This window comes from Rhea pennata, chromosome Z (genome assembly GCF_028389875.1).
Source record: "Rhea pennata isolate bPtePen1 chromosome Z, bPtePen1.pri, whole genome shotgun sequence".
NCBI classification, from domain to species: Eukaryota; Metazoa; Chordata; class Aves; order Rheiformes; family Rheidae; genus Rhea; species Rhea pennata.
This window is the reverse complement of record NC_084702.1, coordinates 52,942,420-53,230,777: the sequence shown is the minus strand read 5'-3', so window position 1 is coordinate 53,230,777 and position 288,358 is coordinate 52,942,420. Positions and strand designations below refer to the sequence as shown.

The 288,358-nt window shown below is 37.5% G+C and overlaps 2 protein-coding genes across 4 annotated transcripts; one reads left to right on the top strand and one right to left on the bottom strand.

Annotated features, from left to right (window-relative positions):
- Positions 1 to 61,031: 61,031 nt before the first annotated feature.
- Positions 61,032 to 81,943, bottom strand: TMEM167A (transmembrane protein 167A). The gene is made up of 4 exons (XM_062599620.1): positions 81,856 to 81,943; positions 71,256 to 71,365; positions 65,333 to 65,367; positions 61,032 to 62,255 (listed from the first exon to the last, which is right to left on the bottom strand). The coding sequence occupies exons 1-4, from the start codon at positions 81,856 to 81,858 to the stop codon at positions 62,185 to 62,187; spliced, it is 219 nt and encodes a 72-aa protein (XP_062455604.1). The 5' UTR covers positions 81,859 to 81,943; the 3' UTR covers positions 61,032 to 62,184.
- A 166-nt stretch (positions 81,944 to 82,109) lies between these two features.
- XRCC4 (X-ray repair cross complementing 4) lies at positions 82,110 to 269,420 on the top strand. 3 transcript variants are annotated; one of them, XM_062599841.1, is made up of 8 exons: positions 82,110 to 82,134; positions 101,291 to 101,440; positions 110,095 to 110,282; positions 165,239 to 165,405; positions 171,097 to 171,249; positions 171,919 to 172,022; positions 206,318 to 206,462; positions 268,663 to 269,420. In XM_062599841.1, exons 2-8 carry the CDS (start codon positions 101,302 to 101,304, stop codon positions 268,769 to 268,771), a joined length of 1,005 nt encoding a protein of 334 aa, XP_062455825.1. In that variant the 5' UTR covers positions 82,110 to 82,134; positions 101,291 to 101,301; the 3' UTR covers positions 268,772 to 269,420. The 3 variants fall into 3 exon arrangements, with proteins under 3 accessions (XP_062455825.1, XP_062455826.1, XP_062455827.1); XM_062599842.1 differs by lacking the exon at positions 82,110 to 82,134 and adding an exon at positions 100,687 to 100,761; XM_062599843.1 differs by lacking the exon at positions 82,110 to 82,134 and adding an exon at positions 108,170 to 108,257 and having other exon boundaries at positions 101,335 to 101,440.
- The last annotated feature ends 18,938 nt before the right edge of the window (positions 269,421 to 288,358 follow it).

Below are 288,358 nucleotides of genomic sequence, written 5' to 3'. Positions count from 1 at the left end.
TAGTTATTTAATGCAGGTGCTTTTATGGGTTCTTCAATGTTACATACAAGCATGAGGTAGGCTACAAAGACTAAATTCCATAACTTTATTCATAAGTCTGTAAACATAACTCAATTCTGTGGTGAATTCAAACACTGAATGTATTTGCAGTTTCATTACAAGGTTTTCTGTTCCCAGAATTGACATGTTCTGGAGGGAACAGACATTTGGACTCTTCCGGATATTCATTTTTTAAATTAATAAAGATTTTGACATATTATTGAGAAATGAAACTTGTGGCTGTTGAAATTGGAAGCCCTTTCAGATCTAAGTTAAAACTGACATAAGTGTCATTGTCTCAAATTAATCCTTAGAAGCCACAACAAAGTCCACAAAGATCATCAAACAGTGCAAAAGGACTGGAAGAGCCAGTGCTGTGTCAGTGTTGGGAGAGGGGGAGGAAGGGATGGGCTAATTCACAGTGCCTATCTGCGCTGATTCTAGTTTTTACCAAGAACATTTATGTTATGAAATCAGAAATCAAGCATTCTCTATTTAGTATTCTAATATTCTCTATTTATGATAAATTGCATGGCGCAGAATGCTGTGACATACTTGACTGTAAGTTATTGCTCTTCTTTTACAGTAATGTTCACTTCATGCACAGTTTGAATTTTAGACAAAGTGTACCATTAAAAAAAGAGAAAAAAAATGACTTCAGCCTCTTCATTTTAAAACTAGGCACCCCTCAGGCACTCAATTCACTGGATTTCGCTGGAAGTAAGAAGATGGAGGAGGGAAGGCAAACAGTGGGACAAAAGCGGTTTATGGAATGTGTTTTTCTCATGTCTTCTTCATAAAACAACACCATTTATAACCAAAAATCTTTATTATAGTCTTGGCCCCATGTCTCCATCCGTTGGAAAATTTCTCCCATGAAAAACAACAGTGGCAGTAACAAGACAAAAAAAAAAACATAGGACGGGGGTTTAGCAAAAACAAGGCAATAAAGCTACAATATAGTGCTGCAGATGTGTAGATAAAAGCCTCATAAAGTAGACCTTGTATAGTCTGGCAGACCCACCACAGGACCTGAATTTTTACTCACTAAACCGAGAAATGTATAACACTGGCAGTAGTTCTTTTGCACTAGAAGAAAAGCTGTTTGAAATATTAGTTCCACCCACTTGCAGGGAATGCAGTTTATTTGTTTTTGATCTTATACATTAAAACAAAACACAACTCTACAGACTTTTGGACAAGCAGAACTGGTGTTAAGGTTAAGCTAATGCTGTAGCTCTTTGGTCCAGGAATAAATTTCTTATTTGTGCTCAAGCCAAGTTCATTCACTTATATTTTCACTGAAGCCACAGTCTTTTGAAGATGTTGCACTTGAACTTCCTCCCTGCCAAGTTTCTAAATTACAATATGCTGTGTCCATGAGAAATCTGAAGAAGCTTTATTAGAACAGGGTGCCGGAATGTTTCAGCCTCCCCCGCATCAGGCTCATGGTAACAGACACTGTCAATCCAATTTTTCCCTCAGTTATGGAGGATTTAACTTTCCCACTGTTGGCTGAATAACATTGAAAATAACTTGAAAGAAAATGCATCTGATCTCTCAGCTCTCCTTGTGCACTTCAACTCAGAGAGGACAGCTGTCTGCATCTCCTGCCACTTTTGTCACCACGCTTTTGAAAGTGAACTATTGATGGCAGAAAGACCCATGACATCAGTGAAATTTAATATATTACTTATAGCTTTTCTGATGAGAAATTTATTAGCTTTGATTTGGCTAGGTGGGCTAAACAAAATAGCAAATCAAAGGCAAGATTCATTTCAGTTTAATTGAAAAGAAAGATAATTCAGGATGTGAAGCATCTAAAAAAGGTCTGCTGTGGTTTCTTCAGTTTTGAGGTGCTTTGAGGAATGGAGTCATCAGAGGGGGGATGTCCTCATTTAGATGTCTACTGCTTTCTTGTTTAAATTGCTGTGCCTGACCTCCAGACATCTTCCCCTGTACATGCAGCTGCAGTCCTCCCACTACATTATTTGATTTTATTAACCTATTTTGTCCATTGGACTAACTGCTGTCCTGGGTAGCGATTCTGCATTTCAAACCATCATGGTGTTATATTGATGTAAGAAATCTTCAGTGCTTGGGGTAATGTTCTTCATTTCCCTCTGCGTCTTTTTTTTTTTTTTTTTTTTTTTTTTTTTTTTTTATAATTAAGCTTTTATAAAGATTTTAAAATATTTTGTACAATATTGATATGGCACAATTATTAGATACATACCATGACTTATATTAAAGAATTAATAGCTAGTAATAATTGCTATTTCACAGCACCACTTGAGACAGCATATTTTTCCTTGTATGTGATGTAGGGAATAGTGTGCTGGGCATTACTGTGTGGTAATGTTGGATTTATTATGGAGACCTTGATGCATTACAGAGTCTGATTGCTTTTTTTAATAGAAACACTTTGCCTTTGTATTGAGCTGATTTAAACTTTATAAGTGAGAAGTATGAAAAGAAAAAAAAAAAAAACTTGAGTGCAAAACACTGAGTATGAGAAAGCTCTCAGGTTTTCAAGTGGGACACCAGTCAGGAATAGTATAGTATGGTATGTGATTCATACAGTTTTTCCTTAAGGCATAGTGGCAGCACAAACTGAAACGCTCCTAGAGAGAACACAGAAGAGTCTTTGAGAAGCTTGAATTGTTAAACATTTGTTACTAATATACCAAATGACTTTACCAATTTTCATAAACACAAATTGCGATTATCCTCTTCAAGTTAGACTATGGGTTCATGATTTAATGCAAATTGGTCATGTCCCACAGGCACAGTTGGATTTTAAAGTATGAAGACTGAGTTGCTTTTCAAAATGTCAAAGTAGCTTCTCAAAATGTCAGCAGGTAAAATAAATCTGGCCAGAAAATTTATTAACAATTACCACTTTTTTTCTCCCTCTTTTTGTGAAAGGCAGTTTTGACACTGAGTATGGTGAACACAATGTGAGTATGTATGGTAGATGTGAATAGTTCCTTATTATCCTATCAACATAATGTCAATAAAGAAGCTAGGAAAATCAATTTTCCTTTGAAACATTAGAACAGAAATGGGGGTGGGAGGAAGTGTAACAGAGGGAATTTTACCAGAGATTTCCGTGAGGCCAGTATTTCACCCTAATTTTTCCAAAATTGAGTCCTGTTCTTGAGTTTGAATTAGATATTCCTCTCCTTTTAATTTTTTCTCCTTCGATACATTTTTATATTCTTTTTTTTTTTGACTGTTTAGACAGAACCCACAAGCTGATGTCTAAACTGCCAGGAAAGCATTGGCCAGATTCTTCTTTCACGGGGGAATTTATTTCATTAGTATTAACATATTAAACAATGCAAATGATAAAATTGCTGTTGCTGGACTGTAAACTGTTGCGCATCTGCCCTCTGTTTCTTACACAGAGTATGCGTGTGTGTGCGTGTGTGTGTGTGTGTGGTGGAAGGGACAACCCAGCTTTCAGAATATCACTATTACTGCCCCTAAGTTGTACAAAATAACAGCTGGTGCTTAACAGTGGTGATTGTTTCATGAAACGCTGTCAAAGTAAATTCTCCTTTAGGCTAGGTAGGGGCTGCTTGCCAAACTAGATCAGGGTGTGTGCTAGAGCACAGGGAGGTCAAGTAACGCAGGGCCACACTGAAACAGCAGCAGAACCCAGGAGTAAATCCTGGATTGACTGTCCTTCACCTGCTGATCTAAGACCTGCTTCATCTGAACTGGTCATTCTATTTTAGAATCTCAACTCTACTTGAAAGGTGTCTCTTGCTCTTTATGATTGTATTTTTGGAGTTCAGCTCCTGACGTCCACCAGTTCAAAAGGAATCACCCACCCTGATGGGCCCATATCTCTCCCCTTGTAGGATCCTCAGCGCTAGTATGCCTAGAGACAACTGGTTTTTCAGTGTGACCCTGTTAAGAGTGCACAAAAAAATATACCTTCAAGTATTTGTGCAGATTATTCAGTTGTGTGCAAACACAATCCTAGCAAAGAAAAATATCTGAAGTATATGTATGAAAGTGTATCTCCCTGATCCATCTGGGCCAATTTCAGTTGTTAGTACTGAGTCTATCAGGATCAGTGATGTATTGTTCTGGAGCTCACATCAGAAATTTGTCTCCAAAAGGGTCTTGAACAAGATTAAGAAGATACCTCACACACAGACTAGTAAACTGATGTCCTTGAATGATGGACGATATTTTTTCCCCAAAATCTTTGTTGGAGTTGAGAAAGAACTAAGAAAACTTAGTACAGATAGTCAAAAGCCAGTACAAATATCTTGAGAAGCCATGATATGGACAACCTGGAATATATTTTGAGCAAAATTACTTATTTAAAAATATAATAAATTGCATCTAATTTTATCTCCTGAAGTGGTTATATTTCAAGCCAGATTGTTCTGATGTCAGAGTAAATATCCAGAAGTTATTTATGTTGACTCTTACTATTTATGTATTTATTTTTCAGAAGAGGACTATATTAAAAAGTAAAACATATTCTGAAATCAACAATCTCTTAGTTGTCCATGATTTCCTAATATTTCCAGGACTGGTTTAGATTACCAGTAGAAGAAGCTTTCTCGCCTCTGAGTCACTTTGCATGAGTATCTGGTATTCATTCATGCGAATCCTACAGCAGGCTTTGCATTGCAAAATTTATCTGTGGTTTTAAACTCCATCAAATTGTAGAAATGGCTTTGTTTAGAACTGAACAGGAACAAAGAAATTGAATTTGCAACTCTGCAAAATGGCAAGAGACACTACCGTCCTAACGAACATGTCACCTTCAAGATTTTTCATTAAATGGATACCAACATCATGTCATCATGCTTAGGAGTTTGTAATACGCAATCATAGCTAGAGGCACTACCTCTGCCCCGCCTCAGGTTAAGGTGTTACCACAGTTTTCCTTTCTTTTTGTGGGTTTGGACGCATTTTCTCTCTCCTATTCTGTAAAGAACAGGCCATATCTGCACTGGAGGCACTACACAGGCTCTAGATGTGGTGTAAGCACTACAGGTAAGCTTGCCCCAACACTGGGCTCCCCTGCCACGCCTGCAAGGAGCCAGCAAGGGCCCAGATAAAACAGACCCACCAATACCCACATATTGAGTGTCTTTGACCAAAACGTCTGACGCAGCACAGATGCGGTTTCCTCTTATCTGTGCCAGCTGTTGTTATCTTCAGTTTTGTTGTGGTGGTAGGTCTGGACAGGCCAGCTACCTCTGGAAATGATGGCCATGCTCAAATTAGTAGTTTCCCAATAATTGTTTTGTGTCAATTGTCACTCAGAATCTGAAAAATAACTCACTTTTTATAGAAAGGCAAGATTTTAACTGACAGGCTACTGATGTGAGGGGTGAAGATAAGTAGCCCTGCCAGGTGCTTTCTTGCCCCAGGCAGGCAGCTGAAAGGTTAATGAGTAACCCCCCTTGCCACAGCTGCAGTACAGGTCAGGCTTGATGGAAGGCTTTAAAAGGGGAAGAGTGAGGTAGGAGGAAGGGAAATTTCTTGGTTTTCAGTTCTTTTGCTCTTGACAAAGGCTGCACTGCTCCCGGAAACTGTCTGAGACTCCTGACAAAAAGGTGAGCCTTGCTGTATGTGGACCCTTGAAAAGGTCCTTTGGTTTCTGGCTGATGGAGTTTTAGCCAGATATTGTACTGCCTTTAGCTGTAGAGAAGAGTGGAGAGCAGCTTCTCAGAGGGCTATTTCTCATTTGTGTCTTTTTGGCTTAAATATGATGTTTTGGGAATTGGGAAGTGCAGCTTCCCAGTGTGTCTGGGTGAGAAGCCCTTCTGTTGCCTGGACGGTGAGGCTGAAGCCAGCATGCTGGCCTGCAGCTGGCCAAAGCTGTATGTCACAAAACTTAAACCTCTGATGGGGTGGTAGGTGGGCATATTGTTGTCTGCTTATTTTACTTAGTAGAAAGGGGTACAGTCACTCTGAACAGGGTCTTGGGAGCTTGCACTGATGTGTGCCTTGTTTAGCCTCCCCATGCAGCAGTGACCTGGCTGGGTTTGGGGCACATGAACATGTCAGAAGAGAAACATGTGCTATTGCCATTTCAACCACAAGGGAAGGGCCTGAGTGAAGGGGGAGAAAGGTTTATTTCAGCATGTGGTGAAAAGCTGTGCTTCCAGGGAGAGCTTCTGGTGCTCTTACAGCAGGAGATGTACGTCTCCAGGGTGAATTTTTGCTACAGCCTTTTCAGGGTGTCATCATGATTGCTCTGGGTATTAGTTTGCTGCTGTTTTAAACTGAAACAGTAATTATTACCTGCTTTTGGCTTGTACTGAATAATATTCTTATGGGGAAATGTAGATCGCTACTGCGCAGCCTAGGAGTTTCAAGCACCGACATGCTGGGGATATGTGCATGCTTGAGTAGTTTGGTTTATTTTAGGGCAGTACTAGTTCCCCTGTAATGTATGGGAAGGCCAAGGATCCAGTGCCCTCGGAAACACCTGCTGTTGGAGCTTCACTGTGCTGTGGGAAGTGTTAGCAGAGCAGCCAGCCTCGGGGGGATTTCTCTTTAACATTTGTGTGCAGAGCCTATATATATGTGTGTGTGTGTGTGTGTGTATCCTGCCTTAAAACGATTGCTTAGGCCATCCCCTCTAAATCCTAGTTGTTTCTGTTGTGCCTAGCATGGAAAACAGCTGATGGAAAGAGTGAGTGCAGTGCCACAGCTGGTAGGTGAGATAGCCAGGCTAAGATGGTCACCTTCTGGGGTCAGGGCCAGGCAGAAAGGGTTTCTGGCTGGACCCACGTTGTTCAAAGAGTTACCTGTGCCTACCAGCTCAATCTTGTTGCCCACTGGAGGGGGGGGGGGGTGAGTGTTGCCTAACCGTCATCGTACAACTTATGAAGCCTTGTTATTTATATTTAATTGATGTATGGGGATACAGAAAGGGTAGGGCCGGTGTCCACAAGAACACATAGAGGTTTGGGCTTCAGTATATCTGAACTCCTCTGCACTGCTGAAGTTTTCTGCAGAATCCTGTGGAGTATGCCTGCTGCCAGTGCTCAGCACTGGGCTCATCACCCCCAAACCCGTGCTGCTTGAAGTGCTTCCTGGTGGGGGGAGAAGTGTAGGGTACAAGGAGCTGGAAGGAGAACAGTATGGGATCTGATGCCAGCCTGGTGGTGCTGACATGAACAAAGGAGGAAGGGAGAGACCTTAGATGCTAGTCCACACTCTTGCTCCTATTAATCTATTGATTTAAAAATAAACAAACAAAAGAAAACCCTAGCCATGCATGGAAAGGAGCACAGAACTGGATTTGGTTCTGCCTCACTGTAGCTTCATTTGCTTTTATTTATATGCTTTTTTCTCTGGCCCCATTCGTGTGACGCTCTTTCAGCAGGTTTCACAGGGAGTGGAGGGATCCTTAGGCCCTATTCTATTTGATGGCTGAGGCTCTCTTTAGGTGGGAAATTTGCCTTTGAGCCCCAGGAGACTGAGGAGTGCATTAAAACCAAGTGTTCAACTTTCTGGGCATGTGTGTTAACCTGTGAGCTAGTGCATAAAATTTGGTGCCATCATCTGAAAAAGCAAGTTATTTACCCATACTGAAAGTGGGAAAGTATCAAAATCTAGAAACAATACGTAGGCAGTGACACAATGCATCAGAGAAAGAAGGATTCTGTGTTTACTGCTTCCTATTTGAATAAAGTTTGGGGTCGTCTTTCCTTTCCCTTGTTTCTTCTTCCGATCCTCCTGACAAAGTATGATGTTATAAATACTGTTCGTTGATGCTAACTCTTTCTCTCTTCATGCAAAGAACTTGAGGGTTGTAAATTGTACTGTGCGAAACTGAACTTGGATGTGGTAAGGCTTGGTGTATATTGATCTGAGCCAAAGGATTTGCTAAGCATCATGCAGGATATCTGTGATGGAGCAGAAATTGAGCCTTGGTTTTCAAAATCCTAGAAGAAAGTTGAAATTTTCAAAGGGTCTCAGTCCTGTTCTAATTTTAAAGACGTGCTTTCCTCTGGTGGGGTTAAGATGGTTACCTTGCCCACTGGGCCACCAAGATATCTCTTGCTGAAGGTCAAAAGATAAGTAAAAATATTTCGACTTTGCTTTATGACCATAGGTAACTCAGTCGCATAAGAATTGCTAGTGGGATTCCACTTGGCTCCAGAAACACACTGAGACTGCAGTTGCATTCAAGCCATAGGATTCAAAAAAAAAAAAAAAAAAAAAAATATTCCTTTAAATTGCACATGTACATTTCCAGTTTTCTCTTGTTTGTGAAATGGTAGCTCACTTAATGCTTGTCTGTGAAATTGGTAGTCAAGTCTTACATGACTGGACTACCAACTGCATGCTGTCATGTAACTACTTATCTTAACTCAGTGTATTGGAGAGTGGCCAGAATAAACTCTTCAAACCGGAAAGCAGGTACCATATACATGAGAACAAAGGAGCAGAATTACCTCTCTCACCTTGAGATGCAGGTGGAACCATGAATAGGCCTAAATGGTGAATAGGAACATCTGGTTTTAATAGTATAAAATGTTTTCTCCAAGTCTGTATATTTTCATTGTTTTTTTGACAGATGGGAGCTCTCATGCATGGTCTCTAATCCCTGTTCTGCTGCAGGGTTTCTTTAAGATGATGCAACATTGTGAGAGACCTGAAAACTGGCCAGTTTCAGGCTCTCAGCCTTTGTCTGTTTTTTGGAAGCACAGCTCACCCATTCAGCATCACTGGAGTTTGCCGGCAGTTGTGGCTGTCTGGACCGTATGTAAGACAAGCGGATTCACCTTCCAGTGGACTGGACTCTAGAGAAGGAGAACAGACAAACTTCTGGCAGGTTGCCCTATGTGGTTGCAAATGAATGTAGTATTTCCTGTTCATGTTACAGTTCCAGGAGCTGGAACAGGAAAAAAAAAATGCTCTGCCATGGAGAGCACGTTTGAGCAAGGCAACCCAATAAAACATGGGCCCAAACCCATATTTTTTTTAATCATAAAGCTGTGGTTAAAGTACAGTTAATGCAGTAAAACTCTAGCAGCTATACAGATGTTATCATACAAATCTAGTTTATTAAGTGAAAACTATAGTAAATCTGTCATGATTGCAAGAATACTAGATTCAAATTCTAGGTCCCATAGTAATAATGCAGTAAAACATGCTGAAGTGTAGTTTTATTCTGGCATCTACCTAAATTTATTAGACCAAGTGTAGCTTGGGAACACTGCAATCATTAGAAGTATGTTATGATGACTAGGCACAATTTTTAATTAGCCTAATTTTCAGCAAGTTTTCCAGTGCTGCTGGAGATAATGCTTACTGAATTGAAGGCAAAAAGGTGTAAAAGAGTTGGAGCATGAATTTGCTCTGACATGTCATGGTGTATGTATTAAATTTCTGTCCATTATGTCTATTGGTTGGCAGATGATTGCTGAGTCTACAAGACATGAAATAATATCCAGAAACAGGTAAAGAATTCTTTGTTCAGGGATATTGCCCCCAACCTTACCTATCAGTAAGAGTAAACCCTTTCTCTTTTGTAATTTGGACACGCTATAATAGCAGATAGGAAAAATATACATTTCAAATGGAAAAAAAATTAAGACAAATGAACTGAAGCATGTATTCATTCATTACTACTATAATGCTTCAGATTTGTTTGTTTTTTTTTGTTTTAATCCCCCATTGCCTCTTATATAGAGTGTTAATCCCAGAAGTCTTGAATTGCTCTCCTTAAAATCTTGGCCATGATCCACTTTCTCCTGTGGGCCAAATGACAATTTCTCTGTGACAAGTCCAAGAAATTAGCTAAGAAGTCACTATGATGGAGAGAATAATTAACGAGCAGTGATAACGAAGAATGATACATATGTGTACATCTCATTCTTTTCACTTTTCCTTCTTAGATTACTGATAATATTTAATAAAAATATCTAGTGTCTAAAACTGAATATGAGGATGATTTTAAATTTAAACTTATTTGGGTAATACATACGTTTACACTCACTGTCATCATCTGGAGCCTGTTCAAGTTTGTGTGCACTTCTGTAGGTGCTGCTGAACTGTTTCCATTTGAAACTGATAGTAAAGTTAAATGTGTGTCTATAACAGAGGCTAAATAACATAACTAAAAACATACTTTAAGTTAAAGCGTTAGGAGGATAACGATAGCCTGCAGTCATGGGACAGTAACTGAGGTTAGCAGAGGGCTGCTTGCTGAACTCTGCGTCGTAATACTCGCTTTATAGTTTGCAGTTATTTTTCTGGTGATTATAAAGCAGAAAGGGGCTGTGGGGATTATCTGCTCAGGATTTCTAAGTCTGTGAGAAAATCAGATTTTGGGGAGTATCACAAGGTGCCTTTTCCAAGAATGCCTAGCAATGAGCTCATTAGTGGCAAGGAGGGGGAGGGAGAGTCTGGTTCAGTGCAGCTCAGCCTTCTCCTTCCCCTCCTGTCTATCCCAGGTTACTGCTCACATCTTCATTTCTCTAGGGGGACAGCAGATCTCTTTTCTGGTGCCTACAGTTCCTTGTAGGTTGCGGTTTGACATCAGCTTGGCTGTGCCAGTGTTTCCCAATTGCAGCTTGTTTTCAGTGCTGGGTGCGTGTATGTGTGTATTAATGTTTATACATATCTATGTCTGCGTATATATCTATGTCTGTATGTATAACATAATTAGGGTGCATGGAGATGTTAGAGTAGCATTCTGCTTTTGTCCCTTTCTGTATCAGTATATATTGTGAACTGACGATGTGTCAGGGCTGCTTTCTGCTTCACAGAAAAAAAAAAGTACCTTGGGAAAGCCTCCTTATGTGCTCCTGCTTCCTGTTCCCCTCCCTGTCACCTCTTGACCAGCTGCCCAAGGCTGAGAAAGGAAGAGGTGTGCATTAATGGCTGCACCCTTCACTGCAGGGTATGGACTGCGAAGCCCAGGCAGGACCCTCGTTCCTTAGCTGCAAGTAATTTGATGTATTCTGGTGGAAATACATATGAGCAAGCTGTTCCTCTTTGCCTGCTAAATCAAGATTGATGTGAGATGAAAATCTGAGATGTTGTCTCTAGATGTTTTGATTGCAGCTTGCAAAAACAAGGATATTCTCTATAAAAAGGATTAGAAGGTATTCTTTCAAATGTATGTTCTAGTATTTGTAACAACAGCGCTTTCCATTAAGTTGAGTTTTATTTTTCTCTAGTGAAGTTTAGGGTCAAAGTGAACTTAGCAAAGGAGCTGCAAGGAATTTCTTTACTGTGAGGGTGACCGAGCACTGGGCCAGGTTGCCCAGAGAGGTTGTGGAATCTCCTCTGGAGATTCCTGGATGTAACCTTGTCTAACGTGCTCTAGGTGACCCTGCTTGAGCAGGGGGTTGGACTAGGTGATCTCCAGAGGTCCCTTCCAACCTCAACTATTCTGTGATTCCGTGAGAAGAGTGGGGCAAAATCTTTTATTCTGAAACCTTGGATCAGGGACTTGAGGAAAACAGTGTATTAAGTTAAGGTTCTCTGGGTCTGTCTCTTCAGCTGGTTTGGTGTTGTGCATGTGTGCTGGTCTTTGTTAGTGACTCAGATTTGTTCTACTGTCTCTTGTAATGTGTTTGCTTATAGTAAAAATAAGATGGTCTCTCATGTAAGTAGTAGTAAATTTACAGTCTAAAATGGATGTATTTTCCTTTACAAAGGCATCTCTTTCTGGGTTAATCTGTGTCCAAAATTATTTTTCCTTGTGTGCATTTTGATAGACTTGTGTAAATGTACATTGCGTTTGTATAAAAAAGAATCTCTTCTTGGCTTAAAAAAAAAATAAGTGTGTGTGATTGGTCTGGGGAGAACTGGAGGAGCATAACTGTCGTGACTCCAAAAAAGCAGTAGTATTCTGAACCTGATCGAGTCTGGACAACTTGAAAGAAGCAACAAATCCAATAAACATTCCTTGTTCAAATACATCAGAATCATTAATACCAAAGCTATTAGGGAGTTTATAGGAAAATTAAAATTTGATGTGTGCTCAAATGTAGAAGAGCAAGGGAATTTCCACACCAGAATGCTTCTTTATGGAGGATTACTTAGAGGGTCTATCTCAAATATGAAGTATTGGTAGAAGGTTGTAGTGTGACTAGGTAAATAGTGTTCACTCAAGTAGGCTGTGTTCTAGTGTAGCTCAAGGATGAAATTGCTTCACCTCTTAACTGCTGTGTGTAATCCCTTGCTTTAGACTGTGTTGGTGCCAGAGGACTAAAAGGTTGATAATGTAACTCTGTTTTTTTTTAAAAGGATTTCAAGGGAGTTCCATACCATTAAATCTGATGTCTTTATTTGCCCAGTAAAGAACAGAATTAATGAACACAGGATAAATCTGCCATTGAGGAAGATTGGACATGGTTTTTGTAACGAGAGAGAATGGAGCACAAAGCCATTGGAGTCTTTTGAAGGAGTCAGCTAGCCTTTGGACAAAGGAGATTGAGTTGATATAACCTATGTGGATTACCAGGCTCTTAAGGGAAGAATAGTGGAAAATACAGCCTACTATTCTTCCACAATCTGTGGTTCAGAACGTTTCTGATGCAGGTGTGATGCCTGTTTGCTGTAGCTTTTCGTGATTTTTTTTTTTCTTCCAGTAATCTGTCCAGTTACATTTCTGTGTCTGTGAAAAACTTTAGCCTGCGCATGCCTGTGGTAATGAGTTCCACAGCTTTCTGCATGGTGTATCTCCTCTTAGTTTGTTGAACTTGAAATCTGACTAGTTGCATTAGATGTTCTTTCATTCTCGTACTGGAAGAGTCGATGACTTTTCATGATATCATGAGTCAGTTATGATACCATGCATGTCAGTCGCCTTCTTGTCTCTTTAAATTGTTGTCTTCCAATCTCAAGAAGTGTAGTCTTTTTAGTTATTTCTCATGACAGTCATCTCAACTTAGGTCATAATTGTCTTTTCCTGTAATTTTTCCAATTCTGCTATTCCTGTTGAAGACAGAGGGCAAGTTTTAGTTTTAGACTTGGGATTACCATGGATTCATACAGAGGCAGAATGAGGTTTTATTTTTTGTCCATTATTCCTTCCTGATAATTTTGAATGTTCAGTGTGTTTTTTTGATTGATCTTAAGTGTTGAAATGATGTTTCCACAGAGCTCTCAATCCCAAAGAGCCTGTTCCAGGGTAGTAGTAATTAACTCGGAGCTTATCACTGCATATGTGAAGCCAAGGTTGCTTTTTCCCCATGTGGATCACATGTATCTGCACTGATGTTCACCTGCCTTTTAGTATTTCACTACTGAGGTCTTTCTGGAACTCTTCAGTACTGCATGTGATCTTTACTGCCCTCAATAATACTATTGGCAGAGCTGCAAATGGGGCTCTAAAACAGTGGGTAGTTGGCTGTGATCGTCAGAAGCCAGGTGGTTTTATTTTGGTTCTTAACTGTTGATGCATCTGAGAATTCCTGACCTGGTGACTGTAAATTTCATGTTGTTAAAGGTTTACAAAGGCGATTTTGAAATAGAAACAAATGTATACTGTCCACATTCAGCTTCATCACTGCCCCCAAATTAAATATGGAAATGACTGGAGTATAGCTCAAGTAGCTTTAAGAAACATGCAAGTACGTTTGTTGCAGGACTTTCTTTATAGAAGACTGGGTATAGCTAGTTTTAAGATTTGCTTTTCTGATGTTTGTAATCAGCTTGTTTGGTCTTGGAAGACCTGTATTGGAATCAGTAAGTAAAAAACACTAAATTATTAGAAGTTATAGCTTACCTAACAAGTAATGCAAACATTGGGTCAGTGCAGAGGTTCACCGTATCTTGTTCCCACTTCTTTCTGTTGTCTGACACTGGGGTGTTGTATTACATTATCAAGATTAAAATGTGCTTTTGTAGAGGCAAAGCTTGAGCATACTGCAGCATATCTAATTTCCTTAAGCTTTTGCTGACAGTTGTCTAGAGGAAAAAATTAAATCAGCTGTAGCATTTGATTATCGCTGGGCTGATTTGATGCTGCTATGATTAAGGTTGCGACAATATTTTCGTCACAATACTTGTCATTAATTTAGTCATGGTTTTAAAGCTGAGCCATGACACTTTATCTTCAGTTGAAATTTAGCATCTAGGAACTTACTATGATATAAAACAGATTATTTTTTTTGTTTTCTTAAAAAAAAATCTAAACAGAAATGAGATGGGTTACTTCTGAACTGGTCTAGCTCCACACTTTCCCAGTTGAGGATAACTTCTATATCTTGGATTTCAGATTGATCAAAATAGCAATGTGAAAATTTAAACATTCAAGGAGTTAAAACCATCTAGCTAGAATCTCCCTTTGGTTACAGAAATGAAACCTTATTGTTTCTATTACTAAAATCATTTGTGTAAATACTTTTCAAAAGGATGCCCCCTAGTAGTCTTTATGTAAATATGACAGCTGAGGAATACCCACAGAAAGTGAAATTAATTACCTATTAAGTGGTTTGTCTGAGGAAAGTGTGGGGGAAAGCTGAATACTGTGATCTAAAAACTTAAAGATTTTTAACACAGATATTTCAGTCCTTTACATGCACATAAATTTCTGTTAGTGAGAACTGTGTATATGGATTCAAGATAATATTTAAATAGCTAGGTGAAACTAACAATTAACTCCACCAGCTGTGGAAGTTCTGAGGGCAGAGCTTTTTTGTTTTGTTTCCAAGGAGCTGGGCACTAAGCTTAAAAGCAGACTCTTATGTAAGTTGTTCTAGTTTGATTTCCTGTGTTAGAGTCCACTGTTAAAAGCTGCTCAGAATAGGTTTATATGTATAAATATTTTTTGTAATGCACCTTAAATTTTTCCCCCCTCACAGCTGTTTGTACCGCATGGTGAGAAATGGACAGCATGGATATGCTACATTTAAGGTGAGCTGTGAATTTTATTACTATGCTAACAGTTTAGAGGAGATCTGAGGAAGAAAATGCCTATGACGAGATGCCAAGCCACCAGTGGAAGCAAGTTCAGTGCTTGCTTCACTAGTCCGTCCTATTTACATGTATGAGAGAGAATCCTTTCAGCACTTTTCCTTGGCGGGTTGTCATCATATAGCATACACGGAGGACAGTGCTTATACCACCTCACTTTGGATAGTGCAGCTTGGTGTCTAGCCTTCTTGAATTCCCCTCACTCCTCTAGGGGAGATCTTAAGGAAGCAAGAACTTAGGCAGCTCTCTGATCTTTGAACTAAGGCGAATTTTGCCGTAATCACTCTTATGCAAAAGATAAGGCCCAACACTCCAAGACACATCTAATTTCCAATGTGGCAATTAAAACACTTCAAACTAGTTTGAAGACTCTTATGCTTCACATTATGCTTCAAATATCTGTACAACACATTGAAGTACATGGCCAATGTCTATTTGAAGCTAACGTACGCAACTCCTTTCAAATACAAAGAGCTTTCTTTAGTCCAAGGTAAACTGAACTTCTCAGGTTGTTTTAATTCAGTGGCTACTTGAATGTAGATGTGGCATCTAGTTCAAATTCTGCTGTTCTCCCAGTTCCTTAGTCTCTTTCAGCAGTTTTTTAAAAAAAGAAGAGAATGTTCCAATGTACCTGCCCTATATGTTCATGAAAGTTGCACCACCAAATACTTTTAATAGTGGCTTGTATTGTCACTTCAAGCTTCATTTTAAAGTCAAGCCACATTAAAGTAGGTAGGTTGTTCCTTGAAAACTGAATGCTGATGTCAGTTTTCTGTTTTAAGGTTAGCTTTGATATGCTGCTGTCAAAGACCTTTGGGATGTAATCTGAAATACTTTTGTTCACTAGAAAATTCTAGCTTGTATTATTGTTATATATTATATATGCATATATTATATGTGCATATATTATATATGCAATGTGTTGTCTTGCAAAGAACGTCAGTGTGAGATTATTGGTAAATACAGAATTATCTATCAGATTTCTCCCTCTTTCTTTAAAATTTTTCCACCTTTGAATAGAAAAATCTCAATCTTAGCACTGCAAATTTGTTCATAATTAACACGGATTCTATAGAAGACAGAAGAGATGTATATGTCATAGTGCGAAATGGTAGCTATAGGAACAATAAGAACACGACCAGCCAAATAGATTGGTCTAGTTCTGTACTCAGTTGTGTCATGCAGCAGGGCTTACTTTGTCCATTAATATCCTGGTGTGACAACAATGTCCTTAGACATAGTTCTGTTAAGTCATGATTTATTTGATGGTGATCTTGTTTAGTCAGGAATATGAAGCAAGGATTCTTTTCCTTAACTGAGGATTCTTTTATCCTTAATTGAGCTGTACAGTATGGCCGCTGCTAGACTCCACTCGTGCAACTTTACTGAATTCATTTGGGCAGTACAGGTGTAAATAAGGACTATATGAGGTTTTCACTCTTCCCCCCCCCCCCCCTTTAATCCAAGTATGGCATTCAGATTTGTTTTATTTTTCCTGGCAATAGATTTTTTTATGATGTAGCTGAAAGCAGATGAGATTTGTGAGGATTGGCTTATATAACAAACTTTCCAGCACAAGAAGATTGTATGGGAACTACGTTGTTTATGGCTACTCTGCTTTGCAGTCCTTCTATCTGTGAAGTAGAGGCTCTCACTGCATCTCCACATGTATAGATGCTTCCTCTCAGATTTGTAAGGCTAACTGTGAGCAGGATACAGGAATTAAAATGCACTAACCACAGCTGGCTATAAGGAAGTTCAGCATTCCCATCTGTGTTCTTCCACCATGAATCATCAGATATAGAAATTAACTTTTGGCCTTCTCCCTAACACAGAGGGCATAGCTCATCCAGCCATCTCCTCTTCTACGTGGAGGTCACTGCTTTCCCATACTACTCCGCAGGATGTGAGCTAGGTCTTACTGAGAGAGTGAGGATCCACTGACGTGCTGCAATGCCCTGATGCCATGCTAATGACCTAGCGAATGGACAAGTACTTTAGTGACCCAGTCCGTATTTCATAGGAAAGGATGAAGCCTGATAGCTCTCTTTGCACCACTTTGCACTTCCTTTGTTGTCTCAAATCACCTTCGTCCACTGACGACTTGTCAGACCAAGTATGCAAACGTGAGATTAAAGCATATATGATACCACTCAATTATATCATGAAATTAGTGTGCTTACAAGACCTTTAATTTTATGTTTCAGATCTTCCCTGAACAACTTAAGAGACAAAATAATAGATTGTGAAGGAGGAGGAGGAGATGACTTTTTTTCTGAACAAAAATATGTTCAAAATTGGTCAAGTCTTCCCCAAGCAAAGTAATCCACTACTGAATCTGACATAAGGTTTTTTTCCTGCTGGTGTCCTGCCTTTGCCTTTTAAAAAAGGTCACAATCATATGCATTGGGGTGTTTATATCCAAAAATTTGTAATGGAAGTTGAGTTCTTCCCTCGGCCAAAGGGGTTCACCTCCCCTACCTATGAGCTATTCTGGCCAGATGCACTTCCTCATTTCTAGTGCTTTGCCGGGCTGCAGCAGAAAACGCAAGATCAGTGTTTCTCATTATGCTCTCTGGGCACATAGCTTTGCAGCCCAATGGCCAGCACACTCCTGGAAAATGTTCTTGGTTCTGATCCCTACTCCTGCCTGCCATCTGTTTTCTGTAACCTAATGATTAGAGTTCTCCAAAAAGCTGAGAAATGGAGGACTAAATGATGCTATCAGGCTAAAAGGAAAAGCATTGAACCCTAACCTATTTGCTAGCTTATACCTTTCATGCAAAGTTTGGATGCTATTTTCCCTTTCATTTTATAAAACAAATGAATAAATGTGAGCATGTGTTATGAAGGTCCTAATGCTTCTGGTAAGTCTCAGGTACCTTCAAAAACCTTGAGACACTTGGGTCTTTCTACATGGTCTCTACAGGTATGAGCCAGACACAGTACTGTTCAGACAGCTGCATGCGAAGAAGCAGAAGTCTGTATTATCTAGGGAAGGAAGCTCTCCAGCACTAAGAGGTCAGGTGGCTTGGCCACCGCTATGGTTAGGCAACAGTCAGGAAGGAACAGATTGCCAGTTTGTACTTGAGTGCTTTACATTTGGCTAAGACTTGCCAAATTAGGATTTAAATTAATAGGCATGTTAAAATATGCAAGATGACAAACTGTATTTTATACCTATGAGCACGGGCTGTTTTTTGTCGTTTCCCCCTCCCCCCTCATGTGCATTTGGTATTGTCAGTATAAATGATTTAGCAGAAATGGCACTGATCCTAAAGACTATCCTGGGCTTTGGTAAAGGACGAATTGCTGCAGTATTGCAAATCCTACAAACAGTTTCTTTCACCAACATTTTGGTTAGCATTCTCTTGGGTACAGATGCTCATTACCTCAATGGGAGTCACAGATTACATACTGAAGAGTGGAATTTAGTCCATTATGAGTCACTAAAAAGTTTAAAAGATAATATATTTTTACAGTTAAGCTTTTAAAACATTTATGAGTTTGTTCATACTGTGGTTCACTCCATCTCAGATACACTTCATTTAAGTGTTTAGTTTAATAGTAGAAGACGGGGACATAATTTCATATCCTGGGAAAATATTTCAAATTGAATCAGGATGAAAAATTGACTTAATTTACCAAAATTCCTCCCCCTCACATTTTCACATGGCGATTGTTTTTAAGTGAGGATTTTTTTGAAAGGTGGGAGGAAGAAAGGTTGTTATTTTTCTTTGAATAATGACAAAATGCACTCTTTAAAACAACGCTGAAATTTTTTCCAAGTTACTGTTCAAAGTCTTTCAGAAATATTTTTGTTTGAGCAAAGCTTTAGGCATGTTCAATTTTGATCTCCTGATATTTCGCAGAAAATATTTTTCCCAATGTGTAAGATAGCAACATCAGATGTTTCTCAAACCCATGTATCCTCCATATTCATATTCACTATCATCAGGTTTAGCCTTACTTGAGTAAGTAAATTCTAAAGTAATCTGAATATACTCAGCAGGCTATCACCAGCCCCTGCTCTGTCTGACCAGTTGCAGTCAGCGTTTCTCCTGAGATGTAGCACATTTTGTTTCTCACAACTGTTTATGCTAAATCAAGAAATTTAATGTAGGTGTTGAAATCAAGATAGACAGACCAAATGTGATTATCTGTTAAAATGTGATTTGCAGTTTACTTTTTAGAGTCAGTTTACAAACAGTTTTTAATCTTGGCATTCTTATGGAATAAAAAACAATGGAGAACTTCTTCTGCCAGAAGGATGTATCTCCTTGAAATACAATTCCGAAACAATTGTTTTTATTGAGCTACAGAGCCTTAATAAAAGGTGAGGAAATGCTTTTCCTATGTTCCTGAATATGTTATGATCCTTTTCCATGAGCTAAAGTCAACTAGAAAAATTTGTGTTTATAAAGATAAATTCTGGAGCATCTGTTATTATACACCACAGTCTCCCTCGTGAAGAGTATCAGCCTAAAATGAGCCTTCAAAGAGCAAAGGGAGAAACTCTGTTCTAGCAGCTTTATTTCAGAATCTAGAATAAATGAAGTGAAATCTGAGCAGAAGACTGCCAGCTTAACCGGTCCTTGTAGCTCTACTCTCTAAAGCTGCAAGTGAAGATGAAGTTGTGGTTTCTGTCTTTATCATCTTTCAGTGCTGTTCGTGAATGGTGCACTCAAAGTAACCAAAGAGGACTGTCTCCCTTTTTTTATAAGCAAATCAGGTCCTTAGTTAACTGAAATTTTGAAGGTATGCTTTTCATTTCAGTGGGTTTGTGTACTAATAATCACTAGAGACTAGGGCATGAATGACACCAGGGTCAAAACATCAAGTTCAGCAGCTGATGCGTAATACAAAAGAAACCTTACTACTTGTCTTTTGCCCTTGAGGATTTGAAAATGAGAGGAAAATATAAATCTTGGCGCTTTTCTAAATGAGATACCTAATTTTATAGTATATAGATAGTTTGCAATGTTAACTATATTGAGATTGCTGATTAATATCTCATGATAGACGTATAAGCCTGACACATAAGACACATGAGCCATGTAACACTCAGAGCTGTTCTGTAGGACATTCATTCACCTGTCTATACTCCCCAAGAATTCACTCCTCTCTACCCGCAAGAATCACTTTTTTATAAAAGCTGAAGTTGTATCTGAATTTTTCTCTATAATTGTCTATTTCAAAAAAAAAATTTTTTACCTCAGATGAAAAAAATGGTAATGCTCATTTTGGTTTGTCCCATATTTTAATGCTTTGACAAATGGAATAGATTAAAAAAAACAACTAATTCTGTCTAAACTTGTGCAGCCTTTGCAGATGCTTTTTAGCTATTACAGCTTATCATAGTTGTAAAGGATGAAAATCCTTGGGACTGAGAAACAAACTTACTCAAGCGCAATACTGTAGAAGGGCTTTGGCCATGTTTAGTTCATAGCCTTACAGGTATATGCTGCAGGTTCTGAGCTTAACCTTTGGCTACTTCTGTCTGTATGTAGCTGGGCTGAGGTAGGCATAGTGACAGACAAGACATAAAGCGCTTGATGCTTAGGTTGATAGAGCAGAGCTGATACAGTAACATTTTTCCCAAGAGGCAGCTTGAACCTCTCTTTTGGAAAAAAATCTACTGTATTTTTCTGATATTCCTCCAATTTTATAGTAGATTTAAAGACTCTTGGATAAGTGATTCAAAAATTCATAGGATGTTATGTTTTCCATAAACCTATGGAAGATCAGAATAACAGTATACACCCTTGTTTCCTCACTTCTAGATTATGCTACATTTCCTTAGAAGTGAGAAATCTTGCAATAACTATGTAGTTAATATGATCTGCTTAATTTGAGGAATGCAATATGAATTAAGTGTTCAATTGTTTCCATAAGTGTATGGAGTTCTGTTCTATTTCCTTGGGATCATAACCCAAAATATTTCTAGCAGCAGCATGTCATTAAGGTTTCTAGCTGATATGATACTATTCATTATTTGATTTGGGAGGAAAGGTGACAGAATATGGCTTCTAAATTTTCTGTAATTGCCACATCATCTGAAGGGAAACAGTATTTTCTTGAAATCAGAAATCCAAGCCCATTTAAGTCCATGGGAGTTTTGTATTTAAACTGATCTTGGATAACTATTGATTGCAATGAAAATATATCCAGATACAACAAAGTAGTAACTTGTATTTTCCATAGCTGAAAAATTCTTTCACTTCAGAAAATTATTCAGATCATTTCTCAAAGAGAAATGGAGAAATAATACATCTGAAGCGGTAATTCTGGAATAATTATTTCATGTGATTCCAGGAAACTCCTTTAAATGGTTACAAATAAACATAAGACTATGTAATACTAAAGACATTAATAAAATTTCATTGATCTAGAAGTTGCTATTCTGAAAAGCAAGGACTTGTCTCTTATTCATAATGTACAGCTTTTGCATTGTCTTATTCTCTAATCTTAATTGTTTTTGTTCTTTATTTCCATATTACCAGAGGAGCTTAGAACTATAGCTCTCATTTGTATTAATGTGAACTACTGTTTGATTCATTCTGAAAATCAGGCTGTTATTCACAGGCATTTCTGACAATCTCAGGGAAAAACTGTCACTTGGAGGCTGATTTTTGCCAAAAACTGAGAGCTCTGATTTTATGCATAGTTTAGACATGTGTTTACATTTATAGTTAATGGGAAAGTGATTTCCTTGATCAGGAGCAAAGCATGTAGTACCTTGTCAGGATCAAATCCTTGCAAAGGTAGGAAATCAGGTGCTCACAGGGCATATTGCAAAATACAAGAGTTCTCACTTTGTGTGGTTCTGTTTGTGAGAACTCTATCTTCAAGAATCCTTTTGCAAGACGATGCTTATCATAGATCATAGGAATGTAGCGGTGAAGGCCTTTTGCTTGACAAGCCATTCTCAAAGCAAATAGCCATGATGTATTGAACTTGCCAAGAGGCAGACTGATGGCAGGGATTTTAAATTGAGCTTACAGCCCTTAGTAATACAAAAGACGCATGATAACATCTCTTCCATTAGCAACTATTATGATAGCTTTTCCTGCTCTCCATGTTATAAATAGTCAATACAATAATCCTGTTCTGTTTCTCTGCTACTGTGGTGCACCCTTTTGCACACGTCGTCAGAGATAAGAAAGAATGAGACTGTGGAGGTAGGGCTATCTTTTTCCTTTTGTATGTTTTTTTTTTTTAATACTATGCTATTTCCTTTGTTATATTTTGCAAGAGAATGCCAGAGCCTCAATTATTCTAAATAGGGCACCATTTGGCTTTGAGAGTTCAGCGATTTTGAATGACAGGATGTAGCATAAAAGATGCAAAGGACACCACCCTTACGTACTGCACAAGAAAAACAGTATTTGCAGACAAGCAAAATGTTTTCTGGAAAATTGAGCTGCACCACATTCAGGAGAGCAGATGGCATCTCTGCATGGCTTTTACAACGGATTCAGATGCTATGCTTGGATCTTGATAATTCTGTGAATGATGATTTATTTCCAACTTACAAAGTCTCGCTCTAAAAGTTAAAAAGCAAAATATATACTTAACATTGGAGGTGAGACTAGTTGCACCAACTTACTAAGTGTGTGTGTGTGTGTCTGATCTTTTTGCTGTAAGAGCATGTTTTCAGTTCCTTGTTGCTTTAAACTTTGAGCATTAATCATTTGAACTTAAGCTTTCCAGGTGAGATATGTGCCTCAGGCTAACTGTAATTATGAAGATCTGGGGTGTTTTGTTTTGTTTTCTTTCCAGAAAACAAGAAAGGACAAAAATGCATTATTTTGTTCTTGTTAGAGAAACGTTGCCAGAATTCCTTTTAAGAAGTTGCAGGAACTTGAAAGTTGGCAGTACAAGCCCCATTTATGAAGTATATGATCTTGAAAATCTTTATTAAGCATGTTAAAGAGATTATTGCTAGAACTCTGGAAATGGTGAATATTCTTGTCCCTACTGAACACATTGAAGTGTAGAACTTGGCAGGACTTCCCTTGCAATTTCATTTGTAGGCTGCAGCCTAGGGGCCTCTGGTTGGACACTGGCTTTACTAAAGGAGATTATCTTCCATGCTTCCCTGATGGACTCCAATAGTATGGAGAAGATTGCTTGATTTGGATGTTTAAGTGAAAGTGCAACAACAGGAACAGTGCAGCAAAGGAACCTAGGGAGGAGGGGAAAGCTGGAAACTGGGCAGGGGGAAACGGTGAATGGAAATAGGAGAAAATGGAAGTAGCTGAGAAAGGATTAGGTGATAAGGAGTAGAAAGGGGAAATGATACTTGAACTGAAAAATGAGAATGGGAGCCAATATGATACGGAAGAAAAACAGTTGATGAGAATTTGAAATATTGGGGAAGAGCTGGGGTTAGCTGAAGGAGTCAAACCGTGGAGTGCATAAACGTGGAAGAAGAGACAGTAAATGAGGGCTATTTGCAATGAATGCTGGTCAGAGGAAGAAAAAAGTAATGGGGTGGGATAAATTGAGAGCAGCCAGGCAAAGCTGAAATAAGGTGTAGTTGCAGAGATTTGGAAGTTGGACAGGGATGCTAAGTGAAATAAGATGTCATGACAAAGAAGATAGGAAGTCAGAGAATAAGTTATAGGGGAAAGAACAGAAGGGAATGAGAATGGGTAGAAAGTTCTGTACTACATGGAATACGCTCTTCTATCAGTTTTGTTCTTAATTCAAGTAATTAGGAAGGATATTAAGTAATCCAAAACATCTTAATTCTTGTGATGACCCAAGTCATCTGGAAATATGATGTCATACTTTAAGCTAGCTTTTTTTCCAGATTTGAACTAAAGCAGAAGAGCTTCTTTAAGACTGGAGATATACTGCAAAGCTAAGGAGTTCTGCTGTTATTAATTACAATACTGCTTTTAATCATAGGCATGGACTATTTAAATCCTGTTTTTCGTGATTTTTTTAAGCACATGACCTTGTAGCCTTATTGATGTTCTTTTACTGCAGGTTTGTATGTACTTATGGCATAGGGAGGTGATCTGATGCTATCCAGGCTCTGCTTATAAAGTACCTTGTGACAAATTTTGCATAATACTACAGGAATGCCTTTCTAATCACTTCAAGAAGCAAATCATTGGGAAGTCTCTAACATGACAAATAGAAAGGTGGGGAGCTCCTGATTTCAGTGAGCTCTTAGCAAGAGCTGGCAGGGTGGCAATATACAATCACATACTGGTTATGGATGAAGTCTAATCCACTTAAAGTTGAATTTAAAATAAATAATAGCAGAGAAGAGAGGAAAGGAATAATGGTGGACAGAGGCTTGTATAAACAGCTTCCTTTATAACCAATTTGTATTATTGTATTTCATCTGAACAATAGATAAAGTCCAGGTTTTTCTGTGTACAGAAACCAGATGGTTTTAAGACAAAACATTAATCGTGCTTATTTACTTCTGCAATGACAGTGCATATTTAAACAACACGTCTTTGTTTTCATTTTCAAGATTTATTGTAGTAGACAACTGTTAGTGACTCTAAGGAACCATTCAGAGAGTCAGATTCAGAGTCCAAACTTGGTGAGGAAAGTAAAGGTTTGTTCTGATAGATTCCCTGTGGATAGTGAATGATCCTACAGGGGCATCACCAGTGAGGTAAGGAAAGGTCAGGGCAATTCAAAAAATAAGTAAATAAGCAGGTGTCGTTCTGGAAGTTTTTTTCTGAAATTAAACATGCTTAACTGATCCATGTCCCATCATAATATAAAGCTATTTCATGGTATTTTTTTACATAATTCTGGAATGTTTTATATTTGATTTGTAATCTATTAGGTAGCATAGAAGCACAAATGCTGTGCTAAGACAATCTTGGTTTTAGAAGTAAAAGATTACTATGCTCCTATTCTTACTATCAAGAACACTTAAGAGTTGGATTTAATTCTTTGTATCTAGTGCAGAAAGCCTGTCAAGTGACAATGTATCTCAAATCCTTGACAGGGCTGTAAGGATCCAGCACCAACAACGGCTATGAAGGAGTGAGAGGGCTGGGACTGAGGTAGGGGGAAACATGAAGAGTTTCGTATTACAGAATTAAAAGAAAAATTTAATCCCCTTACTCAGGCAAATGGGACTATTCATCCAACTATTCAGCTCTGTTAGTGAGAATTATTCAAACTTTTCTGACTGGTGTTTGTCTTCAGGGACACTCATCTTTTCCCTTCCCCTTTTGCCTTCCTTCCCCGTGTTGCCTTGGATTCGGAAGCAATGGGTGTTCTGCTTCTACTAGTGTGCACTAGTCTGCTAAGCGCCTCATGAAGGTTTTAGGAATGGGGACTTATGAGCCTGGATAGATAGGTGTAACTTTAGTGACATGGGTGCTCTCGGGTTCCCAGAGGTGGTGCTGCAGTTCTGTCATCAGCCTAAGAAATACGGAGGGTGAGAATGTAAATTGGCAGAACTAGATTAACCTCTATGGTAATATACTGAATATTTACCACTTAAAATAAGCATGGTGGGTGGCAAAAGTTTGATGTTAAAACCTGAGTGGGAAACTGCAAGCGTTTGTTGTGCAAATAGATTTGGCTTCAACCAAGCAAGCATAAGTTTGGCTCTACCAAAGTAATTTCCAGAATGAGATGTCTTTAGGGAATAGTAAATTCCACTTCTTTTTGCCCTGCCTTTCTAGGAAATATGCCTTTATTCTATAGCAAGAGCTCTGCAGAGCACCTCCCATGAAGCTAAGGATTGACTTCTGTAAAAAGCTTAATGACTATGTGTCAGATAAGACAGTGATGAATTGTGCTCCTTCAAAGAGTGAGAAGGAAACTTGCTTTCCTTCTGTTGACATCAGAAGCAAATCCATAGCCCACAGGACATCTGAAAGTAGATTTTCTATTTTCAAAGGAGGATATTACTGCTAATACAATAATTGCCTCTGGCTAGCTTCCTTTGAATTCCTTTCCTTTTTTTTTTTTTTTTTTTTGGTTAGACAAGTTAATTATCATTCAAATCATAAAGTGGTAGTGATCTGCTCCATAACACATGAAATATTTATTGTAACCCCCTAAAGTATGAATGTCACAACTTCTTTCTTCTATGACAACCACTCCATTCTGTTGGCTCAGGTTCTGCATTATACACATGGCTTGTTTGGAAATCTTGCAAATTTGATTCTGATGCAAGATTTTTTTATATATATATATATATATATATAAAATATATATTTTATATATATACATACATACGTGTATATATATGTGTGTATATATATATATATATATATATAAAAACCCCTGCATTTTGGATGCTTATTTACATTTTACAAAGTACACATGAAATACTACCAAAGAATACTGATGTCTCTAAGCTAACTTTGTTAGCTGAATAATTTGAAGTGCTGCAATAATCATAACCATGTGTATAAAAAGACCTTAGGGTAGCTTTGGCACTCAGCACTGGTCCTCATACATATTACCTGAAAATCATCAAAAGCAAGTTTACCCTTCAGATGATCTTCTGCAGAAAAACATTAAAAGCAAAGGGGAAGAAGGAAATATCTGAAATATTTAAACATGTATCTTCCCTTCACTTTAAAGCATATGGAAATAAAAGGAGGAAAATGTTTAATACTATAGTCAGTATTATTGGTATTGCCTAAAGAGAGGACTTCAAATAGTCATTTTTTCATACATAAGAACATTTGAGGTCCAGAATTTACAGTTAATTTTATAACTTTGAAATTCTTGTGAGCCATGGTGAAATATGTAATAGAGCTTATCGGTAGACCTGTAATACTAGAAATATTTGGCTTCATTTTCCCTTTAATCACATGCAGGGATGAGTTACTTTCACTCCCTTCCATGTTAGTCCTAGTAAACTTTTACGGCTTCCTGTTATGATACAATGAACTGTTGGACTTAGGCCTGGGTGATATTAATTTGTTTTAAAGAGGTTTTTTTTGCTGATTATTAAATGTTATGGCTTGAGTTTTATTCTATATATTTAATTTGAAGAGATTTCCTTTGTCTAAAGAAGCCTGCTGGCAGAATGTGTAGTCAGTCTGACAGTAATGAGGAACTGGGTCATGAAATCATGTTACTAATGTATCTTTCTCATCCTGCTTTTCTCTTCGTAACAGTGCCAGTTTAACCACATTTGAGTGGTACCAGGTAGCTCCCCAGTATGCTGGGGGGGAGGTTGGCTTGTTAGTTTGAAATACAGGGATTTTGCAATACCCTTGCAGTCAGGAGATCATAATACTTTTCATATTTCTCAGTAGATTCTCAATATTTTAGCGTTAGCACAATATTTGAATATTTTACCTGGAAGACGCCTGTATTCTGGACCTGTTCTAAGGACTGTTTGTGTATTGCGGTTATTGGATTAAACATGCACAGTTCAAGGCCTATGTAATACAGTCTGGATCCCATTCTTACATGTGTTGCTCACTTAAGTCCCACTTGCTCTCATCTGGTTCTGAAAATAGATTTAGCTGTAGCAGAAGATCAATCCATAATAGCCCTAGCTTCAGTATATTGAGCTGGTTGGAATACCTTCTTCAGAGATGAAAACCTGAACTCCTATCCTTGATGCTCTGGAAAAATGCCCTTCTGGAGGCAGCACACTAGCTAGCTTTGTGGAGGACTGATCTTATTAATTCTAAGTGAGTTCAGGTGAGACTAACAAACATCTAGTCTGAGGGTGCTCATTAGGGTAAGACATGAAATAAACCCTGAGCTACCCCGCTCTGGAAAGCCTGTGGCACTCTTGTTCCAGCACAGGTCCAGAACTTTAGGCAGCCGGGAAAGTTTACTAACAAAAATGTAAGATTAGTTGAGGATTTTTGAGGGTTCAGTTTGGGTACCAATATCCTCCTAACCAAACCTTTTTGTAGGTCTGGCCTTAAATATTTGCACAAGGGTGTAGAAGTCTGGCCATGGACATGATGAAAATCTGCTGGGTTTGCCAGGCCTTTGACAAAAAAGTGCAAAGCAGCCCTTTAGGTAAAGCGGGTGGCACAAACAATGGACAGAGGAGGAATAGGAAGATACTGGGATTTGTTTTCTTAGCTGATTGAATTAGGTTAGAAAAGCTGAAATAAAGTGCTTGTGTCAGGACTACAAGTTACACGGAAATGTGACTCAGAGGCTGTCTGAAATCCCTGGTCTCCAGGGGCTATAGCTAGTATGGTGACACTAGCCACTTTCCCTTTGGGGGAGCTGTGCTTACTGTCATGGTTTAGCCTGTATGAAATATTCCTCATCTTTTGTATTCTGTTTTCCTGAATATATGAATTCATGCCAAATGTTGTGCAACTTGCTGCAGAAGTTCATACAAGTGAAACGGGAAAAAAAGTGTGCCATCTGTCGGTACATGATCTGGATTCAGGTGCACTAATGAGATCCACAGTGCAGACTGATTAATTTACTTAATCAAATTTATTCTGCTGGATATTTTTACAGTTACTTGTGAGATTTTATCTTTATTGTTTCATAATCTCTGAAGATCAGTAAATTTTACAACTAATTGTTCTGTGGTTATTCATATAACCAACGTATGCAGAGAATTAGCTCTCTGAAATCCCTATCCAGTTCTTTCCCCTGATATGTGCATGGATGCTGTTCTTAGGCAAGGCTCACTCCTACTGATTTAATTCAATTTTGGAACTCATTGTCAAAGAATACCACAGGGCCAAAAGTATAAATGGCTTAAAGAGAACTTAGACAAATTTGTAGAAGATATGTGTTTTGGTGACTGTTATTAAAAAGGATAGTCCGAACGTACTTCCAGCTCAGTGGGCCTCTTAAGTGCCAGTGGGTGGGAGCTGGGAAGGAGGACTGTGTAATCATCATCCTCATCTTCTGCCCTGAAGCCTCTGTCCCTGGCCATGGCCATGTGTCGAACTTGGGGCTCCTTGGATCCATGGCCAGGCTCAGTATGGCTGCTTGTACATTCTGATCGCATCTGTGTTATTTTGCACTTTTTTGTCTTATCTAAGAATAGAATGAAGTAATATATCTAGTGTGGAAGTAATATCTAGTGTGTGTGTTGGGGGGTGGGGGGTGATCCTACCAGTTCTATACATGAAGACCATTAGTTTCCAGAAGGTTCTATGTATTGCTTATTGCTTTCCATCCTACTTCTCTCAGTCCCAGTTCTGTTAGCCTTAACTGCATTTATTATTTTATAGACGTGTGAGTTTAAGAGGAAGAATCCATCTTTTATGTTATTTTTTTTTCATTTTAAAGTAATGGTATATTCTCTACTTCAATAATGAACATTCACAGTAAACCAGAAAATTCTTAGGAAGATTTTTATACTCCCTCAGATTAGTTCAGCACAATCTTGTAACTGAAGATTATGCCACCACTGGATGAAATAGCATAAATGATAAATTTCATAGTGAAATGATTTTTGTGGTAGTCTTAAAGGTAGCGTATTTATCTAAGTGTCTGCAGCCAAAATGGTTTCTTTGTGTATGAGACTTCAGTGTAACTGTTTGCAGAGGGATGCAAGCCAATGATGAGTGAGGCAACGTCCTATTCCACAAATATCAATAGAATTACCCAATGTCTCGTAGGACTGAAGTGCATTGTGCTGGTCTGTCTGACTTGCATGACTGCAGTTTGTGGGATCAAATTTGTTTTCAGTTTGCCAAGGGAATATACAATACACATGTACAAGGAGTACATATGAATCAGCATCTCAGCTTATTAAGGCCATAATATTAATTGACCTAAAAGTGTACTTTGATCAAAACATTTTCATTTAAATATGTGTGAAGGGGACAAAGAACTTATTCACATATTAAAGAGATGGGGAGTTGGTTCTTTTTTGCAAAAATTATGCATGACAGTGCAATTAGTTTAGGAAGTGGTGCTAATAAGGATTCAAAAATGCCTCTGCTCAGACTTAGTGAAGACAGATCATGCAAGAAATCTGTAGGCTGAAGAGCCTTACTCCATATATGTCTTTACGGTTTGCTTTATATATGGAAATGACACAATATAATGCTGTTTTTTCCTAAAGTATGCACAAAGAAAAATGGAACAAATGTTATTGCTGATCTGATTAGTGTAGCGTTGCAAAATAATTCTACCAAGCTTAGAATGTCCTCTGGCAAGTCTCAACTCTCATGCTGTCATCAATAGGAGGGCTGCTGAAAATTAAAGGGATTAGGCAAAGCTAGCTGGTCCTCGCCAGTGGGGCGTTTGATGCCTTTTCCTGTTCCACTGTTCAGTGTGAGGAGGCAGAGCTGGGGGTGAGGAAGGAAAGATGTGCAGCAGGAGACTGGTGAAAGTTGAGGAGACTACTGGTGGTCTCTAGGACTTGCTTTGAACGTGCTTAGCCCAGAGGTCAGTGGGTCAATTATTACGCTCTGCTGCTGAATGGCAGGTCAGCAGAGTGGGGTGGGGGAGGCCCCACGTTTGGGAGGGTTTCTCGCAGGGATGTTTACAGTGTGAGGCAACACGCAGTGAAGATGTGAGCTGCTTTACCAGAAGCAATGTAGTCGGAACAGCCCAGCAGGACCTCTTCTCAAGAGGGTTAATTAGCCTGCTTGGAGATCCATGTCATACAGCTGGACTGCTCCCAGTTCTAGTTGGGTTAGAGCTAGATGTACTGCCTTATGTGATGTGTGCATAGAGACCTTCAAAGGAATTGGGAAACCGGAGAAAGTTATTTGGTCTGTGCCGAACAATGTTGAGAGTTTACTCTTTACAAAGTTTACTAAGTACCAGGATACATGTGGTTTCCCCCTATATTGGAGTCTTTGGTTTCTCAGGCTTCCCTTCTGATATGCAGCTTTAACTCTTTGGGAACCTGACCAGCTCCAGTCTGTGTGCAAAGACTGACAGCTGTGTCTGTACCCCTTTCTTGGAGCTCTGGTGTCAGGTATCTCAGCTGAGTGCAGACTCGTGGGAGCGCAAAGGTTACTAACTTATATGGCCTTTTCACTGAAAGTGGTGGAGTGCTTTGGTGTCATGTAGTGACAGCCTTGCTGCTTGAGAGCAGCTAGAGCACAACCACCACACTCAGGTTCTTCCTCAGTCACTTGTGCTCCTGGAGTTCTCAAGGTCTACATTCCTATCTGCACGTAAGGGTCTGTCTGTGTGTAAGAGGCTACCACAAGGCAGACTGGATATGGATTTAGAATATATTAGCTATTCCAAGCAGATATTCACATGAATACTCTTGCCACTTCAAAAGCAATAAAGCTGCATGCCCCCACTCTTCTTCACTTTTACAGTATGGATATTCACAGCAGTGTTGCAGGCCTGGAATTCGGTATATTCACAGCTGACTTTGGTTTGATTTGTGCTAATTTGTTTGTGGAGCCATATTTATATTCTAGGAGACAAATATATATATATATATATATATATATATTTGTCTCCTAGACAAATATAAAAAATACATAGGCTGGTTAAGGACAGTATTCTCAAAGCAAAAACAAACAACCCTCTCCCCCTCAAACACCTGTATACTGAAGATCTGCCGAGTTACCAACAGTGGACTAGTTAAAGAACTTAGGCAGACATGTATCAAGTGATCCTTCCCCTGGTATGCCTTCCCATCTTTCAGCTATTTGCGGTTGTGGATTTCCTGAGCTGGAAGTTAAATGCAAACCATGATTTTAATAGCTACTGATGGGCTGATCTATATGAATTTGTCTAAACCCTTTTGAAACTACACATGCTTTTCACAGAATGGTTGATGTTGGAAGGGACCTCTGGAGATCATCTAGTCCAACTCCCCTGCTCAAGCAGGGTCACCTAGAGCTCATTGCACAGGATCATATCCAGATGGTTTTTGAATATAGTCTCCAAGGATGGAGACTCTACAACCTCTCTGGGGAAGCTGTTCCAGTGCTCTGTCACTCTCACAGGAAAAGTTTTTCCTTATGCCCAGATGGAACTCCCTATGTTTCAATTTGTGCCTCTTGCCTCTTGTCTTATTGCTGGCCACCACTGAAAAGAGGCTGGCCACATCCTCTTGACATCCTTCCTTAAGATACTTGCACACATCAATGAGATCTCCTCCTTTGCCTTCTCTTCTCTAGGCTGAAAAGTCCCAGCTATCTCAGCCTTTCCTCTTAGCAGAGATGCTTCAGTCCCCTAATCATTTTTGTAGGCCTGCACTGGACTCTCTCCTGTAGCTCCCTGTCTCTCTTGTACCAGGGAGCCCAGAACTGGACACAATACTCCAGATATGGCCTCACTAGGGCTGAGTAGAAGGGGAGGATCACCTCCCTCGACCTGCTGGCAACACTCTTCCTAATGCACTCCAGGACACCACTGGCCTTCTTGGCTACAGGAGCACATTAACCAACAAGTTGACCATGAGCCACCAATCAGAGGTCTCAGAACCTCTGTTTTCCAACAGGTCAACCTCCAACCTGTACTGGTGCGTGGGGTTATTCCTCCCTAGTGGAGGACCCTGCACTTGCCTTTGTTGAACCTCACGAGGTTCCTTTCTACCCAATCCTCCAGCCTGTCCAGGTCAGTCTGAATGGCAGCACAGCCCTCAGGTGTCAACCACTCCTCCCAGCTTGGTATCATCAGCAAACTTGCTGAGGAGGTACTCTGCCCCCTCATCCAGGTCACCGAAGAATAAGTAAACAAGACTGGCCCCACCACTGAACCTTGTGGGACACCGCTAGCTACAAGCCTCCAGCTAGACCCTGCATCACTGAGCACGACTCTGAGCTCTGCCTTTCAGCCACTTCTCAATCCACCTCACTGTCCACTCATCTAGCCTGCACCTCCTGAGCCTGCCTATGAGGATGTTATGGGAGACAGTGTCAAAAGCCTTGCTGAAGTCAAGGTAGACAACATCCACTGCTCTGCCCTCATCTACCCAGCCAGTCCTTCCATCATAGAAGGCTATCAGATTGGTTAAGCAGGATTTCCCATTGATGAATCCATGCTGACTTCTGTTCACCTTCTTGTCCTCCACATGCTTAGAGATGACATCCAGGATAAGCTGTTCCATTCCCTTTCCAGGGATGGAGGTGAGGCTGAGTAGCCTGTAGTTTTGGCCTCCAAAATCTTCCTGGCTATGATCTCCACAAAGAAATTGCATTATGTAACAAAACCAGAACAAACAAAAGCCTTGTCACGTGATTGATTCACTAGATGCCCCCTCCCTCTTCGGAGGAATAATAGACAGCTGTTGTCTATTCATCTTCTCATCTATTTCATGACTTCATAGACTTGGACATATCCCTCATCAGTCTCCACTTTCCCAAGAATTTTTGTGAACTTGAAGTTCAGTACCTGCCTTTAAAGCGTTGCATTCTGAAAATGTTAACCTAACTGCTTACGGTCGTAACACCAGCTTAAGATTCAGGATTGTTTGATCCTGAACAACAGCCAACTCTGTCTTGGTTGTTTTTTTGTTCTTGGTTTCTAATGAGTTCATTTAAAAATATTTGATCTTATGAACATTCCTCCATGAAACCTCATTCATTATTGTATCATGTTAGCTTAGTGCAAGTACTTAATGCTTGTGTCTACTGATGTTCAATTTGCCATATAATTTGAGTTTGTGGAAATATCACACTAATTAAAAAAAATCAGATTTAACATAGCCATTATTAAATCAGCATCAATGACGGGGTTAGCAATGCAAATATATAATTTTAAGTTTTATAATTGAAGGCTTTTAGCATGGTAATTTTTTCCACAAGGAGCTATCCATCTAGTTGTCAGGTTAAGTAATCTGATGAGTTTTGAGCTTTCTAGAGCTCATTCTGTGACTTTCAAATATTTTTTTTTCTCGCCTTCCAGCTGGTGTTTCCATTGGACTTTTAATGAAGAATTAGACAAATGAAACTTTCCCACCTCAGTTAGTATTAACAACACTGCCTCCATAGTCATTCTTGCTCCTAATTAACTCATAGATGATAAAAGAAAAGCATCTTTTTTGTGCTTTTCACTGAAATCTTTATGCTACTTTGAAGATACTGTTTTTCTGATATGAGATGAGACTTGATTTGTGAGTGTAATCGTAGGTGATGGAACAGAATATTGAGCTTGTGATTGCATGTTCTTTCAAAAGTGGAGAAGAATCAATACAGAGAAGCTTATCTAAGGAGATGTAGAGGCAGATAAGCTGTTCTAGCCAGGTATTTTCTTTCATGTTTGTTCTTAGCTGCTTTGCCGTTTCTTGTAGGAGAACCTGTGTATACAGTTAAACTAAAAGCATAGCATGGTGGCAGGTCAGAGAAACTAGGAGTTTTATATAATGGCACCTTGTATTCAAACTAACTGGGACACGTGCCACAGGAGATATTTCTAAAAAGTAAATGTAATTCATGTTTAACTAAAAAATGAAATATGGAAACACCTAACACTTTTTCCTTATCTTCTATCCTTCCCACCCCCAATGGGTGAGGAGTAAAGATTCACTTCACCCTGTGCACTGAAGGAAGATGGTGAGGGAGAGTGAAAATTTTTCCAGGATTTTCCCCTAATCCTAAACAAATAAACAATCATATGTGAACTTTTAAATTCAGTTTTTACTGTCTTTTTATTAAACTGTCCAATTAAAACTGTTTTGACAAATGTTCAAGGAGAAAAGTTCCACAACTCCATGTACAAGGAGAATCTGAGGTAAATACACCAAAGAGCAGAACATAAGTCATAAGGGCTTCATCACTGCCTGTCAGTCCAGACCACTGATTCAGGTGATCCATGCATTTAGGTACAGAAAAAAAAAATGTATAGTGTAAAGGGATATATGCTTTCTTTAATGAAGAAAACAGAAGAACTGCCATTATTTGGCATTAAAACTTGCTGCATTTTCCCTGGATCCCAAGACTGTTTCTTTCTGACATTCCCTTTGGCAATTTTTCCTTGGGCTATGTTTCATAATTACATCACTAAGGAAAAAAGCAGAAAGCAGCCTGGTAAGGGTGTGTGCTTCTTTTTTTTTTTTTCCCCTTTTTCCCCCCTTTCCCCCCCTTTTTTTAATGTAGGAGGATCTTTTAAGGGATTGTCTGTTGAAAATATTTCTTTTTCTAGAAAATGTTTTATGAAGTGTTTAAGTAGTACAGTTAAGAATATGAGAAACCATAGATTTTTATCTTCCTAATATTTGCATTTTTAACACTCATTGCTGTGCTATTATGCAGAAGAAAAATTTAAGATTTCTACAATTAGTAAGGCAGAGGGCAAACTGAAGAATCACTAAAAGCTGTCTTCATTTGCCTGATTCTGTTTTCAGTTTAGTCAGTACTGCCATTCCTCTTTCCTCCTGTTCATGAAAACTACCAATTTAAGTAGCCTGGGAGTTCTCCCATGCAGTTCCCTGAGCTGTTTGAGATGGTTTGACAGCTGACCCAGTGTAGTTTTGTGTACCCTCTTTGGGTCTTATATATTAGTGGGGGTTTTGGACCTCTTAACTTCATAGTGACTGCTTTCTTTTGCAGTGTGAAGACTACATGACAAATGATGTAGTAAAAAAGTGCTTTTTTTTGCTTTTCTTTCTTCCTGGCTTCCTCTGTTCCTGTCTTTCATCATGAAACAATGTGGCTGCTAATGCTTTCTTTCTCTGTGCTCAAGTGTAGGGTCACTTGGAATTTTCTTTTTTGCACCGTCTGATGGAACTTCATTTGGAAGGCTGAGAAAGATCTGAATATGTATATCTAAACTGAATTACCTGTCAACAGAGCCTCCAAACAGCTTGCAGTTTCCTTCTCACGAGAAAATGTCTACTTTCACTGAATTGGATAGTGTTTAAACCCAGAATGCGCCAGAGCATTGCATATAAATTATCTCCTGTGACCTGAGTTCATCTTTTCTTGGAATGGTTGATGATTGAAAATGCATTTGGCTGTGTCTTTTTAGTCCCTGTTTATTTTCCTGAAAAGCTACACTGCAGACTGGCACAGTTGGCAATCTCTACTTGGCAGAGGCAGAAAAGAAAGGGTGGAGGGTGAATTAACATTAAGGACATTAGCAAAAGCATGGCAGAAAACATGCATGAGGCTTCCTTCAGTTATGGCTGGATCTCACAGATTATTCCTTCTAAATAGATGAGCTCAAGCTGTGAAATTGGTATGGATCCATATTTCAACCCTTTAGAAGTCCAGAGGTCTTAACAGCTCCAGGGGGTTGATTTGGACCCAAAGATGGAATACATCTGAAAAACTGTATATCTGGACTAGAGTTTAAATCTAGATAGGCCCCAGTGTTGAAGAGCATTTGAATTTGGAGTTTTGGTTGGAGCCAGTGTTCAGCAATAAATATGAACTTCACTCACAATACTACACTAAAATGTAAGATATAGATGAGAAAGAAGCTACAGTTAAATGAGAACCAGATTTGTTAGCTCAAATGAAATTAAAAGTATATGCGTGTAAGCCAGCAAATGTATTCTATTGTGAGAAAAATGTTTGATTTCCTATTTGTAAGAGAAACTAAACAGGGCCCCGATATGAATGTTCCTTCATTGCAGCATTGTTGCTGAGAGCTGGCAATGTATAAAACCTTCCTATTCTAGGCTGCTTGCCTAAAACCTCCTACCCTTTATGTCCCTCTGACTTAATACTTCAACAACCCTCTTGAAGATTCGAAGATAAACCTTAAAAATGTCTGTATGAAAATTGCTAGGATTTTTGTCATATATTTAAGATGCCAGCCACAACACAAAGCTACCTTACAATGAAGATGAGTATCTATTTGGGCAATGGGTGCCCTACAGTAACAGCTCTTGAAAGCCAGATGTAGAAATTATTGTTCTAAGTATACATGTTGTTGGATTTAAGTCAGTAATCTGGGAGTAGTGCAGATTTACCTAGTGTAATTTACATGCAGAAGATGATTCATTTTTCATAAGAATTCATAATTCATGAGAGTGAATCCCCATTTTCTTCCTCTGATACTCCCCTCCAACCTTTATTCCTTTTTTCCCTAGTGATTACATACTGCTGGATTCAGTGCTTAAACTCTATAGGATTAAAAGTATAGCTTTCCTCATCTTTCTGAACTTTCTTCCATAAAAAGCTTAGAAAGCTGATCTCTAATTTCACTTCCTCAGCATGAGAAGGAAAACATCTGCTTGTCTTAGTTTCCCACCCTAACAGCTGACTTATAAGAGAGCAAGTAAGTAATGATATGCTTGGGATTAAAAAACAAAAATATGCTATGTATATGCTGGCATGATGGAGAAAAGCATGCAAGATTCTGTAACACTTGTAATTACTGAGCACAGATAACAACCTGCAGTTAACACTTTAATATATCCTGGCCCTTGGTTTATTTTTTTTCCTGGTCATTGTCAATGGCAAGTTGATGGAAACAGCTGGTAGGGAATTTCCCTTATATGAATATAAGGGAAACATAACCAGCTGCTCATACTAGTTCTTGTTTCCCCCTTCCTTACATGCACATACTTTGAGCATGTGTTAGGGACAAGAGAAGATACTGTGACTGGGATGCTCATAATCAGTAGGATAATCAGTTGAGACCTCTGGCAAGAATTATGCTAGAGCACTCTGGAAACATCTGTTATGTATCAGCTGGCTTCACTGCTGTCCGTAGCTGTGTTAAGAACATGGAAGTTGAAGGTGAGAACCAGATAATGTTTGGGCCCAGAAGAGGATATGACTCTAATTTTTTCTGCCGGTCTTCTCAAAGCACAGTGCCATGACATTCCAACACTGGAATTCAGCAGACCTTAACTTGCTAATTATGTTGCTCCCTCTTCATCTGTTTCACTTGGGTGCTCAAATGAGTGATTTTTCTTCTTGTATTTATTTTCCAATTTCCTTTCAATGGCTTCAATTATTATGCTGACAGCTATAAGGGATATTCTGCTTCCTTCAGTTTATTCCTTCCCAGCAGTTCTCAGCTAGCCCACAAGCACAACTCATTCTTCACCTGGATGCAATACCTCTAAAGATAGAAATTAAGGGTAGTGGTGGAGGAGAGGGAAAAATGCATCTACGTGCTTAATGCTTCCAGGCTTTTGCAATGCCTGTAACTTTAAAAGTATTAAATCAGAATCTTCTCAATCTCTTGTGATCTATTCCTCACTGACCAATATTTTGAAATATGCTAAAGAGAGATTCTACTACGTCTGGGTCTCCACAGATAGCTGGCTGCTCCAAGTCCTTCTGTTGTCTATTTGTATTGAAGTCCCTCTTCTTGTGATGGCTGGATAATTCATAGTATAATTATTCAGGTTGAAAAGGACCTCAGGAGGTCTTTCGCATGAATCTGAAGTCAGCCCAGGTTGCTTAATGCTTTTTATAGTCTGATTTTGAACACCTCTGGGGCTGGAGACTGCATAGCTACTCTAGGCAGCCTGTTCCAATGCTTAACTGTCCTCACAGGGAAGATGTTTCTTCTTATTTCAGGCTGAACCTCTCGTTTCAATTTGTCTGTTGTTTCTCAACCTCCTGATATGCTCTGAAGAGCCTAGCTCCATCTTCTCAGTAACCTCCTTGTAGGTAATGGGGGGGGGGGTTTGTTAGGTCTCCTGAAGCTGTCTCTTCTGGCTGAAGACCAGGTCCCTCAGCCTCAGCAAGTGCTCCAGCCACTGACCATCTTGCTGGCCCTCTGCTGGATTTGCTGCAGTTGGTCAGCATCTTTCTTGTGGTGTGGCTCCAAAACTACATACACTATTCTATTTACAGACAAACTAATGCTAAGTGGAGAAGGATAGTCCCCTGCCCTGATCTGCTGGCTGTGCTTCTGCTGATGCAGCTGAGAGTGCTGTTGGCTTTTCTTGGTGCCAGGGCACCGTGCAGGCTCATGGTCAGCTTGCTGCCTGCCTGGAACTCTAGGGCCTTTTCCACAGAGCTGCTCCTCAGGTGCTAGTCCTAGCCTGTCTGTTGCTTGTCCTTGCTGCTTTCATGTGGCTCCTGTCAGTGCATTCTTCCACACTGTCTAGGTCCTCTGGATGCCAGTCCTGCTGTAAACTGTACTGACTGGTTACCCTAGTTTGTCATCTGCAGATTTAAGGAGAGAGCCCTCAGTAATCTCTGCCAGGTAATTGATGAAGATGTTAGGACAGTCCCAGGATCTCCTGAATACCCTGCTTGTTACCACTCTCCAGGATGATGCAACCCAATAGCCTCTACCTTCTGAGTCCCATCATCCACCTGGTTTCTTGCACAAGTAATTGTCCATGCATATAGACCACCACAGCCCAGCTTGGACAAGAATACTAGCAGCATCAAAAGCCTTTCTCCACCCCAAGTAATGGCTTCTGTTGCTGTCTCCTTGTCTATAAATCTAGTTATTTTGTCACAGAAGGCAATTGGATTGATCAAGCATAGTTTCCCCTGGTAAAGCCATGATAGATATTCCCAACTGCTTCCTTTCCTGTGCCCAGAAATGTACTCTAAGAAGACTTGCTTCAGGATTTTCCCAGGAATCAAAGTGAGAGTGACTGTCTTATATTTTCCTAGATCATTCTTCTGACCTTTTTTATAGATTTATGCAATATTTGCCTTTGTGCACTCATTAGGGAAGTTCCCCAATCTCTGTGATCTCTCAAATATGAGAGTGTGGCCTTGCAAGGGCATCATCCCATTCTCGCAGCACCCTTGGATACAATCTGTCTGGCCCAACAGAACTGGGATGTGGTACCTGGATTTCTAACACACTCTCCTCAACCACAATCCAAAGGGTTGATGTGTGTTTTTTTTTTTTTTTCAATAAGTTTACATGAATGAGTCCACTATTTCCTCTAGTTTTTCTCTTTCATTACTAATGTGGTAGTGCAAGATTTAAAGAGCAGTGTGATGTGTGGTTTTTTTTTTTAAGTCTTTCTACTCTACGATATGGTCAGAACAGCATGCATTTATCCTTCGTGAAACTCTTTAAAGAGTGTTGAGTGACACTAGGAATAAACTCATCCGCACCTTTCTGGCTTATTTCCTTATCTCGCTTATGTGTGTGTGATAGTTCAGTCACTGATATTTTACTAGCTCTAAAAAATATCAAGCAAATAATTTATTCATTGTTTTGATCTTCTTCCTTTTGTATGTGAATTCCTTCTTAATTATAAAAATATAACATGTTGTTTGCTTTGTAAGAATTTCTCCAGGTTCTTACTATTAGGGCTGACAGTGTTCACTGACAATAAGATTTTCAGTAGTGATTTGGTAGCTTTCTCATTATGCATCTTCCTCAATTTGTTAATACAGCCAATGACTACCTCTGCTCTGAAGAAATAACCTGGAGCGTAGCCCAGTTGTATTTCAGGTTTAACATAAGTTTTAAGAAACTTTTCTGTTTATTTGCCTATTTCCTTGGTTTTATCCGGAAGCACAAGTTACCATCTATCTGAAGGGGGACCAGCAATTAGCCATGCTTACTGCTAGTTAAAGTAAAAAGCTTCTCTTATCTTTCTACCATTTTCAATGTACAGTGAGCATGATAACATAAATATTTTTCCCTTTCAATCAAATATAAATGCCTGATTTACGTGGTCATGTAATAAATTCAATTAAATTTGTTATTTTAATAAATTCTCAGAATAATTTGTGTTTAGCAAGAAAAATGAGTGTCAGAACAACTTTTAGGGGGTAATGTGAAGTGGGGATTTACAGCTTGGTCACTACACTGTGGTAACTGCTTTAGGCATGCTGTTGCTTTGAAGCAGTTTATATTGCATATGAAATACCTTACTCTGAAGTAAAAGAAGGGTAAGCTTTTCTTCCCATACTATAGGATAGGAAGATGTATCCAGGCTTTTGGCTAGCACGCTGAAAAAGGATTGACTATCTTTGTATGTATTCCTAGGTGCCATTCAGGGGATGTATCAGTCCAGGTATAGTAGAGGAATGTCTGCTGCACTATCTCTTGTTTCAATGTGCTACATCTCTCACTACATGAGAAATACCTACGTACTTCCTCCATGACCTATATCTTATATTAGAAGAACAAGAACTTACAGCTTAGATCTCGTGAGAGCCCTGAGAGAACACACACTGCAGCTGACAGCTGTGACAGTCTGTACTGTAATGAAAATAAAATGGATTCACATTTCTGAAGACAGTAAATTCCTAAAGTAGATAGAGTAGTTGTAGACAGAACACAAATGAAATGCTAGTTACAGTTAAGTACATCAGATGAAGTGTGACTCATCCCAAGTCTCTGGCTGAAAAAAAAACCTTTCCCAAAGCAACAAATGCTTGATTCACATCTTATTTTATTCTCTTTTTTTACTTTATTTTTTTTCTCTCCACTGTTGCGTACCTCTAGCTTTCCGATTCATGATGAAATCTCAGGCTGAGCACCAAAGACCTCATAAGAAAGACTGCTCTCTGAATATATATATATATATATATATATATATATATATATATATATAAATTTTTGCAAATTCAGAAACTAGAAGTCTAGTTTTATTATATTATTGCCTAGTAATACAGGCTAAAAGGCTTTGGTCACATGAATGTTTTGGCTGAGTTTTCCTAGGCAACAAAACTTTCAGGACTGATCTAAGCCAGCCTTTCACTCCTAGGATAATTTGCCCGTCTCTAATGATAATGTGAGTAGACAGACAAGGATAAAACAGGTTTAAATCCTTTTAAGCTTAAAAAGAAAGGGAACCCAAGGATGTCTGGACTGGCCTTTTGGTCAGAGATGGAAAGTACACACCCATGATACACTAAAACATCTGGATTGCATCAAACTGTCCGGGTGGAGAGGGCAAATATTTTTCATTGAATTTTTTACCAAAGATTATATGTCTGTCTACTTTTTCAAATATAGTTGTACTAAAGTGCCTTAATCTTATATTTGCAATTAGTTTGGAAGCTTAAGTTACTCATTTTTAGGATTGGCTATAAAACAAAGATTTCATTTTGTAACAAAAAAAAGTTTCAATGTTTCCTTTTCATTTTGAAGCAGAACAAATCTTAAATCCCTTGAATATCCTGTTGCAGAAAATCAAGTCTGTGCACCACCCACAAACATGTGCAAACATTATGACCATTGTGCAGGTGGGGAAAAAAAAAAAGGCAGGTAGAAAGAAGCTGAGTGATTTAATTTACATGAAGTGTTTTTTGAGTATTCCTCTCCTGCCCTGAAAATTACACATTCTCACACTTCTTCTCAGCTCTGGTCATTTTTGTGACATGATAACACTTTCACCTGCTGCTATCTTGGTCTGAACGATTTAGGTTAGAAGGCAGCTGCACAGGAGAAGGCACAGAGCAAGCCCTGAGAGCGTGCGGCATGCAAGGCAGGAGGACAGTCATGAGATGCCTTCTTGGCTTCACACTTCCCTTCTGTATCAAGAACATTTTGAGGGCACCATCTGGGCCATCCCAAAGAATGAAACTGCTAATGCAGTCCTGCTTTCTACTGATGACGAACATCACTGCCAAAATGAGGTGAGGCAAAATAAATGATCTGCCCAAGATTAGTTTGCTGGCATCTCATGATCTTTCTTCCGATCCGAAGGTGTCTGTGCCAGTGGGCTGTACAGCGGAGGACACTGTCTTCTTCTTTTTTTTTTTTTTTTTTTTTTTTTTTTTTTTTTTTTTTATTTCGGATGTATTTAATGCTTATGTTAAGATCTCTACAAAACTGCCTGCTGCAGTGGGCATGTAAGCACAGAGTGTCAAACAGAATGAGCGTTTCTCGGCTGCGCGCAAGGAAGCAGCTGGGAGGAAGTGTTGTCAGCTGCTTCAGGAGAGCTGCCCAGCCACGCTTCCTGCATGACCTTGCGTCGAGATGCTTAATCTCAAAGAGCTCCCATTCAGCTCCCACCCCCCACAGTGAAGTGGGGGTGATAACAGCTCCCTGTGTTGGGGGGGGGGTGTTAGTGGCTGTGAGCCTCCCTGGCACCCTGATGACAGGGGCTGCCCAAGGGCTGGGACGGGAGGCAGCTGTGAGCGTGGAGCTCACTGGACAGGCAGCAGTGTTTGCTGCCTGCTGCTGGTTGGGATACAACACGAGAAGAGCAGGGGGAAGACCAGCAGCCACAAAAGCTGGAGTGACCGTAGCGAGGGTGAGGTGCAGTGCCTAGGAAGGCCAGGGTACATCTTGTTTCTCTCTGCTCTTATTCTTACTGGTTGTGCGTGTCCAAGTGCGTGTTAGAAAACCAATCTCACATCTGCGAGCAAACCTGGGAGTCTGGTGTGCTGATGTGGCACCTTGCATGAGACTGGAGTAGTTTCAGGCGGCTCATCCATCGTAGCGCAAAACGGAGGAAGAGGGATGCAGTAACGGGAGATAGGGAGTCCAGAACCAAGCGTGAAAGAAGGGTTGTAGCGGGAAGTATGTAGTGCCCCAGGGCTTGGGCCCGCGTCCGCCCAGCTATGAAGGCGTAGATGATCACGTATGTGGGTTTTGTGGATGCTGGTGAGGTGTTAGCATAAGCTGATCTGAATTAGAAGTCAGGTTTCCTAAAGGGATGTTCATGCACCTTCTGTGGATCTGTGCTGGTTGTCCTTTTCTATTTCTTTTGGTGATTAAATTGTTCTAGTTTATTTTCCATTTTGAATAAGTTGTTGGGGAGAAAAGAAGGAAAAAATACAATCTCTTCACCAAGTAACTTAATGGTAGCTACCAGTGAGAAAGCATAACACTTCGTGTTTTATTAAAAGGTATTTATATGAAGAATCTTAAGTGTCAGAGTATTTGGGACTTTCTGCTTTTGCAGAAGATTTGCGCACTTCTATTCATAAAGTTGCTAAAATGTTATTGCATCTGTGTGAGCACAATCAGGACCTGGCGTAAGATTTCTCTTGATCTGAATCAAGACCCATCAAATGTCAAAGTCTAATTTGGATCCATATGCACATAATTTTGGATTTTTTTTCGCTAGATTTCACCATGACCCTAGGATATGACATTTCTTTCGCTCCTCTGACTGTTACTACCTGGAGAAGCAGCTGCAGAGTGTGACTGCAGAGGTCAGCTGCCAAGGCAGAGTGCCTGGCTGGCCTGGCAGAGATGCCGCACTGCTTGCAGCTGAGCAGAAAACCTATATAGATGTGATAAAGAGCAGAGCAGTGTGCTGGTGCACCTTACTTCATGCTGTACCTCAGCAAAGCTGAGAACCTTTTTCAAGGATCTGATCAGTGGATGAAGCAGCTTTTGAATGTGGAAGGAGACATCTACTATCATATATGAAAACTAATAGCGCGTTACCTTGCGGAGACATTATGTAGGTGATGTTTTTCTTGAGAGAAATAAACACCTCTCACTACACTAAAGTTCTGATTAAAGTAGAAATGATGGTGAAATATTAGTAGCACTTCAGCAGATGGATTTAGAGGTAGGCTTAAAGGTTTTGCAAATCCTCATGCCGTTAGGCTCTCATTAATGTCTCTTTAAAATGTCATTTTTCTGGTTCCACTGGTGTCCCACTGCTTTTACTGGAATTAGTATAATACAATCAGATTCAGCTGAGACTGCATTTTTTTATGCACTGCAATAAAAAAACAAAAAAAAAAAAATAGAGAAGCCTAAGCACTCAGCTTTCACGACACATCACAATTAGTACAATTCTGATCTTTCTAGCACGTGTAAAGCCTCTGCTCAGAGGATGACCAGACTTTAGTGAAGGTCTCAGTGGTTGTTACTCAGTGTACTTTTGAACAGCAATACCATTATAGATAGATCTGTATTGAGACAAGGTGTGAGTAGGCTCTGTCCTTGCTGTTTCAGGGGTAGGGGAGGGACTGTGACTGCGTATGGTATAAGGTATGAGGATCTATAATTCAGCTAGAAATCCTGCTTAGCAACTAAGCTTATTTTGTTTTGTAAAATAAGCAGAATGAGCCTGTGCCTAGTATCACGTAGACCTGGTGGATCTTAGGGAGGTCCCCACTTTTCACACGTTATCTCAGAACTGAGATCTTTCAAAATGTCAGGTATTTGTGCACATACTTGACCAACAGGATGTGTGTCTTCACTATTTCATATAGCAACATCCAAGTGTATTTGTCCATTTATACAACTTTCTGCATCTATTTTACAACTGCTATGATTCAGGGTTTGGGGAGTACTAATAAATAGTTTCATTCACTAAGAAAGCCATATGCGTTTCAGGACTGTTAATTTCAAGAGGTCTGAATTTTGAAAATCCACTCATTTTTCTGATAACTTCACAGTTCAAATAACCGACCAGCTTCCTGTGTGAGGTCTGGTGATTCATTTTTATTCCTGCTTCTTGATTTAATTACATTCAATTTTCTTGAATGATACAAATCTTTTTCTGAAAGCCATTGTTTTGCTTACATAGCATAGGAATATAAATATATTATACAGCCTAAAGAGCAGTATTTTTGAGTTGTGGGAGAAGGTCTCTGTCAATAAGCTGTAATTTATTCAGTGGGATTCACTACATCATCCTTACAGTGGCTGGTCTGATAGGAAGGTCCTAATTTACGATATATGCTACAACTGTATGTGAAAGAAAAGCAGCAAGAGAATTCTGCTTATTTGTTCACCTGTTTAGCAACTTGAAATCACCACCACCACAATGTGCGAAAGAGGCTGATTTTGTTGTAGTGAGAATCTGCACGCTTATTCATTTCTACAGGAGGTGAGGAAACTCACTGCCTGATAGGATACAGTTGTAAGTGCATAAAAAGTGCTGGCAGTTAGGGCTGTCGGTAATGCTGATTTCTACAAGAGTATGAAAGAAAGGAGGAGAGTCATTACTGGACAAGGAGAGTTGGGACATCTGGCCCACGCTCTGTATATATACTCCTTGATGCTTAGGCAGCGCTCATGAGATAGTGGACTCCAGGCCTGGCGCCTGGAGGTCTTCTGAGAGCTGGAACTTCTGGCTGCTTAGGGGCACCCACTCTCCATCCTAGGGGAAAGGAATCATAAAGCAGATGTGCTGTGGTCCCAGACTGTCAACTGCTTCCTGAGATGAGGGTCTGATCCACAGAACAGTAATTGCTTATAATTTTTCAGTCTTCTGGCCCATCTATAAGTTCGGCTCCTCCAAATTACTTGGACTTGGCTGGAGGCCTGAGTCTCCTACAACCTGATCTGTGTGAGAGCGGCTGCATGTTACAGACCACTGGCTGGATGGGTGCCAGATCCTGCTATGCCTTTATGGGATACCCTGGGAGAGAGACCCAGTGGCCCTGGGTCAGACACGGCGGCCCTAACAGCTGCCCTAGCGCCACAGAGGGCTAAGTTTGCTATGGCTTGCAACTGCAACCTTAACCCTTCTGTAAATCCCCTTTTGGCCACTGTAGCTGTCTTTGGCAGCATTACAGCTCTCAAATCCCTCTCAACATTCTGTAACAACCATGATGAGGTGCCGAAACATGGAAGCTGAAATCCCTGCATTATTGTTCTCTAGCTAAGTAGACTTGCAAGGGAACATGCCTTGAAAACATCTGGTGTTGTGTTGGGAATTAGGACCAGATATGGCCTTACAATGACCAGATTATTGCACATGCCACCATTGCCAAAAACAGGGAACTCCTTGTTTTAATTTCTCCAAAAACAAAACAAAACCCACTTTTTTTTGCTAATAAATGTATGCCTTTGTTTGAAGAGTATATCCTATACTGGATAAATAGAGGAAAGAATCAATTTTCTATGATAAGCATGGAGTAAAAATAAGTATTTCCTATATCCTGCAGAAATTATATGGCTATGAATGTCACTGTAACAATTAACACTTACAGTTAGCTCTTATCCAAGCACTATGTCTCTTTGCAAGCCAACAGCTGAGAATGAGAAAGATGACATATACTGGCTTTCTATAGTCTGCTTAGTAAAACAGCCTCTAATGAGAGCAAATAATCTAATGAGTAGAAATGTTGCCTATTAACACTTCCTTTAAGAAGGAAAAGCACTACTCCATCTTTGCCGTGTTCTAACTTTTAAAGTAGATAAATAGTAATCCATATGATACTAATGAGTTTTCCCTAAAGAAAGGCAGAGATTAAGGTTTTTTTAAATAAAGCCAACAAAGCACTGCTAAGCACTGGTGATCTTTTTTTCTTTCTTTCTTTTTGAATTCTTTTTGCAGACATTCTTCCATCTTGTTCTGTTAGAATACTGAATTTCTGAGGTATTAACTGTTAAGAATCCATGTTCTTTTGGTGCTTGGAGCTTCCTAATGCCAATATCTCATGCGACATTAGTAAAGAGTTGCTTTCTTCTGACTCTGAACAAGAAAATTTCCTTAGAATAAAGAAGCTAACAGTTATCCCTGAAACTGTTCTGTCTCCGCCCTGTGATTAGCTCATTTACTTCACACTTGCCCAGTTCCCCTGCTGCCTCATTTCTTGACAGCCTTGCTTACCCAGCAAGCCTTTCTCATTAAGAGCTCTTCCCAGAAAAGGAGTGCTAAGACAAGTATGGTATTGGAAACAGGCAAGTTGCCAAGGTAGCAACTTGTCATGCAAACATGTGCTTGGTGATCCCAAAACTGGAAAGCACCCTGGTACTGAAGAGTCCAAGAGTGACAGGGAAGATCTGGAAAGAATTGTTTCTGATTCTATTGGCCATTTGGACCTGCAAGAAATTAAGGATCACATTCTCCATTGAGGCTGATGCTATTATGCTTGGCTAGAAGTCTGTAGAAGATGCTAGTGTCCAGGTAACGATTAGTAGAGGTAGTATATACTGTGCCATGAGGATGAACTGCAGCAGTGGAGAGTTATGTAGCCATTGTGAGCCTAGCTATATGCAGCAATATGAAAAGTTTAGCCTTTAGAGTAGCAGAGCCAACATTATATTGAAAACACGTTTTTGCTCATTTTTAATGACTGTGCTTTGATCATGCTACTATCTCATTTATTCTTGGGTTAACTAGCTCAAAATTCACCAGTAGTGAATTCATGGAAAACAAATTTCTACTTCTTACTCGCAGCAATATTTGTGCCAGGAAGTGTTTGCATGCTGATTTAATCAGAACAAAATACCTTTTGTACTATCTCACTGATCACAAGTAACTCACAGTAGGCATATCTAATACCAAAAAAAACCGAACCATTTGAAAACCACCTGAGCAGCTGAAAGGAGGAAGAAATGTCACAGGAAATTCCAAATAGCAAACATTTTCAGAAAACTGAAATGTTAACAGAACTGCCACATTTTGGGTAAAATTCCAATTCTTTCCATGAAACGTGTATCTTTCTGTCAGTCCAGGGTTTTACGCTTCATTTCTAAAGTGATATTGCATGCTTCCTACAAACTTAAAAGGGCTTATTAAAGTCTGAATGTTCAGAACAGTTTCTACTCAGGCTCAGAGAAAGTGGTAGACCTACAGGGATATTGTGGCAGATGAACTGTGGATCAGAAAGGGGAAGCTTATTTCGTCTGTCTTGACTGTCTACATATATGGGCATCTCCCAGTGGGCATGTCACAGATCAGAATTTGATTTTTGGATGGTGGTGCTGGAATGGTCCTTCACAATCTGTGAAAGTAACTTTAAAATCTTGGACGTTTTACTGAAGACCAGAAAGCTTGTCTTCTGGGACAGTCAGGATTAGAGCTGTTCTCTTAGAAATCAGTAAGAGCAGCCCTGTTAATTCACCTATTTTTATTTCTACTGTATTCTATTAACAGTAAGTAGTCTAATAAGTTTTAATATGGAAAGCAAGGTTTTTCCAGATAAACATAATTTATATGGCTATGACTACTTTCTGTCAAATTCCAGTGGGATTCAGGCCTCTAATTCTTTTACAATCCTTTGAAAATCCCTTCTGAAGACAAAAAAAAAATATTTTTAACTTTTAAAAATCTACTTTTGAAAGTAGATTTAGTAGATTAAGTAGATCAGTAGATTTTAAGCTATTTTTTTAGTTTAACTCTGTATTTCAGTGTAATGAACAATAAAGATAGAGAAGGAATAATGTAATTATCACCCTATTTCTGTATTTGTAGTCTAGCGTTATTTTGTTAGGGAAGAAGAAACAGCCCAAGGGAAGGATGCCCACCACAAAGTTATTGTTAAATTTTATCTAGAATAGCAAGAGAGGATGCAATAAAGTTTCTGTTCAGGGAATAATTCTTACAAATTACAATCTATGTATTATGTACTGTACAATCTATCAAGAACCTCTCACTTGAAATGTTTTAAGAGTTTTTACCCACATGGCAGACCTATTTGGGCAAAACTACAACTGAGTGCAATGGGAAAAACTGTCTTTTTTGTTCTGGTTCTTTTATGCCAATAAAATGTTTGAAGATCCAGAGGAGGACTTGAGGGATTTACTTGGGTGAAGGAAATTTCCTAGGTACAAGAAGCTTTGACTTTTGAGGTGTGGTACGAAATACAGTTCAACCTGAAGAAAAGATGATAAAAGCTTATAGTTCTCAACTTTGTTTCTTTTTGAGGAAAAATGTTACTCAAAGACCAACTTACATCTAGATTGTTCAGGTGCTGACTTTTGAATACTGCTAATCTTGGGCTTATACTGCCTTAGGCCATTTAGAGATAAAATAGATTTAGATCTGTCGTTAACATTCTGCAATGTCTTTTGTCAGAATCGCCTATAAACGAAATTCTGACCTTATAGAAGCTTTTGTCATCCAGATATACATGCACATATTGTTTAGATGAAAAACCGGCAGAGTGCAAGTTTGCCATTTAATTTATGTAAAATCTTTATTCGACCAGCTGGCTTACTTTTGCTGAATGTTATAATACTTGCTAAGGAGAGAGTTAGAGCCAAGAATAAGAAAAATAGCTGGCCCAAATGAGCAAACTATCTAGACTGACAAAAGGAAAATGTAAATAGCTTCCATTGCTGGGTGAGATTCAAGCTAGAGCTGCTTAGTGTGGCTCAAACACACCATGAAAATAACTGCCAAAATGCAACTTCCTTTTCTGCTTGGGCATGACTTGTATGCAAATGTTTGTTCACCTGCCTTTTGGGTTTAGCACTTATTAAGAGCTTGTGAGTAAGGCAAGGACTGGTGCTGTGGATGTTCTTCCTGGGCGGAGCAAACGAGGTCTGGAGAGAATTGATCTCTGATCATATCAGGAAACCTATCAGATAGTCCAGATAACACCTCCCAGCACTCCTTTTACCACAGACGCATTAGGGCCTCTGAAATCTTTTGTGGATGTTACTAGATTTAACTAATGTAAATCTTTTTGTTTTCTCTTCTGCCTGGCCCTTCTAGCACAAAGCTTGTAAGAACCCTGCTTTTTAAGATTATCACCTGTGGCTACAGATGCTCTTGGTTTTCCATCTCTCAGGCAGGCCCTGACCTACAAATGTACTACACCTTTCACCTTATGCCTACTTCTTTTTTTATCAATAGTTTTGCACAACAGATCATGTGAAAATTTTTGGAAATCCAGATAAAATGTCAGCTGAACTGTCTTTAGGATTTTTTCTGAAACTAGAAAAGCATTTTCCCCTTTCCAGGAAGAATTCAGGTTTTGCTATTATGTCACGTTTGGAATATTTAATTGTTATATTTTACATCCTGTTTAAATTTATCTGTAGTAGTAAGATGAATCATTGTACACTGTGATTTAATCTTAGTTATTCAAAGAGATCTATGTTTGTTTAAGTGAAAAAAGTCTTGCAATTATTTATGCTAGCAGGGATTAGTGGATCTGTGACCTGTTTCAGTAAGATGTCCTGTGATACCAACTTTTACTTTTGACAGTTTGACTTAAAGATATGTATTAAATCTTGCCTTTATAACTTAGCGAAAGCTTTCCTCAACCCCATCTCACATTAGCAGTGCAGTTGACAAGATGGCCACAATAATAATTGACATTGCCGAGACCCTCCTCCCGTGTTAAAAAGTGTTAATACGTTGCTTGGAATACATTCAGTAAGGACTTTGGTGCTGTTTCCACTAATACCTTATCATAAATTACTAACAATGCTTAATGCATGACTAAGAAAGCTGTGTCATTGCTGAGAAAAACAAGAACTTTCCTCTAAGTCCATTAGCATTTGACATTTTACTGTATATATTCAGCCAGCCAATTTAAATATTCTATACATAAACTGTTTTTTTTTTTTTTTTTTTTTTTTTTTTTTTTTTTTTTTTTTTTGCTATTCACAGCCAACTGAGGAATTTTTTTCATCTAACATCTTCTACAAATACATTAAAATGGAATTTATTCAGTGACTCACTGTTATTAATAGCCGTCTCTATGGAAATGGTGATTGAAGTCTGGTACCTGGTTCTGCTTCCAATTTGTCTTTTAGAAGGAGGGGTCAGATATTCTCTTCATCAGGGAAAGAATATACTTCATAATAAATAGCTTTAAAGTATCAGAAGGCAGCTTCAGGCTGTACGTACCTTTGCTTACATTTTTTACCATTTTGTGTTTGGTGTTGTTTGGGGAATACATTAATAAGACATACAGAGGCAGCAAGCATGCAAAAATCCCAACAGGTTCTTCCTTACAGCTTTGGAAAGCGTACAGAAGTAGTAAATACACAAGTCATTTTTTGTGATTTTAAAGCTGAAGTGGCTGAAGAACTAGACATGATGAATAAAAAAAGAGTGGGTTACCTGTAACTCCCCCATTATGTTCAGATTTGACTGTTTTTCTTAACTAAAGAGTAAGGGTTCATCCGCAATGCAAATGGATTTGTGCTGCTGGTAAGGGAGGGTTTTATCTTTGTCACCTGATGTTGTTGTTGTAAACTTCTGTTCTTTTGGAAGAAATCCTCCCCAAAATAAATATGAAAAAATTTTGGATACAGGTATTTCTGGTCATATGAGATTACGGTGGCATCATACAATTTCCACTTTAATGTGCATGGGCCTAAAAGCAACTCTTCAGACTTCACCATCCAACAGTCCATTTATGGACCCATCCTGAAGCTTCTTGTCATGTAATAACTAATATACTCTGCAGAAGAATATTTTTTACTTGCATATCGTTTGCAATGGGATTGCTATAAGAAAAGAATTGTCTTAAATAGCTTATAATAATAAAAAATGGTCAGGATAGCCTGGTTATAGAACTATCTTTAAAAAGTGGAGTTTTAGTATCTTTCATAATTTTCTGCAGGTTTGTTTTCAGATTTTTCTCTCCATTCTTTGCTATGTTGCTGTTTATAAATCAGTACAACAACCAGCTTATCTTGTGCAAGTCAGGCTTTAGAAAATGTATTAAAAGTATTTTGGATTTTTCTCCAAATACAGTGCGATTCCAATATTACTTGCATATGCCTGTCAGAAAAGCCTTTGCTAGAGTTATGGTACTAGAGAATCATATACGAAATCAGAATTAAACCTGTGGTTCAACATCAAAATATTGATGCATTTGTATTTAATACAATATGTTGGAATTCTACTTATGAACTTCCATTCTCCTATGCCAAAATCCCAACGAGATAAATGTGAAAGATTTTAGGATGCAGATATTCTAAAGTATCCTTAGATACAGTACTTAAACTTCACTGCTGTTTCTTCACAGAACTTCTGAATGGCAGCTTTCATTTTAGGAGTTTGACTTTTTGAGTAGCTGGAATTTCCGGCCAGTTTTGTGTTGCAGTTAGGAAGGGGGAGTTTGGCATTCTTACATGAAGTCTTTTATGTCAGCAGTGTTTGTGAAAGAGAGTCAGTAGTACAAATCAGTGCAGCTTTGTTTGTGGTTGAATATTGATTTGCCTTTCAAGAAAACCTGGCATTTTAGCCGTCATTTTCATTCTTGTTCTCTTCCTTCTAAAATGTAGGCCTGTGGATGTTAACTGGAGTGAAATGTCTGACCTCAGTTTTCCTGCAGTCCCTAGATTTCAGATATTAGTGTTTATGAAAAATGAGTTTCAAGTATGTAACAGGTTTCTGGAGATTCCTCGTATAACACACATTTTCAAAACCATTCCACACTGTGTTGTGTGCTGAGGTGTAGCACCAGAGGCCATGCTTGCTATCTGCTGCTCTCCTGGTGCTTAGGACTTGGAACTTGTTTCTTGCCACGTGCTGATCATCAAGGAACTTTGCCTTGGCTGATCAAAATGAAACTAAGGTTTAATTGTAGTGGCTTGCTTTTATTATTTGCTCATTAAGACATAAGTGACCTTTCCACTGAAGTTATCGTCCCTGCTTTTAACACTGACTCTCTGAAACTTCTCCGTTCTTATTCACTCTCTGTGCGTGTTTGCCAATGCTCTGGCGTTGTTTTGACCTTAACTGCTTAAATGTTTCAAACTGTTCTGTTATTAAAAGTGTGGGGGGGAGAGGTATATTTTTTTTTAATTTGTTGTGCTATTTCATTTTATATACACGAAAACAAAGTGAACATTTATCAGTTTCTTTTTACCAGTATTTTCTATACTGCTGAGAGTATTCAGAAATATCAGCACCCAGATGAGTCAAACTGGGCATTAAAACTAGCGAATAAGACTAATATTAAATCTTTTGAGTAATCTGGAGTTTACTGGTCTGACTATAGCAGGAAATGCATATCCTTAAATCTAAGAAAGCAGTCAAGAAGGGTCATGTTCCAATCTTTGCAAAATCTATTTAGTACCTGTGGTTTGGTGCCTAACATCCTCAGAGCGCTGAAATCAGTCTAATATGACACTTCTATGGTTTGGAAAACTAGATACTGAGCTTCAGTTGAATGTCTGCGGTAAGCCAGATTTAGAGCAGAGTGGCTCTGAAGTTTTGCCCAGGTCACCAGAAACATGTTCATGTCAGGCCTCTTACACCAGTAAGGCTAAAGCCAATACATAGTATATCTGTGCTGATCACTTTTACTCAAAAATGCTGTTGGCATGCTAATTTATTGGTTCAAATGTTTACCCAAAAAGTAGAAGTCACGGGTTCTTCACTCTCAGTCCTGGCCCTCTCATCTCCTCTCAGGAGACTACTTTCTAACCCTTGCCTGTGCAGTCTATAGGAGACACTTTCTACTGCTCACCCTGGTGGACAGTTCCAAGGCAGTGAATGAAATTAATTTTAGGGACTCATCATGCGACTGAAGCAGCAGAAATGAGGGATCTGGCCCACACTGATTGTTTTTTTTCCTGCTTGATCTCAGGTCTGCTCCTTTTGTTGATTTTTTTATTGGGCATTTTCTGTTTTTTTCCATCTCTGCCACTTCTCTCTCCTTAGCGAACACTACTTGTGTGTTGTACTATTCATCTTGAATCAATGGCATGGTGCTGAAAGGAGTTTGTTAGTCCCTAATTGAGCACAGACTTTCTACTTGGGGAAGAGATGCCGGGGAAAATGCTGAAGTTAGGGAGGTCTGGAGCCTAATCAAACAAATAGCTAGGTCAATGTTTGCAGGACAAAGACTGTAGTAGACATATGCACTGCATGGTCACACATTGCTTATGATAGTGCCAAAACTAGTCTTAAAAGGTTCTTTGTTTTCCTACTTTTCCATCTGGAGTCTGAACCCGGAGACTGATAAAGGGCAGGTGGTGGTGCTGGGCTTGTTAGAACACAAACTGCTGGCTCAGCAAGGAGTTGATAAATGACTCCCCAAGAATAGTGAATTATTCGTAATGGAATTGAAGAGTACCAAGCTTCCATTCCTTATGCACAGGTCATAGCCCTGGAGCACTTGTCTGTATATTATATTGTACATTATTATGACAAGGCACGATGAGGTCTGTTTGTATATGTGCAATTCAGAGCCCCTCACCAAGGCACACTAAATAAATATAATAAACTTGTCATAGAGAGCACTTTTATGGTTTGTGACCTGTTTTTCTGTTAAAATATATTTTCCAAATGTGAGATGAGCGGTCTGAACGAGTCTAGGTAATAGCCTATACTGTTAAGATTCTTGTGAACACATATTGAATCATTCTATCAGGTTGAAAAGTCTGTAAGTCAGCAAGATCATCATCTCACCATATGAAAGGGAAAAACAGGGAAAAGGAAGAAATGCTTTGCGCTCCATTGTTGCTCTGTGTTTTGCTAGGAAGAAACTGCACAAGTGTGGTAGTCTTGAAATCAAAAAAAAAAAAAAAATAGGAGCAAGAATAGAAAATACAAAGGAGTTGGGAAGAAACAACGAAGGGATCATAACCAGTTAGGCCTTTTGCACTCTTTAATTGGGTTCTGTCTTTCTCTTCTCAGACAATAGCTACTCCTCCTTGACAGAGCTGGGTTGAACAGATCAAGTATGGGTGGATAAATAGCTCTATTTTATATTCAGTTCCACCAAGTTTTGGGGGCTTACTAGCTGAATCATCACATGATGTCCTTTCTGTTTTGTTTCTTGAAGAAACTTAGGTATAAAACTCAAGCTTCCAATATCAAAGGACATGCACAGAGAAAGACTTCAGCATATGCTGTTAGTTTTGTGTAGATTCTTGTGCTTTAACCTACCCCATGCTACGTACTGTGATAAACAAAGCTCTTTATTGCTTATATATGTGTAATTTGATGCAGCTACATAATACCTTGTATTAAATGAATGTGATTTGTTGTGCAACTTGGTTGCTCCCAGTCATTCCAAAATTTTCTGTTTTCTGTAAACAAATTGCAGTGGGGCCCAAGTGCTGCCAAGTCATTATGAGCTGGTTATCTAGTGTTCTGTAGATGCAATTTCAAGAATATTTATGGAGGGATTTGAAATGAAGAACAGAATGATAGATTATAGATCAGTATAGTAAGCAGCTGTTGGTGCATAAAGTGCAGCAGACAAGAAAAGAGCTGTTCAGAAGTGAGCATTTAAACACAGTATTCCTGGTGCAGCAAGAGAGAGAAAAGAAATTTCTGTATGTAAGTAAGTGGGGAAGTAGAGAATTTAAAGGGCCGTAAAAGCAAGAATGAGGACATAAGCAGGAGGAATATGAAGAAGGTGGTGACATAGTCAAACCAACAGATCAGGACATAGCCTGAAGCAGCTGATTTGTGGTCAAGTGGGAGTAGAGTAGCTGATGGGAAGCCAGACAGCACGTGATTATTTTGATCAAGAAGCAAAGGGAGAGAGCCTGAAAATGGACAGAGAGCTTTTCTTGTCTCTAACTTGGAAATATTCTGCAAGATAAGGAGGAAGTATTTGGAAGGCAATTTCTTGCAGCTGTGTGCTGCAGAGATGAATGTGCTAAGGATCCTGTGTTTCTTTCGTTTGTTCTGTATGAGGAAAAAGGTCCTTTTCTGTTACTTCCATAAGTCACCATGAATCCAGAGGCCAGATTCTTTTCTATGTCTCCAGTCTCTTAAGGAATGGTAGCATTAAACTAGCAGATTGATGTTAAAACTTGTTCTTCAACAGGCAGATTCACATTCTGTGCAGAGAAGTCGTTTGGGGAAGAATAAGCTGGCTGTTGCATATTTATAAACTTTTTTTTTGTTGTTATTCTAGAGACTAAGATCAATGCATTCCCTGGCCTTCCTTTATTAGTTAAAAAAGGGTGGAGGGAAGGAAAATAAGCATACAGCTTAATAGGAAATCAAAACTGATTTGTGAATGTGTGTAGGTCTAGCTTATTCATGACCGTGATACACATGTAAAATATGCTGGTGGTGCTACACAGTCAAAAGAGCAGCTTGCCAGTGCTGTTAAATTGCTATTTATTTCCTTGCAATTCCACTGGGTGCGACATTTACATCCAAATACATCTATCATTTTGTTGGACTTTTCTTTAGCCCTACTACAGCCCTGAGAAGTTATTTAAGTTTCTGCATGTGGGAATGACTAGCTGCGAAGACTTTAGAACTGAAAAGAGTATTTTTATGTTTTGACCTGTCTTGACTTTGCTTTAAAACAGCAAAGCTTTTGTGTTTCAAAAATAAGTCTTTTTACAGAATAAGTAAAAGTATAATTTTATGCTTAAAATTTTAAATATGTGCTTGTTTTCCTTTAGGGGAAAGCATAGTATGTTTTAACTGCTGAAAATGTTGAAAGTAAATGCTGTTATCTGAGTGACATGATAGACTCTTCTGATTAGTTTAGATGTGATAAAAATATATGACACTGAGAATGTCAAGGAGTCTGGTAAGGTGCATTTGGATTGTATGTATTTACATCATGTTAAAATAGAGATCAGTGGTGCTCCATGGAATTTGCATTTGGCCCCCATATAATCTGATTAGGTTCACACAATTACAACAATTTACTGAAATGAGTATGTAGCTGGATATGCTCATAGTTGCACTGGAGATATCCTCTGAGTGCTTCCCATTCAGAGGTTGAGGGAAAAGCCTCTTTATGTAGTGCAGTTTCCAAGCAGAAATTGTCATATGTGAGATGCTCTCTTAAATTTTGCATTTGAAAGAAAAATCCATTAAGTAATTATCTTCCCTATAGACTGCCATTAAATAAAATGGCAGGAATAGTTTTGTCATTTGAAATGTTTATAGCCAGGTTCTTGAGAAAATGTTGCCATTTCACTCATACGTCAATGGGAATTATGAGAGTTAATATTGTACTCTTTTCGGAAAGTCTTTCAGATTTAGGCTAATGACGCATTTGATAACCTTCTTAAAGGCCACTGGCTTTTTCTTTTTTTTATTTTTTTTCAGTAGAAAGTAATGGGTGAGCTGTAGTGTCCAAGGCTATTTTGTTTCCGAAGTATCAGAAGCTTGAGTGAAAACACAACGTGACTCATGTTTCATCACAGGAGCTGAGACCTCATTTGTCAAATAACACAACACCATGGTACACTGTGAACTGAGAGGTTACTTACTAGAGATTATCTGTGATACATTAGCCAAGGAACAGGTTATCAGGCAAAAGTTGTCAGGAGAGATATTATGTCTTGTCAGATATTGATCATTTGAAAAAATAGGCTTTTCGGAACATGAGCCCTTCAGGTTTGAAACAGAAGTAGTGAACTTAAAGCTGAGCATAGGTTAGTTCTTTGTGTGAGATTTGTCACTTCAGACTTCAAGAAGGCTCTCCCTGTCCAAAAGTATATTTTTTTTCCAGATGTCAGCTACTCTCACAAAATGACTACATTTCTCCACACACTTTACTTGCTTATAATGTGAGGACATGAAAAAAATATTATTTCTAAAACTTAGGAACTGCAGTCAAGCATGCAACATTTTAGGCTACATTTAAATTTTTTTTTCAATGTCTATGTATATCTTCCATGCCCATCATGCCCATTAAATTGCATCACACAAGTTGAAGAAAAAGTTTCTTGCTAGCGAAATATTAACAAATAGATGTGGAAACATATATGAACCTCATAAAATATGCTGGCCTGTGGCTGGAATGACTAATAATTATATTCGAGTAAAACAAGACAAAAGGCAGGAAAAAAATAGGCTGTAAAACCTTCCTTAACTGGGTATGTTCTAACTAGATAATGTAAAGAATTTGCGTGAGTATGAGATGAGGCAGGCTTAGATCAGACTTTCCTGGCTTCTGCTGGTTGTTATCATCTCTAGCATTTTAAACTATTAGGAAGATGTTACTTTACTTTTCTCCACAAATAGTCACAGCACGGAAAGGAGAAAGGGGGAAAGAATGACTAGATTATAATGAGCCTTCTAGGCAGGCTCTCCCCTTAGCATCCAAATGCAAATTTCCCCACTCATGTCAGTGGAACTGGAATCACAGTATCTTCGTTGTAGTTCCTGACCTGCTGCTAAGCCACTGGAAAGAATGGAAAGGGTGGCTTTAACTGCACACAGCAATCAGAAATCCAGGCATGGCTGGGTTTTAGTACTGGTAAAACACCAGCCGTGCTCCTGGAAGTGACAATACCACCAGCTATATTTCTACAAACTGTCAGCTGCAAAACAGTACGTTTAATGATTTTATAGCTGTGTTTTCTAAAGTAGTACTTACAGAAGCATAACTAGAGAGTTTTCAGGAGCTTTGCTTCTCATGGCTTTAGAGTGACTGGAAGCTGTTTTATTTGTGAATAACACGTTGTCTTCACAGGCAACATGAATTGTTTCAGATTGTCAACACATTCAAAGAACAAATGCCTGAGAGCACTAACAGAGTAATCATTTCCTCTACCACACTGCAACTTCACCTCCTGGCTACAGCATAATTCTATTGCTCACTGCTTGTGGTTAATGAGGTAGAAAGGGCATTCATAAAACAATAACATTGTTCCAAGACCATGAAATCTTCCAGTCATCCTTAGAGTCAACTTTGTGTTCCGCCCCCTTCCCCAACTACCTACGTGTGCTCTTTCACTTATCTGTCTCCACAGAACATCAGACCCTTACAGTGATCCTATCACTTACTCATCCTTTACTTATTTCCCAGCGTGTCTATTGCTGTTTTTCGATTTGGTCCTCCTAAAACCCTAAATCCCTGCTTTGAATTTGAGGTCATTTAGAGTGCAGATGTAGATGAGAGTTAATATACCACAAATCCATAATGGGCACAAAATTCTCTCTATCCAAAGAACAACAAATCATGTTTCAGGTTTTATCATATGAGTTTGTAATTAACTGAACCATTAAGCAGTAAATGTGGATTTGTGCACAATTGCAAATTTGCACTCTTTGAACAAAATGTGACAGTGTAATTGTGGCAAAATTTATCTTTATAAAATTTAACTGAAGCAATGGCCACAGCTGTGGCAGTGCACACCTCCATTCCAGCTAGGTGCCTGGGAGCAGAGTAGTTTGTAGATGAACCCCTGCTCTTGTCCCAAACTCTATTCATCTGTATGTCTATTTGAGTGGCAATCACAAAGGCAAAATGCTGCATAGTGAGATACTCGGTCTCGTGCCAAGCACAAGATCTAGGGTCCATGCTTTCTCCTTCTGCTTATGTAACATGCAGTATCTAGAAGGTAGAATACTCCACGTTTTTTTCAGGTTACACAATCTTGATCCAATTTGTGCTCTCTTAATGAGAAATGACCTTTTCTGTTCCTGCATTCTGCTTGTTAGTATTAATTGCAGGGCTTGAAAAGGTTACAGAGCTGCCAGCAAAATCTTACCTTTGGCTTCACGTCCTTAGCCACTCATAGAAAAATACATAATTTTATTGCAGCACCTTGCACTTTCTATCCAACTGAATATAGTTTAGCATAAATAGTTTCTGAAACAGACCCGAGTCGAGCAAAATGACTGGTTGGGGACCTACTTGTTTTTTCAGGCTTCTGTTCATAGCCTCATTCCTCTCTTTTTCACTACCTTTGCCTCCTTTTTACCCCTTTATTGAACAGAATGCTCCATCTTGGCCAAATATACGTGGAATCTCTCATTTGCTCACTAGTAGAGAAAAAAGGATGGGACTTAATGTTCTTGATCTAATTCCTTTTTCAACCCCACACCCTGAGCTGCACTCACAACCACTCTCACCCTTTGTGCAACATGTGGAATAAGTATCGATAAGGAAGCTAGCTCACACTGACAGAGCCACCACCAATTACGTTTTGTCAGCTGTCTAAATCAGAGGAAAGTTCCCAATGTGGAAGTATTTTTCTAAAGTAATAGGTGATGCTACAGTATAGTCATATGCAGACACTGCTTCATGTACAGGTTCAAGAAACACCCACCTTTCAGCATCTCTGTACAGGACACGATGTTCGCAGACTTGCTGTGGTCATATGTTCCTGCACCTCAGCCAAAATTTCCTCCTACCATCTTCTCATCCACCTGTAACAGCCATTATTTGCTGTGTCAACTTATGTCAAATCCTACAATTTGTGTATCTGACCGTCTAGTCTACTTTAGCACCTACACCATTTGATCATAAGCATTCACTTCCTTCTCTAGGGCTCAGGGCAGAGAAGGTGAGTGCAAGAAAAGACAGTTTTCCATCACATCGCTTCTGATATAAGTTGGAGCCTATGCTACATTGCTGTTTGAAAATGACACAGTTTAGTTTCAGAGTTTAAGGATGACTTGCTGAAAAAGCTTTACTGGGTGTCTGCGCATGTGTGACATTATGCTTTCCTTCTCACAACATTTATACCTTGGTCAAATGTTGATGGGTTTGCACAAGAAGAGAGAAAGGCTCTCTAGGGCTTCTCTGCAAAATGACTTTAAGCTTTAAATGTGGGAAAACAGTATTTTCTTCACAGTTAGTATGAGAGATGAACTATTTGGCCTAAACTGGTGAAAACCATTTTTCCTCGCTCCAGATTAGCGAACAATTTTGGACAACAGGAAGCTCCTAGTGGTGATTTAGATATGCAGGTATATGCAGTGTAATACAAAGGCAAAACTAATAATCACTTCCTTTCCAAGTATAGTGTAATTTAGGTCTATGAAATAAATTTTTCAAACAAGTATGACAACTTCTACATACCTTTTAGTATGTTTTATTACCAGCTTCGCTCACTCCGATCGTACACCTTTTCAGAATAACAGAAAATACTGTTGACAGACAACTCTCTCAAATGCAGTCAATGTGAAGTTATACAATTGTCTGGTGTAAACAATCCTGTTAGGCACTATTAAAATAAGTTACTAAATTATGAAAAGTTTGCAAAATTATAATCTAAGCACTAAATGCAAGTCTTAGAGGTAATCTAATCTTTATTAACAGTAAATGTAATCTAATTTAGTCATTTTCTTTAACCTTTAGAACACTAGGACTTGAGAGGTTGCTAAATCAGCTATGTGGAAAAGATAGCTTCTTATAAGACTGCAGATCAAGAAATAGTATTACATGTAACAACAACAGCAGCAGAGCCGTTACAAACTTTGTGTTACAATATTGAAGAGAATTGGGGAATGCTTTATCTGAAATGTAGATCTCTAAAAATGAATACATGTGATTTATACATTTCCAAATCAAAGTTCTCAAATCCTAAATTTGCGCATTCTTAGCAGGGAGTCAGACATCACTACAATTATGGTCCCTAACTTTATTTATATTTTATCTTAATAATAAAAATATTATAGATTATTTGAGCAGTTACAAGCTTAAAATACAGAAGTTGAGTGCAACTTAAGCCAGAAGTTATATTTTTAATATGCAAATTTACCTGTCACAAAATGACAGGAATTGTTTAGACAGTAATGAACTGAAAATACTTTTGTAAACACATCCTACAATCACAACGTTCTTTATAAGAGTGGTCTTATTGCCATACGGAGTTGCCATTTTTAAGTTTCAGAAAATAGGTCTGTCAAAAAATTAAATGCTTTTTCAACCGCATGTTGTAAAAAATACTCCACTGGAACTCAAATATGCAACAGACAACTTTTAAAGAGCTACATCAGCTGTGTCAGTACTGCCTCGATGTTAATAAGTACACATCATACTGGAGTTAGTTACATTATGATCACTAATACTGTACTCTATGGTCCGTTTGCAGGAGCTGGGGGTGTCCACTAAGAGATAGGCCATCCGACCTGTAAGAGAATAGTTGACAACGCTCTGTCTTTTCTGCCAAAAGTTCTTTCCATTCTTTGATGTTTGATAGTAAGTTATAGGAGACGTTCCCCAAATGCTACTGTACAAACAGAATGCTGAAGGCCATCACTACACAGCATACAGCTACGTACGGACTCTTCCGTTCACCTGGCAGACAAGGGAAAGAAAAGAATCAAACAAAACAATTCAGGTATTACTAAATAATTCTAGGCTGATCCTAGCGTAGCACGGTAATTATCACCCTTCAGAATAATATTCAACAGTTACAGCTGATTACAACTTCAGTTCTATACTGGGGAAGATGATGTATGGGAGTGGGAAAATTAAGATACAGGATAGGATATATTGCTTCATTAAAATTCTCTTTGGCACTAAGAGAGTTGGGAGGTAGGCATCAGAAAGCTGATTGAGACACCAAATCTTTTCCTGGCTCTGTTCCCAGTTTTGGTTACAGGCAGAGCTGGTTCAAAAGCTGCTCCATGTCAGCTGAGAAGTGTAACACCATGCTGCCTGGCCACAATCACTGCTGTACGTAGCATGCGTCTTCTACACCTGATATCATGTCGGAGCCAGCTAACTGTTTGGGGACCTCACAGGTGCCCAGACTCCTGCTTTTTTTTTTCATTGCTAGAGAGATATAACATTTTTAGCATGTGGAGAGAATCTGGTCCCCAGATTTTTAGGATGGTGATAAAAATGATCTAGAGAATTACAGAAGTTACACAGACACATCATTTCTGACTCTTTCAAATTGCTTAGTGGTATAGTTATCCACAGTAGATGATGGATAAAGCTAGATTTACTCAGTTAACAGACTTATGTTCTGTGGCAGAGGAGTTCAAGGAAAATCTGTTCCCACCTATTCGGTCCAAACCAAAATATTATGTAGGTTGCTTGCTCACCAAGTAAGCTATAAGAAGAATGAACCTTAGGGAACTGGAAAAATCACAGGTTCTGTTAACCTGCCTACTCCCTATTTACACAGGCAATTGCTCCATTCAACTAGCAGTTGTTTTTACCCCTCTAGTTAAACATTACTCTTTCTGAATCCATCACCTCTGTCTCTAGAGAGCAGAAAGGATAGCTTCCTACACTGGACGGTCCTTCCAGCCTACAAAATTGTCCGGAAGTGTTAACACAGCAATGATTCTTTGAAGTAAGCAAATTCCTGTTCTGAAGCATTCAGAAGTATAAAGACAGCATCGGAGCTGTTTGCTTTAAACAAAGTTCAATTTCCTTCTGCTATGCATCACTTTCCATCTTACCATAAACTACCTTTTCTGAGATGCAGTTTCCAGACAAGCATTACAGAAAAAAAAACCTGCCAAGGCTCCCAACTCCAGCATTAAGGTGTAATCCTCAGAAAGAGAGGCTCTTTCACTAGCAGGACTTTCAAATACAGGAGTAACAAACTTTCCACAGCAAAAGAAAAATAAAATACTTGTAGTGACACCTCCCATAAGCAGGGGTGCTTGCCACAGTGACATTACAAGATGTTGTCATCATCTGGCATATATTTAATTAAACTTCAAATAACTGAGTGAATTAATGTCTGTAGTTTCACATCTGTTTAAAATAAATTTTTGAGGAAGTCCACCTCCTACAGTTTAGAGTATTACAACTTTCATATGGGTTTTAGTTTCCTGCTCTTAATTTTCTGAAAAGAAAAATCACCACATGGCAGGATTAAGCATCATTTTGCACAATTTTGTAAATATGTAACCACTCGCTGGTTACTAGTCTTATGCGCATGTGTAAAGGTTGTTTAAACCTACTGGGTAAGATAAATGCAAAAGAAACCTGTAGGCATTCTGATTGTAAAAAGCCAGCACTTTTCTGCATGTCTTTGTGACTCTAACCCAGATAAAAGTCATAGGAATCATCTTCAAAGCCCGCTTCCAATACTGTACTGTTTTATAAGGAAATGCACAGTAGAAATGTTAAGATGATATTTCATTTGTCAGACAATCTAGAAGAAAATCAAATTAGATCTCACTGAACAAGCTGAAACAAAATTAATAAAATGTTTTATATGAAAAAGGGACAAGGAAGAAGCTTAGTATGGGGCACAAGAGTACATGCATTACTTCAGATCCAACAAATGCACAACTTCTCAAACTTATTAGATTAAAAGATATTAGATTAGTTATTAGAGGCAGACTGTATTATAGATGAACGGCAGTTTTTAACTGTTGTTGACAAGGGACTTCATAAAACCCTGTATACTCTTTAAAATAGCTTTTAAAAAGGCTTGTTGTACACAGTAAAAAGAAGAGATATGCCTGCGTTTTGCTAAGCAAAAAGATGGTAACATAAGGTTTACAAAAACAACAAAGGTTTACAAACCCAAATGCAGCTCAGAATTATTTCTGACAGTTGTCACCTTGCCAGGATATTTCAAATTACAATATTAAGACTGAATTTGTGGTTCTGCTATGCATATTATCTAGATTGGGAAAAATGTCTGCAGTCATTTTAACAACAGGTCTTCAAAACTATTTTCTGCATTAGTACTTTTTAACATGAGGGAAAAATAATGAAAAAACTCCCCTTCTCTTTCAAAGCCTGGGAATGCAGAAAAGGGAGCCATACATTTTCCTGCAGGTTCAATAACAAACAGTAATACCAAAAATTACAAGTACTATATTTCTGCTGTTCATTAACAATGCAATTTGAAGAATAGTGCTTTGATGATAGTTTTTTGATTATTTTAAATCTTTTTTGGATATTCTTTATTGATAAAGGTCAGCTTCATTGTATATTCTCTCTTCCATTTAAAAATATAATCTGAATAATGATTGTAATAAATATGACTGTTATAATATTATGGGAAAATAACTAAAATCAGATACAGCTGGTTAAGACTCCATATAGATGCTGCTTGGTAGTAGCAGCTCTAAATAATTTAAAAGTATGTAGAAGATAACTAAAAGGAGAGAAAAAAGATCTGTGATTAAATAGAACTTATTCATGCAGTAAAGAGTGCAAAAGATCTTTGCAAATGTAGCTACACAGATGTGAATTAACATAAAAAAAATGCAGGCTTCTGCAATACTGATAAAACCTCCTTTCCATCTTCTCCAGATTTCATGGAGGTGAAACCTGCATTTTTTTAAATTGATGTATGAGTATGATTTTAATTGCTACATAGAAACATTATTCTAATAATTAAGTATGCTATAGAAAAAGTATTAAAGTTTTCAAAAAAAAAAAAAAAAAATTACCAATCCTGGCGCATTTCCAGAATATGCCCAATAGTCTGTAAAGATAAAGAAATTTGTTAGGCTGTTAAGATTTAAGAAGAACCTAAGTTAATTTTGATTGATTGATTGATTTTCTTCTTTCCACTTTTAAGCAGTGCAAGTAAATAGGATTTTTTTCAATGCTGACACTATTCTCAACATCAGGAAACACCAGATGCCTGTATGGGGTACATATGGGCTATGAACCAAAAAAAAACAGTGAAGTATTCTTTGTCTACCTTTTCTTTTGCATGCAAGAAGAACTAAGGTACATTGACACAGTTAGTGTTCCAAATTAAAAATGTCATCTAGAATATTATTTTAAAAATAGGAAATGGAAAATAATTAATTTTTGAATAGGTAATGGACAGATGACCCAGAATTGCATGTTCTACATTAAAGTAGCCTAGAAAAAAAATATACAAAGGAAAAAAAATAAACTGGTAAAATAAAATAATGGGAAATAACCATTGACAATTTATATGTAAGATTTTAAAGCAAGTTTTCCTGCATGTACAAGAGATGGTAAATCTGAGTATTTGAAATTTAATGCTTTTTAATATCTCTTTTGCATTCCCCTTAGTAGATAAAAAGTGCATTTTCTAGCAAAGCACATTTGTAGGTACATTCAGTTTTATAAAATACTTGTGTTGAAGTAAGTTACAAAACAATTCTCCAGATTTGGTTTTACTTTTTACTAAAATTTACCTTGCTAAAGTCTCCCTAATCCTGCCCCCCATCCAAGAGGTTAATTCTCACAAGTAAAATAACTATGGAGAAAAGCAGGATTCAAGTATTCGGGTACATCCAAAGGAAGGACAAGAATGCCACAAAATTTCTCTTCGTAACTCAGATAATCTCATATTGACAGCTCAGTACGAACAACAAAAGTGGTAGAGAACACTTTAGAAAAGTGTGTGTATCTGACAGAGAGATTTTGTCTACAGAACAGTTTTCTTTGTAGCAAAACCCACCCGGATTCATATAATTCATTGACTAAATATAGATTTATGTACTAAAATGTAACTAAGTTTTCTCCTTCTCCTGATATGTTATGATCAGCAGTAACTTCACGTTTTTTGTGGGACAGTATCTGTGACCTGTTGTGATGGCAGTTTTCAAGGTGCTTTCCCAAAATGCGTTGAACCCATCTGCATACTGGTCTGATTATGTGTCTTACCTCTGTGGTTCTAGGGCTTTGGCAATAGCATATCTCTTTCTGATTTAAGAGCAGACATGCAGGTTTGGGCTGCCTGCTCCTGCATACTTTAACAGTCTGCATATATTGCATTTTGTTTTGGAAATTCTGTGCTACTTAAATATGCTTCTAGCTGGAGCTCTTTTATAGTTTCAGTTCACTTCAGTGTCCACCTCTTCCCATCTAGTTGTCTCCCTTTAGTCATGACAGTATCATTTTCCGCTTACTGGGAAGGGCTCAGGGCTCTGACGTTGAATAGACCAAGTTCCTGCTGCAGAAGAGCAAGAACAGTAGCTTTTGTAAGCTATTTTTTCCATTTCTAAATTTTTGTTTCTGAAATAAGGAACTGGTGTTAGGCAAGTCAGAACCAAGAGTTCCAAGAGGCAGCAAGTGACTGAGGTTTTCTGTGAAAGTAAAATGTTTTTTGACGAAAATATCTCGTTGACCAATTCATACTTTTAAGTATTCTAGCACTTTCATTTTCAGAAAAAATGCTTCCATTTGTGTTTTAGATCTTTTTACCTCAAGCCCAGACTATTTCCATATAGTCAAAATTCATTTTTCTGCCTTTATATAGCTCCACAATATTTATATAGCTTCACAGTTATTCCTGTATGTAGACGATCACACTTTTCCAGGCTGAGAGGTTATATGGTGAAATAACTTAAGGACATCTATACACTTTTAGAAGCTGCATGTAAGTAAAAAAGCATTCATGTATAAATCTTATAGAGCTATATATACAGTCTGATAGTTCTGTGGCATTGGTATTCAAGTATTGAAACAGTTATTCTCTGTAAAATTAACATTTACAGATCACATTCAGCAAAACCATCACAAAACTTTTATACCCCAGCAGCTCATGTTGTCATCTGTCAGAAGCTTGCCTAGGAATTCAAAGGAAACAGAACATTATTGTCCTTTTCTTATGCACACTTAAAGAATTTTATTTGTTTGACAAAAAACCTATCATCTCCTTAAAGCAGTCTACAAATGGATACAGTTTGCCTCATAGTCTCAGCAAGGATTTATCTTTGCCTTTTTTTTTTTTTTTTTTTTTTTGCACTGTTATAATTGAAGTATTGTACGTTGTTCCTAGTCCTCCAAAATCTTCCAAAAATGTATTCTCTTGCTATCTTGCAGCTGCTTAGGTGGCATTTAAAAAACAACCCCCAGGCCTTTATCACTTCATAAAAGCCAATTAGTTTCATCAGCCACGGTAGGAGAGTCTCCAAATCTTGTAAGTTCAGGAATCAGAAGACAAGAGCTCTTTGCTGATGTCATTAAACCAGCTAACTGAAGAGTCTTGGTGGAAATAGTGACTTTTCCCCCTTCGATGTGGAAGGTACAAAACAGTGAGAATATGGGTTTCTTCAGCTGCACTTACTGCAATCAGCAGCTTAGGATTTTAAAGTCACTATCGACACCATGAGGTCTGACAAGAGCAGGCTTCGCTTGCCATTGACACAGACCAGTAGATCTGTTTGTCCAGATTGTTAGCTGCTGAGCAGTAGTGAACTGAGATCTGGAGCTTCTGAACAGCTATAAACACAACTTCTGGGTGCATCTGAAAGCTCACAAGGGTAGAATAGCCTGTGCAGGGTTTTTGCTCTCCTGACTTTTTCCATTACTGTTCACCTCAGGTCCACAGTATGTACCTATTCTCAAGTCTGTAATGCCCAAACCTGGTTGGTCATTATAAAAAGGCTGCTGCCTTGAATGAATCTGCTCCAAAATGACTCCTCCTGAAGCAACTACTCAATTGTACTGTTCCTTAGTCTCCCCTTTATATTCATTCTCATCCTTGTTCTTTTGATGCAGGTGGCACACGCCAGTCTGGCTAGCAAACCCGCAAGTTTCTGGCAAATACAACTCAAATGCATGTGACTTGCCATGTATTTCCAGTTTTCAGAACTAATTTAAAAGTGTTGATTGTGAAAGTTGTATCGGTTATCTGGAGGGAAAAAGATAGCCCCCAAAAGACTGGGGGGACCCGGTAAAGAACAAAAGGATTAATAGGATTTTAATCTTTACATGCAAGGCTCAGAATGCTGCAAGATATAGCTGCCATGTGTTTATCAGGACAATCCCACTGCAATTGCCACAGGGAGTGTGAGATATACCCTGTTGCAATGCTTAAGGGAATTCAAAGGAAATTTCTGCTGCGTATAAGCTAACATATCTTTCTGGTTAGCTGTGAGAAGAAAGTTACATTGTGGTATGCATTCTCCTCAGTGTTAGCGTTCAACAGCAAATCTCTAGCTTTGCTTAAATGCTATTGCTCAAGACAAAGCACATGGAAACACTCAAGACACTTCAGGATTTTAGGGAAAATGAAAGTTTAAAATGGTTTGTCTTAGTAGAAAAATACATAATATTTTGACAGAAGTCACTGGGATGAAATACAACGCTATGAGGATGTGTGACATCACTTTGCAACACACCTCAGCCAACAGAAACGTGTTTACTTTCTATCTCAATAGATTTAAGTTTATCAAGTGTACTATTTACTTAGTCAGAAATAGAGCTAATAATCACAGACAATAACAACTCTTAATGTTTCTCCTTTCTGTTACTTTAATATTTTATAGCTACTTTTTATGCTATTAATTTGGAGCACGAATAATAAAATAAGATCTGCTCTGTGGTAAGATGAAATATCACTAGAATTTATTTTATCCAGTATGTCTAGACATTTCCATTTAAGCATGGAATATGGTAGTGAAGAGGGGACAAGGTTTCAACAGCATATGAGTTCCATAAAAATATCTACCATTCAGCAAACAAAGCTCATTGCGTCCATGCCAACATTTTATTCTTTCGGACAAAGTAATCTGTATCTATCTAAAAAACAAAAATAAAATAATACGTCCGACATCTATAGAAATACAAATGTACAGATCAAATGCCGAACTCCTGCACTGTATCAGCACCCTTTGAAAACATTTTATGAAGAGAGTTCTATTGTACTTGAGACAGATTTGCCTCAAAAATAAACAGAGTAGCTCCAGATTAAAGGAAATTTTTCTTGCCAAAAACAGCACCAATTTTTTAATCAGTAAAATAAATATTCCTACTCCTTACTGTGTATACCTCATTGACTACTGTGTTATCTTCCATTAGTAAAAAAAAGCCAACCGTCAAACCCAAAAAACAGAAACAAAACCCCACAAACCCACAGTCCTTAATGAAATCATCCCTTCTTTCCATCTTTATTGTGATCAAAAGAAATCTCTCATGTCAATGGTAACCCTAGGGCCTTATGAGAAAAGGCACAAACATTTTCACCTTAGTACTCCAAATGAAAAAAGTAGAACGCTCTAGATATCTATATTGTAAGCCCCATGCTCAAAGAAAACTTGTGTGATAAAAGGCAATTCCAAAAATGAATTATGTGAAGATTTTTAGAAGACAAACCCTCAGAAGTCTTTGCTATGGCTAGGATCAATTTAAAACTTGGTATTTTTTCTGAAATGCAAATGCAGAAGTGACAGGAGATGCTCAGGGAGGTAACATTTTATTTAACAGCAAATGAACTTACAGAAAAAGAGGACAAGTCAAAGACTTAGAGGCCAAAAGCTTGTCTATCATTTCCAGCTTTAATAAATTAGTCCCTATTTTTATAAATATTATTTCCTTTACATTAATTTCAGGTGACTGAAATGCTATGGATGGCCTCAGTGACTTCTACATCAAAATTGCCCCATCATTACTTTAAAAACAAAGCATTTAAATCAGTCTATCCTGCCTCCTGCTCATTCAATTTGACGCCAAGTCATACTCTTTTTTGCACAGAGAAAACTGGTAAATCAGAAGGTGAATGGGTTTTAAAAACATAAGTGAGGAACAGGTTTGGCCCTGTAGACCTCCCTGTTCCCCATCACTCCCAAAATTCTGCTGCTGAGAACGCTAGGGAAGAATCAGTTTGCTGTTTTTACAGCAGTACTGGTGCAACAACATTAACCATATTTCAAGGGAATTGGGAATGCAGAGGAGAAAAAAGTCAGTCACCTAGGCAAACAGCTAGGAAGGAAAGTGCAAGATGTAGTTGCTATGAAAAGAAACTTTCCAAAGCTTTTTACAAACTCCTGAATCTTGGAGAATGCAAAACAATGATTTTAAAAGAAACTATAGAGATAAGGATAGTGTTGCATGTTTTTCAAAATAGTTATAATTTTTCTAGTTAGATTATTGCTGAAATCCTGTTTCAAACTTGGGCATCCAAAACATGTAGTTAGTAGAATTAAATGGCCTCTACTGTTAATTTTTTATACTCCAGCCTTAAGAATCAAAAATAACTGTAGTCAGAGCTGTAGGTAGGGAAAAACTGGTTCCTTTCTTTTACTCATTCTATATCTTAAAATAAGCATCTAAGGAGAAAGTAAGTTGCAGGCCTGGAGAAATAACTCTAATAAGGCAACATTAGCTGGCATTTGTTATTTAATAAATCATTACTAAAAATTGCACTAGTTGCTTATAAATACCTTAATGACTTCTACAAGAAGACACAAAAGAAAGATTTTATCTCTGAAGATGAGAGAAATGCATCATCATTGACTTAATTTTTCAAGTCTTAGGATAGTTAGTCCTACATACAGGATTACAAAGCTTCTTAAGACATCAAAGATTCTTAAAAGACATCAAGAGTAAAACACTGCAGTTAAAACTGAACAGTTAATGTATTTTTAAAAGTATCAGACAACATACCCAGTTTTATTTTTGTCCAGTAAGCTGGGAGCCAGAGATCTGATATAGGCACAGGTACATATTAGCAGCAAAATTACAGTCAGTAGGCTCTGAAAGTTGAAGATGGCAGACTAAGGAAGAAAATCAGAAAAAAAAATTACATCTTTGTAGTACAAAGTCTCCCTCACTGCATTAACTGCAGAAAATAAATGATTCCTTAGACAATACCCATTAAGAGCAAAAGAAAGCCTACGCTGCCAATAAGCCACCACTCTTTAAACGGCTGTTATTTTGCCCACAACAGTGCAAGAACGAGTATGAGCTTTTCCCTCTGAATCTATCCCAAGAAGGGTAAGGAAATAGCAGGCAGAATGGTCACCTTACAACTTTGCTCCCAGGCACCTGTTGCAAGGACATTTTGTGGAAACCTATTAACAGCAGGCTGACTTACAGAAAACAGATGTTCCTGCTCTGCCAAGAGTAAGTATAACTGCAAGCTGCATCGATAGAATATGGTAATGGTGACGGTGGAGGGAAAAAACATTTGACAACTAAAGCAGTGGCAGCCAAGAAGAGTGACAAAAAATATGTAGAAGGATTGTTAGCATATTGCTTTATGAAGACTACAGCCAAAAGTCAACAGATCTGTAGGAATACTTGCAATTAATCCCCTCTTAACTACAGAAAGACAACCAATTAATTTTATTTCTAAATCATCTTGTGTTTTGAAATTTTAAATCATCTTTGATATAAATACATTTTCTTAAAGCTGATAACTATGTGGAAAATGCTGGACAAATAGATAAAAATGCTTAGTATAGAGAAGTAAAGAACTGTTGTCTGAAAGCTAACTAATCTGCGTACCGGGTATAAACAGGAATGGTTCTTGAGAATCTACTACTGTATCTGGCTACTTGCAAAACTAAAATATCAGTAAAATCAGTAAAATTCTGTGAATTCATCTCATGGGATCATTTTACTTCACTGAAGTGTGAGAACTGTGTGGCAAAAGTGTTCTTTAGTCATCAAACTATAAACAACTACTACTGCTTACATGAAGCATATCTTTCCTAGAAATGTAAATATTGTAAGAGAGCAGGTGCTCACTTAACTGCTTTTATTTTCAAAACCCCATGAAACATTTGGAAGAGTCAAATGATGCTCATTTTCTGCAAGTGTCACATCATTTCTCCAATTAACAGTACAGGAGCAACCTCTATGGTCTTCCCCCTTTCCCCAATAGATTCACTGAATTTTTAGAAGAAATATTTGTAAACTTGTCTCTATGATTCCTAGTTTCTAATAACTAGCCCCAGTCTGAAACTTAAGTTCCTTTTATAATGTGAAAATGATCCAGCTACACACACTGTAGTTTTATTGTTTTTTACTTAGTGTTCCTCAACCGACATTCTGGTCAACTTAACAGCATCAGGTATTATGCTGAACATCACAGTACGTGAGATAGTTGCTTATTGGAAATGCCTTATTTTCTCTTTGCTCAGTTACCCTGATTTTCAGCTATTTATTTTAACTCCAAAAAATGCAAAGCAAATGTAATATATTCACTCTTCATTCTGGGATTCTGTATTGCTGATGAATTCCTGTCTAAATACCTCATTTTTCCTACTGCTCAATCCAGATGGCTTTGTTATGTAGTACTATTTAATTAAGTGTAAATACTTCACACTTGTGAAGGGATGTTACACTGCAGTTCCCTTCTTCAAGCAGAGAACTAGGGGGGAATCTGTTAAGAGCTACAGTTTCCATAGCCAGAGGCATATCTCTGTTGAACTGCTACATGCACTTTCTTCCTATGTCACAGGATTTTGAAGATCTAAGAATCAATTTTTTTCTAAAAAATTAAGCAAAACAAACAAAAAAAAAAGATTCACAACACTGCACTAATATCAAATTAGAGAGAAAACCAAACCCACTTTAGCTGACATAAAAGTCTCTATGAGGCAATATTGGAAACGTGCATACAACTGCCAGCATGAACACACACATTACAGAGGGCTAAGTACGCAGAAAATTTTAAATGTCTAAGTCAGGGTAGTCCAACAGGTCACTCTTGAGGGGGGAACCTAACCATTAAGAAGGAAGAGCTTGCAGAGGTTCATGAAGCAACTGAACTGTCTCTGCAGCCTGAATAAGATACTGATAGTGCATGCAATCAAGCACAGAGGGGAAAAGCCTCTCTCCTGCAGGGTTAGCTGCCTCAGCACGGAGGCAGAGTTCTCCCCTTACATTTGTCTCCAGTGTGAGCAGGCTCACATCAGTCTCCTTTCTGCAGAAGCCCAATTTCCAAACTGCCTTATGTTCCCTCACTCCTTAAGCTCTGTGATAGTAGCCTGGGAAGTAGACAAAAAAGGGGCAGGGGAGGGAAGGGAATGGGATGAAAGGCTGATCACTAGGAATTAAAGAGATGAAGTAGGCAGTGGAGAAAGGACAAGAATAGATGGCAACTTCACACAGCAGCTGATATGCAAGAAGGCTTCTGCTCTGAGGAGGAACATGGAAGAGGGACGCTACACAAGTGGAGTGGTGATCCACTATTCAAAACGGGCCCTCAGGTCACCAAGGTGAGAATACCTGCTTTTCTCTCTAAGACATTAGCTAAATCATTAGCTTACTATTTTAGTTTAGATAGCTAAGTTACTGTGTCTGCTATAGTGCCATAATTAATGGACAAATTAATTGCAATGGACAAAACACTTGTTCATCACTGCCAGCGGCCTCTTCCCTTTGCAATAGGCACATTATTTTGTGTCTTCGGAAACCAGGGAACTCTCAAATCCCTAATAAAGCCAAATCTTGCCACCTTTGAGGGGCAGCATCTCCTGGCTCCCGCAGGTCTTAACAGGGCTGGATCCAAGAGTGGCTGCCTCTCAACGAAGCAAGCTACTCCCAACTGATTAATTTGATCTGTCCTTCGGGAGAGACAGCTGCTCTCAACATCACACAGCACAGTGCCTGCCAGAGCTCTGTTCCCATGAATTCCTGCAAGCCGTCTACTGCAGCTGCTTCCCAAAAAGGCTTGCTGTATAGGGTACTTAAATACACAAAAATGGCAGAATGGCACATTGCCCCATTTATCTCATCTTAAGCAGTGATTGTAAATGTATACTCATGAAATGTGTTATTAATCAATCAATAGGGACAGTATATAATACAAAGTTCTTTGTTAGAATTTTTATGCGTTTCCCAGATACATAGCTTAAGGCATTACTATAATTATATATGCCTAAGTATTCCACTGAAAAGTGCTCTGAATTACTCATATAGTCACTCTAAAAGCAGTCATGCATATTTAAGATTTGTTTAGAATTATTAACCTGGAAATTAAAAATTACTTCTAGAGTGGATTATTTCAAATTTTGAATCTGAAATAATTCTTATAGTTCAGCTAAACTTATAGAAAAAGGCACTTTATATCCAACTGCTTGAACAGATGTAATCAAAGGCTGCTACAATAGCGTCATACCTTCTTGGGATCCTTTTCATAAATAGCTTAATATGTTAACACAGTATCTCTAAAATGTAGTTAGTAATGTAGGTGGCTTTTTGGTTAAACTAGGCTCCTCTGATCTAGAAGTAGCATACTGGAATTTTTCAGAATGAATTAACTGGCTGGCTTAATGTAGATTCTGTGAGCTTAATTCCTTTTATAAAAAACATTTGGAACATAAAAAAAACTGATGCTGTCTTTTAGACTTTGTCTACATGGTGGTGAAAAGCCAATTAACTTCCAATATTCCCACTGCAAATGCAGAAAACAATAAGCACTAGGATGTAATTGATTTTAGACTGAGTGTAAAAAGTGGCTTTCATTATATCCACTTGGATTTTCCACATCTGTACTTGGCATGTTTTTGACATGGTGGAAACACCTTATTAGCTATGTTCTACGTTACTTAAATAACTACACCTTTTTTTGGTCACGTACTATCTCTAGTTATTTGTGGTGCACTACCATGTCACCTTAAGCACTAAGGAGGCATTGTATTCAGCAGAGCTTGAAAGAGCAGGGTTATTTTTGTATATCTTTAGAAACTGAAGACCATGCATTCTAACAGTAAGAGCAACATGGCTGAAAGCTCTTTTAAATCCTTCCCAAAATTACAACCTAAAAACTGCCTCACTACTACTTCCCTTATCATATCCTCTAGAACAGTCTTAGTAAAAATAATTCCATACAATACACAGAAACAAACACAGAATACATATCCTTTAAAGTTCTTGAGTTCAGATTAGCAGTGACAGCAGGTATTAGAAATACTCATGTTACTAGATGGTAGTTAGAAGAGCAACATTATAGCTTGAGACATTCGAATGTTTCCTACTTGATGCCTCACCTAAACCTTGTAGCAGTCAGCAAAGAGGACAATGAAGCATAATCAAAACCTCAAGACAAAAGGAATTTCAAGGAAAAAAATGCCCTCCAGATCACCAGTTGCTTCTGGAAGACTAGATCAGTGGGTCTGCTACAAGACAGTAATAGGAAATAGTTTGACAGCCCCTTTTTTTTGGAATGGGGAGAAGGGGAAGGAAGAGCTTGGAGATGGAGTATGGAAGAGTCTTATTATATGTCAATCAGTTTTGGCTCAGAGTGAGAAATTTGCCACTTCGTGAAAAACAGAACCCTACTGGGCCATAATGTTTGCACAGCCCCTGGAACCTGATCATAAGCAATGTTATTAGTCCTGCAATTTAGGCAGCACTGGATTTATTACACTTAAAAGGCAGCTCAGAGTCCTGGTTATCAAGGACTCACGTACTTCAGGAGAGCATCTTAACTCAATGAACGTGTGCTGAAAGACACTCAAGTAAGTGTCTAAATTTTTAGTGACTGCTGGGAGATGGGTGTTCAGCCTCAGCAGACAAAGCAATAGCATACACTGATCCTAAATTTTTTTTCTACAATGGTGATACAGTATTAGATTTTGGATATGACTGTATCTATCTGTACTTCTTATTTACATCTGGAAAGGCGTTTGCTCAATCTCTCTCATACATTCGCTGACTCAGATACTGTTTTTCTGCATGTGTTTGGAGAAAGCACAAAAAAAATGTGAACCACTTAGTGAATATAATGATGCAACTCTTTGATAGTACTATAATAACTTGTAAGCTTTGATGCAACTCCACATGCAGGAAAGACGTGGAATTTCCTCTTCCCTCATGCACTTTTGTTTAAAATAAACCACTTGTTACCATGGTTCTAGGAAAAATGTATAGAAAATCTCCAGGAAAAAAAAACACCAAAAAACATAGAAGAGCACGTAAAGCCCCTATACTTTACCATTCTCCTGGGCTGGTAAAAAGCCTAAAACAACAGCTTCGCAGTTTATCTCAACAGAATTAATTCTTGAATCCAAATCTTAATCTTCCCTAGATTGTCTACATTTACAAAACAATTATTCTATCACTGACAGCAGTGTGAGCATGACTTTGTCTGTTCTCTATAAACAGAGAGGCCATTGCAGTGCCCAAGTTTTTAAAATTTGCCACACAGTTACTGTTGTAATCACTGATTTATTATGTGGGCAATATAAATAATATATTGGGATATTCTAGAAGAACAATAACCAAACATATGTAACATGCTGCAGAATGTAAAGTCTTTCTAAAATAACATTAATCATTTTTTAATCTCCTCAGTATTATAAACTGATGGGTGATTATCTTCTCTGGAAGCAAAGAAACAGATGCTACTATCTGATGTGTAAATATTGGTCTACCTAGCAAATTTGGTTGCTCCAGTATGAATATGCTTTAAGTTTCCTGCACATTCATCTACAATATTTAACACACAATCACATCTCCTCCAGTATATAACATACTTGTCTAAAAATGAGAAAAAAAAAAAAAAAGTATGTTAGACATGTATAACAATTAGGCCAAGGCTCTATTACAGAAACAGTGCATCTTTCCTCTAGACACTTAGACACTTATTAAATAAACATGTTGTCTAATTATAGTGGCAAGTACAGTGCATAGGAACTAATGGGTATGCTTTTCAGTCAACTGAAGACTAATATATCTGCTTAAATTATAACCAGTCTTTTTAAACAATAAGACAACTCATTAACAAAATTAAACAGTTGTCTTCCACAATAATTTTCAACTGTAAAACACAATTCTTTTACTGTACAGCATAGTATTGAAATGACATCAAGGTGACAATGTTGAAATTCCATGTTTACTTGAAGTCTTTATTTTTTGCCCTGATACCTAGACAAAAGCTTCAAAATTGCACTTACAATGTAAACAGCTAGCAATACAGCATTTCCCCTACATATTTAGAAGAAAAAACAACAAAGAAAGCTTAATACTCTAAATCTGACTTTTCTGGGTTAATGTAACTCTTGGGTTTGTATGTTGATGTCTTTATTCACTAAATACAGATTTATGTTAGATGAAGTAGTAAAAAACTTTCTCTTCCTCCAAGTTTTCTTCTCTGATTATATATGGTTTGCAATTTTACAGAAATTATTTTCCTGTTACTTTTCCCCCATTACATAATAGGAGCTATTTCTGTAATTCTCTTGTTAAGAGGCTGAAACTAAGTACATTATCTGGAGTAACAGGAAACTAATAGTACTTTCTGGAACTATAAATAGAGTGGGTACTATGCATCCATTGCCACAGAGCTCTCTAAATGGACATAAACCTTGACTTGTAGCATTTTTGCCACTCTGTTAAAAATCTGTATGTTAGAGATTTCTAAGTGTACTGAAACAGAAGGGAAAAAAGTTGTCCCTGTAACAGAAAAAGGTATCTTCTCCTATGATAAATTCTGGCTTTTTTTTTTTGTTGTTCAATGAGAAAATATGGCTAATTATACATATCAACTATCTTTGTGCTTCCTATAATTGAGCTGCACTGTTCCTGCCAAGTTAGTTAACTCTTCTTTTTGAAGTTGCACACTATATTGCTTAGTTTCTTTTTACCAAGTTCTCTGGTAAATTTGAGATAAAGTAGTAGTAAAAATTCACTTTGTGAATCAAAGATTTAACATGCCAGCAGATTTAGAATCAGATCATACCCTTATTCTAATTAAATTAGTGCCTGAAAAGTTTAAGAAGAGCTCACTTGTAACAGAGGTGCTAAAAGAATTTGAAGATGGACATAGGATAATGTCAAAATTCTGAAACAGGAAGATAACAAAATATTTTTGCTTTGTCAGATTGGACATTTTGACAGAGGATGAAGCTAATATTCTGTCAGCAGGTGTTTGATGCCTTTAAGAAAATGTTACAGTAAAAGTTTTATTATCGTACCAAATTTGCAAGCAAGAACCAAAACCTATCTAAAGATTGGCTCCCTAACATAAAGTACCTAACTTCTATTTTTTTGCATGCCTTGCATCCCCCCCAAAAAAAACCTTCCACAAATCAGCTTTGAAGTCCCAAACATCCTTACAAAATGCCTAAGAAGTTGCAGCATGCAGTAATGAGATATTATCCATAAAGGCAGAGTAAAAGCTATCTGTTATAACTTACCTAAGAATTAGAAGAATAAAGACATATGCTCTAACATTTATTTTTGTTGATATTAGAACCATCTCTTTAAAACACGAGGAAAAAAAAATCTTTCTTTTGTCAGGAAGAAACATTTAGTCAGTCGAGAAATAAGGAAAAAACTCTGCTAAGCCTCTTATGTCCCCGAGTGTGGGCAGGCACCTTCAGTGCTTCTGTAGGTCTCTTGTTCGGCAGAGTTCAGGTGCATAGTTTGAATTTTTAGCATCTGTAAAACAGGTAACATTTTTTGCAAGATGCTAGATGGTTCTACTTCTATGTATACTTACAGAACTGAAATTGAAAATTTTTGGTGAGTTTGAATGCTACGCTCTGTGCACCAGCTGGAAAATATATCCCTCACTTGCAATGGGTGCACGTTAATGAATGTTGCAGCCAATCATCAAAAATAATACAACAATGAAATAATTTCAAAAATGAAATCATAATACAAAGATACATATATGCCTATACATTAATCACACCATAAGACTGTAAAATACACTAGGAGATATTTTTTATCCTATTACCTCTTTAGCCTGTTATAAAAATAATGCTATTAGGAAATCTGAATCAGGTTGATTCCTCCTTTTAACTCAAAAGCAAGCAAGAAACAAAACTTCATACTTGAAAACAACTGAAGGCTCTTTTGCAGAATAATGCCTTCAGAATCTGGGTGTGTTAATATACGAAAGCTTGGTTTGGATCAATATTTACTAATGAGTGTTTTCAGAATTACTTATATGAGCAATTCTCCCTCCTCTTATAAACACCATTTTAAGACATCAACAAAGGTTGTGATGGGAATGTTTCTCCTCATGGGAAGTTCCCAAATCAATTTTCCTGCAGCAGTGTGGGTTTTGAGGTCAGGCCTAGCCAAAAGGGGAAGAGGAAGAAAGCATCCTTGCAAAGTTTTCTGCAATTCTTTATTCTCCTTATCACCATATTGCAATTACAGATATGAAACACACGTATAAAGAAGTTTTTCCTATATCATTTCATGTTGTTCAGCTGCAATTGCATGTTTTTGTTACAAAGGAAAGTGTAGACTTCCCTTCTTCAGGTGAAAGGCTTGTCATGTTTAATTTTAATGTAAAGTTACTTTAGACTTCTTTCCACCTACCATACCACATGCGGTACATTTTTCAACATCAGCAGGAAAAGTTCTATAGCATTTTCAGATATAAAATTTCAAAAGTTAACAGATTAAACTGACACAGTAATTTATAGAAGCTAGTAAACAAGACATTTTCTGCTTCTAACTAAACTGCTGGGTTTTTTTGCTGTTTTCCTAAGTAAAAGCAGCTATGTTATTATATTGCTTCTATTCCATTTCCATGAAGTTATTGATCCATTGAGTAGCTTCCACCCCCTTTCAAGATAAAATAGTTTTTTTCTTTCTCTGTCCACTAAGAGTGGACATAAAGAAAACATAAAAAGATGTGCCTTCTGCCTGTCTTTCCTTTTGTGGAGGCAAAGCTTCTGTATATTCTGTTTGGCAGCGCCAGACCATCCAACTAGCAGAAGTTTTAACTTTGGTAAGGATGTGGTGAGAAAGACTGGGTGACAATGGGAAGGAAAGCACCAAGTCCTTTGAAAATTATCCTGCAAAAAATATGCTACTCATAGAGCTATTACTTGGTCATGATTGCAGTTCATTTTCTTTAGAAAAGAACACAGTAAAGGTGCACTTCTACTCTTTTTCTATTCAGTGATACAGACAGCAGAGAAAGTTTCCTATCTCTATAAAGTATAGGCTCAAAAGAAAGGGAGAAATGACTTCAGGATACTTTTACTTTCCATACTGAATTCCTCTAGAAAGCAGCAAGCAAAACCACATACCTGTATTTTGGTCCCTATTTTAGGGGATGAATGAGTGCTTCTCATAGCTTTCATTAACTATACTTCATGACTGCTAACCTCATAAGATAACTTATTTTTTGCAGAACCATGGCACCAGAGGTAGCACCATGGACAGTCCAAGGTCCAGTATATACCATGAGGGTCATGGCTTCCCTGAAGAAAACTGAACTCCACAAGACTGCCGGGTCTCATTTGCATCTATCCTTCTTCTGGAAGTCTAGAAACTTTTTGGAACTGAACCATCAGACCATTCAAGACATAGTAATCTTTTAATACATATGTGGTAAGTACAAAAGCATTCAGTGGAAGTACATCATTGGTGATGAATAACCTGTCAAAAATAGTAAAAATGCTAATCTTAAAATGAATTTGTGTTGAAGGGCAAAATAAATTAAAAAAAAAATCTTTATTTGTACAGGGACAAATAACTTGTCTTAGCTATTTACTTGTTTTCCCTTTTAATCTTAACATCATGAACCTGCACTGTTCATAAAAGGATTTTAGCCTTCGTTGACATATTATTTCATAACACAGCTTTGACTGTAACCCAAATACATATCCTTTATTTCTACTCTTAGGATGTAGGAGGAAGAAAATGGGAGAAATCGGAGAGAAACAACAACATTAGCAGGCCAAGTCCATGTACATCATTCATATGTTTTCATTGGCAAATCTACCTAGGTGTCTGATGCTACTTGCCAAATAAAACTATAAGAGGTGCTAGAATCAGGATTTAGCTTAGTGGTTATGAAGCAAGATGCTAGCTGACTATGTAAAATAACATATCCGTTAAATGAGAAGCCTCCCCTCTCCCCCCCCCCCCCCCCCCAAAAAAAAAAGAAGACAGAAATACTATTCTGACAGGACACACTGCAGGTCAGAGTGAAAGCTACTGTCCCGCGGAAAACCTAGATTACATCGGTCAAGATAAAACCCGGGTTAACTCAGGAATGGAAAAGGTGAAAGGCAGCAGGTATGCTCGGTTAACCTCTACCGCTGAGCTGCCAAGCAAGCTGGCAGAGGCTTTTCGGCGAGGCCGGGGCCGCTTCCTTCCCCCGCGCGCCCGGCGGCTCCCGCGCCTCGCGGACGGGCGGCCGGCGGATAGCAAAGCGGCGGCTCCCGGGCCCTGCGGCCGGCAGGGCCCGCGGGGCAGGGGCCGGAGCGCGCCCCGCCGCCACCCCACCGGGACCAGAGGGAACGGCCGGGCCCCCCGCCCGGGCGGCCGCCCAGAGCCTTACCATGGCGACCCGCTCCCGGCCACATCACACTTCCGGCGCGCGGCGGCTGGCGGAAGCGCGCGCGGCGGCTGGCGGAAGCGCGCCCGCCGCGCGCCCTCCTGACTACCAGGGGCGGGGCCAGCGCGCGGCCGGCAGCGCCGCCGTCGTCGAGAGGCGCGGCCAGAGGGAGGCGGGGCGGTGGCGCTCTGACGTCGGCGGGCCGCGCCCGCCTCTCATTGGCTGCCGTGGGGCCCGCCGGGGAGCGCGCCCTTTTCGGGGAGGCGGAAGCGGCGCGTGGCGGTGAGGGAGCCGGGGGCGGCCGGGCCGGGCCGGGCCGCGGTGCCGGCCCGCCGCGGGGAGCTGCGGTGGGGGCAGCGGGGCGCTGCCGCGTCGCGGGGCGGTGCCGCGTCCTTCCTGGGCCGGCGGGGAGCGCTCCCCGCCCCCCCCACCCCCGCGGCGAGGCCTAGCGCTGCGCCAGGTGCCGCGGGGCCGAGGCACACGGTTAAGGCCGCACCTGCTTGAAGAGGGGAGCGGAGGGTTTGGGGCTCTTCAGTGAGTTAGTGGTTTGGAGTGGTAAATGGCCGAGGCCTGGTCGTGGCGGCGGTTGGCCCGGCGGTGCTGGCTGACAGAGCCGTTAAAGAGTTGAGGTGCTGCAGCGGACCCTGCCCGGCCTGGCGGCCCCCAAGGGCGCTCAGCCTTGGTGCTAGCTTGGCTTTCCTTTTTGATTTCAGTCTTGACTCTGCAGCTTAAATAATTTTCTAAAATGGAATCACTATCTTAGCATTTGCAGAGAAGACTGGAACTGTTGCTTTCTGGTTACACTCTACCCAAATCTGCTTCTGAGTGGCCAGCTGCTCGCTTTCTCTAGCTCAGTAGTTTGATTGCAAATGTGTTGGTTGTCATTTGAGAGACTGGTTTTATGAAGCTATGGCATTACGGACACCTTGTAAGTTATTTTGATGCTGGCTGTGAAATGAGCAGAAGAACAGCAGCACCTTGTATTAGAATCATCTACATGATGATTCTAATGGGCACATTACTGTGGGACTTAAGAATGAAACCTAAGAAATCAGATCTTAAATACTATTATGCTCTACAAAGTCACAGAAAGGACTTGCAGAATTGCTTTCACACTTGCATTCTATTCAAGCACCTAAGTACCTTAAAACATTTAAACTGAAAAAAGTACATTGACTTCATTACTTACAGCTTGTAAAGCAAAGCTTTCCCTTTAAGTACTACTTAAAAAAAAATAAAGATTAATATACAACTGATAGATTGATGCCAGGGTTAGTGGTAGTACAATTTAGCAAGGTGCCATACCTTGTGGTACTACTGGTGTCATGGCCTTGCTTTAGAACTACTCCCCTATGCATCTGATATAGGTGTCCTGCCCCCTCACCTGACATGCATGTTCTCCAAGTGGCTTCTGCACCTGTGTCTTGTCTTGCCAGCAGGCTTGTAAGAACCTGGTAACTTAACGGAACTGATTTCACCAATGAGCTTCTTTTTTTTAATAACGGTGAGATCACTTGCAGTTGTGTACACCTTCACTATGCTACGTTATGTGTATGTGAGGTGAGCCTTGCTGGGTTGCTTACTGTTTTGTCTTGCTGTTTCTGGTGTACATTTATCTTTTGGTGCTACTTGAAGAGGAGAAATTTTAATCCTTACCTTCTGTCTACTAGGGGGTAACAGTAGCTGGAGAATGTTGTTAAGGTGTTATATCAGCACTCAGGAGCCAAAAATAAAAACATGACTCACATCCTTGAAGAGTAGGTGGAATCTGCAGAAGTTTAGACTGAGATTTTCAAGGTCTCATACCGCTGTTTTATGTCTTCAAGGTTAACGGGATGTAGCTTGTGACTTTTTCAATGTTATATTTGACAAAATATGTACAGTGCTTGTAATTATATAAAAGGGGGGAAAAAGTGAAATCACAGTATACCCATTCAATTTATGATCTAGACTAATTTTCTTCATTAAATAACAAAGTTAAAATACATTTTAGAAAACTACTATAAAATAATATTTCTAATCATTAAATGTTGCTGAAGTAGTACCTTGTTTAAATTTCTTCAGCCTGCCCTTATTGAACCCCAGTTTAGATGGGATTTGAGAACACCAGAGAAAAAAAAAGAATGACGTCTTGATCTAAACGTCAGCCAAATGGCTTACTATCTTGGGATGGAAAATTAATGTGATTAGAGAAAGAGTAAGGCCTTCTGAAATTGTTGTAAATGTGAGGTTTGGTCAAGTTCCATTCATGGCTCTTCTGCTGACTAGAGCTGTGTACCTTACCTAGGTTCAGAAACAGTGTTTTTCAGCTTCTGTGATTGCAGGCAGGGTATCTTTGTGAATCTTTATCTTTCCTAGGGTCTGTGCCTCTATACATGTGAGATCATAAAAAGGAAGGTAGTAAAAGGCTGTGAATATAAAGATTTTACTGGAATTTAATAATGGATAATGGAATGAAAAACAAACAAACAAAAAGACCGCTGTCAAGCTATAAAAGGCTTACCAGATTATGTACGGTACCACGTTGACACAAACTAAGGCAAAGTTTAAGGAGAGAATTACTGAACAAGTTACTGTTGCTTACTAATCTAACAGTCAAATCAAATCAAAGTAAGCAGTATATCTTAAAGGAAAAATTACAAGTTGAAAAAATGCTTTTGTTATGTGTATGCCTAACCAAAGGGCTCTGGTGTTACTCCCTTCCAAGAAATACTAGTAATTTTACACAAGATTATTTGACTTAAAAAGTACTGAGAAACCTACCATTTGGAAAATTATTGGAATAATTGGAAAAATATTGTAATAAAGCATCTGCTTTACAGACTTTGAGATGAGTTTTCGGGCTAGCCTTGTGGGAAGGAACGTCTTCCAACAGAGTACATGGATCCGAGATCGTAAAATAAAAAGGGTGTCTAATCTTACATGATTGTAAGAGTGCAGAGACTGAGAACTTTTGTGCTCTTGATCTAGACGTCAGCCAAATTGCTTGCTATCTTGGGATGGAAAATTAATGCGATTAGAGGAAGAGTAAGGCTATATATCCAATCACAGGCTGCGTTTGTTTTTACAAATAAGGCTAATGGTTATGAAAGAGATTTTGTTTATTGGTGTACAAAAGGATCTTAGAGGCCACCCTTTTCAGCACAGTAGCTGGACAGGAAAGAAGGAGCGTAGGGCTTTCCAAATACAGTCAGCTGTGTCAAGCTTATGGTGGAAGACTCACAAAAACCTTAGGAGAGATTTGTGTTGACTGAGCAAATGAGGGAAGCTTAGACAGGAGTTGGAAGCAGCAAACTGTATTGTGTAGGCTTAGATTAAATTTCACCAGCTGCAAATCTTAGCATAAAAATTAAATTAAACTACAGCATACAGTGGCAGTAGGCATAATGAGGATTAAGCTGAAGTGTTAATTTCAATTAAAGCTAAGCATCTTCCTCATACAGGATAATTATTTTTGGAGATAAGGGGCAAAGCACTGGCTGAAATATTCGTGTGTATATTGGTAATAAACCTTACTTGACTTGCCGCTCAGAACCTCCTGAAGGTCCCACCACCACCTTGGTCATGGAATTACATAGATGAAAAAGATGCCTTTAATTTTTATGATCCTTCTTGGATCTTGTTTATATGAGAGTTTTGCAATATTATTGTTGTTTTTTTTTTACCTTTACTAAAATAGATGCTTTTTTTTCTCTAAATCATGAGACAGAGTTGGTGCTTTTCCATTTTAATTTTTTTTAAGCATATACTTGTTCATTCAAGCTTTGTGGGTGTTTTTATGTTAGGTTTTTTACTTGTTTTGCATCATCAAATATCAAATAAATGCAGATATAACTGTGAAAGGAAAGAAAATGCAACGGGTGAAGCGATACTTAAAACTATACTGAAACAGTGTATATGAGCTGTGAAAAACTAACTCTTCTGCTCTGTAGGCTCAGTTTTTTTTATGTTGCTGTACCTGTGTTAGTTTAGATTCATTGTGTTTGTTCACTTTCATTTCACGCAGTAATTGGCAGTAGTGGTTCTGTCCAGCTTTTCCAGTTGGGAACCAGAAAGCCCAGAAACGCTAAGGTGAAAGGCAACCCAATGTACAGCGAAGCCTGAGCTTAACTGAGACTTATTTTTATAACACTTATGTGCTGTTTTACTTTTTTTTTTTCTTTTTCTCAGATAATTTTTCCTGTGCCATCATTACATTAGAATTGATTTAATTTATATGAGGAAGCAATGACTTACAGTCTTAACACTTCTGAGACCTGGATACCGATGCTCTACATGTTTGCCTTGTTACAATTTACACTTTAAAATCTCAAAACTGTTCCTAACTGATGGACTATTAAAACACTTTTATGCTATATTTTTCTAATGACTACCTAATTACCCTCTTCAAGTCCCAGTGGCACCTTTCCACTGGTATACCCCTGCTGTGGCTTCACATTAAACTGCAGATTTCTTTTTTTACTCCAGTGCAAGCTAGTGTTCTTTAGTACTTGTGAAGGAAAACTGATACTGAATATCTGGCTTCCTTAAGTAGATCCCCTGCTTGGTATCAAGTGCCTGGGGACAGTTTAATTTTTGTGTGTGTGTGTTTTGGATTTTGTTCATTTGGGTTTTTTTTTTGTTTTTTTTTACCTAGTCCATAATAAGAAAAATATACCATTCAGAAGTACCAGGAAACTACTCAGAAAAACAATGAGCTGATAGGTCCTGAAAAGCATTATGGTTTTATATAGAGAACTTAAGATGCAAAAGGTACAAGTAACTCTTGTGAAGCCTTTATTTTGCCTTTTGAAATGAAGTTTGTACACTTAACACTGAACACAAGGTAATTGCTGTATAACTGATTGTTTAGGGGATAGAGGAGGTGGTCAGTGAACTTACTTCCAGTATGTATACTGGCAACTGTATTCTTACTTAAAAAAAAAAAAAAAAAAAAAAAAAAAAAAAAAAAGGCAGTGAGCTTTGTAAAGGTATAGGACATGTGGACTGGATTCTCTCCTAGGTAAACTATCATCATGTCAGTCATTTGTAGATCTGAACTCTCCCATTCTGGATTATTCCACATGTATTATCACAAAGCCTAAGCTAAACTGGTGCCAAACTCTTTCTGTGGGTTTCTTTGCCTATTTTGAAGGAGTGTAGCGTGCTTTATGATTAGCAATACCTTTGGCACCCTATGCATATGTATCTGTCCTGTTATCTGATATGTTGAATCTCATGGATTGGCACTGAAGGTAGGTTAAGAAACCAAAGGTAGACCTGTGCCCATCTGTAGAATCAGATGAAGTCAGTGCTCATTATTGGTTGATGTCTCTTTGCTTCATCTTCAAACCCTGATTGCTCAGTCTGATCACTCACAAAAGAGGTTCTGCCAGAGGATGACTTAAATTTCAGTTTTGCAGCTCTTTATTCAGGCATGGTTATCACTTTGCATTGAAAATGAATATACCAGTCCCTTGAAAATGTCTTTTGAATTGTTTTTCTGTATGGGCAAGATTAAATTAATAAATTAAACATTGTAATTCATTTGTTTTTAAGTAGTGTATGCTCTTTGTTTTACAGAGAAATCAGTGTAGCCTACTACAATTTATAACTAGAAAATGGAAAGAAGAACATATTAAAACTTTTAAATGAAGACAGAGTAATACAGGAAACTTCTTCAAAGAAAATGCCTTAGGAAACTGTTTAGTAAGATAAGGCAATTTGGAGTCTAGGACTATTTTTTTTTTCTGTTAATTTGACAGAGATGGGAAATTAGACTAATCTCTCTCTGAAAAGCTCTGGATATAGAGAAGGGAGGAGAGGAGTATACGTAAGTCTTGATATTTATACCTTTGCTTGTCTCACTGAACTGGTTACTGGTTGTTTTTCCATTTTTTTTGGCTCATTTTTCAAAGCACTTCAGAACAGACACACGGATATAGAATTATGTCTATCAGTATCTATCTTTTTTTTTTTTTTGGTTTCATTTATCCTTGATGCCATCTTGTTACTTTTACCTATAGAAACAATCATGAATTTGACAACACTAAATTTATTTGACTTTTTTGAAAAAAAAAAAAAGTCTTTTTAGTGGATTCTGTTGCTTACTGAAGCTAAGTCAAACTTTTACAGAAACATGTCAAATCCAGTGGGATTACAGTAGAAGGTGTACAGGGGGACTAAAAATAAGACAAAGTGAATCTGTAGGACAAGTTGGTTTTCTGTCTTGAATATTGTGATAACATATAATCTTAGAGAAGGCAATGTTTTGAAAAACATGATACCTCAACCAATATGTGTTATCCAAACATACATCAAAAGGACATATGTATGTATTTTTGCATCTGCAAAGGATGATTAAAATATACCGATTATTTCTCCCTCTTCTCCCCTGACCTCCCTCCAGCACTCAAATGGATAATACTAACTTGGTGAACACTGGAGAGAGACCTTTGGAAATGTGGCAAAGATACCAGGAGTTCCTGACTCTCAGTTCTTAGCTGTCTTATACTGCATTATTTGCAGGCTCAGAAGTTGTGTGCAGCAGAGAGAGGACAGGTTTGGGCTGCTTTGTTTTGAGAAAGTGAATTTTGCTCCTTTAATAAACTGCAGCATTTTTCAAGGGAAGGCAAAATAGTTATGGCTCCTTGCCGCCGTTGGCTGTTAGGGTCTTGGAAAGCTTGGCTGACCTACTGCCAAGCTAGGGTTATAGGAAGGTGTTTGGGCTTGCCTCTTGCAGAGGTAATGAAGGCAGGGAAGCTGTCTCTCCTGGGCATGCCTGCTGACTTTGCATCCCACATTTGCCTGTTTGGGGGCTGGCGTGGCCTCCTTTGATCATCGCCTGCTTCTGTATGCACTCTTTAACTTCAGTGCTAGAATTAACTTTTTCATTAGGAAAGTTTCAGTTACATGATTAATTTTACTTCTTACAGCTTGGTAACATTTGCATAGTGTATTGTAATTGCTCCAAGAAAACCTTAAGGTTTGACAGTGTGCACACAGTGAACTGTTAGTGTTGGAATGATTTCTCTGAGAAGAGTGAAAAATAAAGTTTTTACCTTTTTAGAAATATATCTGGTTATTCTAATGTTTTCATGTATGTACTGGTATAATTCCCTGCTTAGGTGTTTGTTTTAAAATATGAAGGCCTTTTAAGCCTGTTGTAGCTTAAACTGTCTCCCAGTGTATGTGCTTGTAAGTAAGCTTGGCAAGTCTGGATGCCTGGAGTTGGTAGTAGGTTAGGCCTGAGATTTCAAGGGGATGAAAGACACCAGGGTGGGCTTTGCCTCCAGGCTACAATTAAGATCAAAGCCTGTTGGTAAGATTCCTACTATAAAGGTTGTTGACTGTCTGCTTCCTTCTGTTTCTCCTCATTTTTCAGCTGCTAACTGTAGTAACTAAGTCTGACATGGCTTGTTCCTTATCGTAGAGTCCAGATCTTTTGTGGCAACTGTAGCATACCCTATTGGCCCCTGGAGTGTGACAAGCCAGGGAGCTTTTCTAGGACAGTTGCACAGAAAGTATGTGCCTGTTTCCAATCCTCGCATGGCTGCTGCAGAGCTGTGGGAAATGAGTGCAGCTGTGAGGCCCTCATTTCCGCAGTTGGGTCCATAAGAACCAAATACTGACCGGAGCTTCCCTAACGTCAATCTCTTGATCAAATGTTGTTGTGCATGACTGAATTTTTCTAATGGGCCATCCTAAGGTCTACATGAAGTTGTGAAGTCATTCAGTCACTTCTGTATACGCAGCACCAAATATTGATTAATTTCCTTCATCTTCAAGACAAAATTGTATTATTGACAAAACTGTGGTATTTGTGCTTTTAATATAGAACAAAGTTTGTTTTGTTTGTTAAAGGAACAAGTAGAATTTTGGTTGCATGTAATATAAAATGCATTAGGTGCCTAAATTTCATTAGAAAATCAGAACACTTTATTTTTATCTTTGGTGTTCAAAAGTATATTTAAATTGCAGCTGAAGGATTGTTACTGATTTTTTTTTTCTTTCTTTTTTTTTAAACAGATATTGCGGTTAAGGGCATGGGAGGCTTATTATGAGATATGATGGAAAGGATGCTGTAATGTTTTCTTGATGCTACTTGGCCCTTTTCTTTCTTTCTTTCTTTCTTTTTTTTTTTAAGGAAGTCCTTAGTCCTTATTGAGTAGATAATAGAGCTTAGATAAACTGATTCATGGTTAAAGGGTTTAGAAGATATTTTAATGTTCCTCCTCTTGAAATAGTAGAGGTAATGGAATTTTAAATTAGCATGAGGGAAAAATCAATTTATATGTTGAATATATCTCTAGAAATATACCTAAATGTAGACATATTCTTGCCTTCCTTTAGAAAATGAAGTAATAACCAGTTTTAATCTTTAAAAGCAATCTAATTTCTTCTTCACTGCTCTAAACTTCAAATAATCCATTTGTAAATATGTATAATAGCTCATGAATCGTACTAGTTCTCTGTCTAAGTTAACCATTCACTTTCTCCTGATTCTTAGATCCAGATTTGTATTGTATGCTATGGTCAAATCTATGACACCAGGGGTCAAGTTATAGACTTAAATAACAGGGTGCTCTATATACTGGTCTTCTATTCTGAAATCACTGGAGATAGCACCCTATTTTTCTCAACAAGAAAGCACTTAACTTAATTGCTCCATTAGAGAGATACAGTAGCTCTTTCTGATCTGTAAGTAGCCTTCCATGCATAGCTGCTGAAGTTGGAAGCACCTGCAGCCAAAGCAGTTTGGAAAAAAAAAAAAAGCCATTACTCTGCATGAAAAAAAATAAAATGCTCAATTTCAAAATATCAATGATGCTGTGTTGGTGCAGCCCTAAAAGATTTGGCTTTTGGTCTATGCCTAGTGCTATCCAAAACAACATACAAAATTCTTTGTAAACTAATTTTAGAAGTGTCTTGTTTATTCAGAAGCAACTGTGTACAGTATTTGTTCAGAGAGCACGCTCCAGTCAATTTGCAAACCAGCCAACAGCTGATTTCTCCTTAAAAAGAAACATTGCCTAATATAGATCATAGATGCCAAACACCAAAGGGACAAAGTGCTAAAGATAAAGAGCTGAATCCTCGATTGTTCAAAGTCCTCAATAAAGCCTCAGATTTACAAATTTGGGGTGGGACTCAACTGTTCCCACCTGCAAGCTTGTCTCAGATCCTTAGCTCAAACATGGTAAGGTGCTGATATGTAGTGTGACCTTCTGTGCCCTCAAGGAGAAAAATACTGACTTTCTTATGGCTCTAATCAGTCAGTTCCTCTGAAGTTTTTTTTTTTTTTTTTTTTTTTTTTTTTTTTTTTTTACAGTAATTGAGAAGGGAAAAAATACTGGCTGCTCTGACTTTATTGAGATAGGGAATGCAAAGAGCCTACAGAGACAGTGTTACTGAATTTTGAAAGGTACTCCAGGGTACTCCTCTGTTTTAATTGACTCACAGATGATTATTATAGTGCTATAACGAGGGTCTGATTTCAGTAATTTAACTGGATGGCCGTAAAAATAGGCTGTTTTTTTATTCAGTAAGTCTTGATAACTTCAGTAGCTATGGGACTGCAAAACAGTGAGAGTGCCAAAGTTCAGGTGACTGTTTTAATCATTCAGAGCACTACTGCAGTTCTTATCTGTGTCCCTTCCTTCCCACTCAAAGAACTGAAACGAGATTTTTAGAGTTTCAGCTCTCCTTCATCCTTTTCTTTTTGACTCTTTCATTGCGAAACTACTACGTGGTGGTGGTGGTAAGGAGGATGTTAATTAAAACTTTAAAAAGCAATAACAGCTTCTACAAGCTCGTCTGACCAGTTCCGTGAAAATTCAGGTCCCAAGTTGGCAGTATTATTCAGGTCCTGTTGTCTGAGCACTTAAACTGTTCTGTCATGTGTTTATGCTTCTGTTTTAGATATGGTAATGATAGATTATAGAATCTATCATGAGACACTAGCCAGAGCAGAAGAATACTTTGGCATTCCCGGTCGTAGTTCTAGTGGGACTACTTTTTGAATGTGTAATTCTAAATTCTTAGAGAAGCACATCCTGTCATTCTGCGTGTTTGGTGATCACAACAAGGAAAATTCTGTTGAATAATTTGACTTCTAAAGCGTAACCAGATGCTGAATTGAAAGGTAGACAAACTTTTTCACTTCTGTAATCTTGTCATTAGTGTTTGGGAGGCAATATAGCCACAGTAGCAATAGGAAACATAACTTGTAGGACCAGGTCTCCAAAAATAGTCTCCTCTTTGTGCATATGTAGTATCTTCTCTTGTGGAGTTGACAAAAAAAAAAAAACAAACAAAAAAAAATAGATTCAGTCAGGTGGAAGTTCTTGGAGGTGTGTTACCTGACTTCTACCTTCTTGGAGGGAAAAAAAAAAAAACACTTTAGCAGCTACACTATAATATTTATAGCTTTCTTTGAGTGTTGGTTTGGGGCCAGAGGTTGGCAAATCCCTTGGCAAACATCTTTGTGTGCCCCTCGGACTTTGGCAGTACACTGCTTTTTATTGTTTTTTGCTTTTCCTCTCACCAGTGAAAGCCCTAGGGCAGAAACTCCAGCGGGAACATGATCACCTTTTGGTGCCTGAAGTTTTTCAATATGCTTGACATATTGAAAGCTGATAGATGAGGACAAAATGTAGTAAGAAGGCAGGTGAACTGAGATATGTTAATTAGAAAGGGGGTGTCTTAATTTACTGAAGTATAGGGCTATATATGTCTTTTACAGGTGTTGGGCAAAATGACTTGTAAATCCTGTAAATACATAGCTAATTTCTGTGATTCAAGCAGGATGTACAACTTCCTCTCTCTGAAATTCTTTTCCAGTAATGTGCTGCTGTACATATATTATTAAGTTTTGCCTTCTAGAATGGACAAGATGCATACATTCGTCTGATAGTAGAGGAGTAAGGAAGATCTTTTGATTCCCTTCCTGCATTTTTTTTTTCTTCTGTTAATGGTAACTGTTAGTTGCTAAATAGTTAGGGATAACTTCTTTGCTGTATTTTGCATTATTCATGCTTTACCTGTTTGTGGTGCATCAATAAACTTGATTCATTCTCACTTCACTAATGTGCAAATTTAACTTAAAAAAAAAAAAAAAAAAGGCTGTGTACTTCTAATGCCACACATCATCTTATTAAGACTTGAAAAACTTTACATAACATGTAGTACATCAGCTAATGTGCTAGGAAGTACTGCATTATACATTATTGAGAACAGACTCTCAAATTAAGCAAGGAAATAGTACCTTGTAATTTATCTTTGATACCTTTAAATCAGTGAAGTTCTATTCTGGGAGGAAGGCTCTAGGAATAAAATTTTCGTTTCAGGCAGTTTGCAGTAATACTTGTGCCTTAAACCAGGAATCGGCATCCTCTTTGCTGGATGGCATCTTGCTAAAGATGGCAGGACCTGAGAACAGTGGGTGTTTTGAGAGGGGCAACTTGCTCAGCTGGAGCAGGGAACTTTTGTTTTCCACAACAGTTCTGGCTCTTGATATATTTTGAGGTATATTTGGCCTGTGAATTAGGAAGTAGAAGTGTGCCTCTCAAGAGGTACAAAGGTAGTGCTCTTCTGCATAATACGGTTTGAGGTTTGGGTGATGCTCCCCACTGCAACACTGCAGTAAATCCTCTCTGTGGTAGAGCTGTACTACTGCAAGTTTTGTGGAGCAGTGTCTTCTTTTATAAATATATGTATATTTAAAAAAAAAAAAAAAAAAAAAAAAAACAGTAGGGGACAATATTATTTTTTCCTTGCAGGAATGTTTGTATATGTGGTGTAGGACAGATTAATGTTTATAAATCCATTATGCTCCTCTTGGAGAGGAGTAACAGCCATTATGTACAGTTGAGAAATCTTTGAGCTTTTGCTGATGAATTGAAAGCATCGAGTGCTTAGAGATCTCAACTAAGACTGAGGTCTGCTTCGTGAGGTTGTTTCGAAACAGTTAGTAATAGATAATACTAGTCTTGGAAGGTCAGTGAGCAAAACGGAGAAGATAAAGGCTGGTGAAAAAGATGCTTTCATTTTATGCCAGCTTGTAGAATTAAATTGTTTGTTCAAAGATGCACACTAAAATGTGGCAAAACTTAGGGACTACATTTTGTGTTCTGTCAGTGAAAAATAACATTCTGCTGCACTGGGTACTCCTTAGTTCTTGTTTTTAATTAAATAATATTTAGTCACAGGTCAAAATCCTATGGAAGCTTTCTCAGTTCAGCTGCTGTGCTCCTTTCTTCCTCTTAACAGTAAGCAGCTTCTGTCTCCATCGTTTTAGCCATTAATGTGGAGAATCTCCATTTTTAGCTGTTACATGGTGTGAAATACTGCTATGTGAAGGCAGATGCATGAGAAGCATGTGAGTATGACATCGTAGGAATGCAACTTCAGGTTTTTACATTCAGACCTTGTTAGTGCATCTGTGAAGAGACGTATTTTTTTTTCCTGTATAGAGAGGCCTAGAAATATACTCTTTATATCACTTTTTTTCTGACTGAGGGCTGATGCTTCATCCTCATTATCTTCATATAAATACAAAATTTGAATCTATAACCTTGCTTTCTGTTATGAGTGCTCTGCATTAAAAAGAAAGCCTCCGAGGCAGGTGGCTTTTACTGACTGCTGGTTTTCTTTGTGACAAAGATTGAGTGCAATGAAAAAAAGCTCTTATGTGTGTGTGTGTGTACACACACACACACACACACACACACACATATATATGTATATACACCCACACATATATAAAAAAAATAAGAAAATATTTAAATATATATATTATTTATGAGATACAAAAATAATATATTTTTTATATATATATATACACACACACACACACACACATATATATATAAAATAGAGAGCCTTGTATACTGTCTGTGTGGGTCTATTTACTACCTTTAAGTAAAAAAAGAATAATTAAAGTCATCTTGAAAACAGTGTGTTTTAAGGAAGGGACCTCTACTAAAATACTTCGTAAGAGGTTCTGTATTGTTCCAGAACTTTTTTTTTTTTTTTTTTTTAGTCTGACAGGCAAAAGAAAATACATGGCGGTATACTTAAATACGTTCTTAAATACGTTACAGGCATTGACTTGTGTTTCCTGTCATGTGTTCTTTATTGACCCCTATCCATGCAGTTTTTGCACTACAAATCTTTCAAATGGCTTTCATTCCATAAACAGTAACTTCAGTGACCTTGCTCCAGGCTTCCATGCCCCAAATGGTTCAATTTCTGTTCTTCCTTGCAGTTCTGTTCTTGCTATGCAATTGTATTGTAAATGTTCAGAAATGGCTAGTGCATTGGCTATGGAAACAGAAAACTTTTTGAACTTGAATTATTTATTTACTTATTATTCTTAACATCTTGATTTCTTGTATTGCTTCAGTAAATTGATCTGCAGATTATGACATTTCCAATAGTATGATAGGTAATGATTTATGGATAAAAATGGTAGTGTAATTAGTGTTAATTTGGTTGGTTAGAATTTATGATGCCTAGTTTTGTATATGTGACTTATCTCTTCTATTCATACCATAGTTTCCATGTCCTAAACTTTTCATGAAAAATTTTTAAACAGAGAAATGTTGTAGTGCTTATGTGCGCATATTTGAGCCTTAAGCTGCAAGTGTTTTTTTTTGTTTTGTTTTTGGATTTTTTTTATATTTGATGAAAATATAATGTGTATTCAGGCATGCTGGAAGTAGCTAGTTATGTTTTAACGAAATTGTGGAAGTCAACAGGCATATTACACGATGTTCCTCTTGCTGTTTAGAGATGCTGTTTGTTAACAAAACCACAATACATACGTATTTGGACTAACTATTAGATGCAATTAACTTTTCATTGCATTAACATAATTAGAGTTTAAATTTGATTAAAAGTTTGCATTATTGAAATGCAGTTCTATTGCTGTTAATGCAGCTCTATGCTTGCATAACTAGTCTTAATTTAATGTGTTTTGCACCTTTTGAATACTGTATGCTTGTTCAGACAAGGGAAAGGCATTTTCAAATGTTTTAGATAATAGCTGAGCACTGTGAGACACAGTGTGGGCAACTGGGGTTCCTGACCTGAAGAGGTCAACTTCTTGGGAGACCGAAGGTAGTTAAATTTGTACGTAGATTTGGCTCTTGATATCCAATGAGCAAAGAGCTTCTTGCTGTTACCAGAGTCCCCTTAGGGTCTGAACTGAAGCTGACCAGGATGTCTTGTTGCTATGCTTTAAATGGAAATCTTGATAGAGCTTTTAGTACCTACACCTGCCCAAACATCTATGTACTCTGTGCATGCTGTTTCTTCCTCAGGCAGAGCAATCACTTGAACCTTCTTGGACCACTAGCATCTGTGATATGGATCTATGCAAATCTTGGGTTTCATTGTGCTAATGCACGTGTCATGGCAAGACCAGTACGGCCTGACCCTACTCCCTTGTGTAGGGGGCCTCTCATGACCTTTGTGAAAGGCTACCTAGGGGAAATTACTGAAGAACTTAAAATATCAGACAACTGAGGAATAATGCAAAAGTTAACAAAATTATAACAAAACTTTCTTATAACAAATCCTACTTTATAACAATTGTATCATAGAATCAGTAAGGTTGGAAGGGACCTCTGGAGATCATCTAGTCCAACCCCCCTGCTCAGCAGGGTCACCTAGAGCATGTTAGACGGGGTTGCAGAAGGAGACTCCACAACCTCTCTGGGCAACCTGTGCCAGTGCTCCGTCACTCTCACAGGGAAGAAATTCCCCCTCATGGTCAGGCAGAACTTCCTGTGCTTCAATTTCTGCCCATTGCCTCTTGTCCTGTCACACGAGACAGCTGAAAAGAGTTTGTCCCCATCCCCTTGACACCCTCCCTTCAGGTACTTGTACACATTGATAAGATCCCCCCTCAGTCTCCTCTTCCGCAGGCTGAAGAGGCCCAGCTCTCGCAGCTGTTCCTCATAGGGCAGATGCTGCAGCCCTCTGATCATCTTCATAGCCCTATGCTGGACTCTCTCCAGTAGCTCAATGTCTGTCTTGTACTGGGGAGCCCAGAACTGGATGCAGTACTCGAGATGAGGCCTCCCCAGGGCTGAGTAGAGGGGCAGGATCACCTCCCTTGACCTGCTGGCAACACTCTTCCTAATGCACCCCAGGATACCATTGGCCTTCTTGGCCACAAGGGCACATTGCTGTCTCATGGTCAGCTTGTCATCCACCAGCACTCCCAGGTTCTTCTCTGCAGAGCTGCTCTCTGGAATGTCATCCCCCAGCTTGTACTGGTGCCTAGGGTTACTCCTCCCTAGGTGCAGGACCCTGCACTTGCCCTTGTTGAACCTCATGAGGTTCCTCTCTGCTCAACTCTCCAGCCTGGCCAGGTCTCTCTGAATGGCAACACAGCCCTCAGGTGTATCAGCCACTCCTCCCAGCTTGGTATTGTCAGCAAACTTGCTGAGGAGGCACTCTGTCCCCTCATCCAGGTCATTGATGAAGATGTTGAACAGGATGGGACCCAGGACTGAGCCCTGCGGGATGCCACTAGCCACAGGCCTCCAGCTAGACTCCATGCCACTGATGACGACCCTCTGAGCCTTTCAGCCAGTTCTCAACCCACCTCACTGTCCACTCGTCTAACCCACACTTCCTGAGCTTATCTAGGAGGATGTTATGGGAGACAGTGTCCAAAGCCTTGCTGAAGTCAAGGTACACAATGTCCACTGCTCTCCCCTCACCTACCCAGCCAGTCATTCCATCAGAGAAGGCTATCAGATTGGCTAAGCAGGATCTCCCCTTGGTGAATCCATGCTGGCTACTCCTGATCACCTTCTTTTCCTCGATGTGTCTGGAGATGACATCCAGAATGAGCTGTTCCATCCCCTTTCCAGGGATGGAGGTGAGGCTGACTGGCTTATAGTTGCCTGTGTCTTCTTTCTTGCCCCTTTTGAAGACTGGAGTGATACTGGCTTTCTTCCAGTCCTCAGGCACCTCTCCAGTTCTCCATGACTTTTTGAAGATGATGTTGCCAACACCAGTGGTGTAGCCAGTTGTTGATTTAGAAAATCTTCCTACTCCTCCCATGCCTCCCCCTAATCAGCAGGACCGATGAGAAGACCACCTCGGCTCCCATACCCTTGACCACTGTGCCCAAGGCCTTGAAGTCTTCTTTGATTGTTTCTAGTTTGTTCTCTGTATCGTTAACACCCATGTGAAAGAGCAGCAGAGGGTAGTAGTCTGATGAGCGGACAAGCCTTGGTAGCCTTTCTGACATATCTTGTATCCTCACCCCTGGCAGGCAGCAAACCTCTCTAGAGGAGGGGTCAAGTCAGCAGATAGGCACCTCTGTCCCCCTCAGCATGGAATCACCCACTACAACCACTCGTCGCCTTTTCCGAGTGGTCACGCAAGGCACAGGGTCAGACAGCCCGGTTGCTTCCCTTGAGGCCAGGTCTGGGTTCTCCTCATCCTGGAGTGCACTAAACCTGTTCTTCAACTGTAACTCCATGTCTACAGGAGGATTATGGGCCATTCTTCTTTTTGTTTGAGAAGCAGCTAGCTTCCAGCCTTCTTTGACAGTGCTGTGCTGTAGTATTTCACTCTTCAGAGTCCTCCAGCAACTCCCCTGCTGCAGGGAATAGGGACTCTGGGAGCAGTATGGTCTCTGAGAGCACCATGTCTATCTCCTGCTCACTTTCTTGCATGTTTCGCAGTCTACTGACTTCATCCTGCAACTCTCTGACTTGACAACACAAATTGTCAACAAGAACACACCTCTTGCAGGAGGGTGGACCAGCAGCCCAGGCCTTCTGGAGAGGCTCCAAGTGCTCCCTGCAGCCTGGGAGGTGTACGGCAGCATCTGCTGCAAGAGGCTCTGTCTGGGTTGAAGCTTCCGACACAGCTGATGTAGTAATTCCCACAGCTACTGGCAAATATGCTTTATGGCGAGTTACAACCATGTTAGCAAGAGTGGGCACTACTAGCACTGGAAAAAGAAAGATGTCCTCTTGCACCTAACTGTGCAAACTGCTGCATAAACTGCTGCCTCTGTTTGCTGCGCTCTGGGAGCTGCGCTCCAGGCCTGGCTCTTAAATAGACCTCTCCCTACTACCGACTCACAGGATACTTAAGAAGGGTGGACAGCTTTTCATTGGCAATAGATAGATGTTTGGAAGGTGCTTAAATCCTTAAGTTGTATTTTTCTTGCTGTTAATATACATATTGGATTTACTGGGTGAATGAACATATACCTCATCTTCATTCCCCTTTCCTTAAAAAAAAGAGGGGGGGAGAGGGAAGAGGGGATGCAAAACAACTGGGTACCCCAAGCCACAAATAAGTACAGGACAGGATACAGTGTGCTCTATGAAAATACTATGTCAATGTTAACTTCAAAATTGGCTGTTTTTTCATTATTCTATGGAACAGACTGCTGAATGCAGATATAATGATCCTGGGAACCATGAGATTCATTGTGATGCTAGACTGTACATAAACATGTGATTCTTTAAAAGGTCTTATGTCAAGTGCAGATTGCCAGGTTGCTTTGATATTGAGCTATAAAATCCAGTATGATATATATCAAGTTTTCTGCAACTGCAACATCCAGTTTTCTAATAAGTTCTTTTGCTGTTGCTGGCTTTCACTGCTCTGTTTTGCAGAGGGTCTTAGTAGCAGGCTTTCAAGTGGCAGTCATCCAGCTGAATACTGCCTCTTTCCATTTATATTCCATATGCTGAGTGTTGGGTGATAGAAGACTATGAGCTGCAAGACTATGGCACTGCTTGTGTATACTAACTTTGCATTCCCTGGTTTCCTGACATTTAATTTCTTATTCTAGGAATATTCAAATATATCTGGCTGATGGCATTGCTCTTTATTAAACCTTAATTGTTTTTTTCAGTTTTCTGTTTGGAAATGTTGTCATTTCTCTGAAAAAAAATTAATTTGTAGAGGGGGAAAAAACAATATAATTCTAAGCTGTATAAGCAAGTGTGCTTGTACTTGTACCAATGTTATTTATTTAAAACTAGCTATATAAACCAGTGGTTTCTTTTCAAAGGTGCTTAGCAATCTTAAGTGTTAAGGACCAGGGTGTGGCAAATCTTTATTTCAGTGTGTGTGTGTGTGTGTGAATTGAGAAGTTTGAGGTACCTGCTGTAGGCTTTTGGGTATCTAGAAGGTGATGGGGTTGAAGTTAATTGAACTGGAAGCTAGTGATTTTGCTGGTGGGATATAAACAAGCTTGAAACAAGAAGTATTTAGCTGGTGAGCTGACAATCTGAGCCTTGGTTTCTTGCAGGCTTTTGTAGTCGTGTTCTGTGAAGGCTACATAGGCTTTTCTATTCCTGCTCAGAGTATAGTCAGAAGATCAAGTCAAATATCCGTTTAGGCTACTGCCAGAAACAGACTACTGAACTCTGCAGCTCAGAATTGTAAAGAACATACAGTGAGTTCAGAAAGCTTGATCTTTTCTAATTGTGTATTCCACATTTTCATCAATCAGTGGGAAACTGTATTTAATTTTTTTTTGCCCTTTTTTCTGTTCCAGTCTTCTGCTTGTTGCGCTCCAAATCTATTTTTTTTCCGATAATACAGAATCTAACCCAAAGCAAATACAGAGTGAGAACTAGCTATACTTCTGAATTACTGAAGTAGTAGAATTTTGGAATTCAGTTGGTTTGGGAAAATCTCTCTGGATGTAAAACAGGAATATCTACTTCTGTATCATCACTACCAAGATCCTGCCATAGGAGGATGCTGCTGCTGGAGCTCGATGAGCAATAGTCTGTAGGGGAAGGCCAAGCAGGAGGCAAGCCTCCACCCTGAGAAAAAGGGAGAAAGATTGGGGTTAGAAGACCCTTAGAAAATTTGTCTGAGTGGACAAGACAGAGAGGAGAACATTGGTCCTTTGTGCTTCGTGAAGTTATTCAGGTGACCCACCAGTTTTACAACAAATATTTTCTTTCTGAAGATTGCTCCTCCCCTAGCCTTTTACAGATTGCATCTCGATGTTATACTTGTTATGCAAGTGGATTAAGTGAGTGATTAAGAGTGATTAAGTGGATTCACTTGGCTGTTTTAACTGCAGTCATTTGCTTTAGCTCCATAGTTGGGCTTACTCTTTCATATTGTTGATGCATGATTTCCTGTGTATGTTAGACTATTAAGATGGAGATTTGCCTCTCCCACCTAAGGAGTAAGTTTTATCAAATGTTGCCTCAGTAAGAAGTTTCTCTTGTTGTTCCCTGCCCCTTCTCCCCCCAGTTTTCTTCTGGAAAGAAGGTGCATTATGCTGATTTAAACTTGAGTGTTACTGGTAGTGTAAATGATAAATACTGAATGAAATGCTGATGTGGTGTTATTCTTGTGAGGATAGCAAGCTGGGCATATCTAATATTGTGAATGTATTCCTTTAATCTAGAAATTAAATAAATAAAAGATTATTTTATTTCCAAAACAGGTACCTGGAAAATGGAGAAGACTTTGAGTAGAATTCATCCAATTTCTGATCCAGAAGCAACATATTTTCTACAAATATCATGGGAAAAGGATTTAGGCACTGGCTTTGTTGTAATACTCAGTGATGCTCAGTGTGCATGGACTGGGACAGGTAATATTGGAAAGGAAAAAAGTTTTTTTTTGAATTACTACTCTTTTATTAATACAATTTTGAGCAGTATCTTTAAGCACTTTCTAAGCTGTGACCCTCATCTTGCATCCAAAAGTGTTTTTTGGAAATCACCTCCACTCAGTGATGGAGGGGAGGTTTGGTTGGAGTTCACCTGGGATGGTTCAGATCTCTCTGGAATCTGTGGAAAGCTGCATATCAAAACTAATACATTTAACACAGGGGTGTGCAATGTCTTGTTCTTTCTCACTAATGTAACTTCCTGCAATGTACTGCATCTGTGTAATCTTCAGATCCTTGAACAAATATGTCATGCAAGTATCATTTATGAGTTACATAGTTCATGAGGCATTTATTGCAGATGTATTTTAAATGGCTTAATAAGATATTGCTATTTAAGTGTAGATGTATTCAATGTAATGCTCAAATGTGTGAGTGTTCTCTTTTTTTTTTCCTAAGGAAGGTGTGTACATTTTATTTATTTATTTTTTTTTCCCTGGGGATAAATCACTAGAAAAAAGAAGAATACCCTGTGGGTTAGTTTGTTTGTTTTTCCCCACTCAGAAACCTGAATAAGAGGTTGGATCTTTTAATGTGTGCATGTTTCACTTCCTGCCTAGGGAAAGAAGAGATTTGTGTCCTTTAGAAATGTGTGTCAGATACTTGATTAAAAGCACTTCTCTCAAGGGCAATAGTATTTCAAAGGGAGGAAAAACCTATATATTAAACAGCCTATCACAGGCAAAAATGTTTTCCTGACCCCTTTTCTGAATTACAAGAACAGATATCCCTGTGGTTTCTTCCTTTCTTCTCCCCCTGCCCAGTGGAAGTTAAGATGTTTCTTCCTAGTCCCTTAATAAGCCTCTATATTTCAAATAGGACTACTGTTTTTCTAATGCTTTGTACGTTTTTTCTATTACAAGAAGCTTAATTCATTAGCTTTCTTCTGAATACATTTTTTAATCTTTCGAACACAGGAAATGCGACTAATTTAAAAGGAACCTATGTATGTATTAAGTCTACTCTTTTGTATTCCTCTTAACATTTCAAGCATTCTATTGAATAGGAGCTCGTGCACAAAGGATGTGTATGCACCCACGCTCTCTGCAATCAGATATGAATATCCTACTGTCAAATCAAGAAAAAGCTTCCTAAGTGTTTATTTTCAACATAACAAAAGAAGATGTTGATGTTGTTAAATGCTTAACTAATGAGTGTTCCATTATTTTTGTCTAAAAACTTTTGATATTGTCCTTATAGCTAGGGAAGGTGTTACTTTTAAAACCACCAGCTTAAAATTGGGGAAAAAAATGTTATTTTTTCATCTATTAGTTTTCTAAAACCTAATGTAACTGACAGAGTATAGGGAAAAAATGTGTACTCACAGTTTTCATTTTGTTAACTTCCTGCATCGGACAGAATTGCTGGATGGTCATTTCCTAAAAACAGAGGACCAGTGAGAGCAAGATGACCTCACTCTAAAAGGAGGAAAACCTCCCTGCAGTTTAGCATGAACACTGACTGCTCATCCAAAGGATAGAACTTTTATTATTTTGTAAGAAGCTGATCCATTTTCAAGGAATTCCTATCAAATTTGTAATCCTTTTAATAACTTCATAAGGAGTCAAAGTCCTTGTGCCTGAGACTTTTCTACTGTATAGGTTTGTGTTTTCATACATTCATAATTGCTTTTGATTTTTTTTTTTTCCTTCTAACTCAGCATATATTTAAGACTGCTTAAATCCCAGCTGTGAAACTTGGGAGGACAGAAAGCAGTGGTCAGAGTATTTTTTTGCTGTAGGAAATCCCGTTCAGGTTTCTTATGCTGTGGATAATTTTGCTTGGCAAGACATACTGGGACGTAAATGAGAGTTGTTGATGGAGTTGTCCTTTTATGGATTTTGTATATTTAATGTGATGATGAAAAGTGTTGGGAATCTTACTATTTATACAATATTAAACAATAAGGCATAATCTTGGGGCAGGGAGGGAAAGCATACAGGAATATTGAGTATAATCTAATATATTAATTTAATGTAGGGTTAAAGAGGGGGAATTTCTTCACTGTGAGAGTGGCAGAGCACTGGAACAGGTTGCCCAGAGAGGTTGTGGAGTCTCCTCCTCTAAACCCTGTTTAGACATGCTTGAGGTGACCCTGCTGAGCGGGGGTGGGGGGGGGGAGTTGGACTAGATGATCTCCAGAGGTCCCTTCTAACCTTACTGATTCTATGAAAGAACTGCAGATACATGCATTTAGGAATGTCACTTCTTCAAAGATTGGTTCTCTGTTAGTCCTTTAAGATACAGGAGTACAGAGCATACAGAGCATATACAAACACAACAGAAGAAAAGGAATCCCAATACTCTGTTATAGCATATTAACTTTACATTTTTTGACATTAAGTTTATCTAATTTCCTCAATGTTCATTTTTGTTTCGTTAGTGCTCATTGCTTTTTTAGTTAAACCACTCGCATACTCTAGCATTTCTGACTTACTTTTTCAGCCCTTTGCCTTTGCCTCACAGTGCAAGGGATACCATCCTTCTGTCTGCATGGTTTTGTTTGTTTTAAAATGAATGCTAACATGCTGGCAGCCTTCCTTCCCTCAACTCTGTCTAGCGCCCTGTACAGTAGATAAGCTAGCTAGTGAGGAGTAGGAAATGATTGTTGGCTGTAGCTTAGAGAAGTGTTCTGAGGGTAAATTTCATGCCTTTCTTCCCCTGCTGTATTCTTGCCACTTGTAATGGATTGTTAGACTCTCAAAATGAGCACTGGTCAACACTGTAACCACAATCCTTCACTAGCTTGTATGCTTAACTTTATTTCTGTGTGTATGTCCACTTTTTTTCACTAGAATTTTTCACCTGTGCCAAGTTAAGTTTCAAGAATGCACTTCAGTTTGCACATTGTGTTAGGAATTATGGGTTTGACTAGTATAGATAACAAAGAAGTTGGGGAAAAAAAAACTCTAAGCATCTATGAAAATAGAAAATGAAAATAGAATTCCACGTGTTAAGTAAATGCAGCATTGTTGCATTGTTTGTATGAATATTAAATGCTTTCAATTATATTTGAGAGTTGGATCTGAGGCTGAATGTGGTTGCCTTGGTTTAGAAGGAGATAAGGAAGACCTGATAGCGTAGATCTATAGCCTCCTGCTTTAACTGCTGCATGAGACTCACTTGTCTAAGTCTGTAGTGGTACCAGTTGCATTATGAAATTGATGCCTGTCAGCCTTAATGTGTGAGTGCTGATACAGAACTGCTCCTGATCTCACAACTGTCTGACAGATCTTTTTGTGTTTGCAGGGCTGTATCGTGGAGGCTCTGGCTCAAGTTCCTATTTGCCAGCTGCAGATACATTTGGCACATAAGGAAGGAAGCTATGGTGCAGCATTGCAGTTGAACTCTTATACTGGGGCTTTGCACTTAAGGTCCTGTTTGTAGGACAAGTGCCAGATGGCAATAAATGTAGCCTTCTGTCTTAGCCCTCTCTCCTCACATATCAGAAAAGGGTTTCACATATTAGAAAAAAAGAAATTTGAGAGGTCCATGTAGTGAAAGAAGGATGCTGTTGCTCTTACCTTTTTCTTTTCTTCCTCTAAAATGTAGACCTTACATAGAGGTCTTTTAAACTCTAACTTAGTGAAGGGGGCTGCTGCTTCCTTTTTGCTCTGTTTTCATTTATCTTGTTGGATTGAAGAAGTAACTTAAAGTGTAATGGTAAAACAAGTGAAAAAACATTCTCAAAAAGGATAATACTAAAATCTAAATGATTCAAATCATTTAGTTTGTTAGCCGTTTAATAGAGTATTTAAATGTACTATAGCTCACCAGTACTGTGGCATACAAAAACATTTATATGATTATCCATCTATAACATCTCCTCTAATAGATGACATGATACAGTTTCCATTTCAGGATTTCTTTTAAGGAAGAACATATTTAGGGTTTACAAATCTGTAGGTATATGCAGTTATAATATGCTTTACTTTTCCCTTGACCTCTTTTTCCCAGCCTACTCCTTTTCCCCCCCACCCCCATGTAAATAACACAACTTAATCTAAGGATGAAAACTTCTTTGTCAATTCAGAAATATTAATTATAAAATTATTTTATTTCTAGTTATTATAATGTACAGGAGTGATGTGAAACATACTTTCTTTAAATGTATAGGCATTTCTGTAATGTTTTTAATATTTACTGAACGTTTACAATGTTCAGACCTTGACCTTTACTACGGTGTTAAACTAGTCTGTGATAGTTTTTCTCCTGTGGTGTGTTGTTTTCTTGGGGAGGGAATTCTCAATTTTGAGCCCTGTCCAGTTAAGAAGTGGAGCTTTATGAAAGACTTCAGACTGTCATGGGTCTGTTATTTTACATATTTTACCTGACAAAGTGACTGACTTATATTAATTGAACCTTACTTTATCCATGTTTATATTCTTTTAACATGAACAACTCCGAAGAAGTCTAATTCCCTTGTGCATCCACTTGGTTTCTATCTGATTTTTAGCCTTAAATATCTGAAAGTGTCTAGGAAAAATGCCTTGTGCTAAAGGATAGCTAATATGATTGTGACACTAAAATCTATCCTTTTAACCAAGTGTATCTGCATGTTCAGATTTTCCACAGGAGGTGGTGGTTTGTCCTTGTGTCAGCTGTTTGTCTGTTTGCCTGCAGTGGTAACATCTGTGCACTCTGTCTTGTCACCTGCCTCTCCTTTTTTCTCCCAGCTGTTAGCCTGTGTTTTACAAACAAAATAAGAGTGGAGCATTAGTGACTGACCTTCCTTATCAGATTTTACAAATATATGGTAATCACTTAAGGTAATTAGTAAGGTAGTAATTATGTTTTTGTGTGCAGAAACAGTGGACGTATTTGTGAATGGATGACCTCTAACTGATAAATCAGGTTACAATTTATCAGGATTTAAAGATCTGTAAAGCTGAAGGCCAATCATATCCTACATGTTTTTCAAGTCTTACTTAAGTGTATGGAAAACAAAACTGAAGCTGATACTGACAAACAAGGAAGAATTGATTGAGGATGTGAAAGCTGGGGGTAGCCTTGGCCGCAGTGACCATGAGATAATAGAGCTTAGGATCCTGAGTGGAGGGAACAAGGTAATAAACAGGATCACAACCTTAAATTTCAAGACTTCAGGAGAGCACTTTGTCCATTAGGGATCTGCTTGAAAGAATTGCATGGGATATGGGCCTGGATGAAAGAGGGCCCCAGGAGAGCTGGTAGACTTTCTCCCCTCCCACCCTGAGATCACCTCCTCCATGCCCTCAAAAATAGTCCATTTCAATGAGCAGGGAATCAAGCAAAGGTGGCAGGAGGACCTGCATGGATGAACAATGAATGCCTAAGCATAAAAAAAAGATGTGTAGAAGAGGTGTAAGCTTGGACAAGTGACCTGGGAGGAGTATAGAGATGCTGTTTAAGCATACAAAGGTGGGGTTAGGAAAGCCACTGTCCATCAGCAAATGGACCTGGCAAGGGATATGAAGGCAACAGGAAGGGTTCCTACAGGTATATTAGCAGCAAAGAGAAGATGGAGGAAAACACAGACCCACTGCTGACTAGGGTAGGGGACCTGCTGACAAAGGACATTAAAAAAAAAAAAAAAAAAAAAAAAAAAAAAAAAAGTTGAGGTACTCAGTGCCTTTTTCACTTCAGTCTTTACTAGTAAAGAATTGCCTTCAGAAATCCCAACCCCTCAGACCAGTGGGAAGGTCTGGAGCAATGAAAACTGCCCCCCCTGGAGAACACTCAAGTTAGAGAGCACTTAACACTTACAAGCAAGTCATTGGACCTGATGGATAAGCTCCACAAGTACGCAGGAGCTGGCTGATCTCATTGTGAGGCCACTCTCGATTATATTTGAAAGGCTGTGGTGATTAGGGGAGGTTACTGAGCCCTTGAAGAAAGTAAATCTCCTCTGTCTTCAGGAAGGACAAGGAGGAGGATCTGGATAACTGGAGGTCTTACCTTGATCCTTGAGTATGCGATGGAGCAATAATCCTGGAAACCATTTCTAGACATACTAAGGACAAGAAGATAATTGGAGGTAGACAGCATGGGTTTATGAAGTAAAAATTGTGCCTGATCAACCTGATAGCTGACTACAATGAAGTGACAAGCTAGGTGAATGAGGAGATAGTAGCAGATGTTGTTTCTTTGACTTCATTAAGGCTCTCAATACCGTCTCCTGTAATGTGCTTATAGGCAGTCTGATGAAGTACAGACTAGATAAGTTGAGAGTACAGTGGGTTGAAAACTCGCCGAACTTCTGGACTGAAAGAATTATGATCAGCAGCATGAGGCTAGTGACTAATGGGTCCCCTGAAGTTGGTACTGGGGCTTATACTGTTTAATCTCTTCATTAATGACTTGGATGATGGGACAGAATGCACTCTCAGCAAGCTTGTGGATGATACAGAGTTGGAAGAAGTGGCTGATGCACCAGATTGTTGTCCGGTTGTTAAGAGGAACCTTGACAGGAGTGGAGAGATGGGCTAGCAGGTGTCCCATGGAGTTCAGTAAAGGGAAGTGTGAAATTGTACACTTGAGAAGGATTAACTGCAGTCACCAGTACAGGCTGGTGGCTGATGTACTGGGAAGCAGCTTAGCAGGGAAGGACCTGTGGGTCTTGGTGGAAGCCAGTTTACCATGAGACATAAATGTCTCTGTGTGCCCTTGCAGCAAAGATTGCCAACAACATCCTGTGCCGCATTAGGCAGAGCGTCACCAGCAGGTCGAGAGAAGTGGTCCTCCCCTTCTACAAGCCCTGGTAAGGCCTCATCTAGAGTGTTGTGTCCAGTTCTAGGTTCCTCAGAACAAGAGAGAGATGGACATACTTGGGTGAATCCAGCGAAGGGCTGCTAAAATGATTAGGGGACTGGAGCATCTCTCCTATGAAAATAGGCTGAGAGAGCTGGAACCCTTCAGCCTGGAGAAGAGAAGGCTCAGGGAGGGATCTCATCAATGTGTGTAAATACCTGATGGGAGGGAGTGTGATGGAGCCGAACTCTTCTAAGTGGTATCCAGTGAAGGGTCAAGAGGCAATGGACACAAATTGAAATACAGAAAACCATTTAAGCATAAAAAGAAACCTTTCTACAGTAAGGATGGTTGAACACTGGAGCAGGTTATTAGGGAGCTTACAGAGTCTCCATCCTTGGAGAATCTCAAAACTACTGGACACAGCCCTGAGCAATCTGCTGTAGTTGACTGTGTTTTAAGTAGGGAGTTGGACTAGATAATCTCCAGAGGTCCCTTCCAACCTCAAGTATTCTGTCAACCTGTGAAAATAAGTTGAACTTACTGAAGATGCAGAATTATGTCAGAAGTCTTGAAGTGTGTGAGGAGATAACTATCCCTAGCAAGTAATTATCCATTTACCCCACTGCTGTATTTTTGTGTGATGGGTTCATTTGCTAAATGGCAGCTCCTTTGCAAATATCAGGTTAGCTATTGTGTCAAGGGAAAGGATAGGAAAAGGGGCAATTTAAACAGACTTGCATTTGCTTAAAATGCTATTTCCATCAGTACAAATGCAATACATTTGCAGGTTTATGTCTCGGTATGAAACAATCTTCAAAGTAAGACACTTGTATAAAGATGAAAGATAGTTTTTTGAGGTGTCTATGCTTTTTTTTTTTTTTTTTTTGGGGGGGGGGGAGGGGGTCACTTGTGTGAAGGATTTGAAGGATTCTCCCCTGCCTCTCCCTTCCAGACTGTCACAAAAGAATTTCCTTTTTTATGTCTTGTTTTCTCAGATGCTGGATGAATCTTCAGAAAAATGCTAGAAATGTCTATCATCAAACAATGATAAGTGACAATCTAGAACAATCTTCCTCAGAAGATTGGTCACATAACTAGAAAAGGAAATACTTTTGTGATCCAAGTGGAGAATCTAAAATACTGTGCTAGTAGACTAGACATTAAAACCTGGATTGGGTTACACATGTACTACATGACCTCCTTCAGAGTTTTTATTTCTTGCACTTTGCCTGTGCAAGAAACTTGCTGCTCCCAGTCGTGTTGTTTGTGTTCACTTCCAAAGCAAAGGAATAAGTTTCTTAATAGATCTGATCTAATGCAAATTGGACACATCCTGCAAATGCAGAGCCTTGAATTTTAAACAGTAGAACATGGATTCGGGTATCTCTGGATGTATTCTTTGTTTTTGATTTGATGATTTTGTTTTGTTTTAAGATTGCAAGTTAAGAAATTAGCAAAGCGGATCAGGATTATGTGAGGGAGTGTTGCATATTTGCTATCTCTGGAGTGAGATTGCCCATTTTCAATGAAAATGGGGTGGGGGGACAACAGGCCATTAGTTAAAACAGACCTTTTTTTCTGTTGGAGGTTAGTGTTATAGAATAACTTAAGGCAAGTAAATTTGTGGGGTGGTAGTAATAAACCATTTTCAGACAGAACGGGGCATAGAACTTAGTTCTTATGAAAAATCTGTATTTAGCAGCTTGAATGGAATTAGTGTCTGGCACATAGATATGTCAAAGGAAGAAGAGACATCTTTAGTCTATCCTTTGAAGTGTGTGTATGTATGTATTTGTACATGTATGTACATGAGTGTTTCTCTTCCCCTTTTTTTTTTCTTACAGTATCTGAAGCTGAAATTTCTAGGGAAGCTGCTGACGTGGAAATGGATAGAGAAAAGTACGTTGAGGAACTGAAGAAAGCACTGATACTTGGAGAGCAATCAGCTGGCAAATATAACTTCGCTATTTCTAGAGGTGAAGAAAATACAGTGTGTCATTTCTCCTATGAAAAAAATCTGAAAGATGTTTCTGTAAGTATAGTTAAATGTTTAAATTTGAGTGCTAAACTGTAAGAATGACGTTCTGAGTATCCTTCTATATTTTATGATGTTCTCTAAGATCAAACAGACATGAGATACACATTTCAGGTTGAATGAATATTGTAAACTCCATTATGGGCTAAAGTAAAAACAAGTTTTGGGGTTTTCTAATACAACCTGAAATCAGCAGAACCGTTTTTATTACTTTTTTAAATGATGTTGAATAGGAGTATTATTTGCATAACTTAAAATTTAAGTTTTCGTTTCTGTTTTCTGTAAGTAAGGTATGCCTAGATGTTGGAGTTGCAGTTTAGTATTAACCTGAAATGTTCCATAAGCTGTAACTTCAATGTTTTTAACTCCTAACCTAGTATTTTTCCCTTTTCTGATGCTCACTATCAATGTATACATTTTTGATTTACTGGTTTCTTCTTTTTCCTTTTTCCTTATTCATCTAAAAAAGAAGAAATTTAGAAATAAGATTACTTTCAAATACCAAAACCAATTTTTTAAATCTGTTTTTCTATTACTTTAATTTGAAAGCTAACATTAATGCCATTTCAAGCACAAAACCTTTTTAATTTGTGACTAGAAATGCAGCTGTGCTGGTTTATTAACTGCAAAGGAAAGGAGCTTCTTTTAGGGGAAGGTAGTATAGTTTGTATATGTAGACACCTTTGGCTGTCACCAGTTGTGGTTTAGTGTTATGGCTTCTGGCGAGAAGCTAGTTTAAGGAAAACCTGTTTGTTCCTACTCTTTCTTCCACTGGAGTTGAAGATACACCTGTGCCAAAGTTTGTCACTGCTTTGGTTGTGCTAGAGCAGCTGTTAGTGACTGACCTCTCAACCACATCAATGAAATAATTTGGGTTTAAAAATGAATAGCTTTTCTGGCTGGATCTTTGCACAGATCTAGTTCATGGCACAGTTCTACAATCAGTTGCATTGGCAGTATGGAGGGAAAGTAAATTGGGGTGGTGAGATGATGAAAATGAGATTGAAGACAAAGGAGAATGGGAATGTCTCTTTTCCTTGGAAGAAAAAAATCTAGCATGGAGCTGTACCCCAGAGGCAATCAATGGTGTGCAAGGATTGCATTACCTATTAAAATTTGCTACTTCAGGCCATTGTTGAAGCGATCTTTACTCTTCCTGTGGCAGGTTACTTTGGGGAAAACAAGGATTGTATCACCTCTCAAGCACCTAACAGCGGTGTCTGACTTGAAACAAAAATCAAACCAAACTCCTCCCCCCCCTCCACCTTCTCTGAGATACTTCTGTTGAAGTGAAAGGTGAAATTTATTTTTTTTTTCTCTAAGCTGGAAATAGGCAAAGAATGCAATATATGTATGGATAGAAATTTAAGTGACAGTATGTGTGGGCTTTTCTATGCATGTGAAGGGATGAGGAAAGATTACTTTAAAATTACTTTAAAACAGCCTTCATACTACATAATTTTGAAGTGGCTCACTTAGATGCTTAGGTTAAGAGTTTGCTTCCCCTTAGCCAGTGGAGAAAGAGATTCATTGAACCTGAGTTAGGCTTCTTAAAAGGGTCCTTCAGTACCGGCATGCCTTTCCTTCTGCCATACAGAAAACTGCAGGACAACTTGGCTCTTAATTAAGTTGCCAAGTGTTAGGTAATATGACCTTCCAGTCTGCATTATTAATTTTTCTGTGCATTTACCCAAGGCCTTTTGGGCTCTGTGCTTGCTGCTCCACGCTTTTTCAGAACACGCAGGATCGAGTCCTGTTCACAATGGGTCACAGTCAAAGTGCTGTACTACAGAGTATTACAAGGTTAGGACCAAATTTTACTTAGAAAATGTGAACAGTAATTCTAACAGTCTTGGTTACCTTGTCTGTGTAACACATAATATATTCTAAATACCAGACAGATGAAATACATACTATATTTTATTAAGGGAAAATATCTTCATATATGTGGCCCCACCTAATATATGTTTCCATCAATTAAGACTTATTAGAAACTTAATTCTTATGAAAACGTCTTTATGTCAATTTGGGAAAATAATAACCTGGCCAAAGTGGTTTAAAAAACAAAATGTCCTAATTATTAGGCGTGCTTTCTGTATTGAGTGTAAAAAGAATGCTTTGGGGAAAGATAACCTTTTCTAAAGTGAAGGCACACCTCTAAGGTGAAAGCATACCTTCCTCCCCTCTGTTGGTACTGAATTAATGCCTATAAATAAATGGCCAAAGCCTTTATCAGAATTACCAATAGCTTTCACGTAGATGATGGAATGTGTTTCAAACTTCTGCAAAGTCTCTGTAAAGGTACTCATGCTATATATCTTCTGGCATCAGATTAGGAAACTAATCTTGAGCTTTGAACGTAGAAGGTTGAAATTCAGCCAAAATGCACATTCTCTGCATTTACTGCTGGGGAAACTTAGAGAGACTATTCTACAACGTAAGTACTCAGTTTAATTCATATATATTCCTTACCAGTGCTTACTATTCTGAAGGGAAACTTATCTTTATATCTTTTTGTTTAGCCACTATGAATGTTCTCTTTTTCTCTTTTTGTATCTCAGTAAGCGTGTATATGCACAAATTAAAACCTAATATTTCCAGACTTGGGAAGAACACTTTTGTGACTGTTGTTTAAAATGTACTGTATTTCTTTAGTTAGATGTACTACTTGCAGTCAGATAGAGCTAGATGTGTGAGTCTTCATGTTCTTTATTTAAAAAATGAGCATAAAGGAAAAGGAAGCAATCGGTTCCAGTTTTGGCAATAGTACCCATCATACCTGTAAATTCCCTGCTTCTCCTCTACTACCCCCATTATGTCGTCAGTCATCGTTGTGCGAAAAGACCGTTAAATTACCAGGAACAATTAGAAGATTGCTATCCTTAAACCTAAGTAGTGTGTTTTATCATTTGATGTATAACAAAAAGAGGTTATGGAAAGAAATGCATGAAGATGTCATTGACTGGGAGTTTGAATACTGAATGTTAACAGTTATAAAATCTTCTGAAATGGATTGGTATATTTGTGAGCTACAAAATGGGTATCTAGTCATGCAGCTACCTATTATTGCAAATGCACATTTTGTTCATGAGTGAGTACATAGGATTTTATGCATTCTTGGGGATGTATCTTTTGTTAAAAGTGTATACATAGTTGTATGCACAAACTTGTTTGTTTTAATTAGCATTAATAAAACCTACTTAGAGCATGGGTGTTGATTTAACTGTGGGTAACAGTCATCTATGCCCATCCTGTTGGCCAATAATTTCCAGGGCAGTGCTCTGATATAGTTCTCCATCCAGTCGGGATAAACCTCTAATTTCTATCAAAAGTGAATTACAGAGTTCCAACAAGACATTTGCCTTTGTTCTTCTGAATATTTCACTGTTTCTTGTGAGTTATGTCCTGGTTCTCTTGATGACAAATGGTATGTCCTGGTCTCCTATTTACGAAAGGTATGTACACACTATGTAAATAACTGCTGGCCAAAAAGGTATATCTGTGAAGTATAGCTTATCACAAAAGATCTCTGAACTTTAGATGTATAATCCAGCTAGAATGAGCATATTAAAAGCACCTCGAAACATTTACAGTTATTACTATAGGACAAGTTATTTCTTACTCTGTCTTGCTGTTAAGAAAATCCGTTTTTTAAAGATACTATAGTTTATTTAAATAGTTTCTTTATATATTTTTAATTACCAGTAGTTAGTGACAGTAGAGTGTTTGTTAATTTTTGTTACTTCAAATCACAAAGTGAAAGTCTGTGAGGAACTTAGTGTAATAGTAGTAATAAAATTCCAACTTTTATCTACTTCTTGCTTCTGTGAGAATACATACTCTATCCCTGTGCTATAGTGCTATACCATCTTGGTAGATCAGTTGATCTTTGTTCTCTAAATATCTACACATGTGAGATGTGCTCTGTTGGTGCTTAGTGTGCTTCATATATAAATTAGTTTGCTTTAAGTTCCTGTTCTAGCATAAATAACAAAAGCTTTCATATGTTAGATGGTAAGTTTGTCATGATTTCCTACTGCATAAGAACTTAATGTTAAAATTTTAGGCATAAAAATGCTACACTTAAAATGTTATGGATTAGTAATTTAATAATTATCAACTGATATGAAGTAAAGTTAGCTATGTCACCACTGTCGTTTGACTTCAGGCTGATGGTGATATTTTTCAGTTGCTTTCAAGGTCTTCTGAGTATTGTTTTGTGTGCTTGCATATTTGTTTTTTAGTTTTCTAGTAGGGAACTTCTGTTGGTGACTTTGGACTAGTGACAGATAATAGTCATTTAATAATGATAAAATATGTAAGATATTGAAATTTTCTTTAGTACAGTTATGGAAAACAAATGATATTCTGAAATGATTTTTATCTTCTTTGATAGCAACCTGCTAAAGAAAGTTTACTTAATCTACTTTCTAAAATATAAAGCTGTACCCCAAACTGTACTGTGTGGTCTGTAGAAGTGCCAATAAGAATAATGGAATGATGTTAAGTAAAGGAAAATATAGGCATATTAGGAAATATTTTCTAATGTTGAGATCTTTTTTTTTATTATTGTTGAAGTGCTTGCCAGAGGATATGGTAGCAGCCCCATTGCTTCAGTTACTTAGTACCAGATTGGACAAAAGAGTGGAAAATATATTATACTTATAACTATAAGTAACTATTCTGTTTGGTACATTAGATGACTTAATAGGTGTTTTCCATCCCCAAAATCTGATTGCCTGCCAGATTACCATTGACATGAGCTCCCTCAGACTGTGGTGCAATGAATGTCCTCACCAAGAAAGTAGTATGCACATTATAAACCCTGCCCACCCCACAAACTGAGGGTTGAAGAGGAATAGGATGGAGAATGTAGTTTCTGCGAGTTTCCTCATGAGAGCAGGTTCATCCTCACTCTTTAAGTGCCACAGCTTGTATGTTCAAGTCTTGCTCTGTCCATCATTGTCTGGGTGAGATGTTTGGCAGTGGTAAATCAGACAGGTGATTCCACACTATAACAATAAAAGCTGGCATTGTAAACATCTTGGGGAGGTAAACTTAAAAACAGGTCTTTTAAGTTCAGTTTGGTTTTTCTTACCTAGCTGCTAGGGAAGAATAATTGTCCTTTATTTGCTTATGGAAGTAAATAAATGTAGAGATTAAAAACTTGTCTGTGGTTCTCAAAATCAGTTCCCCTTATTTTGTACTGCATCACTAAAGCTAGAATTAGCCTTGTTAATCAGAGCCCCTGCTTTTAAGGCCTTGAACACCTGAAGCAATTTAGGAGGTCTGAGAAAGCAAGCTATGTTCAAATGTGAAATCCCTGTGACAGTTTGTGTATAGCTTTTACCACTGGCATAAATAGGGATCAGGAGAGTAATTTACAGCATCTGTGTGCATGTCATTCAGAAGACCAGAGCTGACAATCTAATTCACCTGCTTAATTGATGGAGAGGAAGGTTCCTCACAATAACTGATGTCTACTACCCAAGCTAAATGCTTAAAATAAATGTCCTGACCTCCCCAGCACCGTTCAGACTGGATGATGCTAAAGCTGTATTTACAAATTGTTGTAAAGATGTTAGCTTAATTTAGTGGATGGGGCTACTTATTTCCTGAAGTTTCTTTGAATGGATGGCAGACATCCCCAGGTCACAAATAGCTCACACCTAATTTAGAGGAATTATCTATCTACTATAGCTGTTTGTTTTTCAGTGTCATAATATTTTTTCTTTTCTTTTTTTTAAAAAAGAAATCAGAGTAAGAATCATAATTTAACATAAGGGAAAGCCATACGAATTTTAATATTTTTGTGCTTAATCTGTTGAAACAGTGATCAAAGAAGATGTGTTGCTACATCTCAGCCTGAGGAAGGTGAGCCTAAAAAAATCACACCTTAAAATTTTTTTAATTGCTTTTGTGATTTATCTTCCTTAGGACAGGTGGCTTTGCCATAGGGCATTCAACACTCTGCCCTTAGGAACTGTTTTTAGGGTGGTGAGGGCAAAGTAGACTGTTGAGAGTCACATTAAAATAACAATGGGTTTGGTATACAGTGGGACTTGTGTGTCAAGCCAGCTGCAAGGCAAAATGGGCCACACACACAGAGATCTCAGTAAGGGGCCATTGAGGCTGGGCCAGCTAAACTGCTGCCACCTAAACAAACACCATCACAGAGTCAGTGATTTAGCGCTTGATCTAAGTAGGTGACCACTTGGAAGTAAATCTTTCCAAGTACTTTAGTGAGTAACTCCACATATAATAAATAATGGAAATCCGGCAAGATTTTTTTTGTGCTGGCAATTAAATTGATTAAATAGCCTTTGATAAACAATTATGTGAGTGCTAGCAGTAGTCTCTTTTACAGTAATGTGACACGCATTGTGGGGTTTTTTTGCTTTCCTTTTATAAGAAAATTTGTAAAACGAGGAGATACGAGCTTAAATTCCCCTGTAGATGCACTACTCCTACTAATTAAGTTGATGGAAGAGATGGTGCTTTTTTCTTCAGTTTCCTGTGGCTGCTTTTCCATAGTGAGTTGAGTGCGATCATTGTAAATTTACTACAATTTAAAATTACATTGACAAATTCATGGTAACCAAACTTTATCACAGCATACTGCGTGAGTAAAGTAGAATTGGTGGAACTTTCTGCTGTCCAAAACATTTTAGTTCACTGTTTGAATAGTTGCTTTGCTCCAAAGTACTCAAGATACGTTGTTTGGATAACAAAGGTCAGAGAGAGTTCAGATTGTTTCCCAGGCTATTTAACTAACTGCTCAATTAAAAAGGAAAGAAGAAATTCTTGCAGAAAGATGGGATGATTAATTTGTAGGTCAGTGTAAAGGCAGTGACTCTTATGTATCATTTACATTTGCATACTTCAGAATGTAAGACAATACAATTGAATGAGTTTTCAGATGCTCAGTTTAAGAATAGCTTGCTAATGTGCTGAACATAACAAACAAAAGTATATTTTTTACATATTCTTAGACTTTTGCCTATCTCACTTTACGCTCATCTTTACCAACTCCTCAGATCTTGTAGGTGCATTTTAAATGTAATAGGTCACTTTGTAGCCTTGATATAAGAAAACCTAAAAAAAAAAAAAAAAAGTTGCGCTATTAGTATGTATACAATATTTTATAAAAGTCCTGTAAAATTAACTATTTTAATTTTTGGTATTCAACTGTAAATTTTTTTTCCTGTTTTGGGGTGGTGTTGGGGGAAAGTACATTTAAAAGTACTAGTAGTATATACCTTTTAAAATGAGGATTTGTTGAAAAAGGAAGAATCAGGTGATGCATAATCTTTGAGTTTCTCCCTACCTGTTTTGACTACTGGAATTCACTGGGAGTATAATTGTCTGACAGTTGTCCTTTTTCTCACTAGTGATGTATTTTCTCCTCTCCCCACTCTCAAACCTTTCAGATTTTCCCATTTTGGAATACCTGCTATGTATTTCAGATCTCTCTGTAGACATCAAGGCTTGCTTTTACTTGCACAGCTGAATGAAAATGCTTTCATTTTAGAAAGAAAATCTTTAAATCATTGCCTATTGACAAGTCTTGTTTTCCCAAGAAAAATACAGAGGACAGTAGATTCTCTGGAAAAGAAATTACTCAGTGTGTTGAATTTTAAAACTCACTACAAGACTCTAGCCCTGTACTTGCTATAAGGAAGAACAACAGTCAAAGCCTGGAAAACAGCAAGCATCTTATCTACATTTCTCTTCCAACATGCTTTTGCAGCTCCAGGGGAGGCATTTATCTTTCTACCTGAAAAGGCACAGGAAAGCCCTCAAGCTCAGGATAATAATGTTTTGTTAAATTTTGCATTCGCTAAAATAGAGCCTTTACCGGTATAAAATGTTGAATGGATATACTCAAAGCTTTTAAGTAAATGTTTCCATTTAATTTCAGCACACATGTATTAGCTCTGCTGCAGGTACATATCTGAAATTGTCTTGAATTATAACAAAAGAACAAATTACCTTTCGCTGACCTATAGAGTATTAAAAAAAACCTTGGAAAATAGAGAAATATGTTCATACAGTTTGATGCAGAAGTAAGGTAGCTATAATATTTGTAGTGAGGAAGGTGTTATGTTTCTTACCTTAACTTGCAATGTTATCAAAAACCTTGTCTTTGCTTGTTCACTTGCTTTGTGAGGTCTCTATATATTAGTGATTGACATAAAAATAAAGCTTGTTTAGAGCAGTGATGATAAGGTCCTAACTTCAGTGCCCAGTAAGCGGAGCAAGGTCAACTGTATTCTGGGGGCATAATACTGTTTTTATTTTACTACCTTGTTTTAAACACTCAGCTGTCTTTGACCTTATTTCAGGTGTTAACTGTTGCCCAGTAGATATCAGGGAGCATGTGGAGTGTGTATGTTTTTCATCAGTGAAGGCAAAGTCTATGGCTTTTTGACAGAGATGTAAAATTTTAAGCTAAATTTTATAGGTATCTTAAAATGGTGGCTCAAATGTTCATTTAGAATTGTTCTGAAAGACAGTATCATGAGAAAATGCTTCAGAACATCTCTGTGTATTTCACATCAGACATCGTTCTCTTACAGAAATGCATTTCCCAGAGAGGTAAATATGATAGGCAAGTTCAAGATTAAATTTCTGTTTCTTTGGATTCACGGGTAGTATCATTTTATGGAAAAGCTCGTCCGCAGATCACTTATCCTGTGACACGTTTTGTCAGTGTCAGATGTTCCTGCCAGTAGTTTCACATTTCTGCCAAGCTTTAGTTTGGTTTGCTTTGCTAGATGTAGAATATAACTGGTACAAGTGTGTGTGTGTGTGTTGTTTTTTTTTTTTTTGTTGTTGTTGTTGTTGTTGTGGCTTCAGGAACAAAACCCCTTGTCTTTCTACTTGTATTTTTCTTTGGCAAATGTGAGATCTGAGACCATGAAGAGTTCTTGTGGTGCAGATTTTTTGTTCATTCATACCAGGCCGTAACACAATGTCTTCTCAGTACATAATTAGTGTTAATAGGTTATTGATATAACATACTTACTTAAATATCATCAATCATAAGGTATTTGGTGCTCTAATCTGAAGGGAATGATGAAAGTAATATATAAATCTAAGGAGGAATAAATATGAGGGTTGGTGAACAGCTTTAGCTGAAAACAACCTAAATATCTTAAATTGAGGGGTGAGACTTGATCTGAAACTGAGCTTAAGGGGAGAAATTAGTTCCATTCATTCAAAAAACAAATCAGATACCAATCAAGATTCTACTACTTGCATTGCAGAAAAGCCAAGTAGCTAACTAAAGTACAGAAAAATGCAGAAATCGCATTCTGACAAATTAAGGTTTTGCAAGAAGGAATACATTTGAATACAGTCTAACTGAACTTAGATCTTATACCAGCTAATGAAACTTTGAACAAAGCTATGGAATACACAACCTGTTCTAGTTCTCGCTCTGTCTTCCTCAAATAGAACTCCTAACTACAAAAGTACTGTTTTTATTTTGCTTTATTTGCATCAAAGTAGCCCTTAGGAACTTGGTGCCAGGTTGCACTGAACAGAGTGGCTGTGGGGAGCAGCAAGGGCAGGCTGCGCTGAAAGGGAAGGCGAGCTGGGAGCTGCCGGAGCCAACAAGGCTGCTGGGGGCAGTCCCACAGTACCCCTGCAAGGAGAGCAGAGCAGGACCAGAAATTGCAGCCCAGTGCAAGCAGGAGCGCAGGCCGCCAGAGCCGAAGCCTGGAAGTCAAGTCGATGGGTCGAGGTCTGGATCAGCATGTGCACAGGTATGGCAGCGACGCAGCTCAGGCAGCGGCCAAAGGCGAGAGCCTGAGCTCAGAGGCGGCTCCTGAGCAGAAGTGAGGAAGCCTCTGCTGTGGCTGCTCCAGCTTGCTCTTGAGCAATGCTTCCTTCACGACCATTTGAACCAAGAGACGAGATAGCTGTGTAACATCAGAGCTGGCCTTGGGCACAGGCAGCTGCCTCCTAGGAAGGAAGGGGGCCTTGACAGCGCCTGACAACCACAGAAAACACAGTCTGACTAATTGTCTAAAGGGTTTTCTGTATGTGCAAAATTTAGCATGTGAACAAGTCTAGAGTCAGGGAATGGGTTTACTGTTTTGGAAGAAGATACAGAACGAAAAATATTTGTAGGCTTAATTCTAAAAGCAGCAGGCTTTTAGAGACTTCCAGAAGTTTAAGTTCGGTACCATATTTTAGAAACACTTCCAAGTGTTTCAGAAACATTACTTAAACCTACGATTGCCTAACAATTTCTTTGTAACACCTTATTTCTTATAACTTTGAACTTCTGCTTTCCAAGAGGAATTTTTTGAAATGTTCCTGCCAAAATAGTCCCCCATTTTGTGAAGGAGAACTCCTCTTTCCTATGCTAAAACTGGTGGGTTTTTTAGAAGCTGTAGTAAGACTGTGCTTTGAAGCAGAGGCATGAAACTTGTATCAATGATGTACTCCCTTCTTTCATTAATCATGAAAAGCCATGTACATTTGGGCACATTTCTAAGCCTTTCACCTGTTCTCTGTAATGTTCTGGTTCGACTACTTCATTAACATATGATTCTATGTATCTACTGGTTCAATACATACTATGTATTTACAATGCATTTCAGACTCGAAGTCCTCTAAATGAGGACACTGAATGTATGCTGAGAGCGTTATTTTAACTCTCTTTAACCGGACTTAAGAAACGTTTGACGTTTGAGAGGTGGTGGGAGAGGAGGAGATGGAAGAGGAAAGAAAAAATATTGAGCTATCAGAAAGGGAAGAAAATCCTCTGCTTCCCCAATAACTAACTGCATTCTTCCATCCAAGAATGCAGTATGCATTACATTGAAATTTAGAAATATAAATGTCATCAAACTTAGTCTGTGCAAAGTGCTGCTTTTCAGTAATGCTTTCAATCAATATGAGCTTTTTATTTTAGTTTTTTTGCTTATGTATTTTCTTAACAGAAGTTGTTAATGGTTTATGTTTTGGCATAATTAAGTACAAGCTATACTGCATTTTTTTATTGTGTTTACTCATACATATACACACATACACATGTGATAATTACAGGTTAACGTACCATTACTCTGAACTTATTTTAAGTCTTTTTGCACAAGAAAATAGTGAATTAAACATACTATTTATATACTGAGTGATGCTTAATATTGTATTTCCAGTTTAGCTACTTTTAGATGAAATTCTAATTTAGCTGAAGTGACATAATACAGAATTTTACTGTTCTTCTGAAATTTCTAAGTTGTCATAACATTTTATTCCAGTTCTCTGTGTGCTTACTTGATTGCTATGCATCTCAGTAAGGCAATAGGAAATTGGGGGTCATGCATTAATGTTGCTTTTCGGTTTTATTTTGAAGCTTTTTTATTGTAACTAGAATGGGATTTTTTGCTGTCTGATGTGTGGATAGCCTTTCATGCAAACAGTACATGGATAGATTTTGCTGTTTATCTGGAATAAATCTAACCATACTTTTTCACCCTAGCCTCGTATTATACTTTCCTTCAGAAAGAAAAATGTTTATGAATGATCTGCAGCATTTGCAGACATAGTTCACTTGAGCTATTGATTACCTGCTTCAGCCAGAGTAAAAGTTCTGGCCTAAATGAGGTCTTAAGAGACTAACCCTGAAGTAATGTGGAGGACGTGGGAGTCCCTTGGTCTATAGTTGGAGGAAAAACTGTGAGCTAATCTAGCCTTTATAAGTACTATTAAATTACTTAGAATTTAAAGTGTAAAATAAGTATAAAATCCAATTGATCAGGTATGCCATGACAGCATGTTTTCTTTTAAATAGCCCAGAGACAGCTTTTCTTGGCTAACAATTAAAAATAGATGTTACTGTCCTTGTGCTTTCCTAGGTTCACAAAGGAGTTCAAGCAGTGTAGTCGTTACCTGCTTTGAGAAACTGATTGTGAAAATGTGAGTAGCCATTCACCATTTCAATTTTTTCTTTTGTCAGTGTTGCTCAGATTTTACACTGAAATACATAAAGCAATAAAATTTTGAGTCACACATGAATAACAATGTTGTTTAGAACATATTTAACACTCAGTTTTTAACTAGGAGTGTGAATTATAGCAAATCACAAGTTGAAAGATTTTTTTTTTGAAGCGAAATTTCAAGAATATGCACACGTATAATTAAATATGAACATTTTTGTCATGTGTAATTTGTGGCTATAGAGTCAATGGAAATCATTGAACTAACTGAAAGGCTGGCTTCCTTGGTGTTATCTGTTTGACTTCAGAAAATCTTCATTGTTTATCAGCTCTGTCAATGAGGAGAAAAAGAGAAAGCCCCAAACAAACAAAAAAAGCCCCCCCAAAACAGTTGAACGAATCAAATTTGCAGAACTGTGTATTAATAATGACAGCTGTCTACAAATTGCCTAGAACACTTTACTAGGAAGAGTATTGAGGAAATGAGCCTGCAAAGACATATCATTCACTAGTATTTATTCTGAAGCAGCCTTCTGAACTGACTCAGTCTTCAGGGTAAGTTAGTTAGTTATTTCCTGGTAAGTTAGCTTGATTCTGTTCTGTCTCATTCATGTGCAGTGGGACTTCACTTACTCTCTTCCAGTGAGTGCACTGGAAAGAAATCCATGGCTAAAGGTAAAGAAAGAGGAAGCATCTATCTGCTCCCATCCCTGTTTGATGGGAGATTTCCATGCAACTGTCGTCTTTTCAAACATTACTGTCATGGGATGTCAACAGCAAAAGACCAAAAGACCCCAACTATGTCCAAAATCACTTTTAGTGATGAAAAATTAAATTTCTCAGCTTTTTTATACAAGCATATGATATTTCTTGTAATAACTTTAAGAATTTTCATGTGACTGAGACTCATTTAAACAGTTTGTCTTAATTTTGGTAATCTTTTATATTTTGGTGTTAGAAAATCAATTTTCTTTGCATTCATCCTTAACACCCTCTATTATTTTTGTTCAGTAGCACTTTTGTTCAATATACTTCAATTTTTTAGTTTGCAACACCTTCCTGGCAATTCAGGATAGACCTCTACTACCAAAAGTGACTGGATTTTTTTTGTTTTGTTTTGTTTTTGTTTAAAAATTTAATTGTTCTTTTATCCCTCCTCCCTCTTCTCTTCTCCACTCCACCCCCACTCCCCCTGCCCTGGCCCAAGTTTCAATTCACCACTTCAAACTGAACTCCACACCATACTGCTGCTGCTTTCTTTTCTTCTGATATTTATTTCTCAGTAATTTATTCTGAATCTTCTCCAGGGAGAGTCGCTCGTTTCTATAACTTTCTTGAGTGGTACCTCTTCCGCATATAGGATTGTGATTTAGCTGACAGATATGAAAAAAAGTATGTTTAACCAGACTGTTTTCTAATGACTTAACAGTTGTGGACACTTAAAAGTTCAAATTATTCAAGCTAGTGTCAGCCTTAATTTGTGCTAAAAATAGCTCTAACAGATTGTGTGTGTGTGGGGGGGGGGGTTTGTTGGTTAGTGCTGTGTTGGTGAGACTACACCTTGGTTTTGAATCTCAAAAACAGATCCAAGGGGCATAAGAAACTGGTAAATACGCTGTTTTTGAAGGTAAGAATATTAAACAAGGTGAACGCTTGGGTTCAACAGCTTGTGCAAGACCCTTAAACATGTTACCACAACTGAAATCCTGATTGTCTGAGTATGTTGCATATGTGTTTGATTTACCCTGTTACTTTTCCTTTTTGACTGTGGTCTGCAAGAATTCTTGAATCCATTTTTCTAAAGTATCTGTTCTGCTAGTGGGTAGCTAGAATGTAAAGAACATATTATATTAAATAATATTTACCATAGGGTAAGATGGAGACCACTCATGTGGCCAAGTATCTCCTTTTACATAAGAATCTGAGTAGTTACTAGTGTATTTTCCTACCATTATCATCTCTGGTCCCAGTAGTGGGTCTCCATAGCTACTATGAACATAAAAAGTGGGTGCTACCCCACCCGAAGACATGAACACAATGAGAAAAACGGTACACACTGACATGTGTTTTCTGGCTTTCTCATGGGGTGGAGAGAAAACCCAGTTATTTGGAGGAGGAAAAAAATAGCAGGCTGTTGCCTCCATTAATAGTGAAACTAGAATGTGAAGGTCTAGAAAGATTTGAGTTGAAGCTGTTGCCTGGTTTACAGGCCTTAATGGCAGATATGATAATGGTTATCTGTGTTAATCCAGAGATTAAATAGTTGGCAGCATGTGGAGGAGAAAGGATAAGGAACTGTGTTTTTAGCTTTGTTGAGCTTGAGCAGACCACTAGGTTCTCAGGAGATGGACTGAGAGAGATTAATTTTCACAATAGAAGTGGGACTATGAGTCAACTCATAGGAGCTGAATTTGTTTGTAAATAAAACTATAAAAATTTAAGGTTTAGGAAAGTAGAGATAAACTAAACAGGAAGCAAATAATAGAATAGTGAGCTAACAGTTTAAAATGCTCGATCAGAAAGAGAAAAGTGCTTGTATTGTTTTAACTTCTGTAGGACGAACTGGTATCTTAAATTGACCCTATTTCTATACCTCATTTTATTGTTATGTGTTTTTATGATCTGGAGACAGCAGTTAGTACCCCTAGGTTTAACCCATCCTGATCTAGCTGTGCAGTTTAAATCAAGTTTTTCAGAAAATACTTATGTATCATAAATGCAGTGGTTTCTTTCTGGTGCACTGCCAGTACTGCATATGTTCATCAAATGTTGTTCAGCGACTGCAGTATATTTATGCCATCTGGGAATGCATGTGCTTCCCGTCCTGAACAATGGTCTTTAATCAAGACCACTATTATGGAAACGCTAGAAAGAGCAGTATACATAATCAGTAGAATGCCAAAATTAGAATTACACATACATTTTTCCTAACCGTATCATGTTCCACTCAGAGCAACAAGTTTCCAGAGGGTACCACATTTCTGGAACAAGTACCTTTATCTGTACTATCTTACCTCTGTGTGTATTAGTTCAAGTCTAAATCATTTAAAGAGATTCAAGGTAATAAAAAGGAATCAAGACTCATCATGGAGAATTATAAAGCTATAGGAGTTGTGTCCTCTTTGTTAGAAAATTCCTTTTTTTTTCAGGCCTGTTTTAAAAAGCATCTGTGAAACTATTTCACCACTGTTGCACCCCTTCATATTACAAATGCATAACCTTTTTCTTCCTTGCTTCTAACAATTTCTTGATTCTTTTAAAGAATCACAAGCTTTTTTTTAATATGCAGTTGATTTTAAAAAATATTGTGTAGAGAATGCAAATACATTTGAGATGATGTTAATTCAGTTAGTAAGAGCCAGAAACTGAAGTGTTTCTGGTAGCATTCTGAAAGCATGTGTGTTCGCAGATGAAATTCAAGAAACAGGAATACATACTCAGTCACAGGCGTGAAAATGCTCTTGTACATGTTAAATAACATAATTTCATATGTTTCAGATGCAAAAAGGGGGTAGAAATCTCCTGCAGTTAGGATGCTTATTGTATTTTTCTATTGATAAACAGCAGATGCATGTGAGGAAAATAGAGTTGCAATAAATTTTTATGCAAAATAAAGATGTTCTATTTTAACAGTACTGCTTATGCTGACAGGTTAACTTTTTCTTTTTTCCTTTGAAACTCATCTGTTATCAATAGTGAGTGAGGGGAGAAAAAGGCTATTTTCAAGATTTCTGGTGGTGCTGGATACAGCTGTGCCAGTTAATCTGAATATCCTGGAGATGACTGAGAGAACTATAGTGGGTCTTTTTTCCTTCTTGGATATTTTTTTCTTGCTCCTGATTGCAATTTTAAGGCTTTAGACTCTAGTTGAAATCTAGCACTCTCATCATAGATCACTCCAGATACATATTAATGCTCCCTTTATTGCTCTTTGAGGAGTCTTAAAGTTTCCTTGTTGAAAGAGATGCTTGGAACTGACTTGGCAACAGACCTGTCTATTTGGGGAACTTCTGGACATAGCCATGTGCATTTGAGTTCCTCTCAGCGCTTGGAGCTAGTTTAACTGATGGCTAGGCTTACCATTTCCCAATTCCACCACACTTGAGTGAGTGGAAGTTCTCTGTTTGATTACACTGCTAATTCAGAGGTTGACAGAAAGTACTTCTGTGGTATATGCTTCCTCTTGCGTTTACAAAAGCTGTCTTAGTTTCTGATGCATCTTAGAACTTGTTGAAAATGTGAATATGATGAAATACTTCTCAGTCATCTATCAGTCTAGAATTTTCAGATGTTAAGTAGTTCTGTTAGTTTTACATAAAGAAGCACTTGTATTTTGTGGAGTATGAGTGATGTGACTTGGTAGGTTCTCTATTTAAGGCTCAATATCAACTTGACATTATACTCGGCAGCCAGTCTTGGTCTTGACCTCAGTTCATTCTTTTTCAAAATAAGATAGTGGACTTCCCCCCTGGTGTAGCAGCCTGTGCAGAGAAGCAAGGATGAGTTTCATCCTCTGGCAGAGCTTTCCTGGTACTGTATGTGTCAGTCCTTGGAGCTTACACTTCAAAGTTATTTTCATTCCTTCAGCAGAGGCTGAGATTTGAATCCACAACTAAGTGCTTAATTTTTTTTCTAGATACATTAAACGTCTCTCCAGTTGTGTGTTTTTCCTCCCTACAGTGGTTTCTGAACTATTACAAGAGCTGGCTTACCCCACAAGTTAAAGTTTAGGACTTGAAGAGTAGCTGCCATAGACCTTTCACAGTGGAATATTAATTCCCAAAAAGTAGATCTGTAACTTAAAAAAGTGTAACAAAATGATGAAGTGTGTAAGTTGTGCACTTGAGTAGGAGAAATGTTTAATTCAATAAAGGGCAGCTACCTTAAATAAAAATAAAACAAACAAAAAACCCCAGTAGATTTCAGGTTGTGTGCCTTAGGGAAATATCATGTAGATTCCATGATGTGTATGCATTGCCTTTCAGTTACAACTTTTAACTTAATCCAGTTCACAAGTTTGGAAATAAATCTTTTTCATATGAAAAAGAATTTATTCATATTTGTAAAATGTTTAAATTTGTGTTATTCAATAACTAAAGTGTAAAACTATTAACACTTCAGTAGTCTTATGAGCTACAGGTAGTCTCTATGTATTATTATTTTCAGTATCTTTGAAGAGGAAATTAGAGAAAGTTGTCTTTATCATATACACTTTTTCCTTATGATAGCCAGAATGATACAGCATTACTTGTACATGATGGAAAGCCCAGATGTACCCGGCTGTACTGAGCTTTCTCTAAATTTATTTCACGAAGATAATGATGTGCATTGATTTTTTTTTTTTTTGAGGAGTAAATATATTTTACATTGTTTCAATTAACAGTTGACAAAATGTACAAGATCCTGAAGATTTTTTGTTTTTTGTTTTTTGTGGGTTTTTTTTAAGTGTAGAGATAGATAGTGGGAAATAGTTTTAATGAATAGACAAGTAGTACTGATGTAACTAAGGCACCGAATATAGGTTTTCCATTTCACTGGTATATATGAGCCCTTATTCATTATTCATTATTTATAAAATTTCAGTAGCATTATTCTGGATAGGGAATAAAACTTCTTGCTGCTTGTTTAAGAGAAACTGCCTCCTAATGGGTCAAATTGTTTCGTCTTAGTTTCAGGTTAGTAGTCCTTTTGAGTTCAGTGGAATTACTTGCATAAGTAAAGCTTTAACCTATTGTGGAAATATGATAGTCTATGGAAAAATAAGTGCTTTCTCTACTTATTAGCATTCAGAAAAATAAATTTGTAGCGGAAAGCTAACATTTGTATGGGAACAGGTCCAACATTAAGGATATGCAAAGTAGCCAGTTATATAGAGTGGAAGGCTAGTAGTCAGTGAAGCAGTCCCACTACAAAGTGGACTACATAGATGGTGAATTCTTTACATTTGTTTCATATACTTGCGCTTCCTTGCTGTTAGGACAGATGGTCAAATTACAGTAATGTACCTGCTTTTCACCAATCAGAGCAAGATGGTCTTCTGTGCTTGTTCTTACTGAATGGCTAGAATTTCCTAGCTTTGGCATGCTGTTTCAGAGAAAAAGGAAAAAAGGCTCTGGTTAGGGTGGAGTAAAATGCATCTGATTATCATCTTCCTTTAGGGTGACTGTTCTTTTCCCTTCATTGATTCTGGAGAAACACTTACTTGACTGTGGACGCTTGAATCTTTAATGGATGCTGTGGATTTATGATTTTCAAAATACTGTGCAGCACAAGGAGACCCACTTCATTTTTGTACTAATTCTTAGAGCTTTTGGGTAGTGCCCAAAAGCAGCTTGTTGTTGACAACTACCACAAAGTGACCAATGTTAGCACCCAAGCGAGGCAGTTGCTAGTTTAGAAACGAATCCTGTAGAATCTAATGCAGCTTGGGTTATACGATGGTATTCTTAGTTAAATGTTTTGGTATTTCTGCAGAAGCTCCACTGGAAGCTTGCACAAGTTGTATTTAGTTTTAGAAAGCTCTTTTTTTAATGTTTCCTGATAAATAATCTCAATTTAAATAATTTGTGTGGTATTCTCTTGAAAGACTGTACCTTTGAAAAATTGAACATATATTTTTAGTTCAACAAAACAAGAAAGAGAAAGGTGTTACTTTAAGACCACCAAAAAAAAATCGAGAAAGAGGTATTCAATTTGGCCATGGTATAAATGCCATCTTTAAAAATGCTAGGCATCTTCCTTTTTTTTTTTTTTTTTTTTTTTTTTCCTCTGTATGTATCTGCTGAGGCACTTTCGGATGATATAGTGTATTTATTCTAGTAATGTTTCTTGAGGGACAGTAGCAATCTCACATAGGGGAGAAAAAATTAAAATAATGATGAAAAATAATATGGGCAAGATTTCTTTGTTGAAACATGGAAAGTGGTTAAACCATATGAATATCAAGCAATTTCATAAATATTTATTACAAAAGATTGTTTTTAAAATATATTGTCATCTATTTCTTTCTCAGCTTTTCTTTCCTACATCATTATTGAACTGAAGGTAACTGGAATCCTGAGGGGCATAACACACCACTTTTTTGGAAATGAGGATATAATGCTTCTAGCTATTGCAGGGAATATAACTTTGTCATTGCTCGTTGGCCAGGGTGTAGATGTTACACCAGTGTGCTCAACAGAGCACTGGAACAGATTGCCCAGAGAGGCTGTGAAGTTTGCATCCTTGAGATATTTTCCTGGACAGGATCCTGCCATAGGTGACCTTGCTTAAGCAGGGGGTGTTTGACTAGATGATATCCAGAGGTCTCTTCCAACCTCGACCATTCTGTGATTTTTGTGACACCTGAGGTAGTTGTCTGTATTTGAAAGACACAAGTATTTGATGACCTTTGTAGACAAATGTGTGAGGGCATAGACTAAGTCAGTATGTCTTTTGATTTTAGGTTAGTAAATAAAAAAATAGTATTGATGTATTTGTGGGGTTTTTATCCACATGAGTGAGTGGTATCTTTAACCACTATTGTTGGAAGCTTCCTGCTTTGGTCAAATTTATGAAGCAAACTATATTATTCTGCTTTTTCTTTGACTTGGCCATGTACAAAACCTTGTGGAGCTATTCCAAATGCACATATAGCTAAGGGAATGTGTTTTTAAAAGTTACCTTAGATAATCGAATCTTTCCTCTAATTTATAATTCCTCTGCGTAATCAGACAGTTTAAAATACCAATGGAAGGTATACTTAGATACTTTAATGCTTAGTACTTTAATGTCTGCATATATTAAGGATTCAGTGTCCATTTTGTACTGCAGGTTAAAGTGAAGTCTAAGCAACAGGGATGCTTGCCTTGCATACTTCCTTTAAGCAGAGACAATAGGGAAGGCTAAATTTTTGTTGATTAAATCAAGACCCTCTAATGAGTTCAGGCCCTGTAATAAGAGAGAAGAGATTCTCCATATGATCTGTCGAGTGCAATCCACTAACTTTTTTTCTTGTGTGTGGTGGCCTTTCTTTTCTTCCTTCCCTCTCCCTTTTTAGCCTCATATTTTAAAATGCGGAGATATTTCTGCTTTATCAAGAGACTTATAAAACCTGTTATAACTAAGACATGGTCAGGCTCATAGTGCTTTTTTGCAGCTCTGACCGATTTCCCAAGTACTGTCCATAAGGAAAGGGCTCTGTGTCCACTCGAGTTGATTATTGAAGTTAGGAGATCATTTTGTTATGTATCCCACTTGTTGTCTTCAGTGAAGAAAAGTAAGCTTTGATGGCTATGGCCTAAGGAAAGTTTTTTTAAGAAATAGAATCTTTTTTGTGTGTGTGTTTATTTTCAAGGATTATCTTTTGGTTGCAGTAGATGCACAGCCGCTTCACAGGTCCTAAATTTTCCATTTGTTATCAATTTGACACCTCTGGAAGATAGGTTAGATCTTGACTTCCCATCAGTTCTTTCCCATGGGAATGGAAGCTAATTTTAGAACACTGAGTAGAAAAACAGTTGCCTCTCAAAGTTTGAACTGATTTCTTATTTCAGACTATTTTAAGTTACTTGTCAGAATTCTCTTATTTCATTCTATTTCATGCAGTACTAGAAGTACTAGAGATGGCAGCATTTACAGGCAATGAAATACTAAGACACAATACTTTTTTTAAAGTAGCACTGTTACTTATAGGAATATCAATCCAGACTTTTTCATCTAAGAATAAAATTTTTCACTCAGATCAGTTTTTGCTGAGATCGGGTTGTTAATCCCTGACATGATTTAAAAAATCTTACTAGTTGCACATTGTCCTTTCAATCTTCATGGAGGCTTTGTGAACATATATTAAAAAAAAAAAAAAGAGAGAGAGAGATTGAGGTGTCTTTTTGCTTGCTTATATTAGACTTTCCATGATAACTTTTACTTAAATGATAAAAGTTACTGTACAACAGGTAAGTGAACAGTAGAACAAAGAGCAAAGAAAACCAACGTAACGCTTGTAGCTTATTTGCAAGATACAATTACGTTTGAGCTTAAGTTTGAGTTAGGTTTAGGTGGAAATATTTCTTACGGCAATTAGTTGTATCCTGGTGAAACATGCAAACTCAGCTAAAGAGGCAGCTTTTCAGCTGAAGCTTCTAAATTTTTATCCCTTCTGTCAAATGAAAATTATATTTCAGTGGGAATCTAATTCAACTGAAGAGTTTGGTTTGTTGAAAGATGAAAATGCAAGATATCAAGGGAGAACTTGGTTGTTGTTTGTGTTGTGCTAAGTGTTAAAAAAAATGACCACTAGGTCAGCCAATTTATATCCCAATGGCTTTGGACTTGTACAGTAATCATTCTTTACTACGTCTTTACAGTGACTTGCCAAGCAGATTTCCATTGCCTTTTCCACTGCGCGCTCTCAGATTAGTCACACAAAACTGAGCAGTACTAGAGAAGCTGTTTTTTGGCTCTGTCTACTAATAGTTTCTTAAGGTTCTCCAACCAAATGGCAAAAGGGCTTCACTCACATATAGTTTAACTCAGTGAATTTATTCTCAGTTTGTACTGGAGTGACAGAATAGAAAGCCAGTCTCTATTCCTTTCCTTTTTAAAATTGCACTGCGATAGAGTTAGTCTGTGGATTTAGTAAAGAAATATCTAATTACTTTTACACTAATTTTTATTCAGCTCAAAACTGAGTCTGTCTTTCCCATAATCTATTTATATTTGTCTCTTCTGTTTTGTTGTCACTTGTTAATTTTTTGTCATTTTGCTTTTGAGCTCCTCCTATAGCATGAACTTTTTTGAATAGAAGTTTCTTTGTTAAAATATCTACAAGTTACTAAGCTGAAAAACAAAATAACTGAAATATAGAGCAGATGTATGTTAACACCTTAGAATCACATGGATGTATTATAAACAAAGGATTTTCCTTGCTTCCCATCAGGATCACTGTTTAAGCTGCTCATGTGGTATACATCTGTGGCCTTTTGGCAGTATGCTTGGCTGCTGCGTGGGAGTTTGAGTTTAGAGCTAACCTCATATCTGTCTTCCCATCACACTAGAAGTTAGGAAACTGTTGTGCTGCTTTTCGTGGCAGCATGAACACTTCACGAGAACTTCACGTGAAGTGAAGGGTTGCAGAAGCAGGGATATTCAGCTAATGATGCTGTGCAGTTGGAACGCAGCGGTGTTTTTGCTAGTACCATGGAGTTCTCTGCGCTTCCCTCTTCTGCTTCCTTCTGTCTGCCTGTCCCAGGCTGTGATTGGAACAGTAATATTCATAATACTGTATGTTTTGTATGTGCAGATTGCAAAGGGATTATTTTTAAACACTGATAAACTGATTGACTTGATTTTGTAATACAGTGTTGCTTCCAGAAAAGCTAGTAATAACTGTACAGGTAGTTGAGTGAAATGTGTGGATCTATATAGACAAATTTTAGAGAACTTAGATGATCAAAGGTCTCATTGTTTCTTTTTTAAGACAATACTTTTAAATATGAGGCTCTTCCAGATAAGTGGAAGTTTGAAAATACAAAAGAGTAGATGGACAAAAGTGAAGTTACAAAAAATCATGAGAAAAGTAATATATGAGAAGAATCTAGAAATAAGAACAGAAAGGATTTCTTTCATTTTTGTGAATTGAATTTGGCTTATGCTCTTCTTAGGCTTACTGTTTTTCTAATACTGAATAGTGATGAAAAGCCAGTACCATTGCTTCAGAAAAGGCTAAAATGTTCCATTAGAATTTCTCTTCTGAATTGGAAAAACAAAATATTTGTATATCAGAAAGACAATCCATTAGTTACTAAGGAAGATATTACATGGATGAGCACATTTAAATGATCTTCAAATAATTTGTGTCCAAAAGAGCTAGAAGAATTGGCTGGACTGATTTCTGGCTTGCTGAAGTAAGCTTTTAATCTCATGCTTACGAAGTTACGGAAGACTTGAAAGTGTGCTTACAGTTCTGTCAGCATACAATGGATATCCCACTTGTCCATTTGGAAATCAGAGGCCATTGAGTCAGCAGTCAGTTTTGAATAAAAGTAATAGACAAGTTTGCTAAAATATTTAGGGATTACAGAATGAAAATGCAATTGTTGCCAGTAAACGTAGATCCTGTTTTACTTCCTTAAAAAAAAAAAAAAAAACGCATCTCAGAATGCCTTGGGAAAAGATCAAATTTTACTTTCCCATAGTTTGTCGTTTAAAAGGATAGGAAAGTCCAGATCACTTAGGCCGGTGTAAAAGTGAGGAAGCGAGAGTTAATGAAATACCTGGATGAGGAATGGCAGTAGCTTTGTTCTTGAGAAACTGATCGGATATTCCCATATTTTATATGAAAGCTGATTCTTTCTATTACCTCCAAAGAAATATTGAGGTATATAAGACTTGGTGAAATAAGTAGTAGCTGTGATTCTTTCTTTTGTACCATGCAGCATATGTAAAATAAATATCTTTGTGTATTTGTAGATAGGAAGTCTACAACTATGAGCATTGTATAAGGCTTTTGATTTAGTGCTGTACAGTGGCAATAAATCATGTTCAGCAGACTGAAATTCTTTTGCTAACCAGTTGTTAATTACTGGTACAGAATCACCATTGAATGGGCAAACTCAGGAATATCTTTGGGGATACTTAACACTGTGTTCTGAAATAAATTCGATTCCCCTTTCTTCCAGTTTATGTAACTTCTGCAGATGATACAAAAATTGATGGAGTGGTAATTAATTAGGGGGACAAGCAGTCACGTAGATTAATTGGTAAAGTAAGACCTTTCACACACACTGCATTTTTACATAGCTAAGTACAACAAAGAATGTAGGAATGAAGAATGGAAGACTTTGTTAAAAGTAGCAACTTTGAAAAGGATTGGAGGATCTTGGGGGCAAAACATCTTAAAATGACCTCCTAGTCTGATCCCATGGTAGAAAGATCCATCTTTTCCTTAGTTTTATAAGGGTAGTGAGTAGGATATTATTTTGTTATATATAGTGCTGAAGACTTATGCTGGCATATCATACCCTATTTTGCTGCCTCATTTTTTTATTATTATTTTTTTACATAATTCTAAATATGCATCTATGGCATGGAGCCACAGAAGTCCCTGAACAGTTGAACAAATGCCTTAATCTATTTGTTCTAAAGCAAACTGAGAGTTCAGTCACTGCCTTTAACCCTTAGAGGCCTTTTCTATAAACTTTAGAAAACCATAGTGAGGAATAATGGCTGAAAGCCGTAAATAGGTAAACTTAAGCACAGCAAGCGAAGTGAGAATGAATAGTTGATCCTCTTGACATAGACCTTTCCTGACGGTATGCTTCTGAAAAATACCTTAGTTAAGAACAAATTCTTGGACTATGTACAAGAGTAAATGGATAATTTTTATTTGCCTGTCAGCTGAAGGAGGTTAGAGACGATTATTTGAGCATTTCTTCCTTCTCTGGAAATTTTGGTTCTGTCTCTTGAAATCCTCCTACGGCATTTCTGTTGTTTCCTATTTTTGGTGCATCACTTTAATGTTTTAAAATTCAGAGAATGAAATTTTGAATTCCCACAGTATTTTCTCACAACTTGTATTATTCTTTGTCTTCATTTTGTCTTGCTTTGGAATTTAGCAGGATCCAAGTAACAGGATAGTTCTGCATTTCAATCCCCGTATTTATTGCCTATTTCATTTCAGCTTAAGCCACTTACAGTAGTTTAGGCTAGAGATCTGTAGAGCTGCAGTGTAACAATACTGCTTTCACCAACAACATATCTTAAAGTGATATCCTTGTGGATTTTCTTTTCCTTTTTGAACAGCCTAAAGCCTGCAATCTTTAGGTGAATTAAATAAGGCACACTAAATTCAAGAATTTAAAATTAGATCAGAAACCAAACATTTTAAACTGTGCTTGGAAGTGATCTGACTCTTCATATCTCTGCTTTAAGGCTTATCTGCATAGTGTAGAAATGTGGTGTCACTTAAACTGACATGGAGGACAGGAGTGTGTAAGTGCAGTTCGTGAAAGGCAGAAATGGCAGTAGGTTATCATGAGGAAACTAGGCAGCCTTTTACGTTACGATGAAAGCAAATTGAATTGCCCGACCTCCCTGAGAGCAGAAGAAACTGAAACACCTGAGCACTTTCAAAACTTTACACAATATGCAATGTAAAATATTTTAAATTTTCTTCTAGAATGGTCTTGTTGAAGGTATGTGTGACTGCAGGGGAGGAGAAGGTGCTTCTTGCCAAGGAATTTTCCTGTGGTTGAGAATGTGTCGTAGTGATTTGAGCTAGAGACAAAACTTAGACCTTGGAAGTGGAATTCAGATGCCCTGTAGTTTGATACTCATTTTGTGGACACTTTTTGATACTTAATTGCTTTCTTCCAGTAAACTTTTGGTGATGGCAGTATTACTACTACTAATGAATATGCACATTTAAAGTAGTCTTGTGGTGGTGACCGTGATGCGTTAGAATACAAGTGATCTAAGGTTTATAGGGAAAAATAATCTTTTGGTAGCTAAGTTCTGTGTAGTTGAGAACTCTGCAGCATAGCCTTTCAGGTACACACCTCTTCATCTCCAAAATGTATTCATGGTGCTTCCTCCTCTCCCCTCCCCCCCCAAGTAAGCAGTAGTATTTCTCCCCATAAACTTTGCATTTTCTTTACAATCACCTTTAACAAAAATAAGAAAACTCAAAGGCTGTGCTCTGTGTGTGCAATAACATGGCAGAGAGGACTACTTTACCAAAGCTGAGTGGTGTTTTAACTTTAGGGCTGTTAGTGGAATTGTTGTCTAAAACTTATGTACCATTATGGTTTGCATTGGTTTGTTACTGTCCTTCGTCATGCTATTCGTGGCCTTGCTAAAATGACAACGAATTTTATGGAATTGCTACTTTGAAGATTTTTGGTGAATGTATATGTGTAACTTCTGCTATGTGGAAGTCCAACTCTTGTAGAACTGAAAGAAATGCATCTAAAAATAAGTTTGTGGTTTAATCTATTAAAGAATTAGAAAGCACTGTAGTATAGGCAGTATTTTAGTATATTTTTGTATTGAAAATTCTGAGCTTAAAATACTGTATTTTGTTAAGAAAATAAAGGTCAATAATTTATCTAAGCATGCTGGACAATTTTGTGATGAAGAGGGATTGCAGTGGGAATGCAGTTGTGCATGGACCTTAAAATATGGCTCAAAGGCTGTTCTTAATTCTCCAAAATTGGGCGAGAACATTAGTTATGTATTCCCATTAAATATGGGAAAGCAAATATTTGAAGAGTTAGAATTTTTGTCCAGTAAAACTTATATTAATATCAAAAGACCAAACATGAAATAGTATAGCCCATAGATAGCACTGCTTGAATGAATCTAAGATTTATGGAAAAGGGCAATACTAAAGTCAGCTGCAGCTTGTTTGTTTGTCTTTAATTTTTTTTTTTTTTTGCATGGGAAATTACATGCTGCATTTTCTTCAGAAGAAGAACATGTTTTGATCTATTTCATTTTAACATCCTCTTTTACATTTATGAATACTTTTATTGCTCAGTGGCTTTTTTTTAATTGACACTTAATACTACTTATGCTCAAGAAACTATCTTTCATTTCCTGTAGTAAGTGTTCTGACACTTTAAAAAATATATTACTTTTCTAGACTGTCGGGTTTCCATGTACATTCTGAAATAGTAAGGATCTTTTTCAAAGTCTTAAGAATTATGTAAAATGTTTTTGTTTACGAAGTGCATTGTCACATATATTTGAGTGTAAGCCAGAAATGCAAGTAAAAAAAGGAGGACATAAAGCAGGATGCTTTTTGTTGAGATGTATAAATTAGTGAGGTAAACCAACATTAGGTCATCAATTTCTTTTCTCTCTAGGGAAGATAGAGAGACACTGGGATAAACTGGGCAGTACGTCCTTTCATTAAGCCAGAACAGCTGTGCTTTAACATTTTGGTGCTCTAAAACTGGAATCGGCTAAAACTCGTTTTGGATTCTACTGGGTTTTCTGCATTCGGACACTGGTGTCCTCTTTGGCCTGGAATCATCAGTGCATGTACAGTAAAAAGCGCAGAAATTTGCCTTTAACAAATGTACTCTGCATGTAATGTTTAAAACAAACAGATTGTAAATTGCTGTGGAAACCAGACAGTAAACAATTGAAAAAATACAATCTCCTAAACTCGTATGCGTGCAGTTCATTTAATAAGATTATCTTCTGCAGAGTACGATCACTGTTTTGTAGCAGCACTAAATATTTATATAAGGTCTCTGATGGTTCTGAACTTTAGTGTTCTATTCACACAAGTGAATCTTTGTTAGACTTACTGGAATATAATGAGAAGATTTAAGATGATTGCACAGCTTAAAAAAAAAAGAGAGCTTTTATGATTTTTAGAACCGTAATAAACTTTTTTTTTTTCTTAAACTCCAGACTTCAAGTTAAAGAAAACATAAATAAACAAACTAGGATTTTACTCTGTGCATGGGTACTTTTTTTCTTTTTTCTTTCTCCTCCTCGCAGTTGCTTGTTATGGCTGAAAAGCAGCCGGAGGTGGCTGGCAGGGAGGCGAGCGCGTGGTCCAAGACAGGGTGGTTCCCATTGGTTACTCACAGACTGGACCATAGCAGTGGAAAAGCTTGCAACACTGCTCCCTCCACCAAGGTTTTGAATTATGATGGACTTCTGTTTAGCTCTGGTTATAGGCCATCAAACACTAAGGATTACTCTTGTTGTATTTTTATCATATATTAAGAAATTTGTTGTTGAAAAGCTTTTTAAAAACTTTTATTACTAAAATATTTGCATTGTTTTTAATATAGGCTTCTTTGGAAATACTGTGTTAAGTTTTAAACAGGACTTCAGTTTTTGTAGTTTTTTTTAGCAAATACTTATGCAGTTCAGATACTGCATTCATTTCTTTTTTCATGGAGTGTTTTAGTAGCTGGATACAGACCATAGTTAACTTAAATACAGCCAGATATTCCTGATCTGGGTAATAAAGAGGATAACCTTGTGCACTTTTTGGATCATCCATACATCAGCTCTATTATTTATTATTCTGTTGTTTATAACAACACCTATTGTAATCATCCATTGATGGTTACATTGATGTAGCCAACCATAGATGATTAGATGCTGTTTTTTTCTCCAAACAATAGTAGCTACAAATGGAGCTTGCCTTGTTGTTTCTTGTACCCTTCACTGTAAACGTGAAGTTATTTTAGGAGAAACTGGCTGCTGAATAATTTGCAGGTAATCTTGTCTCCCGTTTCTAGGCTGTTTTCTGCCTCCTGACTTCTGTGACAGTAGAAGGTACGCGATCTGTTGATCTTAAAAAAAAAAAAAAAAAAAAAAGCTATCTTAATTCTAAGATTTCTTAATCTTATATCTAGGGTATTTGTAACAATCTTAAGTGTTGAACCAATTTTTGTTACTTTAAGGGCTTTGTCTTTAACTACATCTGCAGAGTGGCAATCTTACCGAAGAAAAGTTTGAATTATTACATCTTTGAAAGAGATTTCTTTTGACTTGGTTGCTAGAGCTCCTATAAACTTTCATTTTATTTCTTTGTTGAATTGACGGAAGCTCCATAGAGAGATTCCTGTCCTCTAAGCTTCAGTGAGACTGAAATATAATGTAAACTACTTCTCCAATTGGACTACTGCAAATAAAAGCTCTGATTTAAATCAGATTCCATTTCTGAATGGAGAATAGAAGTGTCATGTATTTACATCAGTAAAAGAAACCCCCCTGTATTAAGTGCAAGGCTTTTGTAAGGAGAAACAGAAATGTGACTGTTGCGTATAGCTTGATATAAGAAATGGACATCTTCTGAGCACACTTCAGTTGTGTAGGAGAGTAATACTAATTCAGGGCTTGTCTGCATTCAAATTCTCTCTCGGATGTTATCCTATCTCCATGAAGGTGGCTGTACAATACAAAGCACTCCAGCTGCTCTCCTGCTTGCTTCTGTGAAGCACTGCAACTCTGAGGGGCAGTCTTGTGGTTCTTGCGTTGCATCAGCTGCATTAATGAAAACAAATATTTTTCTGTGGATCTTAAAGAAATCTCTCTCCTTCAGATGTGTGATGGGACTGTGAGAAGACTTTGGTTTAGTGGCCCTTGAGTGGAATGATTTGATATCATCTTTGTGGCAAATGCTTTTATTAGCACATGAGCTGTTATCATTCACGCTTTGTCATACACCTTTTGACAGGAGGGACAATCCAGATTTTAAAGAAATTCAACACATTTCAGTTGAGATTTTTTTTTACGTGTGTGCAGAACTTTAGATCATCATTTATTTTATAACTCGTTAACCTTGCAGCACGAACAATCTTAGCAGCTATAAGCAAATGAAAAGATGAGCAGATGCCTGCAGACTAATTAGGAAGCTGGATCTATGTAGGGCAAGACTTTTGCAACTGTCCTATTGGCAGAAAATAGTTTCTGAGAACAACATTCTTGCCTTGTCAGGGAGGAGTGACCTACTGGGAGTGGCAGGAAAACCTGCGGAAAAAGTCTCAGTCACATTATGAAAGTTCCACTGAAAATGCAGTGATTCACTGGAACTACCCAGTGCTTTGAGTCACTGCACTGGGTGGTGTAACCTGTAGTGATATATGCCAGCCCTATAAAAGAGCATAATTTAGTTAATCGTCACTAAAGAGAATGTCGTTAATAGCTCTAATTGTTTTTCCGCACTATAATCCTGAAGAACATGGCAAACTGAGAAGTAATACTACAGAGAATTTTTTTTTTAAACAGGTATTAATTACAGATTAGATTAAATTCTCTGTCTGCTACCATTTTGTGATGCTTCCCAGAAAACTGAAGTGTGGAGTCTAATATGCTTTCTAATATTGATATTTGGATTATGATACATGAAAAATAAATTCAAACTATATTAGGGAGTACAGAGATGATGAACTCCTCATCCTCACAGTTACAGGAAAAAGCTTGAAAATATGAACTTTATGTATATGAAAATATGGATTGTTCAAAAGCCAGAAAATGTAAAAGTTTATCTTTTTGAATGACATTTATGATTTGGGAACCGTGAGGAGGATAGGAGTCTATCTCATGGATGTTTTAATGGATTATTGATGCTGAGTTGTATTGTACAAGCAGAGTGAATGATACTTTGGCCTGCCAGTGGCATTGCTCACGCCTGTGTTCAGGTCTCTTTCTGAATTTGGATCCTTTGAAATTAATAAATGAGAGAAGAAAGAGAAAGGATAAAAACCTCAAAGGAGAAAGATAAGTGGACAGTGGAAGACCTGTCTGAGTTCAAACTGAAGGGAAAGTGAGGAAGGGTCAGAGAAGAGTTTGAAAGCACAGCCAAAGAGCAACAGGAAATGGATGTTGTGGTTCATTGGTAAGATTTTTTTTTTTGATGACTTTTAAGTGTCTCTCATCCAAGTGTGTATTGTTGGAGGGAAGTGTGGAACTTGACCCTCCTCTCATGGAAGATGCTTGTTCAGATAGCTTTAGGGTAACAATCATGATTTCTAACACTGGATATATAAAATAGTGTGAATTAATCACTTTAAATTTATTGGAAACTAAAAATTCTTTTCAGTTTTAGGTTGATATGAAACAAGAATGTAATTCTCATTTTGTAACTTTGTAATGAAAAAGTTAAGAACGTGGAAGATTTTGGGCACAACATTTGTCTCTGAATGCAATTCTGTTCTCAAGTTTCTAAAACTTGAGTGAAACTACAGTTTTTAAGTAATTTTGAATTTTTTAAAAAATGTCAGTTTAGAAATTACTGAAACTTGACGTTTAAACTTCTTTTCAACATTGATAACCAGTGAGATTTTTAAGTACTTTGTACTGTTGCTGAATATCCATTTTCATTTAACTTTGGACTGAAAAAGACACTCATCTGGACTGACAGATAATTTTGAAAAAATCATGGGAGGGAGATGGTCTATTTCAAAAGCAATGCTTCAGTCAAGGTGTGTTAGAAAGGAGAAAAATGAAGAGGAAAAAAAATTAAACTTCTTTGTAGTTAAGTGTTTTGTGGAAAATAAGACACAATGAGCAGTGTCCTTGAAGGATGATAGCTGTATTTTGTAATGCTTTATGAGGTCTGAGGAAACAGTTCAAAGATTTTAACTTTCCTGGAGTTTTAGCTTTCACATGATAATTATACTCCTTGGAATTGTATTGGAATGCTCCTTTTCTGTAATAAGAGTGTGTGCATGTGTGTGTCAGGGGGGTTATTTTCTGCTTTTGCTGAAGATAGAAGTTGGCAGCTTAGAATATGAAAGCAATAGGTTTGGAACAGGTCCTATGATGAAGAAAGTGAAGTATTTGAGCAGCCAGACAAAATGTATTTGTAATACTCCTGACTTTTGTTTCTGCTCTGTCATGTTTCCAGTTAACACCCTAATAGCTGAAACACCATGTAACAAAGCATGATAATGACCAGTAGTGTCTGATCAGATAGTCATATGATCATATGTTTAAATATAGATGAGCCAAAAAAGTGAAGAGCTAAAATTTTCAAAGACTGGATATGAAATGATCACTCTGGACTGAGATAGTGCCACCTCTCTTCTCTTAAAATGTCATTGGAGTCTTTAAAATGTTTTTAAAAAAACACACCAAAAAAAACCCACTCTTTTTTTTTTTTTTAACAATGCATTTTTGACTTCCATGCTTCTAGGTTGCACTGTAATCAGATTTTAAGTTTTCACCTTTTACAAGGAAATTTCTACACGTCATTAATTTCTGCAAGTCTTTTACTAAAACATAGCATGCTGCAGAGCTCTTTATCTGTTTCTTCAGCCATGGTCTTAATCCTTTGTTGGATAATACATAAGTGAAAAGGGAAGGCACTTTTTTGATTTTTTTTTTTTTCTTTCTTTGTTCTCAAAGAACATTTCGTATCAAGGTCCATCAAGAATAAACTGATTTAAATTAGAGTGGAGAACTACATTATCAAAACTAGAAAATTAATGCCTTTTAAGTACTGTAGAATGTCTATTTAAAACTTTGTTCAGCTTGAGTGTCTCAAAACAAAATACAAGTCTCCAAGTAATGTGGTGGTCTAATGTGTGCATATTAGAGGGACAAGTGAAAGACAAAAACAGAAAATACTTCTGAAGCAGAATGGATGCTACACTGAAGTAACTGGCTTTCTCTAGCATTCTTTTTTAATCCTGTTAAAATATAGTAAGAATATATATAAAATAAAAGTATGCTGATCAAAAGCTAGATCACCTTGGATTTTAAGTTTACTTCAAGTCCACTACAAATAAATAGTGCAATGTGTGCAAATGCACAGTTACCATTGCTATTTCTTATCTTTTAATGGAAAACAATATTATATCATAGAATATAATATTACATCCTATATTTAAAAGATTAAAAAAAGGCCCTGCGTAGTTGATGGTACTATAAGATGTCTTTGAATTGGAGTAATGGTTGAAATAATATTCCTTTCTGCTCTGCCCATAGTAACCATGACATGTTAGCCCAAAACATTCAGTCATTGGAGAACATAAATCTTTCTTTTCTAACCTTTTGCTGTATGCAATTAAAACAAACAGTTTTATTTCCTGTAAGTCCTTATGAAATAGTCATTATGAATCAAACACTGAGAGTTTCACCGTCAAGCATGAAAGTCTCTGAACAATGTATATTTTGGTACATATTGAACATTTTCTGTAAGCCCCCTATAAATAAATCCAGGAAAAGTCTGTCCCTAGAGTACCACCTTTATTAAATTTGGAGCAGCTGTTGTCGTTGAACTTGCACCCAAACACATAATGGAGTCCTTGAGATCAAAACTCTTCCATGACTGGCATATTATTATAAGTCATTGTAAACATGCATTTGTTCTAAAAGAATTAGTCCTATTTCAGAACTATAAACTGGTTGATGTTATGGAAAATGGAACTCTAAGCCCATATGCTCTGGAGTATGATTAATATTAAACATACTTGCATTAGTCTTTTGGGGTTTTTTTTGCCTGTGGATAGCATAGTCTACAAGGTGATGGAGTGACTGAGTCGTAATGTAAGCATTTCACAGAAGTTATATGGTGCCCTCCCTGAAATCGTGGTGATGCTGTGATTTGAAACATGAATACTAAAAGACTGCAATCATCTTATTTTCTTAAAAGCTGAGTAAGGTCAAATAACATTAAGCTACTATTTGGACAGAAAGTATCTAGGGAATTCCTGTGTGCTCCACAAAGTTAAGTTAGTGATAAGTTGTAGATAGGTATTGGAATGTGGACCAAGTGACCTCCAGAGGTTCCTGCAACCTGTATTGCTCTGTGATAGGTAAGATGACTTCTCTATTTTTTGCTACTGAATCCATGAAAAGACAGTTTTTTTTTTTTTTTTTTTTTTTTTTTTTTTAATGGCTGCTGGTTTTGGTGTCTGATTTAAGACAGCAATAATTTGGTTGTCAGATACTAGACAGTCATGAATCTATCTCAAAGAAGATCCAGAGCTCAAGCTATGGATCAGGGCTTCCAAAAAGTTGATGTTGTTTATTCGTATGGTTCCTGACTTTAATTTAAAAGCCTTCTTACGTAAAGGTCAATGAAATTATAAATAAGCCATTGTGAAGTGTGAAGAAGCTTCAAAAAAGCTTCACATCATTATCCTGAGGAATGCTAAGGCAACGCTTCATACCTTGTTTCTGAATAGTTTAACTAGTGGCCTACTGAGTGCATCCAGGCCACAAAACAACCTTCTCTGACCTATAGTTACGTCTTTGGAGGAAAAGAGAATTGCTGTTCAGTTAACAATATTGCTAATAGAGATGAATGTTATTTTCTGCTCTTACCAAAGCGATGCTTCAGGCTTACGCTTTCTTGCTTGTGTGGCTGGATTCCTGCCTTCCCTCATCCAGTTGGCCCACCATGCAAATGGGAACTGCTACTACTGACTGAGCTGATATGCCTTGCAAGGAGACCTAAAACTCTAATCTTGTTCAAGTTTATTTACTTTCTTACTCAGTCAGAATCTATATTTAACATCTGATTTTCTAACATGTTCTACAGCAACAGACACCCATATGCTCAGAAGAACATTAAAGAGTTGCTATTTTACATTCCAGCTATCCACGATCAGTTAGATCCAAGAGTGCTTTGCAAAAATCAGTCTTAAACAGTGTGAATCTAATTTTGAAAAAAAAAATAGCAGTAGCAAATCTTTCTTATTAGGGCACACTTTTTTTTCCCATAGATGTATAGTTGTGGAGCTCAAAAATATTTGTGTTGGTAGTGCAGGGTGATACACAACGTGCTGTGAAGTTCTTGTTTCAGCAGCCTAGATTCAGCCTAAATGCTCTGCTTGCTTCCTGGTCCTGTATCTGAGATGCTGGACTGAAAGAATCCGTAGGCAGAAGGGCTTGCTGTCTGAACCTGGCTCAGGTCTTCTGAGAAGCCTGTTGGGTATTTATGTTTTCTGCTTGTCCATGGCACAGTTCTAGCAGCTCTGTAGAGCTTGTTCTTGTTCTCACAGTCCTTGTGATATGGGCTTTTCCAGAATGGGGAAGAATTGCTTTATGTGCTTTTGTAACTTCCTAACTAGTCTTCAGTTTTTCTTATATGTCACAAAGTAATTGCTTTCTAGACAAAATGACTATTAGAGTTAAGCGTTTTATTCATGATTATTTTAAGTGTGTTTTATTTAAATATTTTATTTAAGTATTGCTCCTCATCTATCAAAGAGAAAAGTGAGAGGTGTTGTTCTGTTTCGATTTTAATTTTCAATTACTATTTTTAATTATTTAGGACCCAATGGAAGGCAAAATAAAGCATGTATGTAAAACTCATGACTCTTTTATTAAAAAAAAAGGGGGGGGGGAATAATCACAGTATAATAGAGAACTTAAGTTCATGAATTATAACTAATGATCAATTTATAGAAATAAGTAGACAAACACTAACTTCTGACCTCTTGCTCAACAGGATCCTCCCCATGGGTTTTGAAATACAGTATTTGTTTTCATAATAGCTATGACTTTTTTTTCTAGTTTTGACGTTGAAGTATCCTCCAGTTCTTCTGCAAAAAGCTGTGTTTCCTCTTGGGAGGATTATGACAAAACCATTTTGTTCTCTATTGATGAGAGCTGCCTCATAATATAGGGGCAAGAGATTTATGTCTCTTAAAAACAGTTTTGTAACTGCACAATTTTAGATGGCTATTCTACGGCTTTCAGGGAACACTACTCTTGAGTACTAATCTGTGTGACTGACTTAGAGTTTATTAGTAACTTCCTCAAACTAAAAGCTTTTTTTTTTTTTTTTTTCAGTTGAAAACAGCAACTTTACTTGCTGTCTTGATTGCATCTCATTGCATCTACAGTCTTTGCAACCACAGAGGTTGCTCTTTATTCAGTTGGGATTGTGACATCTCCCTTGGAAATGGCTGCATAACTCTTGCTGAGGCACAGTACAGATTCTTGTGACTACTGTCTTTTTGGGATCGCTAGCTCAGCTCTAGCCTCTGTTGTAAGGGAAAAAAAAAATCCAGTACACAATCTAGATACGTAGGTTCTGCAGGGAGCAGATGTTGTAAGATCCTGTTCAGATTTATCTTAGTAGTAGTTGTTCTTCCATTGCAGATTGTATTTATTTAGAATTGAACATAGTTCAAGGTATTACACGCAGACTGAAGCGGTGATACATACTTGCTGCTACCCTGGTAGACCATTTTCTGTTACGGAGTTATAACTGCAGTGCTGGAATAGCAAAATATTTAACATTTGTTAATGTTCAGAAAGGCTCGGACTATTGTAACTGCTTAAAAAAAGGCAAAAAACAAAAGTGAAAAATATAGGTAGATTTATATATGTATATATATGTTTATGTAAATAAAATATGACTAGCTTAAGGACATTGCTTAGTTATGGTCTTCTAAATTATATAATGCAATTTAGAGTCCTTTGCATGTTTACAGTTGTTCCACTGTCCACTATAGAAATACTGTCAATGGCTTTATTTGCTCTCTGGGAGTGTTTCATTTTTCTTGACACTTTATGAAGATTTTGTGATGTCTTCCAAATGCAAGTGTTCAGATTCACTGGATATGACCATGCTGATGAAACTATGAAAACCTGGAGAGAAAATGTTCATTTTGTACTTCTGCTACAATTTTTGGTAGCTTTTTAATACTTTGTGTGTGTGTTTGTTTTGAAAGTAATTAGAATGGTAGTTCTTGGGGTTGACCTGTTATGTTGGGAAATTATCTAATGCAGGTATTTGGTATTTTGGGCTAGTTTAGTTGTTGTCTCTGTAGAAGCTGAGTATGCTGGAAATGGACTTGGCAGATGGTATATAGAGAAATGCATTCATTTCTCAAGCTATACTGTAGATTGTGAAGACTAAAAGATTTCCAGCATATTTTTGAAGCTTAAATAATGAAGCTTCCTTTGTTTACTGTGGAAGACTGCTTCACAGGGGAGTTTCATCTCTAGGAAGCTCTTCATGATTATTGATTTCCTCTCAGAAATTTCATCTCTGCTTTCAGTTACTATAATCCTGTTCTCACTTGGATTTCCAACATTTTCAAATGATTGCACTTAAATAGATAAAAACTAACATAAAAAGAATAAGCTTGCTACATATGTGAATCTTGATGTACTCTGACATAAATAATATTACACCAGAAATATGGAAGGCGACTACCTATTTGCCTATTTTCTTTGATATCCTTACTAGGTAAGGATAAGTCTTGACTGTAATTAGTACCATCACTTTCATCTGGCTTAAAATAGGGGAAAAGATATTTGTATAGAAAAGTTGAGTGTCTTTACTGAAGTTTTATTTATTTTAACGATTGTTTAAATCTTTTTCTGCCAAGAAATCTGGAGAGCTCTGAGGTTGGTCTGAGTGAAATTGGCTACTGAGTACTGGGTGGTAATCTTGCAAAATGTGAAATAATATTCCTCACTTTGCAAATCAAGAACAGGATGTTGACAATCTCACTCACTCAGGATTTTTATGTGCATTAAATATATTTAATCTTCTGGTTCTCTCTCTCCCCCCCCCCCTCTTTCTCTCTCTCTCTCTCTCTCTCTCTCTCTTTTTTTAATGAGTTCTTTGCTTTTGGATTTGGCAGTGGAGAGCCATTCCAGTCTGCTGCATTGCTGCTCTGGTTCATCTCTCACTTGTATTTGTGTGGGCTGGTATAATCACTTTACACTTTTTGCTCACAATCTGGGCTGTTTCACACCACTAGTCATTCCAGTTCAGCTATGTAGAGCTTGAAAGCAGTACTTCCTTAAGCTTACAGCTCAAAATAAATAATCGCATCTTATGTGTTTAAACTAACTGTCCAAGAACTAGATATGGCTTCTGTCCAAGAGTTTGTTCACATACATCTATATATTCTGTGTGCACAAAACTGGACTTGCTTAAAATAGAATTTTCATGAGTCTTGCATGTGTATGCTGAAGATAACTATTGCGTTACTCTAATGGGAAATCCAGTTTGGTGATCAGTTCGGTGATCAGTTTGAGAGCTTCAGAGATAGTGGTGGATCTTTTCTTTGCTCTTTCCTCAGTTAGGAATAGATCTTTTTTTAATTTGGAGTAAACCAGTTAGGTTACCAGTGCTGTGTACCAGATCGGTGATAACCTTAGGGAAATTATGTTTGGCGTTTGGAGGTAACTGCTTATCCAGTGACAGTTCAGACCGTGTAAGTACTTGCTGGGTCCTAATCAGAAAGGACCTGCATGAACATGGGAGAGGCTGTCTAACTCGAGGCTGTTCTATTGCCTCACTGAACAATGTCCCTGTGGCAGTGGAATACTGCTATAAAATTAAACTCAAGCTTTTTACATTTCTCTGTGTACAGGTTTCTAGGTCAGGCCCTTGCCTGTGTAGGGTAGTCTGGTTATTCCACGGCAACTTTGCGGACTAGGTACAGGTACCAAATATGGACCCCCTGTATTGACAGTGACTGAAGAAAATGGTCAAGTTTGCAGTAGTGTTGTGGCTTTTCACAGATGTGTTGTCTCAATAGAACTTGTTCCCCATTCATTGACATACTAATTTTCAATGATGATAATTGATTGTTAACACCTGATATTAAGAGGCATTTTGAGCTTTTAAAAGAATTGGCTATTGTTTGCTTTTTCTGCTTCCCCCACTCGCTTTTCCAGTCACTGCTAACTGAAATACATGTGTTTTAACTTTTGCTGTGTTTACCACCTCATTGTATGCCCTTTTTTCCCTTGATCATCTTAAATAGCACTGATCCAAGTACAGTTCCTTTAAAGTGTTCCACTGCTAGCATTTTGTTATTCTGAAACATGGTAATCTGTTTGTTTATATTAAAAACAAACCTCTTAGATACCTATATTTTATTTACTTTTGCAAGCCAGCAAAACAATACAGAAGGGAGAATTTATTTATATCAGTTTTTTGGTATTCCAAAGTCTATATTAGAAGTAGTAGAAGAATTTTCTCATGAATTGGAAATCGGTTTAAAAGGCTTGAGAAATGCTGTTTTCCTCTACTGAAGTCATGTTAAAGATGAAATGGAATTCTTGTGTTCTTTCCCAGATTGACCTTTCTTGCTGGCCGATGCATGCTGGTATGGCCTTTTCAAATGTCTGACGTGCAACTGGGGTGGTCTTGAGGGAGCCTACCCATGTCCCCAAGTCTGAAAGCTTAGACCTGGTGCTGTCTAATTGCGCTGCGGTATAGCGGAGTCCTGGCTCTTTTCCCTGGGTCTCTAAAAGTTTGTGCCTCTATTACATTTTGCAACTAACTCTATGCGACCGTGATGAGTGGGTCCAGGAGGTATGGCTTTACCTCCTTTTTTTATGCTTAAGCTCCTAGTCTAACGAGCAGCTGCAATGTATGCTATAATGTAGCTGAGAAAGTTCAGAGAGAAAGCAACACTGCAAGGGTAAGCAGTGCATCAATCTAACAACACACAGGACTGTAAGGAGGGGAGGCTAGATGCTCTACCATGTTACTGCAGAGCACTGCAGGCTGAAACCCTGGTAACTGGTTTGCTCTTACAACTGGCATGTATTTTTAATGGTTCATAACTATACTAGTGACTATATATTTCAGTTTAGGCACGGAATATATTCACCGTACCTTTTACGACAGGTATAAGAAACATATTTCACAGAGCCATTTAAAAAATGAAAACAGCTTTCCAGGGCAAATAGTGTATAGAACTGGTGCAGGACTGATCCAGGAGTTCAGATTCAAGTGAATTAAAATTCTGCAACTTCAGCAGGCCGTGTTTTAACATGTTGTAACGATGCCTTGAAATTATCAGTCATGCTCTGTAGAATTCTAACTGTGAGGAATGAGCACATTCCTTCTTCATGGATTCTCTTGGCTTTAGCAAACAATAATTCACTAAATACATTATAATAGCAGCTTTTGAAAATATGTGGAAAAAAGTAAATGTTTGTGTTGCTAGCAATGATTTTTTGTCTTAAAATATTTTTATCTGTTAACCATATTTCTTTTGCAGATGAGAATTTATAAAATTTCAAGGAAAATATTTTCAACTGAGCCTAGTCCAACTTCTGATCTCTTAGTGAAGGCTTCCTTTCTGAAAAGGCACACACTGTAATTGCATCTCTTTAAAGTATTAGGTTGTTTTGTAGGTATGTCTCTTCTGTCTTTTCAAAAAACTTCAACTAGGCTCTGTGGATTTGAATTTTCAGAAGAAAAGTATTAATCTTTAATTTTAGTGGAAGTATAGGTATATGATAGGAGTTCCTTATATGCAAGCATTTTCCATGTATATCCTAATAATCTACGTGGAAGGATTCTGTGTAGGACAGAGGATAAGTCGAGCATGTAGGAGCAGTGAATGAATCTGACATTGCAGTTCAGCAATCGCTTCGAATCCATCTGTGCACGGCATTCGCTGGGAAGAGAGGTCGTTCCCTTCTCTGTCCTCCACCTCTTGCTCTGTTTGTCAGTTGCTTCCCTACTGCCGACACTACAAAATTATGCTGCTTTGGAAAACTCCTTGAAACCTGCTCCTTCCTTCAGAACTCTGGTCAAATACACTTCTTTTTAGTGGAGAAATTAATGTAATAAATTAATCAATTTACTAATAAATTGACTGGAGTTATTTATACTATTTCAAAGCAGGTTTATTTTTAAACTTTAGCATACACATTTATATGTAAATATGTACTTTGGATGAAGAGAGAATGAATGTGCTTTTGGGCTTCATCAAAACGATATTTAATCAGGTAACATTTGCAGATGGAAAGTTTCCTAAATGTTGCTTTAAATTGTGTATCATCTCATTTGTTGTATAGTGCGTGCAATTATTTAAAAGGCAGAATTCCAAGCAACACAATAATGAATGATCTCAAGGTATAAAAAATAGAAAGTTTAAGAGTTCAAAACTTTCTAATTTGAAAGGCTTCACGGTTAGATACTTTCTAAAATGTTTATTTTACATGAATTGCTTACATTAATTGTTCTCAGAAGTAATTGAACTGAATTCTTTTCCTAGCCTAAGTTTAATTCAAAGCAGGCTAATGATTCCATATTTAGCTACTTGCTTGATATATGCTGACAAATGTTTGAAAAAATCATGTCCTGCAGAAATAATATCTTATCACTGAAATCTAAGTCTTAGTTTCTAGAACCTATACCCTCTATGTTTGTGAGGGGCTGGGGAGGTCCTGTTGCTTTATGTCGTATTTCCATCCATCTTTGGACTGGTTTCAAAGCAACCTTAAAAATGTTAAAATTGAACTGCGTTTATGGTAATGTTGAAGATTGTAACTACTCTGAAATGACCTGTGCCTCTTGAATAAAAATGCCCATATTTTAATTACACTTGCATGGCAGACTATAACATGTTATTTTTCGCAGTAGCATTTCAATTTAGATCCTCCTATCGTAATGAGTCTGGGTACTGCCGGACTAAATTTTTATTTTAATTTTTAATTTCTGCCCAGAGTATGCCTACAGTGTAAACCAAACAAAACTGCCTCGGAAGTGTGCCTCACCTCACTTGGAGAAGCAAGTGGTGAGCAGGCTGTATCCATTCCCTTTTATTCTGACTATAGGGTAACCTCTGGGAAATGAACTGTCCTTCTTTTCTGTGCCCTTGTTTTCCTACCCAAGTAATTATGTAACTCATTCCTTTAAAGAGCCCTGGAGCAAACTAACATGTATGGAGAGTTGAATACTAGGATCCTGAAATGCACTGGAGTGATGCTGTATATGCTCCACTGAAGGCCGGAAATATTCAGCGAGCTGCTGGTTAGAGTATGGTGTTTTCCCAAGTCATTCCTATACTGAAATACTGTGTACTGAGCTGCTGCTGGCCCAGGTTGCCTTTTTTTTTTTTTTTTTTTTTTTTTTTAATGGCTTTTAAAAATGAGATTTTAATTATTTGACTTTCCAGTTTGTTTGCAGCTTCCATTTCATCATATTCTGTTTAGATGAGTATATCTAAAGAAGAATGGGTAGGAGGCTGGAATTTTTTCTCAGATTAATTGCGAGTGAAATCATAGTATGGTTCCTGCAGCCATTTGAAGAATGCAGGGGTGATACGCTGTCCATTTATTTTGAATTAATGGGGATGAAAATAATATGCTAGTGCCACTGATGAACCTGTAAATTTTTCAAGCTTGGCTGTCTGTCTTGTACTATAACTAATTTCCTGTGGGGCATTGGGTTTGCTTAGCAGGTTCCTTGCAGTTTTGTATGATGAAGCACCTTGGTCACAAGTGCTTCTGTTGCTGGGGGGGTTGTGTCAAAAGCGCAAGCCTTTTAAACGAAAGTGAGAATCTGTCAACTATTGAAATTTTTATACTGTGGAATTGTTTTAATATCAGCTTGGAGGAGTTTAGGTTTTGTATAGTCTAGAGCAAAGCTTGGTCCTGTCACGCTTCTGCATCCCTCTCTGAGAGCCCCTTACAAGGAAATGGAGGAGAATACTCCTCAATTTCACTGTCTAATGTAAAGATGTCTCAACAATTATGATAGTCTAAAATTCTTGTATGAAGAAAGACAGAAAACATGGTTATTGAGGTTAAAAGAGCCTATGTTTGGGTGTCCAAGACCTCTCTCTGTGAAGTACTTTAAGACTCAAAGCAGTTAGGGAGAGTTTTTCACAGATGATCAAGCACATTGAACAATAAGAACAGAGATGCAGGAAGAGTAGGTAGACATAACTCAAAGTTTATTTCACCTTATTTCACTGCATTCCTGAATCTGCATTGGTGCTTCTTTTTTTCCACATGAAAATAAGAAGCTTGACTTCTTTGTTTTCAACAGTCAGGTGGAAGTAAATATTCTACTCACATCCTGATATTTTTTATAAATGGCTGTATCCTTGTATGTAGTTAAGATATTTGAGATTTCAGATTTATTAGGAATTTGTCCTATTCGCTGCATCTTTTGATACACTGAGTAATTCCATGTTTGTGAGTGGGACATGATATATGCAGATGTGCACCATGCAGCTTACATAGGTGAGTTTAGTACTAGAGAGAAAAAGCTTCAATCCCTCACTTTAAGTGTGGTAGAATAACTCTGCTGAATGGAGTTTTTATTAGTAGCCAGGCATTTGGATCTTAAATGTTTTAGCAAGTGGCCGTCAGCGTACTGAAAGGATGTTGTAAACAAAGGGGAAAGCCACCCGAAAACAGGCTGTGCCTGTTCTAAATGAATCCTCTGTTATTACTCATACTGGAAAATTGTTTGTAGTACTTAGTTGGGAACACTTTTATATTTTGCCTTGGTCTAGGCATTATCTCATGCTTATTCACGTGGTTATACATTTACTTTCCAAGCGAGAAAATTGAGTGCAATCATCAAGATGTTAACCCTCAGAGTACAGCAGATCCAGGGGGAGTCGGGCTTAAATTACCGCAGACGCTTGGCGTGTTAGTTCCAAGGGTGTATTCAAGAAGCACTTTATAGTTTCCATTACTTCCCAAACCTAAAGGCCAACACTTGAATGGAAGTAGCTCCCAAGACAAGTTGTCTTCATATCTGACACTTATTACTCTAGACATTTCAGTTATGTTTTATTAAAGTTTTTAAAGAGCGTTTCAGTCTGGGTTTTGCATGGAGGAATATGATCAGTTGACAGGTAGTTTTAAAATACTCCCATTATGCAGCAGCTAACACATAATAAGGTGGTGGGTTTTTTAATCTTGAAAGTATTAATCATTCATATTTTGTTACCTTCTAACTTTTACTGACAGTAATATCACCAGCGCTCCCGCAGGCCTTGCTTTTATTTTGGAGATCTGTGCTAAAAGCACATTTATCTGGATCTAGATTTCACAATGTTTGCAGAAACTTTTCTGGGGGTCAGCAGAAGTGTTACATGGTCTTTTTCAGTGTAATATGTTCAAGCTATATGTTCTTTGAGATTAACTGTTCAGCCAAAGAGCTTCATGCTTCTGGTTTAAAGAATTTCCCTCAATGATCTTGGTTCTAGAATAATTTTTGAGAGTTGGAAATCTGAACATAATCTGCTGGCAATATTCTGCATTTAAATGAAAAATCCTTGATAGAAATCTTTTCATTGTTTGGGGGTCTGAAGCTGCGGAAGCAAAAATAAGTAAGTTGTTGTGTGATAAGTTCTGTGTGTCAGCTGATTTGTGGTAATTGCCCATGTTCTGCTCTTAGCCTGTTGCAAATGCATTCTGATATAAGTTATCTTATTAGGCTTTCTTTCTGAAATCTTAAAATTAACATAGATGTGAACTGCTTGTGAATTTAAGCCCTCAGACCTGAATCCAAATATTCTATCTGGAGTCTATCATATGATTGCCATGCTGTAAGTCTTATGTAACAAGGAAGAAAAGAAGCTTAGGAGATCTCCAAATGAAGCCTGCTTCCTAGTTCATTTAAAGCAGTTTTAAAAATAACAATATATGCAAGTGCAAGTTTCCCTACGTCTTAGGGAAATAAAGGTATGTGATCGAGCTGTATGCACCTCTGCTGACTGCCAGTTGTCTTACCTCGTCCTTCTCCCTCCCACTATAACTTTTGAAACTACTGGCCATTTTCAAATAGATTTGACAGGAGTAGAAGTCTCAAAGATATCACGTTCCTGCTAGTTTCATGGAAACAAGTGGATGGATGGAGAAGAAACCCTATTCATGTGTCTGCTGAGGAAAAAGCTTTGGAGTGAGATCAACTATGTTATTAGACACTAGCGAATCCTCATGGGAAAGAAGTTATGAATGCCCCAAATAAGGGAAAAGCCTTGACTGCATTTCACACCTCCTTAGACATCAGGGGATCCAGCACAAGAGTCCTAACTGTAGGAAACCAGGCTTCAGTAGTTCCATTGCTCACAGACCTGCTTGTTATTAAAGGAGGTAGGAAAGTATCTGATTATTCCTGGAGCCGTTGAATTACTAAGGGAAAAGATGAAAAAATTTCTTTTAAGGAAGGCCTGCTTCAGTTGTCTTTGCAAACTTGTTCCAGAATCTGATAACGTAGGGAGTTACATGGAGAGTATTTACCTGAAGTATAGAAGAGAACAGTAAAGGAGGAGAAGTACAAAATAAGCTATAATCATTGGATGTATGAATAAAATACAAACCAGCCAAAGTCTTCATGATGAGACTGTAATTTCAACCACCATTCCAGTGACTACTTGCGTTGTTTGTTCTTTACATAATCATTTTTTATCACTATTTGTGGAACTATAATCTATAATTGTCTGCTCCGTACTTATTTTTCTGATTTACCACTAATGCACCTGATCTTTCTACAACTTTGTCCTTCACTTATTTACTCCAATTACTCAGATCTTTATTAATGAAATCGAATATTGTTATCATAGGCAAAGTATTGGAATCACCCGGGTATGGGTATTGGAAGTATTGGAAGAAATGCTTAACATTCAGATGCTGAGTGTTGTTGCTCTGCATTTTAGTGTTCAGTATATTTTTAATTTCAAAGAATTCAGCTGTATGTGGCAATTAAAATCAAGGAAAAAGTAGTAGTAGTTTTCTGTAGCTTAGCAGCTTGAAAGATGAACATTGCTTCACTGCAGTTTTCCTTTAACTTTACTCGGTTCATTCTATGTTTGAAATGCACCTCATTTATATAAAGACATCATTTGGGCTTTTGTTGAGACATATGAGTGCCAAGTTAATGGAAGCATTTGAAGATTGTGTTATTGTATGTAGCCTTTCACAGGAAATCAGTTCCTCTTACTGTTAATGGAAAAACAAAAGTTCTCATGAGCACAATTTTTAGAGTAAGTTTGGAAAAATGATTACAGAGTGCTTTAAGCTAGTGAATCACAGCCTGGCGAGATCTGGACCAGACCGTGTCACAGCTGTCAAAAATCAGTAGCTAAAGACCCTCTCAGCACTGGGGGGATTACGCTTCAGAGAAGTAGTCTATTCCACAGAGATGTGAAATGTGATGTTTCTGAGTTTAAAGATGAAACAAAGACTGTAAAGGAAGATGCATAGATATAAATGATAAAAGAGAACAAGTAGTTTGCTGCTGGATAAGTGTCTTATTGGCACACACAATTACTCTTACTTATCAACATAGCATAGTATAAAAAAATATATACTTATTTAAGCCGTATCTGGTGTACTTATTTTTCTTTACCTCTTTTTATTTCAGAACTATCTGAAGGAATGGGCTCCCTGAAATACCAATAAACTCCATACCCGGGTGATTCTTACACACTGAGTAAATGTGATAGGATGAGGGAAAGAAATGAAATATGAAAGTAGAATGAATATTGATGATATGCAAAGTAATACAAGTTCCATGTTTACTTTCTATGCATTTGTATGGTTTACTTGTTCATGGTATAAACTGAGAGTTATGTATACAAATCTGCTCATCCACAGTCAAGAAATGCAAATTCAGTTTAGGAGGAAGCCTTACCTATATGATACGAGAAATGAAGAGCAGGCCATATAAGCAGTCAAAGCTACTGCTTTTAGCTGTAGTTTAACAGGATGAGGACCAGCAGAGAAAAATAATTATCTATAAATAACCACAGCTCTGTCTGAGCACTAGGGAGGGAGAACTCTGTAAGCTAAAGAACAATGTTGCTCCAAGAGCAAATGGATACAAATTGGGCCTGTGTTTGTTTAGGAAGCAAATTAGAAATGTGCTGAACAGCTTTCCAACTGGACTAATGAAATCAAGAAACTATTTTTTTTTTCTGGAAACTTCGATCTGTTTATAAAAGGGCTTATGTGATGCTGTTTCCTGTGATTACAAAGAGTTGGTCTGAACTGAGGTCTCAGGAAAATGCTCAGATTTTGGTACAATATCTAAACCTTCAGAGAACTTCTCTTCCTCTTGAACAGGGCAGTGGAAATTTATGTTAACTTCTTGCTCAAATGATCTCAAATATGGAGTGTCAAAATGCAGCACTTCTGTAGAGCTTACAGAATTTCAGGGAAATCCAAGTAATAATAATAAATCTAAACTGCTGAGCAGGACTGATTTTTCAGCAGGAGACAGGCAGTTTCTTCAGTGTAACAACCTATTCAAGTCCTCTGAACCGGACAGGCCGCATTCAAGTGTACTAAGACTGGTCTTTGTAAGACTATTTTTCTTATTTGAAAAGCCATGGAGATTGGGGAAGGTCTCCAACAGCGAGAGGGGAGGGACTCCTCTTGGAACACATTTCTGGCTGCATGAAGGAGAAGGTCAGGGAGCTGTCAGCATAGATTTAGCAAAGATGAATCAGACTAGACCAACCTGATAACCTTCTGTGATAAAATGACTAGATTTGTGGACAAGGGGAGAGCGGCGGGTGTTGCTACCTGGACTGTTGCAAGGCTCTCAACACTATTTCCCATGGTATTCTTGTGTTCAAAGCCATTATGGTCTGCATGGATGGACAAAGGGTGGATTAAAAAAATGGTCTAGGCATTGGCAGCCTAGAATCTGCTTCCAGTCTGGTTTGCAATGTAGTTTGCACAGGTTCATGAGGGGCAGAGAAGACTTGGAACTGACAGAGAATTTTCGGCCATATTTTTGCTTCTTTCCTCAGAGTCTGGACATTCCCTCAAGAGGGAAATTTGAAAGCTCCTTCTGCAGTGTGTCTTGGTCCTTCATAATCTAATCAAATACAGTTGCTTCTGCTGTAAACCTGATAGAGGGCTGTTCCAGTGACTGCTGTGGTTGTGTATAGACTAGTACATTTTCCTGGGTATGTTCCCAAGCATAGTGGCCAACTGGCACGGGACAGACTACGTCCATATGACTAAACTCTCTTAGCATCCAAAGCAGGGTGGCAGCGTGCAAGCTGCCTGTTGGGAATGGTCACTGGGGTGCTGTAGGGTGTACCTGGGAATGGCTTGGTAAGGTGCTAGCTGACATGGGCCAAAGGTCTGCTGTGGCTGTTCTCGTGTTATAGACAGTTGTATTCTAGTACCTGGCGATGTTCCAAGCTCTACTGAATTTACTGTACAGATCTGGCCTGCATGTATTGCAATCATAAGGGAGCCATGGTGCCATGAATGTGTGGGTTTGAGGATGTGAGAAACAGTGAGGCACTCTCCAAAATATTTGGGAACCCCTGCCATACAAACTAATGAAACCAGATGGAATTTAATCAGTTGATGTGGAGCAAGTATGAAGGCAATTTATGTGGAAGATTTGTGCAGTTTGTAGTAAATCCTGAGGGGAAAAACAGCAATTGCTTATATCAGCAGATTTTCTTCAGAATAGGTGGCTGTCATGCCTTCGTCAAGAAGGGAGATATATTTTTCTTTGGATGAAATAATGCATTTCTCGTAACATTACTGGAGGTAAAGGCAAGAGTGGAGAAAGGCAGGAATTTTTTCTTCAGTTTGATTTTTGTAACTCATGAGCATATTCTTATACTGACTGATGTAACTGGCAAGATTTCTTGGTTGTTATGGGTACTTTGTAAGTTTTCGAGCTTCCTAGAGTTTGCTGTTACAAAAGCAACTTCTGCTTTCACATATTGTCATCACTGTATTGTGCAAGTCTAGTGTAGTCAGTTTTTTTACCACACCCAGGGATGTCATGGTTACTGTTGAATGATTTCCCTGGAGATAACAGTGGCACAGCTTTAAAAAATCAAGGCCACTCACTGATTGACTTAGGAAATAAAAATGGTATAATGCTTTCCAGATTCAAATATGTAACAATACTTCCTTTGTGTAAGCAGCTGAGTGTCAGCATCATCATTTATAAGTCATATTGTTTAACTCTACATGAATTTTTTGACATTTTCTTCTAGATGTGTATGAGTTTTCATAGTTGAAACCCTTCCTTTTTTTTTTTTAATCAAAGTCTTGATTCCATTTTAGATCAGAGTCTGTCCTTGTAGAAAGTAGACCAAGTTGCTGACATTTAACCAGTAATAACAATGGTAAGTCTATAAATATTTAAATCTTATTTGCCAGAAATTCAGCTCTCCAATGAGGAGAGAAAGTTACTGTCTCTTACACAGCCTAATTTAATGCAAGATGCAAGGGGCATCTTTCTTTTAAGTTACCATAGCATTGGCAATGATTCAGTGTTGTTCTGTATGATGTGGCTAATCTCTAAGTGTCTGATAAAGAATCTACTTTCAGTACTTATCATATGTAAGGTCACCATTAGGTCACTTCTGGAAAGTTTGGCTGGTAGTTTTTAATGCCTTATTGTAGCAAAACTTTCTAGGTATAAATCTATGCAAGAGTAGAGAAATAAGCGAGTAAACCATTGGTTTAGACAACCATAAAACTAATTTTGCTGGATTTTTTGTGTATTTTCTGGTAAATCTAGATTGTTTGAAATCCTACAGATGTGACGTAAGTTCAGGTGCAATTAAGTGCTATCCTAAGGATTTGTGTGTGTGTGCGTGTGTGTGTGTGTTGATTTGGCTTTAAAGATTTATTAAGACTTTTTTTTGATGATTGAAAACGTACTGTTTCAGACTATGGGCTCTGTAATGATGAAAATAAATACCCTGATTCTTCCTCCATAGTTCCCAAAGAGCCCATTGAATGGGCATGCTAGGTAACGTGGAAAGACCATGTTTTAGTAAGAATCTCTGTCCTAGAAATATCTGTCCACTGTAGCTCCCTCTTAGTATAGGAAAGGTGCTGAGGGATGCTCAGGACAGGGCAATGACCAAAGGGTCTGTGTTACATCAGTCTGTGGGGCTTTACTGCCTCAATGCAGGGATCACATCTGCTCCTGCAGGCTGCAGGTCGTGATGAAGATAGTAAAGAGACTATGCAGCTGCTCCATGCTGGTGGGCCAATGTGGATGTTTTTTTCCCCTCACATCCTTCATTGATATTTCCCTGGTGAAAGGACATTTGCTTAGACACTACGTTGTGGGAGGCAGCAACTGTCTGCAAGTATGTAAAACTTACTAGCTGTGCTAACCCAGCTGATTGTTAACAAAGTGATTGAAGTAGAGTGCATGGATCTCCGAGTCCCAGGCCAAATTGTGTAGGAAAAGTGGAAAATAAGTGAAGTGAGTTTGAGCAAATTTTGTTATAGGCTATAGGTGAATTCCTGCAATTAAAACTCCATGAATTAGTTCACACAATAGGAGAATTTTTGTTTCAAAATCGGATCTAGAGTAACTGCAAATACACCATTTGTGAAAATGATTTGTAAAATTATTTTCGAAATAGAGGAACAAAAGCAAGATGTTATGGATGAGGATTTAAGTATATAAAATAAATAGAAGACAGATAGCAATATACAGCTGCTGCTGCCTGCCAGGATGAGAGAGAACAAAATATGGATGTCTAAATCAAGTGTCAGAGTGGTTTCTGTGACATAACATCAAGCTTATAGAAAGTATATAACACCCTAAATAAATTTTGGAGACAAATAGATTATAGTGTTAAAAGGAATTGTCTGGGTTCTCAAGTGGTATAGAAAGAAATCATGGCCAGCAATGCAAATGCAACGGGAAGTTTCAACGTGTTTTTTCTTTCTTTTTTTTTCCCCCTTGTAGACTGATATGTCAGAATGAAAACTTATTGTTGTTGGAAATTAGCCCGCAGTGTTAATGTCTAGATTCAGATTCTGCTTCGGAAGAGAGCTCACAGAAATAGTTGTTTAAATGTCTTTCTGTGCCTGACTTCTAATACTTACCGCTGTATCTATGATACTTTCAATGCTAGGGAATATAGTAATGCCAAGGCTATATAGCGTATTTATGCATATTTATATATTTTGAGCAGAAAATGAAAATTAATTTCACCACTGCTATAGAAACAAGTAATTTTTCATATAGTTTTAAAAATTTCCATAAAAAATGTTTTGATTCACATTTTAATGACTTATGTATTTCCTGAGTGAAACATCTCCCTATAAACATCATTAGAAACAAAAATGTTTCAGAGAAGTTTCCTATTTTGTTTCAAAAAACTTTCTGTCTTATAGTTGAAGTAGCTGCTTCTTCATCTGTAAATTATAAGGCAGTCAGTATCTGAGTGGGAAGAGAGGTGATGATGGGAAAACAAGTTTCTTCATAAGCTTTTAGTTTGCATTTTTATTTCTAGCTTAAAATATTGGTGTAATGGGTAAGTTCTGAGTATGATTTCTGATGAAGGCGACATAACTTTTTAAATGGTTCTCTATTCATCTTCATCTTTTAATATCTTTAAGTGTTGCTTTTTTAAGGAGAGCAGTTTATCAGTTACAGTCAGCCTGTTGTCCATTGAGACCTCTACCAGATCTGGTCATTCTCTGTATGAATGAAGTGTTTAGTGCTGCACTGTTCTACATAGTATTTTCATGAATGATCTGAAAGAGGAAGTAGAAAGTACATTAATTATATCTGCAGATGACACACAGCTAGAGAGAGCTGCAACAGCTGGTGAATAGCAAGAAGTATAAATTGATCTAGAGAGACTTTAGTAATGTGCAGGAATTAAAAAAACAAAACAAAAAAAATCAGCCTGAAAAAATTGATAGTTAGTACACTTAAGGGGAAAAGTGATCCAAATCGCAGATATGCTATATTTAAAATCAGTTTAATAAAGTGTCAAAGTTCAGCTTTCACTCATGCAGTAAGGAAGATCTATTTATCTTCAGTTCTTACTTAGTTTTTTTTTTTATTATTATTATTTTTTAGTGCTATCTTGACCTTTAATCATTTCTGCTGGTCTAGCTAGAATTATTTCCAAACTCACTACAGCTGTATTGGCAATGAAGGACAGTATATGTTCCTCATTTTAGCTGCATACAAGAAGAGCACTATTTTAAAACAAAACCCCTCTCCCGCCTTTTCTTTTTCTGACTTCTTTTCAAACATTTTATTTTAACAGAATTTTATCGTAATCAGTGCTGCAAATTACAAGTCTATCCTGAACTTAAAATCCTTAGATCTGAAACTTTTGTTATTTTGTCTATCTACTCCTTTACCAGTTTGGTTTCCAGTTTGGGATCCCAGTAGGACTTCAGAATGGAAGAGTCCCAAGACTTCATTTTCTTTATATTGTTTTATGAATGCTGTGATACTTTAGAAATGAAATGAATTTGGCTGCTTTTTTGGCTTATCAGTCTCTCAGCTCAAGGCTCTTTACAGGGGCAAATGCCAACCAGTTATAATTTGTTCAGATAACGTTACTATTGTTAGCAGTTAGCATTTCTGTTTGTTAAATTGGCAGTATAGTAGCTCATTGTAACGAATAATTTCGTATGGAACACGCAGGGAAAAAACTCTTTTCAGTATACCTTGTATACTGATTCTGTATGAAGAGGGCAAAGCAAAAAACACACATCCAGTATCATGTTGCTTTTGGGTTAATTAGGGCCTTATAACCTAATAAACCTTGCATGTTTTTCTTGCACTGACCTGCTGGAGGTAGCTGCAAGGTAGCCAGAGTAATGTGCTTCTGCAACTGTGTTCTGTTAACATTAGATGATGGGGGAAAAAATATGGAGGAATAGGCATTTTGCAGAAGTATCTTTTTTTTTTTTTTTTTTTTTTTTTTCCCTGCTGACATGCGAGCACCTGCCTATGGAAAGTCTTGCTTTGCTTACCTTTTGTGGACCTTCTAGAAGCAGCCACAATCATAATATATGAGACATGGAAATCATTGCATTTAAGTTTCATATAAGAAAGTATATAAAAGTTACTGCTTTATGAAGACTAAATTCTGTCTATTACTGTGTTGGTTGGTATGCACACGGTATAAGGAGTTGCTTTCAGTTCCAGCATTGTCACAGTAAGATTGGACTTTGAAACGAACACCTAGAAAGACAGCCAGCTAACTCAGTGCGTCTCGCTAGGGGTGTAGGAAATCTGGCCAGCACCTCCTCTCTTGCCGGCACATCAGCAGTAGGTAATCAGGCTGGAATGCGTTTCTTGCCTCTGCTGTCTGCAGTGTGACCTCTCCCCCGCCTCTCTTTGGAGAATTCATCAAAAAAGATAGTGTGCCCAGAAGCCTGATTTGATTTCTTCCTTTTTTTATTATAGAGGATGCGCTTTTTCCACACAGGCCTTCAGAATTCTTTTTATGAAAGTGTTCCCGGAGGATGTGTTTTGCAGTTTCAAAGCTCCACTTTACACTAGCAGAATTGATTTATACAATTTGTTTAAATAAGAGACTGGGTTGGTGTTTGCTTATAATCACATACTTTTGAAATGTCTAGCTGTGTATTTAGCACAGTTTTGACTGAGTAGAACCAAGCTTTCAGTTGAAATGTGTTGTCATTCTCTTGCTTTAGGAGTATTGATATTTTATTGTCTTGTGCTGTGTAAACTGTAAGTTGGACAACGTGACTTTGTCCTGATTATTTGCATTTGCCTTATCTTAATTGATTATATTAAAAGTACAGGGCAGAAGCATTTAGCTTTTCTTCCTATTGCCTCTGCAATATAAGAATGTGGAAGACTGCATTTCTATTTATCTATGCTAGTGTGCTTCTCTATCTCTGTGGCTAGAATTTAAGTGTGGCATGAATTCTTTATCCATATAGCTTGGTGGTGGCTTGCAAGTGATGAAAAACAGTTTCCTTTACACAAATGTCCATCTTTGTTAATGCTGTCAAACAGCAAGTGTGATATCCAGGGAATACACGTCACTCTGTGGGTTACTGATAATGTAATCTTATTTCCAAAAATAAATCAAATGCATCTCTTATCTATTACAGTTAACTATAATAATCAAATGTACATAGGCTAAAGGAAAACAGTATGTTACAGACTGTCCACATGAATTTAGAAAAAGTCAGTGGCTAATCTGAAATTAAACTTTTGGTTTTGCCTTATGTGCTGATAAAATTGCCTTACCGAAGAAGCTCGTGATGATTTCATGGGTAGTTGCAGAGCCTCCCACAGATAAATTATCTAATCTAGATTTAAGAACTGTTACTTGTTTCAAATAGTACCTTTAAAATCCTTGTGAGCAGGTTTTTACACAACCTTTTTCAGCAAAACTTTGCAGTGGTTAATTACACTTTTTAAAAAGTGCTAAGAAATACTTTTTTTTCAAGGATAACTTTTATTTAATTTATTTACTTGCCATGTGTTCCTGAGTAAAATGGACTAATGTGAGGAGAAAAGCGAATGAAATTTGATTTTTTTTTTTAATTTTAGTAGGTGAGATACAACAATTCAGATCAAACTCTTCCCTAGCATGTACCACTTGTGATTTTTTTAAGATGTTATTGCCATGTCGTCTTCAAGTCAAAAAGAGGAATATAATTAATTACACAGAGAAATACCACAACAGTTTTGTGAATGCTTTCAAAATCTCCCAGGTTCCCTCCAAGCATTCCTCACTAACTCTATATTCCAGCAAGTATTTTCAAAGTCAAGTCATTTGATGCTTCCATTCCTGAAAAATCTGCTTCCATAATAGTTTAAGCTGACCAAAATCCAGATCATGTGGTCTAGCCCAAATTGCTTGTCTCTGTATCAGCTCCCTGAACTAGCTTTTTGCCAAGTCAGGCAAGTAAATGGTGGTGCTTCCTTAATGGAGGAGCAAGCATGTGCTGCTAGTCTTGGAGAGAGGTGTCAGAAATGTGTTGTATGGCTTCTGAAGGCTTAAAAAGCAGTGGAAGTGCACCTTAAGATAGTTTATATTCCCCTTTGTCTACCCTCGTGAGAGCACCAAAGGCAGTTCTTTCATCTCTGCTTTGCTTTTCTTCAGATAGTATTTGGGACCCTGTTCAAGCAAGCCCAATATTCTCTTCCTTTAGCTGCCTCAAACAGTCACCATGAACATCTTTGTCAGTCATCACGAGCATCTTATCTTCACTGTGCTTTGAATGTTTATAGCTTAGTTGATACTTATTTGTGCATATTGTTTAGCTGTTACTCCCCGAGCATTGTAGAAACAACAGTCTTCTGCCCGTCAGAACAAATGTGTTCAGACTACTTGTACGTTCTGTATATCATCTTCATTGTTCAAGAAATACAACTGTTGATTCAAGATCCTGTCCTTAAATCTCACTGAAAATGTTGGTGTTACCTGTTTCATTAGATTTAGGTTTTAAGAATTTGTGACTGAGCCCTTACGGAGAAAACCCATGGGATAGATTTCCTTTTTTTGGGTATATGTAAAGATCATAGATAGGCATTTATAAAGTTACTTTAAATCAAAGAGTTAATATTTATTTTATATATCAGTAGTATTTATGTGATTGAGTTGCTGCTGTGGTTCCTGGGAAAGGCAGTAAGCTAGATATTTCTTTGAGCAGGTGGCAAGAACAATGTTTTTAGTATAAGGTTTTCAGTTCCTGCGTTTCTGCATTCCATCAGAAACGCCTCTTACCCAAAACATTTAGTTGCACCTTTGTACCGTTGACTGCACTCTGTTCTGTACCAGACCAGGTTGCTGCTATAGCGTATTGCATCTCTTTTCGTACCCATCATAGGGTACATCAGTGCTGACGTCCTGTGCTTTTTGTATGACGGGTATCCATTAACATGTACTAAGTGCATAGAAAATTGGCATGTAAAATGGCAAATTTATTACAATAATGTTTTGAACTGAAAGACTAACATATTCCTTATGTCTGTCCTAATAAAGCTTGTGTCTATATTTTTCAGAAGCGGGATTTTGTGACCCTTCTAGTACTGGTGAGGTAACTCACTTTTTCCTTTTGTTCTAGTTTAGACTTGGATCTCTGAAGCTGCAGAGAGTTTCGAGGCCGGTTGAAGTGATTAAAGAGCTGATTGGCCATTGCCTGGACTGCTTAGGAAGACTTCAGGCCGAAAATGAGCACCTGCAAAAAGAAAATGAAAGGCTCTTCAATGATTGGAATGACGTGGAGAAACGGTAAGTTTAAAAGCATACTCATAGGTTATTCTCTAGAAACTCTAGTACATACACTGTTGGTGCAGGCTTTACTGATGGGCACTGTTCAAGTTATATGCTCAATGAAGCACACACATTGTGTGTGCTTTTCTCTTCAAAAAGTATTTTGAGCCCAGTTTCTTACAGCCTAGGTAGTTGTGGTTGTCTTCCCTCTTTCAAGGAGGTAACTGGTAACAAGGCTTTTCAAATAAAGATGCTTTTAGCTTTATAGAGTGAAAAAACATGATGTTTTCTGTAAAATCCTCTTTTTCTTCAGCAAGAGGGCCCTTTTCTGCCTCTTAATCCCTGTAATTCTCATGGCTAACACTTTATTATTTTTGTTTTTGTGTGGGAAATAACTTGTCAATACTTAAACTGTCTTGTCAAAGCAGCCAGAACTGAAGAATGGGTATATTGTTATGGGAAAAAGTTCCATTATTTTGTGAGAGTGTAATATTTTTAATTCCAATTGTATTTATAATTTAAATTGTCTGCTGCTGCATTCTGATATAGTTATCTACGCTTATTTTAGTTGGTGAGCATAAAATGCACGGTGTATGCAAGTTGGAGATCTGGATTAAAGAAAGTAGCTAATTGGTGTTAATTTACCATGAAAAAGAAGAGCTGACTTTGGGGAGGAGTTAGTTTTGTTTTTCCCTCATTAAAATAGTCAGTTTTTCCTGACTGTGTTGTCGACAAGCATATGGCTGTCCTAAATAGTGTTTTATTGCCTAGCAATGTAATGAGCAATGGTGTATTGTATAGCCAGTGTGCTGTACTGCATTACACGCTAATGTGCAACATAGGCATTAGTGCTTGTATCAATTTCCATGGTGGTGTGGCACTTGTAAAGGGCACCCCTAAAGAAAAATTCACGATTGCTTGACAACCTACGCTCTCTGTGGCCATCTGTTTTAAGGCTTCTGAAGGTGGTGGCTTCTGCAGTGTGTTTATATTTTGAGTTGTTGAAACATGGCTTTTCAAAATAAATACTGAATGTTGTATTGTCAGCAAGCTTTCTCTGTGTCCTGTAAACGGACAATAGAAGTAATTTTCATCTAAATAGTGGGTTTTTTCTTTCTTTTGTTGCAGCCTAATCTAGCCTGCTGTATCTCTTTACTCTTTTAGCTCAAATGCTGGGCCTACATGGTTGCAAGATTCTTAGGGAGAGGTTTTGTTCAGTTCCATCTTTGGTCACTAGCTATAGTTTCAGGCTGCAGCTTCTGTGTTGCATCCAGCAATGAGAGGTGAAACACCGGAGAGCAAGTTTGTAGATGTGGGGAATAGCACTCCTTCTTTCTCTTGCAGCTCAAGCGTAATCAGCCCTCGAGTTTCAAATGTTTATGTCCATATAAAGGCAAAAAACAAGAGAAGGCCAAAAATCCCTTTGAAGGCGAATTCCCTGCATCCTCGTACTGCTAAATTGTTTGTCTAGTCTAAGCTGTGTGCTTTCTGATGTGTTGAGAGTGTTTTTGGCAGAAGCAATAACTCTTAATTTTCATTGTTTTGCTCATCCTGAGGACCTAAATGTAGGGTTTTGTCTGGACAAACATCCCTCTGTTTTTAGGAGATGACGCATGCATGAATGGCATACGTATGAGCCTTACTGGCTGATTAGACTGCATAGCACCAGACCTAAAATAAAAATCCCTAGAACACTAACTAGCAAGATCCAAACAGAGATGAATTTCACTGAAGTTACATCACTATTGTCATTAATAAGGAGGTGAAGTAAATTAGGTTCTTGATGTCCAGCTACTTTGTGCTACATAGAAGAGCTTTTTTAATGCTGATGTATGGAGAATCCTGTTGTGGTATGTATATATAGAAATTTTCAAAAAGATTATTCTGAAAATGCTGCAGGTGTGTGCCAGTATGCATGTGCATGCATGCTTCAGAGGTGCATGGGTTGAAATTTCAAAGCAGGATAGCCAATGCTTTTATCTTATATGGATAATAATACTCTTCAGCAAAATAATTCCTTGACCATTAGAATAGAAGTTAAATTTCTGATTTGTATGTTGTTTGTATCAAACAAAAAATTGGTATAGGCAAACTGTAATCAGAACAGTTGACCACAACGCAAGTTGACAGCTTTAGTGACAATATACCTGAACCTCAAACAACTTATACAAAGGCAGGCCTTTGGTATTTTGTATTTTGATACTTGAAATTTCCTCTTCAACATTAGCTCCTTGAGATTCAATCCACCATTATTAATGGTGATGGGGAAAGGCCGGACCTAAAATGGAATAAAGAGGTAACGTAAGAGTAGTAATTATTATATAGCACTGATGACAAGCATAGGAAACAGAGATGGTGGAGCTGTTTTTTTTTTTTTTGTTTTGTTTTGTTTTGTTTTTTTTTTCCCCTATTATGTGAGGGAGGAGAAAATGTGTAAATGTCAATAACTTGTGTAGGTCATGTACATGCTGGAGTGTGTACAACCTCTACATGTTTGGGCAGAGCTTAAGAACTGGACAGTTACCTTACCTTCTTAATTACAAATTCTAACCATTCTTACATCTAGCTGTTCTCAGTAGGCTGTGCAAGCATTTTGACTGGTATCAGTTCGAGCTTATCAGGCACATTAAAAGCGTAAATAACAGAGAGAGATCTAAGCATACAGAAACTAGAAAGCATATGCAAATCAGATTTGCAGCACAGTAGCCATTAACTTTCTTTTTTTGGAAGTTCATTTATTTTTCTTGTGTTTGAAAGACGTCTTTCAAGTGAACAGCTTCTTTATTTGGCCTGAGGAGCTGATATTTCAGTGAGACAAATCAAATACAGGCACAAGCATGTGACAAATTGCAATGAAACGTTGTTTTTGTAACTGATGAGGTATTGGAATGAAACCTAGCTAGCTTTGCTTTGTGGTCACGTAATTCAGGTAACACATGCCTGAGTGACTTCTAAAGACTATGCAGCTTTACAGCCAGAGCCACCCCGCGCTCCTGCTATTGTATAATTAATGCATCCCTGCTCCCAGACAGCAGAGGACTGTTGCTTTTTACCATTTTGTTTTTATGTACTGTACTGTATAATAGTCATGTACTGTATAATAAATTATAACTTGCAAATACAACATTAATTTAGTATTATTTCACATTAATCCTTCTGTTAACCGTTATGCTAAATTAACGTCACGTCTCTAACTGAAGAATGTATTTACGTATGAATTCCTTTAAACAACAGGAAAATCTGAAAAGGTTTTCAAGTAATTCATTTTACCTACAGTGTCTTCCATGTAATAGTTAATAAAACAAACAAACAAAAAAACCCCTCTTTTTATTCTGTGCCTGTATTCTGTGTATCTATTTCCAGATCCTGTCCCCAAAGAATCACAAAGTTGGCCCGATCACGCAATGTGTTTCTATACTGTAGTTCTTAATGTCCAGGTAGTGTCAACTTTACTTCAGTGGACACCTACAGAGTTATATGAATTTTCATCAGTGGTTATCTTTCCAAGATTTAAAGGCCTTACTAATACTGTCTTATGTATCTTCTATGTATTTTCTTGGCCAAGTTAGGAAAATGTCTCTATTACTGTAACTATTTAAACTAGCCTCAGCTGCTCTGACACTAACCAGCTCATTAGGCAAAAGAAAAAGAACAGTAGTAAGCCTTTTCTTTGATTAGTATTGTTCTGTATGTTGGAGAAGGGCATTTTCTGAATGATTTGATAAGCCAAGCTTGCATATTTTGCACAAAAATATTGTTTCCTATTTTTCTGTATACAGCAAGAATTAATTTTAACCATGCAAATGACAATTTAACCAACAGTTTATTTTCTTTTTTTTTAAAAAAATCATGTTTTCATGCCAGAGGTCTGTTTGATAAGTGGCAATTCCTGTCCTTTTCTTTCTTCCTCCATGAGTTGGTCAAGGAGCTTTGTGTTAGGACTTACGGTTCTTTGTCTGTTGCTTTGGTGTTTTGTCTGTTTGTACTCCACTAAACAGTTAAATTTTTCTGTTTATAGGTAGAAAGTCTCCTGGTAGTTGATTAGTACGTATGATCTTTCATTTAGGAATTATTGAACCCATCTATATGGTAATGATGTTCTGCTATTTGCATTTAAATTAGATGAATTATTTATCAACTATCAAACATATTCCTAAAGCGTAGGACTGTAGAGTTAATACTTCATAAAATTATTTTCTATTGTCTTTTTTCTTATATAAGTTTTTGATCTCCAAACAAAATAAACAATATTTATATAGGAAATATGTTGAAATTTTTTTATTTTAAAATTTGTTATACATATGCCTTCTACACTAAAGGCATGTCCTCTAAACTTTTTTTTTTTCCACTCTTGCATAGATTCTTTCTTGGTGGAAAGAATCTTGTTTGCAAGTTACTACTATTTGGTATGATAATATAATTACCACAATCATTAAGATTACCAAGATGTATATTTGATTCCTTGTTGTTTACTGATTTTGAACACAGCTATTAAAATGTTTGGATTGCAATCCAGACACTAAAAAGTTGTGAAATACAAGAAATAACTCTATGATTGTAAGTCACTTGTTTCATTTAGTGTGTTTAACTTTTAGTGTTAACATGTTTGTTTATATTCCATGTTTGCTTTGTTTATGAAACTGTATATAGACATATTCTTATTTTTGTATTTTCATTGTGTTTAATTTTCTTGAAACTGACCTGCCTACAGATGCACACCAAGGCATTAAAAACTGAAGAATTTTTTTGTTCTGAAGATATTAATCAAGAGCCTTAAATTTATTTATTTGTTTATTGTATTGTAAAAATTTAGTCCTCCACCAATTAATTCTTGATTAGTTCAGGGGCGGAAAAAAAAAGTTTTTATCTAGTGATGGGCTGCAGGTGTCCTAGGATCTCAGCTGTTTATCTGTTCAATTCAAAATGAAATCCACAGCATTGGATTTGTTAATATTACATTTGTTTGAATGGTCTTAAGGAATTATGATTGCCTTTGAGTTCTGCTTCAGAGGTCTGTCAAACTTTGCCAAGAGCTGGTTTCTGTATCTTACTCACCCAAATGGGACATGCAGGGTTGTTGATGGAAAATGATTGGGCTAAAGTCCAAATGTCACTCATAACTGCCTCTGGAGTCCTGACAGTGGCAAGAGCTCTGAAACTGTCTGAGCTGCCAAAGTATTTGCTGGGCATATCGGCTTGTGTTGGCACGCTTTGGACTCTTATTTTTTCGTCTTTTTTCTTTTTCCTGCTGAAATATATTTAAACAGCAAATCAGAATATGCAGGCCAGATTTGAGACCTGTCAAGTTTAATCATATCTATTGTAATCTCATTATGTGTATCCTGCTAAGCTATACCCACTGTGATATATTCAGCTTTGAAACTAAAGAACACTTGCTATTTAATTTCGGGTTGCCTGAAAAGCATGTGTGTAAGAACCCTTAATAAAAAGCATGAAGAAAGCATTTTCCCCTTGGACGTATTTTTTTCATAGCCAAGTTCATTGCCCATTTCTCTGAATAAAGCTGTTTCCGATCTCTTTCAGATACAAGATTCTAGGTTAGTTGCACAGTTGTGCATGATGTGGTACAGGAATTCCTTTAAGAGGAAGACTGGCCTCACTACAGAACTTTTTTCCAGAAAAAACAGATAGCTTTAAAAAGAAATGATATGATGTGTGAAGTAAATGACAGTTAATTTTGCATTGTAGACTGGAAAAATGTGTGGAAGCTAAAGAAGAACTAGAAGCAGATCTTTATAACCGGTTTATTCTAGTACTGAATGAAAAGAAGGCAAAGATAAGGAATTTACAGAAGCTGTTGAATGAAGCTAAAGGATCTGTAGCAGATCAACCATGTACAAGGTATTTGTTAATTCCTGGAGTTACTTAATACCATATCTGATGTACGTGTTGGCTTAGTTTCCATTTCCTAGGCTGTGAGGGTGAGTGGTGTAACAGTTCTTTCATGGGTAAATGCTTGGTTATCCAGACCAATAAATTTAATCTTGAAAGCAAAGGATTCTTTGGAGTGTCACTGCAAATAGCAGGCTACCGTTTTGGGTTCCGTAGCCAGGAACTAAATATTCACTGAATCTCTCCTTTTCTATTATTTCCTCTTAGGATGCAGTTGACTTTCCCAACACAGTGTGTATCTGCCATTTTTGTAGGTGGCATTTAAATGCACTTTCCCTCAATTCTTTGATTCCTTTTGACATTTGGGAAATGTAAATATCCAAATACTTGTAATATATGTATCTGTATTGATATACTTTTATTTTCAAAAAAATCCAAAGAAGATATATCATTTTAATGATACGATACACCTTAATTTATCTGTTAATTTCATCTCACTTTTTATACCTTCAGCTTAATTATCTATTATTGTCTGTCTTTATATCTGAATATTATAAGCTGTTCGGCATATACTGTATTGACATGTATTCCTCATCTTTAAGAGTGCAGAAATAATCATAAATTTGTTACAGAAATAGTAGATGGAAAAAACTTTTTTTTCCTTTCTTTTTTGGCTAGAGATAGCATTGCTACAGATCAGACGGCTACAGGGAGAGAAGAGGAGTATGAAGGCAGCACTGATGAGGAAAGTGAAAATTTAACACAGTCCTCATTACCAGCAGGTAAGAGAGAATGTATTGTCACTGGGGAATTTCATGGACAGGCAAATTACTTTATATGAATAAACCTTAATGAAGACAAAATACTACCTGACAAATTGCCCTGTGACAAGCCAACCTGCAAGCCTTAAAAATATCTTTTTGAAGCAGAGTGTAGTACTGACGTTTTCAAATTAAAAAAGGAAGTTTAAAAGCATGTTGCACAAGTGAAGGAACTGTCATTTCTTTCAAAATGACAAATTACAGACTTTGCAGAACTAATGACAATCTAACAATATCAGAACAATCAACAATTCCATTTTAAATTTTAGGAGTCACGTGTACACAGGGAACTACTAAAATGTAAAATGTAGTTCCTGACGGTTTAGGTGGTGGTTAAAAAAGAGCAAAGAGGGGAGGTTTAACTGCAATAACAAGAGCTGTGCACTCATTCTGCATTACATAAATGGAACAAAAATATATTTATAGCAGAATTAATTTTAATTTGCCAATGAATTTTTAGCATTATGAAGGTGCTCATAAAACTTAATTTGACTTAGTTTTTCCAGGATTGGAGAAGAGTTAAGTGAACGGAGTACAGCAGCTGCCCGTTCTACAATATGATCTATATATAAAAAAACCTGTGCATCTCATAACGTTTTGGCATATTGTACCAAGTACTTGGAATATATAGGATGAATGCCACCAAAGCTTTAAATGTGATGACAATTGCCATGTAGTTATTGTGAACTTTCTTTCAAGTTTGCTGATTTTGCTATGGGTTCTTTCCCTGGAGCTTTCCATTTCTACTATAGGTAAAGGCAACTACTTATTACAGCCATTTAACCATGCATATCAGGGACCAGAGATGTTCAAAACCTTGATATAAGTGCTATTCAACTTTGTAGTTCATAGGAGCAGGTTTCTGGAAAGATTTGTAATATAATATGCAGCAGACAGAGCTTCAGATAGATATAGAAAGATACTCGCACAAAAAAAGCTGCAAATATTGAAAGAAATTATTTTCTGTTATAATGCGCTCTTCAGTTCTGAAATCTTTTACTTTAAAGCAACATTTGGTCAGTTCAGATAATACTGTGAAAAATACTTTATATTTTAGTTAAAAGGCACAGTAAAATGGAAGGTATTGATTCTTTTGCTGGAATTCAGTAAGCCTTAATTATGAGACCAACAAAAAATACCTCAAGCAATATTGAATCATGAGGGACTGGACTGAGTGATCATCAGGATCATAGGGAGAAACAGCATTTTTTTTTTTTTTTGAGATGTAAGAAATGTGCCTTCTGTTGCCTTTGAGAGATTAAAATGTTCAGCATTTTGATTGCAGCCAAAGAGTTTTTTCAACTGCAAAATGTGAATAGAATATCAAGGCTATAAACTTAATCCTTTGGGTAACATAGTCAAAGTTTTTACAGAAACAACACTGTCATGAACCTGCCTAGTGAGTATCACTCTAGGTCAGATGTTGTTCCATGATGTTTCTCTTTCTATAGGAGTGAAAATGAGGTGATAAGTTTAAGAAAGTTTTAATAGGTATTGGTGAAAGCCACAATCAAGAAAAAACAGTCATAGTTTAGAAACTATGTAGGAGGAAAGTGAAAGCAGGTATATATGCGTTTGTACAGATAAGTAGATAAAAAACAAAGAAATGCTAATGTTTTTGGATGTGTGCATGTCCAAAGATAGAAAGGAGGAAGCTGCTGTTAGTTAGCATAAAAGAAAAGTAGCAACTGCAGTAAATGACTAAAGAAAGCCAAAGAATATAAAGGCACAAATCTCAGGCCAGGAGATAGAAGGCCAATAACTAATCATCAGGTTGAGAACAATTGAGAACATATATGCAGCTGTTACTGGCCTTTTAGTGCAATGACAAAAATTCAGTAGTAATTCTGAAAAAATCAGGCATATTCAGCAAATATTTTTGTTCTATATTGGGGGGAGGGAAGCATCTGTAGTCTGTTATGACTTGCTTCCATTCTCATAGCAAATAAGGTCACATTTAGCAGCAGCTACAAAAGCTAGATATTTTAGAATTAGCAGGTCAGGATTCTATGAGCTGCAGAATTTAAAAAGTGGGCTAAGGGTTTTGCTTGGCTACCAATGTTGATTGTTCTAGAATTTTCAGGGCACTGAGGGCACTGCAGAGGATTTGGAAAAAGCTTTCCAATATTTACAACACTGAAAAATCATAGAATCAGTAAGGTTGGAAGGGACCTCTGGAGATCATCTAGTCCAGCCCCCCCGCTCAGCAGGGTTACCTAGAGCATGTTAGACAGGGTTGCATCCAGGCGGGCCTTGAATGTCTCCAGAGAAGGAGACTCCACAACCTCTCTGGGCAACCTGTGCCAGGGCTCCGTCACTCTCACAGGGAAGAAATTCCCCCTCACGTTCGGGCGGAACTGATGTCAAATAGTGGAGCAGGTCTACATGAAGAAAAATATTAAGAAAAAGAGTAAGAATTATTAATTGCAGTTGTTGTAAAGATGTAGAAACAAGAGGTTGCAAACTAGGTACTTAAAATGAGATTACCAGCTGTTTGATAAAAATAATATTAGTGAAATAATAGGCTGTAAGGCATTGAGCTGCAACACATTTTATTTAAGAAATTGGAATAGGAAAATTAACATAGCACATGATAAATAGATTCTGAAATGAGGTAGTTTGACTCAAAATGTAATTGTAAATGGAAAGTTATCGGTCCTTGTATCTGTTGAGTGAGAGTTTGAAGGTAATTTATATAAACCTGTTTGAGTTTCATGATATGCTGGCTATAAACGAATTGTATTCATTTTAATATTATGCAATACTGTGATCCCCAGTCCTTTAGTAGCTAAACTTCACTTGAGAAAGCTAACAGTTTCCCAATCTGTGCTCGATCTAGCCCCTTCTCCTGTGTAGAGTTGGGTACCTCATGGGATTACCATCACCTTCCCTGTGCAGACCCATTTGAACAAGTAAAGAGCCACTTGGGTAACCTTTGAGCTCTGCTCTATGTTACGCCCTGCTCTGGGAGTGCAGCAATGTCCTCTCTGGCGTTGTAGGGAGCCAACTTAGGCTTAGCCATGTTAGTTCAGTTGGTCTCTCTGCCTAACCGATTAGGAGCCTATATCTTCCCACGACACCTGCCTCACCTGGCAGGCAACCACTGCTCTAATGTGAGACTACTCTGGGCAAAAGAAGGGTATGTAAGCAGCAATTAAAAAAAAATGAAAAGACATTGGCAGTTAAAATAAAGCTGTTTTGCAGAGTTATGGCGAAAGGGACCATGTGGCTTTGAGTAGAAGGGTAGGATTTGGCCTTCTATTGCAGTGTTGCATCAAGTTTGGACACCCACATTTGAAGAAAGATGTTAAAAAGTAGGAAAGGATAACATGATAACGAAGGGACTGGTAAATGACTTAAACAAAATACTATGAAATACTGAGAAGAATCTTGTATCATGATATGCATGGTCTTAAGCTATAGAGCAAGAAGATGCGATAGCAGATGATCTTTTGTCTGGCAGATAAAGATGTTTAGTGAACTTGAATATCTGGAATTAGATGAAGACAAAAAGTACACATTATTTCTGATAGGAAGATTAACTGTTAGAACAATTTGGGACAACTTACTGTAGGTAAGATCTTTTTATAAAAAGATAAGATTTGGTAGATAGGATAATTAATTGAAAGAAATCCACAGCCTCTGTTATGTCAGGCACTGGGATTGGCTATTACTATGCTAGCTTTTTTTTATCTATAACATCAGATGAATTGCAAAACAGACCCATTTCATGCATCTTCTACAAAAATGAGGTATTTTACTTGTGCATGAATTCTCAGCAAGACTGTCAAATAGGTTTTCAGCCTCTTCATCACAACAGGCTGCATTTATCTATTCAGCTTCATTCAGATAAATTTTATGTCTGGATCTTTTCCTTACAATAGTAGTTAACCTGTAACCTAAAAGTTTACCTTAAAATTTTGTTTTTTGGTGCTTGCAGTACCATTAATAGATATGATTTATGGTTTTCTGTTTGACTGCAATGTCTGCTTCATGGCTTTAAGCCAAAATCAACTGCAACATGGTAGTTTTTGTCTCAAACCTACACACTGTTGTAGTTAATGCTTTCTCTGCTATAAAAGAACCAATTAATATTGAATTAGTAGGTATTTTGGTATGAAACAGACAAGAAAACTACTGGTACCCATAAGAAGTGCAAATTTCACAAATAATGCTATATGACTTTCTGTACAGCAGCTTTGTCCACTACGCCATGTGCATGGGGGAAACTTATTTGGAATAATGGTTAGTACTATTGGTGTGAGACTGAAAAGAAGACAAAACGTTCACTGCAGTTTAATAAATTCCTAAGCAGCAGCTGTATATTGTGTGCCAAGGTCTTGTAAATGACTGTGGCTGTTTCTGCTATGGAGAGGAGGACAAGAAGAAAGTCCTACTACTAAGAAGTACTTCAGAAGTGGAGAAGCATGAGTATTTCTGGGAGGGAGAAGCAGATGGGTTGTTTGTTTTGTTTACCCCAAGGATTTATAAAATTCTAGCTATGCTGCAAAAAACCCACAGATAGAGTTGTCACTTTTGCTACTACTATTTTGACTGAATTCCAGTAACTTCGTAGATGCCTCATGTTTGAGGCTGATGATACACTGTGTAGTGCTGTCATACTTGTTTCCCTTCACCACCACGTTTTGCACCACATCTAGTCTTGTACTTCAGCACCTTAATGAAAGGTTAGGGATTTTGTTGTGCTGTTCTGGTGCCTAGCATTTTGGGGTCATCATTCTTAATTAGGACTGCTATGTTCTGTCATAGCAGAAGTAATTATATGCACACAGATGAGAAGCAACTGGAGTAGGCTTGGAGAAGATAACATGTTGGTTGGAATAAGGAAAGACTTAAAGTCTAGTTCTTTTCATGTTCTATTGTTAACAGGAACTATATTAAAAAACAAACAGCAGTGTTTGAAAGAGAAGGGAAAGTTGTTCCTCCTCCCAGGAGCATAAAGAGGCGGTAGGGACTGTACTCCATATAGTTGTGAAGAATAATCTAACAGGCAGAAGGCAAGGAAGGGAACAAACCAGGGAAGAATAAGTTTCTAATTTATTGTTGTTATCATCAGGAGCAATGTGAGAGTTGAAAATTGGGTGTCAAAGACTAGAGAGCATGTTCTAATCACCACTGATGCTGGAGTGAAGCAGTACCTCAGGTTTGAGAAAAACATTTACAATGGGTAACTTTTATTTATTCTAGGTAGCTTGTTTTCTAGTTGAAGACAGAGTATTTGAATGGTGTCTGCTATGCTCTGTATCTCTAGATTTCCATATCAGCATCAGAACGTGTTTTAGGCTGCTGTGCCATTCAATGGAAAGGAAATGTTCACTTTTATGTTCAGTGCTATTATATGTGGCTGCCTATTGACAAAATGAGGTGCTGGGCACCAATTTACAGTCAGCTTTCTCTCTTTTTTTATCTTCTCTTGTTCATTAATTCCTTAGTTATATTTCATTTTGAAATCAATGGTAGTTACTACTCTTTGGGGTAAAGGTCTGGTCTGAGTTGAATGAAATTTAGGTTAAGTGAAATTTTTTATTCTGTATTAGCTACCAAATGTAAGGAAATATTCTATAGTAAGTGAATCCTTCTACAGTTATACATTTCTACATGTTTGCTTAGGAGCACAGATTCAGAATAGGTTCTAATAAACTTGCTATAATACCCAAAATAAATAAGAGGAAGCACCTTGCCATTTCCCACTGTTTTAATGTGCAAATGTTCTCATCCTCTTCGTTCAAGTTCTTGCCTTGGGGATTACATGTTGTGCCTTCAGGAGTCTATGGCCCTTTAAATTTAATTAGTTCTCTTGTGTAGTCCAAACCACCAATGGCTCGGTGCTGCTGGTTAATAAGCTTTGATCAAAGTTATTAAAAAACTGCCTATTATAACAGCACCCAACTGCGCTGTTGCAGCTAAAGTTCCATCTGTCAAAGCTTCTCTTTTAAAGCCTATTTTAAGGAGTTTTAGAACATGACTATTTTAATTGACTTCGGGCTTAAATAATTATTATTTTTTTTTTGTCAAGATATAATTAGAATTGGTTCATCCCAAGGAATAATCTCTCCATTCTCTTTCCCTTAAAGTCATAGATACATTTTTCTTTTCTTCTGATACAGATCTTTTTTTTTTTTTTTCCTCCCTTGTAACCTGATAGTTTAATACCTGTAAAACACGACTTTGCAGAACTACTTCCCGTCTCTGTTATATGAGATGTCATGGTCCACATACAGTCACAGCACAATTTTCATATATCAGTATTTTTATTTAAAGATCATGCTGTCATGTATATTGTACTAGGAGGGGGATTAATAAGGTATTGCTTTAAAATATTATCATAAAAATTATCAAAACTGCATACATCTGTGCTTCTTAGTTTATATGCTTCAGTATATGAAGTAAGGTAGTTAAATGTGCTATCCTCTGAACAGGTCATTACTTATTCTACTGAATGAAATGATATAATCTCAGTGACATAATTTTAATAGATTTATGCTCTGAAAAGACTTGCAGATTACTGAATTTTGTGGTTTATCAAAAAAGTAAAATACTTCATCACTGTGCTGTAGTTTGGATGCAACTACTTCAATTAATATCACATCAATAAATGTTCCAAATGATAGATATGAAAGAACATCGTATTCATATTTCAAAAGCAAGCTGTAAAATTTTTAAAAGTAGAGATAGATAAAGCTTTGCTTAATAAATCATTTTCAAAGTAAGTGTCTTTACAAGATTTAAGTTAAATCATAAGACTGTGATTTTGGACTCTTTATCAGACTCTACTTCCAAGATTAATGCACTTCCATGAATACTGTTGTTTTCTCCACCTAATAAGAAAACCATTGTCCATAATGCAGCAATACGTACTTGGGACAGAGGTGGAATTATTTTATATTTTTTCTTTGGGTTTAATATATCCGTGCATATGACAATGCCATTGCCTCTCTTAGAGATAAACTAATTTTTTTTTCAGGTTTCGTCTAGAAAACTGTTACCAGAAAGATCTGTGTGCCAAATCCCCCATTTAGTAAAGAACGGTTATTTTAACATATGCTTCCAGAGTTGCTTCAATGATAACACTAATCCTTAAAGAAAAACACAGATTTGTGTTTGAAATAGCTAATAAGCTATTTTCAGCCCCAGGCTTGTACTATGAGATTTGGGAAGTGATTTTTAGGGAGACAGGCATGCATTATTCTCTCTCTGCGTCTGTCTATATCAGCAGAAAATTCCAAAACTTACAGAAGAATACAGTCGAATTCTTCTCTTTCTTCTTGAATACCTGATTTAATAAAGACAATAAGAAGATGTGAAGGAAGTATTTTAACTTCCAAGACAAAGTGAGGAAACAGAGCAATTTACAAGTTTTGGACTTTGGTGAAGAGTAGTTTGAGATTGGTCAGAAAAATATAGTTTTGTGAAGACTTGGGCAATTTGAAAAATACACATTTTTTAAAAATGAGTAGTTAGAATATCTAATGAGGTATTAATGAGAGAACAGAAAAGAGGAACAGATGACAAAGTTCCACTCATTCCAAAAAATCAAAATCAAATCCATTAAAATTAACAGAGATACTTCATTATCTTCTTCCACATTTCCCCACCAAGGAAGCAGATGAGTTACATGTTTGTACCCAGCTTACTGGAATTATGTCCCCTCTACTTTTCTTTAAAACCTATTGTACTTTGTTATAACTTGAGAGCCTAAAAGTTTTAAGCAGCATTAGTTGGGGGGGGGGGGAATAAAAAATAAAAAAAACAATCCAAGAAGAGATAACAAATCCTCTTTGTATCTAAATAGTATACATATGTATTACAGAATCAGTAAGGTTGGAAGGGACCTCTGGAGATCATCTAGTCCTACTCCCCTGCTCAACAGGGTCACCTGGAGCGTGTTAGACAGGGTTGCGTCCAGGCGGGCCTTGAAGATCTCCAGAGAAGGAGACTCCACAGACTCTCTGGGCAACCCGTGCCAGTGCTCTGCCACTCTCACAGGGAAGAAATTCCCCCTCACGGTCAGGCAGAACTTCCTGTGCTTCAGTTTCTGCCCATTGCCTCTTGTCCTGTCACACGGGACAACTGAAAAGAGTTTGTCCTCATCCCCTTGACACCCTTCCTTCAGGTACTTGTACACATTGATAAGATCCCCCCTCAGTCTCCTCTTCCCCAGGCTGAAGAGGCCCAGCTCTCGCAGCCGTTCCTCATAGGGCAGATGCTCCAGCCCTCTGATCCTCCTCGTAGCCCTACGCTGGACTCTCTCCAGTAGCTCCATGTCTGTCTTGTACTGGGGAGCCCAGAACTGGATGCAGTACTCGAGATGAGGCCTCGCCAGGGCTGAGTAGAGGGGCAGGATCACCTCCCTCGACCTGCTGGCAACACTCTTCCCAGTGCACCCCCAGGACAGCATTGCCCTTCCTGGCCACAAGGGCACATTGGTGGCCATGGTCAGCTTGTCATCCACCAGCATTCCCAGATCTTTTAGGGCATGAACTCTGTGCTTGTTTAGCAACCAGCATGATGGTCATTTATTACTGATAGGGACCTTCAGGATTTGCTGTAATAAAAAGAATGATAACAGTTATTCTTATACCAAAACATACTTCAATGCATATATTATGCAATATCAACATTATGGAATACAATCTGTAGTGACAACACTGGTTTCAAACTTGCTGATGAAACCACTTTATCGCACAGCTTCATTATGTGCTTCATGCCACATGACTGCTCCAAATAATTCATTGAGTTGCAGGTCATAAGTTGGTTCACCAGAAGGTACAATCAAAAGTTTACTTTGAAGGAAAGTTATTTTGGAAAGGTAAGGCCAGATTTTCTGGTGAGGGATATTTTACTTTATTGTGAGTGTTACGATTTAAATGCCTTTGGTGTAAATACTCATCAAGTCTAATTTAATGGGGATTTTTTAATTTATGTTCAGTTCACACCTTTCATTTATTCATGATAGTTTTTTTTAGGCACATTTGCAAAGGTATTTGCTTTTGGTGTATGAACAATTTTGCATAAATATGTAATTCAGAAAGGAGGCAAGGCATCAACGTATTTAAGTATACTTCATGTTAACCTGAAGTAAAATGGAACAATTTAAAAGAAAATAACACAATGCTTTTGTATTCCCTTTCCTCATGGAAATATGGGCATATATGAAAAGAGTTGATCTTGGGTTTAACGATATCAGCTCTTAGAGAAGTATCCTTTCGTCAAAGGGAAGTATTGGTCCTTGAGAAAAATAGCTCCTGCAGTGGTACTGATAGCAAGTTTCTATAATCCTGAACATTTGGATAAAAGGCCTTATCTTGAGCTATTGAATAGACTGCATATCAGTGGCAGCCAACAAAGACCGGACGCTGTTGATTCTAGCAGACTAGAGAATCTTGTGCTCTGTGAGCAGCACACTGAAGCCAAGTTCTCTGGAATGACTTGAAACCTGTGACTGTATGCACATTTTAAAAGAGCAGTTCTCATTTTCAGATGAATATCTTCATAAACGTCATGTTTTGTGTGCGTTTTGCTGTGGCTGACAGTGACCCAAGCAATCAAAAGCTTCCTCTGCTTTTTACTTGCACTGATTTTAGGCACAGGGACAAGCTTCCCCTTCTGAATTTTCAGTGTTGCTTTCTTTCTAACAAAAATGCTGGAAGGGTAATAGTGTGATTGTTTGCTCTGACCACCTGCATAACAATGACTAATAATTCTCTGAATTATTTCCCATTGGTATTGCAATGTCTCTGGAGCGTACAGCCTATCTTCATTAAAAAGCTAGGCTGATGAAGATTGCATCATAACCTATGGTCGTTTACTTGATTTATTACTCTTCCAAGTTAAAATATGCATTCTTGTTGTTAATCTGACTTTTTCTTAACTAAACTTTATTCTATGGATCAGTTAGGCCTTTGCTAGACTGAAAAGTTGATTTCCCTATTTGGGTTTCCTTTTAGGGGTTTTGGGTTTCCTTCCTGTAACCCTTTTATTGTCTTACAAAGTCCCGTGAACACTTGATTGGAAACAATTCAGATCTACAGAAACTTAAAAATCGTCATTCTATATAAAATAAGAATAGAGAAGGATTTTACAAGGATTTTTAGAAAGCTGTTGATTAAGGGGAAAAAATCTTTCACTTCATGGGCTAAAAGTCCTGAATGTAATACTTCTCAAGTTTTTGTGGGTTTGTTTTTCCCTTCCTCTCTCCCTCTGTCATCTTTCATCCTGCTTATTTTACTCAGTATTTTTATTCGATTTCTTTATTTCCATCTTGAATGATGTGTTCTCTCATACAATCATTTCTCTATTTCTTCTTTAGTTTTTATTATTGACGAAGTAGCACATATATCAATTTAAAAGATACTGAGAGTGAGGTGACAGAAGGAGATAAAAGTACATTTTAAGAGGTTGTTTTAATTAATGGAAATCCTAAAAGATGAACAATTTCACAGAAATAATTTGTCATGATGCCAAATTTATTGGAAAGCTGTTTTGATGAGTGTCACAAGCTAGGAAGCTCTTTTTCATCTTCATGATGGAAAGCTCTTCTCAGGACCCTTTTCCTCATTCTGTATAACACTACATACATCGCATACACAAGTTTCATGCAGAATATTAGGCTTCTGCAGAACTTAGTGAAAAGGGGAAAATGGCTTTAAAATAAATCAGTGGCAATAGGCAAAAAGACCTGTGTAATTATTATTCTAATTTAGCTGTATTTAATGTTTAGCTGTACTTTGGCTTGTTTTTAAAGATTAACCTGAGCCTGTTGGCTTATGCTCGTTTATTTATACAATAGCCAAAAGCGTCTCGTGGAGAAGATATATTAGTTAAAATGTCTCTGTTCAGGATGATTAAATGCTATGTTACAGACTCTCTGAAAAATAACTTACTCGCATCTGACCTGATGAGGGGAGAGGCATTTTCAAAATTGAAACTGTCAGCAGCATCTTATTAGTGCTTTGACTTACTATATAAATTAAAGGGAACAAAAGATATAAAGCCAAATCAGGAGAATCATAAACTATATGTATTACGCTTTTTTTAAAGGGGAGAGGACAGACTAGAACCTAGTATATATGAAGCAGAGATAATGTATTTCCACATGCTTACAAATGTAGGCATTTTTTTTATATAGTTGCTTATACGTCCTGTTTATTTTGCTCTGGTATGACACATTTATTGTGACAACTCCCAACCCTCTATAACTAGCTAAATGTCAATTCATGAGATTTAGAGCTTTAGGTATAGGAAGACAAGTGCAAAACAGTCTCTAGTATTTGGCATATATGTTCTAAAACAGGATAACTTTTATTGTGGATAGATTAAGTCTCTGATAGCTGTATCTTCAGAGAGAATGATAATATAGCTGTGTGTATCCTGAATATAGCTTCTCTGTCTTAGAAACCAAAGGCCTAACTTTATTCGGAAAATGATGGATTTAAAGAAAATTGTGGTCAGAGAGATGGATTAGTCTTTCTGCTCTTCTTTCACTTTTCATCCTTAGTTCAAAAGTCTTAACTAGTGATAACTTTTCTGTTAATCCCTTGAGATAGCTGTTAGTAGGTATGATCTTGATCACCTGGGACTAATCATCATACTGAAATCACTGGGCCTTATTTTGTATTCCTCACAAATTCAAATGCAGTAATTCACCTTTGCCCAGGCAGGTATCTCTGGAGTCAAGATGCCAACCTTTTCTTTCTTTACAGCTTATAAAAAGTGTCATTAACTATTCATCAATAACTTATGAGCATTCCAAATTCTGTCAGCATATGAAAAGCTACACTATCACTCTCTTCATACAAACAAAATTTGGATGCCTAAATGAGCTGCTGGATACCCATTGCTTCTGGAAACTCGTGCATACATTTGAATATGTAAATATAAATTAAATTAAGTGCTGATTTTAAAACGTCCTTTCTAAGGAATGTGGCTTAAAATATAGGAATTACCCTTTTATAGTAGATAAGAACTGCATTTAGAATTAGACAGCATAATTAAAATGAAAAAAGATATGTTAATGTATGTTTATGCTAACCAATATTTTGGAGTATACTGAGAATATATTATAAATTAAAAATTGCCACATTTGCTCCATAGTATTATTTCCCAGCCTTTTTTAATCAAATAATTACCTTAATCTTTTGAAAAAAAAAAGCAAATTAGTCTACAGCCTTGGTTTCCGCAGCAGAAAATCAATATACTCTATTTCAGGTGTCTCTCATTTTACTTCAAGGGGCATTCCTTTGTTTAGTTTGAGTAGTTTTTATTTTTAATTAAGTAAAAATATTAAACTTTTTTAGTAAGCACAAAAATGGAAATAGAAGAACGTGAACACTTTCCTCACTGGTGACTGTGGTGATGGCTAATAATCTAGTAATCTCAAGTTTCAGGAATGACCAAAGTGACTTACATGATTTCATGAATTCATCAGTCAATAAGCTTGAAAAGTTCCTGCATGTAACCAATTGCAGTTAGACCAAAAAATCTCAAATCTCTTGTGCTCAGACTTGTATGTAGAGAGTAGCCCGTTGTATTCAGTTTTGGCTGTGTTCAGAAGGCAGTAGGGCCTGAATGGGGAAAACAATAAATGCAAGTTGAGAAGGTAGGGACTGGAGGGAAAAATGTGGGAGGCAGGAATGTAAGGAGAGACTAAACTAATATATAAGCTCACTTTAGCACCATCCTTTTGTGTTGATGTAATTTTTTCTTCCTCACATCTGAGGTCCATAGACTACTAGTTAAAATTGCTGATACTGCACAAATCCCGTAGGCTTTCATGATAAAAATATTGGTTCATATTCCCAACACCTTTTTGCAAATTAGAGGAAGATTATGTGTAATTTTGACATCACTCCACCTCTTTTCTTTCTGTGTGTTTTCTTCATCCTCTTCTCACCATGCACTTTCTGCCTACAACTAAGTAATTTAATAACCCATTCATAACTGTAAATTAATTTTTGTCTCTGTAAGGAATCAGTTTGTTTAAAAAGGAGAAAATAGAGTTATAACTTATAGGAGAGTAGTTTGCAGTAGCGCTCTGGCTGCTGAGCCCAGCTCTGTGGCAGTAACTGAGACTTTTGGTCTGCTTGGGCTGTTTACCTGGCTAAACTATAGCTCCTGCTTTGACAGTGCAGTCCCTAGTTTTCCATCTGCTGATCCTGCAGACTGCCGCCATTTCAATAGGCCAAGAGCAATGTTTGTCTGGGATGTAGTCATACTGAGATCTGTTGTCTTAGTCAGAAAAAGTAGTTCTTTAATCTATAGGCATAGGTTGAATTCTCACAAGGATACTCATTACCAAGGTTCCTGGGAGAGAAGGGTCAGGTCATGAGTGTCTGATTGCTAGCAATTTCCTTAAGTCCTTCCCTGGGAAACATGCTATGCAAGTCATCAGAAATCTTTGGAGTATGAGTTGAGCCGTGCTAAGCAGAGCAAGGTAGTTAACCTATTTGTAACCTTCAGTAGTTCTTGCATATGTGTGATGCAGGATTCTGGCTCAGTTGGCTTCCTAAGGTTCTTTTAACATAGTTCCAGCCTTTCCATGTTCTGTAAAGGCACCTTAGTTGAATATTTTAAAGTAATTTAAAACAAAAGGTGCTATATTTAAACATAAGTTAAAGCTGTTGTCTTTTTCCTACTGGAGGGCAGTTTACTCCATTACACCTCAACAAATATTAACTTCTTTAGTTACTTTTAAAGCTTCCACTGTTTCCAATGGTATCATTGACTAAATGATTTACTAATAGCTCATCACATCTGCTTAAAGCATCAAAACGTTTTATATGCTATCTTTTAATTTAAACAAATGAAAATGAAATTTTTGATGAAAGCGAAAGCTTCATTGCTTTTTTTTTTTTTTTTTTTTTTTTTTTTTTTTTGAGCTGAAGAGGGAAAACATATGCTAAAAGCACTTAGTCATTTCCCTGAAGGTGCCTCATGGTCAAAAAGGAGGGAGTATGTCTTAGTACAGAAAGGAGAAGAATTGGGACACCTCCTTGAGAACTGAGATACTGGCTTCTTGCATCATCAATCAGTGAGTGCTAAAGGAAATGTAAATTAAGCAAGCAGCATCATGTATGGCTTTGTATTTGAAAGAGCACATACAGAATAAATTGTATGATAGAGAATCTAATTGCAAGATTGTGTGCAGTAAGAAGGGCAACCCCACAGGCAACCTTAGAAAATCTCACTGAAATATATATTTTTGCTGAGGCAGTTACTTTTTGTGAGCTGTTGTTAATTAAGGTAACGTGTCCTACTCTTCAATGGTTTCTGTTGTTCTGTTGTTTTGCAGCAGCATTTTCTCCCTGGGATTTCTAGAAACACCACATTGTTACAGGAAAGAAAAAATGAATGTGCAGTATGAACAGAATTTTTGGTAGTAAATCATTGTTTGCCAGTTTGTTTTAAAAAAAAAATAAAAAAAAAAAAAAAAAAAAAACCACTCCAAAACCCACAAAGCAGAACTGTGTATAGATCTCTATTGCTTATAGATACTACCTGACTGCTTTTCTTAGTATATCATTGCAACACAGCGTAACAGTTCATTTTATGTTTAATTGTGGTGCTGAACAGAGCTAAGTGACAAAGGGCTTTCATTTGACAAATCACCTGCCTATCTGTTCGCTATGAAATGTCATTTATACTAGCTGCTTGGCATCAGCTTTCATCTATATTCAATGATGAACCTTTATCTGCAGCATATTCAAACATTACTCCTTCGTTCAAATTAGCATTAAAGGCATTCTATTCATTGCTTGTTCCTCGGCTAAAGTCTGTCACTTATTCACAGATCTCTTTAACTGAGAATGATTGTAGGCTGCCTGAAAACTCAGCTCCTTCACATCCTCATTTGACAAGAGCAAATCTGAGTCACAGTTTGCAGTTCTCAGTTGTTTTAAGCTGTGTAGCAAGGTATGCTTAGCAAATCTCCCTGCAAAACAGTGTTAATTATTTGTACAGCAGCTCAGTGAGACATGATGTAGAAGATGAAAAATATATAGATACCTGTTCTCTGATTGAAGCTATTTATAACTTATTTCTGATTTGAATTTCGTTCTGTTTAGCAGAAAGGACAAGTCAAACATTGTCACCTGTCTTGGTTTTGAGTAGAAAATTCTTACTAGCCTAAATTATCTCTATTCCTTAAAAGAAATTTAGACTCTTAACGGGTGAGTTGTCATGGCTTTAGAGCACCCAACTTAGCTATCAACTTTAGGATTCAGGCTGAATTATTAGGGTCAGATGCTCAGGTAGTTGAGTGGTGATTTATCACTGAGTTATACCAGTTGAGACTCTTCTTGGCTGTCTTCTGTATATGAACTATGCAGTGGATTTTCAATACTGTTACTGAAGTGATGACTTACTGAAAAGCAATTCTATGCAACCACAATACAAACAGACGAAAAGCACTACTGAAAAGTGTTCTCTGTGCAAGACAGTTTAAAAATTTGAGGGAAAAGAGGAGAAAGGAGGGAGGGGAAAATGAGGAATGTTCCTGTTCAGAACCAGAGAGAGAGTCTTGAGAAGAAGGCACAGAAACAGAAATAACTTCACTGCTGATCTGAGTGCCATTGACTGTTGACTTAATGGCAGTTGGAAGATGATGATGTTAGGCTTTTGTTTGCTCTGCTTTTTTGATATGTGTAACTATTGAAATACAATCACTTTGGATGAATATAGCTATAGTTGCTCTTATATTGGACTGTTTGATAGCCTAGACTTTGGGCCTGTCTAGAAATCTGGACCTATACTTAGTGACAGAAAAGCTTGGCTGCTGATGTTGAATTGTGTAGTAGATTAAAAACTTGGAAAGTTTTGGATAGATGTAAAATGTGGATGGACTTTTAGATTAAATGAATTTTTAATTACTGTAATGTTCTGTGTCATTCATTTCTATATCATGTGCCTTATTTTCATTTTACTTATTTTTGTAATACCCCTTGTGTTTCAAAAGTATATAATTAAATTAGGGAAATTGTATTCTGCCAAGTGTTTGTCAGCAGTGAAAATATTAACAAATCACTAAATGAGCTCAAGTTGCCTCCAAGATACTGAGAAAATTAAATACACATCTTCTCCAGATGCCCTGGAGGCATAAGCTGCTATTGTGCGCTTAGCTTGTGCAGATGAGATTCTTTGTGTAAGAATGTTTTATCTTTTTGTTAAATTAGAGAAGAGAGAGCTGTTTCTGTTCTGGAATTTCTAGTTAGTATATGCACAGCTGAAGCTTTTAGCTCCCAGAGAGATGCAAATAATGCTTTTGGCCACCAAGTACCAGATACAGATTTCTGGTGATGGTGATATGAATACCTTTGCCTTCTTCCTGTGATAAGAGATGGAGGTGAATCATAAATGATGGAAATGTGCTCTTTGATTTCCTACCTGCATGCATCTAAACTGATCTTTTTGAGGTAGAAATGAAGGGCAGCACTGCACAGCTTAGCAGTTAAACTGAGTAGCTAACCCTAAGTGTTGCAGCTCGATGACATAATTACATCAGATCAGAGGTGAAATCAAACCTCTGTCATGAGTCATGTGTCAGGTGTCTCTTGTCTGTGAAACATAGCAAACATTAGAAGATTCTCAGTGGAAAATTTTCAAGGGCTATCAGTACTTGCAAGCTTTCCTTAAAATATCTGGACCATGAGACTGATATCAGTAATATTCACAAAGCATCAGCAAGGTCAAAGTCATAAGCGGCCTTTTGTGTGTACACTCATATGGGTGAATTATATTACTTTCTAGGCTATTGAACTGCTTACTGATGGTTGTTTCTTAGTTTAGGAACTGCGTAGTCAAGGAAAGCTCTGATTCTAGCCATGTGAATACGAGAAAGCTGTTTAAATGTCCAAGGACTTTATGATTGGCTTTGTTCGGCTTTGCTAAATTTTGATAATCTAGCAAAGCAATAGGTAGAAAACATTACATATATTACTTTAGACAAAAGCATCACTTCCATCAAGCCTGAATAGGAGGAGGGCAGCGTTGTCCACCTCATGCTGGACCTTTGAGAAGGAGCTGTAAAACCTTGGAGGGCTGAGGAGAGGAGCTGATTGTATACCTTCCCCTGCTAATACCCCAAGACAGGATAGCAGAGGCTGGAGCTAAATAGAAACAAGACACTAATCCTTCTGTAGCTAGTGTATCATCTCTCAGTGTACACTTTGTTTGTGGGGTTGGGTTGATGTTTAAGCTTACGTATGTATGCAAAAAAAGGCCAATTCTGTAGATGTCACTGGGTGTGCTGGAGCTGCTTAAAAATTAGAAAGAGCTATACTGAGCATCCAGATAAACTGTAACTTTCAGGAATTGCCTGATATTTTATTGTTTAAATGTATTATTTTAAATAGTCATGTAGCCCTAGTAGGAGCTCTGGCCTACTGAGGAGAAACCTCTCTGTATAAGCAATTCAAAGTTGCTTTTAAAATAACTAACTTGCAAATTCCCTCTGGGCAGGAAGCTATCTGTCAGCAGGAATCTGCTCAGCCAGCATGAAAGGAGCTGGCCCGGGGAGATCACGGTATGTATCTGGGGGGGGGAGACTGGCCTTAGCAGAGCCCAGGGAGAGCCACAATTCCCAGGCCTCTCCTGGTGCCAGGGGAGATGGTGTATTTGTGGTACTCTTTTGTAACTCTCTTATGAGGTTGTGTGAAGGAATAGTAACTGTTCCCAGTCAGTTGTAGGAGCAAGGGACAGACCATGTTTTGTGTCGTTATTGTGGTGGTTTTCTGTTTTGTTTTGTTTTTATTAATGAGATGACAGGAAAAAGTGGCACCGCTTTTTGGTGAGTGTAAGCTGTTTTGCTGTTCATTCCCCTCTCTTTTCATGTGGCTTGTTAGAATACTGTAGTATAGAAGAAAAGTGAAATCACATTTGTAACAGTAGTCCGTCACCTCCTCTTATCTCGGTGCCAGTGTATTAACTTCTGTAACCCTGACCTATGTCATATATCTAAATCCTGTATCTGGGATAGGAAACTAGAAGGCAAAACAAAAAACAGACCCTTCCATCCAGTGTGTCACAGTTGAACCGCTTGTGTATCCTGATTACTCAAGCTGAATTTTTTCTGCTGTTGCTGCCCTTCAGAGGTACACTACTGCTTTACATCGTGGCAGCATCTCAGAATAAATCATGGTCTCATTGCATAGGAATCTGAGAACCTTTGAAATACTTTTCTGAGAGAAAGCAGCGTTTGAACCTGCTGAGCTCACCTGGTGATTTATGGTTTGGGAAGATTCTGGTTGTAGATTCTGGTGAAGAGAGGGTGGTTTTGTTTTCTTTAGATATCCTTGGGTAACAAGATCAACAGTTAGTGTTATTAGTAAAAATAGTTTTAGAGAAAATGGCAGGTGTTTTAGTAGTAAAGGCTACTGAGAGTAAATCATCAAGGTACATAGTATTTCCTGTTTTATACCGCTGAAACTGTTCTGAAAAGGTGGCTTTGATGTATGGCCATGCAGGCTGGCGAGACTCCGGAGATCAGCTGCGTGAAGCGCCCCCACAGCAGCGGGGAACGTCTGTCTCGAGCCGATCTCACCGAGCAACTGTGACCTTTCCAAGGTTGGAAAAGGTTCGTTGTATGAAATGGAGTTTCTTTATGGGGCTTTGACAAATATCCAGGGATGGGCAGGGTATGTTAAGAAATTGAAGTTGAATGTTTGACAGAATAGTCAAGATGATGCTTGTTACCTTGCTAATTCAGAGCTTGGGGAAAAAAAAAGAGGGATAGACTATAAACCTTTGGTGTATGTTTTTGAAAATAGCTATTATGTATAGCTTCTAAGAGGAAAAAATGGTCAAGAAAGATGCCAAATACTACCTAGGTGATCAAATTATTCAGCTGCATTTTCAGGAAATATTCATGGACAATGTGCAATTAGTTGTTTACTTTGCGTTGTGCCTATCACCAGCAGGCTGTCCTGCAGCAATACCCTGGATTCTCAATCAGTTTGATTCATGATAGTTTTATTAACTTCCAGAGAGGCTATTCTGGTTTATTCTGGCTCAGTTTTTGGCCAGAGTGTTTAACACTGAATATGTAATAAGTGTTAGTCATCTTGACAGCCGTTATTCACATTAGTGTTTTGTACTCTGTCCTGGATGTTTTAATGCATTTTTGTTAATCAGCAAAGAGGGTATTATACACAAGAGGCATATGCTGGTGAAGAATAGATCTATTTTTCTCTGCTTTTGAACCTTATTCTGATAATCTTATGCATAGTATTCTACAACATGAGTAGTCCAGTCAAAGCTGATTTTCCTGGGAGGCTTGCTGCCAAAATATTGCTACCAGTGAGCATGAGACTGAGGGCAGTACTGTGAGGATCATATTGCTTAAACTTGATTAGACAAGGAAAGAAAGAAACTTGGAACTGGGTGGGCTCTTCCCCCCCCCCTCTTTTTTTAGTAAATTATACTGATATAATAATGATTAATCCATTCCATTTTAAGAAAACTGTAGGTTCTTAAACATCCTTTTAGGCAAGTATAAGGATGGTTAGAAAAAATATTATTTAAAGGCAAAAATTCTAACACTAAAGGATACCAACATCATTATATGACATCTTGATCCTTAGAAATAAAAGTACAGTTTAGGATAGCTGGAGTGCTTGTAGGATATAGTCTGTAATGTAAGAAAATATGATACCAAGATTCTCTGTTGTAGTTTTTTTTTCTTAGAGGCTAAGATCAAATGATAGTGTTTTTCTGATATAGAACTCTGTTATGGCTTTGTGTCAACCCACAAATCAGTCATCAAAGCTAATTCTTCTCACTGTTACTGAACTTAATTTTGCACATCTTTGTAGCGAAACACACATTTTTTTCTTATTTCTTCAGAAAATGTCATTATAAAATCGTGTATACTTTCTATTCATCTGCAAAAATCACTAACATTCTTTCATTGAAAACATTAAATTTTATGATATTTTTTCACTGGAATTTAGTATCTGCTTTGCCTTAGTGATTCATCCCTTCATTTTCCCTGTAGCAAGGTGCCAAAGGAAAAATTTTCTCACTCTGAAGGAGTCTGTTAAACTAAATTGTCTGCTGATTCTAGCATTCTGTTTTTATTCTTAATCTGAAGCATTGTATATGCTATTTATTCCTCTTTTTTTAAAGCTGGTTTTTGTTCTTGAAGTCACTAGTTAGGCAAGTATTCAATTTGCCACAGATAATTGCTGAATCGATTTTTGGATGCCTTCACAGTTCTCTCCTAAAGTGGACACTGCCATGCTACATCTCCTCTATCTCTTTAATTTCAGATACTTCAAAATAACTCAGTTATTTTTTGTCTTGTAAACAAAATAATCAGTCTGAATGCATTTCCTCTCACTTACATGGATCTCACATATTCCTGTCCTTTCCTATGGAAGGGAGGTTTATTTGGCCACTGACTTTGGAATACTATTCTGGTAACCCTGATGTCTGTCATTTAGGCTTGAGCTGTGTAAGGATGGGGAAAGGAGTTTCTATTTACACACTGTTTTCTCCAGGCTGTCTTTATTTAGAAAGAAACTGCATTACCTTTTCTAATGATACACCCTTAACATTACAGTGATTGCTGTTAGGAAGGAATGTCAGAAAACTTTTAAATTGCCACAGGGTCTTGATAATTTTAATGAATTTTTTGGTGCTAAAGATGCATAAGAATTTCCCAGTGTAATGAAATTATAAAATATATTAAATATAGTTTCCTGTTCCATCTAGATTTTTGAGCTTGCGTAAAATATTAACTGCCAACATATTATCCTTGTACATAATTTCCTCATTTATTAAAATTAGTGCTTACATAGGGAGGGCCAGAGAAACCGAATGAGGTTTTGCTGGTCCAAGCAGTGTTCTACTGTGAATAATTTCTCAGGTTGCTGTGCTCTACAAAAGACTGAACTGAACATCAGAAAGACTGGTACTAAGATTGTTTATCAGAAGACAACGGTATACTTCCTAGGCTTGAATAAACATTGTCTTGTGGGTTTTTGATAACTAAAACATTGTCTTTTCCATTTTAGTAAAGAATTTGCATAACATCTTTTGGCATTAGTGACTTGTAGGGACATTGGCCGAGGAAGGATATATGGAACATTAGCACAGCTCAGGGCATGATCCTTTTTTTTTTTTTTTTTTTGTTTTTTTTTTTTGTTTTGTTTTGTTTTTTTTTATTTTTTATTTTTTTTTTTGTCATCAAAAAGTGGAGCTTTTGCCATATGGAAAGACTATCTTAGAGTTTGTAGATCCCAGGAGAACAAAGTCTGTTCTGTATAACAAGTCTGTCTGTGACTTCAACCCTTTACCACACAATAACTTCGTCTTCCACCCTAGCTGTATTTCTCTATGGTCTGATTAACTTGGGGCCAGGCAGTTTGCCATATTCTTTTGCCATTCATTTTTACCATGGTGAAATAAAACAATAACAATGTGTTTCGTAGATAATTTCGTGATGTAGGATAAAGCTTCCGAGGTTGAGCTCCTTTCTAACTCTGTCTTCAGCTGTGACCTGTGTAGTTGTGATGTTTGCATGCATGTGAAGTCCAGGCAGACTGGTAAAACTCTGCAGCTGGCCAGGGACCTGATGAAGAATCACAGCACAAGTCAGAATGTAAATTCAAGTCTCGACTCCAATAAGAAATTTTGTGATCCACTTATGATGGATTAATAAATGTTGAATAAATGTTTAAATTGTGCAATGTGTATATCATATGGCCTATGTTGTAAGAGCTTAAAACATCTCAGAAGTTGCTACAGGTTAAGCCAGCCTCTTGATTATGGTTGAGAAATGCCAGTTGATGATTTTTTTTGTTAGCTGTACATTAATGTCTTAGAAATTACCAATTTCCACGTGCATTGCTCGGTAAGTGTTCTATTAAATATTAATGCATTATTGTTCTTGACATATTCTTTGATATCTTCAAATTTCTTTAAATGTCCATATTCTCAGGAAAAAAAAAAACCTCTTAGAATAACCAGAATTACCTGTAGTATTTTCCACAGCAAAATTACCCTGTGATGTTGATTGAAATCGTGCCAGTGCATCTGCCATAAAAACATTAGTGTTAATGTCATGTCTGACTGAGACATATGCACCTTCTGTGTTCATCATTTCTGAACCCATTAGGAAGACTCTAATGGCAGCAGTATATAAAGACATGCCATAATGACATCTTAAATGCTGTCTTTAAATTCACAGCATGAAAAGCCTTTTAGAACTCACTGCGTATGAAAAAAGCGAGTAGCTAATAGTTGTTTCTGAATAGTATTCATGGTATGTCTTTGATTTTGAAGAGGTTTTCTATTACTTTCAATAGAAATAGATGGGTCTAGAGAGTTAATCATGTAAATAGAACTTCGTTCCAAGTGACCTTTGAGACCTCAGGCAAGGTTGCCTGGTTGGTATACAGCAAACATTAGAAAATGCATGCCAGAATTTTGAAATATATCAGCTGGTTATACAAGGTGAAAAGAATATACAGTAAATACAGAATTTATAGCATATTAAATTTGGAAAAATAGATATATACCTACGTAAAGTACAAGAGATGTATTTTAGAAATCCATTCTGTAGGAAGTTTATTAGGTAGGGCACCAGCTTTTCTGGGGGAATGAGTTAGGTTTCGTTCTAAAATTCTGTCAAGGACCTAATGTAGTCACTTCCTGGGCAGTGACCTCCTTTTATGAGTCATCTCAGTGCACTGATTTTATCTCAAGGCTAGTTAAAGGCAGAAAGTAAGAGAAGGGAGAAGATGGAAAAGACAACCATGAGAAAAGAAGGCAGTACCAAATCTTTCATGCTTCACCCAAAATTTAAGATAGTCATAACTGAAGCTCAGAGGGCTCTGGAGCAAAACACAGGCTTTTCTAAGGATGTCTCATTTCCTGTTTTTCACTGTAATATTCAAGAAAAATGCTTGGGACTTGAGTTTACTTTTCAAAAAAAAAAAAAAAAAACAGAGTTTTGATCTGTTAGTATCTAAATTTATTTCTTTGATTTTTATTGCTTATAATGCTGGCATGACCTTTGATCCTGCCAGTAGTATTGTTTGATTTGTATTTGACTTTACCTTTTCAACCTATTTCTATCACATTGATCAGTAGATTATTACAACATTTTACGATCTTTCAGCTTCTCAGGAATCATGTTGGCCATTGGAATGGCTCACTAGGCTGTTAGGTCCCAATCTTATTTGTGACTGAGCCTCACCTGACAAAACCAGCTATTTCCTCATGCCTACCTGCCCCAAGACTCACTGTTTCCTCCGTGTAGGATTAGCCTACTGGCCTCCTTCCCCTTTTCGTCATCCAGAGACCCTGCATGCATGCAGCTGTTGGGCTGCTGTTGTTGCCTTCTCCAGCCTGTGAACCATGTGTCCCAGCAGTCCCAGTTCCAGGCGTGCCGGGCAGGGATGAACCGAACCAGCCCTGCACAGCAGGCCTACCTGCCTCACCTGCCATATGCTTGTGCTTTAGCACAATTTCCAGAAAGTGTCTATGGGAGTAATACTTAGCTCTTTCACAGTTAATGAGGTGCCTGTGTGCTTTTGTCCAGGCTCGCATTGTCCTCAGTGTCAAGATATTTTGCAAAATAAACATTGCTTGTGCTTCACACATGAGGAACTGAAGCATGGATTTTTCTTCAAGGTCACTAGTAAAATCAAGAATGGAAACCTTGTCCTGATTACCCTGTCCATTAACTAACTTTGATCCTTACAAAGTTATTCACGGTGTGGGATGCCAGAAGAGTATGAGTGTTGGGAATAAATGATTAAATGTAGTTTCTAGTTATAGATTCCGGAAGATTTTATTCATGTTTAGGTACTTAAGTATTACTTGAGCAGCAGCAAGTAACTAGTTACTAGTTAATTAAGTATTCCCTGGGACCTTGACCAAACTGAACAGTTTCATGTGAATTACAGGTGTTAGTGATGATGACTTTTAGTCACCACAGCTATACACAGAATTAGGAAATTTGGGATAAAAAACATGTTAGTAATTTTCTGAGTAACTGCTGGCTCTTGACTACTTCCCTTAACATTATTAGTGATACAGAATCGCTATGTAAACTGCAGGAGATGTTCCATTTTCCTTTTGCTCCTTAAAGAGCGCTCAGTGTTTTTCCTCTGAGGATGAAATTTTGAATGATTCAGCTTTATTCAGTCATTAATTATGTATGTTCACTTGTAAGGTCAGTTACATTATAACTAATTTGTGTTCCAAAGTTACAATTGCATGTCTTTATGAAGGGATAAGGGCATCGTTAGTGTCATTAACTTTTACAGTAAGTATTTTTTAAGCTTGAAATTTGTCTTTCTGTATCTCATAGAAAGCAGATAGGATCACACATTATTTGAGTATATTTTGCTATATAAGTGATATAAATGACAAAATTGCTTCTGGTCTAAATGTAATAGCTGTTTAAATATTATTGTTTTGTGTTACTAGTATCTAGTAAAACAAGGACAGGTATAGGTCCTGTTTAAATAGATTCTTATTTTAGAATTTGCTACCTGAAACATTTGCTCAACCTACAGTGAAAATATTCATACCCCAAAATAGCAATTTGTAATATACTTGAAAATATCTTAAGATATCTTAGCAGGTATCATACAATGAAGTTATTAGGAAAGGTTAATAATTTATTCACTATAAAATGCCAGCATGATGATGATGTCTGTTTTCTAGAGTTATTGTGGTTTGTGCCTTTCCTTGAATTGTATAGATTTCCTCAAAATTAATTTAATGGGATAACAAATCATTCTAGTGGCATAAGAATCTAAGCTCCAGCTATTTCAAAGCACCATGGAAAAAATTTGGGGCATTAGGTAGCCTATGGTCTGAATATAGCTTGCACTTCTTTATTTAGTCTTTTCCTTAAAAAAAAAAAAAAAAAAAAAGGGGGGGGGGGGGGGGAGGGACACACACTATCTTCAGCATCACAGTAGATATTTCTGGCCTTGTGATGCCTCCAAACTTCTCACTGAATAAAAAATGTTGTGTGTCAAGATGATTATCTTGTAAACTAGCTAGCATTTATGCACACTTCCAGGAGGCAAATTGTTCAATCTAAAGACTATTGAAGCACGAGGGCAACCTAATTCTTCATCCAAAAGGAAGAAAAAAGTCAGAAGGCTTTACTGTTCACAAATCCTTTCAGTTTGTTATATATTTCATTGTCCGAGAGGTACTGATTTTTAAGTGAAGAAGTTTGCACAGGAGTAGATATGCTTCTTTCTTCTTCTGAGGTTTAGATATCTTTATTCTAGGAGCATAACGTTTTCCTTTAACTAATAGTAATCCAGAGACCCAGTTTCAAAATGCTCATAAGTAGCTATGCTGCTTTATCTTTCCTTCCTAAATAGCATTACAAATGATCATTTTACACAGAAGTTAACAAAGCAATCTCTCACTGGTTTGCAATCAGTAAATAATTAATATAATTACCAGTGTTCAAACTTTTCTTTATGACTGGCTTTCAGATGTTGGGCTCCACACAGCTAGAGGTTAGACATATTAGAAATACTACCTGATCTATGAGGTAATCTTAGAGCTGATCTTTGGAAACCAAACACTGTCAGTGCCAGGGCCTGGGTCAACAGGATGGGTTCAGTGACATAAACTGTAAACATCAGAACAATTCACTGGAGTTAAAATGATGCTATTATTAGTTGGAGTTTCAGTCACAAGGTATCTATGTTATATGGTTAGTGAAAAATGACTTTAGGCTCCATTGCCTCAACATGAATTGAAAGACTACAGTCTAGATTTTTTTTTTCAAAGCATTTTTAGCTTCATCTTTTAAATTCTTCTGTCTGCTTGTTTTGTTTTTTCAGTTACTTGACCTGCATGTTGTTTAATGTCTCCTGGGGACACCATTCAGAAACCTCCTACCTCCACCCTGGGTGGTACAGATGATCCAAGTAGGGCATCAAGGGAGTCTAGAGAATGACTGTAGCAAATAGGCACACCCGGGACAGTGAGCTCATCTAAACCTTTTCACTTAAAGGCTGCTTAAATGCTTTTGCCTAAACTTGTATGTGCTGGTGTGCTAGATGACCACGCATCCATCCAAACATGGTACACAAATTAGCTTCTTTAGGCAGTTATTAATACAGAATTTCAAAAAGATTCAAGAATTGGAAATGGAAAAGGATTTCTAAGACTACATGTAATAAATCCGGCCTTTCAGCAGAATACTAAGGGGCTGCAGCGTGCTGTTACTGCGCAGTCTGACTCTTCATTGAGCAGCCTTTGTCCGGTCAAAAGACACAACAGCATCTGAGTCACCAACATTTCCATTGGTTCTGTCAAGCACCCATAAAAAATGAAACAGAGAAAGCAGCTTTAATCTTTAAATTTTAGGTTTCAGATATCAAAATTACAATCTCTTAGCTTTCACCACTTCATAACGGAACTTCTGCCTGTGACCCGTATCAAGAAAGATTCGAGCACCGTGTATATAAAGCTTTCATTGTTTCCAGGGCAGGTTCTAATTTGTAGGGATCGGACAAATTTCTGTATGCTACATACAATGAGGATTTTCACTGGGATACTTAGAAATCATTACCCTTCAGAATGCTTAAAACCTATGACTTTGTTAGAATTATGGTGTTACTAAAATATTTTAGCAACATATTCTGGGTTATTGAAAATTAGTATCTAGTGAAGTATGCATTGGTCAATGAAATATCCCGTATCAAAGTATTTTTAAAAGAGAGGTTTCTGTAAGAAATCATTGTTTTGATTAAAATTAATGAGCTCCTTCAGAATCTCTGCAGATATTTGTGAAAACACATTTCCTTTTCTCTCTCTGATATTCTGATATATAAGAAGATACTTTTTAATGCTTCCTTACCAAGCTTCTTATTTGCGTGTCAAGCTTAATCTGAACTTTTTTACCATCTGATTTCAAGTCAATATGAACCAGTAACAGATGAGCACTAAGTTGTCTCATATAAATAAGCATTGAGGAGGAAACCTTTTATTTTAACTTGAATTTTCCCTGCAGGTCTGAAATAAGCTTTTTTAATTAAAGAAAATATATTTAAGATGTCTGTGAAAAGAGATGATATCATAAAATGAATAGGCTTTGCAAAAAGAAGAGCCTACGTTTTAAGGCTTAGGACATGTTGTCTGTGATACTGTGGTAATGCAGGCTAGCAGGGTGAAATGTAAACTTCCTTACTGAACTGAATACAGTTTATAAATTTTGTATAGCTAGATCTAAACTTTTGGTGGAGTTGTTTTAAAATGTGTCATCATAAACACTTCCCATGGAGATATTCTTTATAAAAATAAACATTAATACCTGACAGAGAATTTATAGAACTGCAGTCTAAACCGCCTTCAGGCCTCAGGGGATTACAGCACAGCATATCTAATTTTATGCAAAGAATGAAATATAAAATAGAACAAAACAAGAGGAGTGGAGTATATTTCTTACTGTTTTCCTAAAATTGAAGTAGTGACACATTGCTGTTATTTTCACTGAAGAATACACATGAGCCGTAAACATCTATGTTTAATTTTGGATTTCTGAATGATCTAAATGGGTCTATTTTTTGGAAAAAGAAAATGCCTGATTATGGCTAGAATGTGTAAAGCTAGGATAATTTCAGTGCAGTGAGAAGTGAACTGCCTGTCAAATATTATTTAATCCTAATTTATAGGAATTGCCTACATCAGTGAGATACGTTGTCATTTCCATACTCATTTGTTTAGGAGACTCTCTGCTGAGAATGTCAGAAATGCTAATTATTATCAACTATGATGATCCCTCAGGAATTAGGTTGGGATAGAGAAACTGCATAATTACCAAAGTTACACTGTAGTCAAGGATTAAAGTGATGAATTCTGTTCCCTTGCCTTTTTTTTTTTTTTTTTTTTCCACTCCATGACTTGGGGAGCAGCTGTTCTACTGCTCTTTAAGTGACGGTTTTGTGAGCACTTTTTCTCCTTTCACTCTACTTTATCAGTACCAATGCTGTATTAAGGCAGAAGCTGAGGCAGCAGTAATTGTTTTATATGTAACTTGGTGATATCTCAGACTGAATAAAATGAACCTTGAGCAAGGGACTTGGTTTAAGTTAAATCTGCTTCATTTAAGTGGGATAGTAGAATCATAGAATCAGTGAGGTTGGAAGGGACCTCTGGAGATCATCTAGTCTAACCTCCCTGCTCAGCAGGGTCACCTAGAGCCTGTTAGACAGGGTTACATCCAGGTGGGCCTTGAAGATCTCCAGAGAAGGAGACTAAACTCAGTAGATCTCAAAAGTTCAGTAGAATAACTTTATTGAGCAACAGACACTGCCTGGATTTAAAAAGAACCATGTTCAACTGGAAAATGCAGTAGAATTTAGTAGAACTATGATGGCATTAGTATCTAATAATATGCAAACATTTTCATAACCCTTTTTACGAGGCCTTTACTACTCTGAAGAGAATGGAATCAAATAATTTTTCATTTAGAATAGAAATTAAAACTGACAGATTTTTGTTGTATTCTCTAAAAAAAATACCCAGAGTAGGAAATTTAAATACAGGGCAGTGTCATCTTGAGCATGAAGTGTCCATGTCCTATGTAAATCTTACCTGTTGTGTTCCAATCCAAAGACAAATAAAGCATTTCTTTTTCTAAATGCAAATTCCTTATTGTGCAATTTTAGAATAAATGCATTTTATTTGTGTTTCACACAAGGAATTTAAATGTTCTCGAGCCATTTGATAATGATGATTATTTTAAAAATTACAATCATTTTTTGTCCTGATAATTTAGTAGTATAAATCTAATAGTGATACGTTGTTCAAACAACCTTTCCTTTGCAACATTTTTTGGGGTGACTGAATAAGCTAGAATTAACCTTATGTATTATAAACAGTGAGACTGATTCCATGAGAACTATAACTGTATTTGGAAAATAAAAAAATTCTGACCATAAATAAAAAATTGTGTGCAAATATATGCACAAACACACCTGCACACACTTCCCAATCTTTTATAAGTTAGCATGATAAGCAATATAAACACTGAGAGAGAGAGAAAACCACATTTGAATCAAATGAGAGAAATGTCTTTGAAATAATCAAAATCTTATAGGATATTTGCTGCTAATTACCAATAGGATAGAAGTATAAGCAAATCAGCACACTAAGATGTTGTTTCAATTGTAAACAGCAGGGCCCAGATTCTTCCTTCACTTACGTTGTGTTAAAAGTTGGCCATAGAGCGCAAAATATTATTAGAATACATGATTTCAAACTGGGCCTACAAGGGGCAGTTTAGCTAAGCAAATGTGACAGCTCTACTAGATATTTTGCACAACATGAATTAATTAAATTTAATTTTCAGATTTGAATGGCCTTAGTTACATCTTAATATTATGCATTCAAGCATGGGAAAGGAAAAGTTGTCTATGACTGTTTCTTGTGTGTAAAATCTCATCATATACTAATTTTTTTGTTGGCACTTCAGCCTTTAGAAATATAGACGTTCAGAGTATATTTTCTGCGCATGTGGTTAGGTCATTGTAGGAAAACAAACTGTTTGAACATTTCTACTCAAATTTTGTTTGCTTTACACTGTGTATGTGTTTTATGGCAAAGCTGAGCTTTTAGTACTGTTTAGTCCTTCTATGACAGTAGAGCTTTGGTCAGAAAAGGATCTAGAGTCTATTCTGTCATGTAACAGCAGCACTGTTATTAACAAGTATACAAGTTGTAGCTGTAGAATTTTCATTACAGGTGATGATGTACAAAGAAAGAAGTTTTATTTTTTTCAAATTGCAGGGTGAGTATGAGGAATTCAGAGTTGTTTTTTTTTTTTTTTTTTAACAATTGACTTTTTTCAACTAAAGTAGTGCAGAAGTCTGAGAGGTGATAAATATTTTAAAGTACATCTGGAGTGTCCATCTACAACCAAGTTACATAATTTAAATTTTAATTGTCTGTAGTTTTCAGGGATCACAGTGTATCCACGGCTTGTGCTGTGCTTAAGAATAGCTGGACTGTTCTTAATCCAGATGTCTTTTTTACAGCAAAAAAGTACAAGCTTAGTCTGAAAGGACATTATAGCAGAGTGTTACATATATATGTGTATATATACACACGGACATATAACTTATGATGTCCTTTATACACACACACACACACACACACACACACACGTATATAAAGAATGTTTTTAAAATCTCATTCTGATGTCAGATATGCGCTCTTTTCTCAGTCTCTTCTCTTAGTTCTGCAAAAACAATGTATTTAACCTAGTTCTAATTCTTTTATTAAACTGGGAAAAGTCAGAAGGTGTCCCTCACTTCACATTTCTTGTTCTTTAGATTCTTTGTTGTTTTCTCTGAATGTTGAAGATCACTGATACTTTGTTGCTGAATGTAAATTTACTGACACGGCTTCTGTTAAGCATCCATTTTAGCAAACCGGGCAAAGGCTGGCGAGTGAGTGCCCATGGGTGTCTTGTGCCCCTCGCCTCACTCATCCTCCGCCCGTGTTGCTCCTACGGAGTGACAAGATTTTGCGACGACAGTGTGCCCGGCAATGCCTGCGTTCGTGAACCAGGTAATGGCAGGGCACGGGCACTCCGGTGGTGGCACTTGGGCACTTAATCCCCACGGTTTCACCATTAGCGTGTCCCTGATGTTGTTGGATTGATGCTGTGAAGACATGATCTTGCTCCACACCAGCCGCAACCAGGCAGCTCCTCCGGCAGAGCCTGGCTGCACAGAGACTCTTCCCAACAAACCATTTGGAAGAAACGGTGGTATTTTGGGAAGAAGGAGAATTTAACCACTGGCTGTGAGGTGGTGTATACCAACTGTCCTCAGACTCAGAATGGGTCCTAGCATTTTTTCTGTATTGGTGGAGAGGTGTCTTTTATTTCCCTTTCCCAACTTTATAAGATTCTATTGATTTATTTTCATTCTGACTCTTCCAAAACAAATAAAGATATTTAAGTTTCACCTTAAATTCTTCTCTGCAGTATACAGTGCTTTTAATTTAATTTTAATTTAGTCTATCCACCAAACAGTATCATTTTTCAAAAGAATAAATAGGCAATCAAAAGTTTATATTTAAAATCTTTAATCATTTTAGCACAATATGCTTTTAACACTTGAACTATGTTTCTCCGCCTTGCTCTCTTATCAGTCTTATTACCTGCAGAAGGTATGTTGTGTATTGGGAACGCTTCCTTTAGTTGATCAACACTTGTTGTTTTAAGGGATTTATTAATTGGCTTTCTTCATACAGCACTCTTTTCTATATTTAAATTCCTAATATTTTTCTAAAATGCATAATAGTCAATAATATAAAAACAAGAAACATTTTTACGAGAAGAAACTTCTTGAAATGTTAATTAAATTTAGAGGGAAGAGAAGGAATTTTCAGAATGAAAAACTAGTTTTATATTCAAGACTATCTCATCATTTCATGTGCTTACGTCTGAAGCAATGAATATTATTTTACTTAAGCTTTGTTTGTTTTTTAGTCAAAACTGTAAGTAAATCTGTTAATGGGATTCATTAGTGGGTGATGCTTGATACTTCGAGCTTCAAACGTTTGTCATCTTTTCATTCATAGGTCTAACCTTAGATGTAGTATGAATTAAAAAACCAATCTGTGGTGATCTACTATTATATGTGAAACAGACTACTACTGCTCGTCATAAGATCACATTTTGTATTATCTGAATGAGGAGCCTTCTTCTTGGTATCATTAAAAGTAATTTTCTCACAATGGAAATCCTCAGTTTTACTGCAGAAGTTAACTTGAATCATTTAGGTGAATATCTTTTATTCTGCTTTGCTTTAACAGATTGTAAGACCAAAATTTGATTTTGTGGGAAAGAGTAGACTGAAATGTTTAGTACAAAACTGAGACTGTTTTGCAGCCTGAGGTTAGACATAAATGCAGTATGCTACAAAGGTTAACATTTCTTTTCCGTTTTCTCACATAAGCATCAATGGGACCGTTGTGGAAGATGAACAAGGGTTTGCATCTAAACGTTAAGCAGTGCTGAGCGTGAGCTCCTGTCTAAGGAGAGCCATTATATGTTAGACGAGTGGAAACACAGAGATGTTATTTAGCAGCAGCATTGTGTTATTGTTGCAGCAGTTAACCTTTGGAGCTACTTTTTGGCAAGAGCAGTGTGAGAGGAGAATGGCAGCAAGCAAAGATAAGAACTGTGATAATGAAATTGCTCAAGTTTGTTGCTGTATTATTTTATTTTATGTATTAAGAAAGAGCTACCTTTAAGAAGCGATATGAAATATATATACTGAACGGTATTCATGTAAGTGCTAGGTATACTACTTTGAATGTGTCATCAGTAAACAGTAATTAACAGTTGACGTGTTTTCCACATTTAGCACTGGAAAAGTATACAGAGCTAGTTAAAGTTTAGTATGGAAGTTAGGCTGTAACTTAGCCCTTTTCAACATCTATTACAGGCAGTGTACCTTGTCTGTGTTGGACTTTGAAACTTGTTAATTAGCTTATGACTTGGAAACATGTCAGCTAATACCTATTGTCAACCTGCAAAGATCTGTAAATCCCTAATGTAGTATAGTGCGTTCTGTTATAAGCTAGGAGAGTTCTGATATTTAAATATATGCTTAACTGAAAGCAGTAGTTGGCTGTCAGGAGCCTGTGCTTGTACGCTTAATTTAATGGCTTTCTAAATCAGAAACATGTTTCTTGAGAACAAATTAAAATATTACTTGTGAGTTGCATATTTTCTTCCTATTTCCGTTTTGTAAAGATGGATAAAAAAAATTGAAAGGAATGAAGAAATAGGATCCATTATTTACTTTCATGTGAAAATCTTCAGTGTTGAATTTCAGATTATGCTACCTTTCATCCATGTACAGATTAAACCTTCCTCAAATGCATGGAAGGTAGTAGTCTGAGAAGTTACCATAATAGCATCAGCCTCAGTCACCACATCGTTATTTAATATATTTCAGTTGAAATGTGTGCTATTCTGCATATCGTTATCTTAAATATTCAAAGTGATTAAAGATTTTATTTTTAAAGCAGGCACGTCAAGTAAAAGCATACTGCAGAATACTGATAGCTGGCATGAAAGTATCTACATATCTTCTGTATGTATAGCAATAGTAAGGAAGAGAGGATTTTAGCTTAAGGAAGGCTCTGACCATCTTGACATACAAGCTTTGAATAATTAGATAACTGTGAAAGCAGACAGAAGATTGTTTTTTTTAAATGTAGACAACACATCTTCTATGAATTTTCATGATGACTTGCTGAATTGAGTTTATTGCTGAAAATTGTAGGTGAATGAATCTGGGTACAGTTTATGTATCACAGGGAGTGGAGAGAATAGAAGCACTTGCCGTCCAGTTTGAGGTTGCAAGAAGTCAGGGATTCTGTACATCTTCCTTTTGAGACTGCAGCTACTCTTCAGCATCTGGGAGATTTGCTGTCAAGTAAGAAAGCTGCCGTGGAAACAGGGTCCTCTGTCGCACGGGGAGAACAGGGAGCTGACGTTCTCCCTTTCCATGCAGTGGTTTGCTCCAGCCAGAGGGTGCTTTGCCTCTGTGAACAGCCATGGGGCTTCCCATCCCTCTCCAGCCAATGTCTTCAGGGAGCCTCCAGCAGAGCTCCTGAGGTTTTATGGCCTGGTAGTAGCAGGTTTACATGACAAAATCCTGTACCTGACCACAGTAAATAAGCTTCTCACAAGGGTTTTTTTTCCTTACAAAAATTGAAAATCATACAAGTCCTTTTTGTTCCGGATTTATGTTGTTGCTCATACTACAGACTGAGGGTCTGAATAAAGCTATGCCATAAGCAGAATTGCAACTCTTGAGCTCCTTTTTCCTGTGCTGTGTGCCCATCTCTGTCAATTATTTTGTAGATTACAAAGACTAGGTGAAACGAGGCTCTGTAGGCTGCCTGTCCAGTTACTAGAGAGTCTACAAGAAGCAATCAGGAGACCTTCAGGAAATTTCTGGTCTTTCACAGAACATCTGAAAATTCTTCTTACTCTCATCTGACTGCAGAGAGAGATCAAGGGAGATTAAATTTAGTCTGTTCGAATTTCACTTTGTATCATCCTTCTGTTTGTTTTACTGCAAGACAGCAATTGCTATCAAGTCTGAATCCATCCTTCTAGCATAGGGGGAGGTTTTATAAGAATAATAAAAAAAATATATAGAAAGAAATAGCTTGTAATACTTCCATGTTCTCTTCAACTTTGGTCCTTTTCCTTCTGGCAGCAGCTGAACAAAGGGACTCCATGCTGAGTAGCCCAGACATCATTGATGCCGCTCCGACGCGAAAGCGAAGGCAAAGGATAGCAAAGCCTGCGGGAACAGGAGCTAAAGTGGCAGCTTATGAGACAGAACTACCAGTGAAGGAAAAGTAAGTAATTTTCAAATATATTTGAGTGTTGTTATACCTACACATGTTGGAAGGTTATGCGTTTGTTTCTTTTTTGTGTTTTCTTGTGCAGCTTCTAAGTATTTCAGAGTATCTGAGTTCTGCTGTGAAACATTTCATATACAGTGATTTATAGGAATTTTACCGACCTTTGAACAAGTGTGAACGATTATCTAAAGTTAGGCCCAAGGAGTTACTGATGCTAATACATCTTTAAAGTGATAGTAGTAAAAGTCTTTCCTTTAAGTGAATTGAGCTAGTTTAAGCAAATAGATTGAAGCCTATAACCGTATTCTGTAAATTACCATATTACCCTGCAGGCAGAAAAGGATGCATCTGTAGGAAGTACCAAACTAAGATGCAGAGCATGAATTAAGTTGTTGTCACAACAAATGATAATATTAGGTTTCTGAAGATTTGGGTAAATTAGGATTCAGAAAAAAACTCCCCAAACCAATAGCTAAAAATGTCCCCTTTTCGCATGATAACTGTTCATGTATTTCTGTATTGATCTCTTTCTCTCTTGTTCTGCACTCTTTCTTAGCTTAATTGAAAAATATATTTTGGAAGGCATGATGGCATCACTTAATGCCTTTTTTGACGAACGTTACTTAAAAGAGTAGTCACTACTTATTTACTTTTCACTCTGGATGTTGTATGCATTTACCCAATGATGTGAGAGTTGCAACTTTTCTAGATCTGGGGAGAAATGAGGATATCTTGTGATAATTCTGAAATAAAAGTTAAAATTCGCAATACCATTTTTAATAGACCAAGGATGGGTTAAAGCTCATACTGATTTCTTTTGAAATATGATCACTGGGGAGAAAATGGAATTCTCCCTTAAAAACAAGAGGTCAGAATTTATAACACTTAAGTCTTTTTTTTTTTCTTTTTTTTTCTGTGTAAGCATCTCTGTCTTGACTTTTGGATATTTTCACATGATCTTTGAGGGGCTAAATAATTAACAGAATTACCTCAGGGCTGCAATATGATTGGTGGCATTTTCTTCAAAAGTAGATCTTGTTTCAAAGCGTATGGTAAATGTTTTTTGAAAATATTAATTTCTGCCTTTTATCTGTGATATTCAATACATAACAAACTGTCTAAACAGCTATGGACATAAGTAGACTGCAAAGACATTTCCTGTGATTAGCAAGGATTTCTGTTTAACTCAGTAAGAAAAATATCTTATTTTGACATAGATGATTGTGACTTAATGGCAGCTTGAATTTTTAGATTTACAGTCCTGTTTTATTATTAAAAGAAGTAACTATTTTTGAGAACTGTCTACAAAAAAGTCCCATTCTACTCCTCTTTTAGAGTCCAGTATACAACAATGAACAATCCCATTGCCAATGTATGTAGTCAGACAGTTTTGTTTTGAGAGAATAGCAATATTTGTCTGAAATATGATTTTACTGCCTTTAGTATTGATCATGCAAGAAAAACTTACTGAATTGGAGTAAGAAAGTGTTTCTCTGGAAATAGGAATGCAACAGGGCTTAGACTGAGTCATCTTCAGTGTATGAACATCCAAGTCCTGTGCCCAAGATGAGGCCTAGGATGATCTTGATGTTTTTGTTTTAATTCCTGGGAGTGAGGCAAATTCTTGAAAAATACAAAACATTAGATTTTTTTTTCATACGGTGCAAAGTGTTTCTGTTATAGCTAAGGAACCAAGTTAGAGCTCTAGTATCCCTGAATCTGGACACTGATTCTTTTTCTTGGCTTTATCGTAATTAGTAATATTCTAATACCTCCCATACCGAACTTCCATTCTGTCTGTCTTTCTCTCTGTTCTTCTCTTGAATCAAGTACATGAATGGTATTGCAAACAACTGCTTTGCAGTGCAGGTCACAGCATTTGACATGTCGCTTGCCTTCCAGTAGTGTGATGATGTACCTGAGAATGAAAGATCCATATGCTTCTCTGTGATCCCCAAATGAGTTTAGAAATCAAAGTGATATCTCCTGATGCTGGAATATGTTTTTGAGTCCTTTAATTAAAAATACAGTGGTCGTGCTAATTGCTTGCTCAGAGAGGAAGATACTAGATCTGCTTAGTTAGCTGAAAAATTACAAAAGCAAAATAAATGACTTCCATTTCATTGATGATTTTTATCAGTTATCCTTGCTCCCTTCTTGCTTTCTGAACTTCATCTGGAGACTTTTGCCCACTGCTGATCAAGCTTTCAGTTAATTTTCTTGGCTAATAATTTTTATTTCTTTTCAATCTGTCAGTTATAGATAGAAAAACATAAAATCAGTATTACAAGTCTGATTTTATGAAATTTATTCAGTAATTTTTGCTGGCTGAAGGCTAGATCCTGCGCAGTGCAAAAGGCTTTATCTTAGGCAGATGGTACATGTACATTGGGTGTCCTGCCCAAAATATTTTCCAATATTGTGTCACTTAACAAAAAGAAAAAAGTAATCCAAGCAAATTACCCCAGCCTGCTATTGGGAAAAAGGTTAACCTAGAAATCCCTTCACTTGTTGGAAATGCTCCATCACAAATATGGATGTATGACCCTTGGAAGCACATTATGCTTTTCTGTTTGGCAATAAGATCAAATGACAGATTGTGATCATCTTTGCAAATGCATGACTGAATGCTTACCATAGAGCTCTCCTGCACAGACCTGCAGGAAGATCTGACTCTTTACTTACTACCAGTGTGTGTATTTTAAGGTGCTATCTCATAAAACTATATCCCATGGTTCTTGCTTTAACACACTGAAGAGTATTTAGTGGTGTTTTCCATTTGCAAGTTTTGCAGACGTTGTCAGTCCTTGCTTCACGTTTGCCAGGCAATGAAAGAGCAGTTATGAACCACACACATCAAGTGCATAACGTTGGCTTTATGCTGCTGCATTGTAAGTCAATTGATGAAAGACGCTAAATCAAAAGAAAAACAATACCTCTTTATTGACTGAGTTCTTCTAAAAGTTTCTCTTTACTTTTTTGCTTTCTGAAGCAGAAATGAGGACCTGAAGGTTAGCAATGTATTTCAGATTTTCTTGAAAATACTGTAGGATTTTTCAGCATAGCCACTGTTCTCGCATAATAGGAATAATATCTTAATTTGTGTCATGAAGGTTTACTTCAATGTAAACCTTAATCTGCAATCATATGTATTCAACCTGTTTTCTTTGTTTCTCCTAAGATTTTAAAATATGGTAAGAAGGTATCATTTATAGTTAAAGTTAAGAGCATCTTAATTAAACAAGGAGTCATGAAAAATGAAAGGATTCCATTTCCCCATATAGTTTAGATTTATGGATTTTGAGACTATTTATATAGCAATACTCAAGCCCTTTGGAATGAAAATAAATTCTTAGATATGAGCAAGAATACTGAAAAGAATGCAAATAAAAAACTATTTAACATAGAAATTAGAGCAAAAGGAGTACTGCCTTTCTCATGCATTGTGGGGAGGTGAGATGGCAGTGAAAGGAGTTGAATTACATTTATCCGTATAGACACCAAATATTACTTTGTCAGTTTATTCAAGGATTAAATCAGCTTTTTAATAGAAACTTACAAATGTGATTTGGATATATTAAGCTAAGCAAAAGTAGTATAGATAGATGTGAGATCTGTAAAGAACTGAGCTAGGATTTGTGGAACAAGATTTGGTTAAATAATCTGTATAATCATTTGCTGAGAAAATTATGTTCTTTAGGAGAAAGTAAAAATTCAGCATAATTAATTGGTCAGCGAAGTACCAAGATTCAGATTTATCTGGCTCTATAGTAGGGTTTTTTTTTTTTTTTCCCTCCAATCTGAGATATACAATAAAAGCCCAATGCTTCTTTAAGCAAACAGATGTTACTTAAAGTTGATAACAGTCAAATTGTGGCTCATCATTTACACATTTTTAAAATTTGACAAAGGATGGTTCTTAATATTCATTACATGATGGAGTCAGTAAGTAAAATAAAATCGTTTTAGTTACGGTAACTGTGATGTTATTTGTGAAGCCTTAACTGTAACTTAATATCTGGCAGTTTCCTAAGGTGCAAATCAGATATAATTTGTCAGCCAAGAATATGGAAAGCAAGTTAAGATACAAATTCTGCTTTTTATAATTTGTATTTTATACTGAGAAAAAAATGTTAAGAGTAATCCCAATGGATATTTAGAAATTGTGCTTATTAATGTATTACTCAAATCTCTGAGGGAGCCACATACGAATAACACTACTATGTAGGATACACATGCAATAGGGAAACTTAAGTGTAAGGTCTGTCAACCTGAGCCTATAAATAATCATATATTTCTATAATAATTTTATTCAAAAATATTAGAACCTATTTCAGAGCAGACAACACATACTGAAGACAGAGGAAAAAAAAAGATTTTAAAATTTAAACAGTCTTTATTGAATATAGAATGCTTTAAGTAGTTTATTTAAACTATGGTCACAGAGTACGGTGTTTTTTTTTTTTTTTTTTTTTTTTTTTTTTTTTGTCTGTCTGTTATTTCTTACTAATAAAGGACTAATTCTATGGCCTTCATCCACATATTGGTTTATCCTAGGAGGAAGACTTTCCTGGATAAGACTCAAAATTTCTTAATGTTATTTTGTATGTTTCAAAATGTAATTCACTCCGTCTGCCATATAATGGTTGTCATTTTTTCTGTTGAAGAGTTGCAGAAAGCAACTAGTACTATAATCTGATTGAATGATTTAAGGTATGATAATCACAGAAGTGGTTTGGGAAAAAGCATCTTAAATACAGCAAAAACCTTATTACGGATATAAGTATGCTGGCTTCCTCTGGAGATAAGAGTAGACACAACCAAAAAACATTATTACAGAGAAAATACTTCATAATTCTGAGAAGCAAATGCTAAGAAATACTTTTAATTCAATTGACTAGGATATAGTGGATGGTATTTTACTAGCCTTTTCCAACCAAGTGGAAAACACTTGACTCTGTCTTTTTAGGTATTCTGCATATTAGAACTTTCATATGTACATGTCTAGTTTTGCATATTTACAGCAGCTGCAGATGTTAGTGTCAGATTTCTTTTTTTCTTTTTTTTTCTATTCAAATCTGACTACTGCCTGATCCTTCTTCCGCTGACTGATAAAATGGGCTGACTGTCAGAATCAGACCTATATGTAACTTGAAGAAAAGGGATGCTTCCCCCTAACATCAATATGTTTGGTTTTACTGAAATATTTTGATGTAACAACCATAGCCCCACTGAATTTGAAAGGATCTTTGCCACAAGGATTTTAATTTTTTCTTATTTTACATATGAATACTACTTCTTCAGAGAGCACCAGATGTTCAACATGTATTTAGGAAACCTTGGAAGCATTTATATGACGTTAAAAAATCATATTCATTCAGATTTTGCAGGTGGCAAACTGAGGGCACTATGTTCCCTTGGTTGCAAAATGAGTCTAGGAATCTAACAGTTATCTGAGACTTGACAAAATCCTAAGTAGGTATTTGGAAGCATCACAAGCTGCAATGGGATATTTTGTGTTATCTACACTGCAATCAGCTGCTCCACCAAGAGAGGCCAAAGAGAGAATAGCAATATTACTTTGAATTTTGAAGTATGATTGCCACGGTCCTCATGTACACTGTTCTCGACTTGAGGATACTGATGATCTGATTAGTTAGTCACGCATATAATTGTTTATAGTATCAGCTGTATAGTTTTTAGTTTTTTTATATATATTGTTAATAAATGTGCTTTTCTCAACTTCCCTTCTTTACGTACCATCCAAAGATTTTTAAATTCTAAATAGCTTTTATTTGAAAAAAGATACTAGCTGTACTGCCATATTGCAAGAAGTTACACAGCCTTTCTTTTGATAACCTTCTACCCCTTTGAAAGCACTTAGAGCCTGTGGTGTGTCAGGAGTCCTCTTGGGATCGTCTCTCTGTATTTATTTAATTTATTGCTTGTGGTTCACATTTTTTAATTCCAGCACAAGGTTTATTTAAAATGTGGTTTGCCACCACCTACGATTCAGGTAGCAAAAACATAAGTTTATCTTGGAATTTGGCATTCTCAGATGGTTTCACATAGAGATCAGTATTAGTCTCACATATGAAGTAATTCTTTTCAGCAAAGATTTAACCAAGTGAAATTAGATTCCATGTGGCTGTACAAAAATAGGGGATAGTCAAAAGGAAAAATAAGATCCTTTGATTAAAATGCATAAAAATATAGATGCAAAAAAGTGAAAATCATTCCGAATTCAAATGGAATGAATAAGGCAGAAATAAATGCACGACAGTACAATTGCTTTTGGTTTGAAGATGCTTCTTGGTGGCACCTTGGCTTTCTATTCAGCAAGTTCCTTTGTTTAAAATGAGTGGTAGATAATCAGAAAGGCTTCTATGATCCAAATGAGAAAGGATGATTTGTTTGCATGCTGAATACAAGGTATGGTATCCACAGCACCATTTCTCCCTACTCCCAAGAGGAAGATGGGAAAATATGAAGGCTAGATGCCTAGGGCATGGCAGAATTAATATTTTCTTGCTGACCTCTGAGGTTGCAATTTCTCCTGAGCAAAGCCACTCTATTTGGTTTGTAGTGCCTCTCACCCAATTTTGACACTAATAATAGTCTAATAATTGATTGCTGATAGAGAAGTTACTACTGAGCAAGACTGCCAGGACTGTAGTCATTGTTTTCCCAGGGCTTATTCTTTGGAGCAGGATTTTATTGCTGTGACAAATCTGGTGCATATTTCAATAAAACTGGTAACTATGAGACTGTAGCAGGATAGCTTAAAAAACAGAAATAGTACCTTCTGCTATCTCCTTTCCAGTAAATTTTGGTGCTTCTTTTTCCTGCGTCTTTGTAACAAAGTTTTTATGTAGGAATGAAGTTTTCATTTATACTAAATTTTGAATGTTAAGCCTCTTTTATGAAGCTTGTAGGTTGGTACAGTGTAATTTATAGTACTATGAATTAGCTTGGTTAAAACCTGTGCTCCTTGCTGGGGTATTTTAATGTGGGAGGCAAAAGAATTGCTCCTCAGGGGTAAATGAAAGTAAGAAAGAGGGGAGACTTTGTGTAGTTGAGCTAACTGGCAGAATTGCAATATTTGGTGGTTTTTGATGTAGACCAAGCTGCAATATTTTCAGTCCTTTAGGGGGAAGGGTGGGAAGGAAAAAAAGAAGGAATTTGCATTAAGAACAGCTAAGAAGGCAATATTTGAAATCCCTTGTACATGCTTGCAATGTGTATACCACAGAAAACGTGCCGTATTTTTATGAAGACTTTTGTAAAGGGTTCTTGATGATGATAGTGATTAAACCTATATTTCTTAAACCAGCTACTCAGGCAGAATTACTTTCACATTGCTTCTAACAGAAGGAAACATAGAAGATTTGATTATACTCACTGGCAGGAGGTCAGGACTAGGCTGGTGGAAAACTTGCACAACTGTGTTCTGCTGGCTCAGTCCTGTTATCAAAGATAGACAGCTTGGAGTAATTTGGGACTTAAAGCTTGGCTATATCAAGGAGATAAAGCTGCTTCCAATACCTGTTTTGGTTGTTCGTTAGATTGATCGTAAGGTATGTCTTCTTGAGGGATTAAATTGGAGGAATCCAAACAGCACGGCTATCTGTGAAGACCAGTAAACTTCTAACTCATTAAGGACTCCAGGAAACATTCTGAACAAAATCCCATACACAAAAATTCTAAAACATAGGATTCAAGAAATGAGTTTACGAACACTTGCAAGCATTTCTGTTCCAGTCATATGATTTCCCAGCTCCTGCTCAGTGTCAGATCGCTCCTTGAAAGTGGCATTCATTAGATGAAGCTATTAATCTTTTTAGTTGAATTTGTATTTGTCCTATTTCTTTACTTAACTTTTTAATAATCGATTATCCAAAAAACCCCAACCAACCAAACAAAAAAACTCCTTTTGGCCCCTACAGCAGGGCCAAAAAGCTACCATTTAGAACTGACAGCACTTTTCAGTTTCTTCTTGCTAAAATAAGTGATTAATCCTTGGTATAAAAAAGCCACAGAACTGTGCCCATGCTATTTATCTGTCCAATAATGACTTCATTTCTTAAGGTGTGAAGGCCATGTTTATATGGCCTACTTGTTTTCACCTGCTGAATTTCACTGGTTACTGTTGTTTGTGAAGACTTAGAGACAGCCAGTAGGAAAAAATTGTATCAGAGACTTATATGACCTCCCAGATCATGTATATACCACCCTAAGTGCCTATATATAATGTTAAGTATAAAGTAGACTTAGTAAAACATTTACTGTGGGTTTCTATCCATCTCTTTTATGTCTTTTTATGTCAGATTCATTAGATTTACTGTTTCATAGTTGCCAAAGATGTTGTGGAAACTGAGCAAGGTACGGATATGAAGATATTTTCTGTTCCAGAGCACTTACAATTTAGTGCCAAAGCCTAGAAAGATGAATGGGAATTGGACGTTAAGTATTAGGATGTGTATTGAATTGTGTTTTAATCCTTATACCTTCTGCCTCACAAAACAAACTCATCTTTCAGAATGACTTGGAGAAGGAACAAAGAAAGGCCTAGAGAGGAGTATAGAAAAGGGTGAGAAATGACATCTGACACATTACTGAGCAGGTAGATGACAGGGAGCATGGTAAGAAGCACTGGTTTTGTGTTTTGTCTTGGTATACATGGTTTATATACTCACATACATGTTTTTCCAAAGCAGTACATTAAGCACCTGAACACCTATGTCATTCCATTATTTTCAATATTATTTTGAAAGTCTCCAAATCCATTTCGTATGGATAAAAAAAACCCCATAAATTTATACAGTATGATCAGTCCATACAATATGAGCAAATACATTTCTGTGATCTTTTGGGAAGATGCATTTGTTTCTGTCAACTTGTATCAGGATGACAGTGATCAGTATCCTTTCTGACGAGTTCTCCCATCAGTGGGAGTGCATATAGCACGTTTTTGTGTCTGTCTAAAATCTTGTAAGATAAGAAAAAGAGTTGAACAAATTACACATAATGTCTCAATTGCAATAATTTAACAACCTTTTCTATCACCTTGAAGATAAGAGTTTATTGGAAGCTGCAGAAGGAACATAATTAGATTAATATAATCCTTGTTTACATAGAATACTGCCAGAAGACTCTCTTGAATATTTAATAACACTTAAGGAAATCCCTGATTTTTTTCAGCAGTCAAACTATTCACAAGAATCTTCATGTAGCTATTGTACCATTCAAACTTGCACATAAAAACATTAATTTGGAAAGGAAAAAGTACTAACAGAAGTAATTACATGCTTGTATTTTCTTCAGATTGCTAACAAAATAATCTACTATTACAATGCTTAAGGCAAAACTGAAGGAAAATATTCAGTATAAATTCCAGGATGAGGAAAAAAGGGAGTCTGTGTTGTAGTACACATTAAATATCAGAGGCGAGCTATAATAAAAGGTGCTTTTCAAAGTGATCTCAACAATTCAATGGACATCAATTTTAAGAGTGAATTCAAATCTGACAATAGTCTAGCCATTGACTTAGGCAGGGTCAAGATTTCATTCTGTATCTTTAGAAACATCGCACTAATAACAATTAAAATTGAGGGAAAGGACCAAATGTGCATGTAAAAACTACTGTTTTCTTAGTGTAATTCCATTCTAGAAATAGGTGAGAACTATAGTATGCTTCTTCTTAAAAAGCTGAATAATACACTCTTGAAGAATATAGAAAAATGAATGTTTTGTTGTTTTTTTACCATTTATATGGTAAAAAATTTTATTTATATACCATTTATTTACCATATATATGGTAAAAGGTAATTTTGCATCAAAGGACCCTTTTAAATAAAAAAAAAACAGTACATTTAGCCTTATATTTTTTATAGAAAGCACAGAGAACAAAAGTTACCCTGAGAAGATAACTTGTGAGAGGGTCATTAAGAAAGTCTAGAGAAAGGTTGTAAGCAATTTGGTTTATGTTTTAGTATATCTGTTTCATAGGAAAGGCTTCAGTTAACTCAGCAAAAGCATAGATTTGTCCATTGTTTCCATTTTGAGAAATTTAGCATGTGCTAATTAAAATTATCAGGTTCTGAAATGTTACCTGACCACAGAAGAAAATAGAGGATATTTGAAGTGGAGAAGTAATGATTGTTTTTTAGTAGAAAGGTGAAGAAGTTAGGAGCATTTAAGTATATTGCAGGAGAGTTAGAAAAATGAGGCGGGTCTCAAGATATTGTCAAAAGTGGGGATGGGATTTTAAGAGCTGGAGGAATTGTAGTGATGTGGAAGAACATTCAGTATTGCCAAACTTAATGTTGTGCTGCTTAAGACCTCTCAGTCTTCCACTTGTCTTCCTGCTTTCTCCTATCCAGCATGACATTTGAGATATATGTATCCATGGTCTTCTGTCTGCCTGACTTACATGTATGCTATTTCTGCTCTAGATAATATTGCATCAATTACCATGTCTTAGGACAGAAATAGGGATGTTTATTAGAGTATTAATTCAGTGTAACTCAGTGCAGAATGTTGCCAAGGACAATAATCCTGAGTTCACAAGGTTTCTAATGAAATCTTTTGGTCTAATGAAATCTTTTGGCAGGTTGAGATATTTCTAATGCTATTAGAATGCTTTCTTAGACTAGATTTACAAAAAAGGCAAGGTGTTTAATGGCACCGTAAGAAAGCATTAGCTAACTGCTCCTCTCTTTCACAATTTCTTGCAAAACCATTCCCAGTTCAAAGGTCTCCTCTGGTCCTTACCTGTTCTTCTTTTGTTAAGCTACGAGGATATAAGTCACTTCCTCATTAGCTCTGACCTTTACATTGCTAAGATCCCTTTGCAGAGCCAAGTCATAGATAAGCCATATGTGATATGTGAATGTGATAACATATGTTGTATTGATGGTTAAATCTTCGTGTTATCATTTGCCTGGCCTCATGAGGTTCAACTCTGCAACTCAACGCTGCAAGTGCAGCGTTCTGCACCTAGGGAGGAGTAACCCTAGGCACCAGTACAAGCTGGGGGCTGACCTGCTGGAGAGCAGCTCTGCAGAGAGGAACCTGGGAGTGCTGGTGGATGACAAGCTGACCATGAGCCACCAATGTGCCCTTGTGGCCAAGAAGGCCAATGGTCTCCTGGGGTGCATTAGGAAGAGTGTTGCCAGCAGGTCGAGGGAGGTGATCCTGCCCCTCTACTCAGACCCGGTGAGGCCTCATCTCAAGTACTGCATCCAGTTCTGGGCTCCCCAGTACAAGACAGACATGGAGCTACTGGAGAGAGTCCAGCGTAGGGCTACGAGGATGATCAGAGGGCTGGAGCATCTGCCCTATGAGGAACAGCTGCGAGAGCTGGGCCTCTTCAGCCTGGGTAAGAGAAGACTGAAGGAGGATCTTATCAATGTGTACAAGTACCTGAAGGAAGGGTGTCAAGGGGATGAGGACAAACTCTTTTCAGTTGTCCCGTGTGACAGGACAAGAGGCAATGGGCAGAAACTGAAGCACAGGAAGTTCTGCCTGACCGTGAGGGGGAATTTCTTCCCTGTGAGAGTGACGGAGCCTTGGCACGGGTTGCCCAGAGAGGCTGTGGAGTCTCCTTCTCTGGAGATCTTCAAGGCCCACCTGGATGCAACCCCGTCTAACATGCTCTGGGTGACCCTGCTGAGCAGGGGAGTTGGACTAGATAATCTCCAGAGGTCCTTTCCAACCTTACTGATTCTATGATTCTGTGATTCTGTACACAGTTTACAGGATAAAGTAGATTTCAGAATGTTGCACTTTTACAGTGTTTAAAGTGGATTTTTCAAATGTCTTGAAAGTTGACCTAACTTAACTTAACATCCGTTACTTCTATTAAAATTAGTGGCAAACCTTTACGAACAAAGTTGACCCGCATGAGTACTTGAGAAGAGTTTTCCAAAAGCATTTAGGCTTCATGATATATCAGCTAAAGACATCTTGCTATTCGATAGAAAAAAAATGCAAGTGAAAGAAAATGCTGATTTGAGAAACATTTGTATCAGTAAAGTTCAGTATCATTTTTTATACATGGCAAACAGCCCTAAATTTTGCTGGCTATGTAACTTTGAAGATTCAGTGCAAGCCTTTCAAATGACTTGATTCTTCCTGAATCTAACATAGCTCCTTGTATCTGTGTTTCACATCTTGTCTACTTTTCTTGGACAACAAATTTTCTTGTATAAAATTTAAGGATAGTGCTTGCTTTTGAAACATTCTGCTGGTGTTTATTTAAGTGCTGTTACCTTAGAATTAAAAAGCTGAGTTTGATCAGGACTTCCAAACTGGCAGCATGAAAATTTTTGTCACACCTAAAATTGCTGTCCTTAGCAGGGCAGAGACATTCCAAATGTAATTGAGTTCTCTGTTTTTAAATATATTCTTTAGCTAAGTCATGCTGACAAGTGCTTTTCGTCTGGAAACTTTCCACTTGTTAGACTTAGTCGATATGGCATGGAATTTAGAAAATGAACATAAATGAAGTCTAACACTGCATAAAGGTGCACCTGTGTGTAGGTTAACTTGCCGTTGTATGACATCTCCAAACGTTATTCTTCCATTGTATATTCTTACAAAAGTATGTTGTCTCCTGTAACACAGTCTTTATTGTCTGCTAGAGCAAATTGTGACTGCCTTTAATATACATGATGAAAAGAAGAAGCCAGATATTAGCTCTGCTCTTTAATATTATTTCTCTATGCATTTTCAACTAAGCATTTAGTTGTAGAAGAGGAAGACATAAATACAGGATCCACAGTTGCAGTTCTTTTCTTGAGGCAGCTCATAGCCTTGTCTGTAACATCTTGGCATAGCTTCTGGAATTCAATTGACCCCATTTATGGTGTCTAATTTCAGCAATTACCTCACCTCAACTTTAGGTCTGGACATAGGAAAGTTAGGTCCCGTCTGCCAAACATTGCTGCCTGAATTTCTTGTGGAGTTAATGGACAGAGGGTAGGTACCTTGAAAGACTGGTGAAGACCAATCTGATTCATCTAGCTTACATTCTACACTCTCTCCATTCGATGCCACGTAGTTCTCATCAACTCTAGGCAACCAATAGGAAAACTTAGACTTCTCTCAATATTGAAGACTGCTGGCTTTGGACAGTCTCCTGGAAAATAGGAGTTGTAATTAGTGTCTCAGGGTGTGCAGAGTTTAGCATCCAAAAGCTCCATAAGGCAAGCGTTCTAATATAAACTTTTATGAGGAAGGGAGGGAAGGTACTATATGATGTGATGTCAAGTTTGTAATTAATTTCATTTGATTTCATTGAATGTTCTGAGCTTCTCTAGAGAGTTCTGTTGATAGTGTCACGGAGCTAGCCTGCTAATTCCGGATTATAACAAAGTTCTGTGCAAGGGCAATTCAGGACGTGTAGCTAATGGTAAGTGCCAGGGAATATGTAGGCTATCTAGGGAGATACTTAATGATTTCAAATGCTTGTGGAGTTGGACATGCCTAAGTATGTAGCCCAAATACCTGTTTCAGTTAATTGGGCTCTTGGTGAACTGATCTTATCCTCCAATTTAAAAAATATATATAAATTAATTTAATTTGTAGGTAACTGCTTCAAATGTTAGATCACGGTGACAGTGTGAAATCACATTTGAACTAAAAACTTTTAAAAGTCACAGATGTTAAGATGATTAAGCTATAATGGCAAGATCCATAGTCTTGGAAGCCTGATTCTCTTCATTATTACAGTGTTGTGGTAAAGAAGAAATCAGATAAAATCAACAGTGACAGGGTTCTTACAGATATTAACATTGATTCTTCAGTAGTAGTATTTATTATGAATCTGCTGGCAGAGGAGAATTTATGAGTTTCAGGTAGGAGAAGATGATGTGTTTTGCAAAATCAGCCCATTGTGCACTCCAAAAATTATTTTTTAGTTAGCTAGGGAAGCAATCTGTGCTGCAAGACAAGAAATGACTAGGATATGAGTAACAAATTCAAGTTTTATTATAAAAACTTGAGCGAGACATCTCCCTAGATTTTAATCATATTCCTCTCAGAAATGGGAAACTTTGAACATATATCAATGCATCACAAATGCCGTAAGGCGTTTCATCCCTTATGTTATATTATTTTCAATATGGTACTACTTCTTTTTTTTTCCTCATTCTTATTATCTTTCTTCAAAATGAGTTCTCCTGCGAGTAACCAGGCTTTCAGATAAATTATAATAAAAATTACAGTAACACAAAAGGGAATTCAAGGAGCAATCCACATTAAAATTAAGCATACAGTAGCATTTCATATTCAGTTTGCATATAAAGCTTACATGAGAATGCATGTTTTAAAGTAGTCCTGAAACTACTGTACTTGTTATGATAGCATCTGATTCTAGAAATTTTTTTCCCCAAATTTTAGTGTACACGTATTAATTGAAATGGTAGAGAACTTCACTACCCTACCAGTATACAAGGAAAAAGATAATACATAAATTACTTGACAGCATATACATTTCTAATTGAGAGGCTGGAACAAGCTCCATATGACTGACAGATTGTAAAGCTCTCTAGTGATTAATTATGACTGAACTGATATCGCAAAGGTGGCACAGTTATGTGACAAGGGCTTAAACAGCAGTCTTCAATTATGTTAGTAGACACTTATGAAAAAAAAATGTAATTAGGCATAAGCCTAACTCATGGCTGTAAACTGCCATCTTCCATGGCTAGAGTACACAAAAACTCTTGGTCTGATTTGAGACTGCATTAAGCAAAGTTCTAGGAGACTAGAGTTGTAGGACCTGAAGGTTTCCTCCTCCTTTACCAAAGCTCAAATTTAGCAGCTTATATCTTATGCTGGCTGGACATGATCATTTCATGAGGTCCACCAGCTTCTGTCATCTCTAATGTGTTAGGGAGCTGTCAGTATTTTAAACAACTGTAGACTATGCCTACTGGGACTTTCCCAAAGACACAAGTTATGACAAAATTCAAGTACTACCCCTCTTTGTGCAACTTCTGTTTTTCTGATGCTGTTAAGAGGGTAGAAAACCTAATTAGACCTGTCTAGTCAGTACTCCCTGAAAAATTCTTTCTTGCCTCCTCCAACTGCAGGCAACTGGCTATCCTAGAGGCTGCCTGTCCTGTAGAATATTCCAAGATCCCTGTAGTGAGGACAAGTTGCTGTGCTTTTCCTGGTAGAAGGAGCCAAATAGTTGAAGTCCCAGCTGAATTACGTTCTATCTACCTTTCTGCTTGCCAGATCAGCTCACAGTTGGATGATATGAGCAAAAAGTGGCAACTCAGAGGAAATAGTCTTGTGTCTTTTACTAAGTCTTGTCAAATCTTCCATCTGTCCAATCGAGGAAGCATTTCTTGTGTGTTACAAATAACTAAGATGGGCAATGCATGGTTGTTCTGTGCTAGAGAAGCTGACCTAGGGTGTACAATTCTCACTTCTTTGCTCACATACCCAGTCTCCAAAGCTGGAGATATTTAATTCCATGCATTTTTCTCATGCATTATTCATTCTGCAGAAGTGGTTATAGTGGGACAGAAGTTTCCCTTACTCCTTACCATACAAATCTGATAAAATAGGGGAATACTTAAACTGTGAATAGGTGATCTCTGTAGATACAAGGCCTCCAGCAGCCTTTGCGAATCCGTGGAGCACAAGGTGTGTTCCTCAGGACAGTGCAGTACTGTATTAACTGCATCACAAGTCAGTGCCTGCGAGGCTCACTCAATGAATCTGCTCTGTTGTGCGTTTACCTCACCATGGTACATTGTCATCTGCACCTATTTGAGCAGCTTCATATGATTATTGTAGGCATAAGCCTAATTCAGAACAAACCAAATATATTAATTATGTTTCAGACATAATCTATTGGTTGTTGTCATTGGTTGGCAACTGATTTTTAGTCAAATTAGTATGGTCTTTATTAGTAAAAGTTTCAGTCTTAAATGAAGCATATTTTGGCTGAATTCAAAATTCCCAGAAAAATACTTGGTGAACCGAAAAAGCGGGTAATTGGAAATGTTTGTTAAACTCTTTTTGAATTCTGAGTTATATATATTTTTTAAAGTTGTAAACCACATAATTGGAATACTTGGACTTTTTTTTTGGGGGGGGGGGGCTAACCTATTAATTCACAGTATGTACTTTTTCATGCTTTTTTGTATTAATGTTTCTTATCTCTTCTTCCTCATACCTCTAGCCTGCTAAGTGCAACCACTGCTATTCCCTGAAGCTAATGCAAGAATTTAAAATTCAAATTACTGACAGACACGGATTGCTGTTGAAACAAGGCTTGTAAATGTTCTCAAACACTTTGAATTATACATTCATAGTGGCTAGATCAATGAAATCTATCATATGTTTTTTTATTTATATTCCTTTTTCTATCAATAGAGTTGTCTTTTACATGATCTCCATAATCTAGTCTGACAATTGCTGTAGTGTTTCAGATATTTTATATACTTGCCACTGAAATATAAAGAGTAAAGTATAAATATTGCATGCATGACGTGGTCTCTAGAGTTATTAATCAGCCCAGAAGGTTAACTGTTTGCAACTTATAATTCTTTACATTCAGAAAATACTGAAAACAAACTGTATTTTCTCTTTGAATGCACCAGAGGTGTTTTAGATTAATTTTATTGTACCATGTATTCTAGTACATGATACAACCAGTCAGGATTTAAAATGATGGTTTGGTTAGACTGCAAAGCTATTGTACAGCTATGATGCCTTTGTAGCTTTAGCTGCAAACTGCCTGAAGATTTGTTATGCATCCCTTTCCTTTTCTAGTAATGAAAAGATTACATACAACTAGTAACTTGCTAAATATATGGTACTGAGCTGAAGAGAATGATCTTCTAGAAAGGGTATCAGTTGGATTACAGAAAAAAAGTCATTTTTGTTGCAAATAGGTAGGATTAAGCTGTGATCAATACAGTGTGATTAAATTGACAAACATAGGTTCTTATCAAGTCATATATATGTATTTTTCCTTTAATATATGGACCTAGTCTGCTGCTTAGTCATATCGATTGTGAAAATCACTTGGTGAGCCTGTTTATGGCCTTTCAGTGGCATGCTTGTGCACACATCAGTCAAGTACACACTGAGCTATTGCCATGAGCTCAGGTCCTAGAATGCCTTCATAGGGCCTCTGGTTTCTCTCTCTCTCTCTCTCTCTCTCTTTCTCTCTCTCTCTCTTTTTTTTTAATCACACTGTGTCATTATATTTGTGTCTTTTTGAATTTTTAGTCAGAAAAAAGGAGTATAAAAATATTAATTCAGAAGCACTGTATCCTTTGTTGTTTCAGAATGCAACTCTAATGTTGGACAATGCCATAACTACACGAGGCTGGTGTCAACTATCAGATTTTGATCTGTGTGGATTGAAATCTCAATTTCTTATCATGCATTTCCTAGGAATTGTTTCATAGATGATTTTGCTTGCTGAGAAGGATGAGGACCAGAATTGTGAACTTGCAGTTCTTAGACAGCCTTCAGGGCTTTGATAAAGAAGTAGATTCTTCTGCTATGGATTTAGGAAAAAATTCATCTGAATTACTTTTATATGGCATGAAGTCTTGTTAGGAAAATCACTGTTCCTCTCGTTCTCTAGGAAGCCATTGCTGTTTTGGAAGAGAATGCAGCTCCTTTCTAAGCGAAAAGTCTTTATGGCAGAATATTAAAAAGTTGGCTGCACTCTTGGCTGCTGTAATTTGAACTGGTTTCAGTGGCATCCTGAGCAGGATATTGGAATGTAGTGTTTCAAAACTGTACATGGTTTGAAGAAATTGGCACACTTGTGCTGCTGAAATCATCAGTTTGAATATTTGCATTGCTACTTTAGTTTATGATAGTATAATAATAGAAAAAGAAATGCTCAGAAATGTTCATGACAGGCAGACAATACCTTTATGCAGCTGTGAAGAAGTATGGAATTCTGAAACATGAGTTATTTTGTTATTTTTGAATTTGTAATTGCTGATCATCCATTATAGTTCCCACTGAAATAGCGTTGTGAGCATTCCTGTTGGGTTTTTTTTTTGGAGGAGTCAGATGAATTATAAAGATACCATGTTTATCTCTGGGGGAAGAAAGCTTTCATATTTGTTCCCTCCGGTTCTTGTGCGTTCATAGTCAGAATGGTCACCTACTGAATTGACCAGAGTAATGTGCAGAAAATTTGCTTAATATAAGGAACTTATCACTAAAGTGTTTCAGGCTTGTGAGAGCTGATCTATTATTTTGAACTCTAGCTGTTGAAATTCACAGGGGTGTTGAGTGAAACTCAGAAGGGAGATAAAATTATTCAAAGTAGTCATGATTTAAAAACCAGTTACCCGGAGCTAGATTTCTAGGAATAAGGTTTTGGAGAGCACAAGTTATGTTTAAGCATCCCATCGATTATCAGGAGGGAAGATGTGTAAGGATCCATGACTTGTGAGTTTAAAAACTTCCTCCTTCACTTTCCTAATAAAATACCAGAATAAGAAGTTTGAATTTCGAAAGAATGAACTCAGTGAGGTCAACGGGAGCTGCTGAATGCTTATCATTCTTCAAAAAATAACCACTCTGTATTCTCAGCATGGAACATTTCCTGCCTTCAGATACGCATTATATTCCATTGTGTCTTTCACTTTTGCAAGTGTGCTGCCTGATATTAGCAGTTAGGTCTAACTATTAGCTTTATTATGTAGATAAATTATTGCAAAATAAGCTGTTAATTTAATAAGCTAATTTAGAAAGCAGTAGTATTGCACAAATCCCTACGAGATGCTCTTACTCCACAACTATTCTTTTTCATACTTCAGCTTTATGCAGTTCCAGAGGACACAAAGCTGGACTCCAAGGCTGCAGTCTATAGCACAAGAATATCCAAATGAGGACTTGTTCTGTGATTGCTCTTCTAGGGTGTTTCCAGCATAGAAAAATCTTGATTGTTTTAAGACCTTTGAAATTGTTATTTTATCAAATAGATGTCCTGCTGTACTAGCATGTTGATAATTTTACTGTGTGTGAGATAGTTCAGCTTTGTCAGCTTTTAAAAATATCTCTGAAGTTTAGAAATCTGAGAATTCTGCTTGACTCTTGCTTGAGTAGAGCTAAATGAGCTCAAGTAAGCTAATTTTAAATTTGCTTTGTTTCAGTGTCTAGATAACATTGGTACAGTGATCTGTGCATACATTGATACTGTATGTGGCATTCAATCAAGTGATAGGTATTTTTTAATATTTCTGTGGCTTAACCTACAAGATTGCAGCACTAGCTAAGAGTAAGTAATGTTACAGGACAGGAGTTGTATTTGAGACTGCTCAGTCTATATACAGCACAGCTGGAGAAATAATGCGAAAAGTATTAAAAATTATTATGGAAAACATGAAGAGTTCTTCTTAGAACTACAAGCTTGTTAAGCATAAGAAACTGTACCATATGTGAGGCTGGCAGAGAATGTTTTGGAGGAAAAACAGCCCTCGGAGAAGCTAATTCTGACAGTTTATCAAAGGCATAAAGCAAGGCAAACTAAGAGAAAAGTAAATAGACTGACAGAGCTGCTTTTGTCAGGGCAGGTTTGAGGCACAAGGATGTTGTAGTATTGTTGCTTCCTGTGGTAGCTACCGCAAATGTTCTTCACCCTGTCTCTGCTAGCTGAGCCCTTTTAGTGCGCTTGATTACTCTTCTTTCATCTCTTCAGTTGGGGTAAAAAGGGAGGGTTGTGGGAAGAGCCATAAAATAACAGAGTTTGAACTGGAGATGTTGCTGTTCTGCTGCAACCTTTCTGCTTGTTTTTCCATGCATAGAATTTGATTCGCTGAGGTGCCTGAATTCTCATCAGGTCCAGCAAAGCATGAACTTAGCTGCTTAAGATTGTCTTTTTAATTGTATTTTGATCCCTATGGATGCAAATAAAAATTTACTGGGATTCCTGTATGTGTCTTGACACTCAGACTCCTAGTGGAATGATTTAGGTGCTCAGTCAGCACCTAAAAAGGAAATAAACACACAAAATCTGCAGAACAGTACACATTTTTTGGGGGGAAAAAAAGTACAGAATATGACTGTAGCCTTTCTTCACTCCTGTAGGCCACATGTTGGACAGAAATAACTATAAAGTCATACATATTCTGAGAAATGTGCTGGCTGTTGTTTTCAGCCAGTACACCTACAATCTTTAATGGTATCTGTTGTTAGAAATTGACTCTGTTTTCAGTGTATACAAAGTCTTAAAAAGGCAAAATAGAGCAAATTTAGAGGAAAAATCAGCATACGTTTTATACTGCTTGCAGTTCTATTTTTCTGGAACATCTTTGCTCTCTCCAGCTGGAATTAAATTTTTTCTTCTAAAAGCATTTTGCACTTTAAAGAATTCTTTATGCCATAAAAACTTTGAAAAGCTGTTTGGTCCTATTCTGCCCTCAGGGAAATGTGGAACTATATTGCTCTGAATAGAAAGTGTATTTGATACTTTGATCCCTTCAGGCTTTTGGAGGGGCACTCTTTAGGCAGGAGATTTTCTAAGAAGGGAGGCAAGGAGCAAAGGATGAAGGGAGGAGGTGCATTTCCATCTTCTTCCGCCAGTTCTTCGTGTTGAAGACAGAGATCTAATATCTTAAGGTCTAGATATATTTAAGGCAGGAGGAAAACCATTTTTAACTTAATCAGGTACAAGCTGCAAGAAGGCCACTAGAAATCTAGAATCATAGAATCAATAAGGTTGGAAGGGACCTCTGGAGATCATCTAGTCCACGTAGTTCATGCCAAGCTATTCTCCTCTCTTGGTAGTGAATGCAAGTACCCAAATCGCCTTCGTGTCAATAATCTATGCTTTGCATGTGGGAAGAGAAAGTTTGGGGTTTTTTATCTAGCTTAGCTTTTAATCAGTTGGCTTGAATATTAGAGCTAATTATAAGATTTCCAAATACAGAAAAGGTTCTAAAACAACAAACTCCATCTTTGGAGGAAGGACTGACGAAGTAATAATAGCGAGAAAGCTTCCATGAACTGTGTGGTGCTCTGTAATTCTGTTCCTGTTTACTAACCATATAAGCTGACTTTGGGAACTGTCTGCTCTTCTTTTTTTTTTTTTCTCTCTGAAGTGCAGTAGCAAGCTATAAAACCAATCAAATGAAAGCCCTTAAGGTCTAGTGGGCCATAACTGAAACAAAAGGTACAGTTGTCTTTTAGCACAACCAACACAATGTTTCTTTGATTAGACAGCTGAAAGTCAAAGTAAATAAAGGAAGAAGATCAGGACTTGCTCTTACTTTGGGACCAATTAGTAGTCCTTTGATAACACCCTATTTCCTTTTTTTCCCCCGGCTTGTCCTTCCTTTCCTTTTGCTGGTTAAGCACTCTCAGTAGAGCTTTGTCTAATATTGTTGGCAGTTGGTATTTTTTTTCCAGGTGATTAGATTTTTGTTTGTTTATCATGGAGACAGAGGCTACCTTTAAATAAATGAATAAATCAATAAACTTTTTTCACAATCCTTTTTCCTTTCCACTCTAACTAATATCAACTAATGTGGTTGAACTAAGTGGTTTTGCACCTTCTGAATGGAAAATTAAGTCATTTCACTTTGTTCTCTATTACAATTTTTTAAAATCAACTTAAAATTTAAATTTTAGAAGGTTTCTGAGTGCCTTACTAAATTTAAAAAAAATATATAGTGTGTGTGGTGGAGTGGGGAGTTATAGCTGATCCATTTCTGAAAGCACAAAACATTCTGGAAAATTTTTTATTTTGTTTCTTTCCCAATGAGTCCATTTTTTTCTTAAAAATATATTCTCTATGCCATACACTGAAATGAATGTTATTGCAACAGGTGCCATAAAATTAGATATGGTGTTACTCCACTTATTTCATTATAGATGTTGATAGTACTTTAGCAATAAAAATGATAATTAGCAGTGAAGCATAATTAAATTTGTAATTTTCACTCTGCAGCTATATATTTGTTTATAGTCTTATCTTACTGCTACATTCAGTTATACCTTCTACACTTTCCCACCCCTTCCGCCCTTCTTCCCCCGCCCCATGAAATCGTTTGTGGAGAGCTTTTTCAGTGTTTCAAATAGCTGTAACACTGGTAAGCTGAAGTCTTTGTATTGAGCAAAAAACTTTGATTTCATAAATTGTTGCAGTTTAGTTACTCTTCTGATTTAATCCTAGTGTAAGGGCTATTTTCCTCTCATGGTGATGGTGTAGTATTCAAACCTTAAAAATTATTTCACTGTTTTCCTGACATCATTTTAGAAAGATACCTCTAAATCAGTAATTTGATATTGGGTATATTATCTATAATCTATAAATTCTTTGTTTTGCCTATGCCTTGGCGAGGAAACCCATCGAGCAGACTTGGACTAAATACTTTTCAGTTAGGGTAGGTGTTTTAATAATGCAAGTGATAGCGCAATACACCTTGTGGATTGGTATGATGTTTTTCTGGAGTAAACTACACTAACAAATATTCTTGCAGGAATTATTCAGAGCAGAGAATCCCTCAGGCTGGAACAGGGCATTTTATAACTGTGCTCCATTTCTTTGTCTTGTTCTTGATAGTTTCAGCTGCTAACAGCAGGGACAGCTTAGGGGATTTAAAAGCATAAGATTAACTTAAAAAAAATTTATTAAATGTGTGAATTTCTGACCATCTTTTTTAATACCTTTAAGCTTCTTTCATTTGAGTTGTGCTGCACAGGTAGAATACAGTCTACTCCCCCTCCCCTTCCTTCTGGGATGTTTACCATACTTGGAAATATTAAGTCACCAAAGTAATTTAATGTTTAATAAAAATCTAGGCTAGAATAAGGCGACTTTATGCCCTATACCTGACATGTTCCACTGATATCACTCTAAGGCTCCAGCTGATGATTCCTGTTTAAGAATAAAATGCCTATTAAGTTTATGCGGGTTATGGGTCTGGCTTATCCAGACTGAGACTGAAATCTGATCCACCTTTGGGATCAAAGGCTATGAATAGGTTTGGATGTGCTTCCTGTCCACTTTTCTTGGGTATATATAGCCAAATAATCTTTTGAAAAGCTCTCTTACGAGAGAGAGAAACCACATGGTTGCTCCTTCTTTGCTTTGCTTATCCTTGTTCTATATCTCTGCTTTTGTGTGTTTATAACAAATAGTTTTTAATGTTCCGCAAATTTATTACCATTAGATGACTAATATTACAGCACTGCTGGGACCAGATCACCCACTTCGAGGGCGAGGAGGAGGGTGGCTCTGGGCTCCCCCCGTGCTGCCGTGGCAGCTCTTTGAGTCAGAGTCTGACTCATCCCCCCCTCCCTGAGAAGCCCCAGGCCTACAGCACAGGAGGTACAGAGTTCCTCATTCAGTTCTTGCCGTGCTCTTAATTAATTATCAGACATAAAATTGGTAGTGCTGTAAGAGTGATAATTCTAAACAGACTTGTTTCTCCCCTCAGTCTCTGCAGAAGGGCCTTCTGCTGGCACCTTTACCTTATGGCAGCACTTAAAAGCAGCGCTGAATCTTTCTGTTTGGAGACGTTAGACCCGGTGACTCCCAGCCTGTCTACTGCTTTAACCATGAGAGAATACAAGCCCTTGCTGATAGCCATTATCAACTTTTAAAAAAACCTTTCCAAGGAGCTTGCTGATTTTTGTGTGTGTGTGTGTGTGTTGGTTTTGCTGTTTCCTGGATTAAGTCTTAGCCAGCAGCTTTTAACCAAAGTTCTGTCTCCCAAATGCTGTATTTCATCAGCGTACTACAGCAACACTGATTTTGTTTAGTATTTTTAATATTTCTTCTGTGGAACAAGGCACAATTCTTGTCTCTATTCCTGACAGGAACATCTGATACCTTTAGGGAATGAAATGGTTCTCTTACTCAATTAAAAGAAATGTTCTTTTTAACCACTACCACAAAAACCGGGTCTTTAGAAGGACTGAATGCTTGAATCTGTAATGGTTGAAAGGGAAATGCTGTAGCTGAAGGCATATATTTGAATGCTTGATGATATTAGGTTACTTAGATGTTATAAATAGCATTTGTTTTACTCTTCCAGGGAATTATGCAAACAGTGATTAGATTTCAATTTTGGTGAAGAAAATAATTGTGTGGGGTTTTTTTTGTTTTTTTTTTTGTTTTTTTTTTAAAAAAAGTCAGCGTTTATGAAATAGATTGCCTGTGATGGAGTTGCATAGAAGGGAAAGTAGAATTGTCTAACATGAGTCACATCTAAATCCTCAAACTCTTGGTAGAGCTGAAGCAAGCTCACTTTCCTTTCTGTTATCAAAGAAATGCTAAATGTATTTTCAGAACCTTACTAGGTGAAGCGGTGTACCCTGTCCATCCACTCCCCCAGGTCTGCCTGGTTTTCGGCTTTAATTTATGCAGATCAGCGTAAAAAAATTAATTAATTAGACTTTTTAAAAATCAAAACCTTAACAAATAAACGGGAAAGTCTTCATAAGGAGTTGATTGTGTGTGTTTTTAAAGACCTAGAGGTACCACTTAAATCTTTTTTTCTGGATTTAGACAAACTTTGAATGTGGTGTTGTGTTTGATATTGTTCAGAAAGACAAGCCTTGTAAAGATAAGGACTATTTTTGTGTTAGTTTGTCTGGCTCAGAATTTTATGATACAAGCATAGTACTCTGAGAAACAATATATCTTGGCAGAAATGAACTGACAAGCTGTATATTTACCCTACGATATTCGTATTCTTTATGGTGTTATCAGTAAAGGTTGCATAAAATTCCCCTTGAGGTTATAAGTGTTTTTCTCTTAAATCCTATGTGGGTCATTGCTCAAAGCCATGTTCCATGTTCAAAACTTAAGGAAAACATGCCTTCCTATTCCATAAAAAGGGTAAAATATATCCTGGATAGTTTTTTGCTCTCTTTTTGTATGAGGATAAGACTGCAAAGTCAAAGCAAATGAAATCTTTGTGGCTAAAGCCTGTACACGTTGTATTCATATTGTCTAAAATTATACAGTAAGGCTGAGAGAACAACACACAAGATCTGTACATCAGATCAGAGAGAAAAAGAAGTCATTTTCTTCTGACCCCTCTTATTTTTTATCCCCTGCTTCACATATATTCCAAGATATGCAGAGCTCTATTAACGAGCTTATGGAGAGGAAACGGGATAAGAGCAGTCTGGTGAAAACGGATGAAATTCATGTATCAGAAAATCAGGCCTTAGTGATACCAATGTAAGAATACAAAAAAGCAGTAACACTTCTAATAATCTAGTAGACCTGTTGGCAGATAGGCTTTCTGTACATTCATTGTATAATTAATAATTAATAAGGCTGCATATAAAATTTGATTACAGAATACATCCAAACTGCAACATATGCTTGCATATATAGTTAACACAGTTAAGCTCTAAATATTTTGCTTTCTTTCAACTTCTTTGACAAAAATAAAATGAACTTCAAAAAGAAAAGATGGAAAGCATTAAAACTACTCAGGATTAAAATCCTTCCAACAATTTTTACGTTGCTTATGGCCATTTCTAAAACTTTGACAGTCTAATAGCACTTTTTTATACCATAAAGCAAAGGTAACATATCATCAAATCTCTTTGTGTTCATTTGGCTACCGTATGAATGATTACCCAAAATATAGGATGGCAGTGTGATGCAAGAGCATCCCAAAGGCTCTTGCTGATTTCTTTTGAAAGTCAAAAATAACTTATCCTGCAATTTTAAGGAAGCCCTCATCCCAGAGAATGGATGAGCACTTGAGACCCAAAGGTGGAGATCTCCGTTTCTGTTGAGCAGAAATGACACAGCTGTCGTAGACCAACACGTTCAGCCCCCGGCTTGCCCTCTGTGGAGGTTGCTGAGGTGCACGTCAGCCGGTGGCTGCAATGGGAACGTGCTGTAGAGATCTCTACCCTCTCGGTCTGGTACTGGGGCAACCTGCTGTTTCACAGATACCACAAACTATCTTCTACTCTCATTCAACTGGGAAGAATTGGGGATTGCAATTGCAAATCTGATCATCTTTGTGAAAGCATAGTCCTTGATTAGTACTTTTTCTTACGTGCTTCAGAAGGCAAGAAGTCTTTGTATTAGGGGTTTCCCATTTTGTTCTATCTAGGAAGCAACTTTTCATAGTTCTGGCTCTTCCCTTATCAGGTGTAATATTAATGCATCAATATTAGGGACTATATTTTCATCATATTAACAACCACATTGGCTGCAGTCTTAGCTGGTTTTTGTCATAGTTGCTGTATACTTTTTGTCCTAGGTTTTATTAGTTGAAACGTCTGCAAATGTAGATTACTTTTCACTTTTATAATAATACATGACAATTTTTCCATTGTCATGTAAAACAGCATAGTATCATTCTAAGAATATCTTTCTATGTAATGTGTTGACTGGTAGTAAAACTATGGCTATTTATGCTATTTTATATACACTTCAGATGAAAAGAAGAGTGGTGTGCTTTAGAAGGAGAAATGGAAGGGTTATGTTACTCAGGTCAGATTGCATGGATCATCTGACTTTTAGCATTGCCATGTTGATTTACATGAGTATTTCAATGAAGAAATAGAAACAGGATAGATCTGTTTTATATCTGCTTTCTAATTTGATCTGATACTTTAGCTTGTATAAATCGCTGATCTATAGTACATATGTTAATTTGCATCAGCTCGATCCTCTGACCCTGAAAGCTTCCACAAGCCCTTTAGAAAGAGCTACTAAGTGAACAAAGAAGTAAGCAGACTGGTAACACATTTCCAGACCATTTTGACTTTTTACAGTTCCTCTGCCACTCATGGCAATGTATAAACAATGGAAACTTATTCTTCATAGTATTATATATTTGGAACCCAGTTATTTTTCTGCTGCCAGGCTCATTGACACAGAAGATACAGCCTATTGCTCTCTCCCTTTTTCTGCTGGACTATTTTATTTCTTTGATCACTGTCCTACAAAGCATTATTAATATTTCATATCTTCTCTCTGTGAATCCATTGGAAAAAAGATTTGAGTCAATATCTGTGATTTAGCTTGCTTCTTAGTGGTTTATCTTAGTCTCACTGAAGCAGCTGCATATGCACTCCGAATATAAGCCAGTATGTAAAGCTTGATTGCTAACAGAAAATTTTCTGGTTTATCGTGGGAGTTTGAATACAATGAGGTGACATTATTCATTATAAGGAATTAAAGTGGGAATAAAATAATCCAGGTGCTCTAAAAGCTTCATTGGCTTGAGGTGATGTCACTTACTGCCTTTGAAGCATAATTTTCATCCTGCCAAGATCAAAATTTATTTATCAGTATATACAAGGATCCCCATCCAAGAGCACAAAAATCTTATTTCCTAATGGATGGTTAGATTCTTTTTTCCTCTTTATTTTCTATTACTGATGTTTTGAGTTTGCATTTTTTTTGTGCTAGAAATTTTCAACCGTATTTTCTACAGTCATTAAGTTTGTATTTTGTAGGGATGCCTTTGGGACTAAAATGAGTGACAGCTCCTGAAATTCGAAGGCGTTGGAGATCTCTATATATGATTTATATGAAAGAACTTGAATTCTTTGGTTTGAAGACTATTTATAGAATGCTGAGACTATAAATTTTTAAACTCTTTTCAGATACGCAGTATAAAATACTCATATATTTTGTCTCAGAATCATTTTTAGTTCTTAAAATTAGGATAAAAGGCATATAAACTATAGTTACTCCCAGAAAAATAATCACCTTCCTGGAAGGTGCTTTGCTCGTTACTTGAAGTGGATGATTGTTTCCTTATCTAATTGATGCAACTTCTTTTTCCTTTTGTGTTTTGTTTGCTTGTTTTTCCTACAAGCCATTAAGTAAAGAGGAACTTTGTTCACCTACTTATCCTCTGTAGGATACAGTGAGTCATTTGGTTAAACATGTATTTGATACAATGTGAGTACTTAGTTTACTCTCTTGTTTGGTGTGGGTGTAACACATGTTTGGAGGTTGCGTAGGAAGTTCTTGCAATCTGAGCGGTACAATGTTGGTTTATCAAATGGAAGAAAGGCACTGTTTGTATAGGAAGCTCTCAGCTGTTCTTTATCACCCACAGTATCCACTGTTATGACGACTAGTGATCCAGTGGTTTTCCTCCTCCATCAGTTCTGGCAAACCAAGGAGGTAGTTGTTTGCCTTCTTTTAAAATCTTTATTTCTATTCTGCCAATAATTTCTCAAATAATGCAGGGAAAAGTGAATATAATGGGAGATGCATTACTAATACAAATATCTCCAGTGAAAAATCACGATCAGCTTTTTTAAAACCAAAACCATATCTTATAAAGACAAGCGATTTTCATCACAGAATTGACAGTTGAGATCTTCTGAAAATCTGATTCCTGCACCTAAGGGTCTCAGTGAGAGCTGAGAGGATTTTTATTGTTACTGTGTTATTGTTTTTTAACTTGGTTCATGGTAGGTGCTAAGCATTTAGGAAAAAACAAACAAAAAAAAAAAAAAAAAAAAAAAAACAAAAAAGAAAACCAAAAAAAAAAAAAGCAAACAGAAAGACCCTTTTTCTCATCTAGTTACCTGAAATCTGTTCTGCAGAGGATCGCAAAGCTGGTTCTGTGAGGTCTCAGTAGTGTTATTCTGTGAGAATCCTCCTTTGCTCTATTTCAGTAAACACAGTGGCTTCAAATGTATAGTGCTGATTTGAAAGAAAAGTATAATTAGAGTTTAATAAATTACAAATCTTTACTAAAAAGTGTTTGAACAATAGACCTTTGAGAAAACAGTAGTAGGCTTTTGTATTTTGCACTTAAAAATTTACATCTGAGATTTCTGAAGAGTTTCAAACTAGTTTTCAATTTAGTTCATAATATGTATCCATATTGCAAAGAAAGATTCTACGAAATTAACTTAAAAATTGTGAATTAGCTCTCATGTCAGACTGGTTTAGTATTCACTGTACGGTACCCTGTAAATACCCTGTCTGCATTCTTCAGTCTAAACTGGTCTCCTGGGATACACTTTTCTTTTTGACTTTCTTTGAGACTTCAGTGGGACTACTGAATGTAGTAAGCATTACACCTGGGAGTAAACATTTGCAAGACTGGGTCTTGAACTAAGATGAGTACAGACAGGACTGGATTACAACATGGGAAAAAGAAGGATGAGGAAGAATATGATGTCCTCCTCAAATTGTATTTTATCGATTTAGCTCAGTTTACATTTGTAAACATTAAATAGTAACATAAGGTATTTTATGTATAGAGAAAGATATTTTTTCAGTTTGGAGGTTCTTTATTTAATGTAATGAAGAAAACCATGCTTTTGAAATTTGAATTTGATGTTTTACAGCCCATCCTACCATGAGTCATATTGCAGGAAGATACCACCTTAGCTGAAAGTACATTTCACAACTGTTCACATTCTTGAAATAGAAAGTCTGGTACCTGTTACTTTGATATTACTTTCACAGCAACTGAAAACAGATTGGGAAGTATCTCCTACTGGTCTTCCTACCCTTCAGATAACAAAATGTAAGAAAATAAATATTTCTTCAATACTAGAAAGAAATTTGTACTTTTGCATACTTGTTATGCAACAGGAAGATACGTTGTGCAATATTTTTGCAATAAATTTGTGAGGGAAAACAGGGTATAACAGGCAGGATAGGAACTTGTGTAGTCACCAAGTATTCGTCTTCCTCTTTGGTAAAATCTTTCTGTGCTGACCAGAAAAAATTTGCAATTAAATCTGCTATATTCGTGCCAAAACAAAACAAATGAGAACAAATCTATACAGATCCAAAGGGGAAAGAAAAAGTGACATTTCAGTGATGTCCGCAGGAGACAGATGAATTAATCTCACAAGTGCTTGTGTGTACAGTTCAAAGAACTTGGACACGAGACTTCATTGTGAGATGGAGAAGTGCTAGGCATGAACTGAGGAGCAACTTGATGTTAGTAGTGAAGAACTTAATGTCCAATGACAAAAAATGGTGAGAGCACAATGTTGCTGCCAAGTAAAAGGAGGATATTGTACCACTGTACTAATATAAAAAGATTTTACTACTCCTTTGGAAAAAGACTTTCCTCCCGCTTTCCTCCCACTTTCCTCCCCTTTCTAAATTAGACTTCATGTAAATCCATTCTCAGTTTGTAAATCATCAAAAAACTGATGGCAGTGCTGCAGGGAATTTCATCAGTGTGGGAAGCACAGCTGAACTACTGCAATTACATGTCTGAGGCAAACAGCATATATGTAACAAATGAAGAATCCACCTCAAAATAGGTACTCATCAGCCTTTCAGTATTCAGTGAAATTGTCTCTTTTCACAATCAGGCATCTTAATATCACTGCACATAATTTTGAAAAACTCAACTCATTATTGTATTCTGATAAATTGTAGCTTTGTAAAAAGGCTATAAATTCAAAGCACTCATCTTTCAAATTCATTCCGTTTCACGTATTGACAAGTGAAAAGGTGAAACAGACTGTTTTCAGTCTGTTTGCTTAAGATGGTTGTGTAGCAAATATTGATATTTTTTGTAGTTATTGTAGCTTAACTAGAAAAAAATTGTTGAAGAAGAGTATATAGGTTGTTTCATACACTTAAAACCATATTGTTTTCAAAATTTGAAATTACTGTCAAGTCTAAAGGCAAGTAAATTATTTATGCATAGAATCTACTTCACTAATACAGTCTAGTTTTAGCAAAGATTGAAACATTTTTCATCAGAAAATGTGATGAATTTTTCATCATTAAAATAATAGTTTCAAAATTCTCGTCAGTTGCCAGATGCAATTAGTCTGTAATATCTGTTATTGCCATCTGACTATGAAGTGATGAGTAAAAATTTGAAGTCTCTTTTGAATAATGATGGTTAAGTTACACAGTAAAGTAAATCTGGTTGCATGCAGGTTACTACATATAAATACCTCAGTGCTTTTTGCAGCTATGTCTGAATATTCATGCTACTTTGTTGTTGCTTGCAGGATTAGTATGCATAAATGTTACTATATCTAATTATAACTTTAAAGAATTATATTCTCTGCTACTATCGTATGTGACTTTATGATCTGTGTAGATCAGAGAAAATAATGTTCTACACCATATAGCTAACCGTTATTAAATGTGTTTTCTCCCCCCTGCACACTCTGCTGTATGTACAGTATATTGAAGAGAATGATGGAAGAATGCAAATATAAGCTAAATCAATAATGTCTTGATTCAGGATGAAATTAGGATGTTAGTCCTTCCTATTCACATGAAAATTTGACTCCAGCATGCAAGTCATAACATTGATGAAATAAAATACTGTGACTAATAGCATCACTAACTTACTGTGCTTGCCTTTGTCCTCACTCTCTGATTTTATACTCTGTCAGGCAAAATAGCCAGTCATCATAATCTTATTCTGCAATGGCTGTATTTTGCTGTGGCATCTAATGGAATGTCAGAGACGATATCTCTGTATCTGTAGTTCAAACCTGAGTCAATCATGTGCCTATATGAAAACCTGTCCTGTTTCCTGTTGCTCTATTAGCAGGCAAAATAATGGGATCTCTTCTATGTTGCCTTCTGACTGCAATAGCCTCTCATTTTGACATAATTTAAAGAACATATTGATGGAATTGCATCTAGTAAAAACCACTTGGAGTTAAAAAAAGAAAAAACACCTCATTTTGTTAAGTAAAAACGTTTTGATTTTTTCCCCTAAAGATACCTTCGTAGTAATATCTTTGTAATACCTCCTTGTAATCTGATCATATGGCCATGAATTCTTGAGGGAAGAACTTTATACCAGCTTGAATTTTCAAATAATCAGTGGATAAGGTTGTCTTGCAGTCTTGTCATCAGTGTTTGCTATTTGACATGAACTTGAAAACAAAAAATTCCTTTGCAGGGGATATCAAATCTGGACTGGTAGCTTTTCATTTATCCTGAACACTGTTTGTACTACCCTGCTTGATTTGAAAGCATCCAGTGAGCTAGCATGTATAAAAGAAAAATAGCATACTTGCACGTCTCCCATATTGAGGGATCACTGAGAAGCCTTTTGTAATAAAGGAGAGAGAAATGAGATAGTTTAGAAGCACAGTCCATCAGTAGAAATATATTCTTATGATGTGTAGGGACTTCACTTGCAAAGATGACAGTGTGAAATACTTGAATTACTATATAGGAACTACTTGAGAAGAGATCAATATGTGAGCAGTGTTCTCACTATAACTGCAAGGGAAATTCTTCTTATTAATAATTTAAAAAAGAATTGATTTATGGGATGACACTGGTTTCAAACCGTAGCTCTCAGGCAACCCTGTAGGAATAAAATACTGCAGTGTTTGTTTTGATGAGAAAGCCCAGTATTGATTCAGGCTGATAAAATATTTTTCTTTATCTTTTGAGAGGTCTCACTGCTATGCTATGAGTGAAGATGATGAGAATAAATGAAGATGCTATGAATAAAACTTTTTCATTTTTAACGTGTTGAGAGTCACAATATATATAATTTTTTTATATAAATATCTATTCTGTCTCAGTCTCATTTGGTATTTGACAATACATATGAACAGAGAACTGTACACAGAAATAGAGAAGTTGATTCTGTCTGTTTTTCTGAGTCTGAGGCTACTGAATCGATATCGTTGTATCCATGTCTCTTGAGAATATAGCACTGCACAAACTTCTTGGAGCTATTTCTGGTGTGCAACTTCCTACTGACAGCTGTGGAGAGAAATCTCTTCTGTTCTCTATCCTTTCCTCTTGCTGTGCACTCTTCTTATCAACTGCCCTTTAGATATTTCCTTCCACAAGGAAATTTGTAACTGGCACAGATGAGGAGTCATCCCATGTCTTGTTCAGGACTTCATCAGAAATGGTGGCATACAATTGTAGTCAGTGAGCTAAGAAAGGAGCAAGGACTTTAACAGAGCTGAAGTCTAATTCCAAATACCACCAAACATTTTCCTTCATTTTAGAACCTCACAGTCCTTCCGCTTCTCTCATTTCAGTCATATGCTTCCTGTTTCATATCCAGATTGTACTCATTCATGCTAGTGCCAAAGTTCATCCTTTAGCTCCAATTATGCCTGATCTGCATTACATGGCCTTCATATCCAAAAAGTCTTCCTATCAAAAAAGGCTTCAGGAAAAAAAAGCATGCCTCTGGGCTTGCTTCATTATTTGATATATTGCTGATGTCCTAAAATGCTTCCAGTTTCGAGATTTGGCTGAATTATGCTGTTTTGGGGGACTTTTGTCTGTCAATGTGGTATCAGGAACACTGCCATTGCTCAGTAAATAAGATTCTAAGTGGTAGCACACCAAATGATTTCCAGATAATCTATTAATGCAACACATTTACAGAGCAAGTTGATTTCCGTGGTCTTTTTTTTTTTTATTATTATTTCAGTTTTGTAACAGACTTACTGTTTGCCAGCTTTTAAAAATGCTGCGAATGTCTTGATACTATGTAAATGATAGTGGACCTTTGAAATACAAAACATAGATAACTTGAAAAATGCTTTTTTTAATTTCAGAAACAATTGAGGCTAGTAAATTTTTACTGAAAATTAAAGGTAATGGTCTCTGAAAATAAGAGAGTGCAACATTTCTGTACTCATAGTATAAAAAGCTGAGGGCTATTTCACTCCTGAAATTAAATGGATGTGTCTTCTTACACCAGGTCTAAGCTTGCTTGCAGAATTTCTACTGATGAAGCTTCCTTGACTTCAGACCAACTTTAAGTAACATACATATTCCCTGTTCATGTTTGTGCTATTATGTGCTATTTAAAATATTTATTTGGGATATTTTACAGTAAAATTTAATTGCTGCTTTCTTACTGTAAATAAGGCTGGGGAAGATAGTGACACAAGAAATTATAATCTTCCACTTTTTAAAGTTAAGTATGCTGTTAAGCATATAAGAGGCGCGGACATTAATGTGGTCTGGAATTGTGATTATATGAATTACTGCATTTTGAATTTGAAAAATGAATTAGCAAAAAAACCCTCCTCCTAACTGTACAGATATTTCAAAACAATATAATCTAATTTACAGAACTTGATGAAAGAATCCTGTTTTGTCTGTGACAGCAAAGATTAGCAGAAAAATCACAAATGATTTTTTATGGTGTGTCTTAGTTATCAGATTGCTAGCTAATATTGGTTTCATCTTAGAGATCTTTAACACTATACTTTGTTTCTCTTAGGGAACATGCCTATAACTATGTTTTTTAAAGTGAATATATGAACTTGCTCATTGATAGATGTTTAGATATTATATAATATGGCTTTAAACTTTTCCTGCAATTAAAGCCTGATCCAAGACACGGAAGCACATTACCAATTCTACGCCTAACTAGCATTTTTTTCAGCAGGCCTATTCACCGACTTAAAATTAAGCACATGCTTCAGTGCATTGTTGAGTCAGGGCCAAAGTTGTTACGATGAGGCAAAAACCCACAAAAAAATGTTTAACAGATAATATTTGTATTTCTTGGATTGAAGTGTTCAAGTCAAGAACGGGAAGAGCTCGAGTGTCACGCTGGTGAAAACTGAAGACTGCTGACTTTTTTTGAGGCAGGGAGATGAGATGGATTAGCGCGGCGGTGTTTGCAGCTTGACCGGTCGGTTCCCTGCCAGTCCTGCTGAGGCGAGAAGTCAGGCTGGAAGGAGCAGCGGCCGCTGCTGCGGAGGATGGAGCTGCTTGAGGCAAAGGGGTCTTTGGGTCGTGAGGGCCCTGCGTGGAGGGCACGGGGCCTTGGGTACGCTGAGGAAGGGGCAGAGAAAGCACGAGGCTGTACTCCCCACCAGCGTCCACTTCCCGTCCCACCAAGCGATCTCCCTAATCTCCTCAGAGTTGATACTTTTCTCTTTTTCAAGAGAAAACCAAAGACTCTAAAGCTTCCGTTAAGCTCCTCTACCAAAATTTTGTACTCGAATATTAGGTTTTACCTGTCTGTCCTGCTTATAATCTTTGACATTTGCACTCGGTGCTGTTTCATCACTGGTTTTGCTGCTGTGAGTTGTGCGGGTTAAAGTTGCTGTTCTTCTGCCAAACTTCCTTCGATGGCTTGAGAAAATCAGTTAGTGGAAATGGCCAGACCTTTCGATGAGAGAAGCTGTTTGCACTCGGAAGCAACGTAGTCCGGATGAGGTGCTTTTGGATACCGGAAAGGTGGGGTGTCGGACAGACAGAATGCACGTTATGTGATGACCGAGGCCACCTGAAATTCGAGTGTGCTGGCAAATACACTTCCATCGTGTGACGTGCCCTGATATATCCAGCTGAATAGAGGTGCAGTGAACTGCCTGTGGCTGGCTGTAGCCCGTACGCAGCGACGCCGGCAGAAGAGCGAGCGCCGTCAGCCGCGTCGGGGTCCCGGTGCCGAGCTGTCGGCACAGCGAGCCTGATCTCTCTGCCGCTGCCCTCATCGCACAGGCTGTTCTGTTATGTGCAGCTGTGTTGCCTTTGGGGCAAATTACCAGGTATTTGGCTTTTTGTGTGTACCTTACAAAGTCATCCTGCAATATATGACAGAGGAAGCAAGTAGTTAGGAACATGTCCACTCACAAAATGCAAGTCTTTGGGATGCCAAAGATGCCGTGCTCAGTGTGCTGGGGGTTTAAGAAGCCCTGCTGCACTATGATGCTGCTATTGTTGGAAAGTTTCTTTAAATAAAATCCTCCTCCTGACTGACTTTTGGTGTAGGCTATATTGCGCTTGCAGCAGAGATCAAGGAGACTGTGACAGCAGGAAAACCATGTGAGTTGGCCCTCAGCGCTGCGCCGGTCCCTTGAGCAGCCTGCAGGTACTCCCCTGCCCAGGGCTGGCTGCAGCCCCCGCAAGCGCCCAAGGGTGCCCCGGGGCCAGAGCTGGTCTCACTGCAGAGAACCCAGCTGAGCTGCTGACTGCAGTGATGTGCAGAGCATGACACTGATTAGTGCACAGCATTGACAGCTTGAAATCGGTAAGATCTTGAACAAACATGGCCCTATCACGACTCAGGAGGAAGAGGGAACTCTCGTGCAAAACCTAGATGCAGTGCTGAAAATTGAGCACTTCACTAGGCGGCTTATGTGGGTAAGGAGCACTACCCTTAAGTGAACTGGGAGTTGCATGCCTCCTTGCCCTTCAGGTTGCACTGTGTCCTGTCTGGCCCTGGCTTCAGCAAAGCATTCACCCAAGGTACGGGACTCCCATAGGAGTCCTCTGGTTTTAAAGTTAAGTAGGTGTTAAAGTGCTTTGTAACATCTGGGAGGGAGGAAAGGCAGTTGTATTGTAAACAGGAAAGCTGCTATGGAAACCATGATGGGGAGCAGAAAAACGGGGAGGGGAGAGGGATGGAGAAGAGGAGATAGATGCAATTTTTTTTTCCTGATGCTTTCTTTTAGATCGTAACAGTGATTAGCAACTTTACTTTCTTTATTTGTTAAAATAACAGGGAAGGCAAGTATAATTGTTTTGAAACTGTCAGAATATTCCTGTGTTATGTTGCATGCCTTCTCCATGAGGTAAAGATGCTTATAAGTATGATTATCTACTGAAAACAGTTGACCTCATGCTCGTGTATCCTAAGCTATTTTGCAGATTGTTATAGTTCTCATACAGGGCAATATATGTTGTCTAATGATTTGTTAACTTTTCACTTCTTGGCCCTTGTCTAACTGTTAAACCACAGTCCTGTTAATTACAAAGAATTTATGTCTGTGTTTTCTTTACTTTGCCTTGTGGGGGGAAAAAATTAAATGTTAGGGAGGGAGGATTGGTTTTTCTTTTCTTTTTTCTTTCATATAAAATGTTAGTGACCTGTGGCAATTTCCAAAGTATTTCAATATGTTCTCTGATGTTTAAATTGAACTTTACATCATTTGTTATAGTGACACCTGCTGCCCCTGTAATAGTTAAGTGTGTGTTAGTACATAGAACCCACTTTTCAAAAATTTATAACTTCACTGTAAAAATTTTATTCTGTGCTGAAACTTGGCATACAGGCTTTTTGACTAGGAGCAAATTATTCTTTAAAAATATGTGGTGGTGAGAAGTTGGTCATTTATAAGAGCTTACCATGCAATAAAAACAAACTGATTTTACTGCCATATATTTCTGTTTATGCTTCTGTAACTTGGAATATGAGCAGAATGAAAAAGTGGGTTTGTTCACTTCTTGTGTCTTTAAATCTAGATTCAAGCTGCTGCTTAGGTCACTGATGTAAATGGATCTGATTTTTCTTTTCCTGATTCTTCAGAACATTTATCTCTGTCACCAAACCCACCAGGCAATTTGATTAAATATTGCACTAGGCGATTTGATTAAATATTGCACAGCCGTTTTCAAGGAAGGAGCTTGGCTGAGTTTGCAGCTGGAGAACAGACATTTCTAGGGGGAATCTTGTAAATTCTTTCAAATTTGTCCACATTTTGAGGTCTTTTTAAGCTGCTGCTTATGGAAATAGCAACAGGTGCTTTTTTCCTGTTCGGGTTGGTTTCGCTGTAACTTTTTCCTGCAGTACAGAAAGTAGGAATTAAACGTGATGTGGGAAGGTAACCTGGTCACGCAGCTAACTGGTTCATGGTGACTTCTGCACTTAAGCTGAGAGTTATTTTCAGGTAAAACTTTTCTAGGAATAAAACATTTACTCTCAGATGTATTCTTCAGATTACCAAGTTTCTGCCTCCATTTCAAACTTCTTTTCTCATGGGAAGTTGAAGTTCCCTTTCTAGTGTTATCTGGGTAGAGCACATCAAGCATAATGGTTGTCTTCAGGATCTGATTATTCTCTTTTCATTCATAGTGAAAAAAATGTATTCTTCTAATCCTCCAAGAGATGGTACCATGACAGGCATCTGATGAAGCAGTTAGTTGTTAAATTTGTTATAATGCTTTTTCCATGTGTAGCAAGCTAAGCTAAGCTGTATTGAGAAGATACGGTAATTGTAAGTATTCGGTGGGGTTTGTCATTTTTGTAATCTTTGCTTGTGATTTGAAAGGAAAGAGGGGATTAATTGCTCATTTAGATTATTTCCTGGTTTCATAAAGCAAGATCACTACTGATACATACATCTGTTCTATGTACATGGCCACTTCACTACAATGGCTATGAGTTTCTCAGCAGGTTTACAGTGGATGCAGTAATCATCTCAAATGCCTGTTTTATGAAATTCTGTGAAAACTGACTGTGGTAACTCTTATTGTCTTTGTAATTATATTTAACTATGAATAATAGTATTAATAAAATTTTGATTAAGTTAAAAGGATTAAGCTACAACAAACTAAGCACACTGTACTCCTGAAAGAAAACATTCCTATGTAGTAAAGCATGGACATTGCTTTCACATTTTATTGATTCATGTTAAGTTCCTGTATGTCTGTGTCAGTTAACTTGGATTTATAATGATGTTAAATGACTTACCTGAGCACACTGTAATTATGGTGAGCAAGGGGATGCCTTTGTAACCTTGGTGAGCTGCATTTTATTATGCTGCTGAGGACACTGGTATCAAACAATAATAACAGAAATACTGATAGCGATATTGCAAATGCATATCATCTTATACTCTCACTTGGTGTTAGGATATGAAAGGTGCTTCAGTCAAGAAGTGAACCAGGTTGACAAACACTGCTATTTTAGCTGCCTGAGCTGGCTGGGGTTCAGCTGGAGCCCTGGGGCCACTGTTGTGCTTGCGTGTTTGCGACTGTACATGAGGCTGATATTTAGGGGACAAAGATTCTCTTAAATCTACTTCTTGTCCTTGAACATGAGTGATATATTATTAATATACAACTTCATCTTTATGGTAATTCAGTGACTGGTAACAGCACTGGCTTTGGTGACTGTTTATCCAGAGTCTAGACATTTTATATGAGATTAGGGCCCCCTTCTGCGTTTTATAAGGTAGGCAAAAACACCTTTTTTGTTCTTGTGGTAGCATAGCAGGTGCATTGGCTGTGTGCTGTTCTGCCTACCCAGTCTCCAAAATAAGCAATCTGCTGGCAGTTTATCTGAACCTACAGTTTACAAAATACAACACAAACATATCAAGCACTACCTATGGAATGGAACAGTGGCTATTCTGCATGTGTATCGTTCAGTAACTCAATATCACAAGTGTAATTCAACAACTGTAAGCTTTCGTTCGCAAGCACTAGTTGGGTAGACTGGCTTTCTTACAGTGTTTAAGAAGATTAAGTGTTGTTTTTTATTCTCTGGTCTGAATTTTGGAGAGGTGCTCTAGTACGGACAAAAAAGGAGTATGATAAAATGTCTTGTAGCAAGATCTATATAAAATAGATTTTCATTGGAAAAACTAGATGGAAGTGAAGATAGGCAAGGCACCTTTTTTTGAAGTGAGCTTGCAGAAAATTTGCCGCAGTGCTCTCTGAGTTAAAAATAAGATCAAAAGCTGTTAGACTTGAGAAAACTTGGCTGAATGGTGGGCCCATCCAGAAGTGTGCTGACTATGCAAATCCCAACCAAATAAAATATGTAAGCACAAATTTAACTTTCAAATCTGTGAACAATTCCATTGACTTCCATGGTGAGCAAGTTACTGGATCAGCACCAGGTATGCAGCATTTTGTAAGAACAAATCTTGTCAGTCTGCCTGCTTTAACAAATTTTCTGGGCGAGTTTCCTTCCTTTGTCTCCCCAGCACTCCTAGACCCCTAGGGCATATGTTTTGTATTGCGACTCCAACAGCTATGAGAAAAAAGTCTCTGAAGGCACCATATGTCATCAGCTCTCCTGGTGAGAATGGATGCAGCACCCTATCACCTGCAATAAAGACAGTTTGCAGTCATCTTTATCACTTGTGGATTAAAGATGCTAAAATGTACTGGTACATTTTGCATTTCTTTGTGGAAAAAAACCATTTGAGATGTTACGGATTAAATCCAAATCCATGAAATACTTCATAGCAGAAGTAGAGGTTCTTTTTTATGTCTTGACTTTGCCCCCTTTTTAGGAATAATTAATATCTCTGTGTAAACTTATCAAATGTCATCTCATTCAACATCTAATAATTCCTCATGCCAAGCATTGTTAGGCAGTCAGTAATTCAATAAGACAGTGTTTAGACAGTGAAAATTAGTGTAAAATGCACGTGCAAAATTGCAGACTGGGCTAAATTTCTGTTTAGATTAAACACATAAATAATAGATACAGTTGTTTGGATTATATTTTGCTTGTGTAACACATACAATGCATGCTCCAGCTTTTGTGTGGAATAGGCTACGCAGATGTATTTCCTATTAATGTATTCAATGTATAATACTTTTTAGGAAATCGAATGTCCGTGACCAAGGAATCTACATAAAGTGTGTTGATGTGAACTTTATGTGACAATAATAATGGAGCATGTTTCCCGTTACAGATAAGAATACTTAATATTTATATAGCTCTTTCCATTTAAAAAGCATTTTAGAAACATTAATTAGTGCAAGCCTATCAAGGGAAAAATAATCTGATACACAGATTCCTATGAGTGAGAGAAACCTTGGAGAGTAGTAATACGAAAAGAGACTTAAAAGTAGTAGCTGACAGCATATTTAGCATGAATTTAGAATACTAATTTGACAGCAATAAAGACCAATTTAATTTTTTTCCTGCCTAAGCAGAGGTCTCCTGTCACTTGGGATCCAAAAGCCTCATTAGCAGAAAGATACTGACGGCTAGAGGGATGGAGAGAACAGCATACACAATAAATGTATTTGGAGCCACAGATTTACAAGTTTAAGTAAAATACACACACACACACACACACATTATATATATATGTGTGTGTGTATATATACATATATGCATATATGTATATATTTTATATGTGTGTATATATATGTTGCTTAAGGGACAATAAAGGAAACATTTGATAATATTTGAAGGTTATCAACACAAAGCAGAAAATTTAGTGTGAGAAATGGGACTAAGAAAGATGAGGTTAAATGAAAAAGAGTTTTTGAACAACATATTAAGAAAAAATTTATATATTTTATGTCAATTTTATCTGTTGGTTTGCAGGGTAACATTTTCAGAGAATGATGGGGCTGTGTCTCTTGATTCATTTAAAACAGTGCTGCAGAAGTACCAGTAATGAGGAATAGTGCTTGTGCATCAGGAAATAGATTATTTTACCTAAAATACTAAATTTATAGAGCTTGTTCATCTTCACAATCCTTTGTGAGAAATTACAGCTAAACTAATACCACTTGTCTGATGCAATACTCTGGAAAACCAACATAGACAGAGAAATGAATTAGCATTTGCATGCAAGACAGCTAGTACAAGAGCTAGATTTGTATACAGTGATAGATGCACATACTGAAATCTCTGACAAAATTCTGGCAATTTTACTTGTCAGGGCTTCCTACCTCCCTGTCATACACTTTGTTTCCTTAGAAGTGGTATGTTCCTCTTTGGTGTTACTTCAGTTTTCCTGCTTGTACTTCATGGAATCATAGTTTGTTATTCTGAGCTGAATATGTTAACAAGTTGAGGTTTTATTAAGGGTTGCAAAATGACCACTTCAGATGATCCTAATTTTGCTGAGTGGTGTCCCCATCTGCGTTAAGGAGTAGTTTCTGCTGAAGTGAATTGATGTGATTGAAAAGATCCTGTTTGGTCTGTGTGGGAAGAACCTTGCAGTATTTTCAGTACATAGTAGCCTCTGATCAGGAAGCATGCACAGATTTAAAAGCTTACAGTTCGGTCCTTTATTCACCTTGGGGTTTTGTATCTTATGTTGTAGTATCTTCAATGGCTTGGCAATAATTCTATGTCGGTTTTGTTTCTTAGCAGATAACAAGCATTATTTTCAATGAATGGCATTGAAATTAATTACTTTTTTCTTCTTTAATAGCATTATTAGTTGTTTTATTAGTGATGTCAGGACATGTATTTCATATCCTGAGAGCACGAATATGTGCTTCCTCTGTTGTCTGATTCTGCAGTTCTCAAGTAACGATGTATCAGATTGGGTGTGAGCAAAGGGTATAGTTTTCTGAAGCACTGGAAGCACTAGAGAACCTAAATCTCATGGTTTAGACACTTAGGAACCAAAATCCCATTAGCTTTCAGTGAATCTGAAAGTATAGGTAGTTGTTTGAGCGATCCTTTAAGCATAACACACAAACTGGTTTATAAATATATTTAAAACATGCAGTAGGAAAGAAGAGCATCTTTGACTTTCTGTGCTGCTTCTCCTTCCATCCAGGGCAGGGGAGAGGAGAGCTCTTCAACTAGTTTTAACTGTAATAAAGAGAACAATCCTGGCTGTCTCTTGGTAGCAGCAGCCAAAACAGTAGTTCTAGGGGACTTTTTCAGCATTTCAAACGTATCATTTCACATCAGGTACACATCTTTAAGATCGGTACAGCTGACTATATACTACAAAGAGTAGGTTTTTATCTTTTTAATGTAAGCATTTTACACAACTTATTCTTCAGGCTTTTAGCCACACATCGCCACAGAAGTCATCTTCAGGCTCTTGTGAACGGTCTTTGCAGCCCTGTGTAATGTTCACTGCCCTTCTGGAGTTTCTGTCTGGAACTTTGTTGCACTGCACACTAAGGGGATTCAGTCAGGTTGCTACTTTTGGGGATGCACCAGCTGCAAATGCCCCAGAACTCAGTGGGCCGAGAACAGCAGCCTACAGATCATACAGGTATGTGCAGGGCTGGCCAAGGAGGGGAGCCTAATTTTGCCTCTTATGCCCACATTCCTCGGTAAGTATGTTAGGTCACTAGTTAGATCTACACTCTTAGACGTGCAGTGGAGTAGCCTCCTCATTGCCCCCATCAGATCCTACAGAACTACTGTGCTTTGTTTTTGACTTGGTGGTTTTCTTTCAGCTTAAGCTGTTATTTCTTCTCTAATGCCTATGGCTAAATGCACAAGAAATTAAATGGTAGGTTTTATATAAGAGTGAATTCTTTACATTAGTTTGATAATTCCTAACAGATCCTATAGTGGTTTTCATTCACTTAATTCTAAAATCCATTACAAATGCTTTTCCATATTTAAAAAAAAGATATGCTATATGACTAATTTCCAAATTGTTCTAGTTTAAGGCTCTAGGGTCAAAAGTTAAATTTACAAAACTTTTTCTAATATTCTAAGAAAATGCTTTGTCTTATTACTTGGCTAATTTCCTTGAAACCTTGATTTGTAGAATGAGGTTTTGTTTAAACAGCTCCAGATTATGCAAGTATGGTGTTAATGTGGATGATTTTAGGAGGAGTAAACTATGTTCCAGTAAAAATACATCAATAAAATTTGCAACCTCCAATTATTCTTTGATCATGTAGATTCTTTGGGATTTGATTCCCAGCATTGCAAACTGGGTCAGTAATTGATGGTTCATTGTACTGCCGTATAATTCATGTTTTTTGCAAAACCACAGCAGAAGCGTGACTGCTTCCTGGCTAGGGTGAAAGGACTGATTAGGCAACAGGAACTTTGGATCACAGAACTGCTTCTTCATGCTGAGCTCTTACAGTCTTGGCAGGGCCTGAAGTCAGAGGAGTTTGCTCTCCTGGCTCAGCTGTTTGTGCATCAACAGTAAGTGACTATAACATGGAAAACACTATCAGAGGGCAAGACACTAGAAAATGAGGTATGTGGACCAAAACCAGAAGGAGGTTTGTTCATTCATGGAAATCTTTATAGAATCAGTCAATCAATTGTTTCATACTAGGTGCTGAAAAATTAATGTTTGTGCAGACTGACAGTATTAAATTATAACCGCATATGGAGAACTTGGATGGAAAGAAGGCGAAACCGCTTTGTGCTTGAAACTGTGATAATGGAACATGCATTTTTGTAGGCCTTTCCTGCATATTGTTGCCTAAGATACTTGTAATTATCCAAGCACTATAAGGAGAATATGTATAAGGAAGAGAAAAGAGAAAGAGAGGATTATCTGTGAATCAGAATTTTTAATTATTCTATGAAATGTATCTATGAATAATCAAGCCATCAGGGATACAACCAACCTAGTACCTTTATGCAAAATTAACGCCAACTCATCTAACTGAGTTTAAAATGTGATCTGTCTTCGTTTCAGTGTTAATCCCCTTAATCAAAAGCCTGCATTTCTGACAATATCATCAGCACAATGAGACACTGTTTAGTAGTCTAAGGAAATAGTTATGTCTTTAGAATGAGCTTTTTGTGTGGGAAATCTGCCATAGTCACATTAAAGTATTATTGCATAGACCTGTAAACCAAGGAATAGTTTATGGTTCAAATCAAATCTGGTAAATCCCAACCTGGAATTACTCACCATTAGCTGTGTTAATGAATGTCATTTTCCAAAATCAGTTTTGTCATTTTGGATTATTTTCTGTGCACTATATGTCACTAGTGTTTATCTTGACAGAAACCAAGATACACTCCTCTCTGTTAAAAAATTAACTCTTTGAGTTGAAAAAATAGCATGTAGTGATGAATTAGAATGGTAAACATATGCAAAGTTATTTTTACATGTCTTTTGCAGTTCTGTTGGAAATTTTTATTAACTTTTAAGCCATGGCTGAATTGGACAGTTGGAGAACTTGCTCCAATTAAATATTTCATAAATACTACTTTAACATACATATATAGAGAGAGAAAGTTATGTTTGATCATTTGATTTTACTAGATTCTTTTAATAAGTTTCCATCAGGACAGAAGTTCAAACCCAAACATACAGTGATTAATGTACTGAAACTATTAGCATTAAGTAAAAGATTATCTTAGAAAAGGCTCACTATTCATCTGTCAGTTTTTGGTTTAGTATTTACCTTTAGACTCTATCTAGTCTGTTCACCCACAAGTGTAAGTTCAGATGTATGACAGAAATTGAGAAAGCAGAGAATAAAGGCTGTCCACACAGCAACAGATAGAACAACTTTTTTGTGCCTTTTTCCTGACAAGACTCTTCAAAAACAAATTTAAGTCAGTGCTTACTATCTGTGTTTTCTGTGTCTGGTAATCATATCAAGTATGTGTCCTTCATATGTTAGACACTTCCCATTATACAGTAGTGCATCTGGTATGGTTTAAAGATCAAAAATCAAGGACTTTGTTTTACAGAAAGGAGGACACTTTTAAAAGCTCAGATGCAAAGGAGAATATCATCTACATTTAGAGTTTTTGGAATTCTGAAATTAACTGCTGTAAACATACATTTTACTAGAAATGGTTCAATCCTCATACATTTTTCCAGATAGATTTCAGACACACAGGGATACAGCACCTGGATGGCACAAGATGCAAGGTTCAGAGGCTGATGTTGGGTAATGGTGGCTACACTTCAGTGCTACACTGAGCAAGATGCACATGCTTGATCAAAAGAAGTCTTGCATGACTTTGCTGTCTGTTCCCTGCAGATCGGGACCAAGTCAGGCCCAGGTGCGGTATCTTGCAATATTCATGAATATTATATGCAAGATTAATGCTGAATGGTGTTACATACTGTTCTATTTTGGAAGCCCTTTTAATGTCTCTTCCCAAACATTACAGATTAATTTTGAGGGAAATATAATAGCTTTCTGACATATAGTTTATTCACTAAAAAACAGTCATGTCTAAGAAAGAGCAGAGCACCACTGATGATAGGAACATTGCACAAGAAATTTCAGGAAAGGCAATAAGGAATGCTAGCCATTTTATGTCTGTCACAAATGAGAAAAATGCTGTATGTAGGCGAGGATAATTAGGTCTTTCGTCTATGAACTCAAAGCCCTGTTTTCCCAACTTTTCTTGTAATTACTACAGATGGATATTTTATGTGTATCTCCAATTTGGCTGAAAAATATATTAAAAACATAGCCAGAAAACTCCCAACTGGCTCCGCGTCTAAATGTTCTTCATGCATCTGGATTATTCCAAGGACGTTTGGCAAGAACATAGTCTCATGAAATTTACTCAGTAGGTGCCAATTTCAGATACCATGAGCTTGTTGGGCTTTAAAATACTCCCTTTGTATAGAGGGCTCTTGAATAGCTGTGACACAGGAAACAGTTTCAGGGGGTCTATAGATCATAACAATTTCCTTAGACTTCTTGTGAAGTAAGATATTGCAGGATTCAATGATTGCTAGAGCCTAGAGCTGCAAGGGTCGCTGAGCACCTACTTAGTAACCTGGCTTCAAGACGTGTTGGAACATTCTGTTTCCAGATCTCCTATTTAAGGTAGTTCTCTTTTTCCTTTGGATGGTAGAGTTGGAATCTGGCCTTGTAAAACAGTTGTCATTGCAGCATGCATTACTTATCATTGTGTTTTTTGTACTAATAACTTTATTACCAATAATCTTGACTATTATTTTATCCAGTGCTCTTTTCAAGGTCTTAAAAAATCTTTGTTAGGGCCATCATGTTCTTTGCTGGGCGTGTTCATTTCCAGGGTTTTTCAGAAGATTCTCTTAATTTACTGTGATACAAAGAAGCACTATTAACACATTAAGTCAGCAAAGCCTTTAGTGGTTCTGGAACTAGCTTCTCCATTAAGGGAGTTCACATCTGGAAAGGGTAGCAATGCATCATGCATTGGAGGTTCTGCTAGAGTGTGGTGTACATAACCTCTAAAGCCTGTTTCTGCCACCAAAAGCTGCCTATTTCATAGCTGGCCTAAATCCAACTTCTCCCAATTTGGACTCAGCCTGGGTTTATGCCAGCCAGCTACTGTGTTCCTGTTCTCATCAGTGCTAGTGCTTGGATTTGGCCATTTAGACTGCTGGAAGACAGAGGAGGAAGCAATAAATGAAATGCATGGAGGGGCATGGTGGGAAAATAGGCAATTTTGGCACTCATTTGGGACAAACTACATAAGCCACTGTGGCTTAGACTGTTCTAAACTTATGCCAGTAACAACTCCCTTTTATTACGTAGCGTGACATCTGTTCACCTCTCTTCAGCAGCCATCTTCAGACTGCCAATGACAGCCTCTCTATAAATGTGATTTTTGTTCGAACTTGCCATGCTTTGAGTGGTCCTCAGGAGACCCGCACGTTTCTTTCTCACACCTGGGTTTGTAATACCAGTTTCTACTCATAGTACATACAGCATTGGAGTAGGGACAGCTATAATATTGCTAGTGTAGGCAAAAATTACAAGAATCCATGGAGCAGCAAAATACAGTTTTGTGGTAATGCAGAGGAGTGTCCTAGGTAGTGTCTGCTGGTGTGCCAGAATGGAGCAAATCCCCTGGACCCTATAGTGGGTGGCCATGGCCGTGTGGCTCGTCCTACTCTGGGCTTGCTTTTGCCTCCTTCAGACTATGGGATGGGGGGAATTAGGGAGAGAATAAGGAGCTCTGAAGGCAGCTCTCTCAACGATGGAATACTACTGGACAAGATTATTCTCCATTTTTCTTTTTAGACATTTTAGCGGCAGAATGGTTCATCAGGTTCAAGCCTTTATGAGATCAATAAACTCCAGTAGAGCAGGGCAGTCTCTCTGAGGGAATTTGAATCACCTGTGTTTTTTGCTTTAAAGAAAATTACCTTTGGCTTCATTATTCTCTTTATCGATTTAATTCTAGCTTTCAGCCTCGTATTGATCTGGACTGCGCAGCACAGACAGTGTCAGTGGAGTTTTTGTCTTTTCAGCCAGTGATTAAAAGAAAAAAAAAATCATAACTTTGAATTAAGCATCTTCTGTAAGAGTAATTTCTAGGAGTAGTCACTTGTATCAGGCCTAGTTTTATCACACTTCTGTTGTCTAATCTGTGATTGCTGACACTTAATAAACACGCAGAAATGCTGGGGATGGATGAACTCAGTATGGTAAAATAGTAACTTGCCTTCTCCTCCCCCTGCACCCAAGCCTTCTTTACTGTTTTGAAGCAAGCTTCAAACAAGCTGTCCCGAGGGTTCACCTAACACCATTTTTCAGCCCATTCTGTAAAAGGTGTGTGTGTGTGGAGGGGGGCTTTCAGAAATCTCTCTATTTCGGAAAGTGGACACACAGAAATCTTGCAAGAGGTGTATTTTTCAGGATTTTTAGCTCCATTTGGGGTCCTAACAAGATCTGTATAGTTCTGATAATTCGAAAGTAAGTCGAATAAGATAAGTTGAAAGATAATTCGACTGATTAAGTCGAAATTCTAAGCCATCTGAAACTGTTCATTTTTGTACTACTGGAGACTGTTCTGTGATGGTTACAAGATGCAATACGCATATATAATACACATATTCTATGTAGGAGCATGAGTATTTCTTTCTACCTTGGTTTTGCAGCAGCTTTAGCGATCAGAGTTTTATTCTGTTTCTTGTGTACCAACTCTTTCGTCTTCTTTTCAACCGCTACCTGTAAAGAACAGGGAAGTAGTTAAATACATCTACTAATTAAACTATGTGTATCTGTTAATCAAACTGTGTGCACCTGTAAGAAAGAAAAAATGTATTTTAAAAAGTCCAAAACAGCCTCCTCTTCTGTAGGTTTAGGCATCTAATCTTTGAGCAGCAAATGATACTATGCCTATCAGCTGCCTTTATATTTACTGCATTCTACCTTTGTAGTCTGCTGGCAACTTTGTTTTAATCCATTCCCTAAAAAGTTCGTAGGCTGCAAATTAACACATTACTTTCTGTCACCTTTTTGGCTAACAGAGGAAAGTTTAATACAGCAAGCTTCACTAGCCAAAGTCATTAAAGCAAGTTTTATCAAAGTCTTACTTGTTCTTTGTATACCACGCTGATTTATTTATAATTTGGCCACATTTCCTCTTTGCCTGAGGCAAGCAGATGCAACATAAATAGGATGAAAGGCACTTTCACACTCTGAGATGCTAAACTCCTGCCAAGGCTCTGTATCTCCCCCAGCTCACCATAGCTTTACCTGGGTACCTTGTCTGGCCCCATATTGTACCGTCTGCCGCACTAAGTTTAATGTGCCTGGTCCCACTGTACTTCTAAAAGAGAAAATAATCTTATTTCCCTCAATGTAGAATTAAACACAAGAGAAGTCCAAGTGGAATGTTTTTTCCACTAAATTTCTTTATGAGTTATTATTTTTTGTTTTCTGCTCACTGACTCCTCTGCAACCTGTTCAGCTCCAGTTCAGGTTCACTAGTGACTGATCGTTGTTTCACAGAGTATTTCAAATAACAGGTAATGTAATAATCTACCTTCCATGAGAGATCTGCTTCCTGGGGCATCCAGTCATCATTAGTACTGATTTTCCCCATCACATGCAGCTTCAGCTGAAGAGCTAAAGACTGAGTTGGCTCAGTGTAGACTCAGTGGCACTTTCTCATTAACGGACAGTCTGACGTGCTTGTGGGGCTAGCTGCAGTCGGTGTTAGGTGAAGCAGTGGTAGGTGCCGTCTTGTCAGCACTACTGTCTACGTCGTACTTGATGCAAACAGGGCTTAGATTGCACCTGATTTTGGCCACCTGACATTTTTCATAATCACAAACCTTGCGCAACTTAAGCGGGTTTGTGTGTAGAGAAAATGAGAAAGAATTGCTTTCTCTTTACATTTTGTTTTGCAGCTATTCAAAAAATTATAAATATCTTTACTTCTTTGCTCTTATTGCTTATATTGGTAGGTAACTTGTTCTTGGCTTTGGTAATTGCTGGAGTGCTATTCAGTCATTTATTCCACACTCTGAAAGATCTTGAGAAGTTCTTGAACATTTTTGTATGTTTTATAGTAATACTCAGCGCAAATGAATACTCAGCTGTAAAGCAGCTGTAGGAAAAGTCTGTAGGCAGAATATATTGTGCCGATAAATGGCAGCATTCAGACTAAACCTAATGACTCATTATATTTTATTATTTCATTGTTTCCTCCACAACGGAACAGTTCTCTGGCTTAGAAAAACAGTAACAATTGATAAAATTTAAATGAACGTGCTTCCTAGACTTCTGAAATTTCTAGCTCTCCCTGCTAAGGAAGGCTCTTGTCAGATTTTTTTCTCAAAGAAATATCCAATAGGGTAAGATGGGTTCCCTTCCTGAGGAATTGCTATGACATGACATATAATTTTTCTGGTACATTATGTCGTGTTTCAGCATCATGCAGTTAAATGGTCTGTTTCCTTGGTCTTTCTGCATTCTCAACAGAAAATGGCTTGCAATTCTTTCCTTCTAAAGTAGAAAAAATTTAAACTCTAAAGAATTACATTAAGCTTGAAACTTGACAGTCTGACAGTACCAGGCCCTCACTGTAATTGCTTTTGATGGTTCCCTCCAGATTTAGAATGAGCTTTTATTACTGTTGCCTGCATATCTTATTACAATTAGCAATACTGGGTGTGAAAAGGCAGAATGGATTCCTCTTAAAACTTGTGGTGGAAAGGTGGACTGTGAATTAGTTTAAGAGCTCATATTGCTTATTAAACAGCTTCCAGGTTTCCCAGTTTGCTGCATTGTACCAATTATCTCTCTTGTATCAGAATTTTTGCAAGGATCAATACTGTTTATTTCATTCATGTTACAAATGATCTTAAAGTTTTAAAACATGAATAGAATCAGTAAGTCAACATCTATTAATTTCTATATTGATTATCTTATATGCTTTGCATTTGGAGAGGTACTTAGAAGGAATGCTATGTACCTGATAGAACAAAGCAGGACCGATTACACGCAAAGTGAAGACACAAATAGCACTGCTGAGACCTAAACAAGGAGTAGGATGTTAAATATTGCGTCCTGAGCCGTACATTGGATTTTCTTGTTTCTCTTTTGTGTCAAAACCTAACAGCATGCAAAATGAGGAGTTGTTTCTTTATTTTTATTTTACCACTAGTTTTAAAGGACAAAAATCAGTCTTAATAAATGGCCATAGATTTTGGAATACTCTCATTAGTGAGTCCAGAGATACCTGGGGAAAAAACGAACTGTATATTCTAGATACAGATTAAACGTACAGACCGCTGACATCCTGCTAAGTTTTGAGAGGCTCATGTAGGTGTTTTTTGTATAAAAACCTTGTATGAAGCTAAATGAAGCCAATGGGGAAAGTCACATGAGTTTTAGAGAGCTTTGGATAATCTCTAATGTCTAGATTTTTATGAACAGATCTATATTCTGTAACAGTCGAGAGTGTGTGTGTGTGTGTATATGTAAGTGTGCATGCGCACATACAATATAGTCAATTGTTATATTACCTACTGTTAGTAATGAACCTCTTCAGAAGATTCACCGGGGAATTAGAGCTGCCCCGTGCTGGGAAGTGCAGTGTGCTTTCTGCTGTTGCTGCAACGAGTGAAAGAGGGAACTCATCACCCCCTCATAAAATGAGCCCTCAGACCTACAGGGCTTCTGTAACACCATATGCAATCTTTTAAAACATGTCAATTCCTTAGTCTAACTCTGCTCTGAAAGCAGCTGATTTCATGAGAAGAAGAGCTAAGCTAAGCTTGGACAACTCTGAAAATGTCCCTTTTTTATATATATATATACATATATATATATATATATACATATACACTGCTGCTAAAAATGTTTTCTGTCTTTCAAATTTTTTGGGAACCTTTTCAAACAGCCATTTTTATTTATAAAACATTTTAAAAAATGTTTTGAACCAATAGGTCTTTTGAGTTATTTGCATCTGTTTGTACTATCTGAAGTGATCTTTCTGATTATAAGAGTTTATGCAAGGGCTGAGGCAGTATGTGCTATGTTTTAGGCGGGAACTCCTTGCTCTTTCTTTTGTAAGGATACATATTTCAGACAGAAACTAGATTCAAAATGTAGGAACTGTCACAATCTAACTAATAGAAGACAGTGACTTTCCTGGGATTTTGTACTGTAAAAGTACTGTTGATTCTTTCTTATTCTCTGGAAAGGAAAATGGAGGCATCAAATGAGGGGGTATACTTGAAAAATGTCAGTTACCCTTTTTTGTTTTCCTACTACTGCAGGATGGATAAAATCAGATGGGTTTCAAATAAATACTCCTGAAACTAATAACCTAAGACTTGAGTGTAATTACATTTTCAGTGATTCATCTGTGTAACACCCTGGGTTATTTTACATAGAGAGCATCTATTCCACATGTACACTATGATTATTCTATCTGATTGACATCTGCATTCTCCTAATAAAGTCCCAGTTGCCCACCTGTATGCTGCTGCCTTTTTTCTTAATGCATTTGTAAGATAAAATATCCCTTAGAGCACCATGCTGAAAGTCATAAAACAGCAAGTCAGTCTAAATTTTTCAGTAACAGCACCAGCATAGTTATCAAGATTCTCTAAAGATTAATTTTTTAAAAATTAATGATTTGAATGTTTGTTTGAACACCAGACTAGTACCAGGGAACTTTGGTGGAGCTGCTTCAGATTTGCACTAATGTATCATAACCGAAAATAAAATCTGGCTCAAGCTGTATAACTGAAAGGGCTTTGCAAAGAAAATTTTTGTACATTGGTGTCAGATCAGTTTTGTCATGTTGCTTTTCCTCCTATTTATTCTATTCTGTATTCTAGTCTATGTTATTCCTACTCCTATATATTACCTATGGAACTCCTTCAAGATGTTGGGAATATTAGATGTTTGCAGGGGCTCAAGGGGAAATTTCAGTCCGATGCAGGTCGCAGTGACCAAAATTGCAGAATGTTTTGTTATAGTGGGAGCGAAAATGAAAAAATAAATTCTTTGCAGGTGTCCATGTATAGTGTCAAGTAAGACAGTGCTGAGCAGGCCTGGACTAGGAAGCGTAAGGTAATCTCTCCATGTAAGGGTGACAGGAACAGCGGCAGGGCAGGCGGAAGGAGCTTGACTCTCTCACCTGTAATGTGCAGGCTCTGGGTTGTGTTAGTCCATTAGGTCTATGGCCTAAAATCACTCTGAGTCTCTGTTCTTACCTTCCTGTCTCTGGAGGCCTGGAGTCTGAGCAGAAACATTTGGCAGAGAGACTTGTGGAGTATAGGCTCTCTAAAACCAGGCCTATGTTCTTGCAATAGAAGTAATTGGAAAATTCCATTTAAAATGCAGGGTTGTTTGCTGTCTTTCAGCTTTCCATGCTTGTAAATTCACATTTGTAACTCGTGTCCATTTCTCATCTTAGTTCCTTTTGCAAAACCTGGTGGGTGGCCTGCTAATGCAGAGATAGATTTTGACTGGTTTCCATTCTGCACTCCCCTCCAATTGACCTTTGAGGCAGATTTTCAGCTAGCCCATCTCAGTCACAGTCTTGATTTAATACCGGTTAAGCCTCTAACCTTCATTACTGTAACCCTGGGGAAAGACGCTGCATGAACGCGTTGAGCTGAGACTGTCACTAGATTCTGGTACCATGTGTATGAAAATTGTTATACCAGAAAAGGAAATCTCTGAAATATTAGGGCTAAAAAATCTTTCTGTGAATTTGACCATTTATGAAAAAGAGGTTGAGAGGCTTATTAGAAACCCTGGTTTATATAAGAATTTTGTGAAAGCAGCACACAGGGTCGGTCCAGTCTTCCTGGTTAGTTGGGGTTTTGTTGTTTTTGGAGGTAGTACAACCTTTCGTAAAAATCTTATAGTCTAGACTTTCTTGCAGAAACAAGTAATGACTTGGCTATTTGGTCTATTGTTAAATGTTCCTGGTAAAGTACTTAGTGCAGATACTGCTGCCTAGGCAGACCCAAGGAGCGAGACTGGGTCGACGTTGGGGTTTTAGAGGAGAAAAAAATGAATCATTTTGAAGTGACAAGAGAGCATGTTCATTCTCTCTGTCTTACGGCAATTACGTCCTGACCTACAGATCATTCCTGCTTTCTGTGATAAATGGAGGATGTATTGCGAAAGTGGCTTCTTTATTCTGCCGAGCAGACTTTCGGTGATACGTTTCTAAAGGGAAAGTTGTTAAAATATCTCAACTGCATGTCCAAGGTAAAAAGAAGCATTACCAGAAAATTAGTAAGTTCAGTAGTAAAAGCCAGATCCAGTTGTTTGTTTTGTGCACTTCCACAGTAAGAAATAATTGGTGCTAAATGAACAAAGCTGATGACTTTACCCTAGGTTAGGAGACTCCTCAAGGGTGACTGGGATGTGATAGAACAGGCAAGGAAAAGAATCTGCTATTTTAGTCAGAAAATAACAGTGGCTTTTGCAGTGTCCAGCTCTGTTCTGTCTCAGCCTACTATATCCGTTTTTACTTGTTTCCTTGTATTTTCAAAAGGCTGGATGTGCTATTGCCCTCCCCCACCCCTTTTTTGATTCTGCTGTTTAAACATGTTTCAGCTCTCACAGGTGTCATTGTAGGTAGTGATTTGATCTTAAATATCAAAGCTTTGATCTTATTTCAGAGAAATATGAATGAGTTCGAATCTGGGACTGGAGAGAGGACAGGAGGAACATAGAGATTGAATGAGAGCTAAAAGACAGCAAAAGATGAAGCACAATTATGACTACTAAAATAATTTTAGATTCAATACAAACATTCTAGAGGGAGAGGAAAAGCCTGTTACATGTTATCTGCTCTACCTTAAGTTGTAGCTGTTCCTGATTTATTCAATTCACTGCTTCCAGATTAACTAAGAGCTCACTGCTGATGTGTCTTTCTACGTGCAATTTGTTGTTAGAAAATATGTACTTAAATCATATTCATATATTGTACTGATCCAAAGTGGCTTTCTGCAATAAGCCGATTAAAGTGAGTAATTCAAACCTGCTGAGCAAATCTGTGGAACCTGGCAATGACAGGTTTCTGTCCATGCCCAGGTATATATGTACAAACTGTTCAGCAGGGAGTAAAGCTTTGTTTAATTTGGCTATGGGATTTTTTTAAAGATCATTTTTAGGATTACTGCCCAGGAATTTCCTACATCCTTCTGACAGCAGGATCTTTCTAGATAAACCTAGTTATTTTGTAAAGATTAACCGAGTACATTAGTCCAGTATTAAGAGGAGACTTTCCATCATATGAACGCTGGGATAATCCATTTTTCTTTAAAATTGACATTATTTAATTTTATTAATTTATAAAGTTGTGGTTTTCATTCTGTGTTTTCATTCTGGCAGTCAGTGTAGAGAATCACCCCAGAGAGTCACAAGCTGAGGCCTTAATTCAGGAGAGTTTGTAAGCATGTGTTGAACTTTAAGAGTGTGTTTAGCTCCTTTTGAAGTCAGTAGGATTTAAACAAACACTTAGAGCCTAAATAGTGGAAAAGACATGAGAGATCTGCAGTGCAATTTAGGTTTCAGAATCGCTAGATTACCTGCACTTAAATGCTTTATTTTTGTGATTGGATTCAATATGATTTTGCAATTGTAGCTGCCATCTGCAGGATTGGGTTGTCATGCTAGTTAAAAATAGGATTATCATATTACAAAAAATAGAACAAAAAACCACCCTGTCCTTTGATTGGTAGGACGGACTTCCAGGCCTTTACTAAAATGAGATGGAGAACTGTGCACAAGAGGCAGGCTCTGTGGCGAGACTGCATGCTAAATAACCCTTCTCCTTCTAGCCGCAACTCTGCATCGCCTGCTGGCAATCACAGTTTTTACCCATCCCGTGGTCTGGGGACAACAACCAGAGGAGAGCAAGGACTTGCATTTCTGACATGAGAAGCTGGTTCAAGGATTTGTATTTGCCCACTTATGTCTTTGGATATTGATCACGACCGTCGTGAGAGGAGAAGGAAGGGTTAGGGAGAGAAACAGCTCCACGGGTTTTACAACCTGGAGAAAGGTTGTGACACAGTTTAGCCAGTGCTGGAGTTATATAAATGAATATGTGATTAGTAAGTGCTTAACGACCAGTTATGAGAAATGGCATTTAACATTTGTTGATGAATTTGCAATTCACTGAATTCCTGAAAGATCTTGACAAAATTCCTAAACAAACTACATTTTCCTTTACTTTATACTCTTGTAGTTAAGAGATTGATTTGTATTTTTTCCTTCTGAAGGCAGTGGCGCTAGTGTGTTTCTCAAAGTGAATGTGGTCTAGTTTATTTAAGTAAGAAGGATTTTAAGTGGAAATGAGCCACAGAAATGTGTGCCACTTGTCTAAAACAAACATGATTTAGACTTTTCCTTTTAAGTGATATCTATTTCTACATTCTTAAGTAGATCCTTGTTAGTAAACATCTGCAAGTGTGTTTGATGAGATAAAAAAGATCCAGAACTGTATTTATATCACTAAACTGGGATGTTCATTTTAAATCAGTAAGAACCTGCACCTATGCCAACTGAATTTAATGGGAATTTTGCAACTGCATGGATTCAAGTCCTTAAAAAATTTCTGAGAGCATTGTTCATTTACTTGTCTACACAGCTGTTTTAGATGTTATGCATGGTTTTCTGAGGTTTTTTGGATCATATGTTTTATGACTAACTAAATAGAGTGTGTGATTAATAATGTTAAGAGCTGATTTGGACCAGTCATTAGAAGATATATTATTTAAAGATATATTGGTATCTTCTTAGTTTAGTAGATTTGTTTGTGAGTTTGTTCTTGCTGCAGCGAATGTGTCTGTTTCTGTCATGTTTGAGTGATTCCCTCTGAAGGATTCCCGGATTGATGCTTAAGGAGCCTTCTGTAAGCATAAATCAAAAATAACCTCTATCTTGAAAGTTTATTACTCTAGAGAACAAAGAGTGGTACTTGCAAGGGCTTAAGATAGTGTTGAGAAATTGTCCTGTTTTTTGAAGTTAAGCTTTAGGTTTTATTTATTCAGAAAATTCCAGACTTATCTTGCTCCACAGTGGTTATGAAGCATGCAGGTGCAGTTTGGCTTTTGGCCAGAGGTAGAAGCTTATTAAGAATCATTGATTCCTTGGCTAACATTAGATTTGTGGTTCCCACATTGAAAATATTTTTCATTAACAATGTAATTGAGTGAGCTTATTACTGTCTGCTGACCTTTACTGGGACTAGACTGTTTGCTTAATACACTGAGTATATGAAAAGACCACACAGGGAAGGTTCTCTGCAAGGGACTTCCTTAAGTGGGAAATCATTTCTGCAGCCATTTCTTGACTGCTTTTCTCTAGCCTCTGTGCATCAGCATAGGTCCAGGTACAACTTAGACTCTGGTGATCCTTGAGGCCACCATTTCTGTTCAGACCATTGAAATCTACAGAAAAATATTCAGTCTGCTCACTAACGTAACTTAGAGAAGAGGTTACCAACTGTAATTTTGGATCATGATGGTGATTTTAGCAAGCAAGTTCTTCATGATTCTTGGTCTGGGGTTTACATTTTGTAAGATCGATTTGAAATAAATGACTTAGTTTTCAAGTCATTTCCAAGAATAAATGCAAGAATAGACCATATGTGGTAAGTGAATGTTCGTAATACTGCCAAAACTAAACACAACTCTTGAGCTTTGTTTTGAGCATCGGTTTTTATTTTAACTTAAATTTAAAAGGAAAATACTTCTATGATTCACCTTATATTACAGCCACCAGCATTGCTGTAAAGGAGCATCTCTGATGATCATATTTTAAATCACATGTGGTTTCAACTTTATTTATATTTTTAAGATTTATCTTTAAAAATAAATGTCTGCAGATAGCATGCTTGATTAATCTGTTCATGTGAAAGATTTTCTCCCATCCTCCCTAAGACCATTTCTTTTTCTATTCATGTTTGAACTTTTCTCTTTTTGGCTGGTAGCCATAGGCAATCAATATGATGCCTCCCAAGAACTTACACCGTGGGGAATCAGTTATTCTAGACCAAGGCTTTAGGTATAGCCACAAAGTCTATGAAGTTTTCACCTGCTCAAGCTCCTTTTGTAATCCTTCTTTAATAATGACTGCTGATGAGCCCCTTTCTTTTGAGGACTTTTTGTGAAGACGGTGTTTATGCAGCCAAGATGGCAGATTGTTGATATATCAAAGAATCTAAGTGTTTCCCTTGGGATGGGCTAAATATATCATCTCTGCAACACAAATGTTGCTCTGAGCTTTTGTTCTGCCAGTCATAAAGTGACTATTTGTTGTTGTTTGCGATTCCTCATACCTTTGTTTCGATGTTAATACTATGAAGACTATCCATTTTCTGTTTATGAGCTGCTGCTGCCACCTATTTTTATGATACTGAAGAAAGTATATGTCAGATTATATCCCCTGTTACTATCAGCTTATGTATTAAGCCTTTATTTTTTCAGATTAATGACAAAAATGAAATATTAGACCAGACTATGGAAAGAAATTCACACTGAAAATTTTGTTTTTTCTCTAAAGACTGCTACATGTCTTGGAGAGATGAAATCTCCTCTTTTAGGAAAATGTCAGCTTTTGATCTGAAGTGATTCTTTTAATTATCAAAGAAAAATGAGGAAAATAATGTAATGGTCCAAGGACACAAGTACGCCTCTTAAATTAATCAAGGTTTTTAGGAAACTCCTGTATCTGTATTAACTGATGAGACTATTTGTCTTTTCAAATCCCATGACAGTTGGTTGAGCACAAAAACTAAGTCTAAGAACCTTTCATCTTTCTGGCAAGGAATACCTCAAGATGAGCAATTCTGCTAATGTTGCAGCCTCTGACCTGATTTTGTTTCAGAACTACAACTATTTGATTCTTTTGCCACTAGAAAGCTCTTTTTAATTGTATCATTTGTAGCAGTCACATAAGAATTATTTTCTACTTCATACTCCTTCAAAGACATTACAGATTGGAATTGGCTGTGTACTCCAGCAGGAATTGTGTTGTGCAGATCTTCTTTGGGGTCTGTGTGAACTCAGAAATAGTTACATCGCTTGAAAGACATGGGACTGGTCCATCTGTCCTCCTGCAAAAAAGGTGTTGTTTTTTCTCCCAAGCTATGCAAAGCCATTATCCTACATGGCTTTGAATTACTTTACTGTTTAGTTAAGTCCTGTGTTGCGTATCTTCTGTTTCTTATGGCTCATACTCAGCTGTGGAAAGAAATATCAAGTAATGTAACCACTTTCTTCCAAATCTTGGGCCAGAATTTCAGCTGGTGTAAGTCAGCAGAGCTCCACTGACATTATTAGTGCTCCAGTGATTCGCACCAGCTGTGGATCTAGTCTTCCACCTCAATTTATGAAGGGCTTGAACTAAATGTCAGGAAATATGAAATGATCTCTTATAGTCAGCAGTTCTCCAGATGTGTTAATGGAGTTTAAGTTTACCAAAAGGCAAGACTTCAAAAAATGATCCAACAGAAGAATAAACTTTCAAGAATGCCTTACTTACAGGCTTTTTGGCAAGAGAGGGCAATACAACTCACTGCAATTTAAAGAAATTAACTTGGTTATACTGCAGGATATGGTAATACAGCTTCAATGAGAATCCAAGATTTAAAGTAATTTCACAGCACAAAGCAAGCTGTTGGCATGTAATGAATAATTGCCATGCAACTATTAATCACCTGTTCTTAAAGCCAAAATTAAGTTGCTTGTGAACTCCAGGTCTTTAGTCTAATGCTTCCACTTTGCAAGTGTGGTTGGGCTTATTCACAGGCACAGTATTACAACTTTTGGAGATTAAATGAGGACTGTGTTGTTACAAGAACACAGAAGCTTAACAGTTCTAGCTGTGTAAAGTTAAAACTCACCATTGATTTGGCTGAAGTATTGAAGTATTTTATAGATCTAATCTACTGTATAGTGTTGAAAGCAGCTTACCCAGTGAAGATAAAATTGTTGTTGACGTTACTATTTGTAAGCACTGTCAGGCTTGCTTTTCAAAATTAGAAAATTCTGAAATAGATAAAGCCTCGGTCAACAAATCTGAGGTCATGGTAACTGTCACAGTATTATGCCTATGTGCGTAGTATAGGACAGTGAAAGATTCCTAAGCTACTCTAAAAAAGACTTTCAGTACCTGAAATAACCTGTGGTGGAACAGATATCTTCACATCCTAATTTACAGGCTGGTGAGACCATTTAGAATTAAGTAAAATGATCTGTATGCTACTCTACACTATGTCATTCAGGTATATTCTCAGTGGAGACATAATGCTTTAGACTGACCCAGAAAGGTAAAAGAACAATGTATCTTCAATAAGTGAAGTTGAACATAACACTTCATTGGAGTAACTATACTTTGAAAAAAAACTAGTGTATGAATAAGTTGATTGTTGGCAATCAGAATAGCTTTGAGTGACATGCTCCTGCTGACTGGAGGTTAATTGGCTAAAGGTCAGATTTTGGCAGGTTTGCTTTACAGTTAGTCCAAGTGACTTTTGATGAGGCACATGTCTATCTAAATGTTACTGCATTTCAACTGAAAAGATAAAGTCCTTGGACATGATTTATTCAGGCCTAAAGGAAAGCATTTTGAAGAATTTCCAGTGATAACTAGTTAGATTTCCAGATAAAAAGGTGATCATAATCTGAAAATACAAGCATATTGTACTCAAAGCAGTTTACAGAATTGGAATGATAAATAGAGCGGTGAGGAAACTGTTCTGAATACTGGAGAGCTGTTAGGAAGTCACAGTATCTGAGATCCAGAGCTTACTGGGCTTTTGCTGATTCCTCAGGAGCGTGGAGGGTGTCACCTCTAAAGGAAAATCATTCCCCAGGTTCACAGCAGAAAGCATTATAGTGAAAACGCTGAACCTCCAAAGGTTTCAAAGTTTCTACTGGAAAACTTGCAGCCTAAGAAGATGTGAATCAGATAGTGGCTGAGGTCTTAGAAAGCTCACTACATTTTGGAGATTGCAGTGTTTTTAAAGCAGCTTCTGTTCCCCAGAGCTTTATAGTTAGAAAGGAAATTTGGTTGTGAATCTGCATGAAACCAAATTTCAAAACAGTGATCAGAAATCTTGGATTTGACTAACTCTGGTCACAGTCATGAAGCAAATGAAAGCAAATGCTTGAGTTAGTCTGGAAATTAGGATTGCTTTTGAATGTCTCATTACACGAAGCCCTCAAATGGCAGCATTTGAGAGTAACACTTTCCATCACTTCTGTCTAGTTCTTCTGTTCCTGGTAGATGTTGTGTTGGCTTTGATAACGTATGAATTTTTCACCCTCTTTCTGGACTACACCAGTGGAACTTGGGCATGAAGCTATCAACCCTTAGGAAATTCCGACCTGTCCAAAATCCTACAATGCAGGCAACTACAAGCACATCAGGTCTGTTTTCTACTTCCTGTACTGATTTCCCACAGAATACCAAGTCAAGATCAAGAGACTAGTTCTTATTTTCAAAGCAGCTAGTTATTTAGGCCCAGAAAATCACATTCAGTTGAAATGCAGTAACAAGAACTCCAATATCTGTGATCAATAATGCTTCCTCCTAAGACTCACAAAAATAAATATGTCTGTGCAGGATTCAAGGACTTTTTTGAGATCTAGTCTATAAATATAAAATTAATTCCCATAGGAACTGGAAGTGATTGCAAAAGTCACGATCTTCTGAATTGCAAGTTGCATTTCTTTGCCTTACCTTCCCAAGGAGAAACAGAGAGTTGTGTTCACTAGAATTCCACCTCAGATAGAGATGAGAAACAGTGAACATGAGCACTTGGCAAATCTCAGGAGCTCATATAACAGAGAGATGTTCAAACAATCTATGGCGATAAGGACGGTCAAGTAAGTGCTATATAGGATTAAGTGATACAGAGTAGCATGTTATTCAGTATAGTGGATGTCTGATCCTGATATGAAGTTTTCAGATAGGACTCTGTGTAGTTATCTCAGTTATCTGAGACAAACCTGCATCTTGGCACACGTATGTCAGTGCATGACAAGTGCTTCTATTTGCATACAGTTATAGCAAATGTAAACATAGCATGTGAAAGAGGAGACCAGGGATTTGTAAGTCTAGAAGTTGCAAGCAAATATCATGGAAGGATTGTCTACATTTGCCTTTGTTTCTTCTGCTCTGTTGTTTGGAGAGAAGCTTGTACCTTTGGGACATGGGCCTCTGGGATAACTTAATGTGACTATTCATATGCCTACACACCAAGCTGATGGACAACAGATGTACATTTATCACCAGGACAAAAAAAAAAGAGCAGTTAACAGAGTATCATCCTGTGTAGTAGCAAAAGACCAGATCCTTTGTATGTTTTCTGTGTTTGTCCTACTCTCCTTAGCTCTCCTTGTGGGAATTGTGGGTGTGGGTGAAAAATAGTCATTTTTAGTATTCTGAAAGTTGTAACAAAATAGCTGGAGCCTTGACATTTATAAACTGAATTTCATATGTTTGTTTTGCCATTGCCATCTCATCAAGTAATTAGGTCTTACAAAGAGCACTTTTCTCTTGTATGTAACCTTAACAAAAAGCTCAAAATACACTATTAAATGGTTACCTTGTCTGTGTTTATGTTTGATTTGTTTATATCTGTATCTAAATTTGTTTCAGATTGGTGTCTTTGCTTTATATTTCCAGACCTGATCTTGCCTCACAGAAGACATCAGGCAAGCATTCTCCGGATGTGATGTCTCTTGAAACACTGGAAAACACTTGTGAGCCAGAGGACCTCTTTGATGACATCTAACTATGTGTCGGCTGAAAAACTGAGAGAATAGAGCTTCTATTAGACGCAAGCTATAAAACTTAGAAGGCTTAGTTGTAGACACTGAGCTGAAATCTTTACTGTAAGGTTGTATTTGACATATGTGCATTCTTCACAGTTGCAGACCCTTGAGCTGCTGAGGCTTGATTTGTGGCAGCCTTCAGATCAGTTCAGCTGGTCAGCCTCTGTGTAGATCTTTCATCACAATATATATTGGGAAAGAGAGCATCACCACGGCATTTTTACATCCTAACAACCTTTGCCTGCTGATCATATTCAGGATCAACTTGTTTTCCAGATGTCACTAGAGAATGTCAGACATGAAGAAGTCTTAAAAGTTACCACTGTACTGACCTTGTATATTACCCCTTTGTTGAGAAGCTCAGCTTAGATGCCATCTAGCTAAATCATCTTCAATTTTGATTGGGATGCCTTCAAAAACTGAGTTTGAAATGTTATCATCCAGAATGGAGCATCCAAGGAAATGTCATTTTTCTTGTTACTTGAAGATTCTTTGAGGTGTATTCTTGCTTATGGGAGTAAAACGCTTATAAAGTCAATACTGAATCTATTTTACCCTTCTGTAGAAACCCATAACCCTTAAAATGGTTATTTTTGATACTTCATTGATTCTTCTTAAGGTGAGTTATAATAAAGCACATTCTAAGTCATCAATTTTATTTTTATTTTATTTGCTTAGGTGTTTTATGTGTAAAGAGATTAGTTAGTAAAGTGTGTTAATGCCTGACTTCTTCCTGCCTGAAACTGGTGCATTTGTTTATATTGTGGATTTAAGGCCCTGTCTGAGAAAAAGTTACTAAAGTGTATTTACCTTCAGTGGTCAAAATCAAGTGTGTGGAACTAAGCACGTATGTCAAGTTTCTGCTATCCAGTTTTAAGAGCCTGAGCCAATTCTCATTTAAGGCAATAGGAACCAGTTCTTCCATGCCAGAAAGGATGTGATCCAACAAGTTTTAAACATGTGAGTAATCCCATTGAAGTTAGCAGGACTATGCAACATAGTATTGCTCCTGTGCTCTATGGCTTGTAACACTCTCTGGAAATTACTTGATATTTTTGAAATGTCAGCTTATTTAGGCCCTGATTCTGCCAACATTTAAACCTATACTTAACTAAAAGCACCTGTGTCAGTATTTGCGGGATTGAGGCCTCCTTTAAGAACCTAAATAAGGATCTCAGAATATTAAATTTAAACATTCTTTTCTGAAAAACATGGTCACAACATTTAAAATTCACAAAAAGCTTTGGGACAATGCTATAAATCACACAGTAAAAACATAAATGGCCACAATATTGTGCTTGTTACAAAAGCTTTGTGCCTGAGAAATGACAGGACCACAAAAGACCTATTCACACAACTGTTCATAGTCACTGCCTGATTTAAAATCCTCCAGTGCTGATCTGACAATGCTTTCAGCAAAAGCTTGTATATAGTTTCAATTTTAATGTGAAAATATTCCATGACTTAACCCAAAATAAAAGAGCTGGGTTTAGTTGTGCCCACTGCAAAAAAGGAAGGTAAATGGAGCTGAACATCCTGGAGAACTCTGCTTTCAAGAAAGCATTGGTTTCTATTAATAAAATGTTATATAAATAGTAAATGTTACACCCAATTGGCATATGTAGTAAATCCTGAAAGAATGTTTAATCTTTCTCTTTTTTAAAGGTTATAGAATCAAGCCAAGAAGTGAGCAGAAAATGATGTGATGTTGGACATACCTTGGCCTGTGTGAGCACAGGTGTGTCATCTAGTAAGGGTAGCTGTGGTACTGAGCCAGTTTCCAGTCAGCTGCGACTGTTTATGTATACACAAACACCCCCTCTCTCCTTGAAGTCCACTTGTAACATGTTGGTCTTCACAACTGTGTGACTGTTGGTGAAATGCTCCTTTCTGATAAGTTTGCGTGAGAAGATTCTGCTGTTCTGCCTATAAAGTTCCATTTTCCGGATGACTTTGAACAGGAAAGGCCCACCAATTACAATGGCAAAATGAGCACAAGTTATGTGTGAGAGCAGGGGCGATACTGCCAAGGCCACAGAAAATCAGCGGTACTTCATTATGGTGCATATTTGTCCGCAGGTCGTAGGGACATCACTTTATCCTCAAACTTGTCTGTCCCATTGCACTGAAAAGGGCCTAAAGGCCTTCACTGGCCATGCCTAGCAGTACCTGTTTCAGGCTGAGCTGCTATTCTTGGAGGGGAAGGGTGAAGTCTCTAAGTAAAATCTTGGAGGAAAACTGGGAGCTTTGCTCATGGAATTCCTGCCGCTGGGGCTTTCCAGAGCTTGCAAAGCAGAAAGGTTTCTTCGTGAGTCTGTAGATAGTGCCTTTATTCATAAAGCTCAGATAATGTTCACCGTTTTCACAATAACATAACATCTGCTAGTTTGTATTCATTTTGTGATCCACCATAATCCTCAGAATCTTAAGTGCAGAATTAGTAGGCACTCACTTGTTTTTCCTTTCTGCATTTTTGTCGCTGACTGTTCCCTTAAGAGTTTTAGTAACTGGTATTTGACCTTACAGACTAACGCTCCACTTATGTACCTGATTTCTCCAGTTTGTCAAGACAATTTTGAATGTTAACTCTATCTCAGTTTGGCATTGTAAGCAAACATAGTAAGCAAGTTCCATGCTAACATCCAGACCATTAATGAATGTATCAAATAGTTCCGGACTTAAGCCTGACTCTATTCTTCCTTGCATTTTGATAGCAGAGTTACTTTGTGAGCATGGTTTTCTAACTCACGTTTCAGAAGACCACGTTTTCCAGGCACGCGTATAAAACTGTCACATGAAATAACCTGACATGAGATATCAGTCAGCTGCTTTTTCTCTGTCCAAAATATTTTAGTAATGATGGAAGACAAAATAGAGAAACATACCCACAACTAGTTTTCCAAGGCAGGAAATTAACTGAAGTTAAGAAGTGCAGATCAAATTTCAAAGGCCGTCCTTAATTAACACCTCTCTTTGATATTACTCTGCAAATGACTTCCCAGGTAATTCTTTTTTTTTTCTCTTGGTTTAAACTACTTTAGGGGAAGATAAAACGTATAGTTGTTTTACAGTAGGAAAAACATGCCATCTTTCATTAAAGGTTTAGACTGCTCTGGAGTTTTATACTTTTAAAGTAACTACTTAAGCAGAGTTTGTCATTTGATGTCTGGGTTTATCCAGAAAATCTTTAAGTTCAAAAAGATTTACAGAATTTTTTCAAAATGAGAGGAAAAGAGTAGTAAACTGGGTTTTCTTGAGGAAGTACTGTGTAAAGTATTGCCCTTGGGATGGAAATTTTACTTTGATTTTTAAACAATGTTTTAGCCATCTATGTCACTATTTTTACTACTTTCTTATTTTCAAAACTGGACTCATATATATATAGAGAGAGATGTGTGTTGGACATACGTTATTTTTCCTTGTTTTGTACCTGTAACATACAAATGATTGCATGCATAAATGTGATTCCCTGGAAATGTTTAATATAATCTAGCTGGGTTTGACAGCTTCTGCATTTTGCTCTAGTGGCCCAGAGGTACTCAAAGGAAAAGAAAGCCTTTACACATGGGAATTCAGATGCTGCTAAATGTTTAAGGTAAACCAGCTTTTTTATGGCTTGCCATCTGTTTTGTGGGAAGAATAAAATGTGGAAACAATGAAATAAGAATGGTAGGAAAGCAAGTCAATAAAAGCATGTCCCAACTGCTCTGATGCCTAAGGTAATATGTTTGAACATCTGAGCAAAACTAAGTCAAAAAAAAAATGCCAGGAGCTTGTTGTCCCACTAAAAGAGGAGCAGCGAGGAGAAACTTCTTACCTTCTAGAAACCCTCTTCTATTCCCACTTCTCTACAGGGCTGCATCAATCCTCTCATTAGGGGCTAGAACCACTCTGTTGCTGCTCTTGTTTTATTTCAGTTCCCTTCACAATATCTGAGTTCTCATCAAGTCTTTTTTCTAGATTTACCTGTGGCAATCTTCTGTCATCCTCTGCTTTGTTTCTTTTTCATATGATCTTTGACAGCATCTGAGCTTTCATCCCCCTCTGTGATCATTAAATGAGTGCCCTTCTATTGTAATTACATTCCAGAATCCCAGAATCAATAAGGTTGGAAGGGACCTCTGGAGATCATCTAGTCCAACCTCCCAAAGATTTCCTTGTGCTGGTTCCACTGGGGCCTGAACACAGGACCTTCAGCATGTAAAGCAGATGTGATAACCACTACACTATCCCTCTACCCCAAATCAATTTCATTCATAAAACCTATCAGTATTGATCTGCTATTATTAGCAAAATGAATGTCTAGATATTTTTAAAGCCAGTAGTACTAACATGGGAAACATTGAGCTGAAGGGAGGTTACTGGTGGAGGTCCTTAGAATGAGTCTTGGGATCAGTCTCATTCAACATTTGCATTAATGACTTTGGCACAAAAAGCAGGAACTCCAGTGAAATCTGGAGCTGGTGACGTAACTGAGAAGCCTTGTGAGAAACAGTTGCTTCTTTTTTGAAGTAATAGTGGCCACCACCTTTAAACACTGCATGAGTAAGGCATGTGCGACTTCTAGTTTCTGATGTGTGTTGTGTTGTGGAGATTTGCATGACTGTACAGAGAGGCCAGAATGCACAGGGAAAAAACAATAAAGAAACAAAAAAAACTAAGGACACGTTTGAGATAAGTCTGGGTGTGTAGCTGAAGAAAGAGAGAGGGAGAGCATGTGGGAGATGGTAAGAAGGAGAGCTAGACAGAGAGAGAGAGGAAAGAAAAAATCAGAGTACTTTTGGGCAAAGTACTGACTGGAAAAGGGGATGAGGACTGAATAAAGGCAGTTGACCCTGTTTAATTCATTCTTTTTGGGAAACAGGATCATATCAGACATCTGATGCTGTCTGGTCTTGATTTGTCTGCTAATCCCAGAAGTTGGGCAGAAGGAGTAACAATAACCAAAAACTGCCATTTACCAGAATTCTCAGGTCTTGTCAAATGGCTGTTGCCACCTGAATATCATCTGAGGTGAGTTGTTTATTAATGCCCTGGAGAAACAGGATGTGCATGTTCATTTTCAGGTTATTTCTTGGAAAGAAAGGATAGTTCTCTTTTGTTTTTTATGGCTCTGTGTGTCTTGTGCAGAAATACAAATTTGAAAAACATTTTACCATCATACTTACAGTATCACAGACTTACAGAATGGCTGAGATGGGAAAGGATCTATGGACCTTGTCTAATGCAACCGCTTTGCTTGAAGCAAGGTCAGAAAGAGCCAGTTGCCCAGTCCATGTCCAGTCCATTATTACTTAGTAAACAGAGAAAACTTTGTCATAAATGATGAAAATTAATGATGGAAAAGCCCTATGCTATTAAGTCACCCACATTTGCCAAGCTGTTATGGGAAAAATGGCCAGATTGTGCCATAGATGCACGGGCCTGGGAAGTGGGGCACGGATGGAGCTCGAGAAGACAGCGTGTTACCAGAGAGAACGGTGCCTCCTGGAGTGCTGCAGCTGCTCTCTCATCCCCCATAGGAGAGTGCTCCTTGCCCAGCTGGCTATGCCTCCTGCAGTGAGGCAAAGTGAGTGGGTAATTTTGAGTGCAGCTGAGCAGGATAGCATGCCAGAATGAATATAGGTTGCCCAGAGAGGTTGTGAAGTCTCCATCCTTGGAGATACTCCAAAACCCAACTGGACAAGGTCCTGGAAGTCCCACCTGAATATAAGGAAGAACTTCTTTACTGTGAGGGTGACAAAGCACTGGAACAGGTTGCCCAGAGAGCTTGTGGAGTCTCCTTCTCTGGAGATGCTCAAAACTGAGCTGGATGCAATCCTATCTAATGTGCTGTAGGTGACCCTGCTTGAGCAGGGGGCTTGGACTAGATGATCTCCAGAGGTCCCTTCCAACCTCAACCATTCTGTGATTCTGTGTGATTCTGTGCAAGTTGCTATAACTGACCTTGCATGAGTGGGGGAGGTTGAACCAGGTGATCTTCAGAGATCCATTCCAACCTCAACTATTCTGCAATTCTGTAATAGTGGCCAGTTGCTGCATGTAAATGATGTTAAGTGAAGGGAAGACTCTCGGTGCTGAATGAAAATGTGTGGGTTGAAATGTTCAACCTAACATCGTCACCTGAGCTCCTTCAATAGAAAGGAAAACAGATGGATATGTTCAACTTATCTCTCTGAGGGTAAGGTGACTTGCTCCCAGGCAATACCTCTCTCTTTCTCCATGACTACAGAGGGAATGTAGATGGCTAGACACTGAAACTTGTAGCTGGTTGAAGTAGATGAATTCCACAATTACTGTGGCTTCTAAATGAAGTGATTCAGAGCACTCGATGTCTGAGGTTACTGGACCATTTCAAGTCAATGGGAAAAAGCAGTGACAGTTCACATGTGACACATCTATAGGCATGAATATGGCCTCTCATAGTTCATCTGAACACAACTGATATCTAGACCATGAAGGCCTGCCCACACAGCGCTCGGGGAACAGAACAGCCTCCTGCAGAGTTCCCTGCTTTGTTCTTCATAGACAGTGCAAATATCAAGAAAAATTATCTCAAAGAGGAAGCTGACTTTCAGATTTTTATTTACAAAGCTGCTTGAAGCTTTTACTCCACAAACAATTAAGACTGTCATAATTAAGCAGACCATATGTGTAAAATTCTGTACAGCAGATAGAAAAAACATTGATTTTTTTACACAGACAGGTAAAATAGAATGCAGTTAATTGTGATGGACCCTTTAACAGGACAATGGCAGAAGAATGAGTTTCAGTTTTTTGGACTGAAATACATCTGTGACTTTTTTTAAAATGAAAGTTTGTTAGAAAGAACATTCTATATGATGGATCATTTTACCCTGTTGGTCCCTGGCAAAAAGCACTTAAATGTGTTTATATGCAATAGAATTTTATATTTATAAAATAATATAAGCATACAATAATATTATAACAATATGTAATATGTAATATTATAACTTTATGTTTATGTGCAGGTGATCTCATATTCCCAGAGAACAAGCACTTGTGATGAGCTATCTTTTATTATCTGTGTAAAAGTCTTGCTCTTAAAGCACTGTGAAAGCCCAGTGCTGTTTGATCCAGTTTAAAACTGAAAGACTTTTTGCAAAACACTACGAGACAATATAAATAAGACACCAAACTGTCAACGCAAATGTGGTGAACATCATTTCCACAGATATTCACAATAATTAGAGCAATCTTATAAAACGAGTATGTCCAAAAGTAACAGTTTCATTTGTAACATTCGTTATGCAAAATATTCTGAAAGGGTGTGATTTGAAAGCTTTGGAGGAGTGATAGACTTAGAAGATTGGGACCTTTTCCATAGGCCTAAAGTAAGATGCTCAAGACACTCAAAATCACAGATTACCTTTGAATTCTTTGGCTTGACCTTGACTATATCAGAATTAACACAAAATTAGTTATTAATTTATGTGCAAGAATTGGTGCTTGGTGAATGTAGATAAACATTATCTTTCTGCAGGTCACTTTCTGGGTCATCTTTAGCAACAGATATACTTGCTTAATATACTTGCATCTCAGTCACATTCTGCTAAAATATTCCTACATAGAAGATATTATTTTGTTACCACAAACAAATATGTAAACAGAAAAACAACGAATCATGTTTTTAAGTTTTAGAGAGTAATCAAAATATGAAATAGTATGGTCAAGCACAAGTGTATCTACTAGGATACGGATGAATTTGTTTTGAGATTCTGAGGAATTCAGAATAATGTAAGAAGCCTATCTTCTGAGTTTCCCACATCATTCTAATATATTTTTTTTTAAATTTTGACTTCTTGCTATATTCAGACAGGAAGTACTAGCAGTATGCTCTTGTACCATTTCCACATAGGGAGCACATAGTTAATTTTCCTTTATATGGAGAGAAGTTAATCCCTATCCTTTCCTGTAACCTGCTGGAGAGTCCTCTGGCAGTGCTGAAACACCCTCTGATCTAAATCCCATTTGCTCCGTCCTTCCGAGTGTCGGCCTTGCAGCCACGTCCAGAAAACCGTATAGTCTCCTCTGTGCCCAAAGGGCATTTATGAGTATTTTCGAACAGAAATGTTTCCAGGAGGTAGTCTTATTAGTGCCAAACACAACTACTCTAATATTTGGGGTTCAGCAAGACAGAATCCTATTAAGTGTAATGTGGTCCAGTTTCCTTGACTGCGTTCACACATATCGTGTGACAGCAACCGGTGGAACTCCTGGCACGCGCAAGGTGAGTGGGCTTGGCACGCAGGTAGCAAGAATTCCTTCTGCAAGGGGAGCGATCCGAACAGAAAGCATTCTGTATTTGTATTAGTTGCTGTAAGTTTACTTTGGAAAATCAAAACCTCATTAGACATTGTCTGCAGGGAACTTTTACCAGACATGTTGAAGTAAAAGTCACTCCACCCTCTTTTCAACAGCTGCGGTGGAAGCCAAGTACACATGTTAAATTAGGTGTGGATATAGCAAGTGTAATAGTATGACCGATCCTCAAGAGTGGATACGTAAAGCTAAGCACTCAGATGCCTAATACAGGTAGTAGGACCCTGATATTAAACAAACGGGTTTCAAAACTGAAGCAAATATTATCTGCCATATTTGTACTTTTCCTGTGATAATCTCTCTACAAATGCTAATTAGTTATTCTCTACAATTGGGCAGGTAAGCAACTGTCTTGTAATAAGAGTGGTTGAAGATGAGTAAGTTACTTACCCACAATTGTCCATTAAGATATTCACACAAAAGTGAAGAAAGCCCAGCAATCTGGAGCATCAGTCTTTTGCTCAGATCAGAAGACCACACCCAACTCATTTACTTATGATATTATGGTATAGTGATTCTAAATCAGAAAAGTAAAAGGAAAAATCCACAAGGGTGTTAATCTTTCCTACTTGTGAAATAGAAGTGTTCTTGCACACTATTTTCTCAACAACACGGCCTGTCTTTAGGACACCTTTCATTTAGTGGACATCTTCAAGGTTTGCCTTTCTAATCACATTTCTTCTAAAGGCTGTGGAAGGTCTGTGGGCAAAGTATGGCTGAGAATCAGTTTTTGAGCTGCTTCATGTTCTCTCCAAGAAGCATTGCTAACCATGCAGCTTGTGTCAAAGGGTCTGATAGGGAAAAAAATGCCTGCGGGTGTTTCAGTTTGGTGACACAATGTTTCCCACAACTTAGCAAGAAATAAAAAGATGGGAAATGAAATCAGCTGTCTAGAAGTTGTACAAATGAATATGTATAAAAATATGATTGGATTCTCAAGAACAAAAGAGTAGTTGAGACATTTAACCTAAATATCCGTAATAAACTAATCGGAACTGATTTATGGCAAGAAGTCTTTTATGCTGCAACGGCATAGAGGAAGTGAAATAATTTCTGCCTAACACTTTGGCCTTCTGCAGCCTGTCTCATTCCTCTTTGCGCAAGCTTTGGGAAGATTTGTTCTTATGACAAATCCCAGGAATGCTGTGTCTTCCCCTTCAACTTAGTGCAGCTAGAAGAGAGCTGAGCGGAGCAGCCAAACTGGATGATGATTTATTGTAGCTGCTCAGTAATAAGCCGCAGTAAGCCTGGAATAAGTTGTTGTTTTGTATTTTTTTTAATTGCAATTTTGCTTTCAATTTCATGTGCAAAGGAACAAACTAGCGTATTTTCTAGTTTTGCAGCCTGCTTTCTCCAACTGGGATTGATGTGAAGACATTTCTTGTTGCTATCAGAGATTTAAATGGATTCATTATCTTTAACCTGATACACCTTTTTCCGTTGTCTTTTTTAACAGATGTTTTTGCTTGATTAAACTTAATAGAGACATGCAGTACGGGCATATGACTGGGGTTCAGGCTGCCAGAGGAGGTAAGATCAGTTCAAAATAAAGACTTAAATAGGACTAGAGGGACTCTCTCTCTCTCTCTTTTTTTTTTTTTTTTTCTTTAATGGAATGGTTCATTCAGATTCAACATGGGGATATGGGGATTCAGGTATCGTTCTCCAGTGCTTAGAGCTGTTTCCTGTCACAAAGTTAATAGGCCTACCTCACTTTTCATTGAAATACTTGCTTTTGTGACACAGTTGCATATATGATATGTCAGTAAGAATCGTAGAGGGAGTCAGGTTATGTGAGGTTCTTCCTAAAGGGCAGGAGTCCATGTCATGAAATCTGCTGACTTGCTCGAAGCAAGATTCATGCAGAGGGAACATCTCTGAAGTTAAAAGCCCCAAATTAGGCAGCCAAGAACAAAGTTTTATGCCTGAAGGCCACTGCTAATTCTCAAAACAATGGGATGTGAGAGGGTGACTGTTTGGTTTCATTACCCCTGTTCATGGCTGTAAAATGAGAAATGAAATTAAGAAGCACAAGAAGATAAGCCAAAAAATGAAAGATATAGTCTCTGATTTCAGAGAAGATATTTGTAGGTTATGCAATAATGGCTTTGGATCCTTTTCCTTAGCACATCACTAATTCTGAGGGAAACAAAAAATCAGGCTGAAGTAGAGACAGGCACATTTCGGAAAACCTCTGCTTTTTAATAGTGAGATCTACTGAACTTTCCCTAGCGCAGGGAAAAAAGTTCAGATTGATGTTAACATCTCAGTCAGGCTGGTCTGAGTTTCTTTTCCCTTATTGCTCCTGTCTAACACACTTGCCCTTCCTTTCACCATGAGTATGTTGCCAAATAGAAGTTACTCCACACGCAGCCCTGTGATTGCAGTTTGAATAGAAAACTGTCATGAAGTAGAATCCCTATGAGGGCTTCCAAAATGTCTCAATAAATACTAATGCCAGTGGTGATTTTTCTTTATTTGTATGGCTATTTTTTTATCTCTTTTATAATTAATTGCTCTGCATCATAGCATGTAATTACTTGACAGAGTTTTGCTGATAGGATACATAAGTGAAGTCCTCATCTCACTGAAGTCAATTCCAAACCTCATGTGGTCTTCAGTAAAGTAAGGATGTGACCCATATGTTTTTAAAAGTCTTTTAAAATGGCCACATTTCAGTGGTACTCCACAGCTGAGATGACAGTCTACAAGCGAAACATAGTGCATAGAGGCAGATTAGAGGCAGAAGAACTTTGATGATTAGGATAATGTATAGAAAGAGATCTTTCTTAGCTGTACTTTGAAGGAATGGAGTAGACCTTGGCTTGGTTTCTGACAAATAGAAGATCTATTTATGTACAAGAGAGAAGAGTTTAGGCTGTGGACTGTTGTACCACTGGTAGCCTCAGAGGAGGTTCTTCATGTCTTCCTGCTCTATGCTGAGTAGGGCTCTGCTGAGAGCAGAGCCTTGCTCTGCTTCACTAGGCACTATTCAGCCTTGCTCTTGCTGAATAGTGTGTTAGGCTGTACCAAACAGCAGGTTAGCAGTTTCAGATAACTTTTGAAATAGATTCACATAACTATAAGTTTAACTGACTATAGCTGCCCTAAATATAGGATTAATTAAAGCCCCCAAAGCCTGCTCAACCAACAACTACCTTTGCTGTAAGATCTGTGTTAGATCCTTTTATGATCTTTCAAAATCCTGAGCAGAAATATTGGGTCACATTTCAATATCCACTAATGTCATTGGAGTCACATCCATAGAGGATACACAAGAGGACTAGAAATAGGAACTGAAAGGGGTAGAATGTGCAATGTGGAGTGTTATTAGGAAAGAGTAATGGAGCAGCAAAGTAGCTAAATGAGAACTAACAAACTAAACTAAAACAAACAAAAGGAAGTTGTTCTTCATACAAAGGAGTTTAGACCTCTGGAACTTGTTGCCAAAGATGTAGTGGGTGGTAAGTTAACAGAGCTTCAAGAGGAAGCTGGAAGAATGTCTGAAAGAGAGTTACTAAATGCTGACTGAGGAAGTCCCCAGAACTGAAAGTATCTGGAGGTTGAAAGAGTACTTGGGGAAGGAAGGGGGAGGTATCATATGTACTACCCTGTTCTTACTCTTCCCTAGGCATCTGCTTCTAGCCAGTGTTGGGCACAGATGCTGAACTCAGTAGACCTATGGTCTAAGATGGTAATAATTGTTTTTATGAGTATAGTAAGCTGTTTATTTTCTAAACTACAGTTGTGGTTATGCCTTCTCCAAGAAGCAAAGCAGTTGCAAGAACAGATGGGAGATGTCTACACAAACTGATATTGTAAGTGAACCTGTGAAATGTTTTCTTACAACCATGCAAGAGGTTTATAAGGGAGCCAAGTTAGTAAATATCTCCTCGGTGCTTCTCATTCCCATGTCTCCTGATACATGTACAGTTCTGCTGCTTGCTATACAGCAGCACCTCTGTCCCTCCATCTGAGGGTTGTGCTGAGCCTAGCTCAGCACCAAAGCACCTTCTCATCAGTCTCTGTTGAAGTACATGCTGCTGTGATATTTGGTGCGATGAAGTCAGTTATGTTTCAGCCAGTGTCAGGCTATTTCATATTCAGAAGCTTAAATGTCACAGCATGAGGACAGCATACAATTGCTTTTTAAATAAGGTGCATATGTTTAGATGCACAACTGCTGCAAATGAAAAGCCTTGGTTATACAGGTAAATATCTGACCATTTCTTGGCACTGACAGATACAAATGTGTCAGGGAGCTGTATTAGATATAGGAACAACTGCAAAGCGTCCTTATGGCTTCCTCTTGTAACTTGATAGCAGATAATACACAGTTCTTGTTTCAAGAGTGGGGAATTGTAACTGGCAGCTAGACCGGATTCTAACTTGTAGTATGGCCTACTGTCTACCTGCGTGTTTTCTACAGCTTCCTTTGAAAATGTCTCACTCTCAACTTCTTGTTGTAAATATGTGTAGTGTGGCTCTGTGTTAAAAACAACTTTTGTGTTTCAGCCTGACAGAGAGATGTTTCTCAGACTTCTTACAATATCTTGTTTCTATTGTCACAAGCTTTTGGACTGAGGTGCAGTGTTCCTAAGATATTGTTATTATTTGATTTGATCATAAATGGATAATAATAGACCCGGGCCCAGGGAATCGGTATCAGTAGCTGTTTGCTCCCTCGCCTTGTTTCTTTGCCAGCTGTGTTGCTCAACCTATTAGGAAGAGTGTTTCAATACAATTGCTTTGTTAGTTTTGTCCATTAACATACCAAGCCCAGCAGTTTAGGGAGGAGATTTGGTTGCAGAGCCTAGTTTTCCTGTTTCTATGTCACACTAGCTCATTAAAATTATGAACATATTGTGAAATGAAAATAAATATAATTTGGGCTTATCTGGTGTAAAACTAGCTTAGTCATGCTGAGGTAGTGGCTGTCTACATCTGTTAATTATATCCTGACAGGCCTCAGCTTGAGACTTTTAAGACATCACAGGCTTTTCAGAGATTTCCTGATACAAACTTTGTTTCCCTAAAGTGCAGGAATAAGGGCCAGAACTTGAAAACTGTGTTCATAAAGGCATCACTGTATTCAGCCAGTCAGTCAAGATGCAAGTTGCACTTATTATCCATTTATTTGGCATACAGGGTTTGTCTTCAGAAACTCTATTAGTCATGTACTTGCGTTCTGCATTCATAGCTGCACACCAAAGTGTGTATCTCCTAAGGCGGATGCCTGTCAGGTTAGATGCCAAAATTCTCCAGAGAATAATTCCTTAGAGAGTTGACTTGAAATTAAATATCAATTGTCAAGAAAATCTCTTCTCTGATTCCTGTGAAAGAATTGTTCCCCCGGAGTGATCTTAATTTAAGGAATTTTCAGAAGAACCAGCACCCGTTACTGCCTTTCTGATGCTGGAGGCTAACACTCATCAGGGAACATTTATTACTCAGGAACACATATTTTTGATGTTAGCTCTGCTAAAAAATCTACAGCGGAAGATCGTATCTTCATACATATTTTCCTGCTCAGTCAGGAAGACAAAAAGGAAAAAACCATCTCTAATTGAAGTCCAGGGGATTTGTTCCCTCCCTACGGAATATGCGTCATTCACTTTCATTTTAATTTCCTATGTTTCTTTCATAGTTCTCTTGAGCCTTACTGTTCACATGTTGTAGATATACTCAGTGTAAGTGCAGTACTGATGATGATAGTGCTACTAGCAGCTATATCTTATAGGTACATGTGAAGAGGGCATTGACTTCTATCGTTGGCAAGTAGCTGAAGCTTACACAAAACAAAATGTAACTACTGTACTCTAGAGGGTATTCTTCATTATAGAAACTCTGGGAAATAATATAATTTATGGCTTGATTTTTTTATTATTTTGAATTTTAAAATGCTGCAGAAATTCCCACAAATAAGTGTTAAACCTTCTGTAAGAAACACATATGGAATAGGAGAGAGTTGCTAAGTACAAGCCAAAACTGGATACCTAAAGCCCAGAGAGAGAACAGATGTTTTACCACCTGCACACTCTTTTCTACCAAAAAATAATTCAGATTTTGGTGCTCCACATTGGGTCAATCTTTGTTTCTTTTTTAAAGCTGACTTTCCTTTTCCTTAGCTATGAAGCATGGGCAGGGTAAAGAGGGAAAAAAAGACATTAGTGTTATATCGTAGTTGTGCTCAGTGCTTACAGGAAAATGTTAAATTGAAGTTTTTGTCTCCAGGGGTTAATAATGTATGGTTAGTGTAGGGTTGTTATGAAAAGAACATAGTTACAGTGAGAGCATATGGCCAAATAAAAGAAGGAATCCAGCCTTTCAGAGATGCTGCTCTCAGGGAAAGGCACAGGCAAATGCTGACTGGAGCATAGATGCGTTGCTAGCTGCAACTAAGCTGCTTATTCGGCTTCCAGAATATAAGGATATTGCTTCGAGACATGCGGTATGTTTCAATGGCAATTTCAATGAAGAACTGTATTTCAGCTGTATGGGTGAAATTATAGGGGGAGATCTCCACGAAGTGCAATTTCTTGTAACACAAAAGTCACAGAGCACATAAAGTATAAGGAACAGCTTGGCGTTCGGATGAAATCCAATGAGTGTGCCTTGCCCTGGAGGTGGAAGGTGCTGAAGACGGTTGCTGAGGGAGGCTCCAAAATACTAAAGGCTCAGAATGCAGGAGAGTAGCAAGAAAACCAACCGTGAAGAGACTGGAAAAAGGAATAAGTTACATTAACCCAGGTATAAGTTTTAGCTGTAAATCTAAGCTAAAAATCAGCTCATGTTACTTCTTTAGACTGTCTTTGAATTCGAAGAAGCAAAGAAGTGAATTCTGCCCGTTTTCCCTTACCCAGGCCCCCTGGGCTTGGTACCATATTGCTGCTGTTGAAGACAACAGGAGTTTGGCCTGTATATGCAGAGTACTTTTTTCTAAGCAGTGCCTATAACTGAATGATAACTCATGCTCTGCCAAGAGCAGGATAGTGCCTAGAGACGATAGTACAGAATATGTTCATTTCTAAACAACTAGAAGAGAGTTTACTTTACTGACAGATAAAGATAAACAGGAGGAGGCAGCTGTAAAAAGAATTCCATTGACCAGTGACCTGAAAACATGTAGCTTTCCATAAAATAAGCACAAACTAAATAAAAGAGAGTATTTAGATTCTGCAGAAATACTTCCTTCAGAACAAAGCCAATTAATTTTAGAGGAAAATATGAGGAGGATATGTGGAGAAGGAAAAGGCAGGCCTTTCTAGTTAAACTACGATTTGTTTCAGTATCGCTATATGGCCATCTTTACTCTCTCAAATTAGACCAGAGCAGATGTCCTGGCTACTTACAACTGTGCACACAGACTGAAGAGTATGAAACTCTGGTTCTATAAAGCAGGCTCAGGTATACACAGAGTGTGAGACTCCCATTCAAATACCTCTAATAACATGAAAAAGAGCATTAAAGGCATACCTCTGGAAAGACTTACCTATTTTGTTGGTTCTTTAGTTTGGGTTTTTTTGCTGGATTTTGTTCAGATTATGGGTCTTTTTTCATATATACCTCAAACGAGTTTGTGGTGGGCAGGGGGGGTATATGTGTATGCCATCTTAGTCAAACCAATTTCTCTTCTTCACTTGCAAAGACTGGAAATAAATTTAGTGATAGCTAGAGATAATATATGAAAAGTAAATTCACTGACAAAATAGAGGAACTCAGAGCAATCTAAAATTTAATCTGTAACATTCCACAAAACGAAAATACTGATTTTATCCTGCTAACCCTCCTTTTCCATGATAAGAACCTGAACTTAAATCTACTGGCATTTCATAATTGAGCTAACAACCTGAGAACTAACATATATCTTGGGGTTGAGTTAGCAACCCAAAATAGGAAAGATCTGTTTACCCAGATTTGTCTGAATACCACTGAAATCTCTCAAGAATCTTTGTACTTGAAGTTCCTGACAAAGATGATCAGATTCTTCAGATGCTGTCATGAAATCTCCTACGTTAAAGGTCAGGCTGTCTAAGAATTTGCTGCTAAGTTAGACTCAGATGTGAACATCAGTGAGATCCTTCCAGAACCTTATTCAGGGTGTGTAGCTGCTATCCCACATGTAAGCTTTATTGTGACACAGTTACAGCTTGCTTTAGTTTTAGTAAGAAACACTAAGTTTGTATATAGTATCTCTCAAGTAACGCCTACATTTACATACGAACAAAAAGTTTAAACTAGGCCTATTAAAAAGAAAAAAAGACTAAAAAGCTTCGGGTGTCAGGCCATTCATCTTGCAAAATAGCAGCATGCTAAAACACTCTGTTCCTTACAGGAAATCTTACTCTTACATGGATGCCATAGTGCATGACTACTCCTCGACCACAGAAAATTATGTAACATATACCCTTTCTTACAAAAGCCAGACTGACTAATTCAAGCTGCAGAACAAGAAATTCTAAAGAAAATCTAAGGAATGAAATACTGCCAGAAACACTCATAAATAAATGGTTTCCCATTCAAGAGTGAAGGAAATGAATGGAGGACCTAGGACTGGTAGAGAGCATCTGTGCAAACCACATACGTGCCACAAACTCTGAAGTAATAGTAGAAGATGGATACCCCAGGCCAGGTTTCCTTAGAATCACAGCTGAAGAACGTGTAAGAGGAGTGACCACCGTGGGAGATGCTATTAAACCATCGGCAAAGGCAAGTGAGCACTCGGGGGATGCTAGGATGCCGGGCTTATAGCTCAGCTTCTGGGATAACACAGCTTCAGAGGCAGCTCCAAGCATAGACAAAGCTGGCTTGTATCAGCAAAAGACAGTGTATAGACAGTCTTTGTCTCTGAATTCATACATCTTTGCAGACGCCTAATATAAATGATCCATTCCAGTGATGCCGCAGAGTCTTGGCCCTGTCTCCTTCTGGCATCAAACGTAGGCAGCGCTCCCATCTGGCGCCGGCCTCTCCTCCAACTCTGTGGGCCACTCGCAGGGTTGCAGGACACACTGGTGTGGCGCAAGCTGGTAGCGGAGGCACCTCTCCGTGCCTTGGGTTGCCCCAGGGTTGGAGGATTGAGTTACTAGTGGGTCGGTTGCTGGCAGGTCACAGTTTACAGAGTGGTATTTTAAGGTAAACAAAAGTTGGATTTGTTTCTGAGTTCCCACTGTATACTTTGTTGATGCTGTATCATACCCCTATACATTTAATGAACTTGAAAATAGTAATTACAGTAGAGTGAAACAGTGCTGGGAGAAAATCTTGTCTTAAGGCAAATAGGAAATTTATTTTTATTTTACCTTACAATTGATGGAATAGCTATTAATGGAAAATAATCACTTTTCTGATATCTCTTTACTATTGCTGTCATATGTCACTTCTGCCAAGTAGATTAGTTTGTTAGAACTGGCAAAAAAAAAAATCCTGTAAAAAATGCAGATGTGGTGGTACCATAGTGTTTTACAAATTCAAGCTTGATTTTTGCCAAGTTGTTTGTCCTATAAAAATTCCCAGAGAGTTCAGAAAAAGCAGAAGTCCAAGCTTTTTTTCAGATTATTTTGGGGATTTCCATTCAGGAAAGATTTTAACTCCCTGTTGTCTTTAGATTAGACATCTAAATTCAAAGCACAGTAATTTTTAAGGAGGGGAAAATATTATGCTCAATCTCAAATAAATTTTTCAAAGTTCAAAGTTTGACTCAGGTTGATATAAAGATCTTTTTTTTTTTTGTCCATTATTTTGTTTGTTTTCCACTAGCAGTTAAAAATCAGTTCCCTTCCCAGCTCTGGTAGTAGGCAAAAAGTGCCAGTAGAACTGCTGGGATTTATTCCAATGAATCAATGAGAATAGTTTGACCTTTCCATTTACTCCCTAGGCAGTCTGAGTTTTCTGCCCCTGAGGCCTTCAGAATATATTTAGGAAAGGTAAAGGCTAGAATCTGCCTCAGAGGTGAGGTCATTTTTAATGAAGAGTTGCTTTAAAAGTTAAATCCTTTACTTAAATTAATAAGCTTTTTCCATGCTAATCTTTTCTTTTATTGTTTTTATACTTGAAACACTTTAAAATATATTCTGATGCACAACTTGGGTGGACTGAAACCAATTGATTAATAGTCCATGTTTATTACATGAGCTAAAATGTGAACTGCTTGTGCACTATAATGATGGCAAATCATTAGAATTTCGCGACAAGGTTGAGCTGAGCTAGCGTGACTTCTGCCTAGCTGACCTCTGCCAACTCAGCTGAGCGGGGATCCTGCTGGCACAGCCTCTTTTTACACCAGTTGGACCTTTGTGTAACTTTGAGCAGACCTTTAAGGATTTTATTGGCACTAACCAAAACTTTTCCACCAGTTTCCATGCTGTCATGACCATATCATTTTCCAATGTTACTGTATTATCAGAGGTATTGTTGTTACCTTGTTGCTTTTTCTTTTTTTTTCTTTTTTTTTTTTTTTTTTTTACCATGCAGAATATACAAGCAAAAACTGTCCGACAAACATTACAGTTGCTTTCAAAATATGAAAGAAATGGGTCTTACAAACTTCAGCCAACAACTATATCCTGGGATTTATTTTGAATGCAAAAGAGACAAGTGTGAGCTGAGAAATTAAGCCCCATAAATCTATCCCATGGATGCTGCCAGCTTATTTAAGTGATGCAGTGTTGTTAGTTGAAGTGATCATGGGAGATAGCTAATAGCAAGTGATTAGTAGCTTAGGCATATTTATTTAAGAAATATAATAGACTGAAAGCCTTCTGGTCAGAGCAGATAGTCCATCATCTTTAAAGTAAAATAATTCCTGCAATTTATGATTCCTTTTGCCATAATTCAAGCTTAAAAAAACCATGAATCACAGCTGAATTGCCAGTGACTGGCCTGTAGATAGACATATTGCTAACAACAATAAAAAGAAAGTGGAAATCTATGATTACTGAGCTTATTTTTCTCTCCAAATAGATAATATTAAATAGATAATAGGTAATAGGAAAGAGAACACTAAAATGCTAATTTCTTTCTCCATGTTTCCAACATTTTCAATTTTAAGATGTCTCTTCAGCAACTCAGAGTGCTATCACATTTTATAATAAAATCACTGCCCTATGTTTTCATAGTAAATCAGTGGGAAATGTGTCAAAAAGACAACAAAAATATTTAAAAGCCCTATATATTAAATTCTGAAGCACTGTTTATTGCACTTA

What these genes read in the sequence shown, in the direction of transcription:
- TMEM167A (XM_062599620.1), bottom strand. An exon ending in CTGGACAAAAATAAAACTGG is followed by an intron (nt 65,368 to 71,255) that starts GTATGTTGTCTG and finishes TTATCTTTACAG; the next exon opens with ACTATTGGGCATATTCTGGA. An exon ending in CTGGAAATGCGCCAGGATTG is followed by an intron (nt 62,256 to 65,332) that starts GTAATTTTTTTT and finishes CTTGTCTGCCAG; the next exon opens with GTGAACGGAAGAGTCCGTAC.
- XRCC4 (XM_062599841.1), top strand. Translation starts at nt 101,302, where the DNA reads ATGGAGAAGACTTTGAGTAGAATTCATCCAATTTCTGATCCAGAAGCA. An exon ending in AAAATCTGAAAGATGTTTCT is followed by an intron (nt 110,283 to 165,238) that starts GTAAGTATAGTT and finishes CTTTTGTTCTAG; the next exon opens with TTTAGACTTGGATCTCTGAA. An exon ending in TGGAATGACGTGGAGAAACG is followed by an intron (nt 165,406 to 171,096) that starts GTAAGTTTAAAA and finishes TTTGCATTGTAG; the next exon opens with ACTGGAAAAATGTGTGGAAG.